Below are 288,358 nucleotides of genomic sequence, written 5' to 3'. Positions count from 1 at the left end.
TCAGAAAAAAAAAGTCGTGCACATCCTCTGTTCCACTCGGAAGGCAGATATTATTTTATTCAAAAGCGGATGAGGAACAGGATGCTTTAAGAAAACATTAATCATGAATTTTGTAGGAGAACAGGAAGATGTGTCACTTTCCATTCGGACCCAGGAGGAGAAAAAGACGAGGAGGTGGCATAGAGCGAGGGACAGAAGATAGAATTTGGAGGCAGCAACAGTTAACAGTGGAAAATACCAACAAGAAAAAGAAAAAAACCAAAAAACAACAGAGCGCTGTCTCCGAAAAGGGCTTTTTTACTGTGACAGAGCTTTTTTATATTATCAAGCTGATTTATTTTCTTTGGCAGACTTTACACAGCTGCAGTAGTGAATGACTTGATGGCAGCTTTCACCACTGTTGGCCACTGAGAGAGTGAGATAGAAAGCGAAAGAGTGCTCTGTTCTCGCAAAACCTCTGACAGGACGGATCATAAAGGAGCAACCTGGCGTAAAGTGCAACAGGAGCTGTGTCTGGAGCAATTTCCAGCCTGAGTAGCTGTCAGTATTGTCACAGAAATCACAGAGCTTTCATTCCGACAAGGCTTGTGAGCATGAAAGTGGGTTTTTGGTACAATATTTCTAAAGACAATAACAAAAAATGAAGAAACCTAGAAAAGCGAGTTCTAGGTGTTGTATTTAATCCTGATTAACCGTTACCTGTTATCAAACATATACTTTTGTAATATGTATAATGCTTTTTTCTGTGTTTATATGGTGGAATGAAAACCTGCCTGACTCACCCTTATGCTCAACGTCCACTTAAAGCTTTCTTTTCTGTCATGAATGGTCCCACATGTAGACCTAAAGTCTCATCTTTACTTGTAAAATTGTACTGAAGAGCTGCTGCTGTAATCATAAACACTGTCCTGTGCTCATCCCAGGACTCTTATTCACAATGGGCCGTATTCAAAGTTAGGTTGATACCAATACTGTGCACATCACTATGCAGACCTACAGACAAACACTATTAATACATTTATTAAACTCATTGCTATGCTGACGATACACATACTGACCCGTCACACACAGTGCCTCCTCCAGCCCCAGTGGGCTGTCTGACGGACCTAAAGACTTGGCTGAATTCTAACTGTCCCATCCCATCCCCAGAAAATGAGGCACTACTCATTGTCTATCCCAGGTTTTACTACATCTAACTCAGCTCTCATTTGAAGCCTGGGTGTCACATTGGTCTCCACATTGCTAAGACAGCTTTCCTTCACCTTTGGAACAGTGTCAGGCTTCATCCCTCTCTTTCCCCCTCTACAGCAGAGATGCTCATCCACACTTTTGTTACCTCCAGACTTGACTACTGCAATGCTCTTCTATACAGACTCGCAGTGCAGGGTCTTAACAAGCTACAGTATGTGCAGAACTCAGCTGCTAGTGTTATCACCCACACAAGACCATACGAACACCTATACACCCAAAGTTACACTGGCTCCCTATTCCCTTCCATATACACTACAAGATGCTTCTTCTAGTCTTTATGTCTCTGCATGGTCTTGGCCCCAATTACTTATCTATCCTCCTTCTCACATACACACCTTCACACACGCTTAGATTCTCCAACACTCACCTGCTTGCTGTCCCATCTTCTCGCCTCCGCAGTATAGGAGACAGAGCTTTCAGTGTTGATGCTCCTAAACTGTGGAATTCTCTCTCTCTCTCCACCTCTGTGCCTGCATTTCCCTTCAACATTTTAAAACTCAACTAAAAACTTCTCTTCAGCCTTGCATTTGCTCACACCCAGTGACTCTTGCACTCAATCTTATTGTGTCCTTTATTGTTTAGTCTGTTAGGTTTTATGCTATAACTTTATAAACAGCTTGCATTTTCCCCTTTTATTCTCATCTTTATCCCACTTTGTTTACCTTTATTACCAAACTTTATTATTATATTTTAAATATGTTTTGTTTACTGCTATGAATGCATGTTTTTCTTGTAACTATACAGTGTCCTTGGGTACCATGAAAGGCACTTATAAATAAAATGTTAGTATTATTATTTTATTATAGTCGTGTGGGAGTTTGCTGAAAACAGAGGTGTGTCTCAGTTATGCATGACTCTGACCTCCTTTTTCTTGTGCGATACTGGCATAAGCAAGGACCGGTATTAAGTCCAGCACGACTCTCTGACAGTTTGATGTTACCACAATGTCATGTTGAAATGGATGCTTTGGGCTGTAAATACTCTATGGAATGCGAAATGTGGACAATATTAAAATACATAAACATGATACTATCAATTAATTAATCATATTTTCCTTTTAAAAGGTCAAACAACATTGGAAAAGACAGCTGAATTTATTTCATTGTATAAACTGCTGAATAAATATAGCGTAAGCCATATTAAATTAAATCAAATCACATTTGCCAGTAATTGCTATGAGAGTTACAACTAGGACTATTTATGCAGCCGGTGTCCAGCTAGCTCAGTTGGTGGAGCATGGTAAAACCTGCGCAAATCAATATGCGGACAATGGAAGGGGGATCTGCTGTACTGGTCCCTAACAGGATCAGGCTAAAGAACAACAACAACTATTTATGCAGCCATATATTGGCAAGGATATGTTGTGTTTTTCATAACCTGCACCTTGCTGTTAGACGAGCGACAGTCTAGATGATCTTGTATGCTGGCAGTACACTTACATCTGAAATGTCTACTTGTGTATTAGCCCATAGATTGTCATGGATTTTGTAGAGGCAGCAGATGCAAGTGCAGATTTCATTGTAGAAGGTGCAACACAACCAACCAAAACAGTGAAAACAAGAACTTTAAACATAAACAAAGGCTACAAGGTAAAACAGGCAGACTATGATCAAGGCTGACCTTGAACTCCACCTTGAACTCCACCTTGAACTCCACCTTGAACTCCACCTTGAACTCCACCTCCAACAACTACAACTACAACTACAACTACAACTACAACCAGAGACCAGGACTTAAATAGGGGTGCTGATTAGGGTTAACACAAAACAGGTGTGGGTGATCAGTGGGCCATGTGACATGGTCATGTGACATGCTGGGGCTGATGGGTAATGTAGTTCAGTGCCAATTTTGTCATAACAATGACATAAAGAAGAAATAATTTTTTTAAGACTTGCAGGGCATTTCACCAACTGGACTATTAAAGTGGTTAATATTAAACATGTTTTATTTAAAAAAAGAAGAAAAAACTCTATTTTCTTCTTCAGTCTGTATTTTCTGTCTATGCTTTTTTGAGGGCTTAATGGCAAGCACTTGTGTTTAAAAATGATGGCCTAGACAACCATTTGGAACCTGCATAATGTAATACATCTCTGAATATAAGTAACTTTTAGATTATGTAAATATTGACATAAATGTTGGACTTTGGAATACAAGCCTAATCTGCTCATACTGAACATCCTCTCAACACACTTGTACTGTGTGTACTGTTTTCTTTACTCTTCTACACCTGTATACTGTAATGAACCCAGAAGGTTCCCTTTTCAGTTTCGTTCCTCTCAAGGGTTCTTCCTCATATCATCTCAGGGAGTTTTTCCTTGCCACTGTCACTTCTGGCTTTCTCATTAAGGATCTAAATCAACATCTGGATTTCTGTAAAGCTGCTTTCTCGCAATGTCTATTAGTAAAAGCACTATAAAAATAAAATTCAAATGAAAATACAAATAAAATTGTCCAAAAATGATTACGAATGTTGTGTTATGAACATCTCTGGAAAGGAGAATTTAGGAAAATAAATCCAGTAAAGTAAACATCACAGCTGGAGATATTGTGAACTTTCAGTGATTTCAGAGCTCCAGAAATGTGACAGTGGCAGCACTGTCGAGTGACTGTTGATAACACAGCCACGTGTGCTGAACGAACAACAGCAAATGGCAACTCTGAATACTAATGTGCAGAAGAGTCTATATCAAACAACACTGCCCTGATCTCTCTCTCTCTCTCTCTCTCTCTCTCTCTCTTTCTCTCTTTCACAAACACACACACAGTCTTATCCTCCTCCTTTTCCTATTTCGCTCTGTCTGACGACTGAGGGGTGGTGGTGCTCAGCCATGCAAAACACTCACACACACATACACTTTCATAGATACACTACAAAGTGAACATTTGACATTCAGCTTGCATCTTTAGTGGAGTCTTGCCCCGCTCAGCCGATTTAAATCTATTGAAGCAATAAGTGCTAATGGAAACAAAGAGTAGATGCAGGAGGAAGATGTGGTGTGGGTGGAACGAAACTCAACTCCTGAAAGTGAGTAAACCCTTTTCACATCAGCAATGCCTCCTGCTGTTTTTTTTTTTTTTTTCCCCGATGCCAAGTGTGGAGCTTCTGCTGATGGGTTCAGATAGTCCAGGAAACTGATGGAGCATCTCATTGGGAATGGGAGGAGGCTGGCATGAAGCGTGACTATCTTTCTGCATTTCTGTCACTCTTCTCCATCCCTCAGGTACAAAGACATGCCATACCAGGGAGCAGGAAAGTCATTTCCCTCCGCTGTCGCTCCACACCATTGCCATGCACACCCCAATCCTGTATCTATCACTGACAAGCCTTCTGCAGATGCTTGGATGGCAGACTGCTACCCTTTCACCCCCAGCTGTATTTCCAAACCTGGCTGGAGCAGATTGGTCATGTTTAGATAAATGAATGACATCAAAGGCAAGAGCCAGAACCAAAATCGCCCCATCACTCTTTCCCAAATCTCCTTATGATTGGTGACAGGATGTTGCAGCAAACAGCCACCAAGTACAAAAATTCTAGTCATATATGTGTGAAAGTTAGTGAAACTATACAAACTTACAGGAAACACTTCATATGCTTTGAATGATTTGTACATATCAGATCTCTTGCTCTGTAGAATTCTTGCAAATCTTGTCAGAACAGATGACCAGTTCATGCTGATGATTTCTTAGTGAACATTTCTACATTGCAATTGTAATGTGCAGTGATTAATGTAATGCAAATATAGGTAGTGTATGTGTGTCAAGTGTGACATTAATTAGGACGAGTTAAATTAGGATAATCCATCATCAAAAACCAAAAACCATAATGCAAAGGCAAGATCAAGGATACTGGCTTTCTGACTCACTGCCTGCATGATGAGTTTATGTTTTATTACCAGGAAGCTAAGTCAGATGGTTTCTCCTGCACACTACATGGCTCGATGTATCAAAACCAGAAACATAACATGATGGAGATTTATACCGTTATTCATCAGTGTGTCCACATTTGCACAACAGAGGCAGCAATGCTCGACCTGGCATTGATTCCTTCTGATTTATCATTGAGAGTTCATGTTCATCGAGCTTTTCCCAATGTCGATGAAAGTAGGGCTTCAGCTGCCTAATGAAATACTGAAGTGAGACAAATCAACAGCCTCGGCTTTCCCCTGGACACTTATTAAGGTGTTAGCTGGTTCAATAACATCAACAGTACTCTGAGCTTGTTAGGAAAAAAATGCTCTCCTAAACTCTTTCTGTTCCAGATTTTTCCCCCCTTTTTTATTCCCTGCTTCTTTCCCATTAATTCTTGCTGACAAAGTTTGCTACAGCTCCTTGACCACGGCTACACAATCTGGCTAGCAGCTCCAAATTTAATTTCACCTCTTAACCACGGGTCATTTCAATTGAATCTGCAATTGCATCAGAGGTATTTACATTAGGAAGTGACACATGCACTTACCGCAAAACTGCTGACGCAGAAAGCAAAGGCATGGAGAGACGTCAGAATGTGTTCCTGTACTGTACACAGCACAACATTTACCACTTGCACATATAGAGAGTCAAGAAAGCGAGGAACGATAAGACTTTTTATCATAAAAAGGAAATCTTAAGCAGCGGTTTTGCTGCACAGCATGAAGTGCTGAGAGTTGCGGATTGCGTCTGCTTGACAATGACATCGCAGTGAACACAATGAATGACTTCCTAACAGATCTCCAAGGTGTCTTCAGAGGCACAGAAAGAGGAGACAGTCATAAAGCCTCTCCACTGAAGCAGCACTAGGGCTCTGTGTATCAGGAAAATCATCAGAAGTTGAGTAGAGGACAAAACAAGAAAATGAAGAGGAAGCAAAGTCATTAGGTAAGGAATGAAACACAATTGCGCATGCTGTTAGAGGAACATACTCGAAAATGAGGTGGTGCGATGTGGGCCGCTGTGATACGGTGTTACTCTTACCGCTCCAAAGTTGATTATTTTCCAATAACAGCATGTCCTGTAGTGTTTTTCCCTCTTATACAGCAGCAATTTGCCTACAAATACAATGCTTTTTTAGTTAAACAAGGACATCATACTTTTTATCCATTTATAGTTATGCTTAATATTGTGGATCATCCGTGAAACAAGTTAGTTCCTGTTTTCACAGCTATAAACAGTCATTCTCGCACTAGCTCTCTTTTTTCTCTCTCTCTCGAAGTTAATAAGATGAAAAATGCAGCATGTTACAGAGAAACCGCAAATCATAAACTCCTCTGGCCTGAAGACTTTAAAATGGTGGAAAATTTACCGCTTTACCTCCGTCTGTTACAAAGCACTGACACTGGAGACTCCTTCCACAAACGCTTAATAAACATCTCCTCGCAGAAAACTTCATCAAATCAGTGATTACATACATTTTTAATCCATTTTTGTTGATCATCCAGAAAACAAGTCCCTGTGTAATTATAGAATTATGTGTTGCTATAGAACAATAATGTATTAGAAAAAGTGCTTAAAAATAAACCATGTACCAATAACTACTGTCATAACTACTGTTGTAGAAAATCAATCATTTAGAGCACTGTGGTATAATTACTCTCAAAACTAGTTAAGAGTAGTGTGTGTTATAGTCTCAAGCTTCTTTTTTATAATAGTGTAAAAGATTCATTGTCTTAGACTTGTTAATATCACCAGGTCACAGAGTGAAAAAAAAAAAAAACAGCAGCCCAAGGGGGCAGAACGGCAGCTATGAGAAATGAGAGGGAAAAAGTGCATAAAGCCATTCATTGTGCATCGCCTGAAGTGGCTTTTTTAATGTCGTCCTGTTATGAAACAGCTTAATGGCCAGAGTAGGAATTAAAGAGAACGTTATTGACTAAACACACGCAGCTGGCCAGGGGGTGACGGCTCATTTTTAGCTCGTTTTGAAACTGGCAATGTACACGAATGTACACCACCCATCTTCCCCTCCTCAAACCTCCAACCTCCAACCTCCTATCCCCAAACACACACACGCTCTCTCAGTACTGTTAACACGGAAAATGCCAGAACTTTTTCGAGCTGTTAGTTGTCTAGAGAGCAAGAGAGACAGAGGGCAAGAGAGCAGCTGAGAGCTGGAGGTGAATTTCAATTTAAAGTTTTTTTTTTTCCCACTCCTGACTCCACTCGCTTCTCTCCCTCAAGGCAATCCTTTACCAAACCACACCTTCATTTGGAGCATATCAAATTCACTTTTTTGTGAACTTGACAGCAAAAACGAGTTTTGCCCACTGTAATGAAACCAACTCAGGTTCAGACTCGAAACATCCAATTCTTCAACATTTTGCAGGTTCATGATAGAGACCATTTGCTTTATAATATGTTTCAGCCATTGTATATTATATACAATAAATAAACCATTACACATAAAGAATGCTCATAAATTTGTTTTGCAAATCCACTCTCACAGCTTACGTCCATCTGTTCTAAAGGCATCCCAGTTTTTTTGTGGGAAGTTGTGAACAGATTGAGACTACTGAGGTTTTGTTTAGCTAAACACACATATACATAGAAATGCATACGTTTGTAACAAGCTGCACTTTTTTCAGACTACTTAATCAGACAACGTATAGCCTTCTGCTAGAGGCCATATGCATAAGCAGGTTTTGTAGAAAAGCAGAAAAATTGCAGAATTGTATCCTTCTCCATTAAGGTAGGACTATAAAGAAAAGAGAGATATAAAGGTGAGAAGTGAAGCTGTCCACCCACAGCCGTCAGAGTGTAGGAGCACCATGAGTTTTACAAGGTGTGTGAGGATTTAATTTCTAGAAAGTTGTCTACCACAGGACATGAGAAATACAAAGTACATGAGAAATACTTGAGTAAAAAATATAGATAACTTTTAAAAAACCTTACTCAATTAAAAGTGGATTATAATCCTATAATAATAATTAGTATTATTTTAAATATTATTAATAAATATTACTATTTATTACTATTTGTTAAATAAATTATTGTTTATTATATAGTACAATAGTATTGCTCCTTTTAATGCACCCTAAACTGCATCCAGCTGCTATTTCTACCTCCACTGTAATATAAATTACAACTGAGTCTACCATTTCCACTTAAGGTGCAATATTTGTATATTAGGATAGTGTGTGTTGAATGTGTTGAGTGTTGAACAACAAAATGTGTTGTGTTGTTCGAGATGTGTGTGTCGAATGTATCGTGCTGTCACCAAAAACACCAAGAAAAAGTCCTAATACATGTAAATGTACTGTATATGGTGAATAACATGATCCGCCTGATGCTTTTATCCAAAGCTACTTACAATTGAGGCAAAATTGATGGTTAAGGGTCTTGCTCAAGAACCCTATGATGGCAGCTTGGTAGCGTTGGGATTTAAACTCACAACCTTCTTAAGCACCACTTCCCTCAACTTTCTTATACTGATTCAATGACTTCTACTGTTGAATTAATTCACACTAATACAAATTTCAGTACTTTCCTAAATCAAAGTTTTTCCTAGCATAAAACGTTAAAGTGTTAAAACAAACAAACAAACAAACAAACAAACAAACAAAAGTAAAGGGCACAAAATCAATCTATCAGTTTTGAGACGACATAAAAAAATCTTTACCATTGTCACTACCACCTAAAACATTAGATATCCTACTATCCATTCAGTTTTATATTACTGTGCCCCAATGCACTGCTCTAATCGATCAGTTATTTGCAGTACAATCATGTAAAATAATAAAACAGTATTTTGCTGTAAAATAAATACAGTAAATGTATAGCATTATTTCCCCCAAACTAAGTACACTCTCAAACATAACTCTCCAAAACTGTACTTTTCATTTTCCAGATAAAATAATAGATACTATAGAGACAAAGAATGGCCTCTTGATGGTACCACTCCAGCAACAATATAAAGTTTGGTACCTTTATTTCTGAGAGTGTATAGAACATCTTTAAGTTTTAGTATTTAAGTTTCATAACCACCCTGCTGCAAGACATAAAATATATATATAGCAATATCATTACATTGTGCAATGGGAATTGGCCTAATATTATCCATTAAAAAAGTTTCCCATCAGTGTCTAATGGTTTCAAAGAGTCCATTCATTCTTGCTCCAGTTACAGATACAGGATATTCAGTTTGTAATTAATTGAATTGTTGTATCTTAATAGAATATTTGCCAGTTCTGTCGAGATGACCATGAGTGCTATACATCAGCGCTTTATTGTTTCCTTGTAGACAGCCTGAAGTGCAGATCATTGCGGACATGAATAGCACTGCAGTCTGTTAAACTGTTAAAGCAGTTTGATTCTCCGATTGATTTTTATGCTTGTTGAATTACTGGCCTATTTTTTCATTCATTTGCCCTGTATCGCATAGTGACTGGATTCTACCTCACTCCCTTGCTCTTAAACTTCATAGACTTCAACCATTTAGGAATTACAGCCATTTTCAGAGGCTCAAAAGTAATCGGACAAACTAACAATCATAAGTATTAGGATTATTTTTAATACTTGGATGCAAATCTTTTGCAGTCAATGACTGCCTGAAGTCTGGAAACCATGGACATCACCAAATGCTGAGTTTCCTCCTTTGAGATGCTTTGCCAGGCCTTTACTGCAGCCAGCTTCTGTTGCTGCTTGTTTGTGGGTCTTTCTGCCTTCAGTTTTGTCTTCAGTAAGTGAAAAGCATACTCAAGCTCTTGGGTTGCTTTCACTGTACGTTTTGGGTCATTATCCATCTGTACTGTGAAGCACTGTCCTATCAGTTTTGCAGCATTTGACTGAATCTGAGCAGAAAGTATAGCTCTCTACTCTATACTTCAGAATTCATCCTGCTACTTCTCTCAGCAGTCACATCATCAATAAACGCCAGTGACACAGTTCCATTAGCAGCCATACATGCCCATGCCATAACACTGCCTCCACCATGTTTGACAGATGATGTGGTATGCTTTGGATCATGAGCCCTCCTTTCCTTTCCCTTCCCTTCCCTTCCCTTCCCTTCCTTTCCATACTCTTCCCATTATTCTGGTACAAGTTAATCTTGCATCAGAACTGGTCAGGCTCTTTTCAGAGTTTTTTTTTTTTTTTTAGCAAAGTCTAATCTATTTTTGAGTGTTACCAGTGGTTTGCATCTTGAGGTAAACCATCTATATTTACATTCATGAAGGTGTCTCTTGATTGTAGACTTTGACAATGATACACCTACCTCCTCCAGAGTGGTCTTGACTTGGCTAGATGTTGTGAAGGGGTTTTTCTTCAACAAGGAAAGAATTCTGCGATCATCCACTTTAGTTGCACCAAGTAGAATGTACCAAATTGTTGATTTGGCCCTCCTAAAGTTCCATCTCTCTGATAGGTGTGTTTTGTTTTTCAGCCTAATGATGGCCTCCTTCACTTGCATCAACACCTCTTTGGACCATGTATATAAAGAGTTCCCATGAACAGCTACCAAATACAAATTCAATGCTTGAAATCAACTCCAGATCTTTTATGTCCTTAATTTGTCATGAAATAATGAGGAAACAGGCCACACTTGGCCATGAAACCACTTATCAGTCAATTGTCCATTTACTTTTAAGCCTGTGAAAATGGAGGTAGTCTGCAAAAAATGGCTGCGATTCCCAAAATGCCAATGCAATATTTTTTGTTAAACCCCTTGAATTGAAGCTAAAAGTCTACAATTCAATCAGATCTTGATTGTTCATTTCAAATCCATTGTGGTGGTCTACAGAGGCAAAATTATGAAAATTGTGTCACTGTCCAAATATGGACCTGACTGTATGTAGCTTTATTAGTCGTACAGTTTGTGTTTATTCTGTTTAGTTTAGCCTGTAAGATTGAGGTCTTTACTCTGTAGTTATTCTTTATATGACGTTTCCTTTGGGATTTGTGTGTTTCAGGGTTTTTTACGTCTTTTGGTTATTAAACAGTGTGTAGGCTGGTCTAGGTCTACAGTATATGTGTGAATGTGACACTGAGGACTGAAAATTATTCATAGTGCCCTTGAATTTCTTAGACAAATTGATATAAACCACATAAATTGTAACATGAGGTGAAGTGTCGCTTGAATGAAATGATAAAATAAGGTATTGCTTGCTTTATTTTCTACATTGACAAACTGGCAGAGCAAAACTCAACCATTCAGATTAACAAAGCAGGTCTCTGTGGTTTTGAAGTGGTCATTTCCATGGCACTTGCATGCCTATTTGGTCAGCTTAGTGCACCATATTTGTTTATGGCCATTAGACCATATAGCCATGGTAATTGCATGCACTTTGCATATGTAAATCCAGAGAGGATTGCACTTGCAATCTTCTTTCCGTCAGCTGCGGTTGTGGTGTAGTCAGTTAAACAATTCATAAATAGCATGATCTAATGTAACAAAGACAAGGTATGGTTTATGTGAGTGTATTAAACTAACCAGGATAGTCTTCTGTTTCTGCTAGGATCCATTTAAAGCCAGGGAATTCCTCTAGACTCTCTGAAACAGACTTTTTTTGTTCATTGGCATACCTAATGCACATACATAATGCATAAATAATTCAGTTTAATCAGCTCAAACCCACTTAAAATTCACAGATTCAAAATTCTAATGAGTGAGAGACACTTTATTGGATTTCATATGTATGAGGTGGTAAGAAAAGCTACAACAGCGAACCTCTTCCCTCATCCTAAGCTCGACTATTCTTAATGTTTCATAAAAGGTAGTCCATGAGAATTCATACAAATATGTAACGGTGAGACAACGCTGCTCTCGATGACCTTCAAAAGTTTGAGACTAATTCTTAGTAACATTAATTATATTCATGAAAGTCAAGATGGATGTGTTTACCCATGAGAAACACTTTTTATGGACATTTTAATCATGTTACAAACATTTGAGCAGTATTAAACTCATTATCAACAAAACATGGATCAGAAACATGCAGTCCATTTTTTTTTTTTTCTTTTTTTTTAAAACAATATTCTTTTTACTATGTTTCATGAAAAAAGCCCACAAAAGAATAAATCATTTTGGGCCAACGACAAGATGGTGGTGATGCAGTCCAACCTGAAGCAGAGTTACTGTTACCACCCTGAAGTTGATTATTTTCCTAAAATATACATCTCAAGTTGTCTTATATTACAGCGATTTTCAAATGCTAACAATGTTTTATTAATAAAAGAATGACATGTCGTACTTCTTATCCATTTATAGTTAATGTGGAACATCCATGAAACAAATTCCTCATATTTCCCATATACAACAGCTATAAACAGTCACTTTGCACTTTCTCCTGAAATTAATAAGACAGAAAAATGCATCTTGTTATCAAGAAACCAGAAAATACAAAGCCATCCATCCTGAAGACTTTCCTGTGGTGGAAAATGTAAAGTTACTGTTTAGGTTACAGAGTGTTACAGAGCACTAACACTGGAGACTCCTTCCATAAATGCTAAATAAACATCTCCTTACAGAAAAGTTCAGTATACAATTTCTATGTTAAATAACAATTCACTTACATGGGGTTTCATCACTTAAGTCCCTGTGTAAGTTACTATAGAAACAATAATCAACATTTTCTGACCAATCAGATTTGAGATTACAACAGCGCTATGTGTACAGAAATGTAGCACAGCTGCAGCATTGGACTTTAACATCTTCGTATTTGTTCAATTCTAATAGTACAATATAAGAATCCTTTTATCCTCTTAAATTATTCTCAAGTCTGTCCTTTACTGCAAATGTTATTTCTTTAATAGCAAGCCTAGTTAACTTACAATATCGTGTTTGATTAGGTGTATAATCAAAATGAAGTCTTAATTTGTCTTTATGGTTAGTAACTAAAACATTAGTATGGTGTAATTTCACACTGGTGATATCAGTGCGCTCTTATTCCACATAATTACTGCAAGTGAGGTGTTTGAATCTCTGTGATTTAAGTCTTTTGAAACAATTCAGCTAAAAGATTTGTTCAGAATCATTTACTGATTTATTTAGTTGCTCAAACTGAAGTGCTGATAATGCCTATGACTAATAATTTGATAAGCATAGAACACTAACGGTTTAAGTAATCAAAAAAATAGCTCATAATTATTGCTTTATTATTATTATTATTGCCATATTTAGGAAAGGAATTATTTTTCACATGCAGAACAACACAAGGAAGAGCATACACGCATGTTTAAATATTCCTTTTCTTTTTATGTTTTGCCTTAATATTTTCTTATTTTATTAACATATTATATTGATATTATATTGTTATTTTTTTTTTTTGAGAGAACAGAGGACTTTTGTTTGTGAGTAAAAAGACTCAATCACTGACTCACTGAACAGAAACTGTTCATGGATTGATGAGAATGTAGAACACAATATCGCTGTGTGATCTGTGTGTTCGTGATCCCATGCCTGCTAATCTGTAACGGATTTGTATGAAATTACAAAGGTTAAGGTATAAGTTTGGGGTAAGCACTGATTCGTTTTTATGACTTCATTCATATAAAAGTGGATATGAATATATGAGTTTTCATGCAATAAGATTCATGGAACCATTTTAGTCCATTTTTGTGCCTTTTTATATTGTTTTATATGTAATATTCACCATTATAGTGGCTAGTTTTAATGTGATATACACTCTAGACTGAAAGCGCACAGTATACACATGTGTGTTCACAGAGAATCACACAGAGAGAGAGAGAGAGAGAGAGAGAGAAAGAGAGAAAGAGAGAGAGAGAGAGAGAGACTGGCCAATATGCATGGCACTAATGTCCTGCCGTAGGCTACTCACTGGATTGATGGTTTATGGTTCAGATATAATAGCCACTGTGCTGCTCTGAATTGATTCGAGAGATTCTTTAAAAAGAGGAAACATTGACTCAAGAGATTCTATTTAAAATGTTTTAACACCCTCTGTGACACGTTTTCACTAATGAGATTAACTGCTGCTGTTGTGTTAGGGGTATGTTTGTATATGTTGTGTGTGTGTGTGTGTGTGTGTGTGTGTGTGTGTGTGTGTGTGGGTGAGTGTGTTAGGGGTGCAACAGTTTAGTGCTCCCAAATATTCCTATCTGTGTCTGTACTCTGATTTAAACCTGAAGTGAGTGTGGCCTAAACTGAAAGGTATTTTTTTTTTTTTTTAAGAGAGATATGTGTGGAACTCTTTTTTTTTTTTGCAATGATTTTTGTTTGTGCCTGCCCATTGGTGCTATTTCCGAATTAATTAATTATCTCCTATTAATATCTGTATCTGTCATATTATACTGTTCATTCTGAATAATTTATTCATATATGGTTACAACAACATGTGTGCGTGCGTGTGTGTGTGTGTGTGTGTAGAGAGAGAGAGAGTGAGCTGGTCCTTGCGTCTCATGTTTCTTTTACTATCACTGTTACTAAAACTAAAATAGCCACTGCTTAGAGTTTAATCCATGCAGACGTGCTGAGGATCTCTCTTTCCTTCCATGTCCCAGTACAGGATATTATAATAAACCAAACCACATCAGTGTAATTAATTAAAACTCAAGGAGAGGGTGTTTGGCCATTGGAAACTTTTCAGTCACAAAGCACAAAGCAGCCTGTCGTAACAGCCTGACAAGGCCTCATTGTTTCAAAACACTGGAGACGGTGGGCTTTGTTCCCAGCGATATTGTTTTTTTTTTTTAATTAATTAAACCACCTCACAGCTTTCCTTTGACCAAGGACACGGGTTGCTCTCTTTCTCAGGCAGCAAAGAGCTTTTATTGGCTCCATAAGTGAATATTTTCCCTGGTTTTAGAATCAGAAGTGTAGGAACAATAAGAGCGAGCCCTGATGGACTAGCCCGGGGGGAGTCCATTAACAGGTCAGGAGGTGGTGAGGCGAGCACCGGCTAAATTCATTAGCGCTTTTCAGCTCGACTCCGAGTGGGATTGAGTGGTGGAACGAAGCAGCACGACTCAGGTGTGCGTTTCCACCTCGTCTCATCATTTCTGCTCTTAATTCAACCCGACGCTTCAACTTCACCCACGCTCTCTGTTTGATACTCCGCCCTTGCTCTTTGATTCGATTTCCATCTCAGCCTTTCTGTACCATAAGTGGCTAAATTAACAAAAACATTTTAAACGATAGGGCACTGCGTGTGTAATAGAGTTTATGTTATTCAGAACTGCACTTATTAGCACTGCTTGTAGAAACTTTGTTGCATGAAACTCAATAAATACTAATATTTTTTGCTTAAAAATAAAGTCAAATATTCCCAAAAAGTAAGAAGTGACATCATGTGAGTGTATCCTGGAACATGAAAATAATTTGGCAAAAAAAAAGAATGTTTAAAAAGAATCAAAAGAAAGCAAGACAAGGTTTAGCCATGATGCTTTCAGACTCCAAAACTGATATGAAGAAAGCAATGTGTGACTTCTGGTAAAGAAGGTATAGTTTTAACAGATATATAGACTTCACACAGAATGGTGAGAAAAATGGTCAGTGGCAGTTCTGTGGATAGGAAAGTCCAGAAGGAGAATAGCCAGGTTTGAGCTGCCAGGAAGTCTATGCTAACACTCTTTACAACCATGGTGAGCAGAAAATCATCTCAGAATGCACAACATGTCAAATCTTGAGGACGATGTGCTACAGCAGCAGGAGGCCACATCAGATTCCATTTTCGTCAGCCAAAAACAGGAATCTGAGACGACAATGGTCACGCAATCACCGAAACTGGACAGTTAAAGATTGGAAATAATCCAGGCAACATCTATCTTTTGTCTCCTTTATTTTGTCGTAAAACCATGCCAAAAGTATTATACTCAACTGTGTAAGTGAATGAAAGTCCAAATTAAGGACAAGATCATATGAGTAGATAAACTGAATTAGAATAATTACAGTACTTCTGTTAGATTAACATTGTTATCAGTTGCGAAAATCTACTGAGGGAAAAGTTTATAAATCAGGATAAAGACAAAAACCTAATTCCAGTCTCCATCTTAATAATGAGATGAGGAGCGGATTAGTATGAAAATGAACGTCAGTGTTGGATGTGATATGCATCATTACAATGGCAATTAATCACATTCTTTATTGGCCTTTCAGAGAGCTAATTATCCCTGATAATATTCATTTAAATATGAGCAATAAATGAGAACTAATTTTACCTGGGATGTTTAAGGGTAAACACTGATTTGAAAATAGATTTATCACACGGAGAGAAAGAGAGGGAGAGAGAGAAAGAGAGAGATTACATCATCCATTTCAGACCACTGAAGTCTGTCACCATCACTCACGGATTAAAGCATTAAAGCTTCATGGAAACGTGTGCAATGGAAATATAAATGACATTTAAATATAAAATGTCTGCATTGTTTTATTGCAATGCTTTATAAACTTCAAACCTATTTTCTAAAAATGTAAATGAATATTGAGTTTCTATTAACTGCGATGTCAGAATATGTGGATATTACAGTATATAAGAGACAATGGCATGATGATATTATTAAAACTGTCAAGAAGGAACAGAATATAAATCATGACTGTCACTCCCATATACCTGTATATATATATATATATATATATATATATATATATATATATATATATATATATATATATATATATATATATATATATATATTCAGGTTCATCAGGCAAATACATTACATACATACTTCTACTAAATCTTTAGATTTTATCATTAGTTTCAATCCAGTTCATTTCAGTGAGAATTCAGAACTGTGGTCACATGCGGTTATACACATGGTGATTTTGATCAGATTTTATTGTACGCTTTATGTTTGAGGGATTTGTCCAAGGCATACCCATCAGGCTGCATTTGATGGTTTTAGTTTATATTTTTTGTCAAATATAAAAAAATTACATGTGACCTTGTGCAACATGTTTCTTACTCAACCGTGACTTCCCTTGTACTTACTATTAAATATGCCACTGTGCTTTTTCCTTATCTCAGTTCCACCTGCATCATCGTTCATCATCCTTTAATTCCTTACTCATCTCTAGGAAAGAGTTTGAGAGATGATAGCAGTTCTCCATCATCTCCACTTATCCACAATGCACGATAATCTTATAATGATGCTTTATACCACATGTCTTACTGGAGAATGGAGGAGGAAGCTCGCCTCTCACTCACGCTCCACCCTTGCAACATGTGTCTCCGAGGTCCTCCATATTAAAGCCCTTATTCATCTCCTGGAGGAACTACACATGAACTCCGTCCAAGAAAAGCAATATTTCTGACACAGCTGGAGTTAGGCGCTGAATAAGGATTCAAGATAAAGCTCTGTCATATATATCTGATGTGTACAGATTTTCTGACCTGTGCATGCACTCTGAATGAACTCTTTGCATTAACATTTTATTGAATACCTAACAACTTCTCCAGTGTTTCTTTTATTCGATTCTTGCATTTTTGTGACGCAGAGCTTTCGCTACTTCAGCGTAGCCTGTTCAATGCAGGAACCGAAAGGATATGAGTTGAATCAGGTATGTGAAAATGCAAATCTATGCAATGCAGAGTAGTTGGTATAATACAGAAGAGAGATGCAGCTTTATAGCTTTTAAAAGCATGTATTCAGGTTTTTGCAGTTGAAATGTTGCTGCTCTTTTAGTGGCCCTGTTTTCAATTGCTAATCAGGTTCCAAGCCCCAGGACTAACTTTACTGACAGAGTGTAGACTACAGAGAGCTCTATTTTCATGCAGTCCTTATGGAAAATTTGCATGGGATCTCAATTGGTATTCAATTGCAATCCCATGATGAATTGCTTTCCATTCAGTGTACGATTTTAATGGAACTTCATAGGGCATTATTACTATCTCACAATCCAGTTGGAATTTGGAATATGATCTGATTTCTGTAGGGTTTTTATGGGTTTTTGCTAGATGTTTTATGGTATGGAACCCAACTTGGTCCTAAAATGTGGTTGAAAAAAAGTGTCTTATCATCTGACAAACCAACGTTTAGGACAGACGCAATGCCGAGATTATATTTTTTCTGACTTTTCATTTCCTGACGAAGGTTTAAAGGCGCATTAAGTAAGATATGTGAATATCAAGCAAGAGTAGGTCTCTAACAGTGGAGATTTGAATGATTTTTATTTATTATTATTTTTTTTTTTTTTGCTTGAGCCTGTCCCTCATTCCCGTCCCTGTACACAAAGCTCCGGCTCGTAAAGTACAACTAGAGTTAGAATGCTAACTAGTGTTCACATTAGCAAGGACTGTCATGACATCACACTAGATATTACACTATAAAGACAAGAATTTCAGCTCATACTGGTTTTTATTAGCCATTTATAGTTACAGTTTATAGTTTAATGTTGTGAAATGTCATTAACCAGACCCATTAACCAGAAAGTGCAAAGTCCTTCATCCTGAAGACTTTCGCCTGTCAGAAAACATAATCAGAAAATTACAGATTTACTTCTGACTTACAAAGTGCTGACACTGGAGACTCATTCCAAAAGTATTAAATAAGCATCTCCTCATAGAAAACTTATTAACAATTACACATAATCATCACTAACATCAGACCTGCTATAAAGAAAATTAATCAACACCATCTGACCAATCAGAGTTGATAATTCTACAGCAACGTATAAGAATCAGACAGCTCAGTTGTGAAATGTGAATTATTACTTTGCCATGACACGAAACAATGTCTTTTCTAGTTTTCTTTTGTATTCTGTTTCTTTTCCCATTTTTGGCTCTCTGAAGCATGATGCTGCTAGTTTTAATTTTGACTGTTGGTCTACAAAAAAAAGTGTACAGGTGGTATCAAGTCAAACTTTCTTAAATAGTAGAAATGCACTGATTTAATTTAATATGCACAGTTTATTTAAAAAAAAAAAATCAGCATGGCACATGTGAAACAAGAAGAAAGTCTAAACTAAAACAAAGTTTGAGTTCGAGTAGTCTTCCTGAACTGGAGTTTTCAGCAAACTCAAATGATTTACCATGAGTAAATACATCCTGCTGTCTATTTTAATCTTATCTACTCCTGTTCCCAAGAGTGAAACATACATATCCATCTAATTTCCTATGTGTTTGCACTGCACTGCTCTTCCATTTATCCTTTCTATGTTTCGTTTGCTCACTGGATGCCTCGATGCATGTATCTCTAACTGCCAAAACTCAGAGGCTCACATTTTCATCTGCTTGCAGGATATTTTTTTTTTCTGCAGCTGCAAATAAGTTGTTTGTGAGTGTTTTAGATCGAGGGACTGCTGTTGATAATGCACAGAGTCCTTCGAGGTCTGCTGGCTTAACTGTATGAATTTCATTAGGTAGCTGAGGCAAGAAAAACAGTTGGTGTGTATGTGTTGCAAGGCGGCTAGCTCCAGTAATGATGGTATTGATTGATTTTTTTTCTTAAGGGCAAGGGTAATGTTTGTGTCAGTGAGTATCGGAGATCCGATCACATCTCAGGCATTTTCTCAGTCCTGCTGTCATTGACTAAGCAAAGCCCAATTAGTGGGGAAGTCTTGTCTATTCATAATTTTGCAGAAATGGGTTTTTCAGACAAGGTTCTCACGCCAAGGGCTCAAGAGAAACATATTTAAACATTCAGATTGAAGTGCTCGCAATTAACGCAGCTCCGTGCATCATAACAATGTATTGAGTGATGTCAAAATATTCCCTGAGAGGTGATTTTTTAAAATCTGTTCAGTAGAGGAGGCTAAGCTGGAAACGCTAGACCAAGGAACATGCTGCGTCCTTGAATGCATAAGCACTTGATTTGTTTTTTCATTTGTTCTTCAACAGAGCTGGTAGATTTTGTTCACTTTAAATGTCATATTCTTTTTGTTTGCCAACTGGCCTTTCTCCACTTCCTGCCATTTCGATTCGGATTGCTTTGACTTTGTAGCAGCAGTGGCTCTCATTTGCCTGCCTCAGCACAACAGCATACAAATGTTCCCCAGATTCACTAATGACTGTGAAATAAGCTCAAGGCAAAGACGGGCCCACCTGCAGATGTGAAGAAGCATTCGTGAACTTAGAGAAAAGTAAAAGAATAAAAAAAAAAAAAAAACAGTGTTTGGGTGCAACTGAAGAAAAAGGCATTGTTTTAAAAGACATCAACTATCATCGCCAGTATCACTGAAATTTCTACGCCTATGTGCCAGTACTGTGTGCATTTTAATATTTATAATTAACATATGATCTTCAGTGGCATTCAGGGTTTATTTTGCAATGAAATTCTGACGACTTTTGCAGTTTAAAATTCTTTCATTGACATATAGGGCTATTTCTGGTTAATGGCTTACCCACAATGCTATTTAACTACCTGCTGTTAGTAGTGCAGGTGGGGTTTAGCCCTCGCTTCATTTCTACCAAAAAGGGCAATGCAGCAGCGCTTTATTCCTTTACTCCTTTACTCCTTTACGCAGCTCATCGCTAACTAGCCGCTACTGCACTGTATAGATGCATTGCATGCTGTAACTTTGAGTCCAATGATTGCCGTCTCCACTCTTTATACGTTGGATTTCTCATCAGTATGACTTTGAATATCTCTGGAGGTTGAAGAATTGTGAGTAAGAAAAGAAGCAAAGCAGTTACACAACTCTTGCTGTTGAAGGACTCAAACTGTGGTAATACAGATATACTACAGAAGTAAAGTATTCTGCAAAACTCTACTCAAAACTCTTTTGCCTTTTAAAACTGCATCAATTTTATAAGGAAATTGGATGGTAGGTTTCGACCTATTTTATATCTTGGAGAACTTGCCACAATTATTTTGTAGACGTGGACTATTTCACATGCTTTTATTTCTGCGGGTAACTCCAGGGACCCTCCAAAGTGCTGTTGAACTCTTGATTTGGTCAGAAGGTGTGGATTAATTTTCTATAACAGCATGAGTCAGAGAGCGGTTCTGGCTGCAGTTCACAGAGACTTGTAGGATTCTACATGAACACGGGAAAAAAGCATTGATATGGTGAAATTTTCAGTGAGGAGTCATTTATTTAGCGATTTTGGAAGAAGGGTTCTGACATGGGAAAGTCTTCCGAACCAAGAGCTTTGTAGGTTCTTGTTTCTCAGTAACATGATGAGCTACTTTGTTATTTGTCTTATTATCTTCAAGTGAAAGAAAAAAGAGGCTGTTGTGAGGGAATGACTATATGCTATAATGTATGTGGTAGCAGGAATTCACTTCTTTCCTGGATTTTCCAGACCATTAAACATAACTGTAAATAGAAAAAAACAGAATGATGTGTCATTTTGTTTAATCAAGAGAAAATATTAGTGTTGATGTATATAAGAGCATAAGAGAAATAGTGCGGTTAGCATATGTGCCTCGAGCCTCCAGGGCTGGGGTTTTGATTCCCGCCTCCGCCCTGTGTGCGTGGAGTTTGCATGTTCACCCCGTGCTTTGGGGTTTCCTCCGGGTACTCCAGTTTCCTCCTCTAGTCCAAAGACATGCGTTGTAGGCTGATTGGCATCTCTAAATTGTCCGTAGTGGGTGTGGGAGTGTGTGTGCGATTGTGCCTTGTGATGGTATGCCACCCCATCCAGGGTGTCCCCTGCCTTGTGCCCTGAGTCACCTGGGATAGGCTCCCTACGACCCTGTGTAGGATAAGCGGTACAGAAGATAGATGGATGGATGGATGGATGGATGGATGGATTTTTACAGTACTGCAGGATTCTCCCAAATGAACAAATAAAAGCATATGATTGTTGTAAGAGAATCAGCAACTGAACACAGTAGTGGGATTATGCTCCAGAGTAAAGGAGCGCTACAATCACAAACCAGATCGACTTACAAATGCTATATTCATTATACCTAACTATACACACTGATAACTGTAACCAGGAGGTACAATATAATCATATGGCAAAAATAGAAAACGTGCCTGGAGATAATAAGTACATGCCTGGACAGACATAAACACATAGATACACTGCTGTTTCTCCATCGATGTTCAGGTGCTCCCAGAAGAGCTAGGTGAAGATATAAAAAAACAAAGGCTTTTGTTGTGTATTCATGGTGGAGAACGCTGTCAACTGGTTGGGGTATCAAGCATAGTTCATCTGCAGGACATACATGTAGCAAAGAGATAACACAGATTTTGATGAGATCCCTCATGTAGTTGAGCTGTAGTGAGATGTAAGTACTGAGCTGCTTATTTAACCACCACCTTTCTCCAAAAGACATCATAAACCTTGTGTCCATTATTTTAGATTTTAGATTTAACATGAAATAGGGAATAAAACATGGCAGGGCATGCTCTTATAGGAAATTAATCCATGACATGGTGGTGTGGTTGAAGTTGATTACTTTCCAATAATCTCATTTCTATAAGTGTTTTATTCCTTTCATATCATCACAACTTAGCATTTTGTTAATGTTAGCATTTTGTTATTATTATTATTATTACTAAACATACTTTTCAGCCATTTATACTTACGTTTAATGTTGTGGAATGTTTGTGTATCAAGTTAGTTCCTGTTATTATTAGCGCTCTAATAGCTATATACAGTCGTTCTCTCACCAGCCTCCATTTATTCTTTCTCTTGAAGTTAATAAGACAAAAAAAATGCAACTCAACTGTATTATAGCGCTACTTTATTCACACATTTAATACAGCCGTTGTACTCGGTTTGAGTCTCAAAGCTCAGTTCAGCAGCTCGAATCTACAAAAATACATAGCATGTTTGGTTCACTTCCTGCAGCTGTGTCAAATCAGAATCTTATGGCTTTCTGACTTCAATCAAGATCGATGCCATCTCACTCAGACACTCTTGAACCAGCCGTTCTGTTCTGCACACAAGTGTAATTGCCGTGTTCTCACCTGCCTAAAGAACCGCACCAAGGGTTCCTTTCAAACGGACTAAATGCCACATATGTGAAAATATTCTTTATGTTAACAAATGCAGTGAATTATATTAGTTAACCGTATTGTAAGTGTTCTAAGTGTTACCATTTTATTGGCAACCAGATGCTATACTCAGAGCCAGAATTAACCAGTCTGGATAATGCATGGTTCCCTCCATGCAAGTAATTTGGTGTGAAAGCTAGTGTTTGTAGAAGAAAGGAATGTGGCGAAGGAATGAAAATAGATAATGTGCTCCAAACGCATACAAATACAGATACAATATCTTTAGACAGCTTGCCAGAAAGGTTCACAAGGCTTCTGGCTGAGGCTAGAGCTGTGCACCGGGACTGGGATCCCGTGGGATGCAACAAAAAAGTCATGCGAGTGGGAGGTTTCTGCATTCATTAGGAAATGAGAGTGTACAGGACAAAGACCATGTTCATTTATACTGTTCATTCATTCATCCTTAGTAACTGCCTGGTCAGGGTTGCAGTGGTTTCAATTAGGCTACTTGTTTGTATTTGGGAAAAAGAACCAACTAAATTCGTTATAATATATTGCTGGTAGGTAAAAACAAAAATAATATATGTGAGAGCAGGATTTTTAGTTCTACTCATATCTCTACTTGAGACAAATTATGAATGCGAGTGATGTAGCTGAGTTTGAGGAATTGTCAGAGCCAGAATTCACACACCATGCTGACAGTGCTGACATTTCTACCTCTGGGTTTTTTGTTTTTTTTTTTCAGTTTTTCTGGGGGCATAATGTCACTGAGTTACCCTGCTAGGGCAAACCTAGAATCTGTGAAGTGGATGGCAAGCTGGTCATTATTTTTTACCTCAAAGTTCATGGATGTTGATAATATTACCCATGATGCAGCGAGCTTGCTAGTGATGTTGTGTCAAGTCTTTCTATAGTTGTAGCCTTTGACATGGATGCTTTCTTCCATTATAGATGAACCTATCTGAAAGTTAGCTTAGACTTAGGAGAAATGTCCAGAGAAAGCTAAACTTGGAGTTGCCAAGCACTGCTTTCAGTTATATTAAAAAACTAAATAATTTAGAAGAAATCAGTACATTGTTTAGCAGTTCAGATCAAAAGCAAAGCTCTAGGCAATGTTCAGAGAAATCTTCCTGAAAAAAGGGTCTACTGTTGAGAGTTGAGCAGAAATGAAGCTGGCTATACAATATGACATCAATTTGACCTAAAGGGAGGGGGGACATAAAAAGAGAGAGCGAAAATTGGCAGTAATTGCCCCTGGTGAGTAGAACAGGTATAGAGGAAGCCGCCTTTGGTGTGACCTTTTTTCATTAAACCAAGAAGGCTGGAGCTGTGGGGACTGGGAAATCAGTCAGCTCCTCTCTTCACGTGTTCACCGTCTCACCTGCTCTGCTGCTTTGGACATCAGAGAGCACTAAAGTTCAGTCTAATTCTGATGATAGATCTCAGATCTTCTATACTGTCCATCATATGGTGCCAAAATAGAATGTATGTTTTAAGGCTCAAATGGATACTTCTAGTTCCTTATTGTTGTTTAATAAGCTGCTGTCAGCCTGATGTCATCATGTCTGCAGTAAAAGTATTGCTAAGAGCATTTTTAAGCGAAATAGATGTCTGTGTTATAAAAGGATTCTTTCTCATCACTTATTCTTAATGCAGTTAAAATTGCATTTACCAAGAAAAGTGGAGCAGCCTTAAAGTCCGAAAAATGGCTTATCCTGCAGTAATTTGATAATATGACGTTAAAAAAAAGAAAGGACAATTCAGGCCATCTTTGCTGCTTGCCTGCAAGGCAACTTTCTCTGCTGGTTAGCAAGTATCCATTTTCTTTTGCACATGCACACAATCTAAGGCTAATAATAAACAGGTTTTTAAAAATGTGTTTTTATTTAACAAAGAAAAAACATATCATTATGGAAGGAGTATCCAGTGTTAGTGCTTTGTAAGAGGCAGCTAGTATTCCACCATGGGAAAGTCCTTGAGACAGAGGACTGTGCACTTTCTGATTTCTGTGTAAGATGGCAAGCTGCATTTTTACAGCTACAGTTTCTTGACCGACTGTGTCACATGTGCTCCCAGAATTTGCTGATATTTACCGAATTCTATTCTTCCATCTACTTGTGCAATGTTTCTTGTGCCACTGGCTGCCACACAACCCAAACGCATAATAGATCCACCCCATGCTTATCAGTTGGCAAAGTGTTCTCTTTTTTTAATCAAATGCTGCTCCTTTTTTTCTTCAAACATACCTTTGGTGGTTGTGGCCAAAGCATTTCAATTTACTTCATCAGGCCCACAACATGTGTTTCCAAAAAGCATGTGCTTCCTGCACCACCACTCCTGTGTCCAGAATTTTGCTTTGCCTTTCTGGTCAGCATACAAGCAGGTCTATCTGAGAGTTTCCTTGGTCTTCTAGATCTCACCTTGACTTTCAAGGTTAACTGCCATTTCTTAATGACATTTCAGACAGTGGAAATTGTGAGCAGGAAGCACTTTGATAGCTTTTTATAGCCTTCCTCTGCTTTGTAGCTTCATTTTCAGATCCTCAGTCAGCTGCATAGAGGACCCCATGGCTGTTTAGTGTTAGCACAAGGTCTGAAGAGTCAGAGACTCTATTACGCTGTGGAATTGTTATTCGTAATGACAATACTTGACCTTCCTAACGAGCCCTAATGATTCAATTAAGGCCTAATAAGTTAAGCTGACAACTTGACAACTGGAAGGGAGTCCAGATTTTGCACATGCCACAATTATATGTTATTATGTTTTATTTTTACATTCATAAAATATAAAGTAACTGGATTTTTTTTTTAGTTTACTGCAAAGCTAGGATTGACTTCTTTTCACTTCAAAAATAAACAAAATATGTAAGTTGGTTGAGGTGCCCGAACATTTGAATACAACAGTATCTATAAAAGGATAAAAGTAAATGTTAAATTAAAGTAAATTAAAAATGTAATCATTGGCAAATTACTACGTTATAAGAGGAATAAAATACTCTGTCTTGTTAATGAAAAAATAATCAACTTTGGAGTAACAGTAACTCCATTTTGTGTGTGGCCGCGTCACATCACTCTGTCATTGATTATTTTTCTTTAACACCATGCTCCAAAGTGTTTTATTCTTTACATATCTATCACTGCTAGATTGTTTTTTTGCTTAAATCTTGAAATCTTTCATCATAAACAACCCAGAGCCGGAGCGAGATCTTCCCTAAACGTCAGGAGTCTTCTGCTTGTGCTAGCTCTCTCTTTTTACTTCCTCATAAAATGTCTTGGTTAAAGTCTGGAACCTTTAGTCAGCATCTCAGAGGACCAACAAAGTAAGGGTCCCGCAGCCATGCCATGTAAAATTTCACAATTTAACCTCCTCCAATAATAGTTCAAGGTGGATTATAGCACATTATTATTAGGAGGACACTGATTTTCAATTTAAATGTAAATCAGGGCCTTTTTGCAATTATTGTAATACAGCTGAACTTCTGGCTCTGAAGGAAAATGTAATGGACCACAAACTTTGAGAGCATCCCTGATGATGGAAATCCTTAGAGAGAAAGAGAAAAAGAGAGAGCGAGAGCTTGCTGTTCAAGGGTAACAGATGGACATGACCTGTTGAATAATATCCCTGAGTACCAGTTGCTCTGCTTCTTCACCAACTGCTATACTTACTGTCCTTCAGGAATTGTGTAAAAAAAAAAAAAAGAGGTTTCATTCAGTATCCAGGCTCTTATGTTATTAACGGTTAGCAAATGTGATTTCCATTTAGTACAAAAGTTACAAAGAAAATAGAAATAAATAAGGCATACTGTACACTTAAAAAAGGAAAAGGCATAAAGGTGGCCTTATCATGTGAACTGTGAGAAGATGCAAACAACTGAATCAAGTGAATGGAGAGACAGAGAGAGAGAGAGAGAGAGAGAGAGAATGAGAGAGAATCACAAGATGCAGAATGAGAGGAAGAATGAAAGAGGAAGAGAAAGAAAGAATGAGAGACAACCAGAGAGAGAGAAAAAGAGAGTGTGAGAGACACAGAGAGACAATAAGAGAGATATACTCTACTGTATATAGAGAATGAGAGACAGACAGAATAAGAGATCAATTGCATGAGAGTGAGAATATGACAGAAAAATCAAACTGCATTTGCATTGTCTTTATTTCTTTGTTCCTAAAAGAGTACACTGAAGTGTGAATGAAATTCCTCTTCCATGCCTTAAATCCAAGATTTACAGTGAGTTCTTCAAGCCTTTTGAGGACGTCTTAATGATTTGCCTTGTACCCTCCCATTGGTACAAATCTGATTATTAGCCACGGTGAGGACGGAAAGCTAATTGAAGTGTCATTCAGTGGCCCGGTGCATCGCTCCCTTCTTCCGGCCCTGATGAAGGAGAATCATTAGTTTGAATAAGCGCCATGCGACACGCTCACCTCTCAGAATGGAGAGAAGGTCAATGATCACTAACCACAGGGAGCTCTAACTGTAGAACTATCAGCAAGCAGGCGCTGTCACAGTGCAGATGAGATTAGGGACAGTAATGGAACTTTGCTGCTGGCGAAGAATAATTCTGCACTTTTTTAGAGCAGTAATTAACACCAGGATGTCATTATAAAACCTACTGCAAAGGCACGTCTGCTAAATGAACGCTTGTTACTGTTCGGGCGAAGTTTGCTAAGAGTGTTGCGTAACACTTTCTATGAAACATATATATTTATAAATGATTATAATTGTGCTAATTTTTCTTTCTAAGTTGGTAATGATGCCTCGTAAGCAGTTTTATCAACTTGAATAATGGCTCTTAAAACTCTAATAATGCATAATTAAGGTATGCTATACTAAGTAGGCCATTTGAGCAGAAATACGCCATGATCCACACACACTGCTGTTGCTCTGCCCTTGCCTGGATAGCATTAGCTGGTTAACCTGGGAAGACAGCAGCATAGCTATGCTAAGAATTAACAGGTGACTGAACAATTTAACAATAACTTTCTAAGCACACAGCTAATGTTATTTAGACATAGAGATAGAGAGTACTTTATTGACTATTGGGGAAATTTGTGGTTGACACTGAATCTGGGAGGTAGCGTGTCATCTCTGTTTTGACATGTATTCAGGTTTGGGCTTTCAAAACCTAAGAAAAATGCAACATTGTTCTGAGAATCCTGTACCTCTGGCTGGTCCAGTCTGCCCTGCAATCATCCATCATTTACTCCAATTGACTAATTTTTATACACATTTTTGTGTCTGCATTCAGACTGGGTTAATTTTTTTCTGCATGGGAGCATCATCAGAGGTGTGTGACCTCATACACATGCAGCTTAGAGGGAATAGTGATTATAACTATTCTGCATTATAAGTAGTGCTCATAACACATTGTAGAATCAATACCAAGGAAAATATCCCAAAAGTCTCACTTTGCATAGTGGTTTATGACACCTGTGTTGTTTGATTTTCTTTAACAAATAAATTATCCCAGAGAAAAAATTAAGAAATCATCATACAACTTTACAACATATTAAAAGTCTGTACACTTTTGTAACTTTGTGCATTTAGTACTTTAAATCTAAATATAACTGCAGAGTAGTTTTGGGTTTGATAAAATTGTGAGAAATAAAACATTTTTTGTTTAAATTATGTCACTTTATTTAGTGCTTACAAATACAACCTATAAGTCATTATATTTAGGTAATAAATTGTAAGTTATAAGCTTGTTTAAAAATAATTGTATAGTTGTGAGTCTCTTTTACTAACTTTGGCAGTTTTCTTTGGTATTAGAGATTATAAGTGTTATGAACACTTCTTAGTATAATGCACTGGGATAACAATTCATTAATCCATTATAAACATGGTTATAAACTGCAATGCCTTTTCATATACAACTGTAATAATTTGTAGAATGCATTATAACATTTTATGAATGTGTTCATAGGTCTTTATACTGTACACATGGCATTCATAGCTAGATATTTGTGTTACAGCATGATTGCAAGTTATCAAATAATGTCATGTAGTATGTTATTAGACCTTTATGAGGCATTATTAGAGCTTATACAAACTTAAAAAAATTATGAGAACAGTTATAAATGATGTTTAAATATAGACTTCATAGAATGTTACCTCTGTAACATTCTATATAAGATGAAAACTCCACACATGTTTCCAAGTGTATTAGGAAGGAGTCTCTGAAATCCACCATTCTCCTGCTGTGACCTTACATTTCCTCCTGAATCATGCCTGCAGCTTGTGCATCAGTGGTGTTCTGTGTACCAGCAGCGCTAGGACTAGATGCGTGAAGACAGTAGATTGGAAGAGAAGCGAGATAAGGGCAGTTTTGTAGCTTATTCTGTCTTTGAAAGTGGTAAAAGGAGACGAGTTGTTTTCCGGAGGACAGAGCATTCCTGCAGACCATTAATCACGCCAGAGCAGGACCACGTGCTGCATCCCCAGGTCTGTCTCTCCATCACATGGCCTTGACCCAAATAAAGCTCCCATTGATCCAGCCATGTCGCCATAAACTCCCGGGATTAGTGTCGACTAAAAAGTAACTGATATATTTGCAAACAAAGAGCTGATACATGCAGGCCTTATTTCCTGAGAAAAAAAGGGAGGATCAGGACTGAGCAACTGACACAGAGAAAATAATATTCTAATTTTCAATTCCAAGTGTGTGAGATGTAACACAGGTGGTGTCTTAGATAGTCATAATTACATTCTGAGATGTAAGAAATAAAACACAACAGGGTGTGGTGTTATAGGAATATAATTAGAGTTACTGTTGATTATTTCCAATATCAGCATATCCTGAAATGCTTTATCCCTCTTATACAACAGCAAATTGCCAACGGTCATTTTTTTATTAATTAAAAAAAATGACATTTCCTACTTTTTATCCATTTATAGTTACATTTAATGCTATGGAATGTCCACAAAACAAGTTAGTCCCTGTTGTTCTTGTTGTCCACCTGCATGACATACATTTATTTTGTTAGGTACAGGCGTACACCTGTTAGGTACACATTTGTGCAATTATCCAAACAGCCAATCATGTGACCGCAGTGTGATGCATAAAATCATGCAGCTACAGGTCAAGAGGTTCAGTTATTGTTCACATCAAACAGCAGAATGGGGAAAAATGACCTAAGTGTGGTATGGCTGCTGGTGACAGACTGGCTGGTTTGAGTATTTCCTGGGATTTTCACACACAACAGTCGCTAGAGTTTACACAAAATGGTGCAAAAAACAAAAAAACATCCAGTGAGGAGCAATTCGATAGGCAGAAATGTCTTGTTGATATGAGAGATCAGATGATCTGACAGGAAGGGTACAGTAATTCAAATAACCACTCTTTACAACCACGGTGAGCAGAAAAGCATCTCAGAATGTACAGCATGTCAAAACTTGATGTGTTGAGATGGATACAACAGCAGAAGTCCACAAAGGATTCCACTCCTGTCAGTCAAGAACAGGAATCTGAGACTACAGTGAGCACAGGATCACTGAAAGTGGACAGTTGAAGACTGGAAAAAAACATCACCTACTCTTTTTTTTAAACTCATGCATACACACACAGACCCACAACTATGGGCAATTTAGCATAGCCAATTCACCTGCATGTTTTTGGACATTGAGAGGAAACCAGAGAACCTAGTATTAGTAAAGAGCTATTAGTTTCCACGTGAATTATTTTTGTTGGGGTGAAAATAAATATTTTCTCCAGTTGTTTGAGAGGAACATTTGAATCATAGTGTCTAATGTTTATGTTATACGATCACTTTTGCCTATTCTTTTAAAAGGTGCCAATAATTCTGGAGTAGACTGTGGACTGTGTGGACTGTGTCTCTAGACTATATATTAGATGCAATATTAATTGGTTACATGAGTACAGCTCAATCTGCAACATGTGAACAGAGAGCTGAGTACACAGCCTGTAAACCTCAGCCGAGATGGCAGGAATGCACCAGTACCAAAATTACTGTTCAACCCCAGTGACCTTTTAAAAGAAAATTCATTTTTCTGTTAACAGTATAACTTAGGGCCAAGGCTTTGTAGCACTTCATATCATAAAACATGCGCACATGGAAAAGTGAAGGTCATTTGTTTCTTCTTCACTGTGCAGGCATCGCTCTCACATTGAAACTTTTCATCAGAATTGCCAAGATGTGCATTCACTTCATCGTAATGGGATTGTTCACACCTGCCTGTCCTTCAAACAAGCAGAAAGGGTTCTGCTTTGAAAATGAGATTTAAATAGAGAAGGAAACAACAAAGGCTTAATCCAAACAATAAGGGCAGATGCATCTTAAGGGCGGAGGAAAAAAATATGAATTTCCAGTCAATGCACTTTATGAATTTGCTCTAATATAAAGACTCAAGAAAAAAAATCCTATGTCAAAGCCTCACACACCTTCAAGACGTGGCCAACTTTCATTTTTTTCCCATAGTGCTATTTTACATTATAATTATTTTTTACATGTATAATTAAATTACTGAGCAATGAAGGACTCTATAGAGAAACATATTGTTAGAACCTTATTGTGTTTACTGAACCAAGTCACAATGTTTCTTTCAATCAAAGGTTTAGTCCAGGCCTCAGACGGAAAGGTCACTGGTACCTTACGGCAGAACAGGACTCTGGCCTTTCTCTTCTGAACATTTCCTGATGGACTTCATGTCATCAGTATTGAGACAAGCGAAGTCTCAGACACATTTTGACGCAACGGAAATGTTTTCATATATTTTCCTATTATCCTAGAGAATTTTTGGTAACACTTTCCATCTAGCCCATGTTCAGTTACATTGCTAGAACTGTGCTCAGTTGGTATTGATTCCTTGGAAGCATTTTATAAACTCTAACTCTACTGCCTCATAAACTCCAATATTGTCCTATCAGTAATTCTTTGGTAAAATTTATGTTTTTGGAAAGCTCTTGTTTTATACAACCTTTATAACTGTAAAACTTTTATGAGCAACATCTAAAATGCCATTATTAAGTGCTTTAAGTAAGTAAAGTCCTCATTATAGCTTTGTTATGACATTATTTATTTCTAAAATTTGTTTTTAGTAACTTTTTATATTTTTTGTAATGTAATATGGAAATTAATTCCAGATTCAAGATGCTTACATACAGTATGTAGAATTTACTTAAGCTTGGACAGACAGGAAGCTAATTTTTAATTTTTCTAATTAAACTGAAAATTTATATAATATAATAAAGGTGTGTATCAGGACTGGGATATAAGCTTGCAAGACAAACAAAGGCCACGTTCATTAACACAGTGATAGATCATGCTAACATTTTGTTTCCAGTGACAGAAAGAAACAAAAACAAGCACACACACAAGTTATGTCATATTTAGAGCATTAAATACTGTAGATATAGATACAATATGAATAATGACACTTACAAATGATGATGATGGAGTTATCAAGAAATTATTTCCAGCACATTATTAGAGCTTTATGAGGCATTATTCAAGTTTATAAAAAATGCTTACAAGAAATCATTACCAACTTAGAAAGAATTACAAGAACAGTTATAACGATTTATGAATATGGGCTTCAGAGAAAGTGTTACCACATTTGTTTCTCGTTCATACTAGATAGTAATATATTAGCTTTTTTGTGCATCAGCAATCAGCACCAAATCAACACCAAAGCTGAAGTTTAATTAACTCAAGTGCAAGCTTGTCTTAGATTTCATGCATAAGAGCGACTTGCTTAATTAATCATTGTTTAGCATTCTCGTGGATCTCGTCATCCTTTTAGCTAAAACTAGTAAAAGAAAAAGGGATGTATGATTTGCCAGTTTGAAGTTACAACGAGAACCTTGTGACTGTGTCAAATTTACAGTCAGCACTGACCTAAGACTTAAACCAGCATCCATGGCTGAGAGCACACTATTTTAAAAATTACCACTGTAGTGATCCATATGGGAACTGTGAATGAGAGATTAGACAGTGATTACCCAGTAGAATTGCTTTCGCTACAGTCCTTTTTGCTGTGATTGTGCTGATTGGTTAATCTGTCTAACAGCCTGTGTAATAGGAGACAAATGCCAGACAATGGTGTCACTGGTGACATCCTGAAAAAAGAATTGAACCTTCGCAGATTACCCATCTGCTCAGGTTCCTAATTTACCCTCAAGGCTGAATGGAAATCCCTAATTGGATCAAATTGCTGAAGATTGAGTTGGCTAAACATGAATAGAGGAATGCGTTCTGAAGAGCAAACGAGCCAATTGATGAAGCTTATTTTGCAGTACATTTTCTGAGTAAAAACCCAATTTACAAGAACAGGTCTTGTTGCAGACTGAAAACAGACTTCTTGATTGATTTTAACTGTACATCAAGGAAAAATCTGTTCTAGCACCTCCATGGTGCGACGATCAGTGGACAATCTATAGTAGAGCACCTGTGGTATTGATTCTTGGTAGGATTTTTTTTTTCTTACTTCTACTTTGTGGACTAGAAAAGTGCTAGAAGATAAGCAGAACACAATCATTCATTTTCAGTGGGAGAATAAGTGAAACTGAGACAGCAATGCTACTCACTACACCACTCAGACATTCGATTGGCTTTGTTCTTTAAAAAGGTGTAGAGTCATAACTAAAGACGTAGCCTTCATTGCTACATCCTGATTCTAACATGCTAATATTGTTTTTTTACCTTGTGTCTTTATCATTTCCATTGGGAAAGAACCCCACTACTATCTTTAAGGCTGTTTAAACACTTTATTAGGTCATGTGAAGTTGGTTTGTTGACATGTCATGAGGTAGAGAAAGGTATATATATATATATATATATATATATATATATATATATATATATATATATATATATATAAATTTTTTTTTTTTTTTTTTTATAAGAATCCAAGCCATAAATACAATCAAAGTCAGAAAACAGGCAGAGATCAAGCAATTGGACAAACAGTAAAAAGACTGTAAAATATTTGAATGTCATTTTGTAAAAGGAATTTCTTGCCATGATATCTGTAATAATGTATATACTGTTGATAATTTATGAAGTGAACCTTTTTTTTCTATTTATGTATATGTATATTTCTGATAACATTTCAACTATAACATATTGAAATATTGTTTAAATAAGATTTCAACTATAACATACTGAAATACTCTCAATAAAGTTTGATTTAAAAAGCAAAACCAGATCAGCAGAGGAAAAAAAATAACGTAAGTAGTAGCAATGGAATACGTAATATTTTTAATCTAACAGTTGAATCTTAAATCCAGCAGGTGGGTTTTATGGAGGCAGTTACTTTAGCCGTATATCACAGCTGACCTCGTTACTCTACAAGCTAATTAGAAAAAAAATGATAGTTAGCAAATAAGCCAGATGTATTAAGTTGTACTAGACAGCAAGTTCTCCAGTAAATAATGTGAATGTATAGTATATAGTGTACTAGTGTATCAATCAAAAGGAATAGTCTGTCGAACCTTTTTTTAATGCCCGATTGCCAACAATTTGAATAATTCAGACCAATTCCACTGGATTTCAATAAAGTCACAATTAAAGCTATGACTGAAAACCCTGTCCCTAACCTCAGCTTTAAACATTTGAACTGAATTGATTGAATCCTTTTGAATTTACATTTCGCACCACTCATTCCCACTGAAGGGTGAACAGGGAATCCCTGCACTCTCATCAATTATTAATCAGCAGAAATTAACTCACCTGCTCCTTGTCTGGGGAGATTAAAGGAAGCCCAGTGTTGAGTTTTGACAGATCAATGTATCTCTTAGAGTATCTCCTTCTGTTGTACCGTCTTGTTGATGTGTGTTCTGGCCTTTTGTCTCCACACAGAGTTTTGTCTTTAATTAAATTCTTGCAGGAGATTCTGCTAGTGGCAGCTTTGTATGCAATTATGCAACCGTCACAATGTTGAACTCACGTTGAACTGACAAGGAAATTGACAAATTGACTACAAATACCCTCAAATAACCCTTTTTTCACTTTAATATTTACAGAGTGTCATTTGAGAAAGTAATTGTTGAGGAAATGTTACATTATTCAGAAATGTTACATTATGTATAATGTCCTGATCATTATTAATTACAGTATATAGTAAGCTAAACTGTAGAGAGAAATCAAGTCAAATCAATAGATGTTACATCATTGTTATGATAAGCTGACTGATACTGATAAGTACAGCGAGTCATGATTTTGGAGATATTGTTTTCAGTTATTTAAGATCGGATGTGCTTGAAGCTTGATTTAGGAGTTCTGGTTATCAGTGATGCCATATTTAATGATCAAAACAAGAACAAAATTACCCCTCATGATAAGTAATAGGAAATTACTGTCATAGGAAAATAATCAAAGAGTAGATGGTGTGGATGCAGCCAGACACAAAGTAAAGTTACTAGTGCTACCCTATAATTGACCATATTCCAATAATTTTCCAACACGTCATGAAGTATTATATTCCTCTTATACCACAGCAGTTTGCCAATGAATACAAGTTTTATTTTATTTTTATTTTTTTTTTCTTATCCATTTATAGTTAGATTTAATGTTATGGTACTTTTGTGTGGCAAAATAGCTCCTGTTATCACTTATATTATAGCAGCTATAAACAGTCATTCTCACACCAGCCTCTTTTCTTCTCTCTCGTAGCACTAATAAGACAAAAATAAATCAGAAAACAAAGTGCAAACTCCTTCATCCTGAAGACTCTCCTATGGCAGAAAACCTAAAGTTACAGCTGTTACTCTGGAGCACTGAAACTGAAGACTCCTTCCATAAATATTAAAGCTTCAACATATTAATGTCTATAGTGTAGTTACCATACATTATACAATATGTATAAGTTACTATAGAAATGATAAAATATTAAAATAAATGCATTAATATAAAGCGGATACTTGCCTTGGATTTGGAAATATTATCGGAAATATTGTGTTCTTGTTGAAAATTCATCCACACCTTCTGACCAATCAGATTCAAGTATTCAACAGTGTATGGTATAAACCTAAACTAATGTACAGCGGACATCCCTTAGTATGTGCTTCCAGTATGGGCCTACTAATGCAGATCCACCTGGTTGGATAATGTGGAAAAAAAGGACTATTATGTAAGAATTCTCTTCAGTGACTTTAATTCAACATTTAAAATAACCATCCAACAGAGACTGCTGGACCTGAACATATCTCTTTTTAACTGGGTCAGGGACTCCCTGATTGGAAGACCTCAGTCATTCAGGATGAGTGAGACCACCACACTGAGCCCAGGCTCCCCTCAGGGCTGCATGCTCAGTGCACTGATGTTCACGCTGCTGACTCAAGTGCGAGTGTGCTTCAAAGCATAGCTCAAATCACATTATGAACGTCACTGATCACACTCTAGTACTGAGCCTCATCAGCATACAGTGAGGACATGGTGCAATCTGCAGACTGGTGTAGAAGCAACAATCTGTCTCTGATTGCGGACAGAAAAAAAAAAAAGGTTGTTCTCTTTAGAAGGATGTGCAATGATGAGCTTCCACTTCACATCAAAGGGTAGCCTTGGGTTTCTTTTTGTGCACATGGACAATCACCTTTCTAGCCAAACCAGCCCAAGAGCATATGATAAACGCTGCATCTACAAAGCCACCACAGCATTTTAGATGACACCTTCACTCTACCCATGGACTCTTGCACTCTGGCAGAAATAGAGCTGTAATGCAATGACACTATCTGTTTAGTGCTCCAAAAATCCATATCTGGACATGTATTTGGATTTAAAACCAAAGTGGGCAGATGAAATTGGCACCAAGGAAATAGTTAACAAAGACAGTAACACAGGCAAAGTTAATGTTACCACACATGACTTTTACATCTGTAATTTAATAAATAAAAAAATTACTCATTGGCAAATCGGTTTGGTTAAGAAGAATAAAACACTTGTAATGTTATAGGAGAAAAATCAACTTTGCTGTGGTAACAGTAACTCTGCTTCTCATCAGGCTACATCACACCACGTCACATCATTCTTTACTTTCCTATGTTCCCCAAGTGTTTTATTTCTTCCTTATCAAACATGACCATACTCTAGTAACATTAATAAATGAATGTATCCAATCCCTCTAGGTTGTTTAAAGTGAACTATGGAAATGCTTTAATTGGAGGTTTGCTCTCCCACCTAACCATTTAGCATAACAGCCACTTATAACCCCATTAGCTTCGTCCCCCATCTGTACTCTCGAAACCCTGGCTCAAGCACCATGTTTAGTTGCTGTGACAACACAGTGAAGAAAAAAATCAGGCTGTCTAAGGGGAGGCACAGATTGGATGAATGTGGCACACACACTGAGGCATGGGTACAATGACAGAGTACACTCTAATTGTTGTTGTTATTATTATTATTATTATTATTATTATTATACCACTGAAATGAACATGGGAATGAAAAAGAGTAAAAAACTCAATCCACAACTTTAGAAAACTATAAACGACTTTCAAACAAAGAAGCCCAAAGTCACTGATAATAAGGAGATTTGGCAACTATGCTGTTAACCCCAGAGGAAGAAGTGGGGGTGTTTAAATGTCGCAGCTGAAAAAAGGCTTTCTTTGTGTTTAGAAATGGGGATGCGTGATACTCTGTACACAAAGGAAATGACATCACTAAGGACATTTTCAGGGTAACAAACAACAAGCTGTAATTAGTCTACAGTGTTTATAGTGTATATATGCCTGTGTCTGTGTGTGTGTGTGTGTGTGTGTGTGTGTTAGAGAGTGCTAGGCATGCCCAATGTAAACAGACTGTTCTTCAACGTATTTGAAGTAGTTGCTTTGTAAGTGCTGAGGAAAGAGAGACAATTAAAACCGTTAGAGCTTATATGCCAGCTTGTACACAAGAGACAAGGAGATGAATACATTATCTGCTCACTGGCTTATTTGATCCCTTCACAGAGCAACCTAATTCTGTCATACACTCACAGAGTATATACACTCACACTCACAGAGTATATACACTCACACTCATGGAGTATATACACTCACACTCACAGAGTATATACACTCACACTCACAGAGTATATACACTCACACTCATGGAGTATATACACTCACACTCACAGAGTATATACCCTCACACTCATGGAGTATATACACTCACACTCACAGAGTATATACCCTCACACTCACGGAGTATATACACTCACACTCACAGAGTATATACACTCACACTCACAGAGTATATACACTCACACTCATGGAGTATATACACTCACACTCACAGAGTATATACACTCACACTCACAGAGTATATACACTCACACTCATGGAGTATATACCCTCACACTCATGGAGTATATACACTCACACTCACAGAGTATATACCCTCACACTCATGGAGTATATACCCTCACACTCACAGAGTATATACCCTCACACTCATGGAGTATATACCCTCACACTCACAGAGTATATACACTCACACTCATGGAGTATATACACTCACACTCACAGAGTATATACACTCACACTCATGGAGTATATACACTCACACTCACAGAGTATATACCCTCACACTCATGGAGTATATACACTCACACTCACAGAGTATATACCCTCACACTCATGGAGTATATACCCTCACACTCACAGAGTATATACACTCACACTCATGGTGTATACACACTCACGTTCCCAGAATATATATATACACACTCAGGGAGTATATACCCTCACACTCACAGAGTATATACACTCAGACTCATGGTGTATACACACTCAAGTTCCCAGAATATATATATACACACTCAGGGAGTATATACACTCACACTCATGGAGTATACACACTCACACTTACAGAATATACACACACACACTCATGGAGTATATACACTCACAGTCAGAGTATACACATTCACACTCACAGAGTATATACAGTATACACAGTGATGACCATTAAAATTCGTTTCATTTGTTGATTGCTACACAAACCTTCTTCTTCTTTTCGTTCCAAGCACGAGACAAGCACGTAGTGATTTGAACCCTCGTTTGAACCCTCATGTTTTCATCAGGATTCCTTTTTCTTCAGCTTTTTTTTTAATTTGGTGTAGTGCATCATTGCAGTATTCTATAAGTGGATTTCTAATGATAACTGGGCTATTAAAAACAATAAATAAAACATTACTATAGCCAGTCAGCAGGCAATTCACAGGGTTACCATTGAGCTACCATCATGAAACCTGAAGCATATGTTAATCTATAGTGTTCTATGTGTTCTGTGTAATTTGGCAAGAACTGGTTACTGGAGGTTGCAGCAAATCACCACTTGTGGCTATATTTCCATTTCATTCAATTAAAGTGCAAATAAACAATTTAAATAAGTGACTATAAAAAGCAGTATTACACAGTTTTTTTAAACTAGCATTTTAAATATAAATGTGCATCATGTTTTGCCAATTGCACTTTTCATCTGAGACAAGGAAGAAATTTTAAAGCAAATATCCTTAGAGATGATTGAAGAGTAAAAATATTGCTTTGAAAAGTGTGCAATACGTTACAGTGATTTCTGTACTGAAACACAGTCTGTGCTTGGCCCTTTCTCTGCTCATCTAAAGAGTGTGTGTGTGTGTACATCTATGCTTCATTTCTATAAAATGTGCCCTTTTTCTTTTTTTTTTCTTTTTTTTTTTTTTATTCCACTCCTCTCAAATGACCACATTTTTGGGAATTGTTTCAAAACGCATCATTGCCTGCCTTCTCGCAGCTGCATTTTCCCTGGGTAACACTGAGCTGAATGCAAAGCACAAGCACAGAAAGGGAAGAGCCACAGCTCACTTTGCATTTGCAATTGGGAAAACTGGCAACGCAGTCATGAAGTGAATATTAATGTATGCTAATGGTCCACTGAGTCAGCAATTTTTGCAATTTTCTTTGAACAAGTGAGTCACAAACATCAGCATTTTCAGGGGGAAATGATCACACACACCATTTTCACCATCACATGCATTCCCTTTTGGCCCAAACCCTAACCCAGCTGATTATTATACAAGTCTGTACATAAGTCTTTGTTCAGGTATCTATCTATCTATCTATCTATCTATCTGAGGAAGTTGCATTCTGCTTGTCTGTTGTGTTAAAGGCATATGTATTTGCATTAAGATGATGGAATCATCTCTCCAATGCAAAACAGATTAGCAACTCTTCTATCAGGATATGGTTCACTGCAAGTCAAGAGCTTGTTTAATATATTGTCCTCCAAAGCAGGCAATTACAGCGATGGAAGGAGCAAAGCACTTGGCACACCAAGTCTCTTCTTCTAATTGAAGGACAACTAACATAATGAGGAGTTTTGACCTTTGAAGGCAATTTATGCAGATGCAAATTCATTTGTGCTGTTTGTTTTATGATAGGTGCTAGTGTATATTGTAAAAATATGTGGGATTGCTAACAAGTCATGATTTGCTAACAAGTCGTTTGGGTTACCTGGCACATGTGTGATAAATAAGGAATAAAACATGATGAGGCATGCTTGTAGGAAAATAACCAGTGACAGGGTGGTGCGATGTATTCTGACTCAAAGCGGAGTTAGTGTTGCCATGTGGAAGGAGATTGTTCCAGTATCAGGACATCCTCGAGTGTTTTATTCCTTTTATTCAACAGAAATTTGCAATTTAGAGCCATTATGTGTACATTTAAAGGTGCAATAGTATCAAAAGCCCTAAAAAAAAAAAAAAGTACAGTGATGGTACTCGTGAACACACTCAAAAATCAAATTGAGTCGAATTCTGAATGTTAATAGTGTAAGAATTTGGCTTTCAAGCAGCTGAATGGCTGATCTTTTAGCTAGCAATGCTAACATGCTAGTACCAGAGCTTAGACCTCATAAAAGCTTATTACAGTGACAGCAGTCATGAACATCCACATAAATCATGAGCAGAATTTGGTGAGTTTATAGAATTTATGACTTGAAAGTGATGTCATGACAGTCTTTGCTAATGCTAACTCTAGTTGAACTGCTGTAGGTTCTGGAGGTGGAGCTTAGTGGACATGGGCGGGAATGAGGTCAGGCTCAAGGAGTAAGAAAATCATTCAAATCTTATTCAAATCCACCTACTTACCTGTCAGAGACCTAATCTTGCCAAATTTCGACAAATCTTGCTTAATGCACCTGTAATGTTGTTGAACATCCGCAAAACAAATTATTTCCGGTTATCCAGCTATAAACAGTCATTCACTCACCAGCATCTGTTTTTTTTTCTTTCTTGAAGTTAATAAGACAAAAACACAGCTTGTCATATTACAGAGAAACCAGAAGTTCTGACTGTTTCAAAGTGCTGACAGTGGAGACTCCTTCCAAAACATGCTTAATAAGCATCTTCCTACTTAAATATTCATCGTAGCAACAATTACACAAATTTTTATGTGGAGCTTTCGCCATTTACGTCCTTACACGTTATAATAAGCGTATTCATATAAATCTACATTCATAGAACTCCTGTCGATCAGAACTCCATAAAATTACTCAACACCTTATGACCAATCAGAATGAAGAATTCAGTAGCACTGGGGTATAGAATGTGATAACTGTCTGTAGGCAAGAATAGCAATGAGTAATCCTAAAGGACTTGAAAGGGAAATGATAACAAACTTTACTTATGCAAAAGGCTTTGACCTTTGTTTCATGTTTTTTCTACAGCGCAGCCTGCTGAGCCAGATAGGAGTTTGCGTACAACTATCTCAAGATAAGGAAATGTAACCTACATGACCTATGTATAACATGGGACCTAGTCTTTGTCTCCACTGACTCCATGCACGAATGGAAATGTAGCACAAAATGGCAACGCACGTCTGATTGATTATGAAATGCAAAGGACTATAACTGACCTAATTTACATTCATGGGTGCACAGGATAGTAAGACAGCACTGATCTTTTTCTTTTTTTTTTTTCTTCTTTTTTTAATATACTAAACCCACACTTTTGGCAAGAGGTAAATCACCACTGAGATGTGGATTTATCTTTTTTTAATTGGCAAGAATAAAGCGATCCAGACACATTTAATTTAATTATATTTTATTTGCATAATGCTGCTTTGTCAAATAAGTAATCATGATGTAGATGTATTTAATAATAATAATAATAATAATAATAATTATAATAATTATAATAATGGTAGCATTTTATTTATAAATGCCTTTCAGGGTAACCAAGGACACTGTACAGATACATCTCACAACATAAAACCATGTATTTATAATGTAACTAAAAGAGAGAAGAATAAAACATGATTATGTAGCTATTAGACAAACAGAGGGATCCCTAATGACTAAGTCAGAGGTGACAGTGGCAAGGAAAAACTCACTGAGACGACAGGAAGAAGAAACCTTGAGAGGAACTGGACTTAAAACAGAACCCGCTTTCTTCTGGGTGATCAGATAGCGGGATTATAAGTGTGTTGAAAGCATGAGCAGACTGTGAATAAGAGTCCTGGGATTGGGATCGCAAGTGGCATAAAAGAAAGGGAGGAACATTGGCCGTGCTCTCTGGGTGGGAGGGATCTTATACTCTCTCTGCCCTGTCAATCACAGCCACACTAGCCAATCACAGGTGTCTATGAGCTCATTGTTCACTGTAAAACCTGACAAGTGAAGTTTACTCAAATAAGTTAAGGAAACTGATGGCCTTAAACCATTTAAGTTTAAAAACTGATTGCTTTAAGTACACCTAACTTATAAATATTTGAGTTTAAAGGACTAATTAATACTAATAAAGGATTAATTAAGTCAATATTGAAATGTTCTTTTCTTATAAAGCTACGGTACTGTGCACTTGCTTCTTATTTTTGCAGCAAAACCCAGCAGCCTTCATTATGTTTTTTCTGTCTGAAACGTGGTGTCTTACGTAATCTGCTGCTTTCTTTACTGACATACAAACATTTTTTTTTTCTGTAACGTTTGATTTTGTGCTGAAAAGTTATGTTTGGAAATCGAAAATGTTTTTGTACTGACTCAACAATGTAGTAATAAAATAAAAATCTATAACAAAGTTTGTACTAAAGAAGTAGTGTGCATAAGCCTTTTGCACAGTACTGTATGTTAAAAATAAAACAGCTCACTCACTCACAGTAAGCACTTTATTCTTATCAGGGTCGCAGTGGATCCGGAGTCTATCCCGGAGTCTATCTCTGGGCGTGAGGCGGGAATACACCAGTACATCGCAGGACACCATACACACACACACACACACACACACACACATTCAAACACTCATTCACACTTAGGGGCAGTTTATCTTAGCTGGTATGTTTTTCAGAAAACCTGGAGGATACACTACACAGACAGTCTTCTGATACGAGGATCGAATCCAGGATCCTGGAGCTGTGAGGCAACAACACTACCCTATGACGTGTCTCGTTTTATTTGATTAGTAGCCATAAACTAATCATTAATGGTCAAGCATTGAAAGTAACTGTCATCAATTATCCAGACCTTTATAAGGAAGGCATTTTATAAAACTTCACCTTTACAAATTTTAACTGAATACCTCTGGCCTATGTTGTTCACTGTTTGTTAACTAACTGAACTGATGCTAAGTGAAAGAACACACCAACAAGAATATTTTTTTTGTATGAGATGATGAGGAGAAATTTGAAAGAAGAAGGTTTGATCTAGATTTAAACTAATATTATGTAAGTAATTAAAACTTGACTTCAAATTTCACACACAAATGATCAGAATCAGAGTGAGTTCTTCAAACAATGTTGAGTTACCGAGTTCTTATAACTTAATTGAAATAAATACATAGGACATTTAAAAACATTTGAGTAGTGATTAATCATTTCATTGTTCATTTCCACTGTTTAACAGCATATGAGGAAGAGGGCATATAGTGCTTTCCTCTGAGTGCGTTACGCTGCCCTGTACCACAGAATGAGCAGCGGTTTGAAAACATGTGGTAGCTGGCATCATGTATCTCAGAGGAAGCATGTGCTAGCCTTCACCCTCCCTAGTTGTTAGCTGTTATATGACACTGGCGAGCTGGTTGGTGGGTGGGAAGTGGTAGATTATCAAACTGAAGAGAAAATAGAGTCAAAATCCACAAATGTCCTCAGATGAGCACAGGATAGTCTTTATGATTACAGCAGCAGTTCTTGGGTACAATTCTACAGTATCTATGTGAAATTATCCACTGAAACAAATGTAAACTTTTTTGGGGGGCGGGGGGATGTTTAGGGTATCTTTAGGGACCATCCACAACATCTAACCAAGTGACAGCTCAATTGTGTTCACTTTTTGTGGGACCTGGGTTGTTCTAAAGAGAAATAAAACAGACTTTGTCTTTGGAAGTCAATGTGTAAACAGTTCAAAGACATAAAGACCTGCTTTGAATAATAATGTGTGCTTGCTTATAGCTCACTTTTCTTAGAATCCATCAAGATCTGAAATACAGACGTACACACTCACACACTCAATTACCGTGACTTTCACTTCCAGCATGGTTGAGGCCGTAGTGGATATGTAGGCTGGAGCCAAATCAACAGATGTGTCACTTTCCATTTAAGTCAAACTGCAACCAGGCTGTCAATCATCTTTAAATACCTCACCGTGTCTCAATGCGGCGGTCTTGCCTCATCCCACACTTGTACCAAACCACAATATTACCAATATATACTATAGACTCTTCAGCTGCTGAATGCCCCTTCTCACCTTTGCATTATGTTCTCTGGCTTTCCTCTTTTCTGTCATCTTCTCTTTTTTTGTGCTCATGCTCAATTTGTTCCAGGTAATTTTTAAACGTCAGAGTTTCAAAGGTCACTTTGTGGCGCTGTGCAATTAATTAAATTAGTCCTGGGCGGAGTGTGAGATGTATGTGTTGCACGGCACCTTGAGATGAAAGCATGAGAAAGTGCTGCATAAATAAGATTTATAGCCTCGCTCGGCCAGCGAGAGAGTGCTCCGTCGGCTGCCCGAAGAATGCGCGCAGGTCTGCTGAGAATGCCCTAATGCTGAAATCAATTTCTCACTTTCGGCCCTTTCGTATTTAATAACACTCCTTTACCGTTTATGTATTTTTCTATGACACATTTATTGGGCTATTTGTTAATGAGCAGAAATCCCAAAGTGAATGAGAATGGCTTGCAATATAAACTCTCGAGGTTACTGTTCCCGCATGGCAAATAACGCAGGATTTATAGTTGATTATTGCTTACAATGAGATAATGGCATTAATTCAGCAATGGAATGATGAAACTTTCACAGAATTATGGTGTCAGTGCATCATTAAATGTAGGGTATGGCATGCAGAGAGGCGTACCTAGGGATTGGGTGTGTGTGGGGTTCCAAAAAACATGGACCAATTAAAATGAACTCACATTATTATTTTAAGAACATAAGAAGCCCATAATCACACCTATATGATTTGGAGGCCTATTGTTAATTTGATGCATAAACTAAATGTATTAAGAGATAAAATATACCTGATACTAAGCAGATTCATTAGTTACACATTAGTTTATTCAGTTTCTATAACAACGTGAGCTTGTTATGGATCAACAAGTAGTGTAGACTTCATTTGGGAAAAAAAAAAGCAGACGTGCGTGTCACTGAGAGAAAGTAATAAGACAAATTAAGTTTCCTGAAATAAACCATCTGTTCTCAAAATGGACAAGATACTGTATGTGCAACTGATTTCATTCTTCTTTATTAGCTTTTACAGGTACAGTTACAACAAACCTTATTAAAATATTAGCTAAATTATTATTAACAACCAGGTCTGAATTACAAGCTAATTAGCCATGGTGCGAACTAGCTAATGCACTTTTTTTTTCTGAATTAGCAATTTAGCTAGCTAACCACTGTAATTTTAATGGATCTGTATTAGAACTTTTTAATTCACTTACCACAGCGGTCAACTTTAATATACTGTATGTTGCTAGCTGTATATACTGTAGCTCTAATATACTGTATGTTGCTTTATTATACTGTATGTTGCTAGCTATGGTCTAGTATAGCTTTTCACTTCGCTAACTAAATTTTTTAACTTAGTTAGCCATCAGGTTGCTAACTAGGGATGATGCATGATGATGATGCATGATGGATTGCCCACTTGCTGGTAGTGAAGGTATTTTCTTTTTCTAATGTTTCTAATGTTAATGTTTTCCTTATTTATTCTACTAATTTAGAATAAATAAGGAAAGCATTAACACTATGGAATAACACATGAAAATGTGACAACAAAATATGCAGTGACAACAAGTGTTCAACAAATATTTATTTATTTATTTATTTATTTATTTATTTATTCATTTATTTATTTAACACTGTGTAGTTCTGGCTCCAATGTTCATATTGATGTACTCATTCATTCTTGTTAATATGATGATTTTTGTTGTAAAGAGATGTTTATTGAACATTTTTGGAAGGAGTCTCCAGTGTCAGTGCTTTGCACCAGTCAGACATAAAGCTGTAACTTTAGGTTTTCCAGCACAGGAAAGTCTTGAGCTTGGCACTCTGTGATTTCTCAGTTTAACTCTGCTTCAATGCTTCATACATCACACCATCCCATTGTTGATTATTTTCCTATAACAGCATGCCATGTTGTGTTTTATTCCTTTCATACTGTATAGTCTCACAAGCCAGGAACTGGAGGAACCTCCAACATAATATGGCTGATGACCAACCACCAACTGCATACTTTTCCCATAGCCTGTTGGCAAACATGCAGGAGTATCTTGTTTTACTCATCAATAAGTGTTTGTAGTTAAATAAATAAAAAAGATATATGTAATTATGGTTACTGTATCCAAGACCAGCAGAGGCACCAGTAATTCTAATTGGAGCTTTCAACACCAACTGTCTTCAGTTCAGGATGAGGCAAAAAATCTGCACTTTCAACCATTTTGAGACTTTGGGCACAAGGGTGTGAACAGAAGTGTTGTAGACTGTGTTGCTCATTATTTCCATCATTTGTTCAAACTAACATTAGTCTATGTTATAAGCACATCAAATACTCATGCCTGCTTCTTTTAAGATATGCTGTGCTTGTAATTAAAGAGCCACATTTTGGGGAAAAAAAAAAACTCACCCGTTCTAGTAGATTGGCTAAACCCTGTGCCATGGCCTGTGATCATTTGTAAGACTTCTGATCATTAGCAGTGTAAATGAATCCCTAAGCATTCAGTGTTTTGGAGTGAGGACCTAATGTACTACTCTTGGCACATTATTCTCTCATTCTGTTATATTATAATTTGCATATTCTATTTAATACAGTGTGGGTGTCACATATAAACTGAACACATACAGTATATCATATGTCAGAGGTCAACAAATGATTGCATAACCAAATTCCAATCATCAAAAGGTCAGGAGAAGGTAAAACAGAGCTGCAACAATCTGTGCAATATTCATTATACATTACACAACCAAATGTGTGGATTATGTGTGTCACAGGTGTAATTTAGAGCACTTTCACATCTATTAGTTCATTTCGCGAGTCCAAATCAGAGTGAAATTGATACTTTGGGTGTGTTTCAGAATTTGATTTGCTTTCATGCTGGAGAGAATTAAAGGAACTTTGGTTGAGTGCCATGTAGGGCTGAAAATATACTCATAAAATTGATGGAGACAGAAAAAAACGATAAAAAAACTTTTTCCCAATGCATGTAGAAATCAAATCAAAGAGAACTCGAAGCCTAATAGATTATATAATTTAAATATATATATATATATACTTTTTAATTTTGTCTCTTTTTGTCCAAATATGTAGAAAACATGACATTCCTGCAGCACTGCAACTTCGTTTTGTGGCTCAGTTTACGCCTTGTGGCTCAGTTTAGCAGCTCACATCTGTAGAAAAAAGCTGCAACCCAAAACCCACAGCATGTTTAGATCATTTCCTGCAGCTTAGTCGATTCAGAGTTGAAATAACTTTCTCTCTGCAGTTGAATTGCGTTAGCATTCACTTGGAAGTGGACAGAGAACAGCTCACTTGGCTTGTTTCGGTCTCTCCCACCTAAATAAACCCCACTGAGGGGGAAAGCACACCAGAGTTGCATTCAAACAGACTAAACTCATATGTGAAAGCAGCCTTAATGTGTTGCACTGTATAGTGCTGTTATATAATCTGTGTATAGTGCTGATGTAGTAATTTTTTTAAGCTATTAGAATTTTAACAGGTTCAGAACAGTTTGCAGAACAGCAGCACAGAATATTATTTCCAGTATTAGTTCCAGTATATAGAGATCCATAGAACCACTCTCTGCTTCATGAGATGTCTGCCTTTTTTTCCCAAGCAAAGCAGACACATAGGGTGTGTTCAGAAAAACAAGACGAGGATTCAAACAGGAAATTGTGTGCATTTGGTAAACAGCTCCCAAGTTGACCATAACACAACCACAGCATAGGCCGTGTCTAATAGATCAAGCTTTTACCAGCGATTTGTAAGCATGTTAAGTGTCTAGAAATCAGCAGCCTTAAACAAGAACCGTTTTATCGAATCAGTTGAATGAACCTGAAATAACCCAGAAAACAGAGTGAAATCCATCCCTCTATCTTTCAGTATAAAGTGATAACTTTTTAATCCAGTGATTCTCAAAGTGAGGTCTGTGAAGTGAAGCATAGGCAGGGGCTCCATGATTTTTAATTTAGCTAGAGTGATGGAAATCACGATCATTAAAGTTATTAAAGTTATTATTGTGTTCTTACACTTATTAACCAATTTGTCTTTCACTTTAATTGAATGCGTTTAATCAAAACCTTAATAACGCTAAAACTATGCAGCTATAAATAATGTCAACTTGAACCTAATGTCTTCTATCAGGGTAAAGTTCAGGAATATATAATAACGATATCTATGGCTCTAATAAATAGCCAGATTATTACTGTGCACATTTACATAATGAGTCTAATATTTGAACAGCTTGATCATGTTCATAATCTAAATCTGTACTGAGGGAATGTGTGGAATTTATGCTACATGCAATAAGGTCCCTGGCTGTAAAACATCTGAAAACCCCAGGTTTAGACATTATGAATTACTAAAATGCCACAATGTAATTGTGCGCTAAAAAAAAAAAAAAAGAAAATGTTCAGAAAATCACAGATTCTCGATCATGGATTTATTGTTTCTATTTCTGGTCTTTTTTATTTTGTGAAATGGCTGTGGAATCAAGGAATTATTTACACATATACATTTGAATGAGGAAGGATGATTAGTGGTTAGAAATAATGCTTTCATTCACATGCGTTTGTTAGAAAAATGAACCTTTTAACGTATACTCAACCTTACCTTTCACAACTTTTCATACAAAATGAATTGGGAATTTGCAAGCATAACATGTAAGACAAATAATGAATAAACAATGAAACATTTAAAGGTTAAAACTCTTAAAACATGCCATTTAATAGTCCTTGATGTCCTTGAGACACTTAATGTCAGAACACTGAACAATGAATGACTGTAAACAGAAATTAATAAAAAAAAAAAAAATAGGGAGACTTGAAATTAAATATTTTAATCTAAAGTGCAATACAGGTTAATGTTTTTAAAGCATGTGATTTATAAACAAAAAGAGCTGCAACTGCTATATAAAATGTGTAATAATGTAATAATAGGTAATGCATCATAGAAAAGATCACAAGTTCAGCAAATATCGGAATTCAAATGAAAATATCATAGTTACAATGAAGTCTTCTTGTGGAAATTTGCAGCATAATGTTCATACATGATAGCTTCATTGTTGTGGCTAAATGACTATCTGGCTAGCACTGTTTGCTAAAGGTGTATTTAATAGAGTCTCCTTTTTTTCCCAAAAACTAAAGAATGATTAGAAGGATAGTAACCAGCAAAATTCCTTTATAATCACAGTATTCATTCTTATAGCACAGAACATGGTCAGAACATGGTGATTAAATTTCTATACCAGCAGCTCTGACAGCTGTAATTCAAATCACAGGTTTATATTAATGCACTCATTCTAATATGTCAACGTTTCTACAGTAAAAACTTACACAGGTCAGATGCTCAGCATAACCTTAGACTAATAATATCTGACTATTTCTGACCCTTCATTTGCAGGGTCAGTGTCAAGTGAATATTGTAAATACAACGCAGCTAAATCAAGCAGAAAGAAAGTTCTCTCATGAAATATTGATCCTCATCAATTGCTCACAGAGTTAGACAGAGTAATCAGTCGGCTTTTTCTTGTTTTCAAATCTGCTCCAATGAAAGCATTGATTGTCAGAGTTAACAAGATCTAGAGGCTTAAGATTGTATTGGAGCTTTTGAAATAAACTTTTCCCTTTCCTTCGCTGAGCAGCACAGTTGCTGCCAGGACTCTGTGTGCTTCCACCTAGCAGAACAGCTTTAATGAAAAAGAGAGATGGAGAAAAAAAACGATGGTGGAGACAAGAAAGGGATCTCACCTGATGTCAGAGATTTCCAGAAGGCTGTAAACATGATTTCCTTACACACACATGGATTTTAGGATTTAGCATTATAAATATGTAATATATTCCAATTGTGAGAAGGCCTTGCGATAACAACCCTAAAAAAAAACTAACAAAAAAAAAACATGCTTGCTACTTCTTGCATGGTTTCCTCCATAGTAGCCTGCCCTGTAATAAAGAAATGCAGATACAGGAAAAAAGAAACACCTTCATGAAATATTTAGTGTGTGAAACGCTGCTTGTTAGCAAGCCATGCATAGCAGAGATGAACAACTTCCTTATAAGAGGTTACTAAGTGATGACTGGAATGTTTATTGAAAAGCAGAATTTTCTTAGACTGTGATTTATATATATATATATATATATATATATATATATATATATATATATATATATATATATCAAGTCTGCCCTTTTTCACACTAATAAGGTGTGGCTGTGGTGAAGCCCAGTTGGCTCACTGCTTAGTGCCACACCTTACTATCTGCTTTGTTTGTCAGTCTATTCAATGATTTTGATGGGAGTTCATTTAAACTCGCTCTTTTGAAACTCAAAATGCAAACAAATACAGCCACTCCCTCATGTTCCCTCATGTAAAGCCACATCCCCAAAATACATGTTGCCTCAGCTAGGTCAAGTGAATGCTTATGTAGGAAGGGGAACGTTCTGACTTGACAGGCAACAGGATGTAATGACCCAACAGGATGTAATGGTTTGCCCTTCTCTATATAGAAAATTGGAGGATGATCCACATTATAATCAATCGCTGGCCTCACCTGGAGCTGGGAGTTCTACAATTCATACAAAAAAAAAAAAAAACAGTGTGAGTGATAGAGCCCTATGATTCACAGCTGCACTATTATATTGATTGGATGATTTTGTCTTTACGGTAGTTTTGTTCCTTATATTCTTTATTTAACAGAGCTAACTTGGAGTAAAATAAAACCCAAAATGTTCTCTTGACATGTCTGTATCTCTTATTTGTTGCTTCCCTTGAACCTAGGCCATAACAATATACAGGTGGGTAGACATGCATCATTAAGTAAGTAAGTAAGTAAGTAAGTAAGTAAGTGCATGTATGTAAAAGTAAGTTAGTAAGGAAAGAAGGATGAAAAGAAGGAAGGATGTGTAAATATGTAAGTAAGTGTAGGTAAATAAGTAAAGGCTCAAGAAAAAATAAAATTAAGTAAGTGTAAGTAAGTAAATAAATATAAAGAAGCAATGAGTAAGTATGTCTAAGAAAGAAAGTAACTATGTAAGTAAATAAGTATGTAATTAACTAAAAATTAAGTAAGTCTAAGCAGGCAAAGAAGTAAGTAAATATAAAATTAAGTATGTATAAATAAGTAATGTTAAGAAAGTGTAAGTGTAAGCAAGTAAGTGTATAAGTAAGTAAATAAGTAAGTGTAAGTCTACGTAAGTAAGCATGTAAGTCAGTAAATAAGTAAGTAAATACGTGTAAGTATGTAAGTAAGTGTAAGTGTAAGTAAGTGTAAGTATGTAAGTAAGTATACGTAAGCAAATGAGTGTAAGTATGTGAATAAGTGTAAGCAAATAAGTAAGTGTAAATGAGTCAATGTCTAAGAAAGAAAGTAACTATGTAAGTAAATAAGTATGTAATTAACTAAAAATTAAGTAAGTCTAAGCAGGCAAAGAAGTAAGTAAATATAAAATTAAGTATGTATAAGTAAGTAATGTTAAGAAAGTGTAAGTGTAAGCAAGTAAGTGTATAAGTAAGTAAATAAGTAAGTGTAAGTCTACGTAAGTAAGCATGTAAGTGAGTAAATAAGTAAGTAAATACGTGTAAGTATGTAAGTAAGTGTAAGTAAGTGTAAGTATGTAAGTATGTAAGTATGTGTAAGTAAGTGTAAGTATGTAAGTAAGTGTAAGTCTGTAAGTAAGTGTAAGTATGTAAGTCTGTAAGTAAGTGTAAGTCTGTAAGTAAGTGTAAGTAAGTGTAAGTATGTAAGTAAGTGTCAGTATGTAAGTCTGTAAGTAAGTGTAAGTAAGTGTAAGTATGTAAGTATGTAAGTAAGTGTAAGTCTGTAAGTAAGTGTAAGTAAGTGTAAGTATGTAAGTATGTAAGTAAGTGTAAGTCTGTAAGTAAGTGTAAGTATGCAAGTAAGTGTAAGTATGTAAGTATGTAAGTAAGTGTAAGTATGTAAGTAAGTGTAAGTAAGTGTAAGTATGTAAGTAAGTGTAAGTAAGTGTAAGTATGTAAGTAAGTGTAAGTAAGTGTAAGTAAGTGTAAGTATGTAAGTAAGTATACGTAAGCAAATGAGTGTAAGTATGTGAATAAGTGTAAGCAAATAAGTAAGTGTAAATGAGTCAAAGTAAGTATGTGTGTAAGTAAATAATCATAAGTAAGTAAGTAAGTAAGTAAGTAAATAAGTATGTAAGTTACTAAGTAAGCAAGTAAATAAATGTAAATTAATTAGCGTAAATGAGTCAAAGTAAATATGTGTGCAAGTAAATAAACATAAGTTATAAATAAGCAAGTGTAAGTAAGCATGTATATATGTATGTAAGTTAGTAAGTAAGCAAGAAAATAAATGTAAATAAAGAAGTAAATATAAACAAGTAAAGAAGTAAGTAAATATAAAATTAAGTAAGAGTAAGTGAGTAACTATCTAAGAAATTACACCCTCACACACACACACATACACACACACACACACACACACACAAAGCAATATGCATTCAAAGCTTCTGAAGAGCTACTGAATATACACATGCTTTTTATTTTAAAGGGGATGGAGGATGTGTGATGTCACAGCCACTTTTCAGGTTTTATTAATGCGTGAGAAACAGTCAGGAGTAACTGGGTAGAGAATCTAAAGGGTCAAAAAAGCAATATTTGTAGCAATCATATCCACAATATAAGAAGCGGCCTGTCTATTTAGAGCTTTAAAACTAACAATAAACACTCTAAACTGAATCCTAAACTGAACTGAAAGCCAGTGAATGAAATCTATACCCAGGGTAATACGATCCTTTTTCTTTTTTTCTTTTTTTCACCTGACAGTAGTCAAGCAGCAGACAAGAGAACAATGACTGATCCAAGCACATAATGTTTTACAGTAATCCGGACTGGATGAATAGAGTTTAAGCTCATTTCAGATGACATCCATTCCAATTAACTGAGGCTTTTTAAGTGCACTTTAATTTGGTCTGTCTGTTGTTCACTGTAGGTTGTAGATTACTGCAGTCCTTTTCATCATTCATAAGCCATTAGTTAACATTGCTTTGGCATTCCTGCAGTGTATTTAATGATGCACATTTTGACAATGGTCCAGTACGAGGTTATGACCAGAGCTGGTGAAAAAAAAAAAAAAATTACAAAAAAAAAAGTGAATGCAAAAAATTAAAATGCAGACTACACTGAATGATAACATGTAATGTACATGTACATGTAATGAATTGGAATGTAGCAAGTAATGGCTGTAAAGTCTGTAAAGTCAACAAACAAACAAACAAACAAACATCCCAATTTTATTTAGATACTAAGTCATAATTTCTGTTTTTTTTTTTTTCAGGATTACCCCAAGGTTTGCACAACCTTAGCATTTTTACATTCTTGCTTTAGTCTGACTGCTACTTCTTTGTTTTCTTCTTCTCTTTCACTCTTTTTCTCCCTTCCTCTCCGCTGCCTCTCTCTCTCTCTCTCTCTCTCTCCAGCTTGGAAGCCGCAGCCCGAAAAGATTAGCTCTGCTGTCCCAGCCTTTCATCACAACACACACTGGCTCCGCCCATGGGAGGAGTTTCAGAGTAAACCCCGCCCCGTCTCCCACAGATAGCGAGAGAGAGAGAGAAAGGGAGGGAGAGCGGGACAGAGACAGGCAGAGAGAGAGAGAGGTGCTCGGTGAGCGCGAGCGCAGACAGAGACCGGCCGCACATCAACAGGAGACTCAGACAGTGCGCACACACACTTCTACACACACACACGCACACACACACATATACGCGCGCGGGCTAGAAATAAGCATCAGAGCACTCAAGAAGAAGAAGACAGAAACTCATTTCTTCCCACAGAGGATTCAGCAAGAAGCGCACCCTGGCACGAGCGGCGAGAAGTTCCCGGCTGTCTGTCACTGCGCCCCAGAGCCTCAGAGGTCACCGACACCTGCTCGTGCCCAGCGCTTCCGAGATGATGGTGCTGATCCTGCTGCTCTTCTGCCTCCCGGTTCACGGTAAGCGCACCGGCTCGGGCTGATTTCAGCGCTGTCCCGCGCGCCTCTGCCCGGGAGCGCGCGCCGAACCCAGGCACTGAACGACTTGCTCCTAACGGATGTGTGGCTGTTTGACTTGCTGTGATTTATTCGCTTACACAAACACTCCTTGTGCATGATTACAGAGTTTTCTATTAATTATCATGCATTGTCTTCAGGACTGTTCTCTCTCCCTCTCTCTCTCTCTCTCTCTCTCTCTCTACACACACACACACACACACACACACACGGATATGGGATAGAGTTTGCAAAACAGAGCATAGACTCTTTATTTATAGCCCAGATTCCAGTTCGGATTGAATGGCTGGCTTTTTTATTGGCTTGTTTTCATTCTCACGTGCATGATCCTCACTTATCCTGGCTGCCATGTACAAGGAAAAAGCTTTGATTGTTGGTGTGTGCATGTGCGCATCTATAAGAAAGTTCCCCACTAACACATGCACACATTAAGAGTGTTTCACAACTCATTCATTCATATTCATGATGCTGTTCATGACCAGTGTTGTGTTTTGGTGCTGAATGTGCCCAACTCTTCACCACAGCTTACACACTGTTCCTTCTCTGACCGGAGCTCCACAGTAGACCTCAGCTGGAAGATGTCTGTGTTTTCGTCTGCGTTCCTCCTTTCGCCATCAGGTGGTTTTATGTGACACGGATTCCCCTTAAACCTCAGGGTCATTCCCCAGGGGACGTGACTGACCAGAGCGGTCTGAAGGCTCAGGGATCCACTGGTGACTGTTTTAATTTGCGATATTATTCACAATACGACTTGCAGCTAATCCTGAAGAGTCTCAGAAGGCAAAACGACATCTTCTCTATAACATGACTGACCAGCAGATTGACACTTTAATTCTAGCCGAATAGAGTCCTGACAGCTCTAGACAGAGACATGTGACTTTCAGATCTTGCTTGCTCACTGTCTTCTTCTCTTTACGCCGTCTGTGCCTTCTGCTTGGATCTGAGAAGCTGCAATTTTTACACGGCATGCAACAAACGGAGCCAAACAGGCACCCTGGCGTGAATTTAATGATTTCCTTGTTTCATGATTTCTCAGCCAGTACACTACCTTTCATGTAGACTCACTCATACAAACTGAGATAACACAATTATTAGTTACAGACATCATTGCAAATTGTTGATTCGTTTGTTTGTATCAGACTGGAGTCAAGTGCCAAAGCATAATTATAAATTATTGACTAAGCTATTCATATTTTATATTTTTATATATAAAAAAGTTCCTTCACACATGTATAATCCCAACATGCTGCCAGATTCACCTTTATTTTTTTTTGGGTGAGGGGTTTAATTTTGGTATATTTATTCATTTTGTTTATTTATTAGGTTGTTTATCAGAGGTAATGCACAGTTTGATTCTTCTAGATTTTTATAACTGTGTCTTTTTGCACATCTATAATCTCGACAGATGCTAGGGGATAATTTTGGTGATATTTATTCACTTGTTTATTTATCTATTTATTTATCTATTTATTTATTTATCAGAAAGGGCAGATCGAGATGAGGAGAAGAGCTGGAAGTTTGATTGCATTTCTTGTTGATTTTGTTACTGTGTACTTTTGCACATCTATAATCTCGACAGGCTGCCAGGTTTATGATCGGGGTTAATTGTAGGATGTTTATTCACGCTTATTTATTTATCGCGAGAGGGCATCGAGGTGATGAGAAGAGCTCGAAGTTTTCTCATGATTCTTATTGATTTTAAAACTACGTACTTCTGCACTTTCCCTAGTCTCAGGAGTCTAACAGGTTTTTAATTTGAGTTTGTTTATTTATTTATTTATTTATTTATTTACTTATTTATCCCAAGTGGACCAAGGTTATGAGAAGAGCTCGAAGTTTGCTCATGATTGAGAATTTTAAAGTTGTGTACTTTTGCCCATGTATAATCTTGACAGACTGCCAGGCTTATGCTTGGGCTTAATTTCCAGAAAATTCAGAAAGGAGCAGATCGAGATGATGAATCGAGCTCGAAGTATGAGTGCATTTTTTGTTCATTTATTACTGTGTGCTTTTGTGCTTCTCTATCATCTCAACAGTCTGCCAGGTTTATCATTGGGGTTCATTTTTGGAGATTTATTTATGCTAGGTGATGATATGCTAGGTGATGGTAATTTATCACTATTTATTCTAGCTCAACTCTACTCTCAGCATGGTGTAAGGTTTGAATGTTAGGATATTTATTTGCTTTCTGACATAAGCAGATTGGGGTGATATAAGAGCCCGGAGATCAGAATGTGTCATTGTTGTTACTGTGTGTGGAAGTGATTACTAGCGACATTTCCTATTGATTAATTGCCTCGACAGGGCTGAATCTCTCCAGCCGAATCTCTCTAGTCAGCTGAACTAATGATTAATCGGAAAGGAGTAGAGCTCTGGCTGTTAATTGTACCAAGAAAGATGACAGCCAATATCGAACGAGGCTTTCTACATACACTTTGTCAATTTTTTAAAATTTTTTTATGAAAGTTCGCTAGATGCTTGATTCTTGGTCCCTGTCATGATCAGCTCCCGATGTAGGCTTTCCTCTCTGATTTTAAGATTGATGGAGCCTAATGGGACATGCTCGGCTTTGCCATTCAGCCCTGTGTGTTATTTTACAGTGTAGAAGGTAAACGCCAGATAATGACCCGCATCTGAATGGTCTCGATTCCCCAGGTGGATACACTCCTCACAGCTGAACAGAGTTTTACAAATTATTGCTTTCATTTAAGGAGGCAATCAGCATCAGCAGGAAGGAAAGGAGGAAAGAGTGAGAATAATGGCAGGATTATGTAAGTGTATGTGTGTGTGGGCGTGTTTTATATGTTGATGAGACCAAATGTCTCCACAATGGTAGGAATATCTATCAAGTAGAGCTTATGGGGTCATTTGCAAAATGGCAGCTTTGTAAAGAGAGGCAAAATGTTTCCTTTTGTTTACTGAGGTGATGGTTAGGGTCAGATGGAAGTGTGTGTGTGTGTGTGTGAGAGAGAGAGAGAGAGAGAGAGAGAGAGAGAGAGAGATTCCAGTAGCTAGTATAGAAGTGCAGAAAAGTCTGTGTTGAGTTTTTCATCAAGTGCTCAAAAGTGCTTATATAGGGCACTTCTCTTTCACACACACACACACACACACACACACACACACACACCTGGTGGCGAGGAGTGACTGATGGTGAGCAGCGGGCCAGAAGCTCGCCGGATTGCTGAAGCACCGCAGGCGAGCCGTCTGTCCAAGGTCTCTCTCTTTTCTAGCGTCTCTGATTCATCCTCTTTTTTATGTTTGCACAGCATTCCCTTCATTCCTGCTTTTCTCTACCTTTTTATTCCCCTCTTCTTACGTAGTCTTGTTTCTCATTCTACAGGATAGAGGTCAAGGTCTCTCTCTCTCTCTTTGTCTCTCTCTCTCTCTGTCTCTCTCTCTCACACACACAAACACACACACGCACAAACACACACATGCACACACTTTGCTTTTCTTGCTGTGCATTCTCTCAAAGCAGACAAGTGTGAGTTGTCTCTCCACCAGGGGCAGTGCTGCACACATCTACCATCTCCCTCTCTCTGTCTCCTGCTCTCTCGCATTCTCTAGCTCTCATTCTCTCTCTGTCTGTCTGTCTGTCTGTCTTTCTCTCCCATTCCCAGTCTCTCTCTACCATTCTATCTCTCTCTAATTCTCTTTCTCTTTCTCCCACATTCTCTCTCTCTCTCTCTCTCTCTCTCTCACTGTTTTGATCTGTCTCACTTTTTCATTCTTCCTATCCCCCCTCTCATTCTCTCCTGAGTCTCATTCTTCATGTTTCTCATTCTTTTTCTTTTTCTCTTTCATTCTCTCTTTCTCTTTTTTCTCTCTGCCTGTCTCATTCTGTTTCTCGCTGCCTCTCGCTAGTTCTTTCTCCCTCTTGCTCTTTCTCTCTCTCTCTCTCTCCTGTCCACTCTCTTATTCTTTCTCTCTTTCTCTTTTTTTTTTAAAATTCAAATTCAAATGTTGCTTTATTGGCATGACAAATATTAACATTTGTATCGCCAAAGCTTGGATACACATCAGAAAAATAACAGCAGAAATAAATAAAGAGATACAAATATACATACATTCAAAAACAGATGAAACACTAGTGATGAACTCCTAAAACACTGACAATAAAACAGAATGTAAAACAGTATTAGGTGTGTGTGTGTGTGTGTGTGTGTGTGTGGGTGCGTGTATGTCTCTCTCTCTCTCTCTCTCGCTCGCTCGCTCGCTCGCTCTCTTCTCTCACAGTGTAGCTTTAATTATCTTTGTGTCTGACACGGTGGCACAGGAACACACTGCTCAAGCCACCGGCCCCATTGTGTGATTAAACTAAATATTAGCATAGAGAATTCTTTTACTTACTCTTTAAATAGTGCATTTTTTTATACCACAGACACACACATAATGAAGTATTTGTGGTATCAGTGGTTCTGTGCTGTGCTGATGTCATAGGGAGACACTGTTATTGCTAGCACAGTTACAATGGCGTTTAATGAGAGAAAAAAAAAAGCAAACTCAGAAATGAAGGATAAAGGGCAGGTTTTGCTATTAGCTCTTAAAAACAAAAGCTTCTTTTCTCACTCACTAATTTTAGTATTATATTAAGGAGAAATCTAACATAGGAGTAGTCGAGACAACAAACCTTAGACTCATTGTTACAGAATGCAGTGCAGCTATATGACGCAGTTGCTCTGATTTACAGCAGAGATTCGGCTCAGCTAGTTAGTGATCTACTGTTGACAGTGGTATTAGCGTGAATTTTAAAGCGTTGGAAGCTGATCTGTCTGAGAAAAACATACAGAAGAGTAGATGAGAGAGCTGGACAGACTAAAGCACTAAAGTGCCGCTGCATCACTCTTTGTAGGTAGAGATGAAGCAAGGGCTAAATCCCTCAGCAGGTTGTTGAGTGGCTCATTGTAGATTTTTCCTTTAAGCATCTTTGTCATTGTCATTTTCAAATGAACGATGTGGACATAGTGACACTTCAGCAAAAAAACGTCAATTTGACCACTGATCCATTTGAGAAACACAGTTTCCTGGTATAAATGCTGAAAAAAAACATTCCTAATGACATATTTGAAGCTAGTGGGAGGAGATGAGATGGGATGGGATTTTTTTTTAAATGTGATGTCCAAACAGCTCTGTTAACTTCTTCATGTGGATGTGTCTCTCCACTCCCTCGAAACATTTGGTGATTTGGTGCTAATTCTCTTTCTCTTGGGCTCTCTTTCATTCTCACCCCTGCCTGCCCACTCTTTCTCAGTCTCTCATTCGTTCTTTTCCACCTTTTTCCATTTGTGAACCTTCCGACTGCTTAGCTGCAGTCTGAATAGCCCACAACAGCTGGGTAATTAAAATGTCACTCAGTCACATTGTGCACACACCGAAAGCGGAAGCTTCAAACGTCTCAATATTGTCAGTCTTTCTTGAATGGCACAATGCGATTTCTCCCCTCGTCTGCTTGTTGTCGTAACTTAGCAAATAATTATTTGCAACTTCTTAACTCTTTTCCAACAGAATTGTATGAATATGGCACATGATAATCCATAATCCAATTCCTTCTCCGTAATTTGTATCGGATTACTGTATATTCTGCATGATAATGCATCATTTCAAGCCTGTTCATGTGGAATCTGGGTGAGATGGGCAGGATTGTCGGCTTTATCCGGATTGATGCCCATTATCCCAGATTACACGTCTGCTGGGTGCAAAGTTAAGTAATTCAACCAGATGCTGTCGTGGTCATGGGGTCATCATAGCAACCCTGTTTACTTCCTTCTGCTTCTTTCAGGCCGGATGGAGATAAAGTGGTGGGGTAGCGACAGACTGATATGGCGAGAACGATGGCCATCTCAGGACACAGCCAGGATTTTGGGACAGATTAAGACAGGGATTAATGGCTTCCAAATTGCAGCCTAATGCACAAGTATTGAGAGGGAGATGTTTTTTTTTTCTTTTTTACAGGACAGCCAAATGGCTAACCATACCAACAAATAAATCCAATGTGCTCCTTGCACAACACATGCAACAAAGATTATAAAGTAAAAAAAAAAAAAATCCATATCATTTTAGTGAAATATACAGTATGTATGGTTGAAGTATCAAAGTATGTTATTAAGTCCAAAGAACCTAATTTTGGCCAAAATCCAGTTGGCTGGTTGTTAGAATTCTGCCACAGTGACATTTGACACACGTTTAAAGTCATAATCTACACAGTGTTAATGATTGTGTGACCTGTAGATTTGTTTGTGTGGTAATGATACTCATTACACCGACACAAGTAACCAGAATAAACACAACTATGCTGTGTATTTGTCATCTTATTTTATATCACGTCCCATTTTAAAGTGAGTTGCGCTGTAATTACAGCTGGCCCAGCTTCAACTGTCCAAACGATCCATGTTTTCTTGATAAAAATGAAACCTAGTGCTGCTTTATTTTCCGCTTACAGAACAGAAATGTCTCAGAAGAGGTATCGCTTGGATGGAAAGAATCTTCTAATATGCTTATGCTATGCACATGTGCCACTTGTGTATGATGTCTAGTGTGAATTCGAGGTAAAGCTCCATAGTCTCATAGTAATTTTCTCAGCAGAGCTCCCAGCATAAAAACTGCAAAATAATCAGTTTGGATATTGTAGTCTGAGCAGTCGAGACATTATTGCAGGGCGTAAATCACCCACCGCTGCATGGCGAGCTGACTATAATGTTGTGTGTCCTCTGTAAAGCGGTGGTAAATGGGCTGACAGGATTGCTGAGATATATTTCATGCGTCAGGACTGTGAGACGTTGAGGAATTGGGTTGCCAATCCGATAAGGACCAGAGAAGGTTTTACTGGAAGTTTCTGAGACACCCAGAAAATTACACCTTACTTTTGTTCTCTCTCTATTTATTTCCTTGCCTCTCACTCTCTCGCTGCATTCCTTCACCTGGTTGCTTTTCATCCTGTGAGTTTCAGAAAGGTTGGAGACTGAAGTATGGATAAATTGCTCAGTACAGGACAGTTAGCTGTTTATAAGTGTGGGTTTTGGACTGAAATTGGCTGCATAACCTTGCAACACCAATTACAGTACAGAACATAGCTAAATTTAAAAATGCTAATCATGTTTTTAAGTTAGATTTAACTTTTATGTATCTTTTCTAACTTTAAACATCTACTGTCTAATAGGTACTACTTCTAAATCTAAACTAAACTAAAGATCTAAATTTTTACTTCAGAATGCTAAACTCCAAAATGCTAAAATATATCTAATATCTACCGTCACTGTGGCCTGAACCTTAAATGATGAAGCAGCTAACATCTGACTTTAGCCCAAACCCAATATTAAAATAGCCCTAATATCTAACTTCATCCCAAATTCTGAAATCTGACTTTAGTCCAGAGTATGCAATGCTAAAATACATCGAATATCTAACTTCAGCTTGATCTCTGAATGATAAAACAGCTAACATGTAACTCTAGCCCAAACCTTTTAGCTAATCTTGCTGTAACATACAGGATAGGTTTAGTCTAAACTCTGAATGTGAAAATAGTTCTAACTTTAGTCCAAAGCCAATATTAAAATACAATTATATCTAACTTCATCCCAAGTTTAGAAATCTGAACTTAGTTCAGGCTTTGAAAAGCTAAAATAGTTCTAACTTTAGCCCAAACTCTTGCTAAAAATCTCTGTCATGCTAATCTCACGCTAACATAAACGATAGCTAATGTTAGTCTAAACTCTGTGAAAAAGCTAACTTCAGCCTAAATCTAATATTGAAATAGCTTTAATATCTAAGTTAATCGGAGCTCTGACTTCAGTCCAGACTTTGAAATGATAAAATAGTTCTAACATCTAACTTTATGCTGAATGCTGAATAATAATTTAAAAAAATACATTTAACCTAAACCCAAACTCTTTAGCTAAAATTAGATTTAAAAAAACACCTCATGTTTTGCTAAAATATATCTAACATACAAGGCAACATTAGTCTAAACTCGAAAGTTAAAATAACTTTATGTCAAAACCCCAATATTTAAATAACATTCATGTCTAAGTCCAAATGAAAACAGCTAACATTTAATTTACCCAAACTCTTTAGATAAAAAGAATATGTAAAGGTCCAATCTCTGAATGTGAAAATCGCTGTAATTTCCCAAACCCAAAATTAAACCCAGTGTATGTCAGAAATCTGACTTGAGTCCAGACTCTGAAATGTGAAAATCAGTTAAACGTCTAACTTTAGCCCAAACTCTTGCTAAACATAGCTAAAAATCTCTGCCGTGCTAATTTAGCTCTAACACCCAGGATAACTCTCAACACACTGACAGATTAAAAGAGCTCTAAACTATGAATTTAGTCTCAACTTTGGATGTACGTTTACATCTGACTTCATCCTGAGCTCTGATTTCTAGCTAACATTTCACCACAGGATCCTACAGTAGCTCTAAAACCTCACATTTCCCCTGAATGCTCTGAAGCTAACATGCTGTCATTCCCAGTCATTGTGGGTTTGTTAGCAAGCGAGCTAGTGGATGTAGTGTTAGGCTATATGTTCAATAATCAGAATCCAAGCAAAGCCCTGGTTCTCTGCTATGCTAGCTCAGCTAATTAGCTGAGGGAAGGTGGGATTACTCTGCAGACAGAGTCAGATATACAAGTGCCCTCTCTCTTGCTCTACCGCTCTCTTTTCTGGCTAAGTGCCAGGTTTCGGCAGTTTCATTTGGGTGTCTGTTGAAGGAAGCGGAGGAGCGTTTGACACCAGGCAGTGAAGCTCATGTCAGATGAAGCGCAGTATGTGGAAAAATGGTCTTGATTCCCTGACGGTCTCTGACGGCTCATTGAGGAGCACCTGGATTATCCTGGATTATCACACCCACCCACCCACACACACACACACACACACACACACACACACACACACACATTTTATAACAACAGCCTACCAGAGCAGCTGCTCTGAATTAACTTCTTTGCCTGTAGATGGAGAAACTGAGGTAGTGTTTATTAATGAAAACATCTTGCTCGGTTTCATATCCAGTTGTGGAAATTAGAGCTGCACTGCAATGCCACTACTGTATCTGTTTAGTGCTATAAATATCAGTATCTATATCTGTATCCGGATTTAAACTTGAAGTGACATTGACTAAAACACTGGAAAACATTGGGACTCAGAGGTAGAAATGGCAGCACTGTCTGCATGGTGTGTGAATTCTGCCTTCCTCAGCATCAGCTACATCATTCATTTTATTTATTTACTTTTTAACCCTGCTTACACAGTTATTCCATATGATCAGGCAGTTACTAAGGATGAATGAATGAATGCTGTAAATGCATTGCTGCATGTTCATGTAAATGAACAGGGTCTTTCTTTGTCTCACGATCTTCAAATCAGACTGCTTGCTGAAAAGTAAGCCTTCCATTCGTATCTGTATTTGTATCTGTCTAGAACACATTATCTGTCCATACCAAATATTGTATTCGTGTTCGGTTACGTTCCTATTTGAAATGGATTACAGACTTTTTCTTTTCTTTTTTGGAAATTTGCACAGTATGACCGTTTTGATGTGAAATTCTACTGATGTCAAACTTCCATGAAATATTTAAAGCTACTTTTTTGTATTCAGCTACTAAGGTTACATAAGAATTGGTATAAAATATTCACAGCACAGAAATTTTTACATTTTCATCATTCATTTTCCCCAGGTCACAGACAAATTCTTTGGAGAATTTATAAATTTATTTATTTATTATAAAATGAAGTGAACCTGTAGTACATTTCGTTTACACTATTAAACCTTTGTTTGTAGCAATTTTTGATTTATTTAGTTTAATACACAAAAAATGTACTGTTTTTTAATTTATTTATCAAATCAGATCGGGACAGGAGTGTATAGTTACCACCCCTGCTTTTTATTTTATAATTATAAACCTTAATGTTCTCTATTATAAGACAAAATTCCATAAAATATACATTTTCAATAAATTGTGCAGCACTATAGTCTACCTTAGTGAAAATTTGCCAAGCTTCCTCAACATGAGACATAAATACCGGGTCATGTGTCATTAAGAGAAGGATTAGCCATAGTCATGTGGCAAGCATGTGACACAAAAGCTATTATTTTTTTTCTTACAAAGTATATTATGCACTTTGAGGGGAAATGAATAAATAATGTCAAATATATTGCTAAAAAGTGGACATGTTTGCCTGACCGTGGAAACAAAAGCGTCTATTTTTATGAGCGTTAATAGCAGGATGCATGGTGGGAGATGAAGGGCTCCAGTTCTAGCACACCTACACGTCTCTCTTTGCGTGATTTTATGGTCCTGATCTGTTGCAGCTGCACTTACAGTGTTGGATAACATTTCTCTCTGAGCCAGTTGGAGTATTTTCTGCACCAGGAAATGCCAAACATCGTGCAGTATGCAAAAAATGGCCTCATGCAGTCCAAACACTGTCATTCAATTAAGTTTTGATTTTCTTTTGACCTGTAATATTCAGTATTCTGTCTGTTTACCTGTCTCCCTGTGTAGGCATGCTTGTATAAATATATTTTCTTTCTAGCATTTCTGGAGCTTGGCTTCAAGTGCAATTTAATACTGTGGTGGTACTTCATGCCAGTGTGGCAGCGAAAAAATGCTAATGTGCTATCGGGAGCGGTTAAATGATTTGCTATCCTTTCATGCGCTCTGGCAGGGGCTTTCGATCTGGCTACCATCCCAGGCGAATAGACACCGGTCATTGCTCAGTCCTCGGGGGACATTAGAGCAAATCAGCACATCGCGCAGGAGCCGCTGGCACGTTGCTTCTGGGCTTTGGCCTCGTCCCAATTCCCAGCAGCCCGAATGTGCTCTCCTACACAGGAGCCTCTGCTTAAGCCAAATTGAATCAGCTCCTTCGTGAAAAGGGTTAACTCTGCTTCTATAGCCCTGCATGCGCATTACTGGATATAGAATGAGAGGGCTCAGAAGGGGTCTCGTAAAACACTGATCATAAAGCCCGACTTCAAGATTGGATTAAGAGCAGAGTGCCCCTTCCTTAAAAGGAGTGTAGTTTATTAGAGCCTTATCTTAAGTGATAATGTTACCATGAAGGGCTGTGTAATGGCAGTAGAGTGGACTGTAGCCATATAAAAGATATGGGCCCATGGCAGAAAGGGAGACGATGATAGGCTCTGAGTGCAGGAAGAAAGCACTTTTATTGCCACAGAGAAGGAGATGTGGAATCAGATGGGAGCCGTGGCTTCTGCTATGGCATGTGCTGAACTGATGATGGTGCCTCTACTTTGAGAACGGAGCACTGTGGTTTGAAATTTTCACAGTATGATAACCTAGTCTAACAATATTATGGAAAAAAAATCTAAATCATTGTACGAAGGTAGGTATCTAGGCACATCCTTGTATACAATATAACAAAAAAAAAGGAAACAAAAAGATAGTGCTGATTGAGTAAAGAATGGGTAGACGATAATAGACGGAAAACTCATTTTATTTGGTATTTTTAAAAAGTCAGTGGTGAGGAAACCTTCTGGTCATACACTGTGACTAACCAAGAAACTATGACACTATAACAACTTTATTTGCAAATGACACGTCCTGGTTCACAACACATTGAAACACTGAACTTTTTATAGATTGACCTGGTTGTAAACACCATTCAGAACAGTGCATGATCTCTAAATGTGGTTTGAAGAAAACACAAGTCTGTAAGCTTTATGTTCTTTGGGAGCGTTGGGAGAACAATGATGTGAAAAAGCTGAGTCAGACAGAAAACTGAAATCCTTTGAAGAAAAGAACCAGTATCTGGGAATTTAGAGGAAAAGGATGTAAGAGAAAAAAGCTGTTTGAGGTACTTAAGCAAGCTAACAGCTAACAGTTTTCCGCAAACCCTCCGAGGGATTTTTTTTTCCCTTCCCGAAGGCTGTGTTATCTAATTGTGGTCTGGTTAGGTACATCAGCTCACATAAAAAGGTAAACAGAGCTATCTTAACACAAAGCTCGGGAAGAGACGGAATGGCGAAGGGATTGCTGAGACAAATTAAGGTTATCTGAAAACCGCCAAGGTAATCCTCACCATTGATGTCTGCATGTCTGCAAGTGTGTGTGCGCCTGCAAATGGGAATGAGATTACGCCACTCATTCTTTGTATGCTAATTTTATTACCACATATTGTTTCCATATCTGACACGTAACAGCTTTAGCCCGTGGCTTAAAATGCCTTTTTCATGGCGCCCCGGCTGTCTTTTATGTTACTTCTGCAAGCTAGGCTTTGCGGCATGGATTGGGGGAAACAGTAATTCGTGTTGATATTTTGTGCCTGCTGCAGCATGGTGAAGCGCTCAGCCTTGCGTGGCCTGCTGATGCTGATGCTGCTGACAGTGAAGGCTCGCATGGAGCCGCACTGCTTTGCGATCGTAGCTGACACTAACACAGCTGCTGTTTAAAAATGCAGGAGGCCCACTCGATTTTAATCACAGTTTCATGTGACACGAGAGCTTCCAAGGTGTCACCACCCCTCAAACCGAGTTCCTTTAACCCACAATGATGTTACAAAGTCTATGGATGTCAACGCTGTGATTTATTTAGGCATACAAAAAAGGCACTTTTCCAGAAAGATGTAAGTAACTTGGAGTGGATCAGGGCAATCATGCTTTCTGTTAAAGCCTCTCTACAGGTGGACATCCTCCATGTAACAAAGCTGATTCTTGCCATTCATTTATTCTTGTTATGCCTCTCTGTTCCATGATATTGACATGACAATTCACCTTCTCCATCTCTTTCTGTGCCATGGCCTATAAATTGTTCTTGGGAGCACAGGAGCACTAAAAGAAAACATGATTTGTTTTCCAGAGAAAACATGAGTAGCAGCTAATGAGGCTCAATGCGTTTCATGACCTGCTTCCATGGCATCGCCTTACAAAGAATCTGGCCTTGCACCTCTCCTCTTCTCTGTATTTTGCTTGTCTATGCAGTCTTAATGCTACAGCCTGGGATTAAAGTATCTGCCACAAAAGTGACTTTCAGGGCCCCTATGCCTCTTCTGTTTGAAGGCTGGAAAACAACCAAGCTTTCATCTTGAACCAGTAACAAAGCCTGAAGACGCATTCACCGAGAGAGATGAGAGGCAGGCATTGTAGCGACCCCTTTTTTATATCTGGCCTTTTAAGACATCCTCTCTGGAAATGACATCTCCTTCATAGTACTTTCCATCGCTTTAGGAGCCTTGGTCTGCGCAGGCAAAAATGGAAACCTAGACAAAAAAGATGAGGTCCAATTAAAGGGGCAAGTGTGGAGTGGCTCAAGAGATGCACCCTGAGGCTTGTCCGCCATAATGACAGGGGACGAAGAACAGGAACACGGTCAAGCTGAGTGGCAATTTTTTTCACCGTAAAGGTAATAGGCATCAGGTAATGCTGTTATAACGAGACACTTTTGATTAATCCAATGCTTGTCTGATGTCCATGGTAGGTTTTTAAGCTCTTTTCCTTATTTTTTGATATTCTTGTCGGTGCAGATGTATGTCCTCTAGTTCTCACCCAGGATAGCATGGTGTCCTTAGGTCTTAGAAATGGGCACATGCAGCAGCAGCGGCAATGTGTCTGAGGTTTCCACCCACAGGCAAGACAGAGACAGAGCACAGAGAAAAAGGCAAGATGTGAAGCTCTGAGAAAGATGGCGAGGGGAACTAAAAAAAAATAGAAAAAAAGTGAAATACGGTAGGTCTGAATTAATGATGGCACTGAAGCAGTGGTAGGCCCAGTGGAGGCTTGAACCAGATTTCAACCTGAGTGGATTTTATCCCCTGGAGGTGAGTCGAGCACAGAACGTCAGCGCCATCACATGCCGGCTCTGAGCACGGGCCACGGGGACCTCCATCATCCCTTACCACTGCTTTTCCCCTCCCAAATTATATAGGACAGCTATCCATGTAGCGTGTGTATGTACATTATTTATCTATGCCTAAAAAGCAGCATGACAGTTCCTAATAAATTAGAGCGATAGACTGCTGTGAATAAATGGCCTGGTGAAAATAAGGAGAAAATTAACGGGGACAAGAGAGTTGGAGCAGGAAAAAGTTTGAGCTGGATGAAATGATGATCTGTGGCCTATTACAAAGGCAAATTATCCATTTTGAAAAAAGGCAGGAAGTGTGTTATTATTGCTACCATTACTTATAATAAAGGAAGGAAGGTGCAAAAAAATCTGGCTGTTAATGCCACTGCTTCCTGAATGCCAAATCCCTCCTCCACACTATAAACATCCATCGCTCTGAGAAAGGCTCCGCTAATGTGTCTGCGGCTGAAGAAAGCCTATGCACATATGTCAATAAAATGCCTAGACATGTGGAAGAGGCTGGAGGAGAGCAAGACGGGGGAGAGATCTCTGCTGAGAATGGGCTGTCACCCACGATCAACATGATGACCTCCTCAAAACTTCAACCCTTGCAAGTCAGAATAGGTCAAGAGATTACACGTGAGGCTTAGAAGAGTCTCCTCTGCCTCTTGTAAACTGTGTCTACTGACAGGTGTGAAGATAGTTATGTCTAATTAAGTGGAAGTGGAGCTGTGGGCCATATGGAATGAAGATATAATGGCCAGACTTGTCAAAACAAAAAGGGGTCAAAGTGCTAAGCTGCGAATTCAGGACAGGAAGAATCAGTCACAGACGTGGAATAGCTACTGGGATGCTCATACGCATCAAGTTTCTAATAACCGTCTACTTGTTACTCTGCAGCTGCATGACCTGCAAGTGAAGGTGTTTTCATTAAGAAGCTCAGGAGAACACGTGTACTGGCTCAGTAGTTTTCAATCCTAGTTCCTGGTAGCTCATTCACTTGGAAAGGTTTTCTGTTTATCCTGCTCTGACCTATCTAACACAGCTCATTAGGTAATCATCAAGGACTTGATCAGGAGTCAGGGGTCACCAGGGCTGGAAGTGAGAACCACAGGTTTACCACTGGAAAACTTTTCATCTAATGTGCTATATGAGTATATGAAGACTAATGATTAGTATACATGGCCATATTTGTTGACTGTGAATTAATAAGTGAATAAAATGATATGAACGTCATAGATTAAAATGACTGAGAAATATGGTAGTGGCACAGAATGATTTCTTCAACATACACCAATTATAGCAAGAACCTTTGAATTTAACATCCTTTAACATTTCAGCATTTCAGAAACATGATATCCTGCATAAGTATTGCGTTACACTAAAATGAATGAAATGAAAGGCAGAGAGGAGAAATGTGTGTGTGTGTGTGTGTGTGTGTGTGTGTGTGAGCAAATGTGCATTGAGACTCTGTGAAAGGTGCCACAGTGAGTTTGTCACAGCCAGTATAACCTTATGGACTGAGGGAGTGCCACGAAGAGAGAGAGAAAGAATATTTCCTAGGGCTTTGAGACAATGTCATACTGATTAAGTCACATGGAGTGACTGTGGCAGCACGTGGAATAGGAAACCAAAAGGAAAAACAGAAAAACAGCAGTACTGATGCAGTAGAAAGGCAGACATGAACTATTCTCTAACCCTGGAAGGCTCTCAAGTCATTCACATCACCTCCCTACCTATATCTTTCCTTTTTCAAAGTTCATAACTGTTTGACATGGAGGATTGTGTGCCTGTGTCTGTCACAAAGGGAGAAGAGCTAGCTAATGGTCTTCTTGATCTCCAGGGGCTATAAGCAAATGTCTGTTCAGTTCAGCATAAGATGAGAAGAGAGACAAAATGTAGCCTAGAGCCTTTTACAGAGAATGAATTTACAGAGATCTCTTGATGGATATGGCCTATACATTACAGGTACTAAACCTATTTGTACTTCTGTTCGCATTGCTTATATCAGGGCTTGGCAGATAGTAGCTGAGGGCCAGTTCTAACCTGCTTAACAAGATTATTTGGCTTGTAAATGAAATGGGAAACTTCTTAAGCTATGCATCAACATTGCTGAGTATTCAAATATCATCTGTGGATATAACGTAAAGTAGGGCCTACTGTATATCATGTCAGTCTATTTGCATCCTGTAGCAAAGCAGCTTTGGATGAGTTGGGATAATCCTTCATAGCGTACCAGATCCAAAATAGAGGAAGCTAAGTAACCAACATATGCTTCTATCCCAAATATCCCAGTATCAAAACTTTATTTATACACAGACCTTGATTCAAAACCTCTTAACTGATTCTGCAAACTTCTTATTCCATTTGTAAAGGTGTAATTTGTGGCATTGGGTCTTCATTTCTATACTAAACATGCTAACACATTGTGAACAGCACCAATCACCAAAACGGAGGAATTGGTTTAGTTGCTATTCTTCAAATGCTGCATATTCCATAACACATGTGAATACCTGATGTTATGGTTAAAATGCAAAATTTTAATTGGCTTTTGTTATGATTTTAACAATGGTTATGTGAATGAGCAGGCTGGTCAAAATTTCCTTGATTAGAAATTCCAGATAGGGTTTGAATCCTGAAAAATCATAGGCTGTTTGAGCAGTACTACAACACTCTAAAATCATTTTGACCCTTCACTTCCTGTAAATGCCTGTAAAAATTGACAAACCTAACTGGTGAAATATACAGATGCAAAGATATCGCTGTAGATCAGTCAAGCTAGGGATTCAAGTTCTTGAAAAACTTGGACAATACAATAAACTACTGGCCTCGTCTTGAGAAAGTTGAGCTGGTGTGGACTTTATTGCCCTGGTGATTTTCCTGCATATTTGGTGTCTGCAAAATGCTTGTCTGTGCCTGAGACAAAGATTTCGCTGTTGACATGTTTTTGGAAATGCAAGGGATATAAACTAGACCACTCACAGAGATGTAAGAGCAGGGGTCACAAATTATAGTCCAGAGATCTTGGCTGACATCATATCTTAGAGCAGGGAAATGACCAAAGTGTACTGGTCTCTGGAATTGATGACCACTGCATTAGAAAATGAGGTCTGTCTTGCACTTTTTTGACCTCCAGCCACCCAACTGTCAAAAACACACAGGTCAATAAGCCAATCTCAGTGGCAGACGCTAAGTGATAATAATAGATAAAGCCTTGCCCTTTTTCCAGAGAAGTGACTGAGTTGAATTAAGTGATTTAGCTGGAAAATGGGCTTGTGACCGAGGTGCAGTGCCCTCAAGCTTAGGCAGCTAGCATTCTCTGTCATGTGTTACTGTTCGAGATGGCAGCCAGCAAAGATTTACGAATTGCCTTTGGTGGACTGTTGGATTACACAGAGCTTGTTGTTCTAAAAAATAAGAGCCTTTCTAAAGAACACTGGAGCTTTGATAGCAACCACACAGCATCGTCACAAAGAGTGGCTTTTAAATGAGCCAGACTAGTGTAACTTTGATGGCACATGTATGATTATGGCTTTGAACATTAGCATGCTATAGTATGTCTGTTCGGGAACAGATTGGTCTTTAATATCTACACAATTTTTAATGTTTTACAAGAAACTGTTATTGAGGAGTAACTAAAATTCAGGCCTCAGAAATAAAGACATAGCCATTTAGGTAAATATTTTTTCAACATTTTAATTATGATTAAATGTAGCATATGAAAATATGACACTTTACAAAACAGTTCAGTTGTGCTGAGAATTAAATGTTGTGGGTTCTGTGCTCATGTATTCAAACAATGATTGAAACTTATTCAAAGTGGTCAAAATGTTGCCAGATTAGTTGAAATCCCCTGCAGTCGGGATATCTTTTATCTTTTTGAGCCAAAAATCATCATGGAATAATGCATGGAAGTCAACTTTGATGTTAGATTTTAGGATTATGAATAGGATTTTAGGATTAAGTCATCATTTTGAAACACTCACATACTCAATGCCCATATGCACATACATCTAATAAGCAAACATTAAATATATGATTCATATTTTAATTCATTTGACCTAGAAGGTTTATTTGCCTGCTGTACTACATGACAGCTTTTATTAAATGGATGAATTAGGTTACACAAATGACATACACATTTTTCAGAATCAGGTACTTGGAAACAATGTGCAAAGTGCACTGTAAAGTGGTAATATAACTTTCTTGCTGGCACAATATGCGGTCACTTTGTGATTAAATACTGTATATCAAGAGAAAATTAAGGCACTAACCAGATGATGTGAAGAGAAAACACTACAGCTTATAGCCAAATGTTGAGTAATGTCTTGACTTGACTTTTTGTCAAAGGTACAATCATGATGTGCTAGCTCAAACACTTTCTTGACTATGGCTGGGTTGTCCCCCTACACTGGTCTGTATTAATGCACTTAATTAGCTACCTAGATCGCCATACTTTATTACATTCTGTTAGCTACCATTTTTTATTTTAGTCAGTTAGGTTTCCAGGCAACCAAAACATGGGACTGGGCAGCACAGGGGGTGCTATACAGTACCTGATGACAGATTACTGAACTAGACAGATTACTACCCAGAAAACAATGCTGAAAGAGCATCAGGGGTGGTGGAAGGGGGGACAAATCAATACGAAATGTATTTTTCATTTCAGTCTGGTAAGCGCCACTTAGGGGAATGAATACCAACCAGGACTTCACAGCCATACACACTAACACTTCCATATAGACAAATAGAATGTTTAAAAGTCAGAAATGGTTGGTGTATCTGTGAGACAGAGTGATTTCTACCCCCGCCAGAGATTCTGCTGTTCCTAGTTGTGTCCCCTTACGGGTCAGAGCCCTGTCAGATGGTGTGCGTGCCAGTGTGGAGATGCCAACGCCGGGGACCAGAGCATGTCTCCGTTCTCTAAGAGGCCTCTTCTGACAAGTCCCCTTGTGTTCCCCTGTCCCATTCATTGAAATGTTGGAGAAAGAAAAGAGCTTGGCATGATGATATAAGCTGCAGCATGTGTCAAACGCAAAGCCTCCGTTCAGGGGTCAAGGATCAAGGTCGTGGCAACCATATCTCTGGGCTTGTCTGCCAAGGCGGTCCTATAGTAGTGACACAGGAGGCTGGCAAAGTGGCACTGAATATGTCTTTGTGTGTGAAACTGTGAAAACTCTGAAAGTGTCTTTGTGTTTCTATGGCTGACTGATCTGGGTTTTTTAATACTACATTTGATGTAAAATTCAAACTAGGGACATGACAGTATGATCAGAACAATTGAGTCTTTTTTGTCAATTGCCTTCACAATATTAACAGTAAATGCTGAGCTTTAAGGTCTGGCCACATTTGTATGAAAGATGTATGTGACATAGGGTTGTTACGGTTTGAATTTTTCACAGTATGATAACCTTGTAGCCACAGAAACAGCTTTTCAAGGTAGAATAAAACTTGAACGATTTGGAGTACAGTCATCCTCTTGAAGAACACTTCCATCTCTTAATAATTATTTCACAAGGCTAAAGCTGGCTTCTTGTTCACCAGTTTTTTATTCGCAATTTTCCATTTCACCATAAAAGGTCCAGTAGTTACTTTCTCGTGCCTGTAGATGACACCTGGAGCCACTCTAATATCATTTATACAAGGCTGTAAATGCTCTTTTAAATGTGGAAAAAGACTGCTTATTTCTTACACAATTATCTCCTCATTCACAAAGCGTCTCACAAACTTGTGTCCAGTTTGACCTGAAAATGTCAAAACTGATCCGTGCCGCACTGCCCAGTGTGTTGTGCATGTAAATTGATTCCCGCTGCGTGGTTGTGCTGAGTTGTGTGCACTTTTGTCATGCTTTGGAGTTGTTCTGCTTCCCATACAAAAGAGAAGAGAACCACTGGAGTAAGGAACTTGATCGGGTGAAGACAAAATAAAAAAAAATCAATGGGCCAGTCATACACCATGAATAACCATGAAACTGTGACACTATAACAACCCAAATGTGACATGGCAGCCCAGTGGTCAGATCTTTACAATAAACCTGTTAGATTTGACCATCGGCTTCATAATCAGTTACCCTGACCAGGATAAAACGGTTACTCAAGACGAATAAATGCTTTCTGCCAGTTTGCATCTCAAACTTTATGAGATGGGGTTTAGGAGGCTGTTTTGGCTTTCTCATAGCATTACACTGCTCAGCTATGTGATGTTTTGTTCCTTGTTACAGATTACAGAGTTAGATTTTGGCGGTAGAGACAGATATTTTCTGTCTGTATGGTCGTATAATTTGGGGGAAAATATTTTGGGTGAGATAAACCCAATGAGACCATTTCATCACTTAGATACAAGTTAGATACAAAAGTTTTGTAGTTGTAGTTCTGAAGAAGTAAACATGACATTGTGTGATGTGAAGTGAAAAACGTGAAAAATGAAAAAATGTGTACATTTTTTTCCTTTGATATTAAAGTCAAACTTGAGCATTTCAACATTAAATGCAGTCTAGGGACAAATATTGAAATGGATATTATAGTTGTCGCCTTCACATTTAATTTAGGTGTATGTTTATTTCTACTTGCATTGTCTGAGGATATGCAGTAATAAAATCTTCCCTTCAAACGTTTCCATACAGAAAGCTTGGTCCTGCAATGAAGACCGATACTAAGTGTTCAGAACAGAAACTCGTTAGCTGGCTCAAGGCATCTATATTGATTGTGCTCATGTGGCACCCCATGATGCTAATGGGAATTCTTGTGTTTACTAGACTATGGCTGGGAGGAGGATAGCAGGTCATTGAATGGAACAACTCAATGAATCCATAGATTACGTGTACTCAGCGCTGTTATTAGCGCTAGGGATATACCTCATAAAGGAATGAGGTATGATCAAGATGTTGGTATTTATGTTGGTGTTAGAACGATTATCATCATGCACAGAAGATGTCTATATAATTCAATTTTATTTGTATAGCATTTTTTAACAAAAGCAGCTTTACAGAAATATGGATGCAGAGGTCATCATGTGAGAAACCAGACTCAAAAGGAACCTATCCTCTTCTGGGTGACATCGGATAGCAGGATTGTAAATCATTGTTCTTCTATAAATGTTCACTATAAAGAGAAACAGTACAAAGTGTGTTGAAATTACACTCGACGTGAGCATCACAGCTCCCGGGATAGTCTTTAGGGCCACAGAAGTAGAACCGTGTCAGGATCTGGCACCGCATGAGTGAATGTCCAGCTCAATAAAGGTATCTATATTGATCATTTTAAGATCGACATGCATAGATTTGTTCCAATCAGTCAGAGCAATGCTAGTGGGCAGCATTGTAGCTTCACTGACTCATGCTGTCTGGATACGCATCATCGTCTTCACTCTGCTGTAACACAGGTGTCAGATCATCCAGGATTTATTACCATCCTCCACCAAACCTTCATCCCTGTCAGTCTGCCGTTCTGACCTCGGTTAATCACAAACTGGCAATCACTTGTGTGTGCGCACATACACACTCTCTAACACTCCGAGATATGTTTACTTGTTATATGCAGATGCCTGTCATCGTGTCACGGTGATAGCATAGCCATCAATCAAAGTCGTGGCGCTCTGCCCATTCTGGTCTGTTTCTAGGTCATCACTAAAATGTTCATGCAGTTCCTTCACTGAGTGTTATTATTTGTCAAAAAATAGAGAGGGAAATCAATTTTCTTGTCCTCGTGTCATATTTATCAAACAGCCTGTCTGTCCCATCGTCTTCTCTAAGGGTTAGGATTTTTTTTTTTCTGATTGTCACAAACAGAACAAAAATTAATTTGACTGTGAACATCAGAGAAACTGTTATGCTTGCATCTCTCAAACAGCACAGAGCCAGCTTTGATTATTGCAGCCCACTTGTGTTCGCCAGTGATGAAGATTTGTGTAGAGCTTCACGCAGAGCGAAGGGTTTTAAGGCCCTGTTGGTTGTACACACCAACCAGCACATGGCCATTAGCCATCTGTTGTGTTGCTTGAGTTCTGCACTGTCCAGCGGATTAAAATTTGTGTGTGTGTGTGTGTGTGTGTCCTCTACCTTATAAGTTAACCTCAGATTTTAAATGTAGCACTCAGATTAGTGGAGCCCATATAAAACCAAGACTGGGATGTTTTAACGGGAGATCCCTCCATGACCTGGTTTTAGGGTGCAATATCACAAGCAAGTGGATGTAGATAAGTGAAAACCTAATGTCCTCTACTCTTGAAAGCCACAATCAGGGATTTAAGGACAATAAAGTAGAAAGCTTGGTCATTTTTAAAACAGCGATTGAGTGGTATGCGACATAATCCCCAGTGGAGCATTTTAGAAAAATAACAAGCTCAAAGAACAAGTGCATTCTCCTGAGTCCCTGTTGAATTTAAAAGAACCTGCGAACACTTGACTTCCTTTCAGAAGCACATGGATGCTTGACTTCCATTATGAATGATAGCTTAATTCCACTAGAGTCGGATAATCTATAAAGAAATGTTAAAAAACCTTAATATGTTTGGAAATAGAGTGTGGAGTGTGAGAGTGACTTGTTGGTGTACATTATTGGAATGAGGCTTGATTTAGTGTCATAGATGAGCTGGCTGTCCCCGGAAAATGAACCAGGATGACAGGAGATCAATGACAGAGCAGCAGGATAATCACGGCCAAATCACCACCATCTGCCCTTAATCTCCCGCACTTGATGCCAATCCCCTAATCCCTTCAATCTGCGGCACTCACTTTAGGGCTGCAGTAATCCACGCGTCCACACAACAACATCTTATTATTGAAGTGCCCTACCTCCAAAGCCACTCCACCAAAGTCTACATCCTGCAGACCAGCACCACTTATAGTACTCAACAAAGCATTGTGAAGTCAATCATTGTGCCTTGAGTCTGCAGCATCTTAGTGCCATTGGACCTTAAATGGAAGACAATAACTCAGCAATAGTGGAGTGATTTACGATAAAAATTGGTTGCACACAGAGTAGTTGCAGCCCCAGGGTCACCAGTTTGGTCCTGAGCTTGAACACAAGTGTGCTTTTCCACTAGGTTCACAGGTTTCCTCCCGTCTGCCAAAAACAAGCCAGTTGGTGGAATGGCTGTGCTAAATTGCCCCAAGGTGTGAATGTGTGTGTTCACAGTGCCCTGAGATGGACTGGCATCTCATCCAGTGTGTATTCTGTCCTTGCACCCAGTGTTCCTAGGACAAGCAATGGATCCACCACGACCCTAACCAGGATAATGTGCTTACTGAAGATGAATGAATGAATGAATGTAACATTTAAAAAGGGATCCAAAATGATTAATGGTTCTGGTAAAGTGCTAGACATAAGGCTTTGTTTGTTGCTAATACATTGTAAGACAGTACAAGATTGATGAAGCAGAAACTCCATAAGCCATGCATTAATTATCCATTGTCCAAACAGCAGTGCAGTAAGGATCCATTTTATCCAAGGACCCCGGGATACACAACAAGGTCTGTACTATTAATCTCTAAGGAGAACAAAACTCTTTTTTTCATAGCACTTTCTCAAATCCTAACAAAATGAAGGGCATTGGTACACTGATGGGTCAGGCAAAATGAGAAGTCCACAGCAGAAAAATGCTGTGAGACAGTAGCCTGATGAATCCAATCTGCTACATGTATCCCCACTCCTATTGTTATTACCCAGACTGTGGGTATGACCGTGTGTAAGGTCACTGACCAGTTCCAACTGCCTTGTTTCCTGCCAATACAAACACACACACACACACAGACACACACATACACATACACACACATAGAAGGGGCTTCAAGGTTACAGTGTAGGCCTCTAAAACTTGATAAAATGGAGCAAGAAGCAATTTTCCAAACTTCTCAGTGAGGTGAGGTCCAGGAAATGTGGACAAATTATGTGTAATTTCAGGTAGGACAAAAAAAAAAAAAAAAAAAAAAAAATTTTTTTCCCGATTCTTGCTACCTCCAAGTCTGATTTTTTTTTTTTCAAAAACAGGAATTTGATGTTACTCCCATTTTTGGTCTTGATTCCAAAGTAAATGTACCTGTGGTGATTCTGTTTCTCTTACAACATGAGAAATGTTCACTCCTGACTCTCTTTTTCCAGTCTTGTTTCTCAGACTTGCCTCTTGAGGCCCACAGGCAGTTTGACAGTTTGTATAGGTCAGGGCTCCAGAGCTTTCTGTAGCTAAGTGACTCACAAGTTGTTTTCCATGTGCCCTTATCTTCCTCTGGGTGGGATAAACTCATCAGTGACAGCTTGTTTATTTGTTTGCAAAAGCTAGCTATTGGGAGAACAATCCCAAAGTGTCGTCCCAAAGTGTCACCGGAGCTACAATGGGTATGTTTGGTGGAAAAAGTGAGTCTGTTTACAAGGAAAAGCACCAAACCCACTTTAAACCATGGTGGTGGATCACCGATGCTTTGGAGCTGTTTTGAAATTAGTAGTGCAGCTCTTGTGAAATTTAAGAGCATCATGAATTCTGTTATGTTTTTTCCCAAAGCCTGGTTGAATCTACAAAGAGTGTACTATGTTTCCAAATATACATCCAAATCAAATTGTTTTGCAGTGGTCAGATTTGAACCATGAGCAATATAAAGGAGCTTAAAATATTCTCCATGGAGAAGCATGCAAGATTCTTATATGAGTGTTCTCTAACCTTGGTTGACATTCCAGAAAGTGGCTGTGTTGTTAGTCTCTTCAGGGGAATAACATTGTATTTTACTCCCTCACTCTCACTCACATTCAGTAACCCTTTTTTATCTCGGTCAAGGTCACGGTGGATCCAGAGCCTATCCCGGGAAAATTGGGCGTGAGGCAGGAATACACCTTGGATGGGATGCAAGTCCATCACAGGACACCATGTGCTCAGACACACACATATTCACACCTAGGGGCAATCAAGCATAGCCAATTCACCTATCAGCATGTTTTTGGGAGGAAACCAGAGAAGCTGGAGGAAAGCCATGCAGAGAACATGCATAACTCCACACAGACAGTAACCCGAGCTCAGGATCAAACCTGGAACCCTGGAGCTGTGAGGCAGCAATGCTACCTTCTGCGCCACTATGCCGCTCATTGAATATCACCAAACAGTTGGTGTTAATTTTGAAAACAGAGCTTCACAGAAAACATGGCACTTCTTCAAATGATCAGTCATTACATCTATTACTCTTTTTTTGCTCATTTTCACAAATTGTCCCAATCGTATGCCAAGTCTCCTGAACTATATAGCTGATAAAGGTTAGTGACATTCCATCTAACAGGCTTTAATTTTGGACCAAAATTATCCAGCTCGCCAAAAGTTAATCCAAACTGACTGCTTTTATCTGATGCATTAAATACTCATATTTCTTTAATTGCTTTCATCAAGGTCAGTGGAAGGACACTTTTTGGTTTTGGCACTTATTTTTAAATAGATTATGGACTGACAGAAACTATACATTGTTTTTCTCTCTCTCTTTTATTATCATTATTTATTTATTATTATTATTTTTAGATAGCTGCCATGCCAGAATGCAACTTGAATATGAACTATGCATGGGACATGAATGCATTTCTCATGTCAACTGTCCTAGTTTACTTCTTAAAGAGATTTGAAAATAATTTCAGATTTAATGTTAGATTTATTATTTATGCCTTCAGGGTTTTTTTTTGGTAACATATAATAGGACATTCTCATCTACTAGATCAAGAAATGGGCTACATCAAGAAAACCTTGGCACCTATACCAACCCTAAGAACCACTTGAAAGATTTACCATGAGGGATGACATATCCTGCTGAATGTTTATTAGCTTTAAAAAAATCCTGGCCTTGATTCATAATACATGCGTGCCATCACCTTGTTTTCAATAGTCATTACTATTTCGCTTAGAGTACTTTTTTTTTAAATTCTGCTGTGTTAAAATATTTGGAATGACACGTCCATCTAAAGATTAGAAGATTGAAATTGTAAAATGCACAAAAGTTCATGTCCTAGCAAAAACAACTGGGCTTGCATTGCTTTCATCCCTCTACACTTATAACTGCTGACAGTAATGGAGTCGGGTGCTTCTGCAAATCAAGAAGCCCTTCAAATGCAAGTAAATGCAACCCAAGAGCATTGAACGTAAAGTGGGATTAAGCAGGGAGAAAAATACAAATTTATTTACAGCTGTCTCTTCCCTCTATCCTCCCTCTTCCTGAGAGTGAGTAAGTCTGTAAAAGAGTGCAGGCGCTGGTTTTAAGGATCTGAGCTGCGACTCGGACAGCATTTTTTTTGACACAGCACTTCGATCTCATTAGCTGGAGAGGAAATGGGCATGGGGACACTGTGGACAGGTTCATGTCCCGTCCTCATCCATAATGCCAGTCACATCCAGTCCATGAGCAAATCAGAAGCTGTGAGCACCTGGAGCAAATTTGGATTGTGTCCTATTTAATTCTGGTGCCCTCTTTGTGTTGGGTTTTATTTTGGGTTTGAGATTTGCTGCTTTTAATTAATCATGCTTTTTTGGAACATTTTCCCAGATGTCTCTTGCTCCTTCATGGTGCTATTTAGAGCAGTACTGAGCTGTATAAGCGACTCTGAAAATAACCATACCATTAATGATACTATTACTTAAAAATGGACAAAAAAACTGAAGCAGTGGATGCTTAATATTCACACAGTGTCATTTTGGAGAGTTCAGATGCTCAGTGAAAGTTCATGGCTGCTGTGACCGGAAGCATTTTGTTTTGGACAGACATGATGATGTCAACACTGAGATTATGACAATGATGAAGAAAACTGCCCCCTGAATTTGTGCACCCAAATTTCATCCCCCATGTTGGACGCCAACATAGAGTGGAAGATCAGACACACTTAACTGTTATACATACTTTTTTTTTCAGACTTGGTGGATTAATAATGGCTAGCCAAGTGCTCATGGTTGGGAGCTCTGCACCTTGGAGTAGGATCAGGGAATGAGTGGATGAGTGTACTGTAACTGATAATGCCTCTGCTAAATGTATTAGTTTTGGTGCTGATACCTAATGCAGATGCTAGTGGGGCATTAAAGAGGTGAGAGAGTGTGTGGAAAGGAGATGCAGAGTGCAAGTGAGACCCAGTGGTTAATGGTTAATGCTCTTTTTATTTATTTATTTATTTATTTATTGAAGAACTTCTATAAGGATTTTAAGTGGATCCAATATAGAGAGCAACAAATAACATTTACACTTCTAAGGTACCGGGTATAAAACAGTCCAGATGGATGCATGAGAGCACCATCCTGTTCTCAAAACAAAGGCTCCTTTTATGCAGGTCACTGGATGAGTATTTGCTGAAAGTTGGACAATAAATGCAGCAAATAAGGGAAGAGACGCAAGAAAAAAGCAGTTCTTTCTTGCTTTTCTTCCCTTATTTGCTGCATTTAAAGTCAAATTCTCATTCAGTTCAAACCTGCTGGAGCAAGCAATCAGCTCAGTGACGTAAGTAGGTCTTTACTGCACCACTGGGAAGCATGTGAATTAGGGATAAAAGAGGGAGCTTAGACTGCCGAGCACAGACGGCATCTCAATACACTCTTTGATCCGACATCACTTCCTGCACTGTGATAATTGTGGATCTGCTTATTGCTTGAAAAAAGACATATATGAGTGAATAGTCTGAAAAAAAAAATGCTTTTGATTGGTTTAAGTTAGCTTATGCTCTTATCCTTGAACTTATAGTAAGGGGTTGCTGGTATAAATGGGCTAGGAGGGCTAAAGCTTCCCTCTCTTTCAGACAAACAATACTTAGAAATAAGGCCCAACATTTGGCATCCTTTTGGCATCCCAGTCTTATTCACTGTTAACAAACGGCTTATAGAAATGGATTGTACTTTGTTTGTGGATTCATGAACAATAGCACTACCAACCCTGCTCTAGAATGGTGTGAAGTAGAGTCTGGTGCTGATTTCTTTCTAACTCAGACTGTAGATTCAGTCTGAGTGTTTAGATTCACAGAAAGGCTTCCTTCATTGCGGATGATTTATTTATTCCCACTTCACTAACACATCCTCATTATAGATTTACAGAGAGTGTTTTTGAGATCTGTATTTGCAAATCTGCAAATCTCATGTGTCAGAAACAGATTTGAGAAAGAAAACAGGTTTTCCATGTGATAACTTGTCGTGTTTAGTAATGATAAACGTCCCGACTGTTTGAACGGATGCTACAAGACTACATTTTCCTACAGAGTGTTTTGTCTCTAACACTGACCATACTCTAACCCTAAAGTCAAACCATCCAAATACATCCTTACTTCAGTGAGCTGATCCTTCATTCCTGCAAGAACTAAAAGAGAATTTTCTGTAGAAAATTTTCTGTGGAACTGGTTAAATTTCATATATGCAAATATACAGTAGAAAGTAGGAGCAGTGTTCTGATAAAAAAAAGTCCCCCTTACTCTTAAGACCAGCATGAACTTACTTTGAAGCCTTCATAACTTTGACATAAAAATGATCCCATTTTCGACTTGGGTTAAAAAATGCATGTTCTTTATGAACCTTTAGCTAAAGCCGAATTCACTCAGAGACACTTGAAACCTGCTTTTATTCCTTGCCTGATAGAGCAAGCTGGGAAAATGTCTGTGTAAGGTAGTGTTTAGTATCATGTTTCAATAAGGAATCTTCTGCTTAGCCCGATGACAGCGCTCGAATGCAAAGTAACCGAGTCTCTGTGTGTGTGAAATAATGAAGAGGTTGAGCTTGTCTTGGCTTAGAGGAAGTGTCTGGGTGATATCGACAGGAAAAAAAGTGCTATCCATTTCGGGACTTTATCGTCCTAAAGCAAAGTGCATGCAAGCACACAGGAAAATGAGATCGCAGGCAAGGTAATGGCCCTCGACAACTCCTGATCTGAGACAGTATACTTCTCTCAGGATTATGTGAAGTGTCTGTGGAATAGAGGAGTATCTTTATGTGCCACATCATGGCCGACCCTGAGCAGCACTCAAAAGTAATGACCATATAAGGTGTATGTGCTACTTTTTCCCTTATCTCCTTTCTTCTACATGTAAAAACACTGATTAAACTCACCAAATACTTATGGAGATACTACTCAGTTTCTGAGACACACTTTGTTTTTGCATCTGCTTTTCCCCTTTCTGTAGTTTCTGTAGTTTCGGGAATGGAAATGAGTTTTTTGTCCCTAGGGATGTTCCAAACCCATACTGAGTGTCCTTATCAGGGTTCAAACATGCCTGAAATGCAAAAATTGGATTTTTACACACTCTCAGGTCTGATCCATTGATGTATTTTATGCTGTGTACAGATCTTGCATGTAAACACTAGTGATTGGCACAAGTAATGACAGCTTAAAAGAGAGTGAAGGATTAGCCCTGTGTAGTCTATTTATATCAGCTGACCCTGCGCACAAGCACTCTTATACTTAGCATTGACAGCAGTCTATAAACACAATACCTATGACAATTAAAACATTTTAGTATTTTGCTTTATACAACACAGTTTTCATCGATATCAATTAAAGATTAAGCTGTGCAGACTTCATTTTTTAATCAAGTGTGAAATGTCATGAAGACATTCAGAGCTTTATTTCTGTGCTTTCTCACCAAATGGAAGTATAGATAACATGCAAATGTCTGTATTTAAATTATGTCTTGTTTTGTTCTTTAGTTCGCCTCCTCATTTCAGATAAAAACTGTTAAAGTAAGAAATAATTCTGTACATATAACTACCCTTAACAAAGACTTAATCCTCCAAAGAGGTTTTTTAAAAAAAGGAAAAAGAAAAAAATATTATGACTCCACTCATAGTTTGGGACTGGATTATATAGTAGCACTCCACTCACAGACCCAGCAGACTCACAACCTTTAACCTAACGTACATTTTTGTAACCCAGTTCCTACACCCATCAGATGTCTGGTCATTTAGCGACACGTTTCATGAGTTGAAAACCATATGGATGGGGCAGAAACAGGCACAGACCTCTGAGGGACATTTCTGATGTCTCACGACAAGGCAACAAAAGCTTGCAGAGAGTCGGCTTGGCTCCTAAACGGCAGGATCAGATCAGTATTGCCTATCAGATCGGTCGATACCCAGAGCTCTGTTATTGGATATAAAAATATCAGTATCAATATAATATTTAAAAAGAAATGAAAAACGGGACAACCCTAGTCTCTCCTGATCATACTACTCTCTCTCTCTCTCTCTCTCTCTCTCTCTCTCTTTCTCTCTTTGTATCAATACAGTTTCACTTAAACCTCTATGAAAACAGCACGCTGTTGTTCTACCATCGATAATCTTTATGATCTTTCAGTGTGACCTCGTTATTTCACTGATTCTCCGAGATATATTTATTTTAGAAATTCTCTCCTTTTTTTCTTTCTTTCCTTGTGGTTTGTGTGTGTGTGTGTGTGTGTGTGTGCGTACTGTATAACCCTGCTCCACATATTCATGTTTAATTAGCAGGTGAGTGGCTTCCCTGATTATTCATTATAATGAATCATGACTGAGTTACACAAGACCAACAGGTTCATCACCCAGTCAGCACTGTACATTTTAATAATGCTGGCAAGAAATCATCCCGTAGCTACTGGAGACCATATATATATATAGTTTTCTCGCCTTTTTTTTCTCGACTTTTGTCTTCCCTAGAGCCTGGGTTGTTGGGTTGTTCAGTATTTCACAGGGAAATGTCATTTTGCATGCCACCTCTCCAACTTTTCATTTCAGTGAATGGACTATTTGACAGGAAGTGATGTATTTGTGCTGGAGCACCTCCCTTCTCTACACAGTGACAGTGTTTTTTTAGAGCTGCCTTGATTTTAGTGAAGAAGTTATCTGTGGGCAAACCTGCACAGATAAGGTGAACGACAGGGATCAGCTGTTTAACTGCTGCTTTTAAAGAACACACAGATTGTTTTCACTGGACTGGGTGTCTTAAGGCTGTAATTGGCTGATTACTATTCGAAATTATCTTATTTTCATAATATTTACATATTCAAAGGGCAAAAGAAAAGCTAATTTGGATGTTTGAGAACCTGTGGTGTGCTTTTAGTTTCCTAACAAGCTTCTCAAATTTTTTTGAATAAATGACGTTTTACTTGTTTTACACGTTGTGGTTTGTTTTGGTGTATTTAATTATTCATTCATTTATTGATTTAATTGCAAGTGATGTATTTTTCTGTGGCTCAATCTCGAATGACGAACGGAGTTCCCTTGCTCACATGGTGCACAATAGCTTCTAAAATGCCATTATGCCCTAAATAGTGAGCACAAACAAATAGGAAGCCATTAATTAAATAAATGAGTTCATAATTTCTGTTTAAAGATGGATGAGTGATGAGTGAAAACAAACAGCGGAAAGAAAACATTGCAACAAACAAATGAACATTTTTATATTCTTGTTTTTGTTCATTACTGTCTTCAAGGGTTCTTTATACTTAAGGGTTCTTAGCTTCTTAAACGTGATCTGGTTTGGAATCCTTTACGATATTGTTCGCCATTTATTTTAAAAATCTACTTATCAATGGTCTAATTGTTACTGATTATGATTTGACAACAAAATACAAATGTACAAATCTCTGTCATACTTATACAATAACAAAATTATATCAGGTTTACAAAGTTTCATAATGGAAAATTGTTTAGTAGTCATTTAACCATCAAATATTGCTCCACCTTTAGTAAGACTTCATTAGGACCTAAAGAGAACCTGAAGGCTTAAAAAAAAGTCACACTTTTCACTTTCCATGATTTATGAGATACAAATGCATAAAGTAGAGCTACGGCTAATGAGAAAAACTGTAAAACTATGGCTTTTTAATATTCAAATGCATGTGAATGCTGAATAATTTAAGTATTTGGAATGAATTTTGAAATAATTTACCCTGGGGTGTGTGTTTCTGAGTGTGTGTTTTGGTTGGAGCATCATCACACACACTTGCACACAGAGAATCTGGGGCATTATCTTTGCTCTTTGCTCTGATATAACTTTGAGGTCCTCCAAAAATGTGTGTGTGTGTATGTGTGTGTGTGTGTGTGTGTGTGTGTGTGTTATGAGGACACATCCTGCTTGTAGTGCAATTTGGGAGGGTCATAGTTATAGGTCATAGGTCAGCAACACATGCTCTCACACACACACACACACACACACACACATATACTGCTGAAGGAGACAGCTTTGTGCGGAATTTTGTTCAGGTTCAGCGCAAATGGAATCATAACTTAACACCAAAAAACATGGTTAAAAAAGCAGAAGCACGGTCGTAGCTAAATGGACCCTTTCTCCTGGCCCTTAAAAGCTTTGCTTTCTCTCTCACTGTGTGAGTGAATGTGAATCACGGTTCCACATGTAGCCTACACGCACACAAAAAAAAACAAAAACAAAAAAACCCACGAATAGCTTCGCCACTTCTCTGATGGCTACGCAGTAGCGCGCTGACTCACTTAACGTCATCGTTAACCTCCTCAGTATGTGCAATTAGATAACAAGGATTTATACTTTGATCTGATTCTCCCATCTTGAGTCATATCAAGCTTTTAATTCTCCATCAGCTTTCCATTCCTCTGCTCTATCTGTTAGCTGATAAAGTTTAATATGCTTATTTTATCTCTCTCTCTCTCTCACTCTGTCTCTTTCTCTTTTATTCGTTGCACACATTAATCTGAGGCAGGTTGCATGAAATTAGGAATCGATTACTGTCTTTAGTGCTTGGTTAACCCTATTCAGGTGTAAGTATAGAGTGTGTGTATGTATTAATTCAGTGAAATCTGCGCCCTTGTCAGTCCCGGGTCTTGCCAGACACTGCAATCACTCTGGGATTCACTTGTTACATGTTTTCAAGGAGGTCGATTCTTTCAAGGGTGTCCATATGTGTTTTACTGACTGTGTGGTTACCCCAGACAGAGCCCAGAATTAGAACATTTATGGAAGGAGTCTCCACAGTCAGTGTCTTGTAACATTCAGAAAGTTTTCTGATATGGAAAGGTTTCGGGATGTTGCACTTTCTTGTTTCTCTGTAATATGACAAGCTTTGTGTGTGTGTGTGTGTTTGTCTTGTTAACTACAAAAGAGAGAGACAAAAGAGGATGGTGAGGGAACAGTGTAGCTGCTAAACTTGAATGCTAACAGGAACTATCTTCGTTAAGTGTAATTCTAAATGGATAAAAAGTATGAGGTGTATTCTATTAATGAAGCTATTGTAATGTGTTGCAATTGTGCTGTTGTAGGAAAACTATCAAATTCAGGGCCTTTTGGCTGCCAGTTGACAATCAGCACAGTATTATGATTGGTTACTTTCATTTCCTAACCAGCTTGAGCCATATGGAACATTTTTTTTTCTTCTTCTTTTTCTTTTTTTTTTTTTTTTTTTAAGTAAACAAAAATTGTTCAAATTTACAGCTCAGTGAACCGCCTGCCACAATTTAATCTGCATATTTTATTTTATTCAATATGTTTAATGTAATGTGGAAGCCTGCCATATCCGTCTTATTTGAAAACAAATTTGGAAATTAAATTGAGTTTGTAGATCATCATCACATAATCAATATCAAGCTATTATATATATATATATATATATATATACACAGTCAGGTCCGGACGTATTTGGACAATGACAGAGTTTTTGTGATTTTGTCTTTATACACCATCACAATGGATTTGAAATAAAACAATCAAGATGTGATTGAAGTGTAGACTTTCAGCTTTATTTTAAGCAGTTCCTCAAAAAATATGGCATGGCTGTAATTCCTAAATGGTAAATGCCATATTTTTGTGGAACCTCGAAGTCTACACTTCAATCACATCTTGATTGTTTTATTTCAAATCCATTGTGCTGTTGTATAAAGGCAAAATCACAAAAACTCTGTCATTGTCCAAACACTTCCGGACCTGACTGTGTGTGTGTGTATATATATATATATATATATATATATATATATATATATATATATATATATATACTGTATATATATATGATAGATTTTTCTTGGTTCACTTAGAATCAGGAAGAAGTCTGTGTTTGCGCTGCTGCCACAATCTCTGTACCGTAGCAAAGTTCTTCAAAGTTTATTGAGGCAGACAGAGAGTATTTATAGTTATCTATATGCAATATCTGCCGAAACAAAGGCGTCAGACAATGGCGTCAGCAGAGAACTGAAGTGCGGGTTGACGTGTTTCACGGAGTGTACGTACTCTAAACGTTTATTAGAACAAAACAGAAGAAGAACAAAAGATATCACGAGGTCAGCACAGAGCGACCCGAAGTATATTCATAATATATATATATATATATATATATATATATATATATATATATATATATATATATAAAACTCAATGTGACTGAATTCATTTTTTTCAGTCAGACCTAATCTATAACCTTTACCCATGCCTCCTCTGTTTGCAGTCAGAGACTCTTGTGCTCTGTACTTATTTTATGGCACAAATGCAAAAGGGCAGAACATGCTTTCCTCGCTATGCTCCCACTTCAAAGAACAAGGCACGAGTGGCAAAATAGGAGTATAAATGGAGCCTTTGAAATGGCCCTGAGGGAAACGAGAAACATGAGGGGAAAAGAAGAGAAAGGAGAGCGGGGCTTTTCTGGAAGATTTGGCAAGAGAAATGTGGACAAGGCTCAGGATAAAGGCATCTCACCCCTTTGAGAGGAAAGAGCCGCCGTAATGAACAGCACCATCTGCAAGTGTGTGTGTGTATGTATGTATGTACGTATGTATATATATATATATATATATATATATATATATACATATATATATATATATATATATATATATATATATATATATATATATATATATATATATATACACACACACACACACAAAATTACACTATTTGCACCTGTATGTGTTTAATGATCCTACTATCCATATCTGCAACAGCAATCCTGACCAGGCAGTTACTAAGGATGAATGACAGAGTATATCATCCCTCCCACCCACAGAGCATGGCCAGTTTTGACCTCCCAGTCACAGATGGCTGTGGCATCACGGGGATTCAAACTTGCGACCTCTAAACGATAAGCTGATGATTGCGTGACTAATTACTAGTTTTCAACTGAGGTATAAATGCCAGAAATTATCCTGTTGTTCTAGGAAAGTGCATGGAGAGAAAGAAATTTCACATAACAGTTGTGCTGTGCTTGCTTAAAAAAATATGAGCACATGTCAAATTTGAGACACTGCTTTCAGCTGTAATTATCCCAGCACCTCAACATCCAGTTGCTCAACAAGTGGGGAGATGCATCATATGACAGTTCCTCAGGCATTTTCTGAATGTACTAAATACAGTAGAGACAGCTCAAAGTATGATATTCAGCACAGTAGAAAAGCCAGCATTTAAAGCAATATTCCGCAGACAGTACAAGTTTTTTCTGCAATTATTCAAGCTCTAGAATAGACACACATTTAGACTGACTCAATTTAAAGCAATCGTTTTGCTCTAAAAATGAAACTTAGATATTTTTCTTCAAAATGTTGAGCAAGACAAGTAACCCTTAAAGGAAGAGTCTTTACCGTAAGTATGTTTAAGGCTAAAATGCAATGCAGCTATGCAACACATTTGTGTTGAGTTATGGCAGAGACTTTTTATCCATTTGTAGTTATAGGTCATATTGTGGAATGTCTATGAAGTTAGTTCCTGCACTCACAAAACTTGTGCAGCTGATTAAAATAAATAAGTAAATAAATAAATAAATGCATTTTTAAATTTAGGACAACAGGTAATGAGTTATGGATTTTTTAACTTGCTATTGTATTGTATTGTATTGTATTTATTTATTTATTATAAAGGTGTATTCAAATTCTGTTAGCAGCACAGCTCTGTGTGTGTATTCCAGGCCTCCTGATTCTGACTGATTGATTTCCACAAGGAGGCTAAATATACCTCTGTGTGTGTGTGTGTGTTTGTGTGTGTGTGTGTGTGAGAGAGAGAGAGAGAGAGAGACCATGCTTCTGCTTTAACCAAGTTTTTTGGTCTTAAGGTGTGATTCCATTTGTGCTGAAACTGAACAAAACAGCAAACACAGCACTCTCCTTTAGCAGGATGTCTGTGTGTGTGTGTGTGTGTGTTCCACTTTAGAAAAGAACAGAGAGGGTTAACTGGCTAAAGTAGCCACACGCTGTTCTTTCCAGCCTGTCTGAGCCTTTGTGAAGAGCTGCTTCTGAAGTAATCTGCAGCATGGACTCCGATAATCAACCCCAGTCTTTTATTAAGGTGAAGAAGATAAGAGCTGCAGGACCATGTCTGATTACAGACACTCATCAAGGCTGCAGGCAGAGGGAGACATCAGGAGACGAGCAGCTCACTAGGACACTAGAAGATGGGCTATCTTATATAAAAGATAGCTCAGTTTCCTTTTATCTGACTTCATATTCCTATTAGTGTCTGAAAAAAAATCTACTTTTGATAAGACTGATGTCTTTAGCAGGCAGAGTGCCTTTGTGACTTTGCAACATGTGATTCGTCTGTTCGTCACAGTGAGCAGCACGGAGATTTCACAGAGGATTAAGTGTTACGTATGATCAGCATCCAGTCACGGTTCTGAATATATACAGTGCAAAGAACAGCGACAAAAGCAGTATAGTTCTGAATACTGTTCTTGAGTACTATATGTAGGAGAAGAATGGAGACGAATAAGAACGTTTGGTCAAGAAAGGAGACAGACACCTCCAGTTCCAGGTACAGTCCTGCTTTCATGCTGGTTTTTGCCACTGTTATTGTTCTGACATCAAGGAAGACCACAGATTGAAAGATGAAACAAAACAAGGGAAAAAAAACATGTCCAGTCTGACTGGATAAAATGAGAAAATGAGCTCGTCCAGAAATAGAAGTGTGTTTTTTTTTCCCCCAGTTATGATGTTCCCCATCAGTCTACCTTTTATTCAATTCCACGCTTGAGGACATCAGTCAGTTCACCGTTGATTAAGCCACTGCTTGAGCCTAGTGTTTAGTGAAAGTCTTTTAAGCTGATTCTAAAAATGAATGAAAAAAAAATTGTGAACCTTTTTCATTGCACCAAAGTGGCAGATTACAGTCTTGCTGAGAGCAGTTCATCTGTTTTTCATTAAAATGTGTCTGCCTGGATTTACTGGATAACCCAATTATTTAATTGGAATAAGTAAGGAATAAAAGACAACATGATATGCAGTTGTTTTTTTTCCCCCCTTTTTCAGCTGCTCCTGTTTGGGATCACGACAGTGGATCACCCGTCCACATATTTTTGATTCAGATACAGGTTTTACGCCAGATGCTCTTCCTGATGCAGCCCTGCCCATTTTCCAGGCTTGGGACCAGCACTGAGAGTGCACTGGCTCATGCAACCCTCCAGTGGCTGGGGTTGGTTCCCTGACCGGGAATAGAACCCAGGCTGTGGTGGTGAGAGCCACTAGTCAATAGGACAATATGACATGCAGTTACAGCAAAATAATCAACTTTGTTGTAATAATAGTAATTCTGCCCTGAGTTGATTATTATCCCTAAATGCCTAAGTCCTAAATCCTCTTGTATCACAGCTATTTGCCAGTAATTCCTTTATTTATTGAACAACACATATACTTTTCCATGAATTTATTATGTATATATTTTACTTTTAGTTACACTTAATGTTGTATATCATAAGTGAAAGAAGTTAGTTCCTATTATCACCTACGTTATGGCAGATATAAACAGTCATTCCCTCAGCAGACTCTCTTTTTTCTCTCAGTATAGCTTGTCAGGTTATCAAGAAACTAGAAAACCCTTCACTATATCTACAACTACAAACGTTTTTGTGGAACATCTGTCATAAGAGTAGTTACTATAGAGAAAAGATAACATATTCGCCTGAGCACATTCAATTTTATTTATTTTTTAAGAACTACTTTTTTGTCACCTTCTGACCAGTCAAATTTGTGAATTCATCAGCGTTATGGTATTGTGTATGTCAAAATATTTCTCATATTATTATTTTATTTTAATATTTGACAAACCAACCATTTTTTTCATAGTACTGATAATTACTCCAATTTTTTCTTTTTTTTGCATTAGCAGTTGATTATTAATCGTGTCACAGTTTCTTTTACATATTGATTCTCTGAGACTGTTTGAATGTATGCCACTGAATCTGCTGACTTGCTCCAGTTCTTGTCTTACATATGATAGTCAGCAGCAGGTGGGTGAAGGTGATCGGTTTGTTATCCTTTGTGCATTTGAGTGGACGCTTGTTCAGTCATAATTCAGATAGAGGTCTGGGGAAGCTTCACTGGCTGCATTTCTCACTCAGGCGTGAGACAACTCTCACAAAGCTCAAGCATCAAATCTCACGCACCATGGCTCCCCACCCACATCCTTCTGCGCAAGAGATTCCACCTCCTTCACTTCTCCTTAGCACTCTGTCCTTCTGCTTAATGCCCTAACCGAGAGGGATGGAGGGGTTCAGATCGACCCATAAAGAATAAGGTGGAGCATTTTAGACTTCTTCTGGTGTTTTGTGAAGATTTGTTATGAGATATGAATTTTCCAGCACTGAGCTTTCTGTATTTGGTGGGGCGGGGGAAGGGGGGGGCGGGGGTCATTCTAGAGGCTATAAACACTTAGTAGAGGTACATGTAAAAGGTAAAATAAATAAATAAATAAATAAAATTTTACAGGTTAATTGTTTGGCTTATTATTTAAATTTTATTCCTTCCAAATGTTGTTATCTAGGGTCAGCATGAGCATAACACAATCTACAGGAAAATCAGAATAGAAAAAAAAATTGTAATTATGTAATTTGTTACTTAAACCCTTGCTTCTTTTCACTGAATTATCATGTCTTTGCTCATGCTTCATCCACAGGCCCACCATCTGCGTGTCTTCTACTTCCTTTCTGTCTTGGTCCACAAGCCACCATCTGTGTTTTTGTCTCGATCTTTCTGAGTTGACTCCACCTTGAGGTTTTTTTTAAATAAACTCTACATCCCACTCTTTCTCCAGCACACTGATCCCCCTTCTCTTCTTCCTCCATCCTGGATAGAATGTGTAATATGCGGGTCTGATATTTGTCAGCTCGAAGGCTGCGGCGGACAGCGTCTGTCAGTTAGTGTGACGGCAGCGCATGCTTATTTGCGGTGCTATTTCTGGCTTTGATTGACAGCTGGACAGGCTTGACATTCTCGCTGGCATGGCGGAGCCTGTTATTATGGGAACATTAACATTCTGATAAACACATGGTCGACCATTGAAGAAATAATTACATGCCATCATTCCTCAGTCGCAAAGTGGTCGGTGTGTGTGTGTGTGTGTGTGTGTGCGTGTGTGCTTGTGCACACGTGTTTTGAGGCTGTATGTAATCTCCAGGCTTCGTTGACATTTTCTAGTTTTCTAGTGTGAAGCTCTTCAGACATAGCTCTACCCGGTTTAGCATTTTTCTCTGATTTTATCCGCTTCAACATCACTAGGACTCAGGAGTCAATTCATGTTCATTATTACCAAGGAAGATGGTATTCAAGGAGAGTGTATTCTCTCATGGATGAATTGCTCCACCTGTAAACATAATTTTACTGTACTGTGTATTCACTGCTTACTTATATCCTCCATTTCGACTTCAGATTGCACGCATAATAGAAGAAAGTTTAGCTCAGACGTAGTGTTAACCAGCAGGCTTCGTCTCAGAATAGCCAGTAAAGCTACAGAACTCGGCCAGTCGCTTTCAGAATGCACTTGAAGCCCGAGAGAACAGAGAAAGGCATTCAAGCTAGGTAATACCGCTGAGAGCGTCTGAAAGAAGTCTGCATGCTGGGGCTTTGGCTAAAAGGAACCACTACAGAGCTCATAAAAAGTAATCTCAATATGCTCTGAACAGTCTTACAGGACTCATCATGCCTCCTGTGAACTCCTATTCAAGCCTTATTTCTGTCCCTAATATCTTTCTTACTGCTGACAAAGAGCGAATACCTCGGTGTGATTATGAAACTAACTTCAATGTGATTGCAGCTTAGATATGACTGTTCGCTATTCATTTAATTGTCCTGTGGGTAAAGCAGTCATAATATCTTCATAATCAGCTTAATTGAGTCACATTCAGCTATTTTTGTCACTGTGGAAACCATTGATGGCTGGTCATGATAATGAATGGGACGGATTAAAAAAAAACAAAAAAAAAACCTACCCATTAGAAACTCGGCATGAAACCATTATGGTTGAGCGTTATAATACAAGGTCTCACCATAAGCATAAATCTATTAACCATCCACACTGGAGAACACTCTTTGAAATACAGATAGACTACACCATTCTTCAAGTGTTTCCAGTCCATAATCATGATGTGTAATTTCTGAATAGAAAGCCCAGTAAACAAAAGCCGTATTTGCCGATAACCAGCTGGTTCATTCAAACCGCACAAAACATACAGTTCTGCTGTTTGTTCTGTCATTTACAGTACTTTATATGTTGATTATTTACTTAGCCTATTTACTTTACTAGTTTCTCCAAAAATACTAAAAAAAAATCTGTGATTATTCATGTGGCTCAGGTTTTATACAATCCTGCTATCGTATTTTACGTATGTATCCTCAGTCACTGCTCTAGACATGTTATGGGTGTGTCTGCAAATTAGAATTAAATAAATTAGCCCCAATGAAAACCAAATCTTGGGGGTGGTTCACAAAGTGTAATCACCTGACATGACTGTCACTGATAGGCTTCATAAATCTACAGTCTGTGCTAGAAAGAAAATCAGCCCCAACCTCATACCATTCTGTGTGTTTTTACTTATGAACAATGGTGTTACTGTTCTTCTTGGTTCCACAAAAGTAAAAAAGAATCCATTTTAAACCATTTCTTAATATGAACATCCCATTTAAACCAGCCAGCCCTGGAGAATGTCCCAGTGACTGGATTTTTTTATTTATACTGCCACAATTCCTGCTTGGCCAAGTGTACATTATTATGTACATTCAGTCCTGTACTCTGGTACATGTTTCTGATTCTAATTGAAGGTATATTAGAGGAGTATGGAGGTCTAAGTGCTTCAGTTGTAGTCTTGAATCGAGATTATGGAACTTCTTACCTTGGCAATTCTAAAAGGATAATTTAATCAAGTGGTAATGTGGATAACTGAATGGAATTTGATACACTTTAGTAACCCCAAATGGGAATGTATTCCAATAACTAGGCGTCAGAGCACAGGTTTAACCATTGTACCTCACTCCTAAAGCAGAAGAGGTTCGACAATGGCACCTGGTAGTGCTAGGATTTGAATTTTTCTCTCATTTTTCTAATAAGTAGTTCAACACCTTAAATACAGATTTGCCAGTTCATAGTTAGTAGATTGTTATAGCTCTAAATAATAATAATAATAATATTATTATTATTATTATTATTATTATTGTTGTTGTTGTTGTTGTTGCTACAGTATACCAAAAGCTCTGATGCTGCACCAGAGATAGGGAGAGAGAGAGAGAGAGATCTGAATATAGCCCCTTTAGAGAGTAAAGAACCTTTAAGGAACCCAGAAATGGAAACATACCAATGAAGATCAGTATATATGTATATTTACACTCTTAGAGAGGTAAAAAAAGATCTCATATAGCACCATCCATTTTTGGTTCTGTCTTTGGTTTGTCCCTCTGGGGGAGCTCTTCTATCTATAACCCTACAATCGAGGATTTTCCATTCCTGAAAATTAAAGTTAATGGTAGCTATTCATAAAGTTACAATCCATAAACATCCAGAGAATTCCTAAGGAGCCCATTTTCCAAGGAAATATCTACATAGGTATATGCACCTAGATATGTTTATTCATCTTCAGTATGTACTTTATCCTGGTTAAGGTTGCAGTGGATGCAAAGTCAATCCTGGGAACACTGGGTGCAAGGCAAGAGAATTTACCCCATGATGGGACACCAGTTCACTGCAGGGACCCATACATTCAGACATTCATACAATCATTCACACCTAGAGGCAATTCAGCATAGCTAGTGCACCTATGTGTCTGTATTTGGACAGTAGGAGGAAGCCAGAGAAAACATATGAAGAAAGCAGGAGAACATGTAAAACTCCACACAGACAATAACCTGAGCTCAGGATCGCACCCAGGACCCTGGAGTTGTGAGATGGCAGTGCTCTCCATTGTACCACCATGCCATTAATAGGCATATTAATCTGGTAAATAACATGTAACTGTAACATGAAAGTTAGTTTTCATACACATTTAGCATCTCTATAAAATTACTGTAGGTTAAACATTTCTAGGTGTTTTATCTACAAGATTTATCTCCTGTTGTAGAACACCAATTCAGTGTCCTATCCAAGAGCAACTGCCATATCTGTAGCATTGCAGCATAGCTAGCCAAACTTAGACAAGGAAAAAAAGTTTCTCTGTGTCTCTCATTTTCAACATGAAGGATAAAGGAAGATTTTCATGAGTCAGCATGACTGGTCATGGGCCTGATGAGAGCCCCTTCTCAAACCCCATGCCTAAATGCAAAGAGAAAAAGACAGGGGAAAAAAGTGCTTAGAGTTGCAAGCCAAGCACAAGGTGTCAGTGCGCACTTAAGCAGAGCTCTGAGTAATAAACGGTAAGATGGAACAATACCAAACCTTAGAGAGGATTTGACAGGCCTTCAGTGTGTGTGTGTGTGTGTGTGTATGTGTGTATGTGTGTGTTGTAGATGTCGAAGAGTCAGCACTTTTCCTCTCACTCCTTTTTCTCCTTTCTTTCCAGTACAATCTTTTGTTTTATCCCTACATCCACTTATCCCTGTTCATCCCCTCAGGCTCTTTCTTACCCCCTCCTGCTTTGTGTTATCATGGCAGATTAAAGGGTGTCATTTTCGTGTACCCCACACCCCTGAGGGAGTGCTCGGGGGGATTGGCTTCCAACCAAGAAGGTGTGATACACACTGGTTATCTCTTTAGTCCAGAGGTGCCAATTCCAGTTGTGGAGTGCCGGAGTCCGGCACAGGTTCCTGATTTCCCTGCATTGTATCATCTCTCATTTGAATACCTGTGTATCAATTTGAATCATAAAGCGTGTTGGTATGTCCATGACTGGAGCTGGGAAACAGTCCAGTGCTATGCATTAGTGTTCTCTAGGCTCGTGTGTGTAAATCAAAGGAAAACCAACAGTGCATGAACTGGCATCTCATGACCTTAGTATTATAAGATTGTATTGTACCTGGGTTAAGAATGAATGGCAGGTAGAACCTTATGATACAAAATTCACAAAATGAAAGCTGTTTTTAGGGAGGGAAAGAATAACAGGACCCAACAAGACTCAAATATGAGACAAGACACATGGTTCCTTTCAGAAAGCTGGTATTAGTGCCTAATATGCAACTGTTCTGCATAGTTCCACTGCAAAAAAGCTCGTTCTTCACTCTCCAGTCATTTCCAACACCAACATGTTGCTGAAATGAAACAAAGAACTAGCTACGTGCATATAACAACGTTTATGACTTGCAAATAAAATTCCACATTTGATTACATAATACATTGACTCTCAAATTAGTGGAAACGCAGGCCAGTTCTTAAATGGCACTTCATGGCACAGGCCGTGTTGATGAAAAATGACTAACAGATGGCAGAAAGCAGTTTAGTTATTATGTACTGTATGTGTCAATCAAGTCCAGTTTTTTTTTTATTCATTATGTACAGAGAGTTATACAGTGTATAATTGCACTGTATACAAGTATACAAGTATACTTTGCAGTATACAAGTGCATCTGATATGTGTTATACACATTGTGTACAAGAATTGGTGTGTGATGCGAGTGCTGATGGAATGAGTGATGTGTTAGAACAGTCCAGGAACTCTTGCAGCTGGGTGAGAGAGTGTGTGTCCATGAATGGAAATTTTTTAAAAAATGCCCGATCAATGGCTGTCAGGATGCTTTCGATGGTGCTCCTACAGAAGGAGGTGAGGGGGTGAGAGGGCAATCTGAGCTTCCTCAGGCTACGGAGATAACAGTAAAGGCATAGATAGTAAATGTGCCTACTTCACAACCATCTCAGTATCGGATCAAGTTAAGTCCTTGGTGAGCTGGACTCCCAGATATTTGAAATCTGGGACACTCTCCACAGGGGTTATGTTGAATGAGAGTGTGCTGTAACTCTTCCTGCACTTCTTCCCAAAGTCTACAACATGTTGGGAACCATGTATGAAAACATTAATTTAAAATGAGAAAAGATGATAATTACTACTAGCTAGCTAGTCCTTCTAGTAAAAACTGTCCACTCGACGGTCACATTGGCAACATTCCCAGGCAGTTATTTTCAGTCATACAATTCCAAGCTCCTATCTACTTGAACAGGGAGAGACTCATATACCAAACAGGTAAACAAGATGATGTATTAAAAATTGATTTGAAATACTGGACAAAAATTGCATACATAATTTGTTGTCTTTGTCACAAATTACCAACACAAGCAAGCAAGCAAAGCACTCTATGGGTGCACATACAGGTATTAGAGTAAGAATCTGTTAGTCCAGGCCTTTATTGCTTACATACAGTATTTACCAAAATGGTGATTGGCACTTTTTATTGATGGGCGGGACTAATGTAATACAGCTGCCATGCTGCATGAGTGTTACTTACTAAGCAGTGTGCTGTCTCTATTCAGTGTGCAGTCTTTGCAACCACCTTATATGCATCTACAGGTCAAATTAAGACAAATAATAAAAATAATACTGAATACTACTAAACCTTTTTTTTTCCTAACATGTTTCACTGTGTTCTCCAAAGCCCTTATCATTTTGTAATTTGTTTTTTCCTCAAAGATGACTTGTTTGTTTAAAGTGAGATTTCACCCTCAGGAAGACACTAACAGATTCAGTAACTAGTCATAAATATAAATAATGTTGATTTCCTAAAGCAGACTCATTATCACTGTGTTTGCACTTCTGGGAGATGATGCGGGAAAATGTGTCAATAGCGCCAGGAAGTGTGGACACAGCGACACAGATTTTATTAAAACAGAAGTTTCAAGGAAATCACCACCATGTATATTTTTGTTTCGAGCACTTGTTACTGAGTCTGCCATTGTGTTAGGGTGAAATATCAATTTCAGCATGCAGAGGGGGCCAGTATCCTCCATGGCCTTCAGAGCCAAGTTCAAACTCTGCAAGCTTCAACTGAAAAACACACTGATGGGCCCCAGAGAGAGAGAGAGAGAGAGAGAGAAAGAGAGAGAGAGAGAGAGATGAACAGGGTTGAAGAGTGGAAACAGCATCCTTTAATTCGTGTGACGTGTGCAGGGCGAGATTAAGGTGATGTTTGGAAAGTACTGTGATTGGCCAAACAGTGCACAGGGTGCTTTAATTACTCTCAGCATTTTTGGTTGCTGTACTTCGCAGGTAGCAAGGGAGGGAGAGAGGGAAAGACAGAGACAAATGGAGTACTTGCTGGCATCAGCTAGAATACAGGCAGCAATAATATTTATGGAGGAAACACCAGTAAATGGACCTATTTCTCTCAGAAATGCATTCACAGAGCTTAATAATTAGATTTGCATTCTATGAACTGAATTTGATTTTGTTTCTCCGGAAAATTGTGTGTGTGTTTTCCGCTGTTTTCCAGTTATTTGATGTGCTTATAAACTTCTCTACAGTTAACTGGGGTTTTGTAAATGATGTAGCCAAGAGAAACATTCTGTAGAGGTGGGCGTTGGGACTGGGGGGAAAAAAAGCACAACAAAGCATTTGCTTTGAGTTTGTTAGGAGAAAGTAGTCAAAAGGCCATAGGGCAATGAGAGATAACAGAAAAGAGAAAAAAAAGATAGCTAGTGTGGATACTACTTAAAATTCTTCATTATATACCTCTTTTTATTTTATTTTATTTTATTTTATTTTATTTTGATTTGTTTTGTTTTGTTTATTTATTCATTTATTCATTTGTTTGTTTGTTTACTCTGTTACTCATTCGTTCACTATTTTTCATATTGACTATTCTGTATACAACACTGTACTGGGCATTAAAGGAGGTCCAAATTCAGACCACACTTAGTAATCAATCTTCCTGAAACACATCGTAATCTGCCATCAGATAAATCATTTGAGCATTACAAATTACTTCGGAACCTGAAACCACAAAATATCGAAATCCACCACTAAATCCAAAGTACTTGTTGGCATTACAGTATATATGAAGTTGGCTGCTCTGGTATTCATCCTGACAAGTACATTTAAGCTAACGGAAATCCCCATGCATTGTGGTACTTAGTGTGGAAGTAGTGAACATTAGTGGTATTATTACCCATAATGCACAATATTTACAGTGCATTATGGGTAATAATATAGTGCACTGTCCAGGCAATATAATTTGTACACTGGGAACACTGTAAAATGGCTGCACCCCAAACAGTGCCCTGTATAAAGAATAGGGAATGAATTCATAAGACTAAGACATAAGAATGTCTGTTGTTGTTTATGGGATGAAAAGTGTTCCACTTCCAGCTGACATATAAGAGAAGTTCTCCTCCTTCTGGCCAAACCTGCATGATTCACTCCACTCGGTGCTCTTCAGCTCACTGCACACACATGATGTTCATATTAATCACAACATACGTATAAAATAACCCCAAATGACACTGCTTACTGTAGAAGGAATTGACACTGATTGGTGAACTCATTGGAATCACAAATGCTCATGTGACACATTCCAGAAAATTTATTCAATTTTTTTTTGTTAATTCTATTCTTATTCTTTCTACAGGCTCACACTTTCAGGTTTTTCAAATTTGTGGCGTTAACTAGATACTGGATAACTCAAAGTGAAATTAATTCTACCAGAAGCAAAACTTTTTTTTTTTTTTTTCATGTCTCCATGTCTTTTCCTATTCAAATGAATTGGCTTTTTCATCAGGCAAATTTTATTTGTGTTCAGCCTGACTGCTCCTGGCTCACAGCCTAAGTGTGTTGCCTCAAAGTTGCAGCTGAAATCAATTGCACTATTCCTTGTGTTCATTAAAAAGAAACTCCCTTAACTCTGTTTTAATTACTTATCCGCTTAGATTTTGGAGAGCTGGACTAAATGAATTCATCTGTAAATGTTGCACGCTGGTACAAACAGCAATAAATACAGTTGTGGGTGCAGGCTATACGGGAACATTATTAAAAAAAAGTCCTCTTCGAGCATAAAATTCAGACTTGTCTGCCTGTCTTGGTTTTTTTCCTGTGGGTTCTGAACTTGATATCTAATTTCTGCAACAATAGCAACAATAAGATGTCCAATATGGCCTATATATAACCTTTATTTCTATCTGTCTATCTGCTCCAAATATTAGCTCCTCTCATTCCTAGCATACCGTCTTCAGAGGATTCTTGTCTCACAGGTAGGTCAGTGACCTTTCAGAAGTCTCTGCTCTGTGTCCTTTCCCTGGTGTCATATCCTGACCTTTCAGGCCCTTTTAGCTTCAGTGGGTAATCAATTAACGCCCAGCAAGATCATCAGAGCCAAAAGGTGAGAGGGAGCGAGACAGGTCTCCAACAGAGGTCCGGCAGATGGCCACGTTTTAATTATTAGTTTGCTCCCGGATATCCACGCTAAATCTGTGAAGACAAAGCGCGAGGTAGAGGAAAGAGGGTTTGCCCTTGAAAACTTGTGTGGACAATGTGGATATGAGTTTGAGTGTGTAGGGATAAAATAAGGAAGGAAACACTTGGGGGGTGTTGTAATAGGAAAATATTAAACAATGGCATGGCGTGATGTGAAGTGGAGTTACTGTTACAACCACAAAGTTGATTTTTTTTCCCTATAACAACACATCGCAAAGTGTTTAATTCCTCTTATACAACAGTAATTTGCCAATAATTTATTTATTTATTTATTTTTATTAAAGAATGTCACATTTAGGTGCTGATACATTACGCCATGTTTGTTAGTTTCATCCAAGTTGTCAATTTTTTCCATTTTTTTAATAAATATTGAACTAATCAATCTTATTACAAGCACTGTTGTATTTTCAAATCTGATTGGTCAGAAGGTGTTGATTCATTTCCATAACAGCAGCTTTGACAGTAATTCCAGTTCTAATACATTATTGTTTAAATAGTAATAGGGCACTCCAGAATGTCCACCATGGAACATTTTCAGGGCTTTGAGCTTTGCAGTTTCTCAGTAACATTGGCATGCCATCATGTTAAGCGTAACTGGAAATGGATAAAAATTATGATGTGTTCTTTAATAAACAGAAATGTGTTAGCATTGCCAAACTGCTGTGGTATAAGAGCAATAAAACACTTCAAGATGTTCTGTTCTTGGAAAATATTCAGTTTCAGTGGGTAATCAATTCAGATGGTAACAGTAACTCCATTTTGTGTCGGGCTGCATCACACAGTAATCGTCACTGATTATTTATCTACAGTACTCACTTTCCATTGCGTGTGTCTGTCCTGTCTTTCCTATACTTAATTTATCTTAACTCAATGCACAATCAAGAACTGATTACTCAGCCTTATGACTAAAAGAGAGAGAGACAGAGAGAGAGATAGAGACAGATCACTCTTCCTCGACAGAGCCTCCCTCTTGACTTGCCCTTCTTGAAGCACTGAAGTGGCAGACGTTTGGGGACAGGGAGAAAGAGCAGAAGGAGGGGATGGCGTTCCTCACTACTTGTTTTTCGTCCTCAGTGAGATTACGATGTGACCTCGGTTAGACGAAAGCTGCTCCCTTGAGAGTCCAAAGCTTTTTAAGTGAGGCGCTGATTCGGAGTCTTCATCCCATCAAAGACGCTGAGTGATGGGTTTCACTCTAATTGCTGCAAATCGCACTGCCATGAAGGAGATCGAGAGGATGGTTTTGTGTGTGTGTGTGTGTGTGTGTGTGTGTGTGTATATGTGTGTGTGTGTGTGTGTGTGTGCTTTCGCCAGATGACTCATGTTTAATGAAATCATGTTTCATGCATGATTAATGAAAAATCTGTTGTGTGTTTTTACTTCTGTTCTGTACGAATCACACACCTGAGTAGCCAGGCTTGCATGGTTGCTGTAGTGTGTACTGGGTGGCTCAGACAGAGTTTTGCACCACAAGTAGAAGGAAAATGAGACATTTCATACCAATTTTTCCACTTGGCTGCATTTCCCTGATCTGCTGCTTGTGGCAGATGGAGGAGCTAGCTATCGCCTGTTATCACTACAGTGATTTATGATGTATCTAAGGTCAGCTTTTTCACATATACTGCATCACTTAATGTATTTACCTCCAAAACTCTAAAGAAAACTGCATGGCCCCATGCACTCCCCATTCTTAAAAGAATTGCATGTTCATTTTAAGTGTTTAAACTATATTACATGTTTAATGTTGACAGCATTATAACATATGTTAATGCAAACTTTTGAACTGAGATTTATTTATTCTTTTTAGTAGACTAAACAGTAAATAAATAGTAGAATACTTAGTAAATTGCTAAGAAAATACTGTACATGGCTAAAATTTCACTGTATTTACAATTAGCATCACCTGCTAACTAGACGTGGTGCCATGTTGCATTTTTGCACTCATGAAAAAAAAAAAAAAAGTTGATTCCCAAAGCAATATATATCAGAAGACTGGTTCATATGGAATCTTTATAGTGTCAAATACGGTGCTGAATATTCTGGGGAAAAAAGGAAATACGGGCAATAATGAAAGCTAGCTAATGACTAAGCTAAAATATTTAACTAAATATGACATAACTGTTTTCTTTAGCTCTTTTATACAGACAGAGTGAGAGTGGAAATAAGACATAAAAGTCAAGAATGTTAACATTTTCCTCAGATGTGTTTGCAAATTGCTAAAATATAAATGATCTGCTTGGCTAAATTTTCATTGTATGTACACCTAGCATCAACCGCTAAACAAACTTTTGTGGACTCTGTCATGTCATATTGCACCACAAACATCACATCATGAAACATCACATATTAGTAAATTGTAGAGGTTTTAGAGCAGGAGGTTAGTTTGGTATGGTTTCAATGTCGAATATTTTTGAGGCGAATGGACTAGTGATGACTATTTTTCTTATTAGCGTACAGTAACCATGAGGGGAGTATTTCTCTGAGACAGATTTTACTGATGGATTCTCATCGATTGTTGAGTGATGAGGCTCACAGTGTGTCAATAATTTTAGGAGTAGCATTCCTCCACACCAATGAAGAGTTGGGTTTACTGCAAAGCCCCAAAACAAATTCACCTTCATTTAACACTGCTATTGATTGGTTTGTACTCTAAACACACATATTTAAGTAACATGGCCGCAAATACACATAACACAAAGAAATCAATAAAAAAAAATGCTTGAATTGTTGTTTTTGCCTCTTTTGGGTGGCAGACAAACTCTTGGCAGTGCAACAAAGATCAGTAGAACTCTCTCTCTCCATCACACACACACACACACACACACACACACACGCACAAACTTTCTGCATTCGTTTGCATCTCTTGGACTCCTCTGGACCTCACTCTGACACCCTGACACTCTTTCACTCTCACTCGCTATCTATCTCTGATGAATCTGGCAGGATGTGAGACAGAAGTGTGTGATTTTACCCGATGTGCTCTGACAGTTTGATTAGAGCAGGTTCGAGCATACTGTCATTCAAAGATCTGATGTCAAAATGACAAAGTGCTCAGGATAAGAGGTATTGAAGGAAAAGCAGAAAGAAAAGGAAAGGTATTTTCCTCAACAGTAACACTTTAGCTAAGTGCTTGGAGTCAGCTAATTTTAAGTTTCTGTCATATTTGGTGAAACACATTCACATTCTCATGGCTGTGAATAAAATACATGTTTATAAAATATGGTTTCTATGGCTGTCTCACACTGTAAATGGGTGAAGAAAATAATAAACCACCACCATCCAACCAATCAGAGCAAGGTAGTGTCTCTACAAGCCTCCTAGCTGACTCAGCTTGACTTTGGGGCAGAACACTGAAGGAAATGATTGGGATTGTTCAGGTTTAGAGCTAGGAGATAACTGCTTGGCTATCTGTAATGAATTATGTTGCTTGTGCCATGATAACCGCTGCATAAATGTTTCAGCAGTCACTTGTGTTTGCATGGTATTACACACTTAGACAGTGTTCAATATGTTCAGGCTGTGATATCGAGTTTATCACAGGAAGTGTGTATCCAGCTTACAACCTGAGACCTCATCACCTCATGAAAGCAGCTTTTGAATTTAAAAGTGTTGAGTGGATTTCAGAATGATTCTCAGAAAGAGTTTGTATACTCTTCAGATTTTCACTTCTAAAATTATTTTATTGAATTAGATTACTGAATCTTGTGATTAGTTTAAGTTTGAATTCTTTAAAAAAAATGGCAGGGTGCATTTTTTTTGTTAAAGTGCTGCTTGGGTGTGTATGTTATTTTTGTTAATATTCTTATCTTCATTATGTTTGTCTGTATATGTGACTTTGTGTACCTCAGCTATGTGATTCTGTGTGTTTGAGCACATATGCCGCCTCACTGAGACAGTAAGGATGAGTGAAATCCCTCGTTCTGCATTCAACGTCTTTCTCCCTCTGCTTGTCTGGGCCATGTCTCAAATGTCTCATACTTCCACTGTTTTTTTTTTTTTTTTTAATGCATAAAGGATGTCTGATAATAAAGTTCTGCAATATGACATACGAGTTCAATACTACATCCAACTAGTAATTTGGACTAAACTTATCTATAAAGACTTGTTTATTGCTCGTGTAGTTCATATACAGTATATGGACATAGTGAAAGCATGAGGGGAACCTGTGATATGAGAGGCAACGTGAGAGAATCCTGACACAGTGAAATCACATTATGGAGCCTTGTAATGTAATATATGCTTTATGTACTATATACACAGAGACAGAATTATAGACACATAAAAACATCAATGCAAGATGAGAATCTTAACATAAATATATCACATTAAAGAGAAATGTAATGTAATATATTAAACCTACAAGACTTATGGGAAGCCATAATGTATTATATAGTAAACCTACAAGGCTTATGGAAAGCTAGACTAATGTATATATGTGTTACATATATAAATTTAGCTGAAGCTCTCCAGCTTGCTTCCATATGAAACCTTGTGTACACCTTGTGCCAGATGTAGCATCACTGGCTAAGGGTGGAGCAGACCATAGCAGCCCTGGCATAAATGAGCATCCATCATGCCTTCTTCTGTGACCAGAGGGCATGGAGCTAATTGGCACTGTGTCAAGCTAGAGGCCAAAAGGACATGGCATAGTCACACACAAACAGGAATCTGGGGATGCTGCGAGCTACCGAATAACCAGACATGTTGCCTCCAAACCCCTTTTGGCTAGTGCTATTCTGTCAGTAGCTGTCCATGCAGTTTCCTCAGTTTCGGTGCTTGGCCTTGCTGGGTGTAGTGCGCTGTATTTGCATATGCATGCTGGGAAGTGCACAAAGGATCACAGCATTTTGCCTCTTTCAGGGTTCCAGAAACATCTGTCAGCATTTCTAAAGTCATGTGTTAATTTGTTTTCAGGACTGTATTGAATAATAATTTGAATAATAAATCGCTCACAGTCATTTGATCACAAGAAAAAGAAAAGTTACAGAAGTGCCTACACATTTAGCCTTCACAAGAAATCTAGATTCTATGAATATGCAAATTGAGACATCACCCCCCCACCCCCTTCCCCCAATCTTACACATGCCCACTCAGTTCCTCTGGTTTTGCATGGCCTCCATTTACATAATACAGCCTCAGAGGTTTTTGTATTTTGTAAATTTGATTGGTCTAAAGGTGATACATTTTCTATAACAGCCCAGCATAGAGAGAAGTATATCAAATTTATATTAATGTGCTTGTTCTAATATTTTATTGTTTCTATAGCAACAACTTACATAAGGAGTTGCATGGGGGACAATCTTGATTAACAGATATAAAACAAACAAAAAAAAGTGTAATTGTTGATTTGGTGAAGTTTTCTCTAAAGACATATTCATTTAGGATTTATGGAAGGAGTCTCCAGTGTCAACACTCTAGTCTAACACTCAGAGGTAAAGCTGTCACTAAGCAGGTCTTGGTAATGAAATATTAATTTCAAGAGAGATAAAAAAAAGAGATGCTGGGGAGGTAATGACTGTAAACACATTAAACGTAACTGTAAATAGATAAAAAAGTATGGTATGTTGTTCTTGAATAAATAAAACATCATTAGCATTGGCAATATGAGGAACAAAAAAATTCAGGGTGTACTGTTATTGAAAAATACCCAACTATGGGGTTGGTAAGAGTAACTCAGTCGTTGATTATTTTCCTAGAACAGCACACCCTATTGTGTTTTATTCCTTATATAGTACTGACGTGACGCAGAATATGAACTCAGATTTAGCACAGATTTTCAAACCCATGTTTCTATAAAGAATGTGGAAAAACTGTTGGCCATTTTGGCACTTTCCTCAGTCTCAAAGGGGATTTAGTCCTGAAAAATAAGTTTTATAAACTTTTTAGAAAGTTGAAAAAGTTTCAAGAGTTTCAAGTTTTTCCCTCAAATTGAACTAGTACTACCTAGTACTTGTAACTCTCTTTATTGTTTGTTTATGCATATTGTTTAGTAAGTACAGCAAAGTTCAGAAATCCAGCATGACTATCATTTATCTAAAACAATTCAAAGTTGTACTCAGTGAATATGAATTATTCAAGAATATAATTAAAGAATATTTAAATTTTTGGCAGTACAGAAACAGCCACATACACTCATAATGGTAACAAAAAAATTGTAAAACAAATATACTCAAATTAAAAGTGAGAACTGGTTATTTCCAAATTAGACACAGATCCCCGAGCCACACTGCCTTCCTACATGATTCTAAAAGTAGCCTGTTGCAATTTACACATCCAAGTGCCTTAAAATAGTAGCGCCAAGCACCGCATCAGCCAATTAAGTACAAACATCTGTCTGAGGCTGTTAAATATTAAATGGCACATCGAATGAGGAATCCTTAATAATACAGCTCACACTTCAGAAGTCTCTGGTAAGCAGAACGCCAGAATAGAATAGCGATTCTTCCGATTGTGATTTTTTCCCGTTTCACGGCATGTTGCCTGAAACCCGAACACAAGCAGTGTTTGATATCCGAGCGCAGACATGTGTTGCTTTGGAACGTCTTTTGTCCTACTTTGAAAAGTAAAGGTTTTGGGTGCCATCTTATTTTTGTTTCCGAAAGTTTCTTTGTAGAAGGAGAAAGAAATGGGGGAAAGTCTGTGAAGAGGAAAGAGAGCTTGGGATTGTGGGATTAAGGGTCCTACATTCTCATCTTAGCCCACAATTTCTTTGCCTGTGCAGCTCCGACAGCAGGGACTGGAAAAGATTTCCATGCATTAGTCTGGGAGAAGTTTCTCTCCCTCTCTTGTCCTCTCTCTCTTGCACTGACAGTCAGGGTGGGGGAGCTTTGGGGTTTTTTTCCCTAGCTTGAGCCTCAGGTTGGCTTATCACTATGAACAGATGCTGTGTGCTCACGGGACCTCATCAAACCAGAGCTCGAAGAGAAGCCTACCTGTTCCCATTGGGTCATTACCACCACATTCCCACAATCCTCCTCTCCTCAGACGCGGGGACTGCCACCCAATAACCTGAGCGTAAATAAATAAATAAATAAATAAATAAATAAGATATACCCATGTACAGGAGATTTAAGAATGATGTTGTGATGTGCAGATTGGGAAAGGTGCAATATATTTATTTATTTGCGTGTTTATTCCTTTTTATCTGGTGCGGTGGCGGTCGGGAAAGTGTCTGGGTGCCACAGTGGGTAGCGGCGAATGGCGGTGCGAGATAAGCTTGGTGTTCACTCTACCTCACGCATGCACTTCTTCAAATAGCATTAGCAGATGAGATAGAAGATGGTTTAGTAGAAGATGTGCCTTCCTTAGGGGATAATTTATGATTAGAAGAAGGCCTCGTGGGGCTTTGGGAGCCCTGAGGTTGAATAACAGGATTTTGTGCCTTTGTGGGTGTGTGTCTGTGTGTGTGTGTGTGTTCAGGATCCATCATTTTTTAGAAATAGGGTGCAGGAAATCAAATCAATTTCACCAGGTCTCTGCTTTCTTAGATGCTCAGAAATGAGATTGCGCAGAAATCAGCCATCTCACGACCTTTTCCTGAAGTTCAAAGACTTCTGGGCGCATTTTGTTCCTTTTCCTGGACATCCATTTTTAATAAGGACATCAAACGAGTCAGCCTGATTAGAACCCCGATCACATGGGGAGCTGATTTTGTCTGTTGCTAGTGAGGATGCGCTGTCCTTTTTCAACCACACACACATTTTATATCTTCTCTTGAATAAGGAAGCTTAGGAGAACTTTTCAGATTTGTAATCCTGTCATCGTTGGAAGCACCTGGTGGTTTCTTCCTCCCCAGGGAAACCCCGGTTTTGCTCCTGCTGTCAGATCACACTTTCTCTCCAAGGCTGGATAGACGATACCAGCAGATGTGAGCAAAAAACTGCGAAACCCTTTGCTACCCCGTAGAAACTCGAAGGCGTAATTAGAGTGACTTTGTGTTGCAGCCGAGATCATGTTGTTCTTTTTTTTTTTTTGCAGATCGGTTGCCGTAGCTGATTTGAATGCAATCAAATATTGAACATCATGTTTTCCATGTCTTTAGACAGTAAATGGGCTGTGACAGGGGTGCCATTTGGAGTCCTCCTCCACCTCATTGAGTGAGAATGAGTCATACAGATCTCACACACATCTGCACAGATTCATATTCATTCCAAAGATGTGTAGACCAAATACTCTCCATGGAGCATCTCTCCTAAGGTCTGACATTCAGGGTTTTTCTTTTGTTTTGTTTTTTTGTTCAAAATACAGTGATTCTCAGTGGTATGGTTAGCAATGACACAGCCTGCAGCCAATCAGGAGATAAGCCCTGTCTGCATCATTTGAATGTCACAGGTGATTTGACCTTTGAGCTTCTGATTAGCATAGATTCAACTGAGCTTTCCTTTCCAAGTGTCTGTACAGAGAATCTCTTTGATTGTGCTTATTTACACCCACCACGTTTTTCTCCGTGATTACCTGTAGACGAAAGATAGAAAAAAATAGAAAAGAGGAAACGGATGTCAAAAAAACGACTCCTTAATTGGTCAAATCATTATAGCACACTTTTGCGGTGGAATGTGTTTTGTTGTGCTAAGTGAAAAGGCACTTATTTTCTCCACAATTATGTTTGCACAGTGTTGTTTTTTTTTTTTAATGCCATTCCACCAAGTGTAAATTGTTCACATGCTAAAAGATTTTTTTTCCTTCCTTAATGAAAAATTCTTCACCGTCAGATGCACAGACCATCTTTTAATTAAAAAGAAAGTATCGGAGAAATCTACTCCCATTAAGTCGTGGGTAGCGAGTAATTGGGCTGCAGATTGCAAAATGCTGATTAATGGTGTTAGCGTTGCGTGTAAACTCCTTTATCAAAGCGCCTCACTGCCTTCGGAAAAGTGGCAGATGATGTTCAACAACAACAGTTCACTGAGTGGAGAAGAAGAGACAAGGTGGGGAGAGTGGGGAGGGTGGGGCAGACCAGGGGCATTTGATATTTGAGAGGGAAAGAGAGAGAGAGAGAGACAGTCAAATCAAGTCAAGCCAAGAACCACCACTGACAGGACATGAAGAATAATATGAAAAAGGAAGTCTGGATGTTGTACACTTTAAGAGGACTGAAACATCTGAGAGAATAAATAGGTTTTTAGGGTGATTCCATTACTGAGGTGCCATTTAGCCCTTGTAACTTTTTCTAAAGTCATTTTTTCATCATTGAATCTAAGAAAATATGCATTTAACCATTTAGGAAAAATGTGCTAATGGGCTTCTTTGCTGATAATGGCTTCAATTTGCTCTTAAATGAGTAATGGGGTTAAAAGTAACAGGGTTGAGTTTTAAAGTGTAAATTTAAAAAAATACACAAAATAGCTTGAGGGCATTAAGGGCATTCTAATTATTTACTCTTTTCTTTTTTAATAATTTGCTTTCAATCTATAATTTGGGTAACAGGTTTTATACGTTCAAAGTGACATCTTCAGTCAATCACTATATCATTAAAATAAAAAAAAGAAAAAAAGAATGAGAGAACTTGATTTTTTTCTTCCCATGAGTGTCAGGAAATTCAGATAATGTAACTTCTTGTTTAAAATACCAGATTTTTCATGGGGTGAATATGTTCAGATTTCATAACCTATAATGGATGGTTTATGGAAAAATATGTTACAAGCATGAAATATTAAATGGAGTCGCACCTTAATGTAAAGCTTTTAATGCTTGGTTTTCATTGTTTTACTGTCTAAATTTTGTGGTAAAGGTAGTTATAGTGGGCTGGGGTAGTTATAGTGGGCTAAATGCTAGAGATGTTTTAATAATGTTTTTTTTTTTACTTACATATTTTTTAATGTATCAGTGGGACAGAAAATCATGGAAGCACCCTTTAAACTAGACTTTAAAATGTCCGCTTTTGGGCTACTACAGGGCTGATGCTACCAGTCGGGATGCTTGCAGGCAGGGCAATTTGACGACAGATTCCTGAATAAAAGGTTGTTGTTGCAATAGGACAAGTTGCAGAGATAAATGTATTTGACTTAAGAGAGAGGAAGGAAAATGTGTTAGGGAACAAACGAGAAAGAGAGGAAGGTGTAGAAAGATGTAGGTACAGAGGGCTTGGAGGTGAGGTCACCAGGCTTCTTGAATAGTTTCACCTAACATTCAGAAAGCCTTAATAGTATAAAAGTATTTGTGGCACCTGTGGAAATTGGAGAAGAAAAATGTGAACCAGCAACATTCGAGTTGCATTAGCATTCAGGCATACTAGCCTAGGCAACAGCATGCATGTTGTGCAGGTGTGTCTTTCGCCAGAACACTGGAGGGGAACTGCATTTGTTTGGATTTTGGGTTTCAAAACAGGTCACTTCAGGTAACTTCTACAAAAAAATTGCTGAATATACTATCAAAGGAAAGCGAAAGCAGATAGAACTAGAGGACAAAGATGTGAACAGAGGGATGTAGAGAGAGTAAAATAGAGTGACAGAGCAGTCTGTAAGATGGGTGCTAAGGGAAACTTGTCAGATTTGATTTATGATGTGGTCCTTCTGTCACTAACTTGGCAGAAGCACCATAAGGGAAGAAACTAACAGCTGACTGCACCGTGATTGCCTTTCTTTCCATGAGAACGGCAGTCCCGACTTCCTTTCTCTCTATCTCTGTTCACATTGTTAATTAAATCAACACTTTTGCTCACTCTGTGATTCTCCCGTTCCATCTTGGACAAGATGAAGAGCTTGACAAAGGTTCCAAGACTCCCCTCTTTCTTCATCGCTCTCAATCCCAAACCTGTCGATTCGACTTGCTACGTCGTGTGACAGCTAAAGATAGCTGTCCCAGGATGCTCACTGAAGCCAATAAGAAGCATCTGTCTCTTCCATTCCCGTGAGACACAACCCCTCTTCCTCTGCCAGCGAGGCTCAAACAGCACAGTGGTGGTGCTTTCCTTAGTCTTCTATGTCTGAGGTTTTTTTTTTTTTTTTTTTTTTTTGAAAGGCTTAATGTTTTGACTCATTCAGTCACATGACAACACAGGGCTTGGCCAGTGTCCTTCAAGTTCACTTATCAACACATATACCTCTGAATGACTCATTTATCCAAGCACAATTCCAGCAACATGGTCAGCTGGAGTGGTACATTATCAACCACTAATACAGTGATTTTCTTATTGCTTGCTATTTTAGAAACTGGACTACAACATTTGCTATACTATCTTGCCAAAAGCTTTTGGCAAATGTAGCCTCCATGAGCCATCCAACAGTTACAGCACCAGTATGTGTGAGATAGGTGAAAGATCTGGACATGTTTGAAACATGTTTATCTATATGTGTGGCAGCCTGGGAAATCCATTTTCTACTATATATACTTCTTCGCTTTGAACTTTGAAATCTGTTTCTCTTTTGCATGTATCTCAGAAGTAAAGTTCTAGTATTTTAAAATCTGGTTACATCTTAAACGTGAAAAGGGGATAATTGCATTTCTAATTCTTCTAAAAAAGATCGTGCAACCTACAGCTGTTTTTTTCACAGTTGTTTTACTGGATCCTTATCAAACTAAAGCTTAGATAGATACATATAGTACATCATTATATGTTGTTTTTGGAAAATTTATGTTTTCTTAAACCTGAGGTGTCAAAGTATGTTATAGGCAAACAGCAACTTCAGACAGGTTTTCCCAGACCACCATAAGTAAGTCTTGAGCAATGTGTGTTGAGAATATATGTGTTGGGGATATGAGTCTGATGGTGCTTGCTACAGCAGCCGTTCACCTTCAAATCTCAGTGCATCACCCCAGGCATCTCCCATCTAAAATAATAGACTAGGAAAATGCTACCTCAGAACACTAATTTGTAGTTTGGTACCAATCCAAAAGATTGATACCACTGTCTGAAGTCATTGCATTGAAGATCTTCTCACTGTCTTTAGAGCATTGTTGCTTCTCAATTCGTAGAGTATAAGTTGTCTGGCTAACTGGTAAGCTCAATTACATCAACGTTGTGCTTTCTAACTGGTGCAAAATTTGCCCTGATGCATTGCTTGCACAACAATCATGGTCATTTTAATTGGTGTATTGTCATAGCGTCAATTCTTCAGTCTTTTGGCGCTGGTGGGTTGCACCATAACCGATCAGAGATTCTGATGCAGTTTGATAATCTCAGGCATACTTTAGCTCTGTTGAATACAAATGTCACCTAACCGACAGGAAAAGCTTGGGCTGTTTGGGTCTGTGGTAATGTAATGTCTCCACAATATGGGTCAAGGTCATACTGTAGGGCTCAAGGGGTTAAACTTACCAGGATTCATTCTGATCTATTGATTTTTTCATACCTATGCAGCCCCTATCCACTCCAAAAGGCAAATATGATATACTGAAACATGCAGCATTCAGCAAAACTTTGTTCTAAGTTCTAGCTGAGTTGGATCACAGCTTCCCGAAACCACCTTTGTGTTATTGTGTTGGGCGCTGTTCACCTGGTAGTACGGCACAGAATTCAGCTGCTTAATTGACACTTCAGAAATTAAGTCATGTATGCTCAATCAAGATTTAAAACAAGCTCAAACTTCTGACATTGTATGTCAAGAAATCAAAAAATACTTCTGCTTGCATTTGACTGCCCTAGTTTTTGACTTATCTAATTTTGACCTAATCAGATACTATCGATCTCTTACAGGCTTGGGGAAAACATGCCACTCTGATACGGATCTATTGTTTTTATTCCAATGTTAGTCCTTTTGCGGATACTTAGTGCTGAATTGGTGCACCCCAAATTTTAGGGGTCCAAGCATTGTAGGTGTACAACTTGTCCCCAGCTGACCCCAGATAACCCTATCATCTAGTTGCATAGCATTGAGGCCACTGGTTTCTCTGCTAGAAAGTTTGGTGCTTCCTTTATTCTGAGAGAATGTGACTGCTAAAAATGTTCTGTGGTGTTGTTGGCTGGGCCGCGTCCCAAATCGAGCAACACCGCCTGCTATTTATGGCTGCTGTGACTCTGTCTGAGTCCTAGCAGCACCCATCTGTTCAGATGCAATGGATGTCACTTGTTATCAGAACTGGACAGCTTCCAGAGACACCAGGAGGGAAGAGAAAGCAGAACGCAAAGAGAGGGGCCATCTTTTTTAAAACGCAAGTGATTTATTGATTTGAATAAGCCTACCCCCCAGCTAATGGGGTGCGTCATTTAGTGTCCTCCAGCTGCAACTATAATCCATCTCCAGCGCATTATTGTTTGGGTGATTAATAGGGTGCTGCACAAGGACCCGGTTTGTCACTCATAAGGATCTTTGGATTATACTGACGTGAAGGAGAGGGCGGGAAGTATGTGACAAGTGAACAGGAGAGATGAAGATAGAAAGAGAATAGTTAAAGGGCAAAAGAAATCAATGTGATGCAAGCGATCTGTGAAGAAGGGAATGTGAAATGGCCAACGGTAATGTTTCTAAATGGGGTCATGTTTCCATTTGCTTCTAATATTTTTAAAGGTCCTACATTTAAGGGGAACTTTTAAGTATTGTTAAAAAAGAGGAGCAAATGTCAACACTCTCTGTTCAGACTTCTTCTCTTTTCCTTTTTTTGAAGTCTTCACATCTCTGTCTTTGTAGTGTAGGAGTCTTGGGTTCAGAGTAACAGAATAATAGAGTAAAAAAACAAGATCAACATGGACATGCCCAAAACCAGAATCCCCAAACCAGTCCACAGTATCTTCCTGGATGTGGACCAGTTTAATGTCAGAATATGCAAATCTACAATCTCTGCTTTTACTTTTTATTCCTCTTCTCTTCCCTTTATTAATCTCCACACATACGCACTAAAGTTGGCAGAACAACAGAGTGTAAGCGTGGGTGTGTGGAGAAGGTGCTACCGGATGTAACACCGTAGCACATTCCAACCCATCCATCTCGGATTTTTTATTGCTAAAGTTCAGTTATGCTCAGCCCTTCATGATCTATTGGCAGGCGTTTCAGGGTTTGCTGGAATCTGTTCAACGATGTCATAACCCACTTGTTGGGCTGCAACTGTCAGCTTTAATGGCTCGCCTGCTTCAGGAAGTAGAACACAAGCTACACCGGCTCCTTGTCACGCTGTACAGTGTTAATGCAGAGTGAGAGGCAGCATAAGCACAACCTGGCTTTGGTTTCTGGTTCAATATGTTGTTAAAGGCTTCTCCTGTATGAAAATAAAAAAATAAAAATAATACTAGCGTGTGATGGTGGCATAGCAAGTAGCATTGCTGCCTCACAGCTGCAGGGTCCTAGGTTCCATCCAGAATTCGGGTTACTGTCTGAGTGGAGTTTTGCAAGGGTTCACTGTCGGTTTCCTCTGGGTTTTTCTGGTTTCCTTCCACCTGCTAAAAACCTGCTGGTAGGTGGATTGGTTTTCTAACTTGCCCCTAGTTGTGAATATGTGTGTGTGTGGTGATTTGTGATGGATTGGCATCCCAATTAGGATGTGATTCCCAGTGTTCCAGATCTACCACCACCACCCTGCCCAGGATAAAGCAGTTACTGAAGATGGATAAAGAAGACACAAGCTTTTCAAGTAGAAAATGTTATAGAAGCATAGACAAGCTTTTCCCTGACCCAAGGAGGCTTTACAAAAATAAAATAAGGATAAGCAACTTTTCAAAGAATAAATAGAATAATAGAGTTGGAGAATAATAAAAGTGGGACGGAAAATACTGGGAGAGAATGAAATGTTTACAAGGGTTATTGTGAATTCAGTATATGTAAGAGTAAGGGATGTTTAAAATAGGTGTGTTAATACATTCATTTATTCATCTTATGTAACCTCTTTATTCTGCCAAGTGTTGTAGTGGATCCAGAGTCTATCCTGGGAACACTGGGTGTTAGGCTGGAATACATCTTGGAGGAACCAGTCCACATTCACACACTCTTTCACACCTAGAGACAATTAAGTTCCACCCACATGGACATGGGGAGAACATGCAAAACTCTCATACATGTTGGGGAAGATGTTCCAATGATCTAATTGAACATGCTTTGTGCAGGGATGAGGGAGAGATGTATGAAGAAGCAATTCAGTATTTGGTATTTTGTACTTGATGAAGATTTGACTAATGCGGCATAATGCCCAAAGCTATGGGCAGTGATCATGCAAATTAATTAAACTGAGTTTATTGTCTGATTAGTTTCACACCCCATGCACGAGGAATAGTGCAGTAAATCTGACTCCATTTAATTCTGCAATTATTTAATAAATATTTTGCTAAGCAAATGAAGCTGAGAAGTGCTTAAACTTTCCCACATCACTAGATTCTGTTTTACCATAGGCACGAGGAATCTGAGGTTAGATAACAGAGTAAATTGCAATATTTAACACACATCCTGGACTTTAGGTAATCCCAGGTGTAAGTGTTTTGCTACTCTCCTTGTTTCAGAATAAGACACGGATCAGCAATACCATAGTGCTCTGAGTAACTTGCCCGAGGCTGTTCCTGAACCTGCCTATAGGAGGAAATGTATGAGGAAAAACTATGAAAACACATTTACATATTAAGCTAAAAATATTCCTGGAGGAAAGTGTGTGTGTGTGTGTATGTGTGTATGTGCGTGTAGAGCAGCGGAACTGTATTTCTATAGCATCTAATCCTCTCTCGCTGCACTGCTCTCCTCATCCTGCTCGCTGAGTGTGTTAGCACAACTTAAGCTGCTCACAAGACTCGACAATCTCTGCTCAAATACAATATCTCCCTCACTACCACTCCGTCAGCATCCAGCATCAGCTGTCGAGATCTGTCAAACCGGCAATCAAGTTCATCTCCTTCTAAGGACAGTTTGCCTGGGTTTGTGGTTACTTTGTGTAAATCTGAAGCTGATTAGCTTGTTTAGATTGAGTCGTTCTATGGCAAGGGCTTCAAACTCCAAAAAAACCACAGCACTGCATGGTTTAACAGTTTCTCTGTGAGTTTAGCAGATTCAGTGAGTCAAATTATATGTGATGACACAATAATTGGACATAAAACTGTGCTTTGATGTAGAACTCAAGGCCTAGAAACCCTTAGATCTTTGGCACAGTACATTATAAATGTGTTTGTTTCAAACTCAGATCCTTCACACCCAAATCCCAATCACCAGAAGTGTTAAAAGAGTTTTACAGTTCAAAAATAAGATAGATAGATAGATAGATAGATATATAGATAGATAGATAGATAGATAGATAGATAGATAGAAACTGATGATGATGACAACAGTAGTAATAAATAATAATAATAAACATAAATAAAATACTAACAGAGAATTATACTACTACTACTACTACTACTAATTATTATTATTATTTTATAAAAAAAAAAAATAACAGATGGATAGATAGAATGATTGGGCAAATAAAAATATATATAAAAAAACATAAAATAAATAAATAAATAAATAAATATTAATATGACAATGTCTTTATTGTATTATTATTATTATTATTATTATTATTATTATTTATTGCACTACCACTATTGCACTAATACAGACCACTATTGCTTTGTACTTTTGCACTCTGTACTTTATTCCTCCATCAATAATTTCTCTACAACCCTTTATCATGGCCAGCCATGAAGTAAAATGACACAGCGTCCACTCATACTAAGCATATAAACCTGTTAAAGCTCACGAAATCATATAAAACACATCTGCATGGAAACTTTGATGCGAGGGACTGAGAGTTGCAGTTCCTGAAGTGTCCACTAGAAGGCCATCTGAGAAACTGTCTCACAGAGCCACACTGAGGGACTTTAAATAACGGTGGCATAATGAAAGGCATATGAACTCTTGGCTTTTCATTTATTTCATGAAGAAGCCAAATTAAATCTTTGCATTAGTAATACTTCATGCTTTATATCCTGCATGCAAGTTCACTGGAACAAATTTACAGACTTCTAAAAACTCTAGAAACTAATTGCTCTATTTTTCATCAGGGGTTGAAGTTCCACTTGAGATGAAAAACACGTTTATGGAATGCACTGCCGTTTGGAAAATAAAAGAAGAATTTTGTTTGATGTCCCCTCCTCCTCCTCCCCACCCTCATTTCCCCTTCGCTGCATTGCTATTTACTCATAGGCAGCTACTTTATTAATGTGACACAGCCGAGTGCTTCCCCCGCATTTGGAGCGTTCCCCCGAGGCTGTGCTCCAAACCCTGGAGGAGCCATTAGTCCGGGAACAGGCGGCCTGTGTCCGCTAGTTGTATGCGCCGTTAAACCGTTATGAGAGGAATCTTACAACTTCTTACACACGGAACATACAGGGCTGAGCTTTTCTCGCCAGAGGCTAATGCAACTCTAGTGGAGTTTTTTTGTGTATGCTGCATAAAACACAGCTAAAATGATATTAATAATTCTGCTGTATTATCAGCAGAAAGGATCCTCTTTTTTCTAATTCTGCCATATGCAGGATGTGTGTGTTTGTGTTTTATTGTGTGTAACCTGTGTGAAGTAGTAGAACTCTCATTTTCACTATCTGCCTTTCTCTCTCTCTCTCTCTCGGCTGTTAGCATGCAATATAAGTGATTTTTGCATCAACTCAATTAACATCTCCAGGACCTTTCATACATATCCGCCCACATACCCTTCCCCAACACACAATACACACCTCCAGGTTCTGTTACGCACCACTGCCTATAAATTTGTAGCTTTAAACTCCTGCTTTCATCCAGAGACTTAGTATCAGCTGCGCTGCTTTTCTGTTGAGGTCAAACATAGCTTAACCTGTCGATGCAAGCACATAACTGAAGTTCACACACTTCCTACATTATGCTATATATCCAATGTTATACAAAGGTTACTGCGTCCTGGCAGCTCCAGATCCTCCTTCTTTTACTTGAGTTCCTTTCAGCTATGTTCTTTAACCTTTGACCTCTGTTCTACGCCTACATTCTCCCTTTTTGCCCCCTTTTTTTAAACTTCATTTCTTTGTTTCATCTTCCATTTCTTCTTTTTTTCTCTCAATCTTATTGGCTCTTGCTTATTTACCTCCACGATCCAGTAATTTGTGCTGTACGGTTTGCAGAGCCGGGAGAAGCGGCAGAGAGCGTGCCAAAAGAGCTAGCGATAGCAGCTAATTAGCGGCAGCTGCTGATGGGAGCAGGGTGTGGACGCTGCCAGAGGAGGCTCGACAAAAATTGTTATCAAATGCAATTAGAGGCAGACAGACAGGACTTTAGAGAGGCTAAAACCCCAGGCTAGCTGAGAGTGCCTGAGTGTGAGCGTGCGTGTGTGTGTTAATCCATGTGAAAACTGTGTGTGTTCCCCTGTGGAGAAGCATAATGAGTGTGTTTTGTGCGAGTTGTGAAAGGAAGATTTAAGATTTATGCGTTTAGATGCTTCAGTTATGTGCTAAAGGCCAAGTACTGATACGGCTAAAGACGTCACACAGGCATGAGGAATCATTGCATCAGCAGATGGCTGTGTAGGAAGAGAGGTGTGGTGCTTAGCCAGACGTGCACACTCTTTCTGTCTCTCTGAAAAAAAATGGTTAGAAAAAAGTCAGACGTTGATGCAATATTCTCACAGGATCAACTAAAAATGTCACTGTTGAAAGTTAAAACCACACCAAAATTCCTAATTGCATATAAACAATGGGGTAGTAGCGTCACTGGTGAAGCTTGGTAGCTTGGTTTAGCTAACTACATTTCCAGTAGCAAGGTGCTAGCATTGCTGATTCAAATGTGGGTTATAATTAAAGTGTTGTATTGTTCAGTTAATGGAGTGATAAAGACTATTTTTCATTCTAACATAAGCAGTATCTTGTTCTTCTAAGATGTCATGTAGTTGTCTGGACACAAGGCAAATAATTGGTTAGAAAGTGTTTGTTGGGCTTTTATTAAATTTAGTACTTTAATTTACATCACAGTGCTGTTGAATTCTCAATTCTGATTGGTCAGAAGGTGTTGGTTAATTTTCTATGACAGCATGGCTCCGACAGTAGTATCAGCTGTTCTAATACATTTTCTATTTCTGTAGTGACAGATAATTTACAGGGTCTAGTAATGGAGGACTCACCACATGTATGGATAAAAATGTGTTGTTATTTAAATGTATAATCATTGAATTTATTTATTTAACATTTATGGATGGAGTTTCAAATATCAGTAGGTTTTGACAGAGGATTTTCTGCTTTCTAGTTTCTGTTTTTTTTTTAAATTAATGATTAAGATGGTGAAGGAATGACTGTTTAGAGCTGCTGTAATGTAAGTGTTACAGTGCTGATATTGGAAAAATAAGTGTTAAGTGTTGGTATTGGAAAAATGTGTGAAATTAGTTGAGAGTGACTGTATGCACACTGTGCGGGTGCAAACTTCTGTGTGAACTTAAGTTTAATGCGTCACATTTTGACACTACCAGTTATTTTCATCACTACAGCCACAGTTGTGGGTGAGTAGTTTAAGGCTTTATAACTTTACAAACTTTTCAAACTCACTCCCAGTTTTAAGGTTTCGAGTATATACTTGGAGTCTGAGCTCGCCTCAGGTGGGACGTAAGTAGTGCGGTGTCTACTTTCTTTTTATGCAAAGTTTCGATTTGCCCATGAGGAAACATGGATGGAAATGCCAGGAATTTTTGAAACACCCACATGTTGTGGAAAAGTTTTACACTTGGCTGATGGGAAGTTGCAGTGCCAATGTGCTAAAGACTCCCTCGAAAAAATGATGACATAGTCAGTGCGTATTCAAGTCCCTCCATTATTGTGTGGTCGACCAGTGCTTTTTTTATTTTATTACATCATCCTGTGGAGTCCTCTTCAACATCACCAGTTCTGCAATGGAAACACACAATGTCTCACACAATGCTTTTTTTTAAATTAATATAACATTAATGGAATATTTTGATGTAAGGAGAACAGTGAACAGTAACGATTGAGATTACAGTGTATATTTCATATATACTGGCCACTGGCTGCACCGTGCGCATTGGGAGTAGTGTGTGTAGTGTGATCTGGCCCAGGATGGAGACTGACAGCAGATGTGAATTGTCAAGCACTATGTTTGGCTCATTAGCTGCTTATCCACTTGTAGCAAACCCAGCTGTCGCTTGGCCTGGGACCACAAGGTTGTGAGTGTGTATGTGAGTTTGTTTTTTTTTGTTTTTTTAGTGTGTGTTTGATGTGCTTCCTCATTTGTGTCATCTCTGGATAACGATTGGTCTCCTTCATTAAACAAGCTATCCCAGACGTCTTAAACTCCTCTGGGACATTAAACATTGGTTAATCTGTAGCTGTTTTTTCCCAGGCAGCACCAAAACTTCTCTTGTATTCCCAATCTAGCAACTCTTCATGGGATAAGCTCTGGCTCCATTACAACCTTGACCAGAGTAAGTGACCATTTATTTACAAAGGAAGTCATTAAATCTAAAATCATAGGAAATCTAACCCTAATTTGAACCCGAATTCTGTCTAGCACTTTGTAGATCATTGGGAGACCACTGACCAAATCCATTATATGCTCGTAGCTGTTTGAATGTGACAAATGTTGCATCATGTTGCATTTCAGTATGAAAATGTTAAGGCTAAATTGAAAAAAAAGTGAAATAAGAGAGAAGAGGAGAAGAATCTGAGACCTAGTGGGAGATCTTGTGCAGCTGGTGCAAGTGGAGAAGTGGAGGAACCTGCTCTCCTGCGGCTTTAATGAAATCCCTCCTGCCTAATTACATGAAAAAACACAATATGTTTGGTAATAGCTTGACAAAAAGCTCCTGACAGGCAGTAAAGGACCATTGACAACTAAAGAGCGACAGGCAGGGAGGGGGCAATAAAGCGACACAGAAGCAGAGAGACATTTTGCACTTAGCTTGTTCACATGACATCTTAATGAGATGAGTGCTATAGAACACAGTGCATCTGTTTTCCAAGTGTTTGGCCATGCAGAAAAACACACTATACTGCACATACACACACACACACACACACACACACACACACACAGACACACACACACCATTTTTTTTTAATTTAATCTAACTATATTTCCTTCATCATTCTTCTGTGCATCACCAAATATTGTGTCTACAACGCTAACTGCACTTAGACATATTTTTCCCTCCATTTAACTCTAGTAACCCCACTGACACCAAACTGATTTCTCATCAAGAAACCAAAGTGCTTTTCTGTCTTCTCTAATGTCTGGGTCTGTTTGCTCAACCCAGTTATTCACTATAACTGCATAAGCTCGGATGATCTAATCAGATGGTGGAGGCAGCATTAGTGTAGCAATGCAGTGGATATAAAGTGCTTTATACACAGAAAAAAGAAAGAGATACAGTCAAAGTTGACAGAAAATCACATGTCCTGCTGACAGAGCTCTTGGTAATTAAAAATATCTCCCTCACACAAAAAGCTCTAATGGCCTTCGCATGAGGAAATCATTTGGAGTTCATTAAAAAGTCATTTGCCCAGGGTCTAATGAGAGCCGGGTGTCCAGAGAGGCACGACGAGGGCACCACAACAGTAGAGTTTCCTGCTAGAAATCACCACTAGATTGTAATAAGGGAACAACGGTGAGAGCGTAGAGGAGCTTTGCGGCAGTCAGGGTTCTTGTACCATCAATGACTGTCCCAGACCTCCATGTTGCATTTCTTTCTGATTGTGTTTATTTAGTTATTATATGATGCCTATAGAGCTAGTTGGAAACACATTATTACCATAATCCCAAAAAAAAAAAAATCCATTGTAGGAGGCTGGGATAAAAATGTCCTTTTACCACAGTCCTATTGAATTCTTGATTGCGATTGGTCAGGAGGTGTTGGTAAATTATCTACAACAGCAGCTCTGACAGTAGTTCGGGCTGCGAGGCAAATCACAGGTTTACTTATATAAATATGCTTATTTGAATACACTTTTTTTTTTCCTATATCTAATACACAGGGACTCGAAGGACTCGCATGAACAGATTGAATGTGGATTGATGCGATGAAGTTTTCTGTGATGGGATGTTTGTTTAGCGTTTTTGGAAGGAGTCTCTAGTTTCAGCACTTTGTAACAGTCAAAGATAAACCTGTAACCTTAGGATTTTCACCATGGGAAAGTCTTCAGGACTAGGTGCTTTGGTGACATGACATCTTTTTGGTTTCATGATCTTTAAGAGAGAGAGAAAAGTGAAGCCGCTGAGGAAACAATTGTTTATAGCTGTTATCCACCTACTTCAACATGCAAAGAACACCACAGGGTAAGCTGTAGCTCATCCATTCGTAGGAAAAAAAAAAAGTTCCATATAGCACCCTTAAGGGTTCTTCAGTCTGTCTTGGGGAACCATATAACTGAAGAATTCCATTTCAGAAACGGTTCCAAATAGAATACCTTTAGCCCCATCCATTTTCTGTACTGCATATCCTACATAGGGAGCCTGGAGACTATCCCAGGGGACTCAGTGCACAAGGCAGGGGACACTCTGGACAGGGTGCCAATCCATCACAGGGCACAATCGCACACACACTCACACACTCCAGACAATTTAGAGATGCCAATCAGCCTACAACACGTCTTTGGAAAGGGGAGGAAACCTGAGTACCCGGAGAAAACCCCCGAAGCACAGGGAGTACATGCAAACCCCACACAGGAAGGAATCGAACCCCCAACCCTGAAGGTGCAAGGCAAACGTGCTAACCACTAAGCCTAAATATCTCTGCAGGATATTTGAACCCTCATACCTTATGACTCATACCGTCGATGATCTCATATCCATTTATCATTCTCTTGATATCAAAAAAGTTTCCTTTTTCCTCCCTGACAACACTTCTAAGATCATGACTCAGGATCTGTACTCTGTTTGAGCTGAATCCCTCTGCTAATCTTGCTTGTACTGTTTCTCTTGCAGTTCCACTATCTAATGTGTAGGGTTCTTTGGTGTCTCTGTTCCTATCATGCTTTTTTATTTCATGTTCTTATGGAGTTTCTTTGCCACTATTGCCTTCAGCTTGTTCGGGGTCTAGCTCTGTATTGCTATGAAGCTGCTTTGTGAATTGAGTGAACTGAAACAAAAAATCTAAATTGCATGGATCACATTTTGTTGTATGTTGAACCCTGTACATTTGGTGGATAATTGGTGAAGTTTTCCCCAACAATGCTGGTACTGTTTTATTTATTTATTTATTTATTTATTTATATGTATTCTTGTTGCTAGTTCAGTTGGTAAGTTTACTGCTATGGATTTGAGTCCCACATTGGGCATCATAAGCAGTGATTATCTAAGCTTGAGAGTTCAAGTTTCAGCACTGCCATCTGCCAGTGGCAGGCCCATATCCAAGGTCCTCAGCTCTTACCTGGTAAGTATGATGGATGATCTGTGATGTTATGGGACTGTTTTTCCTTCAAAGGCCCTAGAATTATTGTTGGAATACCTGAGATCATGGACTTCATGAAGTACCAGGAGATTGTAAATGGAATCTGGTTACTTATACAATGGGGTAGTGGTTGCATCTTCCAGCATGACAATCATTCAAAACATGTCCAATCCACACAAAAGATACTTAAACGACTGCAGAATTGAGCTTTTCACAAGGCCATCCCAGTCCCCTGACCTACATCCCATTGAACTGTTGGAGTCCACAAAAAGGAATGGAGGATTTGGACAGATTCTGTATTGAGGTGTGGTCTCAGATTCCTTGCTCTGTATGCTCCAGTCTCATACAATGGCCAATCCTATGCTTTGCACATCCAAAATTGAGCTATGCAAAAAAAATAAATAAATAAAATAAAAACATAATTACAACATATGGCTATGACAAAGTATGCGACTGCCTGAAGACTTTTTCAAATTGCACACCTTGTGGTTTATTCCTGGGGCTGGCTGGCTAAAAGGGGTCTCCCTTGATGGTGCGGTATGCTAGCGGCTCTGTTAATTACTCCTGCTAATTTCAGTAATCGTAGCGGTTGGTGAACCCAGCTGCTGGGGTAAATGCAGGCTTCACCAGAGTTCATGCTGGCACCAGTGTAGCTTCAGCCACCTGTGTGTGAGTGTGTGTGGAGTGAGTGAGCTGCGATAGGCCCACCAAGGGAGTGGAAAAGAGGAGAGATTGGGGAGGGAGGGGGTAGTTGGTGTATTCATGTGACCTTAGCTTCAGGCATTTAGCAGCTGCTCCATCTCAGTGGCCCAGCTGTATATGAGCATCCTGACTCTGTTAGCACTGTTAGTACTCAGCTGTCAGCCGTGTGCTGTGGAAATTTAGCAGTCCACCACTAGGGGCTCAGTCATGCTAACACACTTCAGTATGAGTTGAATATATTATCATCATACCTAGTGGCAACTAATTAATCTGTATTATATACTGAAGCAGACTTTCATTATTTACAGTATTTCGCATTTAGCACGCACTGCCCAATATTTGGTTTCTCCTTAGATTAAGAAAAATGCTATATATAGGCCTATTAAGCTCAAACAGCTGCATCAGTGAGGATAAGTAGTATAACAATATAATAACAATATAATATAACAATAATATGTAGTATACTATGGTCTTAAATGTTTTACAGTCACAAACCCTGTTAACTAAAAAGGGAACCTGAAAAAAATCATAAACATTACAGATTTATTTTATGAATAAACTATTCAAAAATTTAGGCACATAACTTAAATATGTACAATAATATTTTTGGCTATTTATTGGCGCCAGAAAGATGTTTTTTTTCTCTAAACTTTCCCATTTAAAGCCTATAAAACTAATTTTTTCTTTATAATCTACATTACAAATTATAAAGACATGATATCTTTGATAATGAGGGGTTGCGCTTCCCATCATAGTAACAAAATTAGAAAATTGTGGACTCTCTGTCTGTCTTCAGGTACCTCTGGAGGTCCTTGGACACCTCTTTGAGAACAATGGTTTTCCTACCAGCAGTGGCATTTCCTGCAGAAATAGACATCTTATTTTGGCTAAATGAGCGACATTCTGAGGTTAGCTAATTTGTATGGCCATATTGTATATTGCATTGGAAGCTAAACCTCCAGCAATAAAACTTTTACATCAACTGTACAATGTCAAAAGTTTGTCGACTCTTATGAGCAACCTTAATTAATTTTCAAAGACCTGTGAATTCAAGTGATATTTACTAAGCATCAGTGAAGAAGAGTTCTTCTCGATTATCAGCTTCTCCTTACCATTCAACTTGACCTCTTCATGGAAAGTTGAAGGAAAAGGGCAAAAACCATCAGAGCTCATTTGTCGCACAAGTTTTATGGTGTGATTAGGAGACCACATAAGTGGATGGAGGATTAGTGAAGTGTTTGATGATGTAGTGGCCTCACTGTGGGTGGAGTGTTTTTCTGAAAACCTGCTCATATCTTGAGGGATGATCTAAAAAAGTACTAAACCATTCACAATATGCAATCATCCTATAAATTACATAAAACCTTGAGTGATACAGTTGTTGATGTCTCCTTCTATATGACTGTGTTGCTATAAACATAATTTCTTAAGTATTTGAGCTTCTGAAAAGATCTTTCCAAAGGGATTTTATTGGATTTTTTTTCTTCTGATTTCTTTCTTTGGAGGCACCAATCTCAGTTTTTTATTTAGTATGATGATGCTGGATATGAGAGATATCAAAGATGCTGCCGTCGAAAATAACTTGTTTACCAGGATATTCTTTTAACTAATGATGTTATTAAGACAGGAAGTAATGATGCAAACTAAGCACATTATGTATTTGGACTATGGTGTTTTTTTTTTATTTGTTGTTTCCAGATGTCTAAGTAGCTTCAGTTATTTTTTTATTATACTCTTTCTATGATATATATTATTTTCTGTATACTGTAAGTGTACCTGCAATACAGACATTACTAACGACAGAAGAGTTTTCTCTGCATTCTTCTGTTCAGTTTTTTTCAACAGAAAGTGAGGGAATGAAGTGTTTACAGCTGCTATAACATAAGTAATAACAGGAACTATTATTTGTGTCACAGATGGTCCATGACATTAAACGTAACTGGAAATAGATAATAATTACTACTTGTCATTGGGTAATACATTTTTGGAAAAAATGTAATCATTGGCAAATTGCTCTAAAATAAGAGGAATGAAACACTAATAGACATGCTATTACTGGAAAATAAAAACTCATGTTAAGGGTGGTTAGGGCACTTTCACCCCTTCTGAGTCAGAATCAGAGTGCAATTTGATACATTTGGTTCATTTGCTGTTTGATTTGTTTTGTTTTCTGGACCAAAAAAAAGAAGAAAAAAAATGTGTAGGTCTGAAAATACATGTGTAAAACTCCTTCATTCATTGTTCAGAAATACATCGATGAAGAAATCTCAAAAATCACCTGAACACAGAGCTGGCGCTGAATAAATTACTACTTATAAAAAAAAGGTGTTTAAAACATCTTCTGTTTGGATCCACTATTCTCTTTTCTCTTTTTGTTCATCAATCCAAATCTCTAGCATTTCTGCAGAGCTATAGCTCTGTCCTTTGGCTTTGTTTGCACCTCATGGCTCAGTCTAGCAGCTTACTTCTGCAGAAAAGTGCCACCGTCCAGTTGGATCGACTCAGGGTTGAATCAGTGTCTCGCTAGAATCAAACCTTGCTTGAATTTGATTGGAAACCAAGACCAGCTCGCTTAGATTGTCTTCACCATGGTTAGTTTGGTCCCGAGTGCCATTGCTGTGTTCTTGCCTGCCACAATGAACCGCATCAAAGAGGAAAATGAATAAAATTTACTAAACTCTGTATAACTTAACAGTAACTCTGCCAGAGACGAGTAAGTCACAAGTCACAACACAACATTATATTCAAGAACCAAAGAACAGCTCTCCTCTGAAATGAGGGTGGAAATGTACGACATACAGAAACTGCACATCAACAATCGTTTCACAATCAGAAACACACTATATGAGATGGAAACATAACATCTTTTAAATGTTCTGCAAGGAATGTTGTGAGACTGACACAGCTTCTAGCCAACCTGTTAACTGAAATTGATCTTAACGCACTTAACTAGATAAGTAGGTTAAAATATATTAATCAATAATTAATTGCATTTCCAGGCAAGCAAATAAAATGGGACAGGGCAAGCACATTTTTAATGTGTCTAGTGAGATTGCTAGTAAATTTATGTTTTTTTTTTTTTTTTTTCCCACCCCCTGAGTCAATACCATGAGCATCCACAGCATGCATAAACTTGTGTCAGTGGATTGCATCATTAAAAATGCATGCCAAATCCAATGAGATACCAATCCAGCATTTCAGGACCGTATGCAGTGTAATGTTCATATTCAGTAATAAAATGAAACTGGTGCGTGTTTAGCTTGTAGAGCATTCATTTACATCTTCCCCTATTTAAATATTGTTATATATCCTGGCCGAGGACAGATCAGTCATAATGAATTGATCTACAGAAAGAAAACTATTCTAATATAGTCACTGTGGGAGATGGTCTGTGTGTGTGTGTGTGTGTGTGTAATATTGCCCTACTGCAGACAGGGAAAGATATTCAATGCCCTCTGATTTCTATAATTTGATAACAGAAGCCACTAGCCAAGAGCTGATTTACTGTTCTGAAATGAAATGACTTGCTGTAAGGGAGTGGTGGTTATTAGAAATGCTGTACTGAACTGTAATAAACCCGGCTAATAAGCCGCATGTGGAACAATGTGGAAAATAATGAGGCGGTCGTGTTCCTTGCGCAAAACGTTAAACGTGATTTAAAACTGAGTGACAGTAATAAGCAAGGCCGCTGCCATTGTGTCTTAGCTAACAAGCTTCGCTAGTCTGCTTTTTTTGCAGCATGATACACAGAGTAAGCAGCTTGAAGACTCATTGAAGTCATAAGCATATGGTGTAGATGAAGGGCTTTATTTATTTCTTTGTCTCCCAGTGACATTGCAATGAAATCAAAGCATTTTTGTGTCCTGTGATGCTCTCTAATATTTATTTATTTATTTATTTATTTATTTATTTATTTCAAAAGGCGCCCGTGTTTATGGAATGTAAGTGAGGAGGGACGGGCAATAAATTTATTGTATTGCCATTTGTCAGGCTAGTCCTTCAGATAACATGCTAACTTCACTAGAAAATAAATAAATAAATAAATAATTTTTTTTTTTTTTTTTTCAGTGACATTACAGTGAATACTAAGCTTTCTTATGCCCTGTGATTCTTTGTTAATATTCAGTTTTATTTATTTACTTATTTGTTTGTTTGTTTGTTTTGTTGTTAGTTTTTTTTAATAATGGCATGGCAGCAAATTCAAAACTCTTGTGTCATGTGATTCTTTTTAATGTTCAGTTGTGGGTTGTTTGTACTTTTTTCTCTCAAAGAAAAAAAGAGCTTTTTTGTGTTAAAAAAAAAAAATATATATATATATATATATATATATATATATATATATATATATATATATATATATATATATATACATTAAAAAGAATCACATGACACAAGAGTTTTGAATTTGCTGCCATGCCATTATTAAAAAAAACTAACAACAATATATATATTGTGACTCATTCTTTTTGTTTGTTTGTTTGTTTGTTTGTGCTTTAAAAAAAAACAGTGGCATTGCAGTGAATTCAAAGCTTTCTTGTTTGCTGTGATTCTCTCTAATGCTCAGCGGTCGTTGATTATTTGATTGTTTGTTTGTTTGTCCGTCTGTCTGTTTATATATTATTTTTTTTATTTATCTATTCTTTACTGAAACTGCAGTGAAATGAAAGCTTTTGTGCCCTCTGATTCACTCTAATCTTTCTTTCTTTCTTTCTTTTCCAGTGAAGCTAGCATGTTACCTGAAGGACTAGCCTGATAAATGGCAATACACTGTATTATGTATAAATTTATTGCCCGTCCCTCCTCATGCACATTGCGTAAACACGGGCGCCTTTAGAAGCAGTCACAGGGGAATTAGCCATCGACATTATAAATAACATTCCCAGCGCGAGTCAATAAGTAATTACTTGTTACTCTTCTATCGAACGGTGTAATCAGCGGGGAAAAGGAAGAGAACGGGGCAGCATTGTAGTGAGCTAGAGTTTACCTCAGGCTGCTGTGTACTTGCTGTTGGAAGCCACTGTGCAGGGGGAAGCTCTAATCATGTTCATCTGTGCTGCTGATCAAAGCTGTGACAGGCGAGTGTGTGGGGCGGCTGATGAATACGTCAGATGTAGCTGATTAGCTAGCCGTTAGCGAGCCTCTCCAGAGAGAGACCGAAAGATGGAGGTGACAGGAGAGAGAAGCTGTTGAGTAGGTTGCAACTAAATGTGAGTAATGCCATACAGAATGTTTAATCATTTTTCATTTGAGTGCTTTCCATCTCGCATTTTCACACAGATGTGCAAATTAGTCACTTGCATCACTTCTGTGGGAATGTGTGTGTGTGTGTGTGTGTGTGTGTGTTCCTCAGTGTAAGTTCTCTCACACATGCATTCTCGTCCCAGTGTACAGATGAAACTGTCATGTGAAAAAAAAGATGTGGACCATTATCTTAAAGATCAGTGTGGGAATATTGCTTGTCTAAATTCTCGTTTTTGCCCCTCATACAGCGAGTACTTGAAGCTATAGATTAGTTTGGGAATCTCTTCCTTTCCCTCAGCTACCCAGCTCTGGATGCAGCCACCAAAACACTAAAAAAAAAAAAAAAAAACGCTGCTATTCTGAGAAAAAAAAAAAAATAACAAGCCGACTTGTTGTTCTTTACACCTTTTCCAGCTAGTTGTTGCACTTTAGAGAGTTCACCACACCTCATGTACACAGCTTTCTTTCTTGCAATTGATGGTGTTGTGTTCATTCATTTAACCTGTTTATTTATCTGTTTACACATATAGCTGCATTGCTATCAAACAGACAGAACACTACAGAGTTCATTTTTAGATATTATTCTTTGCTTAAATTGTGAGCATTATACATACGGCCAGATAACTGCTAGATTCCTCGCTCTGTCTGGGTTCAGGACTAAATGATGAAGAAGTATAGTGTAGAGCACAGACAAGGCTGCTATTCCAACAGAAGAGTGGTCTCTGTACGTTCCTGTAGCTGTACCGTCTGAGGATTAATGGTGCGTTTGACTAAAACTCGTAACTCAGTATTTCTGACCTCCAACTAGGAAAAAACAAAGAAAACATCCCACAACTTGGAAACTCACCCCAGAGCTCAGCAAGTGACATCAAATCAACATGGCTGCTCACAGCACCAGCACTAAACAGAGCAGCACATCTTTCCTATGAAATGGATTATACTAAAGTATTTGCTTTAGATCAATCAATGTACAGACATATTCACTTGTTAAATATATAACACTGGCTATAGTTCACTGTTTTGAGGAGGAAAATATACATCAGCCATCACAGTTAGCTTGCTGACAAAAGATGAACAAGGAGGCATTCATGTTTATTTTTACACTGTGTAACTTGGATACTTCTTACTTCTGACTTCCCACTTCCGAGTTAATTTGAACACATCATAAAACACTTGGGAGTGGCCTGTTTAAGGAAAATAATCAACAGTCGGGTGGTGTACTGTGGAGTTACTGGTAAAACCCAAAAGTTAATTATTTTCCAATAACATCCTTTAGTGTTTTATTACTCTGGCAAATAAAATGTATTAATAAACTACACATCATGCTTTTTATCCAGTTATAGTTGCATTTAATGTAACAGCTGCAAAATCAGTTATTTCCTAACTACACACTTTTTTTTTTTAAATCCATTTATGTGGTCACTCTAGAAATGATAACGTGTCAGTAGTGCATTAATATAAACCTCTGATTTGAATTAGCTAGCACTACTCTCAGAGCTGCTGTTATAGAAAATTAATTAACACCTTCTGATTAATTGGAATCTCAGAATTGAGAATTCAATAACAGTGTGATATAAGGGCATGTAGCGAATGGTGCTGCTGAGAAACTAGAAGAACTCTGCCAAAATAGTACACATCCTGCTGTTTAATGTATGCATATGTGTTAGATTTGTTTTACAAGTTTTTTTTTTTTCCTCAAACTAATGGTGGCTGAACTAAACTGGCACATAAACACAGTAGGAGTTGAAGTTGTGTGATTAGAGAATTGTGGGGACATTGGACACGCTCTGCTGAGGGATTTATTAGAGCCAGTCGTTTGTGAATTTACCGCATAATGACTAATTTGCATAAAATTAAGCAAATCTCAGTTCAGATGTAAAAATGTTGCCTTGTTGATGTGTCAATCATGTGGAATCATGTGCATAAGAAATGAAACGTCACCTGCTGCTTTGTTGGGCTGCTGGTGTGAACACAGGAAAAAGGTGTAAAACTGTAACTCTGTCAAGGCCTGGAGAAGAAAAAGATATAGAGGTGAAGTGAGAGAGAGAGAGAGAGAGAGAGAGAGAAAGAGCAGAGTTCTACTGGATACTGCCAACAAGAACTTTAACTGTCAGCCTCAGCAAGCAGAGATAGCAGCAGCTGTCTCTCTCTTTCTACCTCTCACTTTCCTTCTTACTCTATGTATTTCATTCTTTCTCAGTATTTGATGGAGTGGACAGAGAGGGATAACAAGGTATGCTAGGAGCATACAAACACACCCAGCAGTACAGTCATTAACCGCTCTCTCCTAACCTCTCCACATGCACACACCTCGCTGTAAATACAGCGATACACTCTGAAAACTCTCCATACAGAGAGGCGTGATCCTGTAAGCGGTGCAGCTTTCTCAAGAGCAGAGTCGAGGAAGATGTTATCAGACACAGACAGAGATGGAGAGCAGAGGGTGATGGAAGGGAAAAAAGAGGAGAGTGAGAGGGAGCACACACAAAATGAATAAAAAATAAAGAAGAAGAAATCAGGAAGGAAAAGGCTCTGGGACAACAGGAAAGCTCTGTTTTGGTTGCTGTGCATGGCCTGTGCTTTAACCCTCTTTGTTGCTCTGCTTATTACTGAATAACGATTGACCCAAATCAACTCTATTGATTTCATGTTTCATAGCAAAACAATTGTCAAATGCAGTTTATACCACAGTGCTAATGAATTGTCAATTCTGATTGGTCAGATGGTGCTGTTTTAATTTTCGATAACAGCAGCTTTGACATATTAATGTGTCCATTCTGATACCTTTTCGTTTCTATAGTAACAATGGAAAAACTGAGACTTGTATGAAGGAAGGCATGCATAAACAGGTTTTATAAATAGTTGATGTGAAGAGACGTCTATTTAACATTTGTGGAAGGAGTCTCCAAAACAGTCAGACGTAAAGTTTTAAGTTTTCCAACGTAGAAAAGCCTTGCAGCTTTGCGGATTCTCTGTAACGTGACAAGCTGCACTTTTTTGTCTTATTAACTTCAGGAGGGAGTAAAAAAGAGAGGCTGGTGATGGAACGAGTGTTTATGGGGCAATAACGCAAGTATTAACAGGAACTAACTTGTTTCATGGATGTTCCACAACATTAAATGTAAGTGTAAATGGAATGTAATTGTTGGCAAAATTGCTATGGTGTAAGAGGAAGCCCTGTGGAACATGCTATTATAGGTAAATAATCAACTTTGGGGTGGCGGACAGTATCTCAACTTTGCATTAGGGAGCATTACACCACCCAGTTGTTGATTATTTTCCAATTGGTATTGCAGCCATTACTGTTCTGATAGGCTTGATTAGTATTAGAGTGGATTTCTGTCATTTGATCCATTTACATACTGTATCTTAGCTATGTCAACTGACCCCATAGGACATAGGACAGGTATTTTCCACAGGCCATAGTTGTAGAGTCGCTGTGAGCATGGTAGTCTTTGGAAGGTGTCATCCAATGTGCTCTTTTGTATAGAATTTAAAGTTACATCAAACAATTAAGAGGGAAGCATAAGAGTAACCAGGTCATTCAAGTTCTTCTCTCTTATTACAGTGGGACAAAATATACTTAGGCAGCCATGAGAGATTTAGGACGGAGAATCTGAAGTATAGCATATGTGTGAGAAACACACATTTCTTCAGGCCCACTATCACACTCGTGAGATTTCACATAATATAGCAACAGAAGCTAGTAGATAGTGGGTTACTGTGAGAAGGTCACAGAGTTCTGATAACTACATCGTTCCAAAAATAGGAAAATGGGATTGGTGCATTGCTATAATATTCCCAGCGTACCTATTTCAATTTTCATTTACTGTAATAGATATATGAAAGCCTCTACACATGCGATAGAAATGCAATTTACAAACAGGCGGAAGAAGAAATTGACCAAACACAATATTTTTTATTGAAAAATGTAAAACAATAATTGTACATTACTTTCTCAATTATAGTTACATCTTACCATGAGTCCTTTTTATCTGAATAGAATGTGAGAGGTAAGGGAAACACTGAGCGGGGTGAAAGGGGATGGAGGGGTTTCAGAGGCACCACAGGAAGCCTTTAGTGTCTGTTTCTCTGAGCAGCACCTCCTGTAGGTTTTTGATGCCCTAGCAGTGGAATGCTGTGCTTGCCTCTTCCACCCCTGGGGTGCCTCGTTAGTCAAGAGGGCCTCGCTCACAAATGAAACCTGGCAGCCTTTCATTTTGATTGATGTGCAGACAAGAAGGCCAAGTGTGTGCAGATATGATTGCTAGGCATCAGAGAGCACATTTGGCTTCCTGCAGCAAGTGGATGTTTATTCATTGATTTAGATTTGCAGTTCTCAATGTCCTGGTCAGACTGGCTATCTCACTTTTTTTGTTTCTTTTGGGAAAGTGTTTTGTGTGGTTGGAGGCTGTGACTGTTGCATTTCAGACCGTGCTCATTTATCTCTGTAGAGACCGAATTGGATTCCACATTCAGCAGCTGCTGGTCATTAAATGAGGCCTATGTTGAAGATAACTGGCCACTAATCACCGCTCGCTACATGAATGTGCTGACCTTATGCATGTCCCTCTATCACACACACACACACACACACACACACACACACACACACACACACACAGGAGAATGATCTACAGTTCAATATGTTATTAAATCATTATATATGTTTCCTGACTTTTGCAATAACACAGTATAGGATCATTACTAAAGGATCTTTTCTATATGAGTATGAATTATCTGTATCTGTATCCTATAATGTATTTGGCTGACTCTTACAGAGTACAGTTTATTGAAGTTTGAACTAATTGGCTCTATAATCTACTATTCATAACATTTTCCGAATGCCATTGATTTTGATTTCTGTTCAAGATTCATCTTTGAGCACAAAATTGCCTTTTTGTAACATACACAGAATGGGAGATTCCACAGTCTGAGGCAATATAGGTTTAATATAAGTAGAATAGAGGTTAGGTGAAAAATAAATAAGTTGGGTGAAAATAAAATAGCATCACTGTTGAACACTGAATGAATCAAATAGGCTCAACAGAAAGATAACAGAGATAGACAACTGTGGGTTTCATGCTTTACTTCATGTGGGAATTCCAGTGTCGGGAAGCAAAGCAGGTTGCCAAGGTCCTTTCAGAGCATTAGACTTTTTTTTCTGCTTAGAAACCGCCAAGAACTTTAAACTAAAAAGAGAAGGATAAGTATGAGTGCCCATTGCTTGTTCTAGGAATCTGACATATGATTAATTTTCTGCAACAGCAGATCTGACAGTAGTTCCAGCTACAAGGCAAGTCATACGTTTATACTAATGCACATGTTCTAATATGTTATTGTTTCTATGGCAACGGCTAATTCACAGGGCTTTGTAAGGCGGACGCTCCACATAACCTAAGACAGAAAACATATTAGAAATATATTGTTATATTTGGAAGGAGTTTCCAGAGTCAGGGCTTTGTAACGGTTAGAGGTAAACTGTGACTTTACGTTTTCCGACACAGGAAGAATCTTCAGGGCAGACGGCTTTGTGCGACATTATACATCATTGTCAATGCTGTTATGCTGGTACTTTAACATAACTAAATATCATGATACATGATGTGTATTTTAAAAAGTTGACATGATAACAGTGATGGTTCTGGCTTACTTGGTGCCGTAGGTGAAATCAGACATGAACGAAATTGCAACTGTACCTCAGTGGATGTACATAAGGAGTAGGGAAGTATTTTATTTTGTGATTTCATTTGGTTATTTTTTTGTACGGCGCTATTAAAATATTATCCCTTCCCTATTTGAGGCTTCTAGCAGGTGACTTTTCATGAGCAGACAGACAGCAGCAGAGGTGTGAGTGGCAGCAGAAAGGGGAGGTGTACCAATAGTAGCCGCTAAAGAATTAATTTTCAATGACTGTGGCGCGTCTTGTGTGCCACACAAAACAGAGAGTGGGTGCAATCCTGTGTGAAACTGCCTCAAATGAATTATAAAGAAGTGAAGAGTGTGTCTGGAAGCTGTGTGTGCGAGCGGTGCCCCATGCTGCCCTTGAGCGCATTGCCGCCCTTGAGCGCATTGCCTCCATAGGAGGCTGCCTATATGGCCTATGTCAGGAACCGCCACTGCATGATAATGTGATGTTTGCGCCACATTGCCTACCTGTTGTGTGCATCTTTCGTGTCTTAAATTCAGACTTGTTACTGAGTGTTTTGTAGCAATTCTCAGATTGCTGACTCATTTCCATGTCCATTCTGTTCCTGATTAAGACTTCCACTAACACCATTCCAAAGCCCTTACTCGCTTCCCGTCGTCCCTGAATCACTCGTGTATTCACAGACCCCGGGGTTAATTGTAGAACTACGTGGATTGTTGCTCTTCAGGAGAATGTGTAAGTGTAAACAACACAACTCCAGAGCAGGTAATAGGCAGCATCCGTCAGAGCTTGTTCTCCTGCAAGTCCCTCTGTCTGATTACAACAATCACAGCACAATTTGTGATCCATGTGAGGACACAAAGAGAGCTTTTAAAGGCCAATCCAGCGGTCTGCAATTGCCGTGTCAAAATCACACCTTCTCTCTTAACACTCGCTTATTACACAGCTACAGTAATGACAAATCAGAGCCGAGAGAACACTTGATGGAGCCACACTCACCCCTCTAACAGGATTCATTTCGGTGTTGTGTATGTATGTATTCCTGATGAGGGTCATTAGCTGTAGCTGGTTTGGGCAGCACAGAACCAAAATATGGTTATTGGCACACATAGCTACTGAGTGAATATTGCTTTGGTCAGGCACAAGTGGGTTTAATGAAGAAACCCCCTAAAGAGCTATATATGGTATACTTAGTTCTAAGGTTGATCGTAAATCAAGGTGGAAAGTCAGTCCTAAACGAATAAAAGGAGTTGGTAAAACAGACAGAATAAGAAATAACATTAATGGTAAAATGTTTTAAATATTTTCTTATGTACCTAAGAATCTCAGTTTGAATGCATGAAGAAATCTCACCTCACAAAATAAGAAAATAAAACCAATGTGTAGTGGTTAAACATGCACTTTGAATTACCATATAATTTTGTTTATGGCAGATGTTGCACCTATTATGGGCCGATGCAAGTTTTAAGTTGTAACTTAAGATCCACATAAAAAAAAATGTTACTTGATGCAACAGTTAATTTTTTTAGTAGTCTGTAAATACAACTGTAACTTGAAAGTTAGGTAATTTCATACTGTATAACTTACATTCTACTGCAAGAAGATGAACTTTACAGACAGTGAGGTAGACTGTTACATGAAAAGCACTTTTAAGGGTGGATTTGTCTCAGAAAAAGAAAGTTATAGCATGGGAGCACTTGGCAAATGCTGTCACCTGCAGTGATAGGGCAGGAATGGAAAAGAAACGTGATTGCTGTTAAAAGAAATGCAGCCCACAAAAGGGAGAAGAATGAGAGAAGAATGGCGTACCATCTCTGTGCTATCGCAAGATAAAACACTTGTAGCTATTATTGGTGAAATTTAAAGGAATATTCACTTATGACACTGCAATTCAATCAACCTCAAAAAGGGCTGGACTACCAGAAGGTAGTTAGTTCCAATAATTAATAGTTAACACACATTCCTGTGTACAGAAATGAATCTGAATGGTTTATACATACACTAAGAATTGGTTCCTGAATGACACTCCATGCTTCCTGCCACTTTTTTTCAGGCTTTTGACAAAGAAAGTGTGAAAATATAGCCCCAGGTGAGTGAATCATAAAGCCTTCCAAGGTTGATCTCTCTTGTCTTGATCTCAGGGGCATTAGTTCACTCGGCTTAGCCATTGGGAACACGAACTTTTACACAGAGCTAATCAGACATGCCCCAAATCAGAGGGAAGTGGGCCACTCTTATACGGACTGCCTGTAGCATTTTTTCTACTATTCTGTTATTTCAAAGTGTGTGTGTGTGTGTGTGTGTGTGTGTGTGTGTGTGAGAGAGAGAGAGAGAGAGAGAGAGAGAGGGAGATAGCGAGGGAGAGTTTTCTGAGTTTGTAAAATAAAATAATATAAAAGAATTTCTTCTTTTTGTACCAACAGAGGTGTTTATGCTTTTATGAATGTTGAATGCCCAGGGTTACTTCAGCAGATGAAAAATATATGAACAGTGTCTATTGAATGGAGTCAGCATGCAGCGCCCATATAAATTAAGCAATGCATCTCTGTGGCTCCTTTGAGAAGTGGAGACTGGCTGTGTTTTATTCATATTTTTAAAAGAGTGCAGGTAGGTGTGCTTTCCCATGTACCTCTGAGAGTGCATGTCTGGCTTTGTAAGTAATGCGCATTGGTGCAGGTGAATCGGTTTAGATGTAGCCATTCGCACTGTTGCTGACAGTAGAGTAATGGGAAAACAAAAAGGTAGTATGGGGTACAGCTGCTGGCTGTGGGGTAATTAACCAGAGCGGTGGAGTTTGGGGATTATTCCAGGACATACGTCAAATTAATGGCACACTAATGAGTTGAGGCTTCTTAATTTGTTCTTCCCCACAGTTCGGAGTTGGATAAGCGAAGCTTTATTTCTCTTTTCATTCCCAGCAGGCGGCTTAGCAGTCTGATGTTCAGTCTGCAAATGTAGTCCAGAGATTACAGAGCTTATATGAGCACCAGCTCTATGGGAAGTGTTGAGTTTAATCTATAAAACAGTCCACCTTCTTTTTAACTAGCGTGAGAGCTGGTGAAAAAGCTGATGGACAGGGAAGAAGTTGATCTCTGAATCATGCCCAGGGTTTCTGATTCTCCTCAGCTTGTCTAGTTGTCGAACTCCTGCAGAAACAGCACTCTTGATATTAATTGGAACTGGCATGTGGTTATTGAGCAGCTACACCAGGGAGGAGATGTGTGTTAATCTGTTTGTCAGGAAGAGAATGGGTTCCAGTGGTGTGCTGTTGGAGGTATATTTTCTCAAGAGCCATTTGGACATGGCCATAGAGAAATCAAACCAAACTCAGAGATAATTCATATCTTTTTTTTTTTTAATAGATCATAAACATACAATAATAGATCATAAACATACAATAGATAAACATACAATAATAGATCATAAACATACTCCCACTCCCTTTGCAATTTTTGCTCATTTCTGTATTTGCTACCTGCATTTTTGCTGCTACTGTATTTACAAAAAAATATTATATATAATTTCTTGTCACTACTATACTCTCTACTTGGCTGCTACCGCAATAACTGCTATGTCCATATATGGTATAAGCTTATCTGCTGAATACTATGTCATAGTACATTCACAGCAATTTTATTATATTGTTATTCTTTTGTACTACCTGTTATATCTAACACTTTCACACAAGAACTGTGTACTGGTCGGCTCTTCGCTGTCTCTTACTGTGCCTGTTGTCCTGTTTTAGTAGTTATTGTACTGTGTGCTGTTTGCACACGTTTGCATGTGCACTTTATGTAGTAATGTGTAGTCTCATGTGGTTCTGTGTTGTTTTATGGAGCACCATGGTCCTGGAGGAACGTTGTTTCATTTCACTGTGTACTAGCTGTATATGGTTGAAATAACAATAAAGCCTCGTTACTTGACTTGACTAACAAGACAAAATGACGTCACCTCAAGTGCCCTGACATCCCACTTATTGTCAGACCTGCAGTATTTTCCTCATGGAAAATGCAACAATTTTGCAATTTCTTTTGTGGCAGGAAATGATTCCGTATTAATTTGAACCAGCAATGGTACTGCATTGGTGGATACAAGCATTCTCACATTATGTGTCTTCCTCTAACACCTTTGTCATCTCCTTCAGTTTGGGGATTTCTCTAGGTTCCCAATTAGTTTCTGAAAGCCTGAAGCAGGACCTGCAGCATCACCTGATGCCCAGCACCCCAAATAAACAGGGCTGCTTTCAATTCTACAGCTTGGAGCTAGTTTGTCATCCAGCAGAGTGGAACAGTTGTTACACCTCCATCTAGTTTGCTGGTTCAAACAGAGCCAAGGACTTTGCAGAAAACACCAAAGCCATGAGAAACAGCTTCATTGTGTTGGCTTAAAAGAGCAAAAAGCACATCAGACTAACCAGCATGAAAAGTATGATGGATTTAAAACTGTATGTGTACATTAAATTATTGTGTGCATGATGTTCTGTGATGAACTGGTGTCCCATTCTTGGTGTGTTACCAGCTCACACCCATGGATCCTGGGATAGGCTCCGGATCCACCATGGCCCTGACCAGGACAAAGAGGTTACTCAAGATGAAGGTGTACATGGAAAATGGAAAATGAAATAATGTAGTGTTTTATGGACCAGACAAAAGAGTAGCTTGAAATAATAATGAAAGTCAAATGTAGAACTTTTAAGTGTCTCTCTCGGGAACCATTAAAGCCTTAATTTAGAACCCTACAACAGACTGGTTCTCCACTAGATACGTCCTAGAACTGTATTAGGAAGCTAAGATCCCTTATACTGGATATACAAAAAAAACCCTGAAGAGCCCTTTTTTAAGAGTGTACAATGCTTCCATTCTGTGTCTGAATTGCGGTAATTATGATGAGAAAACTCAGAAATGAGGAACTTCTAGGGAAACCCACAGAAAACAAAGTCTTTACTTTCTGCTTTTTTCCTCAGGTTTCCATAATCTATTGCCAAAAGATTATGGATACCTGACCATCACACCCATGTGCTTTTTGAAGATCCCATTCCAGATTTAGTCTTGCCTATTATAATTATCTCCACCTTTCTGGGAAGGCTTTCCACTAGATTTTAGAGCATGGCCACAAGAGCATTAGTGAGGCCTGGGGTGCAGTCAGTGTTCCAGTTCATCCTAAAGGTGTTCACTGGTGTTGAGGTAAGGTTTCTGTGCAGGCCACCCAAGTTCTTCCACTCCGGCCTTGAAAACTATGTCTTCATGAACCTTGCTTTGTTCACCGTGGCATTGTCGTGCTGTATGGGCTAGGTTTGACCTAGACCTCTTAGTTCCAGTGAAGAGAAATTGTAATGCTACAGTGTACAATGATATCCTATACAATGGTGTGCTTCCAAGATTGTGGCAACAGTTCCGGGAAAAAACACACATGACTGTGATGGTCAAGTATCCACAAACCTTTGGCCATATAGTATAGAATGTTATTTTATTACTAGAAAATGTTAGAGAATATTTGCTAGACACGTATAAAGTAAAATCCGAATTGCCCTTAACTGTGGAATCCGTTGACCTTGTTACAGCACACACAGTTAATGAATGCAGCATTTCTATGGGAAGGTACAAAACACCATAGATTTTCTTCCTCTCTTCCCCCTCCCCCCATCTTAAGTATTTATTGTCTACTTATTACTGGAAAGTGTTAGAGAATGTCTGATAGACACATGAAGTTAAATCCTGACATTTAACTCATAATTGCCTTTATCTGGCATTGTTTCATTTGTTTTTATAACGTGACTTCATACATCATTAATTCAGAGCGTTCAGAAACATTAAGACTGTTTGCATATCGAAAGCTTGTTATTAGCATAATTCAGACACGACCTGAACACACTATTAAAGTTACTTCTGCGTGTCGGACAGCCTCTCCTCAAAGCTACTGCTAATTCCCACTTCCTCATATGTCATTACTGACCAATCACCGCTGATGTCTGTGGCATGTTCACACATTTCTGTTTTGCAGAATGACTTTTCCAAACTGTCTAGCCAACTGTTTTTCCTTTCATTATCATCTGACATCAATATATTAGGGCTACACTTTATATATTTTTTCTGCCTAGTCAAAATACAAAGCACACAGCTATCACATAACAAAGTCAAAATTATGCCACATGCACATGCACAATAGACCTTTGTTATGCTTAGCTTTTGCTTTTGCTATATATATTTAAGTTTATAGGCCACTGCAGTACAGCGAGATGTGACTTTGCATGGATGGCCCAGTGTCTTAATAGGCATGCTCCATGAATAGCAGTAGCTTGCTAAGACACTCAGTAGGGTTAATTGGTGGTGGGTGTCATGTTATAATAAAACCAACTATGAGTGTCTAAGCTTCCAGAGCTGAAGAGGCACAGAGCTTTATTTGACAAGCAAACACACTCCTCGTTTTCCTCAAACACTCTGGAAAACGAATGGGGTGACATGGCAGGAGAGAGAGAGAGAGAAAGAGAGAGAGAGGGTGGATTAGAGAATGCATGCCTATCATCAGGTAGAGATAAGGTGGCGGTAGAAGGAAGAAGCAAAGGATAGAGGGAAGGAGAGCTTTGCTTATGAAGATCATTATAATTCTTATGCACAGTTCATATAGAAGACTTCCATCAGCTTATAAAGCAGAAGCCACAGGCACATTATGTGTGTGTTTGTGTCCTACACATGTCCTTCCTTGGCTGTTGCCTTTGCCTTCAGGTGCAGTGATGCAACCTCCATCCTCTCCAGTGTTTTTAAGACATTTCTACAATATATGATATGTATCATAGTACAGTATATACTGCAGTTTTGCTCATTTTTGAAAAAGAAAAAGTGATCTTAAAGATTTCAAAATGATTGGATTAGCACCCCCAAAAAATAATAAAATACATTAATATAAGTAATCTCAGTCTTTGGATTTTTTCAACCAGATCATAAATTTCTGGTTTCAACTGAAGTGGACAGTCCATATGTGTAAAAATAAGAATAAGATTATAAAGGAGCTTATTAGACAGAAAGAGACTTCACCAAGGATTAATTGTGTTTGGACCCAATAATTATTAAACCACTATTTTACAGGGAAAAAAAGTGTTTTAGCTGTTGCCGTCCCTAGTGTCCATGTTCAAGATTGTGGCAGTTGGCATAACAGGTATTTACCTAATAAAACACCTTTCTGTAACATAAATCTGTCATATTGAAATTCTGACCCTCACTATTGGCTTGAGACATTCATACTCATGATCTTATTTTTCAAAATGATCAAGATCAGTCTTGGATGAGGTGAATATTGCCTAAGTTTTAGTATCTGCCTTTGGTTTTCATGTTCTATTTCCCTAGAAATTCCTCCCTGCTTATAATGCATCTCATAGAGTCAGCACATCTACTACATTAGCCTTGCTAACTTGCTTGATATTAACAGCCTAAAGCTGCTAAAGCATGGGTCAGGTCTTAGTCTTGAGGCTAGTGGTCAGAACAGCTCAAGTACAAAGTCTTCCTTTTGTTGAGCCTGAGGAGTGAATTCTCTGAGTTATTAAATATGATTTATTAAGTGTAGCCGAGAGAGTGGCTTTGTGGTTCTTTAGGCAAGGAGAAAAAGACATACAGAAAAAAACACAGTGAAGAGAGAGATAGAGGTAGAGAGAGGGAGATGACAGATGGGAGAAAAGAGAGCGAGGAGGCCCGGGGTCTTATCTCTCTCCTCTGTCTTCTCACAGACATGAGAAGAAACGTGATCAGACATTGGGGTCGGAGCGCTCACTCCGGTGCTGAGACAAACTCTAGTTGAGTTCTCCGCTGATCTTACATGTCTCTGGGCAGCCGAAGATCAGCTGTCAGAAGAGATACAAGCGAACGTAAACAACAAAAAACATACAGTAAACAGGTTGTCTGCTTTGTCAACCTTATCAACCTGATAGACAGACAGACAGACAGGGAGACGGACAGATGGATGGACAGATCGTTGGATGGATAGGTATATAGATTGCCTATCACGATGTCTCATCTGGTTCTGTCCCTCTGTACTTCCCTCTCCAGCACTGCATCCACACAATTAAACTCCCTCCCAACTTCTCCAGCTCCACTTTGGATAATTGGTGGAAACAACTCCATAAACAGCCCCCCACCAGCAACATCCAGTGTGACGGCTCACCATTTTAGTGAGCCATTAAAATATATAATTGGGGGAAAAAAGTCCAGTACAGCAGGATTAAGCTGTATATGATAATGGAGGCAAACATAATCACCTTCCTCTCAGCATAGAAGTATGGGTTCCCCTTAGCTCCGATAAAAATCTCTATGCATATTTATTATGCAATAAAGGTGGCAATTAATTTTATGATAATGTGGAACCTAGTTTTCCAAGGTTAAATCCATACACTGTCCATTCCTTTACTTTCTCTCTTTCTCTATACACATACCCGTCTCTTTTTCTCATTTCCAAGTCAGCACAGGACCGCTGAGCAGTGTGCAGTGTGTCTCAGGAGAAACTTGGAGCAGTGTGTCCACAGGTAGACAAATGATCAAATGAGAGACAGAGACAGAGAGGCTATGTCTATATACAGTACTGAAAAAGTCTAAGGAACATCTTTTTTTCTGCATCAGTCAGTGTCGGTGGAAAAGAACAACTTTTACATGAAAAAAAGAATTTCCATTAAACAACAACAACAACAACAAAAATAATAATAATAATAATAATAATAATAATAATAATAATAATGCACAGTAAAATATTTTTATAGTCCATAAAATAATAGACTATTTTCTAAGAAAGAAAGAAAGAAAGAAAGAAAGGAAAGACTTCAACTTCTGCACCATATCTATCTATCTATCTATCTATCTATCTATCTATCTATTACTTTATACCCATCCACCCACACTGGTAAACAGGGTTTTAATTGTAAACCACTATTAAAGGTAAAAATCAGTGGACAAATAACAAGGGCAAAAGAATACCACCTGTGTTATTGTTTAAGACATATATTTAATTTTAATTAACCTGTTCTGTAGGCCACATTAAATCAGTGAGTGGACAGTGTCTGATGTTACCTGATATCATTTGTGTGATATTGTCTGCTGACTGATTTGGCCCGTATGGATTGTGGAAACTAGCATTAGTACAATACTGAGCCATGTTAGCCATGACATATGGGTAGAAAAAAGTGACTGTAATTGTGCAGACATGATAGTTAGGTATAGTAATCTTTTTGTGTACATGTATAGGTAAGAGAGGATGTACTGACAATGTGCTTAGTGCCTTGGAAATGGCAAGGGTGTTATAGACACTGCCTTTCCTTCATGTCACATATTAAATTACAAAATGTTGGTGTATAAATCAGCATTAGTTGACCTACATAGTATGAATTCTTTTCAGCTTCTGCATATATTTACACATTACAGAGAAAGAGAGGAGGAGGGAGACGTTATGAGGAGGGTATATATCTGATTGGTCTCTGTTTTTGGGTGCTCATGTGTGTCTAGGGAGTATGTGTTTTGTGTGTGAGAAAGCCGGGGAGGACGATGATGGTAATGCAGTTTGGCAGAGCCGGCACTATGGTGTCCAAACACATCCATCTCACCGCGTCATTCTGACACTATCCCTGAACATGTTTTCTCCTTTAGTACTATTACACACACACACACACACACACACAACCCAACACAGGCATATAAACAGACTAAATACCTGCATTTGCACTTCAAATATAGTTGATGTCAGTAACACCACTAGACATTCATACGGATAGACGCTTTGCTGTAATTTTTTGTTTTTTTCAGACAAAGACGCTGAAGGTAAGATCCACCACTGCCAGAGCCGCACAGCATTGCATGATATGAATGTTTGTTTACCTTGATCATCATATTCTCAATAGTCTCCTCTCTGGGACTACGCAAAACTCTGTAAAAACACTTGGCCGAGGCTACAAAGTGCTATGTGACTGGAAGGTGTTTTGCCCTAAAGTGCTTGGTGCCTAACCAAGACTGAAGTGGGCTTTTATCTTATTCATACACAGACTCACACACAGCCTGTTTCATAATTCCCATCTGCTCAGCTCCTGAGAAATCATTTGAGAACGACCTGGGGCACAAACAGGAAAAACAAACAAAATAACCATTGAGGATTCTTGCAGTCTCTGAGCCAAGTATTTAAGACTGATCATGAGGGCATGAGCCCTTAATGTGTATCAATGACTGGACATCGGTAGTTCATTCATTTCTAGATTTCAATTATTATGCCCATATCGGCTTGAAATCATGTCCCTATATAAATTTCAAAGCCATGAACTGTTTTTAGTCCCTAAATCCAGACCTTGTGGTCACAAGCTGTAGGTAGTGACTGAAAGAATATGGTAGTGAGTACAGATGCTGGAAATAAGGGTTCCTCCACATGGTTGCTGGGTTTACTCTCTGTGATTGGGTGAGGAGCTGGACAATCCAAATGAGTCTCAAATTATAGCCGCTGCTCCTCCAAATTGAAATGAGCCAGTTGAGGTGTTTTATGCCTTCTAGTTGGAACTGGCTGCCACTAGAACTGTATCAGGTGTGTTTCACCTTAGACTCAGAACCTGGGACAGACCCACAGGAAAGATTATATCTCACAGTTGCCTAGGGAACATCTGGGCATCCCCAAGAGGTGCTAGAATATGTGGCTTGGGATGAAGGGCTGACATTCTCAGCCCTCAATAGGAAAAGTGGAAGGAAAATGAATGAACAGGATAGAATCAGTTCCCAGTTTGCCAATCCTGGACAGGAGCGTCTCAGTAGTGGGCACTTTTACCTAACGTTATACCTGGTGAAATAAAAAAATACTGTTAAGTTTGGAGTGTTGGGGCATGGACAAAATTGTGCAGTTCTCAAGAACTCTAATTAGTAAAAGAAAAAAATAGGGCCCCAAACCCATAAAACCAGTTTAAAAATCAATTTTCACATGGAAAAATCTATGGTGAAGTATAAGCGACTACCTTCTGTTTTTTGGTCATTGTTTCAAGCATTTCTTATGTAGTAATTTGACTAAAGGTATTTCCTTATATTTGCCTGCAGCAACTTGGAAAACAGGAAGTTTGAAATTCTGTGTTATGAGGTTTCCTATGGTGAGGCATGTATGAAGGGGAGAACATTTTTATTATAATTATTTCAAGGTTTAATTGGCTTCAACTGCAAAATTATAGCTACCCTTGGAGAAAAACATCGCTACTTCAACTCGACTGGTAGTCATTGTTTACGGAAGAAATCAGAGCCACTTTTCGTCACATTTATGTTCCCACTAGGGGGTAAACACACACAGCTGGCTGAGGGACCAGCACTTTCTCTCTCTCCCTCTTTCTAAAACTATATACGCAGTCAGCCGGGTAAGCAATACATCACAATGCAAATATTGGAGAGAAGCAAGTGAGTTGTGGTGAAAATAAAAACACATAGCATACACACAAACCCCCTGAGCAATAAATGCTACGTTTTGTTCAAGAATCCCTTCAACCACCAAAAACTAAAACCAGTGTTTTTATTAATAAAAATAAAACACCACTGTACTTAAATATTGTTCCCTTGTTGAGCTTCAGGGAAGAAATCTTCATTTTTAAGAAAGATGCTGAAAGAGAGGATACTGAAAAACTTTCAGATTGTCTCAATGGGGCATCCCAGGGGTTAAGCAGTTGGGCTTAACAAACACGAATCCATCTATAATACACAGGAGCAGCACAAATACAGTAGCTTTATCAGAACCAGCCAGTACACTCCGTCTTGGCCAAGCCCCAGGCGTAGGCATATTTAGCTTCTGAAATAAACATGAGGTCTTGAGAGTGTGTATGTGTGTTGGCAGAGCTTGCGGGAAGCCCTAACCCAGCGTTGCATTCCAAACGCAAACTCTCAAAGAAAAGTACACAAGAGTGGATCTCCACCTCAGGTTTGGTTACCCCTGCTAGAGCTTATTGATTGAAGAAACAGAGAGGTTCAATAGATGGATGAATCACATCCGGTGCCTTTCTGGCTCCAGAAGACGCACTGTCTTATCTCTGTCTCATATCTCAGCCACCCGCATTCTTGCTCCGACACTTATTCAAGTTATAAATAGAGGACGAGACCAGGGCATCCCAGATTGTCTCATCTCCTGCCATTCAGGGTGTAGCTCGAGCCCTCAGCTCGAGGCCAAGGGAAAATCTTCCTCTGGAGATGATGAGGGATGAAGGGGTGGTTGGCAGGATGAAGAGTGCAATTACCTGTCGGGGATGAATTAGGGAGGAGGTGGAGAAGGCTCAAATGGTGTTATTGTTCACCGTTCTGAACATCCATCCGTCCGTTGTCTTTCCAAATCCGTTGAAATGAACCCCCCCATCAGTCCTTGCCTTTTGTCAAAAGCACAATCACGCTGACAGCTATTCCCTTTGTCTGCCTTCCTTTGCAGAATTTGCTGGAATGAACCTATTTGCCCAGTGATTACAGAACAATGCCATGAAAATTTCCCTTGAAAGAAGGGGTGAATGAGTGTCTCTTGCCACTTTTCACTTTCCATAAAAGCCATTACTAACCCAATGCTCCATTATCAGGGTGACATTTCCTGGGTGTGACTGGATTAATCTTGGGACTTCCAGACAAACCAAAGATCTTTGACCACCCTGTTGTTTCCTTTCAGAGCAACTCCGAACAGATGGATGCCAGATATGGTCTGTGTCCAGGTTCACAAGATGGCCCTGGCATATGGCCAATTATACTTCATAATGCCTATTTGTAAATGATGAGGCACATGTCAAACTAGCCATACCTGCAAATAAGTCTGTCCAAATTACCCATTAGTAAAAGGGATGATCTTATAATGATATGCCGAGAAAAGTCATTTGCAGTTATATCATGATACTTTGGTTGCCAATTTAGATTAAACTGAGAGGCTGCTCTTCTAGCTGCTCAGACATGAGATGACTCACCCAAGGGCAGCGTCTGTATGTGTCTTGATGTGAAGATACCCAAAATCTTTTAGTCCTCAACTCACACTCTCTCTCCACTGCCAACATTCTGGGACGTTCTCTATGACCGTTTAATGTCTCTTCCTTAGACACATTCCAGTTAGTCCTTGGACAGTCTGTACATGAATGACCTTTGCTAGCTTTGTCTCAAAATGTGATTACTGTCCTTGTGCTCACTTAATTACAGCAAACATTTCCTCTTCAGGAATTTGGACTCACTAACCACTGTCCTGATCCTACCCTATTATATTACAGACATGTCCACTCTCTTTTCCATGACATAATGCTGAGGAATAACCTTTTCTCCTCCTCTACCACTTCCCCATGATGAATATTAAAGGTCCATCAGACACCTCCAGCATGAGCCATTACACGTATTCGCTGTTATTTCAGCAGAACAGTAAAGTAACCTCTGAACCCCATTAACAGCTGCTGTTAATAAAGTGCCGATCAGATGCATTATAGCTCCTGCGCCACTTGCAAAAACCAATTAGGGTGTTTTTAACCTGCTGGTTTAACAGCCTGTCACAGATGTAGCACTTCGCAACAACAGTGACCATGGAATAATAGTGTGAAAAAGAGAGGAAAATGAGAGAAGAAAATGTGGGACACAAATTGCAGCCAGTAGGCTGAATCACTTTAGAAATGTTGATTTCCAACATGGCAGGGCAAGGGGCAGGGATGTAAAGGCTCCTCTTTAAATTGCTTGACCCATTCCCTTCAAATATACTGAGCCTGGTATAAAAAAAGTGATATTTATCCCTGTCTGCCAGTGTGAACTAAACGCTATCTGAATCCTGAAATGGTATGTGTGTAGTTGAAAATGCTGTGCTCATGGGGCATAGTAGGAGGGACAGAGATAGGAGAGGATAGTTGGAGGGAGTGAGGCAATAATTTGCAGAGGAGGCAGAGGTGGCTGGGGTTGATGTCTGCCTCAGGCAAACATGCAGAAGGAAGAACAGTGACACACTGCACAAGACCCCATGACACAACATGGGCATAGAGATGGTGTAAATTAAAGGGTTAATTATAGCTACATTATAGTCCAGGTGTGTGTGTATGTGTGTGTGTGTGTGAGTCACTGGGGAGTGACATTTTTATAGATTTGTTTATTTTTTTACACTGTTTTCTCCAAATTTACTTGTAGCCATTCCCCTTACTAGCTTAATCTCCCTTATTACATGATAGCTACCAATCCAGTAGGGTAAGAGCTAATACTTGTTTGTCACAGCATCTTTTTGTTCTTCTGCTAGGAGGTGGGGTGGCACAGTTGAAAATGCTGCCTCACATCTCTAGGGTCCCTGGTTCGACCATAAGCTCAGGTTACTGTTTGTGCAGTATCACATGTTCTTCCCATGTTTGCATGGGTTTACTCTGGGTTCTCTGGTTTCATCCCACCTCACAAAAACATGCACATAGGTGGGCTGCCCCTAGGTGTTCCCTGGATAGGTTTTGTATTCACCATGACACTGACAAGGATAAAGCAGTTACTGAAAATGAATGAATGATTCAAGGAGGACTAACACAGGGCTGTGATTGGTTAGTGCTTCTCAGATTGACAGGGACCATACTATCAGAAAGCAGGACTAATTTTACTCAGTTGGACTCAATTGGACATTATCCAGATTCAAACTCACTGGCTCCTTTTTATAGGATCAAATTAGACACTTGTGCCACTTTATATACTCTATGTCTATACTCAGTGCCACTGTACAGACACTCGTTATTTCTAGTTTTAGTGTCAGGAAATCCCTGGCCACTGCTGAGGTATAAAACACAGGTGTACATAAGCACAGTCAGACTGATCAGTGACCACTGAGACCCATATGTCCCTGAAGCCGTAGGTAACTAAATCTTGGCATGTCAGCTGCAATCTCCAAATGAAATATGATGCCTAAGTAAATAATAGTACACGCTTGTGCATGGCTGCTCAGTGTGTCCATTTTCCATCTCCTGAGCATTCAGGGCCTCAGGCCACTCTGCAGTGCCCAGCATATGGAGCTAAAGTGGTGCCAGCGGGACAGCACATGGTAGGCCCACCTAGTAGGCCCAGTCAAAGTCTATCTCTGCCATGGCACAGTGCCTTGGGCATCTACTTCCCCAGACACCAATCAGGTTATTGCAGCAGAGACTGAGTTGGGTGGGTTTTTATGGTGGGGGGTGGTTGAGGGGCATATAGAGAGGTGGGGGTGGTGAGACACATTGAGAAAGGGGTAGAAGGAGAAAGACGAAGAGAGTTCAGAGAATGATAGAGAAAGAGAGATAGATGGAGAAATAATGGATAGTCAGGTACTTGACTATATCATGCTTTAGGCACTTCAATAACCCAATTCCTCAAAACACTCATTTTCAGAGAAACCATAAAAACTGGGAAAGAAAAGAGCAGACACATACACATGTAACCTCAAGATAATGATCATAACCAGCACGTTTATCTGCTGTTATTGTTGATATATGCTTAAACCTCCTCATAAGGGCTAAATTAGATTTTTTTTTTTTGTTCCTAAAGAATAGGTGGCTCTGGGCTTCAGTTCACTTTTGCAGAAGAATGACTTTTTGCAGGATTTTGCCTCCTGCTGTGGTACCAGAGGGCAGACATTAGCATCACTGCTCTCCTGAAGAGCTTTATCATAAAGCAGACATCAATAAGCAGAGATGTGCTGTTCCTGCACCCCCCACCCCATCAGCTATAGCCTCCACTGCAAACACAGCACACAATATTAAGCCATTTTTATTATCCTCTAATGCCGCAGAGAGCTTGATTTAACACTCCCGCTTTCAGCTCGCCTGGGCTGTTTCATTAGCATGCCGAAGGCCTTTCTGCAAAGTGAGTGTCTCAGAGAGGGCGGGGTGTGTGTTTAGGTGAATGTAACGGGCTGACATCAAGTGTATGTCCACTAATAGCCATAGGTGTTGCTGATTAGGCATTGCAGTGATTGGTGGGTCCTAGTGCTTTATGTTACAGTGGTGGTTTATGCTTACATAGAAGAGAGAAGACAGTCAAAAACACAATCAAAAATAAATTAAATATGGATGGCATATGATTATAATAAAATAGGATTGAATAGGGTGGGAGGATAGGATCGGAAGAGATGGAATAATATAGCATAGTGTAGGATAGGATAGCATGGGACGGGACAAGATGGGGCAAAATGGGACAGGATGAGACGGGGTGGGATGGGATGGGATAGGACAGGATAGGATAGGATAGGAAAGCATATGATTGGATGGGATAGGAGAGGAAAAAAAAGATAGGATAAGTTAAGATAAAAAAAAGGATAGGATAGGATAGGATCGAAAAGTATTGGATGTTCTATTGGATATTAGAATAGAGGAAAGGAAAGGAAACAAGTGGAGAGGACGTGTAACAGGACAGGATAGAATAGGATGGGACCCCATGACTGGTAGAATTGGACTAGGCACGTTTAATATTAAGTCTAGGACCTCTGTTGAATCTCCTCTATGCCCTCTCTATCCCTCCATCTCTCTTCTCCTTTAATGTTTCTCCTCTTCTTTCTATCCACAAAGTGTAAAATGTTGGCCATCTGATTTGTCATAGATTAAACCCAAAACCCTATAAAATAAAGCTGCTCTTTATTTGCTAAACATTAAACATACGCATGGGTCATTCTTCCTATACACACTTTACGATGACAAACTTTCATTGGGGGAAAAATCTAATGTTGATGAGGAGTCAGGCTTTGTTACTTCTGTATGACTCTGAAGCATCCTTCATGCCAGTCACCAATCCAGCCTAATAAAGTGTCATTCATTTTCTCAGTAATGCACACACACTTTCTCTCTATCTAACTCTTTTCCTCACTCTCTGTCTTCCACACCTGTGTCCTTTTGCCCGAGGCTGAGAGCACCGGCCTCTAATCGCATGTACTCTAAATTGGCCAGGGCAGTGCCAGGTTAGCGGGCAGCTTGTGTACCCGTGGAGCAGGTGGCACATTACGTAGTGCTTTTTGCTGAATAATGAGGCAGAAAGCCATTCTCTGGAATCAGGCAGTGTGTTATGGTGCCTCCCACCGGCTTAACAGCTTACATTAAACAGTGTATTATGGCTTGGTGGGATTCTCGTCCTCTGAGCTTTCTTTAGTACCTGCCACCTGTCCCAAATAAACATGTTGGAGTCAAAACATAGCAGTATTTACTCACTTTTCGTCTGTGTTGCTTTCTCTTTTTCCCTCTTTCCCTCTCTTTATCTGTTTATTTTCCTTCCTTCCCACTGTTTTTTATTTAATAGTTCTTAATATTACCTAGATAGTTGACTCAGAGGTAGAAAGACAAATTAAAACAACAGAAAAATGTTTTGTTTCACTTTATATGCCAGTATCAAATCTAAACGCCTCTTCTTTACAAGGATCTTCCTGTTTCCACCTTTTTATACAGATACCATGATGCAACAGAGCAAAATACTGATGCAAAAAAACAGAAAATTAACTTGTATTTTGCTTTCCCCACTGGTTGCATGCAACACCATACAGGTTGTGCAACATCATTTAACATAAAATTACTCACTCCGTCTCCATTTCAGTAACTTTTCGCTTATTTACGCCCACTTCCAAAGCCTTCCTGGAGTCCATATTTGGAAAAGTGGTCATATTATTAAAACCATATATTCAAATGACAGCAGCTCTGAGTATACATGCTTTTAAGACCAAATGGGCATGTTTTTAACTCCGTGTAAGGCTTTAAGTAGGAAAAAGGACATTATTCATATACAAACAGTATATGTGCATGTATTTTCGTAGATAGGCAGATAGCTAACATGAACTGACAGGATTCCTGACAGGATTTTAAAGTCATATTGTATCTTTACTCCTAATGCTATCAAGCTACCTACCATGAGCTAACCTGACAGATTTTCTGAGAGGATTTTTATTCGTATTCATAAATGTTTATCTGTGATGGACTGGCATCCCATCCAGGGTGTAAAGAAAGAAGGATGAATTACTGCTAACGCAAGCCAGCAAGCTAACAGAAGATAACCTGATAAGATTTCTCAGAGAATTTTTTTTTTTTGAAGTTATATTTATAAATGGTAATAATCATCACTGCTAACTCTAGCCAACTAGCTAACATAAGACAACCTTACAGGATTTCTGAGGGGATTTTTTAGGTTCCTTTGATAAATGTTTATAAGCTCCACTGCTAATATTATCCATCTATCTAAGAAAGGATTGCTGAGAGGAAGTCTGTTTGATATATGTTCATAATCTCCACTGCTAATATTTTCCATCTAGTTAACATAAGCTAACCTGACAGGATTCCTGGGAGGATTTTGAGTCATATTCATACATACATAACATTCACTGCTAATGATTTTGCTTGTATTTCCTCATTTGTAAGTCGCTTTGGATGAAAGCGTCTGCTAAATGAATAAATGTAAATGTAATGCTTGGTAGATGGCTAACATACGCAGACTTAAAAACATTTCAGAAAATATCTTTGAGTGCAATTATAAAACTACTAGTGCATGTCTTTTGAGTCCATATATGTATAAAGATGCCAGGCAGGCTGTACAATGTGATGGGAGAACACCATATAGCAAAGCCATACCACTGGCCAGTGCTTGCATACTTTTTTGTTGAGGGCGTAAACACAATGCAATGTATAACCAATGTATAACCTTGTTCATCTTCCTTAGTCTTAACTAGCTGACTAGCTTACCATACATTTTTTTCATTGTGCTAGCTACCACTTTATAGTCTGATCAGTTAGCACACTGGAGCTTTTACTTACCTGGAGGACTAGCTAATGAATTTATGATTTGTCCACCCTGTTATTGTTACTATTTCTGTGGCCACAGACACGCTGATCCTTCTCTCCTCCTGCATTCACAGATTGAAATAGCTTTCTCACCCTTTCCCCTATATGCAGTGTTATTAAGAAGTTAAGAAGCCTTTGACACTCCAACACTGGTCAACCAAGTCCATGTCCCTGGAACCCTAATTAACGTAATGATCATCAGACATGACTGTCTGACATATGCCTGACATACAAAATGATGATATGTATGTGTGTGTGTGTGCTGTGGGTAATGGCAGACATTTCTTCATTTGTGCATCTAATTGCTGATTTGCACACTGGGCTTAATGGCCTCTGATCCAGACAGAGTAATGTAAGCCTTACGCTGTTATAAATTGTATTACTACTTTTTTTTACCTGTTAGTTAGCACTTAGTTTTACCTGTGCTTTCTCTCTTTCTTATTTTCTCCCCTTTATCTCTTTCACCCACGTGCTTTATTTATGTAGCTTCTCGCTGCTCATTTGCTTTGCTGCCATGATCCCAACACAAATTGTCACTACAGACGTGTTACAGACATGTGGGTGTGTGTGTGTCAAGCTCCTGTCCCTATGCCATGACACTCACACACATGGCTGGCTCTTGCCAATGCTTTTAATAAGGACTGTTTGCTTGGAAATAATGTGATCTGGGCTGGCAGGCAAAAGTCTAACCGCCACATCCCAGAGACAGGGAGCTAAAAGTGATGCAGAAAAGGAAAGGGAAAAGAAAAGGGAAAAAAATTAATGAGCTGAAACGATCGATTGAGAAGGAGAACGATGAGCAGCTGAAGTGCAAGTGTCACTTTTTATTGACTGTTCATGCTTATAGATAGAAATGACACACATTCCGAAGCGTTGAGGATCATTTATGGACACAGATTCAATTCAACATTAGCCTGAGTAATTAGGAAATCATATTTATAGCATGCTTGCTTGTGTGTGTGTGTGTGTGTGTGTGTGTGTGTGATTAAGTCATTCATGTGCACATACACAAGTGGATTGAACCATGCGGCCCAAATCTCTTCTAATAGCAATCGGAGAGTCATGTATGATTTACAACACTGTCCAGTGTTCTCGTTTTCATATGCTACTTGTGTTAATGAACACACACCACACATGCACACACACACACATGCACGCATTACAAAGCACGTCATGAAGGATCTCTTAATTATGACAAGATACCGAGTCTCTGCCAGAAGTGCTAAAGTACAGCTGAGGACGTGTGTGTGTGTGTGTGTGTGTATGTGGTTGGGTGGGTGGATGCTGAAGTGTTGAAGTTGCTCTCTCAGGGCACTGGGCAAATGTTAACTAGATCTGACATTAATGGGTGCCATAATGAAACACTCAGGCACTAAGTAAGCTACATCTCTGTGTCCAAGAATGGCCATAGAGCTTCAGAGTTCCCCATAGTTCCCCCATCTCTCTCTCTCTCTCTCTCACACACACACACACACACACACACACACAGTGCTACACACTAACCTAATGGCTAAAGTTGTTAACTTAGCATTTTTCCCCCTGTGCAAGCATATTTTCTCAGAACAAAGCTTTGATCGGCTACAGTTCACCATCAGCTTTACTACACAAACAACTCACTCCATTTTAATGTTCTACCTCTATCATTCCGTTCCCTTGTTCTAAGCAGAACTATATGATTCCATTTTCCAACTATAAAGAAAGACATGTATTCTGTGATATGCCATTTTATCGAAAATGGTATCTGAGAGCAGCTTTATCACTAGTGACATACACATGCTTGTATTGTGCTTATTGTGAATGTCTGTTACACATTCTGAGGCTCAGTAAAAATGGTTATCAACTTTCCCCATTCACTGGCTCGTTCCGAGAGCTCCTTTTTGGCCCATATCGAGTTCAATCCAGAACCAAATATATACAAAATGGCTGCTTTTATGACTAATCCCCTCTTTCACTGTCTGTTGTTAGATGGCCTCCTCAAGGCAGAGTCATGGTTGTGCCATATCGATTTGATTATTTTTATTCAAATTTATAATCAAACCCTGATTGATACTTCTCCAGAACGTTATCCCGGACTTGTTTTGATATCACCACAACTTTCTTTTTAGTATTATTATTATTATTATTATTATATTATTATTTTAAATTTTCCCAGCACTGTATTAAGTCCATTTCAGTTCCAAGTTGTACCACTACAAAATGTGTAAAAGCTCAAAGGGGGTGAATACTTATGCAAGCCAATGTATTTCTAGGTGATGATATTCAACCCTGGTCGAGTACCTTCACTAGAAAAAAAACTCTTAGTGTTTTTTGAGCTATATGTTCAGAGAATAAAGTATCTGTCATGCTAGATTGTGCTCAGAGGAATTTTGGACTAAAAGTAAATCTTCAATGTGAGTGTTGGAACTACAGCTCCAGCATCCATCATTGAAGGACAAAAACATTTGTTTCCCATGCGGAAATTGAAACTGGCGTTTCGGCAACCTTCACCTCCCTCCAAGGCACTAGGTGGGAGAATTCCATTTGAATTGGCTGTTCTGTAGATGTTGTTCTTTTCCCCCTTGTTTCTTTCCTTTCATTCCATTTCAATCTGTGGGTTGATGTAATCATTTTCTACTAAAGGGCAAAGAGAAAATGTTACGCATAGTGAGAACGGGGGCTTTAAACAGTGGAACGAGTTTTCTCTCTAGAGGTGTCACTGTTGAGGCATTATAAACAGCTCTTGTCTGATGTGATACCTTATCAATTCAGTTCAATACAGTTTTACTTGTATAGCGCTTGTAATAAAAGACACAAATCCAGATGTAGATCTAAAGTCCTAATGAGCAAGCCAGATGTGACAGTGTCAAATTAAACCTTGCTGAAATAACATGAATTTCCCTTTACTCAGAGTTCTCGAAAACTAACTCATGGTATGATAAATGCATGTGTACTTTGGCATTTAATAAAATTTTGATGTATTGGCTGTGGAAATTTGATGGAAAGGCAGGACAACTGAAGTGTGTTAAATTATTAGAGGTGACTGCGAGGTGTGCAGGGAGAATGTAAGAGCAAATAAGGCATATCATCCTGTGTGTGACCCTAGCCCATAATGAAAGCTCCCATCATGCACAGCACTATATTTGACACTTCAGGCTTATCGATCTGTCAACGACAAGATTTATATCCTAGTCTTAGTGTATACAAGTGTTTTTTTCCCCTCCTGGACAGGCATGCAAAGTTTTGATGCCCCAAGTACTATTTGTGTCAAATAACCATCAGCTCGAAGTGTGTGTCACTCCATTAACCTTCCTCCAACTTCACCCAGCGTACACACTCCATCCCAGCATGATTTGCGAGGCTACATTTCTGCATGCTGACACAAAATGGCACAAACTGACACTCACTCCCACAGGCAGTTGTAGTACCAGAAGTTAACACCGCACACTTGATGCATTTTTGTTTCTCTGTTTGTGATTAAATTTTCATTTCTGCATCCTACTGCCATGCTTAATGACCGTGGGGGTGTTTCTCGGAGCCATCTTGCTGCGATCTTTTTAATGCGATTCCACGGAGATGCTCGCTGTCTGCAGCTGTCCACTTCCTCTCAGGAAGTCTCCCTCCAACTGTTTTCTTTCTCTCCATCTCTTTTCTAGCTATCTCTCCTCTGTGAGAAGACTGAGAACTGTATTTCTAAATAAACAAACAAGGGTTAATGTATGGCGAGTGCCTCTTATGCTCTTCTCCATCCTGGGGAAAACACTCAGAAAACCAGTTTAATGTGCTTTCACAGTCAATAGGCCGAGTGGGGGAGATTTAGAAGTGCGCTGGAAAACACAGTGCACAGTGCCAGTGTGGCAATATGGAGAGAAATGGATCGTGCTTTAACATTACTTTTCTCAGTGGGCAATTGATTTTTATTTTTTTTACTCAGTTAAGGCCTCCATAACTTTAACCCTAGGGGAATGTTATGCTTACTCATATACTTACATGTACATGATGTTTGCATATGTACTGTACATGCTGTGCAAGCATAATAGTCTCTTAAAAGCAGTGTTAAGTTGATGGGATTCATGCTTTGAATGTACTGGAACTAATATCAGCCCTCTCTCTTTTTTTCTTTCATGCCCATGGATGGACTGTTTCTTCAACTCTGAAGGTAAGTTATTATTTATGATTGTATATAGGAAAAATGTGCATCCATAATTTTTGTCAGAAAACTATATATTTATCTATAATGCTTAATCTTTAATCTTTTGAAAGAGATTTTATCAGAAATGTTTTTTTTTTTTTTTTTTAGGAGCAAGGACTATGTGGTTCATATTTAATCCTTAAGCACAGGATTTTGTTTTTATCATAAACATGTATTAATGTATGGACTTATTTGAAGGTTATGCAAGAGTCCTACTTGGTATAATATAGAATATTCCTTTAGCACACAAGTGCCAGACACTGAATGCTTTATTTTACAAGTTTATTTTACAAGTCTTTAAACACAGAATGTTGAAAAGAAATTTTCCGAAATCAGCTCGAAATTGTGAACCCAGAAATAAAAAATCTGTGAATTCAGCAGCATTATCATAATTCCCTGCTAAATGAAAAAATAAGGATAATAAATGGTTTGTGTTATATTCTAACATTTTAACAGCTAGAAGGATGCAAATTTGAAGATATTATAAAAAAATATATAAATATAAATATATTTAACCCTTTCATGCTTAAATTATTTTCAGAGCATATCCAGATTCTTTAGATTTTTTTTTTATTAGTTAAAATTGCATGGCATATGAAGTTTGCTACTTTCTAAACATCACTTTTATTAAAATGTTACTGGACATGAAATATACCTTACCCCTAACTGAAGTTATATATCCTACAGTCAAAGAAGCACCTGACTGATAATTGAAAGCATATTTGAAGATACTTGCTTATTTTAACCCAAACAATAAATATTGCAGACAAAGCAAGCAATTTCTAACTAAACACGATTTACACCACATGGTGATTGTTGAGTCTGTTAGAAAAAAGTCAACAAAAAAGTGTCTGGCCCAAAACTCCCTCACTCTTCACTCAATTAAACACTTCCATACTTTATTACAGCCATTTCAGAAAGAACATATCGTGGAATCTGTTGATCTCCGCTTTCATCCCAAACTGCTGTGCTCTTACACTCCCAACATGACCTTCTCAATTCTGAGGAAGAGAAAGCAGGCAGGAGACCGTAATTAAGTGGCAGAAAAATACAGCTGCTGACGTACTGAGGTGCCGGATATGTGCACTACGAATGTAGTGTGCCATCTGTCTAACTCTTCTGATGGTGTTTTTAAAGAGATGTGTGTGCTAATGAGTCTCCAGGCTAGTGTGACTTGAGAGATTTGAAGGCTAAAATGTGATGGATGGAGGGAAGGAGGGAAGCAATAGCAGTAGGGTGGAATGTGTTCTTGAAAATGGAGTTATTATAACCAGCAATATTGGTGCTGAATGAACTCCTGATGTTGAAGTAACTCTCACTTGAATCATTTTTGCATGTAATCAGTAAGTCATAGGAAATCAATGATGGGTTCGTCCAATGGGTGGTCCCTTACCATCCCCTGAAGTTTGTTATTTTCCTACAGCAGCGCTTCTCAAAGTGTTTCATTCCTCTTATACTACAGCATTTACACAACAGTTAACACATTTTCAGTCAGTTTATGATTAGTCTTAGATCATGTGCAGCGCCCACCATACAAGTCCCTGTGAATGAGTTTTTAACTGTAGAAATGATAACGTATTAGCGTAGCACATTGATATTAACCTATTAACCTATTAATATTTACATCCAAAATGAGCACTTTTTATATGTAACCTCCCACTCCCCAAGCCCCTATTTCAGGGACCAAAAGTAACTGGACAAACTAACAATCATAAGTTAAAGTGTCATTTTTAACACTTGGTTGCAAATCCACTTTAGTTAAGGACTCGTTCAAGAATTCCCATGCTTAGTGGTTTCCAGCTCTTTTGAAATCACCTCTCCTCACTGTCAACCTTTCACTTTTTGTCTGTAGCCAGGACTAAATATCATTCTGTAAATTAATTTGCAGGTGCAGTCAGAAAAAAAGACATTTTAGCTACCTGTGTTAACACAGTCTTCTGCCACCCTTAGGTAAAAGGAAAAAATTGCAACGCATTGGCCAGCAGACCACCTACCATATTCTAACAGAGAAGCCGTGGACCAGTTAATAGCTGTCCACGGGCCACATTTGGCCATGGGGCCCGACTTTGGACACCCCTGGCCTAGTCCGTCTAGGAGTGTTATACATTCTTGTCCTTTTAAATGTATTACCTCTTCAGTCTCAACAGGGAGTCTGAATGAAAAGCCCAGTCAGTAGAACAACCCTCAACCACTTACTGTAGTGTGATAAAGACTCTCGCTCACTTCCTCTCTCTGCTGTCTAGCTCTATTTCCTACACAGCACACATGCACTTCGCAAATGCTTTTCCACAGGGCCAAGGTGTCTTATCACATGAGTTACAGCTTGGCGACAGCTTAATTTTGCACTTTTTCGTGCCGTGCCAGTCTGTGCCTGGTCCAGCCTAAGCTGTGTTAATTGGAGGCTGAGCGGCGGGTTATGACACCTGCTGTCAGCCGCATCGGGACTGCCTGGGTCACTAACTCAGGTGTGGACAGGTTTGTGCAAGTTGTGACATTTTAATTACTGGGAAAAAAAGAAAAGGGGAAAAAGTGATAGCCAGGTATATGTATGAGAGAGAGAGAGAGAGTCTTCAAGGTCTTTTGTAGCCTATAGATTCTTGCTGTGTGTTATAGTTTCATGTATGGTTAATGTATTCAGTCTCTTCATACTCTTCTCCCTCCTGTCCTCTCCCTTCTTCTTTCACTTTATTTAATACAGATCTTACAACAGTTAAATATTATCACTGAATGGACTGCAGACTGTTTAATGATAAGAGTGTATTACGGAGAGATATTTTGATTGTTGGAACGAATCCTACTATTATACTATAAAACTCAAACGCTTAAAGGGAGAGTTTGTTTAAATGAAATAATGTTCTCCAGTCATTTGCTATAATTTGATATTTGTTTTTTGTTATTCATGATTTGTTAAGATTTCATAATACTATTTAATCATAATTATGTAATGTAAGTCTAATGCTTCCTCATCTAACAAAGCACTCTAAACTATTGTTGGATTGTTGGGGAGCGGAGAAGTTCAAGTTTGGGATGGCACTCTGTCTCAAATCCTTGGGTTTTACACCATCAGGTACTTCACAATCACTTCGTCATCGAAGTGGAGGAAGACCACAGGGCTCAGGGTGCCAACTGAGGATGGGCAGATATTTTTTAACACACTGTTGGTGCACATTGTAGATGTACATTTAGAGACTTGTCTTTTTCCAGGCACAGTGTTTTAGACATCCTTTGGTGGTTTTATTGCTGTATAACACTATTGTGTCATGTATAATCATTTCAGAGCCATGCACCACCATGCCACTCCAATGTCATTGTCACTACTGTGCTAAGTACAGGTCACCACCCAAATAATATCTGCTAAGTGGTTGTCCTCACCAAAGATGGACATAGAAGATGGTGGCTAACAACTTGTGAATAGTAATAGATAGGCCACAATCAGCAATTTTATATCTACAAAGTGCATCTAAGTGGTAGGTGGTCCTGATAAAATGGCCAATGAGTATAGCTACAAGATTCGCATACTTGGCAGCTCTGTGCGTTGGTATGGTGCTTATCAAAGGAAAGTACAGTTTCTCCTTTAATCAACTCAAATATAGAAAGTTTGATCTGTTAAATAAGCCCTGTAAGGACGATTCATAGTTGTGTGACCTCAGCTGAATATAGTGGAAATATTTTTTTGTGTACAGTATTTGTGACTCTGGGTGGATATGGATATAAACTGTCAGGAGTGCTTCAGTCACCGTGTTGCTCTGCCAGTGGCTAGAGGGACCTGTGAAGAACGATCGAGTCCGACAGCCTGGGTAAAGGTCACTCTGCTGGAGCAGGATGCATGTTCTCATAAGGCTTTGTCAGACCTTTAGACATGAGTGTTAGATCTGTTATCTAGCCTACAGCTAAACATAGAGAAGGGCAAATCTCTTCACAAATGCCCTTGCTCTGTAGAAGGTGATACTTAGTAGTGTCTTAGTGTCTCAGGTATCCTAAGAGTGAGATAATCCGGCAGGATAAAGATTGCACAGGAAACGTTCTTGTCTTGGTTCTTCGAAGTTCTGGAAAGCAGAGCCCACAAAATGTCAGTACAGATGGCCCAAACTACATTTCTCTAGAGTAAACATGGCTCATGTTGCATATTAAGGGCTGGATCTGAAATGCTTGGACCTGCCAAGGAGAGGCACAGCCAAAACAAGAGGAAGTGCATTCTGGGAGCTTCTATCAGGGGGCCAAGGGTGGACCGCATGCTCTGGTAATGAGGAATGGCAGGCGTCTAGAGAGATGGGTTGATGGCATGGTTTTCTTTCCTCTCCTCAGCAGAACAATGGCCCAAATGCGGCTGCTTGGCGCGCCGTAGCCAGGCAGCATTCCCAGAGCGCACTCATTAAAGCCGAGTGCCATTCTACAAACATGGCGCTCGTTCTAGTGGTTGCTTCTCTCTCACTCTCACTCTCTCTCATCTAATCAACTCAGATATAGTGTGCCTCAGACTCGAATGTACTGGTGATGTGTTAATGAGATTGGAACAACAGGGCCTCCCTTGGTCATATGGGTTCTGCTTCTCTGTGTATTATTATTATTATTATTAGTAGTAGTAGTAGTAGTAGTAGTAGTATTAGTATTATTATTTTGTTCAGAGGAGGGGGCTTTAATTAGCATCATCTCTGGCTGGGATAGACAGCTGGTGAACCTCAGTGGCCTGCTGAGTTAAGCAGCATGGCCCATCTGAAACGCTGCTGGGGTATCATGAGGCCATCACTGCCAAATTTATACTCCTAACAAGTGTTTTGGTGTAGTTTAGGGGAATAAACACAGTGTTGAGGTATGTGCGCATAATGAGGAATAAGTACTGAAACTGTGCACATCAGTATTCAGAATTCATTATTCACTATTCAATAATAATCATGACCTTGACTTAGGATTTTGTGGTTACCTTAAGTGCATACAATTAGGATTTGCCGGATCAACTGCTATTTTATAAGATGCTCAATAATGAAGTTGGCAACCATATTGTTTAATTCTACCATATTTGCAGTGATTATCTATTCATGCAAGAATATATAAGTAATATACAGTATACTAGTCTCCTAGATCTGCTTCTTTGGTCTGCATTTTCTATTCCTCTTTTTTTCGGGCTGTGTTTAAAGTCTAGACGCTTAAAAAAAAACATTTCAGATGCTTCTACGCAAGAAAAATCTGACAGCCATAGAGGCGTGAATTACACAGAGGTGATTTTAATAATTTGAGTGGGGAGCCCAAATCAGCATTAGCGCATGTATTATCAAATCAGCTTTAGCACATGCATAACCCTTCTCTGAATCTGTGTAACTTTCCCCCGCATAAATATTGACGTAACTTTTGAACTTAAGTTGTCAACTCTGAATACAGCTCTAAATGCCTCCAGTCATGTTTATATGTCTAGATGGACTCTGAATAAAAGTAAAGCGAATGGCTAATCTGGCAAAAAGAGATGTGCATTGGCACAAGTAACTCAGACATCCTTTTAGAACGAGGCCAAAGCAAAAGACCCTTGTTCGAACTATTGCTTCTACCAAAGGCGGAATGTTCGCTCTAGGCATTGGCGATGTCTCAAAAAAAGGTCAAGACACCAAAAGAAAATGAGAGGAGTTAAAATTGGTGCAACAATTGTATCAAAGAGATGTAGGAGAAAGACACATTTATATGATTTGTATATAGGCATACTTAATAATGCACATCATATGATAAATAATTAATAGTTGTTTTCTATCACAGTGGAAAGATCACATTTAGTCAGTTTTAATTATGAAATGTTAACAACCTCAGGCAATTGTGAAGAAATTAAGAAATTATGTGTGACTTCCCACATCTGAGCTATTATTTACTTCATAAACGTGACTATCAGCATCTTCATCCGTGACCTTGTAGGTCCTCTGCTTTGTTGTGTTCTACAGTAAATCTAATTTTCTCACATTGTCTTTCTTTCTTTAGAAAATATATGTATATATTTTTTATTTTGCATTTCTTTTTGATTAAGAGCTTTAGTCAGCAACCTTTAGTCACAGAAAATAGTGCAATGAGACCGATACCCAAAATCCAAAAGATTTAAAATAAAACAAACTAACATGTCCAGATCTCAGTGCCATGCTTGTGATGTTAGCAGGACTCCTATCAGCATCAGTGAGACACTGCAGGATTTGGAGTCCTGCAGTGCACTTCACTAGTATGTGGCACAAGGCTTTCACATCATCACTCTCTCATTTGCAATCGATGCTTCGGGCTGTTAAGCGCTGTGACTACGGTGTCCCACGCAGCTGTGTTCTTTTGTGGGGCTTGCTAATGCACTGTAAAGGATGTGAAATGTACACACCAACATTTGTTTCCAGTTCTTTCTCTCTTTTTCAATTATTTTTGTGATATGTTTGAACCCCATTTCAATGATTTGAAAGCAGATGCTATTTTACAGCCTCTGCAAAGCTCCAAAAATGTAACACTTTGAAATGCAAATTTGGATTTGATCAAGTGGCATTTGCTAGATGCCCATAATGGTAGGTTGTGGGGAAACTCCACAATTGTGCACACTTTGTATATCATGAGGGCACTTAGTGCAAGTTTAAAATGGGCTGGTAATAATTTGGAAAAGTGAGCTCTGAATATTTGGAACCCGGGATATTTTTACTGCGTTAATTTCAGCAATGGCATCAGAATTTTATTGTCATATCTGGGTGGCTAAACAGCTTTTTAGTCATTTCCTTTTATCAAGCTTTATATATACTCTATGGTAACTAGTAATTAAGATTCTTTTTTTCTTCTTTGTGTCATATAATTTAATATATATTTTTAAGTTTACTTTGTTTTATTTTATTTACCGTCATCAGAAATAAAAACAAGTCCTGAATTCACATCAGTGTCTATTCCAAATCTGGTGTCCTCAATTAGAAAGTGAGTTTTTAATCTCCAAACGTTACTGACATTTCTAAATTCGAGTGTACACTCTTAAAAAAAGTCAGTTGTACTGCACTAAAGGGGTTCTATTTGTAAACTTCTGGATTCAGAAGTTAATCTATCATAAGGTTCATGCGTAGACACACACTATATCTATCTATCTATCTATCTATCTATCTAGCTCTCTGTCATATATATATACACTGATCAGCCGTAACATTATGACCACTGACAGGTGAAGTGAATAATATTGTTTATCTTGTTACAATAGCACCTGTCAAGTGTTGAGATATATTAGGCAGCAAGTGACCAGTTGGTTCTCGAAGTTGATGTGTTGGAAACAGGAAAAATGGGCAAGCGTAAGGATTAGAGAGACTTTGACAACGGCCAAATTGTGATGGCTAGATGACTGGGTCAGAGCATCTTTATATCTATCTATCTATCTATCTATCTATCTATATACGCTATATTACCAAAAGTATTCGGTCACCCATCCAAATGATCAGAATCAGGTGTCCTAATCACTTGGCCTGGCCACAGGTGTATAAAATCAAGCACTTAGGCATGCAGACTGTTTTTACAAACATTTGTGAAAGAATAGGCCGCTCTCAGGAGCTCAGTGAATTCCAGCGTGGAACTGTCATAGGATGCCACCTGTGCAACAAATCCAGTCATGAAATTTCCTCGCTCCTAAATATTCCACAGTCAACTGTCAGCTTTATCATAACAAAATGGAAGAGTTTGGGAACAACAGCAACTCAGCCACGAAGTGGTAGGCCACATAAACTGACGGAGAGGGGTCAGTGGATGCTGAAGCGCATAGTGCAAAGAGGTCGTCGACTTTCTTCACAGTCAATTGCTACAGAGCTCCAAACTTCATGTGACCTTCAGATTAGCCCAAGTACAGTACGCAGAGAGCTTCATGGAATGGGTTTCCATGGCCGAGCAGCTGCATCTAAGCCACACATCACCAAGTGCAATGCAAAGCGTCGGATGCAGTGGTGTAAAGCACGCCGCCACTGAACTCTAGAGCAGTGGAGACGCGTTCTCTGGAGTGATGAATCACGCTTTTCCATCTGGCAATCTGATGGACGAGTCTGGGTTTGGAGGTTGCCAGGAGAACGGTACATTTCGGACTGCATTGTGCCGAGTGTGAAATTTGGTGGAGGAGGAATTATGGTGTGGGGTTGTTTTTCAGGAGTTGGGCTTGGCCCCTTAGTTCCAGTGAAAGGAACTTTGAATGCTTCAGGATACCAAAACATTTTGGACAATTCCATGCTCCCAACCTTGTGGGAACAGTTTGGAGCGGGCCCCTTCCTCTTCCAACATGACTGTGCACCAGTGCGCAAAGAGTCTGGTGTGGATGAACTTGACTGGCCTGCACAGAGTCCTGACCTGAACCCGATAGAACACCTATGGGATGAATTAGAGCGGAGACTGAGAGCCAGGCCTTCTCGACCAACATCAGTGTGTGACCTCACCAATGCGCTTTTGGAAGAATGGTCAAAAATCCCTATAAACACACTCCTCAACCTTGTGGACAGCCTTCCCAGAAGAGTTGAAGCTGTAATAGCTGCAAAAGGTGGACCGACATCATATTGAACCCTATGGGTTAGGAATGGGATGGCACTTAAGTTCATATGTGAGTCAAGGCAGGTGACCGAATACTTTTGGTAAAATATATATATATATATATATATATATATATATATATATATATATATATATATATATATATATATGATAGATAGAACATTGAGTTTTGCCTGGAGTACAAGTAAACTGATAGTGTTGGTCAGTTTTGGTGGTGGACTGGGCTTCATATGATGCAGTTAGGTATTTGTTCCATCATGTAAGGGCATGTCTAAACTGTTCAGTAGGCCCACTCCGCTCCCACCCCGCTCCCGCTCCCACCCCCACCCCCTGTCTTATGCTTTTAAAGAAAAGAACCATCACCTGGAGGATAATAACTTGCTCTCTCATGTAAGATGGATTTATCCCATATCCGTCCCAACAGACACCTCATCCTGGAAGTGTGCCATAATGTGTCTCCTGCCTCCAGGACGGCGATTTCATGTTCTCCAGCACTCACACCTTTCAGACGGAGACTCTCCTGTCTCTGTCTGGTCCATAATAACACATTTGCTGACAGATTACTGCCAACACCACTGGTTACATGTCATGTAATGGAGGTGGAGGAGGCCTAGGTCAATACTCTCTCTTCTATTGCATGCTATAAAATGCACTTGTGCGTGTATATGCATGTGACAGTTTTTTTTTTTTAAAAAAGAACTAGCCATAGTGCTGTCTGGATTGTGATTTAACCTGGCGCTGGCTGGTGGACAGCAGCTTCTCAGAAATCAAGGCTAAGTGTCAGATTCATCAGAAACTCGGCAGGACAGCACTGATTGGAACAAATCCTTATCTGCCTTCAGTGTCAGCTGTCATCCACCAACTCACGAGCCACTCAAAGAAGGACAAATGTTTTGATTAGCAGTCCCTCCTGATGTTGCCATGGACATGCGGGTACAACCAAGCTATGGGTGGGAAGACGAGGGGATAGATATCTCATCAGAGAAGATGGAGGGGATAAGGGAAGGGGATGTGGTCAGGGAGTAGTCTTTTGCCTCAAGTTAAATTTGCATGGATATATTTTTTAGAGTAGATTCATGCATGCATATAGGTATAACTCATAGATGCCTGTTAGTACTGAGCCAGAGTGTCTGGTATAATTGCCATAAATGGTGGACAGACAAACAGTGTTTTATTAAAAAAAACCAAAAAAAAAACTAAAGTAAACAAACCAAAGGAGTTAGGCAATTCTCAAAACAATACACAGACAGAAAGTCAGGCAGTTGGATAAACAAACAGAAGTCAAGCAAAGTAGACAAAACAGGCAACACAAGTGGCTCAGAAACACAAACAAAATGCTGGAACTAGACCTCGCAAGGAATGAGTAATTCGTCTTATTTATTTAATCCAGACAACTCTCAAATGTTTTGTATTTTAATTCATTCGCTGAAGTTTGTTAGACAATAAGCAGCAGGCCCACAGCTTTTGAGCTTGTGATCAGTCAAACAGTTTGTTATTCAGTTCCTACACCAGTAATAAATCCAGTCATTCAGCAACCGTTTTATTTGCAATATCTACCTATGTGTACTGAAAACAGAAGATATGAAATACCACATATCTATTAGAAATGGGGCATTTTAATTGGCTGCTAAACCTGGGTATCAAAAACGGATAAACATAGGTGTGAGGGTTAACCTCTGAGGGTTAAGGTGTATAATAATAACTACAATAACTAATTATTTAATAACTATGCACATTTATATTTTATTTTATTTATTTTTTTATTTATGTGTTCTTACGATTTTTTAAAGGGAATTTTTTTCTTCTTTTTTTTCCTCCACTTGCTTGTCAACCATAATTTGTTTTAGTACTCGCTTTGCAGTCGATATAAAATATCAAATATACTGATAGACTAAACTTCTACTTCTCCTTATCTTCCTTCTGTTGAAGAACAAATTCTCACAAGCCTCAGTGTGATATGAAGATGTTGAATGGATTGTGAGATCCTTGTGGTTTCATGGTATGGAGAATAAAACACAAATCCAATATGATGGAATTGACCAGTATAACAACAGCACTGAATAACTGACCAGATGACAGTAGATATTTATTCTGTTCTTTTTTCCCTATTGTTTCCGTTTCGTGATGGAGTCCCATTTTTATTTTACTTCTGAGAAATGGGTTGTTATATAAAGAATGTGAAAAAAGCACTTTTCTACTTAGCACAGTCGTGAGGCAGCAAAAGGCAGGCACTTAAAGCAAGGCTAAAGAAGTTACACACATTGTACAAGTTTGAAGGCCTCAGCCCCACCACTTCTGTCAAGTTTTTCCCAGAGCATTTTAAACTTAATTATTTCCAAGCTTTCCTGAATTAAGAATGAATGGCAGACCCAGGAATTTGTTTAGGAGGAACTCTCCATAGGCTGAAAAATGCACTGCTTTAATTGCTGATACAATTTATCTTAACTATTTGCCACATCCCTGCTCGCCATCTCCTGTCTCCCGTAACAATTAAATGAAGCTAACAAATCATTGCACTTCTCATTTTTAAGTGGATAGGGATTAGAGAAGCCCAAATAGGGCTGGCTAATTTGTTATATCTTAATTTCACTTCACAGCATTAGCCAGGATAGATGGAGTAAAGACGCATGCTCTTATAGCATAATACATCATCCATAGATGACAAAGGACACGTGAAGAAACTGATGCAATAAGCGAGTTTGCAGGAATGATAATCTGATGAAATTCTCTCAGTCACTTTAATGAGAGGAGCACCTTAAAAACTGTCTTGTTCTGTAGATCATAATATTCAGTCATTTTTCTTGACAATCATTTCTTATCAGTTTGGGTAAAGACCTCTGGCTACAGAAGCCTTGTTCCTCAGTAGATATTTTCGAATATGGCATCTCGTTAGGTTTGGAATTTTACACATATTAAAAACTTTGCTCACGTCTTCTGGTATGAAAATCATCCTCAGGGGCCGTTTTATCTCATAACTCTTTGATCTGCCTTTATATATAATATTCATCAAAGCAACAGAAATCTGTGGATCAGAGTTCATGTGATATGAAAGTGTACTTTTAGGTTTTTCAGTTTACTGGGAAATATATCAGTAATGCAATAAAATGGATTTTAAGAAATAAACTTGCTTTTGATAATAAATTGCTTGGTGTGGCGGTTCCATACATATGCACATGCATACATACATATATGTATGTATGTATGTATATATGTATGTATGTATGTATGTAAGCACATGCATACATACATACATATATACATACATACATACACACACTATATGGCCAAAGGTTTGTGGACACCTGGCCATCACACCCATATGTGGTTCTTACCCAAACTGTTGGCACAAAGTTGGAAGCACACAATTGTGTAGAATGTCTTTGTTTGCTATAGCATTAAGATTTCCCTCCACTGGAACTAAAAGGCTTGAACCTGTTACAGCACGACAATGCCCCTGTGCAAAAAGCCACGGTTTGCCAAGGTTGGTGTGGAAGATCTCAAGTAACCTGCACAGGGCCCTCACCTCAACCCTACTGAACATCTTTGGGACACCGACTGCACCCCAGGCCTCCTCGCTTGACATCAGTGCCTGACCTCACTAATGCTCTTGTGGCTGAATGATCACAAATCCCCACAGCCACGCTCCAAAATCTATTGGAAAGCCTTCCCAGAAGAGTGGAGGTTATTATAACAGCAAAGGGAGACTAAATCGGGAATGGGATGTTTAATAAGCACATATAGGTGTGATGGTCAGGTGTCCACAAAATTTTGTCTATATAGCGTATATATACATGCAAAAATAATTAAAGAACAGAACAAGGCACATAAACATGCATATACTTTTACCCTTAGGAAATCCAGGTTTTATGAGTGCACAAATCAGAAATGCCCCCAGCCGTGGTTAACTTTGTCTCACATGGCCCACATCTGCATATCGTAACTTGATAGACTCTTACATTTTGTGACACAATAACACTGTCCAATCACAATTTCAGTACAAATGAATTAAATTTCAAATACAATTTTCAGCTCCACCATGTTCCTATGTCTAAACCAATTCAAGCAACAGTTTTCAAACTTTGCCCAATCTGCACATTGAATTTAATTCCCACAAATAATGTAATCATATAAATAAATAAATAAATCAAACATGTTATGAGTTTTAGGGTGACTTTAATGGGTTTTTTTTCTGCCTTTGCTGCAGTTGGCTGACTAGAACATGGCTATATTTCTAATTGAGAATTTTTAGCATATTTTAGGAAATATGCAGCAATCTTGAGTGGAGATGACATCTGGGCATATTCTATTACACTTGTGGGAGACAAAACTGCTAAATAAATGTCTCCTCACAGAAAACCTCACCATATCAACAATCCGCTTACATGAGGTGTCCACCACACAAGTCTGTGTGTAAGTTGATTTGTGATTTGATTTACATTGTCAGAGCTGTTGTTGTAGAAAATTAAATAGCACCTTCTGATCAATCAATATCAAACATTCATTAAAGCTGTGGTATTTTAATCAGAAGAAAAATGCTGTTAAAAGCTGCTTTTTTTGGTAGTGAATCCAGTGAGAAATGAAGATGAGATATTGTTTTGTACCTTGACTAGAATAATATGCAATTCTATTTGAAAACGAGTTGCCTTGGAAACCAATCTTTTTTTTATTTTTATTTTTTTTTTGATTCGCAAAATAAATGACAAGTGTGTGTGTGTGTGTGTGTGTGTGTTGGGGGTGGGGGGTTGGGTTTCAGATTACTGCACAAATGTATTTCACTGTTCCACTGAGTCTACAATGAACAACTCGTCAGGTTCCCCGAACCATTGCCAAAAAAAAAAAAGAAAAGATTAATAAAACGCTATGACACAAAGCCATTTTATGGTTATGAGGCCTGGGAGCAGTTTTTGGTCTGATTTGATAAGATTTGGAGGAACGATACAGGCCAAAACAGATTCAATAACAGTTTATGGTATTTTATGTTTCTATGAATACTGAGCTTTCTTCCTCTCTCGGAGGATTATGTGAAATATGCCGTCCCCCTTTCCCACTCATCAACCCCAAGGCCTCTTGCAGCTACCGTTTGTCATTTTTAGGACTCATCATCACGGGTGATCCGTCTTGATTTTGCCAGGGAAGCGATACCGTTGTGCGTAATGCGCTGTGCTACTGGAGGCATAAATGTGGCATCTTGCTCACTCGCTAATCTTTATTTCACTTGTTTGCCTTGTGTTTGCAGTGGTGTAGACAAATCTTCATTAAAGCCTGAGCCATCATACCACAATTGGGCCGGACGAGACTAGATAGTATCGGCTTATTTGTTTTTTAGTAGTGTATGCGGAACGGGAAATGAGCTTGTACATTCAGATCAGGAAAAATGAAGACCACCCCCTCCCAATCACACACACATGCACACATAAATCTTGTCTTATATTACCCATGCTGCTGCCACTGTGTTTATTTGACTATTAGACCATTGTTGCCAGCTGTGCCTTAGGGAGCCAATGTGTCTCTAGTGATAATATATGCCAGGATATAATGGGAAATACTTATGAGTCCTGAAGTTTGGATTTTTTTTAACAATCCAGGTAATTATGTAGAAGCAGGATAAAGCAGGCTGAACCTTTTCAGTCTCATTATAGGCTATATTGCCTCCACCCACACTGCATATGCGTGGCGGTCTGGGAAAACCCATCAGTGTCACTGTAGCTGAATTCTGAAAAAGTGAGGAAAAATCATGTTTTGACCAACATTTTCTTTTTCTGACAAAATTGGCTTTTTCTCTGCTTTAAGAAACCATACATCTATTTTAACAAAACAAGGTTTTTATTTTTTTGGGGCTACTTTATAATCTTGCCTTGTTGTCTAATGTCTAAAACCTTGCTGGCTAACTGTGTTCCCCTCACACAGTGAAAGTCACACTTTGATTATTGTTGGTTTTGCTACATGCTGTTGTGAAGTGGCCTAATTAGTTCAGTTTCTAATCAGATACCTGCTGTCAAAATATCTGCGATGCTTCTGCGCCATCACATCATCATCAAAACAGAGAAGAGAGCTTACACACACTGTATAGATAACAGTGGACAAAGTTTGAAAGGGAAAAAAAAAAATTTTCACTATGCGTGAAGGGGGGCCACCACACAAATACTTTCAGGACTCCTTTCTTAATTTTAAAGTCAATAATTCATCAAGACTATTTGTCCCCTGCAGTTGGACCTTCCCAGCTTGTGTTTCTAAATGAACTTGATCATTATATTACAAGTTTCTTATAATAATATACATATATTCAAATCTGTCTCTAAGGGCATCCTAAAGTATGTACAGTATATATAATTCTCTCTAAAATAAGCTTCAGCTGATGGACAGAGGAAAAGAAAAGCAATTACAGCAAAGTTGCTACCCCATTTATGTTTCATGAAAGTTCACATGTGCCTTTAGGACTTTAAAAAGTATTGCATATCAGAAGCAGATATGATTGGTGGTATATTTTCTCCAAATATAATACTTCCAATAGATTTTCAGAATAAATGGTGCAGAGGTGCATGCCGTCTTTTATGCGCGACACATTGCCTTGGGTTAAGCACCTGAAATGTCACCACCTCATCCACTTACATATTAATGCCTTTCATCTGATCCAGCAGTGATAGATAAACGAGATCTGAAATGAACTTGTGGCAGTGACCCCAACTTTCAGATAGGAATTATCACTCAAAGGTCAAGCTGCTCTTAGCTGACCCTGAATTATGCATTTCTTAATCTGAAATCTGGTCAATTCTCAGGAAATGAATATGACAACTAGTTAAGTGAACGAATGTACGCTCTCTGCTCACTTTATTAGGAACACCTGTACACCTACATATTCATGCAATTACCCAATCAGCCAATCATATCTCACAATGCAGTATAAAATTACACAGTTGTGTCAACAGCTTCACGTAATAATCACATCAATTATCAAACTGGGGAAAAAGTACGATCTCAGTGACCTTAACCCTGGCATAGTTATTGGTGCCAGATGGGCTGGTTTAACATTTACATTTACATTTGTGGCATCCAGAGCACTTTGCAGTATCTATCAATAAATATGTTCTGATACTGGTTCGCTAGGTCACAAACTAAGAATACTATCAATCCAGTGCTAGTTTGAGTACTTTAGGAAGAGGATAAGTCTTTAGACGTCGTTTGAAGACTGCCAGTGACTCAGCTGTTCAGACATCTAGGGGAAGTTCATTCCACCACCTAGGTGCCAGAACAGAGAAGAGTCACGATGCATGCCTTTCTTGTACCCTGAGAGATGGTGGGACCAGTCGAGTATTTTTGGTTTGAGTATTTCAGAAACTGCTGGGATTTTTTACACACAGCAATCTGTAGAGTTTACACAGAATGAAAATATCCAGTGAGCAGCAGTTCTGCAGGTGGAAATGATGAGAGGTCAGAAGATAATGGCCAGACTGGTTGAAGCTCCCAGAAAGGCCACAGTAACTCAAATAACCACTCTTTACAACTGTGGTGAGCAGAAAAGCATCTCAGAAGGCCCAATATGTCGAACCATGAGGAGGCTGGGCTACAACAGCAGAAGACCACATTGGGTTTCACTTCTGTCAGGAAAGAACAAGAATCTGAAGCTACAGAGTGCACAGGCTCACCAAAACTAGATAGTTGAAGATTGGAAAAATGTTGCTTAGTCTTTTTCCAGTCTTCCAAATTGTACAATTTCAATCCAGCTGCTACAGGATTGGCTGATTGGATGAGTTCATGAACGTGCAGGTATACAAGTGTTCCTAATAAAGTGGAAGGTGAGTGCATGTATTTACTTCTTTCAGGAAACATTTTTTTCTAGTTGATGAATGCCTAGAGCATGTTCAATACCGAAGGCAAAGAACTCATAATTCATCTCATCAAAAGCTTTTGGAGTGCATGCTAATACCTCTCAACCCCTACTGCCAGAGAAAAAGAGTGATGAAACAAACAAATTTAAATGTAATGTGACCTGGCACGATAAGAGCATTGCCTCGCTCTGAAGCTGTGCTGATTAATAGATGTTCTTTCTGCGGGATTGTCAAATTAGTGATTGCGCTGCAGATAATTAAGCGCGTCAATCACGACGTGGCACCTTGAAGCGCTCGCCGGCAGTGGATTAGGCGGAGTGGGAGTGATCAAGGCCATGAGAATGGCTCCGTCTCCCGCGGGGAAGGGCGCCGGCATAAATTTACCCTGTCAATCAGTGCTCGGCCCTGGGTGCTTAGTGCAAGGTCGAGCCAGCAGGCTCAGTAGCAGGAAGCATGAGATTGTGAGGATGTGAGCACCAGTTGGGCTGTATAGATAATTCTTAATAATTCTTAGTAATCAAGTAAATGATTGTTGTTGAATTCTTAATAATTAAGAATTCTTGTGCATGATTACACAGAGGCTTCTGAAGTTTAATTTGATTTACATTTATATGACAGATGTGCCACGAAACACTACACAAGGTGAATGTGATTTTTTTTCCAATCACAGCACGTCCTGAGCTGTTTTTTATTCCTCTTCTACCACAGCAATTTGATGATGATTACAATTTTGTATTAGTTCAAGAACAGCACATCATAATTTTTTATACATTTATGGTTATATTTAATGATGTGGAACATACACAAAACTATTTAGTTTCTATTATAAACAGCCATTCCCTCATCAGTCTCTCTTTTTCTCTCTCTCATAAAGTTAAAACAAACAAACAAACAAACAAACAAACAAAAACAGCTTGGTATATTATGAGAAACAAAAAGCAGAAAAGTCTTTGTCTTGAAGACTTTACTGTGGTGGAAAACTAGAATTGACACTGGAGACTCCTTCCATAAATGTTAAATAAATGTCTCCTTTCAGACAGCTTCAACATATTAAATACTATATATATATATATATATACATATATATATATATATATTTTATGTTTCTTTCCTTTTTTGTTACTGTAAATGATACTAGTTACTATTAATGATGATGTGTTAGAATGAGCACATGGCAGCTGCTACTGTAGAAAATCTTCTCACCAACCAGAATAAAGAATTCAACAGCACTGAGGTATTTGCTAATAAAATAATTATAGCATTAAATATTCATGCACTATTCCACTTTTGCCCTTAAAGCACACAGACACACTCACTATTTCTTCTCATTATTAGACTATGCATATTTTTTCTGTTCTCTTTGATTTCTACTAGAGCAAGCGGCTAAATTAAAGACAAATTGTTTGCATATTTTATGAAATTAAATTCATATACATCAACAATCTTTCCATTGCTTTTAAATAAATCAATATGCACAATACCAGTTGTTCCCAACATATGGCTAAAGCCAAATTACTAACTAAGGCTAGTTAGATGGCTGATCAGATGGTTACTGACTTCATGCACATGCCTTGCTTTTTAAGCTTTAAGTGAAAGGCATTTGAGAATCTGGGAAAGAGTACAGCATTGAAAGCTGCAGTCAGCAGTGATGGATTCAGCATTTAGCACAAATGCAATTGGGAGAATTCATTTAGACTGGGGCAGCCTCTGATTTCCACCTGCGGTTGTGTCTTCTTTGTTCACTGAGTGTGGATATCCTTCCAGAAGCCACTGTGGCTCCGCTAGCTCGGGTAAAGCATGAAGAAGTTGTGCATCTATAAAATGGGACAAAGTTTACTACTTGAATGGATCAGTGACAGCTAGTTGTGATATGAGATGGTAGGCTAATCTCTAAAAATAGTATGATAATGAAACTATTCAATCTGAGCTGAGCAATGCATTAGATCACAAGGTCTCACACACACATACAAACACTTAAAGACAGATAGGAAAACTGCATTCATGATTCTATCTATCTATCTATCTATCTATTTATTTATTTATTAAGTGTTTCAGAAGTGTTTCAGGTCTGTAATACCCTACTAGCTTCATGCCATGTTTCCTCTGTATACCAAACATGGTAAGCACAAATGTTTTTTTTTTTGTTTTTTTTTTTGTCTTTTCCTTGTTTTCTGTTGGCTCACAAAGCTGAAGCTTGCCAATTCACAGGTCAGAGTTCACCTAGAAAAAAGTTGTCATGAAGCCAAATTATCCACTACCAGAAATGAATGTGCTTTTCAGGTCCTGCCTGAGTTCCCTGATTTCAGTAAATTTCAGTGGCTTTTCCACCGGCTTTTCCTTTAGCTGATCTCCTGTACCATTGTAACAAATCAATGTCAAAAATCATAAATGCTACGGCTAAACTGTAAAACCTCTGTGGTCCACCCATATCAGCATAGCGTGTTAATTTATGACCACAAAAATACCAAAAACTGTACAAATTGACTAGCACCTGAACAAACTAGCAACAAGCAAGCAGTAACCAATAAGCTCTGCTTATCCTGGAATGGAAATGGAATTTTCTAGAATTAACCTGCCCTCCTTTGCACTTTTAAGGTAGAAACTTGTAGAGCAAATTGTAGATTCATTAAAAGCATAAAAAACATCTAAGAGATGCAGCTAAAAAAAACACAGAGAAAGTGATTTCAGGTTGTTCCATCATTCTTTTGAGTTTCACTTCACTGCAACAGCTGTTTCTAATCCCTGCACGGATACAATGGTGAAGTGTGATTCTGTCAAATAACTAACAGAAAAGAAAAAAGAAGAGCAGATATTTACACATTGTACTCTTGCTTCTCATGTCTCTCACTGACAAGTATCACTGTTAAAAAGAAAGCCCTAGATTGTCGCGCATCACTTTGATAAGCCTACGAGCTTTTATTAATACTCTTATTGTTAGAACACTGCTTTAAAAATAAGGTTTCTAAAGCACTGAAATAAGCACTGGCTTCCTGAGACGTGATTTCTCTTGGATGCATTTTGAACCATGTTAATGCCCTTTGCTGCTTAAATGCCGCTGTCGTTTAAGGCACTTTGTGCCCTGCAGAACTCTTCGTTTGGTTTGAGCAGGAGAAGAGCCTGAGGGACTGGTGAAGTGTCAGTCTGCATCTTCCTCATGCCAAAACACACTCGAAAGCTGATTCAGTCGAAAATGTGCAGGCTTCCACTTGGACACACACTCTGTCTACTGACAGAGAACACATCAGTTCTGGCGTCGTCTCTCTTTGCATGTTCCCTTGCTGAAAATATTCAGAGCTGCTGGTTGGAACAACTTAGTTAATGTTTATTTAGGGAAAGACAGTGAGATCAAGAGAGTTATAGACACCACTGACAGGTCTGCAAGAAGATAGCACTCTATTAATACCAACATGCACACACACACATGGACGCTCAAGAATCCTGCTGTGCTCATGCTGATTATAACTTCTAACCTTGGAAGCATCTACAGCCTTTTTTAGCATCTATGTTCACAGCCATGAACTTTATTTGTTTTATTAACCTTGCCTCACCAAAGTTAATAATATGTTAAAAACATAAGATGTATAAGCATCACTGTCAACACCTGAATTATACCACACACACACACACACACACACACAGACGACTTGCTGATTTTGGCTTCTTATTTGCAATCTCATACACGTTAATGTGCAGATCTGGGCCTAGAAGCATTCACGTGTTGGTTTCGCTCCTGCTGCTCATCCCTGCAGTGCTCATCTTATGGTTTTACCAATCGGCTGTTAGAAGTGAGCATGCTCCTCACTGTGCTGAGTGCTACGCTCAACTGGCATCGCAGCTGGCACTCTTACAATATGACAGAGGAGGAGGAGGAAGGCTCAAGATATGGCCATCTGGGCAGTGAAGCAGAAGGCTCACAGATGCGACCGAGCTCAAAAAAATGAAAGAGGTTTTCCTCTGGAGCTCATGGCACGCTCTTCCTCTATGTTTATACCCATCCAGGTGGTGTATACTGTATATGCCTACTTTTAAAAAAAATACACCCTGAACAACCTCCATAATAATCCTTATAATTAACATGTGACCTTCAATGATTTATTTTGTAATGAACTTCTGAGTTGACCTTTTTACCTTGAACTTCTTTCATCGGTCAGTTTTCACTGTCCTGCATTACCCACGGTGCTGTTTGAATACCTGCTGATAGTGGTATTTGACTCATCTCTGGATAAACAGTATGATGCAACAGAGCTTTAGTCTGTCTGGCTTTCTCACCTCCTTATCTATCCACTCTGCTCAAACAGGTCAGCTTCCAGTGATTTTAAAGAACATTCATGCTAATACTGCTGTCAATGCCATCACTCTTGTCATGTCATGTTGTAGATCACTAACTAGCCAAGCAAAGTCTGTGCTGTAAGTCCTTTTCATACTCCTTCTTAATGTCCTGCCTCCAACCAGTATCCATCTTACAAGCCTGTCTGGCCTGACTAGCTGGCTAAGCTATCTAGTCTTAGTGGTTTAAAATAAATAATTATAATGCATGTTGGTAGGTTTGGCTACTGACCACTGAGAACATAACAATGCAAATTTGAGACTCCACTATTGAAATCTCTCTCATGTCTACATGTGATAACTGAGGGCTAGTTTAGCAATGGACTAGCTGCCTAGCTATCAAGAATGGCAGAAAGCAATGGGAGTGTTTCCTAATTGCATCAAGTATATGTATATATTTATAATGATTAACTGTAGACTACCTCTGAAATGCAATGCAGCACCCCAACTCATCTGTTCTGAATTAAAATTCACCTCAGAGTCTCACAGGAAATGTTGTAATTAGCTGTTACCAGCTATCAAAATAATTCCGCAATGGCGGACAGTCATAATTAGCGATGAGCAGGATTCCTGGTGTTCATAGAGGTGAGGTGGTGGCTACCCGCAGGAAAGCGTCCTGATTAGATACATCATAACAGCGATGTAGGGGATGTGAGTAGGTAGTGGAACAGATTTCAAGCAGCGCTTTTGAGGAGATAAAAATGAAGAGTTGCATTACTACCGACCATGCACAGGCAGTTTAGACATTTATTTAATTAATATACAACTTGCATGGACGAAAAGAGAGAAGGAAGAGGAAAGCCGTTTTTTACTTCCACGCTCCAGGTATTGCCTGGTTTTCACACGCGGTGAACGAATCCTTTGCAAATAGTCCAAAGCAAATACGTACGCACACATACAGGAGAGGCATTAAAATTAAATAAATACTGCCACTTAGGGGCAAAGCCTGCTAGGCTTAAATGATGAAGTGTGCAATATATGTGATCATATTCCCGGTCCATTTTTTGTGTCTTGATTTAATAATAGGAAAGCAGATTGCAGGATCCGCCGGGGAGAATTTGTATAAATCAATCCGCAGACGTGTGTTTACCTCTTAACAAGCCTATCTATCACACCTCACTCGGAGCAGGATAGAAGACAGAGTGACTTTTTTGGCTAATACAATACTTTCACACCACCATTCCTGTGATCAATTACATTGCTATGTTATTTTACCTCAACTAGAAGAGGTGGTTTCATTTTTTTTTTTCTGTTGTTATCTACAGAAGTCTCGTTTTCCACATATCTTCTTTTCTCTGCTTGGAATCTGAAAAGGGTATAAGTAGCAATTGTGCTGTCCTCAGATGTCTCAGAGAAAGCTTAAATAACCCCAGCTTTGTCTTCAGATTGGGAAAAAAAAGGCTGATATTAGAGACGGCTGAACGGTTCAGCACCGCTGCCATCAATCCGCTCCATTACATTTCTCTGCAAGCACGCATTTCTCCATCCTGCTCTGTATAGGAGTGACAAAACATAGGGCTCACTGTTTCTTTATGTGTCAGCGTGTGAGACATAGTAATAAAGGCATGGTACAGCGTGAAATGAAAGACATTCATCCTACTGCATTGGAGAGGCTCCGTATCTGAGAAGATACATGTATTTACAGAGTCATATTACCTTAACATATCATGCTACCATAAGATGGGAAGAAAACAGCTCACATGATGCCTTGATGGTCATTTCTGCAGCTTTACAGAAAACAATCTCGCCACACACACACACACACACACACACACACACACACACACACAGAGAGAAAGGTTTGCTGGAACGCAGTGGCTTTTAGGAACTTTTATCTGTCATGATCACACATTAGTAAAGAAAAAAATGAAAGGGAGGACTGGCCATTGGGAGGTTCAGGAATGTTCCTAGTGGGATGCTTCATGACAGAACCACTTAGAGACCCTAGTTGTGATTAGTTCGGTCTGATAATTCCATTCCTTCATTCATTTTCAATGACCATTTTACTCTGGTCGTGATCACAATGGATCCGGAGCCTATCCCAGGACCACAGGGCGTGAGGTGGAAATACGCCCTGGTTGTATACACATTCACACTTTCATTCACACTTAGGGTTTATTTCGCATATCCGTTCCATGTACTGGCATGATTTTGGGAGGTGGAAGGAAACCAGAGAACCCAGAGAAAACCCATGCATTCAAAGGGAGAACATGCATAGTATTTACGTGCAGTAGTGTTGTTTTATACATAGAAGAAAAAATGACTTATGTTTTCATAAAAAACTTTGTTGGTTATGGCTACAATTTACTTGATATTATATTATTATGAGTGATATTATATGTTGGCCCTAATGTAACCCCATGTCATAATACTAAATGAACGACTTTGCTATTTTAGACAAATCCAGGGGGCCACTTTAAAGCAAATTGCCTCTGAGGTCTTGGATTATTTCTCTCTCACGCTGTAACTGACACCTCTCTTAAGAGGCACAAATAGCAAAAGACACCACCCACAATCTCATCTAATGTAATCCACTAAGAAGCAGTGCTCATTTCATATGAGTGTGTCTCAGAGTGGCTCTCTGTTACATGGTGTTGACAGACAGACGAGAGCCCTGCTGCGCCATTAACATGAGATATTAATTTTAATGACTTGAAGGACCTTTGCCGAGGGGAATATTTGATGGAGCTCTTGTAACTCTAAAATGGACACAAGGTGTTTCAACTGTTGCCTGAGTGTTTGACAGAAACATTCTCCTCCTTTTTTTTTCCCAGGAGCCCTTGCCATGTTTTCCCAGCAGCCCCAGGACTTGGTGGTAGTGGCTGGCCAACCGGTCACTCTGCCGTGCTCCATTCCTGGCTACCACGGTGTTGTACTGTGGATCAAAGATGGCCTGGCTTTGGGTGTTGGACGAGACCTATCAGGTAGGAAAAACACCAGATCCTTTACCAAATAAATGAAGTCAGGTAATTATTGTTAAAAAGGAGCAGCGTTGTACATTTGGTTAAATCTAGAATGGGGAAACTGGAGAAAGCCGATTCCTGACCACTCCTGCAGACACCCTTGACCAATCTCACCTACTTAACACACAGTCTGATCAGTCCTGCCTGCTCCCACAGAAAGTTTGATGAATCCCACCCAGTTCCACAGAAAGTTTGATGAATCCCACATGCTCCCACAGAAAGTTTGATCAATCCCACATGCTCCCACAAGAAATTGTTCAATCCTTTCCACTCCCACAGAAAGTTTGATCAATCCCATGCACTTCCATGGGAAGTTTGTTCAATCCCTCCCATTTCCACAGAAAGTTTGATCAATCCCACCCACTTCCAGAGAAAGTTGAATCAATCCCACCTGCTCCCACCCACTCTCATGGAAGCTTTGACCAATCCTACCCATTCCTGCAGAAAGTTTGATCAATCCCAACCACTCTTGCATAAATTTTTACCAATCCTGTCCTCTCCCATAATTATAATTGTTTGCACCAGCCCGTGATATTTTCTGACAAACTAAGTTGGTTCTATTTCTTAGAATATAAACAAATCAATAATTAAACCACCATGACCCTGACCAGCATAAAGCACTTCTTGATGATAAATGAATGAAAACACTAAATGCATTATGCAGTACTGCACAAGCACCCAGTGTGTGCGCATGTTAATGAATGTGGCCTTTTTTTGTCCCTTGTGCTTCACATCTGACCGCCCACTCCCACCCACAAAAAAAGATAAAACTGCCCACTCCTATGAAGTTTTTGTTGAATACCATGGGATCTCAGAGACAAGGAACATCTCTAGCATCAACATCAGACATGAAACATCCAGTGTCTTTTGTATACTTTTTTGGCCGCAAGCTTCAGGACATTGAGGCTTTGCATTTAATTATAAACTTACTTCTTTGTGGTAGTTTCTAATGGGAAAAACTTGTGACAAAACTACCAAGACATTATCATTGGTTTAAAAAAATCACAGTTTAAGTAAATCCTAGAAAGTTTGGTTTAAAACAGCTTGTGGTGAGTAAACTAGATAGATCTTGTGCATGTGCATGAATGGTTTATGGGAAATGGTCTATGATTGGTCACCTGCAACGTCAGTCAAATGCCCCATTTCTGTAGGTGGTTCTTGGCCATACTGACAACCAGATTTAAGCAAAACCAAGAAGCTTGGCTTATGAGACTAATGTGGTATCAAAATCTGTAATCTTCTGATAGCAAATGAAAAGATATTTTATTCCAGTGAACAAAAATTTCAATGAGGGTTCATACAGAGCTGCTTTTAGATGATTAGCTTATAGTAATAGTTCTATAGGTTTAGCTTATAGTAAACCACTTCTATAGGTTTCTATTCATCATCATCATTATTATTATTATTATTATTATTATTATTATTATTATTATTATTATCTTCTTTACATCTCCCTAAAAGTTGTAATATAAAACAAGACCAAATTATAATCTGTGAGCCTGTGAAGTGCTTTTAGTTAGCTGATAGCTTTTGACGTGCGTCTCTCCTCATTTGCAAATTGCTACTTGTTTTAAATCAGTCTAATTGTTTAATTTTGCATAACACTTATTGAATTGTGATCCTTGCAACCTTTCCATCCCCCAGGACCTTTCAGTGCTCTGCTTCTCATGCATATTCATAAATGCAGCAAGTCAGAATTTTTTTGACATGTCTGCAGGCTCTGATTTATTAAAGGTTTGTGTGTGTAAAAGCATGTTTCAAGCTTGATAATACTCACAAAAATGTCTTACTAACAAGGTCTACAGAGGATTATGTCTTTCACATAAGCAAAATTTTAAAAAAAATCTTGTCCATTTTGCAGGTTTGGTCTAATAAATATGCAACTTGTCTCCACGTGTCCGCATGGTTTTCCTCGGGGGTTGTTTGGTTTCCTCCCACCTCTCAAAAACTTGACAGTAGGTGGATTGGGGACTGTACATTGCCCCAAGGTGTGAATGAGTGTGTGAATATGTTTGTTCACTGTGACCTGTGATGGACTGTCGACTCATCCATCCTGACTTAAACCAAGTGTTCCCAGGACAGACTCCACTGTAGATCCACCACGACCCTGATCAGGACCAAGTGGTTACTGAAGATTTGGGGTGTTTCTGTGTGTACACATAGGACAGAGTCAATGTTTATATAGATTTATATAGCATCAGCGGGTTATAGTGTACAATAAAAAAAGCCCATAAATTAGTATTGCTGTCATAAACTTACTTTCACATTAGATATTTGCTACACGTCTGGTCCTCTGATGTTTGATGTCAATAATGAGATGCTGTGAAAAGGTTTTAATTTGCATATATGTTATGAACAGGATACATACTCATTTACTTCACATCCATATAGAACAGTTTTTGGTATGCCTCATCACTTTTAAATGACATTGTACTAGATGTAACACTCTGTTATACTGGAGAACTTTTGGCTGCCCTAGAGGTTCAAACTCTCTCGAAAAATCATTGACGTCTTCAGCTTTGTGAAAGTGACGCCATATACAAAATGATTCTTTGTAAATCACCCAAAAGATTATATCAGAACCTTAATGTTTTCTCCAAATAGGAAAGCTTTATAAGATTCAGAGTAAGATTCAAACACCTAATTCTTGAAAAACTGGCACATGCAGAACCCTGGAGCTCTGACTTTGCTCAGAGTCCGCTGAGCCTCCACTAAGCTGTGGCCCAGAATTTTCCATTAAATATGTATTCAGCTGAAGATCTTGGGTCTTGTCTCCTCTGACCTTCAGTGGTCATGCCTGTGTGCCATCTCGCTGCTGATATTGCACGCTAATTAAACCTTTGTGGGTGGCTGTGTCCCAACAAGTTCCCTGTGCTCTTGAGGAACCAGCCATGGGCTGTAAACAATAGGGACAAGAGTGGTGAAGGAAAGGGGACAAAGTGGGACTCACGCTAATGAGAGAAGAGTGAGAACAAAGCCTAATGGAACATCTGTGTCAGTTTAACAGTAATAGGAGTGAAATGAGAAAGATGGGCAAACTGTCGTGTTTTTTATGCGGATCGATGGCGGACTTGCACACAAAGCCGTGATGAATTTAATGAAGGCTCATGAAGGCTGTCTGTATGATTTTTTGTTTTTGTTTATTTTTTTTTCCACAAAATGCTAAGAGCTATGGTTTAAAAGCCAAGCATCGAGCATTGAAGAGCAAGGCACTTAAAGAAATATCGCACCACAGCTGGTCTTTTTAACGCTGCTGCCTACGCCAACAAGCGCCAATCTCGTCAATAAAAAAAAATGACACATCTACGACTGCTGGAATGAGGCGAGCAGCTGTCTGTATTAACATAAGTGTGACACCTTGTACAGCACAATAGTTATCCAAATCCACTCTTCGCAGTGCAGGTGCACTCGCAGCCTGTCTCTCTGGGGCCTAGTAATCCAGAGCAGAAGAGCAGTGATTAAAATGAGAGAAATTACTTCTGATCACACTTGAAGACACAAGAAAAAAAACGAGAGAGAACTGATTTTTATCAGTCCCTTACCTTTCTTCATCACCTCCTTTTGTATTTCACTGACACTGACTCTCAGTCACGGCTGGTCATGATATCAGATCTGAGAGCTAAAATCCAATATCTATCAACAGCTCAACAAAGAAACTATTAGGGTTGAGCAATGCCCAACTGTGTTTATGTAGTTTTTCCTCCGAATATTGTCGTTTCATGGTATTATTTATTTGTATGTAATAGATGAAAAATATCTAGAAATATGAAAACTGACAATTGGAGGTATTTTCCTGTGGTGCCTGGTCTTAATTGAACAGATTGAATTCACACCATGGTTTCATACATTGCAGTTGTTCTCCTCATTTGGAACAACTTGTGATGTCTTCTCGGCTTTCACATAGCAGTCAGTCAGGAGCTATAATCCTACTATGATCTGCAATCATGCAACTTATCAACACATCCTGTCTTTCTTTCTCTCTCGCTCTCTCATGTTTGCTCTTGGAAAGGCTTTAGGAAGATACACTGGCTCACCCAAGCAGCCATTAATCACTGATGCCCGTCTCCACTTCCTTCATCATTGATCGGCTATAAAGTCTCATGCATTCCTGGCCTGATGGATCCATTAGCTCTAATGGGGCTATTTTGCATTGTTTGTGTTCAGTGACATATGCTGTCTTCAGGACTCATTGTGATCAATGGATGTGTTGTTTTATTCCTCTCGCTGATCCATGATCCTCTTAGGTTGCTCAGGAATGTATGCACAATTCATCCAGAGTGAGATGAATTCATGGGATTGATAGAGAGACCGTGTGCTCCTTGAGCTCTCTTGCAACAACTATACTGGAATGTTTCGAATCATTGCTACAAAAAATAACTAATGCTTAGCTAAAAATGAAAGTTCTTCCTATGCTGGCTCATATAAAAACAGCCTATGTGTAGTCTTATAATCCCTCCTGTTTATATGTTGCATGTCCAGTGATCATATACCATGACTATCTACATTAAGGCTAGGCTGAAACTGTCAGCTGGTGCAACTGTTACTTTTTAATATTCGTTAGACTCAAATTTAGCAGTCACGTACATTCAGTATAGACTACGATAGAGCTTACGTTCAGCTGGTGCAACAGGCAAAGGTGAGTAAATAGATGAAAAATCTCCAAGTCCAGTCATTTCACCACAACTAGACAGATCTCTACAAACCAGGTGCCTTTTAAAAACATTTCTGCCTCTCTGTTCATTTACAGAAGTAAAGAAATTGTAGATGATTTGGGCTACATGTTAAGACGTGATATAGGTCATGTCAAGGTTAGTATTTATGATTTAGTATTTAGTAGTCATGATTGCTGCCAAAAGCTGGCTGGGTCAAACCATGTGCTTTGTAGAGGTCATGCCGTACGCTTGCATGGATGAGTAGGAGTTCTTAACGTCCATGTATGCTGATGGTATTGCAAATGACCTTTAGTCCATAATGCATTGGACATTATTGCGGAACTAAATTACACACTCTTTCCCTGACTGATAAAGGAAGTCCTTAAGATTTGCAGCTGGGCGTTAAGTGTTAATAGATGCTTCAGGAAATCCATCAATCCCTTGGCAGGAGAATAAACCAGAGTATCGAGCTGAGTCAGTGGCCATTAATGTTATTTAGGGTGTTCCAGTTTCTTTGACTAGCTATGAATACATAGGGAAACTTGACTGCTTTGAAGTATCAGCTACATCACCTGGTGTTTCAGGTTCTTTTTAAATACAAAAATGTAGTTTAAGAAACAGATATCGTAACATAAGTATGCCTGTTCTAACAATTTCTTTTGGATGATCCTTGACTAATATGAGATGTTGTTAGTTACAGTAAGCACAAAGTGTGGATAAATCAAGTCATTTCAAATAAGTTGACAGATTTTTTTTTTCTCTGATTCTGAATCCCCACTGATTATGGTGTGGTGATGCGAGCAATAGCTGTTTTGATGGGTCATTAAATGTTTCAGTCGTTCTGTTCCTCTGGCATCATCCCACTCACTGAGACAGATTAAAAGCTATATGTGGGCAGATAAAACACACGGCAACATAATTGGCTACTCTTCTTCCCCTCAATGGGGAAAACAATGGGCACTTAATGGTCTATTAATACTGAATGGGATCCAATGAGTCAAAGGGCAACAATTGGTGTTTGTGGCACAACAGCCTCAACTTTCAGGCTCAAGGACTTAAAACTCATTATATCCAAAGCGCGGTCTAGTTTTGCCCCTTTTCTTCTTCCATGTATCGTTCCTTCATAAGTTGATGATGGATCAAGAAACGGGTAGGTTATAGGAAGTAGATTAGTGCAGTAGTGAGAATGGGTGGCACAGAGGTGCAGTGGGCAGCACAGCTCCAGGGTTCCCGGTTCGATTCTGAGCTTGGTTTACTGCCTGTGCAGAGTTTCCTAGGTTTTCCGGTTTCCTCTCACTTCCCAAAAACATGCTGGTTGATGGATTGGCTGCTCTGAATTTCCCCTAGGTGTGAATATGAGTGTGCATGTTGCTCTGCGATGGACTGGTGTCCCATCTAAGGTGTATTCCTACCTCTACATTGCATAGGCTGTGGATCATCTGTAACCCTGACCAGGATAAAAAGCTTACTGACAATAAATGAATGAATAACCACACAGGAAAGAGCAGATGTGCTCAAAACTGGCCTTGGATGTTTCAAGAAATAAAGTCAGACACATATATAAAATACAGTACAAGTTTGTAGCACTGGCTCCACTGAATTGCATTTCTGGTCAATGAATAACCTACCAACAATAAGCATCTGATCTTGGACAGAATGATAAAAGATATATGGACAGTGAGGTTTGACCGGCTTATGGGAGCCTGTGGAGCAGGAGGTGTCCCTCATTGTAAGACAATTATGTCATTGTGCATTCTTTCGAGTTAGCATGACTCATATTGATGGACAGTGCAAGCAAAATCGATATTCTGCCTCCAGGCATTCACTGGTAGAAATCCAAGTAGGGAGTCAGTGGATATTAACTGAATATTAACTGAAAAAGCAAAGAATAGAACAGCAGCTGTAAATTTTGCGGAACCTAACCCCACCTCTGGATTCTCTATAAAATAAAATAAAACCTATAGAAAACCAGAGTGAGTTCATTTTTAAAGCTGGCTTCCATTCAATAATTAGTCATCACTGGGTCTTGGAAAAAGAGGGTTGGTGCTAAGCAGCGAAGGCTTATAGAAACATTCCTGAAAAGCCAATCTCATCTAAATTCAGACGTCTGCAATAATTATGGAGAAATTATCCTCATGAGAGCCGTGGAAGTCACTTATATCGAGAGGGCTGTGAAACGTGCCGTGAACGTTCCACAGTGAAAAGTGTCCTCATCTGACTTTTTTTTTTTTTTTCAATAGATGAGCAAATGTCTTTTCTCGCTCCTCATGCAAATTTCAAAGTAATAGTGAACTGAAGTCTTTTAACTGATTTGTATATAAGATTGTTTGCTGTTGTAATGCAGACTCCTCTCTTAATGCATTATTAAACTGTGAATCTTCTTCCTCTGCAGAAAGAGTGATGAGCAGATCACTCTACTTAAGATTGCCGTTTCAAGACAGTATAAACACAAAGAATTAAGATTTTATAAGTTTGAATATCCCAGGCTTTGTCATGTGAAGGTTACAAGAGAGATGGCAAAATCTATATTAAAGACTTTGCTGTGGCATAAAATATACTGAAAGTGCTGATACTGGAGACTCCTTCTATAAATGTTAAATAACTGTCTCCTTACAGAAACCTTTGTTGACTATAACAACACATTTTAAATCAATTTATTATTAGATTTAGATTTTGTGGAGTGACCAACATATAATTCCCTTGTTACTATAGAAACAATAATGTATTAGAACCTTAGAACCTGTGATTTGCCTTATAGATGAAACTATTGTGAGAGCTGCTGTTACAGAAAATTAATCTACACTTACTGCCCAATGACCTTTGAGATTATAACAGCAGTGGGGTATAATGAGGTCTACTGTCTACGATCCTGACATGATCTCGAAATTAACATGGTTGGAGTTTGACATAAATGAAGTCGTATTAAGGGAGTATGAACGTTATCCATAGCCCCAACTTTAACCTTTCTAAGTTGTCATATGACTTCAGTCAGGAAAAGTGTTATAAATTTGCAAGTGTGAGAGCAATCTGATGTCTAACGACTTGCATGTAATTATTTCTGGGTATAGTCTCTGCAAAAGGAGAGAGGTTCTGGAAAAGGAGCTGTCATATTGCAGGCTTCCTGATATGATAACTTGTGAAACTGCAAATTTCTCAAAGCTATCACTCATTAAATGAGTGTTAAATCAGTGAATGAGAGAAATAGATTGATCAAGGGTCTTACCTGTTAGGATGGAAAAGAGATTGTTGTGAAAAAAACAAGTGTATAAAGCATTGTAATGTCATCTACTGGCTAAATACAATGGGTATAATTCTGTTAATGGCACTAATTCTCATTAAAGGTAATTCATGCATTAGAGAAGACACAGATACTGACATCTTCTTGATTTGTTATTTTATGCCCCAGGTTATCCTCGCTACACTGTAATTGGAGATCACAGTTCTGGGGAACACCACCTGAGGATCCAGAGGGTTGAGCTAGCGGATGATGCTGTGTTTGAGTGCCAGGCCATCCAGGCTGCCATGAGGTCTCGACCTGCTCGACTCACAGTTTTGGGTGAGTTGTAACTTTGCATCTCTTACAAAAACTTATGCAAACATTGGAAATACCTAACATTTAAAACAGTGGGTCATATTCAGACCTTGCGTCAACATTATATGGGGAACGCTTTGTGTATTCAGAGCTGGGTTTCGCGTATGCATAACTCGATTTTCTAGGCAGCTCATAAAGATTATTAAATTTACCTGCATGTAATTCATGCCTCTGAGATTGCCAGATTTATTCTTGAATAAAAAGGTCAGACATGGCATTTCTCAATATTGTCTAGAGTCATGGTTCTCAGCATGGGGTCCATGACATACAGTATATCCAGGGCGTCCCTGACTTTGTTGCTTTTTTCCACATGATAGTAGTGAAGATTACTATCAATCAACTTCTATCAAGATTGTTATGTTTATTGTTTAAGCCTAATTGGTTAATCTAAACCCCACTAGCCAAAAACAAGTATAAATACTACTTTAAAACTTTAACTGTAATTTTAGTAAAATGTGATTAATATGCTACATACGTTCAAGGAGAAAAAGCTGTAATAAATTGATAAATTGATGGTACATATTTACTCTATTGTTCTTAAAGATAAATCTGTGCTATGATCATCAGGGGGTTAGGAATTATTTTGGGAATTATTTTACCCTGGAAGAGGTCACTGGCTACAGAAAATTTGAGAGCCCCAAGTCTAAAACACTGCCTTTAAACATAAAAAAAATTTGCCTTTAAGCCCCAGAACAACTGGGGGATAGAAAATGAGGACTGACAATGCTCCTTTGCTCACTATCCTCACATAACTCAACTCTGAATACAGCCCAATGTTTGGTTTGAAGCTTTATATAACTATATATAAGAAGGAAGATTTGGAGGGCATTTTGTTTAGTAGGATTAAAATACTATGTGTAGGAAATGTTCTCTAAATTAAAATGGAAGGAATAACTCACACATCAGTCATCGCAGCCATATCAGGGATATCAGTCATATCTCCTGGAAAGGTTTGTTATGGAAATCACCTGAAAATGTCAGCTGGGGCTTAGCGACCATACACTTAATATACAGTATATTAGATATATACTGTACATTAAATTACTACAAAACTGGTAAATTAGAAACAAACAAATGATGATATTTTTACTAAATTTTATACAGCATATTATGTTTACCAGAGGATAAATTAATGAGGATAGAAAATTACCTTGCAGATAAGGTCCAAAATTCACCGCAGTAGTGACACCAGTGGAAAGATAATAGCATCCTACATAAAAATAAAAAATAAAAAAATAGATTTTTCACTGACCGATGTTACCCTGCCAGTGCCATCAGTTCTCATTTTTAATTTTCTGCTGCAAATCGTACCATCTTCATTATTAAACCAGAGAGGTCAACGAATCTTAATTAAACTTTATTGGGTTATTATACAACGTTGCTATTTCTGCGTTATTGGGCAGGTGCTGCGGTTATCTATGTTCATGCACCAATCAGCTACTTGGAGGGTTTATCTTCGGCACTGAGAAACTAACCTCATGCGCACACGCACACACACACGCACACACACACACACACACACACTTATCTCTCCCACCAGGCCAGGCCTGGGGAGGCGTGTAGATGGGAGAGCAAGAAATGCAAAGAGAAAAAAAAGGTGAAAGAGAAAGAAAGAGATGAATGAGACAGATAGGGAGAGAGAGAAGGGCTTTAGGCTCGGCCACCACAATGCGATTCGCCTTATTGATCTCTTTTAATAAAAAGTGAAACTAATGATCTATGAGGCGGAGGAGGTGGCCATGGGGGGAGAGGGAAGGAGAGAAGACAAATTGCATTCCATGGTGACTCGCTTCTGCTCTCTTCTGTAAATGAGTATGAATAAGTAATTATAGATGCCTTATTATGGTCTAAAGAAGACCAATCTCCCTCGCCATAGGCTTTAGACCAACCGTGCTCCCTTGGCACTGCATGCTGCAAGTAATGAGTTGGGGAGGCAATGATATACACACTATGTTTTTTGGGTCATGATTATGGTATTGTATTGGGGTTCTTTCAGCAAAACTGGTTTGTCAGATGAACCACCATGAGGTATGTGTTCTGTGCTTTGTATATTGGATTGGACCATTTTCACATGATCCCTGACCTTTAGGTTCAAAGATGTGTTTGGACTTCTCACCAGGACAAGAAGGCTATAAGCTCAAACCTGCTCGTGGTTTGGCTCATTTAACATAATCAAGATTAGATTACATTTGGAGTAGAGAATAGATAATAAATCGAGGTCATGAAATAAATACCACATTGTGTATGCCACTTTACATTGTTGTGCTTTTCAATTTGCTATTGCAAGCTCTTAAATGAATTTAAATATTTTAATCAAAAAGAAAACTTCCTCTATAGAAAATATGCCCAGGGTTTAATGAATAAACTCAATGTGTAGGTTACAGCTACTGTAAGTTTAAGTGTGTGGAGCTCGACAGCATGATTTTTGAGTCCCAGAGACATAGTGAGATATTGCCATTATATTTCATGGTATTATTGTAAAAGAACACTCTGTATTTTGGCTGTCTTTCTTTCATTATGCCCCATCAGTAATGGAGACTGAACTACACCTACTTAAACCAAGCTGGGTCATTAAATCATGAGCCCAAATACACCAGAAAGTGCGAAATTTTTTTTATTAATTCAATGGAAAATAATAAACTGAGAGTAGGAATTAGGCTAATTGTGGGACATTACCATATTAAACTAAATCATGTCTACATTTAGTGCTACATTTTGCATGGAGAGGGGAAAAAGCTGTGGCTTCAACATGGAAGTGTGTATTTACTGTATCTCAGACACTCAATCTGGCAATTTTGAATTAGGTGTAGAAATTATCAAATTGTCAAATCGACAGATTGTAATTATCATGGTTTATCTTGTATGTGTTAAGGGTCATGTGAAGAAAAAAGGCCATTATTATTATTATTAGCAGTAGTAGTAGTAATCAAAGTATTGTGTTGTTAGGGGTCCAAGCACTGGAGCAGATTGTCTTTACTAGAATTTGTATATATTTAAGATTTTCTTTCACGTTCAGCCATTTTCCCTCATGCCACTCTCCGATATGACCACTGAAAACAGAAAACAACTCAAGGCTGTGTGTGACTATCACTCGTAATCTGGGCAGTAATATATGCAAGCGTGGGATCACAGCCATCACCGGGCTGTCTGTTACGGCCCAGTCTGTAGCGTAGTGATGACAGGAGCAGGAACTCGGCTGCTCCTCTCCGCTGCATCTTACCTGACAGCTGGAGAAACGCCTCAGCCTTCCCAATTCCCCTCCATAACAGTGCTGTCGCTCACACAGTTGGCTGTGGACCTGCCAGAGAGTGCGATCTGCCAATTCAGACAACGCAGGACACATTTCCAGCCACTGCTTTTATATTTGATCACACGTTTCTAAGTTTGGAAAATGAAATGCTATCCATGTGGAATATACAGTAAAACCTGTAAAACTGTCGTACAGAAACTGGGACATGAGAGTAGAAGATACTTGCTGACTTTTCACCATATACAATTTGAACTTTGTAAGGATTAATGCTCTTCTCGGATGATTCAGCTCTTTGTGTTTGACAAATCAAATTTTTTAGCCTGTGCTTTAGTCGTTTTTCTTAATTTTGTCTCACAAACCACATAGAAATATGATGAATAGAGAATTTCTATATTACTTTTTTGACCTGTGATGGAAAGTTGACAGAAATTCGTCTTGAGCTATACACAGCATTAAAACCTGCAGTCCTTTTTCTATGCAGCACTTTATCAAAGTCTCAGTCCATGACGGCAAGGAGAAGTTAAAAAACCCTTTGTATGGTGATCTGTGAACTTGGCTCTGTATTTTAACACGATTCTGGGACTTTGTGTGACCTCTAGTGGCCCCTCTTGTCTGCATTAGGGACGAAGGACGGGAGTAAGTGGTTCATCTGGACTGTCTGTCGTGCCCTTGAGGCTAATTATACATCTTCCTACAGGACAGCTTTCTCAGGCTGCTCTCGAGGGTCTTGCTGGCCTCACCTGAGTGTGACAGATGGTGAACTGAGGACAGATGAAGCTTCATGGAATTTGAGAAAAAAAAAAACAGTACTATTCATGCAGTGTTACATTCTACCACTTTTAGCTAGAATCGGTAGCATTTCTGTCTCATGAGGACCATGATCAAGGCATTATTGATTTCATCTAATTGACATTTGTAAAGCTCTTAAAAATTTGTCCTTGGATTCCTCTTCAAATGAATCTTCTCAACTCATTTATTATTTTTTTTTTTACTTGCTCCTTACATGAACTAAGTCATTATTTCACCACCATCCACTTCCTCTGATTATTGATTTTGATGCAGTCTCAGGTGAAAGGCAACATAAAAGTCATGCAAACAATTTCCACAAGTCATAATGCATTCCCAAGTATTCTCTGTTAATTTAACTTATAAAATTGCTCATTAGAAAATGTTTGCCTTTCCAGAAATTAACTCCTAACAGAACACAAGGGCTAAGTCTACCTCAGCAGATTTTCATTTGCTGCTGTGCAAATTGTTCATTAGGATGTACGACTATGAAACAGGGTCCTTGCGGGTGGAATAAACAGTTTGAAATGTAGGCTCCTTGAGTTAAAGAGCACTCCAAGTCCTCAGTGCTTTTTCCTCCATCATTTGATAAACAGTCTCAAGGCATGAAGATTATTAACTTTTAATTGCAAACACAGAGACACAGGACACATCTCCAGATCACGCCATGATCAGATGCCTAGTTGGAAGTTTATTAGTGTGAACAAAGGAAAGTAATCAAGCTAGCTTGTGCCCTAAAACACGACAATACTTCATTTAAAGTTTTATTGGCCACAAGTCAAGAAAGCCTAGGAAATTTTGCCTGAAATTTATTTTGTTTGATGTTCTAATTGGCATTCAACAAAGAATGATGTGGGTTAGTAATGCATTGGCAACAGTTTATGATGAACACTCATACCTATCTGGCCTTAAGAAATCCAAATGAAATGCTTCATAAATGGATGTTGTCCTGGAAAAATTCTTCATGTGATAAAATGTATGTATATATAGCTCTAAAAACTGCATACTTTCCTGAACTGTAATATGCTTTTCTCTTGCATGTATCTCAATCACAAGAAAAGTTCTAGCATTTTAAATTCTGATTAACCCCAAAAATGAAAAGGGAGAAAATCACATTTAAAGATTTCATTCCAGAGGTCTCCTGAGTGGTGCAACAAAAAACATTCAACCTATATTTGGGACTCTTCCCTTTGTCATACTCATCTCATAAAGTTTCATATTTGCCTACTTTCTTAACTGTCAAACATTGAAAACAATACGTGAATGAACAAGGTGATGTGAACTGCTCTACATATCCTCACAGATCTCTTAGTCAGCTCCTACCAGATGTTGTCTAAATGTTTTTTGGGCAATACCCTTGTGATGTGACCTGAGCCACCTTCACTTAAACATATCTCGGTTCTGAGTGAGAAAAGCTTCTGTTGTGCAGGTGTTCTGCCATTTAAAGTGCATATCAGCCTGGTAGAATAACATCATCAGCACATTAAAAGCCATGCTCATTAAGATATTTTTTTATTTCTATATCAGAGACAGACATATCCAACAGATGTCCACCAGCTAAACTGAGGTCTCATTCTCTGGAGAATTGCTTTTTCCTTTTTTGCATCTCCTAACTTTCTTTGACTTTGCCATACCCAATCCTCAACTATCATCTCAGCCTTCTGTAACAATGGAGCCTCAGAGAGAGAGTTAGGCTCTTTTGTGTGTGAGGTTGTTTCTACAGAGTCAATGCAATCAGGCAGGTCAACAAAAGATTCACAGACAACCTGAGCAGAAATGGCTATCCAAAATCTTTAACGTTAAGCAAGGTAAGGGTAAGAATAATCAACAAGGCAGACAGGAAAACATCAAGACTCAGAACTTACATGAACAAGGTAGCTGACAAGACTTCACAATAATACTGAGAGTTTCATGTGTTTATACAGTATGTGGTGTGAACAGGAAGTGTAACTGGGACTGTGACTGCAGTTAGTGTTCAGAAGATGGCATTAGTGTTCAGAAGATGGCGACCTCCGGTGGTGGGGAGGGGTATTGCTGAGAGTTGCTGGCCAAACAATGGTTGCTTTTTCTTTCTAACTCAGTAAAGGATAGTCCCTGCAAGTGCTCAAAGTCTTTTTTTTCTTCCACACATCTAGTAATCCTCTGTCCTTCCTGTACCACTTGTATTTATAAGATAAATAACCTGCTTATCCTCCTAGTTCTGTTCATTTTATAACACCAGCCTTTCACATATCTTGCTGTTATTCAAACTGGTGCAATCCAGTAAATAGAGTAGGCAATCTAGTTCTGTAAACCTGTTAAGATCTCCGATATCCAGCTCTCAGAGAGCCACAGAGATCGAGAGAGAGATGGAGAATGCATGTGAGTGCTTATTATTGAATCCAGTCTGCAGTAAACAGGTGTGTTTGTGACAGCGCTTGAAGGGAGCTTTTTGATTTGGTGCCACTGAGCCACATATGTCTTCGCTCTTCTTTTTTAACCCCATATTCCCCATGTAATGGATATTATTCAGTATCTACTAAGGATTATGCCATAACCGAGGATAGTGTTGGTGTTTCACAGCTCCAGGGTCCCTGGTTCAAACTTTAGATTGGGTCTGTTGAGAGATTTGCATGTTCTACCCCTGTCTTCATAAGTATCCTCCATGTTCTCCAGCTTCCTCTCATCCCAAAAAACATGCCAGTAAGTGGTTTGGCTGCTCTAAATGCGCATTAGGTGTGCATGGTGCCCTGCAATAGGCATTGTCCTATATAGAGTGTATTCCAACCCTCACACCCAGCATTCTTGGGATAAGCTCCAGATCCACCGCAACCCTGACCAGGATAAAGTGCTTACTGAGATGAATGGAGGAATAAGTCATGTAAGTCTGTACCCTGCAACAAGTCCTGTAAGTCTAAAGGGTTAAGTTCTGTCTTTCCTGTGGCCCCACCACTCAATACCCAGTCTAGCTATCACAGCCCAAAAACATTCCAGTATCTGGATTGCCCGGCTCTGTATGGCTTCTAGATGTGAATGTTGTCCTGTGATGGATTGGCATCCCATCTAAGGTGTATTCCTGCCTTGTGCTCAGTGTTCCCAGGATAGGCTATAGATCCACTGCTACCCTGACCAGAATAAAGCACTTACTGAGATGAATAAATACAGTATAATTAATAGAATATGTATGTAGTTACGAGTGTGAGGATTGGATCCTTTGACAGGTCCTTTAAGTTTGAGGGGTTAATTTCACCCCTGTTCCTGTGGCACCACCACTCATTCCCCAACCTATCACAGGCCATAGTGGCTCAACATGCAGGTGATGGGAGCTGTTGGTGAAACTGATGGCTGCATTGCTGTTCAAGACATGGCAGCATCGCTAGGCTTCCTTCAATTAAATCCTCCATTTCTCAATTCCATCTCTACTAATGTTATCTTCCATTGTCCTCCAAATTAGCCTCTGCATTACTCTCAAGCTCCATACTATGGGATGAAAGACCATGTCACTGCCCTGTTACTCAAACTCATTGCTGATATTTCAGGCCAGAGAGTAGGTGTTGGAAAAGAGAGAGTGAATTTTCTTTTTAAGCATAATTGCAGCGAAATTACTGTGGGATCACACAGGGCATCTCTCTCTCGCTCTATCTCGCCCTTTCTCCCTCCCTCTGTGTGTATGTCTGTGTATTAAGATCTTAGTCCCACAGGTAATTGAGGATGCTCAAAGCTTGAAGGCTTTCAGGAAGCCTGTTTGATTGGGCCAATTTTTACTTACTTTGTTTAATTACAAATCCATTTGCCTTCTCTTTAATTTATAGTTTTATTTAATTATCTACTAAAAGTGAATGCTTCGCACATCTAGTCTTGTTTCTAAACCTTTCCATTCTACTTCTTCCTTCCTTTCTTTATCTCTTTCCACTCTCAGAAAAAAGTGTACCATTCCTTGTCGCTGAAGTGGTACTCTCAAAGATAAAGATTTAAAGACAAATTTTTGTACCTTTAGTATCTTTACATAGAAAGATGCATATAGTGTACCTTTAAAGCTTTACTATAGAAGGTAATTGTAGCTCAAATATGTACCTTGAATCTTTTTTAAAGGTACGCTATATCCACATTTCCAGTAAAAAATACATATTAAAGGTAAAGAAGATGAGGTTACCACCCCAGCAACAAGGAAAGGTACAGTTTAGTACCCATTTTTTGAGAGTGCACCATTGGACTTCACTTCCCTGAATTGGGGGATCATACAACCTTGATTTGTCATACTTTTTTCCTGCAGTTTTATTACATTCTTGCACTTTTTTAATGAACTCCAGTTCCATCTCTTATCTACCAAGTGGGAATAAGTTAATGAAACCCTCATGAATACCTTCATGCATTTCTCCAGTAATGGTCGCTTGAAGTACGTAAAACTAGCTTGCACAGCATTTATCATACTATGGACTTCAAATCAGGTTATCTAATAGGCACTTAAATATTCAACTCCACTAAATAATGTATTTGAATTGGCAGGACATTCAAGAACAGACAAGTTACAGGCATCACTTGAACTTTCAATTAGTTTCCCATCTACAGTATGAATCTATTAGTTATTCTTTCAAACGCAAACCCTCCCTTTTCCAAAGAAAAAAAAATCTCTGCAGCCAAACCTCCAGAAGAAAGAGTTTTCCAATTACAAAAAAGACAGAGAAAGAGGAAGAGAGAGGTGAGGGAGGATTGATAGGCTTTCAGAAAGCTTAGTGGAGGAAGAGGAAGGATTGCAGGCAGCTGGTTGGTAATTAAAGAGGGCCGATCAATTGGTTCTGCTGACCGGCTCATGAGAAATCTATCAAGAGGCCACAGTAAAGTGCTAATTTGGAGCCATTAGTGGCTGCCGAGTTTGCAAACAGGCCCATAATGATGATGGCTTGTGTGGTTAAGGTCCTGGCCTTTGTGTGCTTGTCAGAGTGATGGTGCCTGGAAGGGGAAGGCAAAGGAAGGGAGAAGGCTGACAAGGCTTTCCTGCAAAAGGCCTGAAATAACACCTCGCTCTTTTAATGATCGCCACCATTCACCAAGAATGGACAGCATAGTCTGTGCTGGCATAGAGAAAAAAGTTTGAAGGTCACTGTCCCTGCCAATGTGGAAGACTCAAACTCCAAATTTTTCCACTTCTGGAAATGTGAGCTAGGCCAGTTCTAATAAATGCATATGGCTTCTTTGAAATAAATGTCTCAGTTGTCAGAGTTTGTGTAAAATTTGGACAATAAAGCTTCAGCATTAAGGCTGAAAACGTCAGCTCACTGACTTGAACATTTCAGATGATTGCTTCATCTTTATTTTCAGTAATCATTTTATGCTGATCATGGTCACAAATCTGGAGCCTATTCTGGGAACACTGGCACTAGGTGGACTATACCCTGGACTACACCCTGGATGGTCCATCGCAGGGTACCAGGCAAAACTCCATACTGACACTAGCCTGAGCTTAGGATCAAACTGTGCCATTGCACTACCATGCCAACCTTATAACTGAAAGTCAATGAGATCATTCAGAGACCCCTCTATTAAAAGTTTCTGTTTGATACTTTGAATGGCTTTGATAACATTCTTGTATCCAACATTTTGGTAACACCGATTGATATATGTAGCACCTAAATATTGAGAATAAAATGCTACATTTTTATTCAGTCTTAAGAGAATATAGTTTTAGGTATCAGCTTCTGGTTGAAGAAGGTCTACAAGTGTCAAAAATGGTTTGCCAAAAAGAACTTAAATACAGTGCTAACCCTGAACATAAGGTATGATAAGATATAATCTCTCCCCTGTTGGTCACTTGTTTTTATGGAATAATATATCATGATATACTGCTAATAATAATGCAAAGGCCTTTCCAGAAATTGAACTTGTTTTCAATAGCTCATAGTCGGATCATTCCAGACAATGAATCCCACGTGATTTAATAGCAGACAAAGCCTTATTTGATAAGCCTTATTTGGATGGGACTCATTTCTCAGGATGATGTGTGCAAAAAATTATTTGCATGTCTCTTTTTGATAAAAATGGACAGCTATAAATTAAATTAAGGTGTGATTTTTGGATATTGGATCATAATAGATTAATATATTAATATTATTAAAACACTTAATTGATAATATTAAGCGTAATTTGTCAATCTTTTAGTAAAGATCTGTGGAAATGTTTCATAAATCGAACTAAACAAAAAATTTCTGCTGAATTTACAAAAGTTTCAGATTTTCTGATATTATTTCTACTTGAGTGTGTATGTTAATGAATGTCGATCACCCGGAAATTACCAAATGTGTGCATGGCACAGCTGATTTGCCTGTAGTGATGCCCACAAACTCCATAACTTACGGCTATGCACAGACACAACGGCCCATCCTCTGTTTATATGGTGCCATTCTTTTGTCTTAATTTGTGTTGGCTTGCTTTCTTTGTTTTTTATGTTCTTTAGTTAATGCCAGTAGTAAACTAGCATGAGGATGTAAACTAGCATGAGGATGTGTTTTTGATAGAGACTCCAGTGCACTTCTATAAGTCGCTCAGGATAAGTTTGCTGAATGCTATAAACATAAGAAAAAATAAGCAATTTAAGCGTGATAGTATATTCCAGATATAATAGTGCTTTAATCCATTCAAATTATATGATTTGAAGTCGATCAAGTCGAGATCTACATTAGTCTTCTTTTACGTAAATTTGCACACACTCAGGAGCATGAGTAGAATACCAGCGTTTGTGTGTGTGTATATATATATATATATATATATATATATTGACCATCAACTTGTCAATGTGAACTGTGGCAAATGATTACAGATATCCAGATATCAAGGTCAATGAGTGCTTTGTGCAGCCCTGGGCCATGCTATCAGTCACATTTTGTTTCACAGTTCCCAAAGCGAAAATGACATCAGCCGTGCCATTTCATGCGTCACATGAGTTATCACTCTTCTACTCTGAGTATTTTTCCTGTTAGAAAATGGTTAGCTGATTTTAATCTTCTTTATGTGGCAGTTTTTATTTTTAGTTCAAAATCTCAAAACACTTTACATGCAGAAGATTAGAAGGTAAAACCAAAGTCCTTATGATGAAACACATTAATAACCAATGTATATAACAGATGAACGAACTGTAAATCTATGAGAATTACTATGAATCATGGAAACCTAAAGTAAACCTAAGAACAAAACCTAAAGAACTACAAATTGGCCAAGTTAAAATGTTTTAATCGGTATTTAAGAATAGTTACTGAGGTAGCAGAACACTGTTTAGGGAGGGTTTTGGGGCAATGTAAGAAAAACATTTTCCACCAGCTGAATTGCGACAGATCCTCTGGACAAACAGGAGTATGGCCTCACGTGAGCAAAGTGCTCAGTTTGGGTTTTACTGCTTCAGAAGATCAGCAAGATCTTTAAAGATCTTTTAAGAGCTTTAAACCTCATGAGCAGGACTTTCTAATAAATGCAGGCTGTTGCATTCTGAATTAGCTGAAGCTTCTTTAAAGAGGCAACGTGGTGGATTCCGATCATATCTGAACAGATTGTGTTGACTGGGCACACTCTTCCAATCAGTGAATCTACAGAGTATATTAGGTCCCATTAAGAACCCTCTCTCTTTCTCTGTCTCTCTTTTAGCTGTCTGTTTCCACCTGCATTTTGCATCTGATTTTCCTTCTGCTCCATATAGGCTCCTAAATGTGTACAGCATCAGAGTGTATGTGTATATGTGTACATGTGCATACCACGTGGGAGTGTCTCAATGAAACAGATAGTATGTAATTAGTACCATTCATGAACTTGAAGTCTGTAAGTCTTAACAGCACTCACGCGCCTCCTCCCTCCTGCTGGTTTCCTTTTCCGGCCCGTCAAACTCCTTTCACTTTATTCCACCCTTCGCTACTATTACACATGCTCACGCACTGCTGCATTCCTTTCCATTTCCCATCCATCTAATCGTATATACAAATAACACCTGCTCTCATTAAGTTCAAATGCACTCAGGCCTCAGCATGGCAGCTTTCTGCTGCATTTTGTACTAGTGTCAGATCACAGATGTTTTCTTAGCAACGGCCTTTCCGTTCACCTCTTTACTCAATCACTTCTATGAATGAGTGTATTATGTAATATACACATGGCACAAGTTTATGCCTTTATTACTGAGAAGGAATATATGTATGTGAACTGCTCCATCATTTTAAGTCACCTTGACCCAGGAGCACATTTGAAATTTTTCTCAGCTTTATGCTAATACTCTAAATAATACATGAGCTATGCCTATTTATGCACACTGGCATTGGGAAGTAACAAAATGCCACTATCTGTGTCTGTTTAGCACTCCAAATGATCATATCAGTATCCAGATTTAAATGTTAAGTAGGTGTGGCCTAAACCACAGTATGAACTCTATGGAAACAACTGAAAGTTAGAAATGCCTACACTGTCAGCATGATGAATTCTGGCTCTGACAAATCTCAGATACATCATTCGAGTTCACAACTGGTCTCAACTAGAGATGGGAGAGGGACTGTTTTTTAGTCTTGCTCACACTGTTATTGTTTTGGTTTGTACATGTCTGTGACATTTTCTGAAAATTTAGTTGGTTAAAATTTCCCAAAAAATAAATGAATTAGTAGCTTAATTTAATCCACCTCAATCCTGACCAGGCACTTACTAAGGATGACTGAGTGAAAGCTGTAAATGCGTCATTCATGTTCATGTTAATGAATGTTGTCTTTCTTTGTTCCGCAAGCTTCGTATATGACTGCATGAAAGTAAAAACCTCCAGCTCATGTGATTTTTTTTAGGTTTTTCCACAGAATCTTAGTCTCTAGTCTTAATCAGATACCCTGTCAACTTTTTTGCCAATCCTTCTTTAAAATAAACAAATAGCACAGCTCCTATACATATCTGTATTTGTATCAGTTTACAACAGAATCTGTTCATTCTGAATAATATATATTGCAAATCTTACATTAATGATTGCTTTCTGCAAGGGAAAACCCTATTATTGATTTGTCAATATTGAGAGAAATGATACTTTTCAGCCATATTCTTTGGCACACACACATGTTCGCTTAAGAGACGGGGAGACAAGGGGAAAGAGAAATGGAGAAAAGGAGAAAGAGCGAGAGATAATGCACAGCTCATCAGTTTCCACAGATAAACTCATCATCCTATCTTTGAGAGCTTCCAATCTATATTTATTGTTTCAATCCCACAATATTATCGACACAATATGAAAGCTGAGAATTTATTTGCTCAGAATGCAATAACATCCCAAAACAGCCCAGAATCGAGTTTTTGACCAAAAAATCTGGTTTCTACACAAGTGGGCCATTGAGATTTCTGACTCAAAATGATAGAATACATAACATATCATTCTGAATCCACTATTAAAACTTAATACAGTGAATGTATTCCACAATAGGATTATATCTCTATTCACTAATAAGGCAAATTAGATTAGCCTTCCAGCCCTCACTTCCAGCAACACACTCATAGATAGAAAAAGGTTAAATCTAGAACCCTAAGTCACAAAGACTCAGTGGAAACAATTGAAGAATCTCTGTAAAACCCTACAACAGGATGTTTCCCTATCACAAAGGATTCTATCGATAAACCCCTTATAGAAGCTAAGAACCATTAACTTTCTAAAGAACCCTTGAGATTTTTTTTTCTCAGAGTGCAGTGTTTGCAGTGTTGGTAAAACATATCCCAATAACCCGCGGATATTGCCTTAATATCATGGAATAGTCATTAAGAGATGATACGGATTCATTCTGTGTGTTACATACATCTTACCATTGTATCAAAACCGTATATACTGCAGCACTCTGAATGTTGATTAATTTTCTATACCTGCACCTCAGACAGTAGGACAGCTGCAAATTACAGGTTTATATTAATATGCTTGTTTTAATATGTTATAATTTCTATAGTAACAACTAATTCCCAGGGATGCTCCACATAGACTAAACATAGTAATAATAATAATAAGAAGAAGAAGAAGAATACATGGAATAAAATGTTGTGTTGTTATTTAACAAAGAAAATTGATATGGTGAAGCTTTCTGTAAGAAGAGGTTTATTTAGTATTTAGGGAAGGAGTCTCCAGTGTGAGCACTTTGCAACAATCCCTAAGTTTTCTACCATGGGAAGAACATCTTCAGGAGAGAGCACTTTGATCTTGCCAGTTTCTTGGTACCATGATAAGCTTTTTTTTGTCATATTAACACAGGTAACATGTTGTAGAAATCCATATAGAATACGGTTGACTTGAGCTCAGTTGAGCATATGGATATCCCCCAGAGGTCTGCCACTCACTGACATGTGTGATGTTCTTTCTTTTTTCCATGATGCAGTTCCGCCAGATAACCCAGTTATTGACGGAGGCCCTGTGGTGAGCCTGAGAGCTGGAGACCCACTAAACCTGACGTGTCATGCTGACAATGCCAAGCCTGCCGCCTCCATCATCTGGATTCGAAATGGTGAGGTGCTAAATGGAGCCATGTACTCTAAGGTGAGTACAGATTTAGCTCTGCCCAGGAGACTCTGTTAGAGAGAACACACTTTAAATTCACACTATAAACAACACCATTCAAGAAATCGAATAACGTGTCATATGACTGATAATATGTTTTTTTCTTTTTATTTCTATTAAACACTGCTCGCTGTTTGTGTTTATTTCCTTTACAAAATGTATTGAGGTTTTACTAAAGCTGTGTGTCAAATGGCCTCTTGCGCCACGCCTGTGATCACTTGCACCATCTGTTAACCTTCAATTTAGCCCTCAGCTCTGTGTGATTGGAGAGAAATCCCAGGAAATTCAGCTCGCAGCTGCTAAATGTGTCAACAAAACAAGCAGATGGCCAGATAAGGCTGAGCACTGGTATTCTACCAGAACTCAGATCCATTCAGCTGTACCTCCACTTAAAATAGTGCTACCACCTGGAGTTGTCCAAGCTCTATCTTACAAAAGAGTGTTTGTGTATGTGTAGCAGTCTGGGGAAATGCATCAAATGTCACTGTTGCTAAATTCTGGAGAATAGCCAAAAATGATTAAAAATCAGGTTTTGTCCAAAACTGAGTATTTCTGTTTTAAGAACATCTGTACTTTAAGGAAACATAAATATAATTTTTACCAAAACAACTTGGAAATTATTTTATTTTGGCTACTTTCTAACCTTGCCTTTGTATCTGCCTGCAAATATCATGTGTAAGTTACCAATTTAACAACTGCAGTGGTAAAAAATCCCATTCTGCCTAAAGATGTCTAAAACCTTGCTAAGTGTGAATGTCAGGTTTTGATCAAGTTGTTGGATAGTTACATGCCATAGCCTAATCAATTCAGTTACCGGCTCTTAAAATATCCATGATGCTCCTGCGCTGTCACATCATCATCAAAACAGAGTAGAGAGTTTTACACACAATGTACAGACGAGAGCTGACAATTTTTTTTTAAATGTTTCAATGACTTTATAAAAAAGCATAAATGAAAAGACATTTATCCAACAGAAGAGATCTGACTGAATTAATCAGTGATTATTTCCCCATCAATGTCAGTTCAGGAAAGTCTGTAGTCTGCAGAAAAATATTTCACAGACAATTTGAAAGGCTTTCACAGGCTGCCACACAGTGTATACGTGTGTATTCTCTGTATCCAGTCCAGCCTAAAAAGTCACAGCTCCCTAAGATGTACACATTGCCTACAGCAAATTATCCCAATAGCATGATATTTCCTGCCATTCAGCATCCCAATTCTGACCCAGAAAAAATTCAGGTAGAGATCTGCACCCTCCAGCCTCTAATCACCTTGCCATTTCCATATAAATGAGCAAGCCAGCCCTTTAGGGCCTCCCTCTCATCCTATTATTGGCTTTTTTTTCTGGATGGGAGATAAATGGCATCGATCTGGCCGGGACGAAGAAGTGGCAGTTTACCCATCATGCAGCTGCATGCGGTCGTTAGCGGTGGTGTCGCTAATCAGATGGCTTCCTGTGCCTGGCAGCAGTGCTGGTATAGAGAGACCTTCTGCGTGGTGACGGATGGAAACCATCCAAACTCCTAATATCTCTCTTCATAACATTAAAAAGCAATGCACTCAATTAAGATGTGAATGCTTAGTCTGAGTAATGGAGGCTAATATGGAGGATAATAGAGCTGTGTCTGTCTGGATACTGCAGACTGGTGGGCATGTCTTTGAATCCATAGCTCTGTCTGAAAATACCTATTATGACTACTGAATATGAAGACTATATTCACTGGCTGATTTATTTATTAATTCATAACCGCTTTATCTTATTCAAGATCCAGTACCTATCCCAGGAACATCCAGGATGGTCATGTCTAAATATTCTGCATAGGGAACCATATAAGCCAGCAAAAAGTTAGACATCAAATGAGAGAGAAAAAAAAAAAAACAGTCGGCAATTACTTGAGAATCTGGTGGAAACGTTTCATCATATACACCAGTGGTTCTCAAAGTGGAGTCTGTGATTTATTTTTTTTATCCATGTTCATGTTTTTTTTGTCTTCTTTTCATTTATAAGTTTTTGATTAACTTGTTTAATTTTTCAAAATGATTGCTTTATGATGTTCTCATTAACATTTGACAGCTTAAATGTGCTTAAAAGCCTAAGGGGGTGATACAGCAACCAGTTTTCTCAGTCCGGTTTCTCAGTGTAACATATCTAGGATGTTTTAGTGGGATACCAAATTCAGCCTCAACAAATGAAACAATACAATTAAATATATTGTCTAATCAAATCCCAGTCAAGCCTTGTCAAAGTTTCAGGTCCATTTCACATGCTGTGGCTGCATAAGATGGAAGTTGAAAGTACTTTTCATTCGTGTGACTTAGACAAAATGATGTCATTTCCTGGAGAGGTGGCCTGATCGAGGAGATTTATGGCCAGGCACTATTGACTCTCTAATGTCAACATAATCATTATAAAGGATGTGAATGAGGTCTTCAGGGAACATGTGTATGTTGTTAGGGATTGTATTTGACACTTGCGCTTGCAAAAGCCTTTACATGAATGTTCAGTGATCCCTCATGCTTCCCTCTCACTTCCCTCACGCTATAAATAGCTGAAATGATACGGTATGAGTGCTAATTGAAGTACAGGAGATCAGCAAATAAGCTGCAATAAGGCTGGTGCTTGTAGTTCCTCTGGGGACACAGGAGAATAGTTTTACATTAGCATAGAGGCAAAGAGATATTTTTGAGATTAGAGGCTTTAGCGTGAGCAGCACGCCAGATGAGCTTTGGAGTACAGAGCTCAGTGTCTATCACACATAGCAAACATATACTGCAGTGACTAATGCTAATCTCAGAACTATAACTAGCTTTATAACTATTATAGGAGGCATTATCAGTCATATGATACCTATAGGAGCTGTAAACTGTCCTGTAGCATATTATAGGAGATATAATCACTCTTGAATTGTCAGGTATGTTGCAGGCTATATTAGGTAAGATCAGTTTATTAGTTTTGTAGTAAAATTATATGACCTATGTTCTGTCTCAGTAGTGGGTTATATGAAATGATAACTCTTCCCTGATTATAGGCCAACTTTCCTTTTTTGAGAGCACATTTTTTTTTTGTTTCTGTACTCCAGAGTAAATTCATTTTGTGTCCTTTTCTGTTCTCATATCCACCCACATGCCTTGAAAGCCCTTTCTTTTTACCTGCCTCTCAAATTTCATTAATTCTCCCACCCTTTATTTCCACATAACCACTAATATAATTAGAGGCAAGGCTTTCATCATAACCTTCACCAGGAGACCATCTTCGGAAAGGGAAAACTGTTGCCACTCTAATGAACTTTATTAGCACTCCGAATGAATTTTTCATGACACAGGGTCAAGCAGAGAATTTTGGAAGGTTTGGTTGTAAGAAGACAGTATAAGTGTAGTTATATTTAGCACACCTGACCTCTTCTATTAAAGCTAGAAACATCAGTCCATTCCTCTCTATTGTCAAGCTTATTACCCTCACTGGCATTCTGCCACTGAATTAAAATTGGGAGATGGGAAAAGTAAAGAGGCATTTAATTAACTGTGCCGTAAAATGGCAAAAATTAATCAGAACCTGAGGTGCAGGGATTAAATTAGTTAATCAAAGAATGGCTTCTGACCCCAGGATTGAGAAGAAACCACTACTTTCTTTTAAAGAATAAAGAAAACAAAATCATTGCAACAACTTATTGATTTAATAGGTGGTAATATGCTGCAGAATGTGAGGCTGGGGTAGTCTGCAATTACTGCCACACATTTGATATAACCTTAATCCACCATGTGTGTGTTTTGATATATCAAAGTTTTGTTAGCTTAGCAGCAGAATGTAAACCAAAGCCAAATTATTAACTCCACAGACAGCCCTTTGACATCTAATCACCATTCCATTTTTTTCATCTTTTAGATATCAGTTTTAATTTTATCCACATTTATATATGGCAGGTTCGCCTCATTCAGTCTGTTAATTAACATTGAAACTCAGAAAAAAAGTCATCTGTATGTTCACAGATTTAAAAATACAGCACTAAAAGAAGAAAAAATGTCAGCCAAGTCTTGACCTTTATCATCTTTAGAATAAGCGTAGAATAAAATTGGAAGTGAGTGCTCTATATATGCTTAATTATATTGTGACAAACCAGCTTCTCATGATAGGTGTAAATTGTATTAGAACTTCTCCTTTTTCTTGCTTATCTTGGTCATCTTTCCACTTACCCCTTCTGCTTTCACAAAAAAGTAGGTCTGTTATTCTCCTGACAAGCTTCTGGGCTGTTATATGAGAAATGATTAGTTTGTAATTGGGAGCTATTCTGGGCCAAGCAAAGGCTAAGCACTGAGACCCATTCCGTTTCTGTGTCCACACGATGTTAATAGCTTCAGACAGGCCATGGGCCATGAGAGAAGCAGCACCAACTGTGTCATGGAGCATATTTTATCAGCACGTCTATTCACTGACAGCATGCGGCTCACTGCAGGGGCTCAGAGTGCCGTGAGGCTCAGCAAAGGCTTTAGCGTCTCCATCTGACTCACATCGCTCAGCTACTGGAAGTGGCAAACATGATTTAGGCTAAGAAGGAGGGGCTCTAGGCCAGACTAAGTATAGTCCAAGAATAAATTATGTAGTCAGTGGAGATTCTCCTTTCTTTCTTCTGCTTTAGTTCAGTATTAAATTTAACTGGGAGACTGGTGTTATGTGGGTGTTTTTATATTCTGTCTACACAAGGTCATTTTTGAAATGGAATCTAAGAATATATTAATGTGGACAAATTTTGGACAAATTTGACCAAGCAGAGGTAAGGTGGTTGGATTTTGTTTGATTTATTTATTTTTTTTAAAGAAAAGGTGTGGTAACACCAACCTACCTCTAACCCTAACCTTAACATTTGTAACTCATTCATTCATTCATCTTCAGTAACTGTTTTATATTGGCCAGGGTCACAGTGGATCCGGAGCCTTTCTTGGGAACATGTCGCAAGCGTGTGGGAACACACGCTGGATGGGACACCAGTCACCACGTGTTCACACTCATTCACACCTTGGGCCAATTTGGAGTCACCAATCCATTCCATGTTTTTGAATAGTGAGAGGAAGCCAGAGACCCTGAAGGACACCCACACAGACACCAGGAGAACATTTGCTCAGGATTGAACTGGAGAACCTGGTGCTGTGAGGCAGTAATGCCATGCATTGTGCCAAACTAACGGACTTCACCTTTGCAACTATTCAGACTAATTGAGTTGTGTGAATTGTCATGAAGCACAGTGGGTAGTGTCACAGCTCCAGGGTTCCAGGCTCAGGAGCTGAGTTTACTGTGTGGAGTTTTGTTCTCCTCATGTCTGATTGGGCTTTCTCACCTTCCGAAAACATGCCAGTAGATGGACTGTTGACTCTAAATTGCCCCTAGGTGTGAATGAGTGTGTAAATGTGTGTGTGGATGGTGTTCTGCGATGACAGGTCAAGGTCATTCCCATCTTGTGCAGTGTTCTCTGGATAGATTCTGGCTTGACCATTACCCTGAATAGGATCATGGTAAGTGTTTACTGAAGATGAATAAATGAATGAACTGCCACGAATTTGTGAAAGCAAGACCACGTTATATAATGGTGCACGAACTCAAGATAACATTAGGATTTTTGTCTTTGCTGAACAATATTTGGTTGAACTATTTTGCACTTTGTGAAAAGGAGGGAGGCAGAAGTCCTTTATTTTATCCTTTGACACTTCCATCCACGCCCCAGTTCCCTCTGAGTGGGATGGCAAACACCAGCTTTCATTCTGATCTTTATTATTTCTTTCTTTCTTTTAATCAAAAAAAGGAGCTATGAAATAGCGAGGCAGTAATTGCTACTATTAGCAAGCTCACTGTCAATAGTCTGAACATGCTAATTATTAGCATGTAACTACTGCTCTGGTTCAGACCATTATTCCAGAACTTTTCTTCTACTGTGTGAGAAGAAGGAGGAGGGTTTTCGCTTTTAGAAAGTGTGAGCTACAGATTGGTTCTTAAAGCAACTCCCACACAAATTCGACGCTTTTGGCAGGAATTGACGACAAGAGCTAAGATGTATAGCAAAGGCCAGTGAGTTTTTAATAGGAAGAATTTTTAGGAATAGAAAAGTAAAGCAATCTTTCCAGTGCAGTGGGTATTGCGATGCATGCAGGGCTGTCTGGAGGATGTCGTCTCTCAGCAGTATGCCCAGAGCTCTATGGCACTGCTAATTTGTTCCGCTAGGTGAATCTTCTTTGCCCACTCCGCACCCACTGTCTTTTTGTATCTGTTTATCTCGCAAACCTTCCCTTCTTTCTAAGCCATCTCTTTCCAGTGGAACAAGTAGATTCTGCAGAGTCCTTCCAGATGGTACTAAACAATGCAGTAAGTGCGGCCGAGCTTGGTGTACCAGCACAGTAAAACAAGATTGATTTCCTTTGTGGCGCATGACAAGCCATGGTCTGTGCACCAACCTCCAAGAAAAAGGCCTCCAAACAGACTGTCTTGTCTTATTTTTGTTACAATCAATCTGCCCTTGTTATGGAGAGACCACAGACAGGGAGTGCAACAGGGGTCTCTATTGTTTGCAGGGCATCTAGTTGGTGAAATGTTCTACTCCAAACCCAGGAATCGAGACGGCCTTTGACTGATGGTGTTTGTGTGTTCCTTGACCCTTTGCATGCTCAGTTGACAGCCTTGCTTAGTTATGCCCTTTCTTTCATTGGCCTCCCCCTCTGCTCATGTTTCTTTTGCTTTGCTCTTTGTAGACCCTTCTTCGAGATGGCAGGAAGGAGAGTACAGTCAGCACTCTGTACATTTCACCATCCAACATTGAGACAGGACAGACGATCATCTGCCGTGCGTCGAACAAAGCTGTCCCCAATGGCAAGGAGAGCAGCGTCACTATTGACATCCAGCGTGAGTACACACTCACCCTTTCTCTCTCTGTCTCTCTCTCTCTCTCTCTCTCTCTCTCTCTCTCTCTCTCTCTCCCGATGTCTGTCCCAGTTCTTTCTGCTGCAGCTTGAGAGCACAGCCAATAGAGATTATGTTACTCTAATTGGACACATGGCGCATGGAGGCAGGGTGCATCCAAATACACAAGAGACACCTGCTACATCCTGATGCAGAAAACCTCTTCCTCTTTTGCTCTTTCTTTATTTCTGACTTTCTCTTCTCATCTATTTCTGTACCAAGAAACTTCATATTCTTCTAATTTATACCTCTATCAACTCCTAACACTTACACTGGCAAGGTAACAGGAAAGTGCTGTGTGTGCTGCATTGCTAATGAACTACACATGGATTTAATAGGGTTGTAAGCATTCACTTTGCATCCCTGCATCATTAAGATTTATTGTCTGAAACTCAGTTGATTTGCATTTTCACTTAGACTAATACATTCCAGAAAAGAAAGTAGATATTGTGTGTTTGTGTGATGATGTGACATTTGCATCATCAGTAGGCAAACCTTTTTTTTATATAATGAATGGAACTTTGCTTCTTTTTGACTTTGTTCAAATTTCACTCCCATCTTTTATTCTCATTTTATCTCTGTCAACCTCCTCCTTCCAGATTTCCACTTGTGCCAGGCAGAAGGCACCCAGCATGCAAAAAACTAGTGCAATTGTCAAAGATTTTTTTTTTTTTTATCAAGCACTATTCTCCAGAATTATCAGAGCGAACAAAAGCATTGCCATATTTCATCAATCCCACCCTCCTTCAGCACTATTAGCTATGACTAATAAAGCAGAAAATGCTATTTAGAGATCCATTACTGTTGACGGCTCCATTCTTTTTTCACACATTCCATAAGAAAGACTGCAAGAAAACGTGTTGGTGTTTTGCAGTCCTCAATTTTTTGCGCTAAACTTTTTGTTATGCAGTTTGATGAGCAGCTTATGATAAGTTGGGAAATGGCTGTCTGTCGGAGGAAACAAAATGGGGGGGGGGGGTTGTGGTGAGGATTTTTTTTATTAAATCAGAGTAGATGTTAATAATAGCCTTTCTTCACATTCAAACAACAAACAATGACAGAACAATACAGCAGCTGGAATCTGTTTTTGTCCCAGTTATAAACATTTGCTGTTTCCGCTCTCTTGCCATCATCATGCCTTATGGATATATTGAGATTCCAAAGCACTTTGCCGCTGTCCACCTCCCACTCCCACTTCACCATCCCTCTTTTAATTAAGCCACGCGAGAAATCAAACGTAGTGTAATTGAACTTTGATTCAGCCACAGCAGGCCTCCAGTTTGCTAAGACTTGCCGCTTTCTAATTTCATTCAATTCTTGTCTGCTCTCCATGGAAGAATGAGAGAGAGAGAAAGAGAGAGAGAGCGAAAGTGGAGGGATAAAATGTATTCAAATGCTCAGCACAGACCGAAGCTTGTTGAAAGATTTTCAAAGCAGTTAAAACGAATGTCCCTAGGAGAGAGGAAGGTGAGCACGAAAGGGCAGACATGCAAAGAGGATAATGAGGCTTTCAGTATTACATGCAGTCACTTAGCCACTCAGCTTTATACATGACCGAATAACTGGCGGTCTAAGTGGGTTTGCGTACAATGCAAAGCATCAAGCACCAGAGGAACGCGAAGGAATGTGATTCATTGCTGACTTTCTGCTATTATGCACAAACAGGTGTTTGATGAATATGAATGGGGAATGGTTGTAGGAAGGCGAGCACCACTAAAGTCCCATCCTTCAAGCCACAAGGGGGTGCTGGGTGTTTGGTGGTTCATATTGAGAAGGGGTTGCCTTGCAAAAATAGGTATGGGGACAGAGAGAAAGTTCTGGAGGGCAGGACACACACGTGTGTACACCCACACATGCACACAGTGGCAGGTTATTTCCAAATAAATTTAACTGCTCATTTAGGGACAGGAAATTATGCCATTGCACGTATCAGCAAAAGATTTGCAAGCACGATGTTGCCAAGATGATTTCTGCTAGACTGTGGATTTATGAGTTCCTAACCAACTCATCTCTGATGTTTAATATACTGAATTCAAAGACGGAACACTATTCAAGACCTAAAGAAGATGTTTCTGCAGCACCACAGCAACTCCACTGGGAAATTCCAAAGGTTTATAATGTAGGCATGTTCTATTGCATGCTCAATTTATCTTATTTCCTGTTTAGGGCAAGGAGCAGATTTGTAATGATGTAGATCACTGGGCACAGCTGCTGTTTTAGTGCCTGATATTACCTCAGATATTAGATATGGGCAAGATCGATGGATAATTTCAAGTGAATGACAGTTATTCTTTTCAAGAGAAAGAGCAAAGGATAAACAAAGGCCTCAGAAAGGTACACAGAGAGAGCAGGAGACAGGAGGGTAGCCAGGGACCTTGCCCTAGTTTGCAGTGCTTTGTAGCCTGTGTAGGAAGCTCCCCGGAGCATTCAGCATTAGACACTACCTTGGTGCATTATTTCACCCGAATGGCATCCTCTTACACTGCAACCAGAAAGTAGCGAGGTGTTGATAGTGATCTCCTGTCACTCATGTCCTATCTACATTTAGTATTGGAAAAAAACATAAAATGTCAAACAGTTTATTCTCTATAAAAACATATAGAGAGAAACAATGAGAGAGGGTGACATTTGGACCAAGAAAACAGGTCCCAAGCTTCTTGAGCATCTTCTCACATCTTTTCCAATGACCAGTTCTTGATTTTCACTAATTGACCTCTTTGGTCAATGTGATGTAATTGGCAACAAAAGTAATTAAAGGCATTTTTTTGGTTTTACTCTAGCTGGGATAATTTATGTTCAGTTCTCTCTGAGAGAAATCTCTCCCCGTCTGATAGAGCACAGTCCAAACATTACTCACAGACTTTACAGCTTGGCTTGTCAAATTCAATGCATTTTATGGCCTTATTTGCTCTCATTACCATTGAATCCTTGATAATTAGATGCATCCCTGCATTTCTACTTACCATAAGCCCTCATAACAGATTCTGACCCAGGGTTAATCAAATAAGCATCCAAATATGAAATTTACTAGGGAGAGCAAATGATGCATTGAATTGTAAAAGGTTACGTCCCTCCCTCCTGTAGATTGATATCTGAATGCTATGTATGAGTAAATGAGTAACTCCTAGATAAATAATTGCATCATTAATAATTGCTGGAATTTGAAAATACAGATGCACCAGAAAGATGGAGAAACATTTGCAGTTTGTCACAAGAGTGATTTTGTGACATGATGGAACTCAGCAACTTTTAGGAACGTGATCATGTTAGTCAAGACCAGTCATATATCAATATGTCATACAGCACCCAAACTGTAATAAAATTACATTAAAAAGTTGCATCTACCAATAGCAGCACACCTGAACAAATGTAACTAAGCATAAAATTGGATCATCAGTTATTAGCCTTTTTTGAGCTTGTTGTTTGTGCAACATTGACCCTCCTACATTCCAGCATGATAAATCTCTGTGTCTGTGGGACTTGTTTGAGGAACATGATGGAATACTGGGACACTTTGACTGGCTTGCAAAATCATCAGACCACAACTTGTGGGAATATCCAGAATAGCAGGTGAAGCACCATAATAGGCACCACAAAGACTTGCTGAATTGTGCGCTAAGTTAATGGTGTAGTAGGCTAAACTGAGAGGAGCAGGTAGCATTGCCACCTCACAGCTCCAGGGTCCCTTGTCTGATCTTGAGCTTGGGTTACTGTCTCTGTGAAGTTTCATATGTTCTCCACTTGGTTAGGAGGGATTACTATGAGTTTCCAGGTTGGTAGGTGGATTACCTCCTATAAATTGTCCCTAGATGTGAATGGGTGTGTCAGTGTGTGTATCCATGGCACCATGTAATTGACTGGTGGCCCATCTAAAGTGTATTCCCACCAAGTGCCCAGTGTTCCCTGATAGATTCTGGATCCTCCTCGACCCTAACCAGGATAAAGCGTTTACTGAGGATGAATGAATGAATATCTCAAAACACTGAAGACATCCTTATCTGATAGGTTTGGGGCTCTTATTAAAATGAGTGAAGCCATTACCCAATGTTAGGAAGAAAATGGCATGTACAGTTATTTTTTTGTCTAGGGAATCTTATTGGTGTAACATAGTGGTGCTCGTACAGGAATAAAGAAACTCCATACTGTACCTTTTTCTTGTATTCTTTAGACATGAAGGGGTCTAGCCTCATATTTTGCAGTCTCCGTCAGCATCTTGCATTGAAACCCAGGTTTACCCCTGTGCAGCCCTCCTGGGGAACAGCTAGCCACTGTGACCCAGTGAGAAGGGAGATTGAGCTTTAAGAGAAAGGACGAAGCTGTTCATGCTGCCTCATCCTCCCTGCAAGAAGTTGGCCGATTGTTCCAATATGCCATCTGCTCTCTGCTTTGAACTTCCGATCAAAAAGCTGTCAGCACACCACTGTCGTCGTCTTCTCATTTTTTATTTATTTATTTTTTCCCTCTCTTGCTGCTCTTCTGCTCCCCTGTTGTTGTCGAATCTGTCATGATGGTGGCTGTGTTTCAGACCCCTGTGTGCACTCTCCAGATGAAGGCAAGGAATTAGCACCGCTGCATATTGATGGCCTGTCGCTCACATGAGGCTCAAACCAGAGAGCAAACTCATGCATTTATACATCAAAGTGACAAACCGATTTTATTAAGCCACTGTCCGTCAACGAAGACTGGGTCGAGGGAGCTGTCTCAAGCCACAGCCAAACTGCCTGTAGAGGCTCTCACATGGTGTCTACATGACCCTTGTAACCCAGTTACTCTTCTCTCTTTCTCTTGGTTCCATATGTCTGAGGAAAGCAAGAGCTTGCTTGTCATGATGTTTAAGAACACGAGCCAGCATTTTGTCACAAGTGATGTCTTCTTGCAGGAACCACATGCATTAACATTGAAATGTTCACCCTGTCTCATGAGAAGACAGTAAAAAGGACAGACTCTGATGGCGCTCCTAATTTTTGACCTAATCTCGGAGTTGCAAAGTTAAAAATAAAAAAAAACTTTCAACAAATGGTGGTTTGTCAGAATCCCTATAAATTTGCAATGGTGACAATTTCCATTTTGGTTTGGACACCAAAAGCTGTTGAAGGTTAGACTGTCCTGGTGCAGGTGAAGCCTTACCGCCCACTTGGCTTCTTCTCTGGTTGACTTGCAGCTATATCTGTTCAATTTGGCCAATTAGGAAATACTAACGTTACACAGGTAGCCGTATGGTGACCATGAGGCCCGCTGTGTGATCAGCTTGGCTGCCTGGTGGAGCAGGATGTCTCATGGGTTTAGAAATTTGCATTCCATCTTGCGCTGGCAGGGAAGGACCTGGCACAGGTGTCTGTGTATCTGTGTGTGTGTGTGTGTGTGTGTGTGTGTGTGTGTGTGGTGAGCCATAGTTCCTGCACAGACAGAGGCAGAAGAGGTTCAGGATGCCACCTGGAACACATTCCAACTGGGACTGCAGCAGCTGAGCTCACACTGTCCAGCTGTGTGCCTTCAGGGTACATAAACTACAAGAACACACGCACACACAAACGCTCAGCTGGGACTCAGCAGTTTGGGCCTAGTGTGATTCCATTCTTCATGCCAGTCTCTGTGCCCCACCATTGCTCTAGAACATGCCCAATAGAGATTATATTGCTGTAACTTGACTCACAGCATATAGAGACAGGAATACATCCAAATACACACAATACAGTGGCACCAACCTGATCCAGGTTACTCTATCTTTTTTCTCTGCCTCTGTGTATTCCTCCAAACTTTATCCCCTCATCCATCATTGTCACGTGACGCTGAAATTCTGAAGTGATACCACTCAACACATGCACTCTGTTCACAAGTGTCTATAACTGCATAACGATCCTTTCCTTTTTTGATTTGGATTCTTCCTTTTTTTGGATTCTTTCTGTTTTCTGGTCCAGTGGTCACAGAGAAACATGACTCTCGCTCTCACAGAATGTGGCATTTGGCACTTGTCTCTTGAACAGATATGAAGAACAAGGGAAAAGAAATGAGGTTGAAATTGCTTTTTGAACTGAAAATCTCTAGGCTGAATAAGAGTGAACCAAGCTCAGGCTCCAGTGCCAATTGTTCCAATATTTTCACCATTGGTAGCAGGGTAAAAATCATTAAAAGGATGAGTTACATGGATATATGGACTAGAAAAACCTAAAAGTACAGCATATTTATGACTTTTTACACTTTTAGGACAAAAAAGGTTCCATCTAATCATAAAGTTTCCATCTGTAAAGGCTCTTATTCACAATATACCCACAGTAAACATCCTTTTAACAATCTTTGTACTGTTTGTCTTTATATTATATAGTTGTAGAAAAATAATGACTTATAATCCCTGTATCTGGTGTCATCCAGAAGAGGATGGGTTCCCTTTTGAGTTTGTTTCCTTTGTTTTTCCATACCACAGTTACAACTGGCTTGCTCATTAGGGATCTAAATATACAGTACATCCGGATTTCTGTAAAGCTGCTTTGTGGCAATGTCTATTATTAAAAGTGCTATTCAAAACAAATTTTATTGAATCTAGTTCTCTGGATTACTCCAATGGCACAAGTTTTAAAGGTTCTATATCAATTCGAACCACATATGGTTTTCAGTAAGAATTTCAAAATAAAAACCCTCTGAGGAATCTAAGAACCCTTATGTTGTCAAAACTTTACTTCATATACAAATGTTTGTAATATTTAGACATTAACTTCAGACAATTTCCAAGTAACTACCTACATAACTGGAACTTTCTGAGGATAATTACAAATAATAAGTTTTTCAAAGAAATGTAGAGTACTTGTTTTGCGTCTTTTAAATGTTGTTTTTGGATTTGGGCTTTGATCCATCTTAACAACCAGAACAGCTCTGTAGAGAGTGTATGAAGAAATGAAAGAAAATGAGAAATGGTGCATGAGAACCAAAGTCAACATTTACTTAATGAGCGTAACTGATGGGCTTGTTATTTTTAAGCCTAGTTTTATATCATGATGATTGTAGTGTTTGCTTCTTACTTTAATACTCTACACATTAAGAGGAAATCAGACTATAATTAATCCTAATATGTGTAGCTACACATTAAATATTCATCATGTGCTTACTGTCCCTTTACTATTTTTTTAAAGCCTGAATTTAATTTCACCAGCTAGTCCAGAGAATAAACAACTATGCAAGATACATTTGTATTCCAGAGTAATTTTACTAATAGTTACAGTGACATTTCATAAAAACGACCAGGTTTACTAAGTGAAGGCTATATTGTAGCTATTTTAACCACCATTTATGCTGGTGAAGGCGGCCAGCACAGTATAATCTCCCGTCCTCAAATGTATTCAGGACAGCAGGCAGGTCTTTCATATTTTGCCATGACATTTTAGCATTTCTGAGTTGCACACAACATGATTGTTAACGACTCTACGTGCTTTCTGTTTGGCTTGTGGGATTATGAGAGTTGCTGTTATCTGTCACCCCAAGTACATTTGTGAACAATGTGAAACACAGAAGATTGCATGTTTATTCATTACAATTTCATTACATTCATCTCAATCATTTAGGAACTGTACAGTATTAAGGATGATTGTCATGAACAGGATCCTAGTCATCGTAATCATGTTAACGAGATTCTAGACAAAAATAGCAAATTTAACACTGTGGGTTCTGCACACATTTACCGCCAGCTTATAAATTAGCACTTGATACAGCATATCCTATTTTGGATATGGCACAAAGAATTAGAAGTATCTTAATATTTTATACCTCCAGCAGCAGAAAGCATGATTTTTTGGCAGGAATGAAAAAGCAGAAGTGACTGAATTTGTCACAAAAAAAATCATTCTTTAATCTTTTAATTTTGTGTGGTAATGTAGGAAAATGAATGTACAAATTAATTTGACAATTTAGCAGAACCGTAGACATGTTTTAAAAGTTAAGGAATTGTGCCCAGTTTTTTGTTTTTTTTTTAATTTGCACTACTCTCTATAGAAAAAATTTCAAAGCTGCCCAAGCTGTCATAGCAGTTTAAATAGCTGTAGGTGGAGTTCTTAATTTTATTGTAATAACCAAAACGCCATTTAAAATTCAGTCAATGAGATGTTTTTTCTCTGATTAAGAGCTGGTTCCTATGATCTCCTTCATATGCAACCAATACAAAAAAAAGGGTTTCTCCAGGGACAATTCATACAACTAATGAATTAATTCATAATGTCATATATATATACATTTGATATTGCCCTCAAAAACCATTCCACAAATTTTTGAGTTTGTCAGCATGATATATTTTGCGTATAACAATCTGTCAGAGACTGGTGCTGGATTTAATCCTGCTTTTTTCCTTGAGCCAATATCTCTCAAGAAAAATGTGCTTAACCCCAAAGTCAGACAACTAAGGCACCCCTCTGTGTTCAGTAAATCACCACCTCATTTGCGTAATTGTCCCAATAATGTCTGAATAGTTACATCTGCAGTTACAATACAAAATACACTATTTCGTTATTAACTCATCGCTACACACATGCAATTCAACTCTGAATATGGCCCAAAGTCAGTCATTACTATCAGTTTTAATAAATGGAAATACACTATTAATTATGATCTATTTACAATCAATTTACAATTAATTACATCTCCACCTAGAATTTTTGCTACCTGCGAATAAAATTTTTCCTCTTCCAACTTATTAAAGGTGCTGAACGTGTCTAGTTGATAATTGTAAAAGGTTTTAAGACTAAAATATTGCTTGCAATGGCACAAAAAGTAAGTAAGGGTACTATGGCCCTAAGTGGTGTAGAATCTCAATCTTACAAAAGAAGAAGATTGTTAGTGTTTTGTGCCTGAATATGTTGTTGTTCTCCTTGCAGACTTACCACTGGTAAACCTCTCTGTTGAACCCCAGCCAGTGTTGGAAGGAAACCTGGTGAAGTTCCACTGCTCTGCTAAAGCCAATCCACCAGTCACGCAGTACAGGTAAAACACTTGTGCATAACACAATGTACAGTATATATCCAAATTACATTTAATCATATTTTCTAATATTAATCTTATAATCGAATTGGAAAGAAGTCTCAGTTTTCTTATAGTGTTCTGAGACTCTTATGGAGTTCTGTAAAGGTTCGTTAAATAGGAAATATCATATAGGTGTCTATGAAGCAAGTTTATACATTTATGAAAGCACATCTTTTGCAAACATGTGACTTGAAATTTGTCTTGGCAAGATCAGGAGCAGATGGACATACTGACATTTCTCTCTAACCAGATGGAACTAAGAGCAAGCTATTTTTTTCTTTTTTTTCCTTTTTTTTATACTCACCACGCATGGGGTTGTATTTCAGCGTATGCTTTCAGGCAGAGGTTTTAAAACTAAGGTAAGTAAGGTATGAATAGCGTAAAATCCCAAGTGCCAGGAACCACTTAGCATCAAGTCTTTAGAATTGTTAGGAAAATGGAAAGGATCTTTTGAGTGCACACAGGTGGCCGAACTGAGAAGCAAATGGAGTTTGACTTTTTTTTTTAATAATACACCATGAAGCCCTGGACTACTTGGTTCGCTTATTGATTCAGACCAGAAGAGAGATGTGCATCTGTAGATTCAGAGGGCATTTTTCATTTTGTCTCACTGCTAAATGTAGCGGAGACCATGACTTCATTTTTTAAGTGAAAGAAGTAAAAAAGAGAATTTAACAACCTAAGGAAAACAGTTTGTTGGTTGTCATACACTTCATTGAGTCAATAAGAGAATGGAATGTAACAAAATCAATGGCATTTAAGGTAGAAATATTCAAGCATTAAAAGAAAAAGTAATATAGCCATTCCAATGTTATTCTGTTTTTATCAGGATAATCCATTATAGAGAGTCCCTTGATACCAGTTCAGACTTGTGAGAAGTTTTTAGTTTTGACTCTTGTCACATTGAGTGCTCTAGTTTATTAACTCTTGGTGTTCTTGGGATTTTTGGTGTTCCTCCAAATGTATATATCACCAGGCTTCATCTATAAGAGATTAAAAAAAAGTTGTATTGACTCAAAGTAAGAGAACAAGAGTGCTTGGGAGACGGGGTTACTCATTGAGAGAGATACTTAGTCAAAGAGGGGCTAAAGGGAAACTTCAAAGCACAGAGAAGTATGAACTACATCAGGCAGAGAAGAAACAGACCAAGTGATGTCTTCTGCAAATTCAGCTTTTTGTGCATGTCAGGTAAGAGAATTCTTAAAGAAACAGCCTCTTTATAACCCCCCAAAAGTCCCTGGACACTTTACTGATTCCTCCTCAGTCTCTATTTCTGTCAGACTCTCTACTTTCTTGCTCTCAATTAAGGCAGCTTCATAGGCATGACTTTATACATCTGTGCTACACTACCTGCAATATTAATACTTGATTTACTCAACATTTTCAGGAAGTATGTCCTCTCATTTTGGAATTTTTAATACCTGACCCTTGTCAAGTTTGGCCTTTGATTTATCTAGTCTGATTTCACTTTAGTGATTTTAACAACACTGTTGATTGGCACTTGCCTTGATGAATTTCAGAGTAGGAAAGCAGTGAGGTATGAAACCAGAACTTGAATTAATAATAGAGGTTCATTGGGGACCGGTGAACCAAGTTGTTTGAACTTCACGGAGATCAATGTGTTGGAAGGGTTCTGGGATGCATTGTTATGTGCGAGATGGTAAACAGAGAAACTGCTAGCTTGGCATAGGAGAAGGAAACATGCACTGTGCATTGTTGTGCATGTGTTCCAACCTGAAGAATATGGACAAGATGTCTATCTTATAGACAAGATCCATCTTTCAAGACCCCGTGATGCTGTTCAATCCTTCCACCAAACGAAGAAACAAAATTCCCTGAAATACTTATGCTGTGGTTGTTGTTTGTGTGTTTGCACTGCTTTGTCATGTTTTTTGTTCTGTTATGCATCTCCATACTAATGTCTCAGAGGTGCTCAAGATGATGCTTTCATTCCCAGTTCAATATGCCTGCCGAGGGTTTTATGTGCACACACAGAAGATGCTGCTTGTTTTTCGGTGACTGCAGATCCCCGGTGACTCTGCCTATGCTACTGAAATAGGCATACACACTGAGCAAATTGCTTAGAACAGGATCTAAGAGCCAGGGGTGTGTGTGTGTGTTAAAGAGTTCTGGCAATGTGTCTGTGCTCTGATGTTGTAATAAAATGACCCCCCATTAAACGTGTGGGTTTTCCGAGCCAGAAATAACACATCCTGAATATGTTGGAACACGGACACAGAGATATAAAGTCATGGAGAGACAGAGGTTGGGGTAGAAGAGAGAAATTTAGGAACAACATCACCATCATGTGCATGTTCTACTCAGCAGAATATTGAAATGTCAGCCACACAGCTGTAAAAATGTGAAAACATATCAGCTCAATCAACAAACCCACCTTTGTCGTTACGGCTCCCTGATAGATATTGTGTGACTGCCAATCAAAAAGATGCCTTTCTATAGACAAATCTCTCATCTCCAGACTCAATGATATTGAAATGTCTCTGCACCTGAGCAAATCCCCAAGTGAAGCGAATAGCCTGTCAAGTCTGATCTCCAACAGCAAGCTCAAACACACCCAAACACTCTTCTTTTAAAAATGCCTGATAATCAGGATGATTTGGGTTTGTTCCAGTTGGAGAGCAGAAGAGCTCAAAGGTTTTACATCACTAAAATAATACTAGGATTTTGTTAAAGTGTTAATAAATATTCATCCCTGGGATTACACTAAGGGTGGCATGGAACAGGGGATAGAATTCCTGGCTCACAGCTCCGGGAGCCTTTGTTCGATCCTGAACTTTGGTGTTCGTGCTGGCACTCCGGTTTCTTCTCATCTAACAAAAAACATGCCAGTATGTGAACTGACTATGGGAAATTACCCCTGGGTCTAAATGTCTGTGTGCATGGTGCCCTGCAATAGACTAGCATCCCATCCAGGATGTATTCCCACCTTGCTCCTAGTGTTTCTGGGAAAGGCTTGGTATCCACTGCAGCCTTGACCAGGATAAAGCAGTTACTAAAAGTGAGTGAAAATGTCTCCCAAAAATGTATGGTCCAACTTTTGATTCTTGTCCTTTATGTCCATAATTTATGGCTTGATCAGAACCCATATTCCATGCCAGTCTCTTTCATGCATTCTTTCTCAACCCAGGTTCTATGTCTGGGAACTTTTTTATACATATTTCCAGTTGAAATATTGTGAAAATGATGACACAGATGCAATCATGAGGCATGACTTTGAGGCATTATTAACAGGTATACAGGTACCTAAAACCTGTAGACAAATGAACACCCATTTAGAAAAATCAGTCTCACAAAATAGTCAGGAGATGAGCCAGGAGTGCAGACTCGGGAGCTAGAAACATTAAGAACGTAGCTAATTAATGTCGAATAACCATAATTTATGGAGAATGAAGGACACCAATCCAATGATCACACCTACTCTCTAAGAAAACAGAGATCTGTAAAGGTTCTTTTAATAGTTAATGGTTCTTGTGTACCTAAATGGATTGTATGAAAGGAAACCTCTGTTTTCTGCTGCTGTACAACCTTTACTGGGGCTCCCAAAAGGAAAAACTGAACAAAATCAATGGCATTTAAGCTCCTCATTTCTAATACTTGGGTACACCAGTCTCACTGATTGGGAGTGATTCAGCTAGAGATTCAGCTTGGAGAAGTATATTTTGATGTTTTACCTGCTGTTCCAAAATAAAATCCTACAGTTGTCATCCTGGAACATGGGAATGTCAATGTTTGGACATGAATCAAATAGCAGTGTCAGTGTTTGGACATGAATTAAGTTTCATTCATCCAGGTGCACAACTCATTGACACTGTACAATAACTCGCTGCGATTGGTGGATGTTATTGTTCTTTTCTCTGAGCTTTTATCAGTTGAACTTTTGACTGATTTCATATTTTAACTTTCATGATCAGCCTAATAAAAATAAACAGTGTGCTTAATGAACACAGATGAGCTTAATACCTTATAGATTGCTGTAAAAAAAAAAAAAAAAAAAAAAAAACTGTAACACTGCATTTGATACACTTTCTGCAGATACTGCTTGTCATCATCACATGATCCTTTTGTGAGCCGTTCTCTTGTGGAAATGGGTTTTGAAGATTGAGCTAAAGATTGGACGGCATGCCGTACACATTGGCAAACACGCTGCACATCTGGCAGTGCAGCTGTAAACCCCTGCACCATGACCATGGTTTCACTTTTAAGCTAATAACACAAGACAGGGAAGCAACTTGAAAGAGTTCATCTCTGATGCTTGATAAGCATCCTCAGAACCTACTGGCTAAACAAGGCTATTTAGAGCCACATGAAATTATAGCACTGCTTATCTATTGATCTGATTACAAAGAAGGTTGTGGAATGTTGGTTCGGGAAGGGTGGGTGTCTCTCTCTGGTAGGCACATAGCAGGTGACTGCTGGTCTAATTACTCATAAAGAGAAAGTTTCAGGCTGCAGCACAGCCTCTTTTCCAGGAGCAATTATGTCTGGGGCTGAGGCGACGCAAGCTCCCATCTGCCCTGGTTTGAATATTTTTGGAAACACAGGTGTTCCTAGGCGCATTGAGCTGACAGAGTTCTCAGCCACCCTCACACAAGCTATAGTGCTAGTGCAAGCAATTGTGATTTAAATTATTCTTATTACGCTCAGAGTTGTGGAGTTAGTTAATGTAAGCAATGCTAATTTGTGATTTTTGCAACTTCAATTTGAGTAACATATCTATTTTTATATTTATTTATTTCCAAAGAGTAATTTTGTGCCATCTTTTCTCTGCTATGAGGTAACCAGGACAGAATGTACCAATTTTCTGAGATTTATTTAAGTTCCATGCAGAGATGCTCAATCTTTTATTACCTATGCCTTGTACAAATGAATCTCACCTCAGCTGCCAACAGCCCTGGTGACATTCTAGGAATCGTTACAGAAGCAGGATGGGAGACGAGGCATGATGCCACAGGAGGCTGCCTTCCAACACAAATGAAGCGCTTCTCATTTAGAGATACATCGATTCATTAATGCCTGCCCCCTTTGTGCCGTGGAAGGTTGGTGCCATTTACTAACATTAGTAGGGGTCTGCGTATTTGTCACTTTGAGATTTGTTTTCCCCAGCGGTGTAATGGGGGTGTATGCTGTCAGTGTGCTACCAAGGCACTGAAAACATGCTGAGGCCAACAGGGATCAGTCACTTCAATGATTCCCATATCACACATTGTCTCAGACACTCTAAAACCACTAGCGTATAAGGGGAGGCACTTGTCATTGTGTTTCAGCAACCAGGCTATATTAGACAGCCAGACATTCTGCTTTGTTTTTTTCTCTGCAAGGGTGGCATTTGGATCAGGATGGTGCTTCTCCTGCCACTGCCGTAGCAACATGCAAAATGGTGTTGTGATTTTCATGGCAGGGTGGATAGCTCACAATGAGTGCTCATTCAATTTCATTCAACTGAGAGGTCGAGTGAAGCTGTTGGACCTGTTTTGTTTTTAATTTTTTCAGCTCAGAAGCTGTGATTTTGTCTTCAGCTTCACATTAGCTCTATTTGTTGTTATAATATAATATAACATAATGCTCAGATTATGAACAAACCCATTGTATCTATACTGATCACTTCCTACAGGTGGGCTAAAGGAGGTCATGTGATCAAAGAAGTATCTGGAGACACCTATGAAGTCGTAGTGGACCACTCCTTCTTCACAGACGCCGTTTCTTGTGAGGTCACCAACCCTCTGGGGAGTACAAATATCAGCCGCAACGTGGACGTCTACTGTGAGTTTCCTGCCTGTCTTTGCATTTTCAATTACCGCCTTTCCATTTCTGCATTGCAATTAAACTGAAGCATATCTTATCTGTTTTTTTTTTTTTTATCATTAAACATAGTTATAGCACCGGCTTACTGGAAATAATTAACTCGGCTCTCATTTGCCGCAGCCAAAGAAAATGAAATTGCATATTCTGGACTTGTGTCATATCAATCTCGCTGAGTGAATATTTGTTTTCTGCAGTTGGTCCTCGTATGGCTGCAGAGCCACAGTCATTGCAGGTGGACCTGGGATCAGATGCTGTGTTTAATTGTGCATGGACTGGAAACCCATCGCTCACGATCGTGTGGATGAAGAGGGGGTCTGGAGTGGTAAGTTCTTCATGCTGGTGGTGAAATCAGAAGCCAGTTTTGATCTGAAATTAATCTTGTTTTAAACTTCTCACTCCATAAAGAAACCTTGGCACACTTTCACTTTCTATAAACACAATCATACCATGTTATAATGTAGGCGTTATTATGTAAGGCATTATACACATTTTGATTATTTATGAAAAATGCATTACGTGTTGTAGCTATCATCATTATTAAGCCTTATGAATTGTTAAGATTATATTCAATAAGTAGCATTCATAAGGCTTTTTATCATGCATTATATCACCAATACGAAAGAACCTCAGCCCACTTTTGTATAGTGCATTATGAGATCTGCCTAGAGTTTTTTTTTTCTAGATTATCAGGAAATCTACAAAACTGCTACAAAACTTTATAATTTCTAAAAGAGCTTGTCTCTAGGACTGAACATAATGTACTTAGCAAATGCACTATGGCTGAATTCCTTTGGTATTGGTAGTATAATGTGTTATAAACATTGATTATAATGCATTTTGTTAACAACTGCAGTATAAATTGTAATATATATATTTTTTTTCTCAAATATTTGTAATATGTGTATAATGCCTTATGAATGTATTCATTCATATGGAATTCATAGAAAGTGTTACCAAAAACTTTAGTAGTTGTTGCTCTAACAATTGAGGTTCAGAAAAGTTTCTTTTACATTGGAAGCATTTGTGATATATATTTATTTTTTAAACAGCCTGTCTAATGTTCCACCATTCTCTCACACTTTGTGCAAATGTCTTCAGGAAATGAGGAACACCTCTGAGGAATGAAGTCATGAGGACTGGGAATGGGGAACTTTATTTAGAAATTTGTGTAGGCAAATCTGGGCACAGATCAGCATGACAGTCTAGCATTTCCCCCAAAACCTTTTTATCATGTTTGAGTAATAATTCCTAAGAGCTTGATGATTATTGCACGGTGAGCCTATAAAGGGTGTTCCTTTATATGCACAGCGACACCTTCTGGAAAACGATGCTTTCAGGCGATTTTTTCCTCCTCCAATTACATCCACAGCCCTGCAACACACTGATGAAAGTGAAATGCAATGCAGTGGTCTATTACATTGACGTGTGACTCATTGGCAGTGTTTAATTGTCAAAAAAGTGATCTCCTGCTGATTGTTTTTCACTTATGCAATGAAGGTTTTACTTTTCAGTGTTTCATGTTGCCCTTTAGCAAGCAATACCATCTGTATATTGATCTGGCATGGAATTTTCTCTATACATTTTTCATAGATTTAAAAATGTATTCAAGCATATAAATATTCAACCAACTCAGAGAAGTACTTGTAATGACAAAATGTTTATGCAGTCTCTTTTATCTATTTCATAGTTTCATTTTTATTTCAGTATAGCTGCTTATAAATTTATAACATTGGCATTATAATTACTCCTCACTCTCCTGAGAAACATTTTACTAACTCTATATTTCAGTGTCAGGTACATGACCTTTAATTTCTTAACCTTAGACATGACATGAAAACAGGCACATGACATATATTCTGAACAAGGTTCAAGCTTAGAATACGCAGGTGTGCGTTTCCTTTCCGGCATTTGTTCTGAGATCAGCGTACCGTCAGAGCTGTTTCAGCATGGTCACCTCAGTTCTATTATTCCAGAATGCAGAATTCTCAGTGTCCCTGTTCTGTCATCTCTAGGCGATCTTGTTGAAGTTTTGGTGCCTGTCACCCCACCATCAAACACACTCTGACAGTTCACTGCTTCCGCCCCAAATTAGATTTTAATAATTCAGAAGGAGAGCATTTTTAAGCTAAACTACCCCAAAAGTCCTATTTGATTTACTATGACCATGACCCTTTTCTTTTGCTAAAGTGATTACCTTTGACTTTGATAACCTTTGGCTTTTTAACCTCAGGTGCTGAGCAACGAGAACATCCTGACTTTAAAATCAGTGAGGCAGGAGGATGCTGGGAAATATGTGTGCCGTGCTGTAGTGCCTCGAGTCGGGGCTGGAGAGAAAGAGGTTACGCTTACAGTGAACGGTAATTTTTTTTTCTTTATCCATGACATACATGAGGACAAGGATTAAAGCAATTTAATATTTTCGTAGTAAGCAGTACTTTCACGCTCGAGTTCCCAATTACAGAAAACCACCTCCACTGACCTTGAGTATTGCCCCATTCTCAAGCTGTAAATCAGCTAATGATCAGGTGTTAATGCTGGATTTGTCACACTGGCAAGAGAGAGAAAACAATTCTCTGGGAACTAAAGCATACCTGTGTAGTCTGGTACTTTGCTTAGATGAATTGGGACTCAGTGTTATAAAGAAATATTGGACCAATAAAACACTATAAGTTTATTGAACCTGAATATGATCCATTGACTGATGTTACTAGATGTACTAATATAAAGTCCAAGAACTGTTTTAATTTAAGAAAAAAAATCTATACAACACATATCATAAAATAGAATAGAAAATAGAAAAATAATTTACAGATGTTTGAGGAATCCATGTGTCAAGCTGGTTTGCATAGAATTTGCTAAGAATTTTATAATTATTATTATTATTATTATTATTATTTTGCAATGCATGTTTCATAGAAATGATGTTTTTCATAGAATAACATGTACTGTATTGCTCCTAACACACATAATGATCATTTCTCTTAATACTTTGAGTTGGACTAGTAGTAGACTTACTATTCTACAGTTTGCCATGGAGGAAACACTTTTGTGTGTTATGTTTTTTGTCACTGGTAAACATAAGAAAGCTGAAAAAAAAATCCAAATAATAATAATAATAATAATAATAATAATAATAATAATAATAGTTCATGTCACATTTCATTATTTTTTTTATTAAATTTTAAAAATGAACTCAACAGTAACATAAATAAATAAATAAATAAATAAATAAATAAATCCCCCGAAAAGTTGAAACAATAAAAAGGTGCATTAAAGCAGATTAAATTCTGCGGGGTTGGCGGGAGGCGATGGTGGCAGACTAATGAAGGTTGCAGGATAGTGGGAGACCCAGCTTCTCGCCGATAAATGACTTCATTACGCCTGCTTGATATTCAAGCGGCAAACATTAACCACGGAGCCACTTTCACTAGAAGAGAGCTTTGTAGTCCCCAAACACTCTGTAGCCTCCTGCCATCGCCCAGCACTGTGTCTCGAGCTGATTATAACACAGAGTTTCAGCCAGTCTGTTTGTTTGCACTATAAAGGGAGAGAATCCACTGCTAATGTAGTTTGGTTGAAGTAAATTATTGATGTTGTCGCCAGTAACAGTATTAGGATGGGTAAATAAACGCAGGGTACAGAATTACTTAGAAGTGAGCAGATAGAGAGTAAAATGGTACCTTTTCACATTCCAGCAGCGTGAGGCCATGAGGAAAGACAGCTTATTGCTATCAAGTTAGTTGGTTTGAGTTTATTTTTCTTTCCGTATAGTATATTACTTTCAGTATACTACATCCATTATATAAATATTATCATATATGTTATTGTTTTTTGATGTGACGAATAGAGAGGAAAATAAGATCTCTGCAAGGCTCAGACAGATTAGAATTAAACACTTTATTTTTCTGTTTAACCGTTTTTATTGTATGACTGTTTCGTTTTAGCCACTCAGACTGAATCCGTCTTTGACGTGGTGCAAAAACAGCATCCGTTTGTATCTCGTCAATAATTCAAACCCACTCTTTCTCAGCAGGCCATTCAGGGAAATGTGTTGGGCATCGCTCATTTTGAATGCAGCACATATCTGCAGCTTAGGAGGCAGAATTCTTTCAGATTTTGACGTGAGGGATGTGTGAAGCACACAAGTGTGTTGTTACCTACCACACATTCTGCCACATTTGAGAGATGAATATTTACTCTAAAATTTCTCAATCAAATATTTTCTCACAGCAGCACATCTGAGCTCTATTATTCCTCTTCTACCACATCAATTTGCCAATGATTGCAGTTGAAAAGTGGAGCGTAGTATGGACTTACAGTGGAGTATAATATGGACTGCAGTATAAGCACTATACAAAGCATGTTCTACAGTTTGGGTAAAACACATGGTAATGCTTTATTTAAAGACAAACTAAATTCAAAACAGACTAAAGCTCATGTCCTTGGTTATATTGTGCTCTATTGATCTGTACTCATTACTTTAAAGACAAAAATTATTTCACTAAAGTGCAGCAATTTCTCCTGCCTTTGATTTTACACGTTCCCGAATAATAACCTATAATTTGCCATTTGCAACACGTCGAGATTCTCACAAGCTAAGCACAGACTTTGACCTTGGCATTCTTCCTTTTACGGCTGCACGTAGAGGCTTAAAAAATGATGGTCTTACCCCTTAGACTAAATCTCTCTCTATCTTTTCCTTTCCAAAGTGGTGACACTGGAGACTCATTCCAGCAATGCAGAATAACTGTCTCCTCACAGAAAGAGAAAAAGAATTCAACAGTAACTATACGTAACTATAAATGGATAAAAAGTATGCAATGTTGCTCTTTAATTAGGAAACAGACTGTTAGCGTTTTGTTAGTGGCAGATTGCTGTGGTGTAAGAGGAATAAAACACTTTAAGACATGCGTTTATTTGAAAACAAGCAACTTCAGGGTGGTATCAGGAAGTCCTCTTGATCACACTACCCTGTCACTGATTATTTTCTGATAACAGCACATCTTCAAGTGTTTTATTTCTTACATGAACGCCACCACACTCTCTCTGTATCCCTAAAAGAACTGTTGGCTTTTTGTGACTGACGATCCCAGATTTTCAGCTGTTGATCTGGAATTTTCTCTTCCTTTCTGCATGATTACATTCCAATGCAGGTGCAAAGATAAAAGCTTTCCCAAGACTAACTCCTTATCCCTGGTGTTTTATATCAATGCAGCCGTGCTCAGAGCGATAAAGTGGGAAGACGTGGTGATCAGAGCTTGAGGAATAAAGACAGAAATCCCAAGAGTTCTTTCTGTTCTTTCAAGCGTTTCCAGTGCTACATCTAAACGAGTTGTTTTATGCTAACAATTAAACCGCACTTTTTCATTATTTGTCAATATCGCTGCGTTCTCTGTCACACGTCACAAGTATGAAAAGCTCCCACGGCAGCCTGGAAAACAGCTGAGAGATTCTGAGTGTTCCCCTGAGCCTGCTGTAATTTAATTATAGACCAGCGCTAGCAGGGGAGGCAGTTAGCAGAAACCGTGCTAATGGATACATATTACTGTTGTCCCCTAGTCCCTGCTCATGGAGAGCGCTTGTTTGTGGATGTTTATTCTCAGCTTTTATGTGAGGATTTGAATTGTCTTGTGTTATGTGTGGATGCAGTGCGGTTTGTGGTTTATTTGTTGTTGTTTTTTTTTTTTGTCTTAAGGATTCATTATTATGCTTCAGATCAGATGTTCAGCATGCGGGTATTACATTTTGGGTTATACCTGTACGAATGGGAAAATACATTACTTCATTTTGCCAGAAACAAAACGTAGTTGTGTGCAGCATCACAGATGTTTTATTATGTCTATGTGTGTGTGTGTGTGTGTGTGTGTGTGTGTTTGTGTTTGTGTTACAGGCATTAAGTTTGCACTTAAATGGAAAACTGAACCATATGTCTGTCAAACTCTGTTTGACGGACATATGGTTCAGTTTTCTATTTAGTGCATCTAACATATGTCATCATTGTGCATGTCTGAGTGCAGATGTGTGTGTAAGCTACTGCCATTGTTTTCAGGCGAGGATGAGTGCAAGCTTATGAGACATACAGATTTATGATAAAGGCTTTAGTGTTTCTCTGAGGCATCTCTGTCATATAGCACTTTTTTTTTATTTTCATAGTCGCTCCTCCAGACTAGAGCTGTGTGCCTGTTTTTTAATCCCACATCCTCCCGCTCTCGCAGATGCTCTGACCACAGGAATTTGACCCACTCCGGCAGTTATTTCTGTCCCTATGTTCCCGCAATATTTTCTAATAAACACAGACTTCACCTTCCACCAAATATAAACAGCTAAATAATTAAAACTCTTAAGAGGACGCTTGTTTTTTATGCTTTTATTGCTCTCAGCCAAAAAACTCGCGCAGTGGAAGAAATACTTCCTTGCCTGGGTTTATTAATGCAATAATAATATCTTTTACTTTATTTTTTTTCCCTTTTTTTTTTTACCTGACTCAGTATTTCTTTCAGGTTTAGATACCTGCTGCGGATAAAAGTGCCTTTTCAACATATACGAGTTTAAATTGAACTATACTGAAATACATATTTTCAGGTATATCTTGTTTCTCATACATAAACAATATGTAAACATTGTAAAATCATTGTTAAAACATTGCATAAAAATAAGAAACATATATACATGAACAACAACATACAATCTATCAGCCAGCCAGGTAGGTCGGTAGGTAGGTAGGTAGGTAGATCGATAGATAGATAGATAGATAGATAGATAGATAGATAGATAGATAGATAGATAGATAGAGACAATAATCATAGCATATCCCTCCACATGTTTATCCTTAGTTAAAAGGTGTTCTAGCGTATGGCTTAGCAGACCCCAAGAAACAGACCAGTTTATTTCAGTTACAACAGTTGTGCTATTAGTTTAGGCTCTAACAAGTCAGGGATGGTCAGATGAACATGAATTTAATATGCATCATGAAAAACACAATTTATTTTAAAGACAAAATGTTTTATGTGGGAATACAAAGATGGGTTTCATACTTGGTAGTAGTTAATTCACCTCATGCTGAATTCATGAGTAATTATAATCTCGATATAAACCGCAGAGATAGGAGTGTAATGTGTAATACAATACACTGAAAAAAAATGATTCAGTGGTTCAGTAAATATGACAAAAACAAATCTGTGATTTTTAAACAAAAAAGAAATTCATTAGAATTACTTAATTGCTTTAAGTTTGTACTAAATTAATGCATGTAAATATGCAGCTAAAACCCAAAGTATATATTTTAATCACTTTATTTTGCAAGTAATCATCAAACTAGAAAAAAGTTTAAGGTTTATTTGAACCGATTGCATACTAAAGTGGGGGCGTGGTTTTTAAACTCGATGTGCATATGCATTTGCAGAACTTTAAACTGATTTAATTTTGAGCATTATGGATGGGTTGTTTTCAATATTAATGCTGAAAGATCAATTATTTCAGTAAAGTTTTCTTGGTTCATCCTGTTTGTGTTTCTCAGTCAGGTGTTTTTCTGTGTGTGTGTGTGTGTGTATGTGTGTGTGTGTGTGTGTGTATGTGTGTGTATATAAGTTAGTTAAGTAGTTGTTTGGGTTCTGCCAGGTCAGTCTTTATGAAGGCTGATATAAGATTATTTTCCCTTTGGAGTGCCAGTTCTGGCTATAACTGTTTAAGGTGGCCATTAGGTAGTAATGATAACTTTTAGAAGATTTAAAACAGATGCAAATGAAAGCACGAAAAAAATAACGATTATAAAAACATGTTCATTTAAATATCGATACAGGCAAAAACCTCCCAACAAACATTTTTAAAACAGGAACTATGTCACAGGAAGCCATCAGAGTCAGCCTCGGTCTCAGCCTGCGCAGCACGGCCATAGGTACAACTCATATTTCTAATGCAAAAGGAATGATTTTACTTTCATAAGCTCTTGCTGTAGGGCTTGTGACTGTGCAAGATGAATTTGATTGTGAGTTGCTTATGTCAAATGACCATAACATGTGTGTAGGCTTTACGTGTGCTAGAACCCTAATAACCTTCACGCAGTAATATGAAATAATCTTTACCGACATGTCAATTTGGACGGGATATGGGGTTATTTCTACCAGTCATGTTATAGTAGGAAAAGGAAAAAGACTACATCCATAAAAGTGACAGATCTGACTAAAATTCCAGGTATAAACCGGTAATAATATTTTCCCCCACTTTCCCATGTAAAATGAATCCGGTCTGAACAGAACTTAGGAAAACTTTATCCCTACAAATCTGCAAACCATGGAAGTTTAAGTCAATATGAAACAAAAGGAACTGGTATCGAGTACATAGCAGCCGAATCGATATGTGCTATCTCTCTTTGTCATGTGATCTGCATTTTTAACCTCCAGCTCCTGAGGGCAAAACATCGAGTGATTGTGTTGCTGCATCTTTTGCAGATCTCACAGGATCTCAGTCCTGCTGCACTTTTCTACTCTGTCTACTCTAGACTTTCACACACAAGCAGCATAAACATTTGTGAGCACACATGTACTAATTTATGATTTGGTAGATAGAGAAAGTGGATGAGAAAGGCAACACACACACACACACACACACACATGTTTATCTTGCTATCCTTGTGAGCATCTTCCACAGTTTTTATTATTAATCTAGCACAAACCTTTACCTCAGTAACCTGAAGGAACTAACCCTTTTGCATCTTTTTTATACAGTAAACCAATTTTCAAGGTCAAAACTGTCAGAGAGGGGCACGGTGGCTTAGTAGTAAGCACTACTGCCTTGCCCCTCCAGGGTTGGGGTTTGAATCCCACCTCCGCCCTGTGTGTGTGGAGGTTGCATGTTCTCCCCGTGCTTTGGGGGTCTCCTCCTGGTACTCCGATTTCCTCACCCAGTCCAAAGACATGCATTGTAGGCTGTGTACACATTTATTTAATTTATTGAATCCCACCTCCGTCCTGTGTACACATTTATTTAAGACTGTTACAGACAGTCCAATCAGCCTTTACTTAATTTTAATATGTTTCTTTTTCCTACTGGTGAATTTTTATCATTTTACTTGTCAAAAGTAATTTGTCTGGTGCTTGTGTATAAAATTCCTCAGAGTTTATGTGCTCACTCATGTGTTGTTCATGTAATTACACATATTATAAGGTAAAAATTCATTGTTCAACAATTCTTCATTCTATCTGAAAAAAAAAAATTTTTAGAGCTCATGAACTTGATCTCATTGTGACTATGCAGACTGAGGTCATGTGCATGGCTCTCTATCACCCCCTACTGCTCTCTCTCTCTCTCTCTCTCTCTCTCTCTCTCTCTCTCTCTCTCTCTCCGCCTCAGACCTCTATGTTCTGCGGCTGCACGATAAAGCCACCTAATTATAGTACTCATTTGCAGCCTGATCATCAGGACTGATTCTCATGAGCATTCTCATGAACACCGGCCTACTCCACCAGCAGACAATAATCTAGATGTGTTTAATGCCCTCATGCCATGTGCTCACACATACACACCAGCACAAACACTCAGAAAGGCACATTTATGTGGTGCACATACTGTCCGCTGGGTTCACAGCTTATGGTAGCACTCATAGTGCAGTATGCAGATAGTCTGCATACATTGGCAGCTAGGACGATCGCAATGGTGAGCAGCATCCGGCTCCTAGCAGTTTTCTTTTACATTCCCTCCACACTCCATCTGCCAGGCTGGCATCTAAATGCTAATTTATTCTAATAAAAGGCACTTAATAAACTGCAGTTATAAATCAGCAGCGGTATGTTATAGAATGTGACTGGCAGGATGCAGGCTGTAGGGAATGTGTGCTGCATTATTTTTGATTAACTTCAAGAGAAGTGAGGGACTGTTTATAGCTGCTATAATGTAATTAATAACAGGAACTAATTTGTTTTGTGGATGTTCAACAATGTTAAATATAATTATAAATGAAACAAAAAGTATGAGATAAAATTTCAAATTGTTGTGATATAAGAGGAATACAATTCTGGACATATTGTTGCTGAAAAGTAATGGACTTCATTGATTATCTTCCTATAACAGCACACCCCAAGTGCCATATTCCTTACAAATACACTTGTTAAAACAGACATGTTCCACAGAAGACAAAAGCATAAAATCCTCCACCCTGAAGACTTACCTCAGGCTGACACTGGAGACACTGGAGACCATAAATGCTAAATAAACGTCTCCTCACAGAAAACTTTGCCATATGAACAACTACACAGGTTTTTAATTGTCTTTTTGGGGTGCATCCACTATACAAGTCCCCCTCTAGTTTGTTACTATAAAAACAATAATGTATTCAAATAAGCATTATATATGTTAATAGAAACCTGTGATTTGCCTTGCAGACACAACTACTATCAGAGCTGCTGTTATAGAAAAAATAAAATCCACACCTTCGCATTCTGACATCCGGGTTGAGAATTTTATTATTACAGTGTTGTGATAGTCAGTGTCAAAGCAGTGTCTAAGTAACAGCGTTATACAGCAGCTTTTCATGTCAATATTTCCACTAAGTGCCGAGATACAGAAGAACATCTTTTGAAAGTACTCTACTTCTGTTCAATTGTCATGTGACTCCGGTGTAGGCTATAATGCAGGCTATAATTTAAGACAGTCTGAAAAATTCAAAATTGCCTGTTGGAAGAAGCCTTGAGTTTGTGTAGGTTCATGTCAGTAGTAGGTGTGAAGTGAAGTGAAGTGACTTGTGGTAATAATACCCATACTCGGAATTTGTGCTCTGCATTTAACCCATCCAATGCGCACACACACAGTGGTGAACACACACCCGAAGCAGTAGGCAGACTTTTTTGCTGCGGCGCCCGGGGAGCAGTTGGGGGTTCGGTGCCTTGCTCATGGGTCTCACCTCAGTCGTGGTATTGAGGGTGGGAGAGAGCTCTGGTCATTCACTCCCCCCACCTACAATCCCTGCCGGACCTGAGACTAGAACCCACAACCTTCAGGTTCACCTTCGGGTTACAAGTCCGACTCTCTATCCATTAGGCCACGACTGCCTGTGTGTAATGCAATCCCACTACCTCTATCTGTGTATGCATCTATATTTAGATTTGAATCCCAAAACAATGGAAAAAGACCCAGGCACCACAGTCAGCAATGTGTGTGAATTCTGGTTCTGACAGTTCCTCAACCTCAGCTACATCACTCCAGTTCAAAACTCTCAGCTAGAGATGTGCATGGGACTGTTTTTTTTTTTTTTTTCACATTCACACAGGTATTATTTTTTGTTTGTAATTGCCCACAAATTTAGCTTATTCTATTTCCCAAAATATAAACAAAGTAGTAGTCTAATTTAAACCACTGCAACCCTGACCAGGCAGTTACTAAAGATGAATGAATGAATGCTATAAAGGCATTGCACAGCTCCATATACTCATGTTCCGCAAACTTCATATCTGACCATTCACTCGTGCCCACATGAAAGTAAAAACTTACTGTTCAAACTTCTTTTCTTCTTTTTTTGTTGTGTCCCATGGGAATTCAGTTACAATTCACACCTTTAGCTTAAACCAGATACCATGTGAACCATCTTTCTGGCAAGCTTTCTAAAAAATAAATAAATAAATAAAAGATAAATAAAAAAATCTGCTTTGAATAGTATATATGTTAAGAATAGATGAATAGATATATGTTAAGAGCATATTATCTGTTCATTTTGAATAATGTATTTGTATTCGGTTACATCCCTAGTCAATAGAGGTGAAGGTCTATATAGGTGTCAAGTAGCCATACAAATGCTGGCCTTATGTAAAGTAGTACTTTGGTTCCTCTAAAGGCATTTGTAATGCCCTCATGCCTTGTTATTAATGTCAATCAGTGCTCACAATAAAAAGAAACCCGCTGAAGAAACAATTACTGTAAGAACAGGTCCATGCCAAGAGTCTGATATTGTGTACAAAAACGTACACATAATGATATAACAGTACACAAGGTCATCGTGTTAGCATGGTTGAGCTGTACAATGTAAGCACACATAATGAGGAAAATGATCAATATTAAGGCCAGTCAATTCAGCTGTTAGTCAATAGTTAAGTCGTCGTGCAGTAATGCAGACAAATATGTCCTACTGCCTATGTTTTGATTAGGTTGCATGCAAGAAGTCTGTCCTATAAACTACCCTGTCTATGTGTGTGTGTTTAGAAAAGTGTCTATGTGCACCCAGGCTCCCTTTCCAATCTTGAAAAAGTCTGATTTATGGCAGATTTGATATCTCTCAGGGAGATAAGGGTCACTGTGCTGACCAGCAAGCGTGCTTCTTTGAGTGGCAATCAGATGAAGGCCTCAGGTGAAAAAAATGTGATTGTGGAGAAATAACAGCTTTCCGTGTGTATCTGCATGTTTAGTTTCAACAGCAGGGCTTTAAACTTTGACCTGGCTGATGCGAGAGCTTACACACAGAGCAGGAGCTTCTTTAAATAAGCCAGGTTAGGTAAATAAAGACAAAATAATGTTATAACATATACAGAAATAAGGGATGTTCTATATTTTATGTATGAAAAGAGGACGCTTATTCACAAAATATCATTCTGAGCAGGCTTTCAACAAACCTAGTATTGTTTTCCATTACTCTTCTGTTTTATTTCCTGTGTATATACACCTCCTTTCTGTTGTTTTTTGTCATACATAGCTATAATTCAGGGTAGAAATAAAATAAAATATTGATGTATGTAGATTGATGTAGGTATTCTACTGCTCCTGTAATCATAAAGACTGTCCTGGGCTCATACTGAACATCCTTTTAAAACTACTTTTACTACTGTTTAACTTTCTTCTGTATACTTTACTGATCTATAATCCTACTATTTGTTATCAAAGGTTTCTCTCTCATGTCATCTCAGAGAGTTTTTCCTCATCACCGTCACCTCTGGCTTGCTCATTAGGGATCCAAATCTACATCTGGATTTCTGTAAAGGGGTGTCTAACATCCAGCACGATAAAGAGACCAGTCTAATGCGGCCCTACAAATGAATTTAGAATTTAGAAAGTTGATATTGTTCAAAAAGTCATGGACTGTAGTTGAAAAGAATGATTCAGAGTTGAACTGTAAAAAAGTGTCTGTTATTCCACTAGGTGGCAAAATAGGGCAATAAACACAGAGACAAAAACAAGCTACTAACAAAATATGCTAATGATACATAATTCTTCATTAGGAAACTTAAAAAATGATTCTGTAATCATGTCTCTTTTCTATTTTAGGGCAATTGGGTGTGAATATTTATGCAGTTACAACTTATATATTTATCATTTGTAAATAATTTTGCAAACTATGTAGATTTTTCTCCCATGTCAATATTATTGACTATTTTGTGTAGATTTATGTTGTATAATCACAGTTAAGATTATTTCAGTTACAAAATAGCAAAACCATGAATGTCGCATTTGGTTATATCACAAATGAACACATTTAAGAGGTGAAGATGACATTTTAGAGGAGTTGTTGATATTATTGGCACAACTCATATTGTGAGGTCTGTTTCCTAAAAGATGGACATTTCTGCTTTCTCAACTTACTGTGTTTCAGACTCACTAAGCTCACATGGTATTTTTGTGTTCCAGGCCACAGCACAAATCTATAGCACTCCAGGCTGTTGCTCGATTTGTGTGTAGTGCTCTATATATTGACGTGTTTACTGTTTTTACCTGCAGGGCCTCCGACCATCTCCAGCACCCAAACACACCAGGCTCCTCATGGAGAGAAGGGCCAGATCAAGTGCTTCATCCGCAGCACCCCTCCTCCCGACCGCATCGTGAGTTCCTCTTTCCGCTATCAAAACTCTTCTCACTCTCTCTTCGTTCTCAGATGAGCGTGGACTCTCTCGCCTCATGACTGTGGCGACTTCATTAGCTTCGACAGGCTTAGTCCAATAATGTACAGCACACTGATGACTTACGATACACGTAATAAATGAAATTGCATCCTAAATCATTTGTTTCCACTGTGTGTGTTATAGTGGGAATTAAGTGAGGCAGGCTGATGCGCTTAAATTCTTATCTAATGCTTGTTTATGCTCTGTTAGTGCACATTTGATTAAGATTTATGAAGCCTAGATAAACAGCCTCCTCTCAAGGCCAATTTTTGATTCATTACTCATCCTAAGTGTAACTGTGTATGTGTGTGTGTTTGTGGAGATACACATATTCACTATCCATTTACTTCCTCTCTGTTCTTGTATTATTATATTCAGGTTTAAAAAAGCATATTAAATAGTAATAGAGTGTTTATATATGTGTAATAACTATGTTATAAGCGTCAGATCAACCAATAGGGCTGTGTTGTCAGTTATTTCTCAAATGCCTCTGCAGACTATTATATTTGTTTTACGTACAATTTATTATTTTTCTTTTATTATTTATTGACTTATTTATTTTTATGATTTCATCGTCCTATTTCAGGCCTGGTCATGGAAGGAGACAGTCCTCGAGTCGGGCACATCCGGCCGCTACACAGTTGAGACGGTGAGCACCGAGGACGGCGTTCTGTCCACCCTGACGATGAGCAACATCGTCCCTGCTGACTTCCAGACCATCTACAACTGCACAGCCTGGAACAGCTTCGGCTCTGACACCGAAATCATCCGCCTCAAGGAACAAGGTGGGAGCCAAGGTTCGCCACGTTCCACCTTCTCTTCTTCATGTGACGGCTCTTCAGCTCACTATTTCATCATTAACATTTATTTAGCCTTGTTTTCCTGTGTGCTGTGTTAGACCTGTGTGGGGGTTAATTAGTCTTTTGTTTGTGACTGGCAGCCTTCCAGGATAAAATTCCAAATAAATAGAAATTCATTAAAAAAAATAAATAAGTACACAAACTTTATCATGGTAATAGTTTTGAAAATGATAAGTGTTCCTTACTTTTTTAAAATGCATTAATCTCCACTAGGACTATTAATTCATGCTGATGTTATGTAATGAATTTGTTTCAGGGACATGTCAGCAGTGTAGAAATTTCATTTATCATTGAAATGTATTTATTATACAGTGCTCTGTGTCATTTTCTGCCAAAGCTACTTAACGACCACAGCAACCTGGCATCGTTTTTTTTTTGCTCCATTCATGGCAGTTTCTAAAGGAAAGCAATCTATTTGCCTCCAGAAAAGCAAACTGTGGTTTCAGCTCACTAACTCTTAAATGAAAATGTATGGTTGTTTGTACTTGAGAGACATTAAATAGACATTAATTGCAGAGGACGAGGCGATGGTGGGTTTTGCTAGTTTGTTTATAGTGGGAGGGTATAATTAATGGTGCATAGGTGTTGGTCATTCTTCATTATGGACTTTTCTTCTTCTTCTTCTTCTTCTTCTTATTATTATTATTATTATTATTATTATTATTAATTGTTTTCATGTGGGACATGAATGCAAATGTATCTGGCACTACAGTTTAACAGCATTAAGAAAACAAGCAATGAAAGCAAAATGTTGTTGTTCTTAATGATCTACTACAGCCAGAGTGTTTGTTGGTGCTTCTGTCAATTACTACAGTGTTGTTGCAATCACACCTGCCATTTAACGCTGCATACAAATCAGTTCGATGAAAATGAAGGAGATTTTGACTCAGGAGTTGTAAAAGCTGTAAATTTTTGTTTTTTTTTAAAGCTGAATATATATATATATATATATATATATATATTTTCAATTGAAGCTGTTAAAGGAGAAACACCTCCACAGAATAACTCACGTAACTTGATAAAGTGGTGACAACTAACATTTCTCACACATTATCAGCCTTGCTCTGTTTGGTTGCTCTTTTTGGTTCACTCCAATCTTGGATTGATGTATTCGTTTTAAATGACACAGCAGCGTTCTGCCTCTTGATGCTCTCTTGTTTAGAAGTAAAAGCCAGGCTCTGTGCCACTGTGATTATTTGTTGAATTGACTCGGCTTGTCCATGCTGTGTTATTGTAGGCGGCTATCATTTGTTGTCCGCAGAGTCTCTGCCTGTGGCCGTGATTATCGGCGTGGCGGTGGGAGCTTTCGTCGCCTTCATCGTCCTCATCGGCACCATCGGGGCCTTCTGCTGCACACGTTCTCAGAGAAGTATGTGTCATAGCACAGAGCTCTGTTCACCTTCCTCAGCAAGACAGAACAGTGTGTGAGGGTTCAAGTCATTTCACACACTCCATGCTTTTTTTTTTTGACATCGATCTCTCTTTCTTTCACACTCGCCTTCTCTCCATCCCGTTATAAGGCTCGACCATCCTACCATTCTCCAAACCTGAATAGCTCATCCAAGTTATTAAAGGAAAACTCCACCCTGAGACACATGAAATATGTTTATACACAAATATTTGTGATGTGTTTAGTGATTCTGGTGCTAATTTTGTTGATCAGAACTGCATTTTCATTACTCCTGTGAGAAGTTAGCAATTGTGTGCTGCGCTGATGTCACAGGGGGATGTTGCTAGCGCAGTTACAATGTCATGTAATAGGAGAAAAAAATTATTCCCAAACATACAGAATAAAATCTCAGGTTTCACTGTGAGCTCTGAAAAACAAAAGAGAAAGAGCTGCTTTTCTTACTCACGATTTCCAAGAATATTGAACGTCATATTAATGAGAAACCCAGCACAGTAATAGTGGAGACATTGGAGCAAATGCACTGCAGCTATACAATGCAGTTGTGATGAGTTACAGCAGAGTCTCAGTTCAGCTAGTTAGCGATCTACGAGATTACGAGCATCATGGCATTGACGCTGGTCTTAGCATGAAAGTTTAAGATCTGTTTGAACAGAGTGTACAGAGGTATGAGGTGAGAGAGCTTTAGCATTCATTAAAAGACTATAAAAGATTAAAAGACTAAAGTGCTGCTGCATCACTCTCTTTAGGCAGAGATGAAGAGAGGGCTGAATCCCACTGGCACCACTTTCAACAGGTAGTCAAACTGCATTGTGGGTAATGTAACAAAAATGAAAATAGACCAACATGTAAATGAAGTAATTATTAACAAGTAAATAAGTAATTACTTGTTACTAAAAATACAAAATAATTCTATAACCTTGGACGCCACTGAAGATCAGATGTTCATTCTAAAGACTAATATTCAAGTCATTCAGGGTGGATTTTTCCTTTAAAAGGCCTTTTAAAGGAAGTTCAGGAAGTAAAGGTATAGCTTGCAGGAAGTGTCATGGGAGAAATTGCTAGCGTTGAGCATGTTGTTGTTGTATACTGCAGAAGACGCTCACCTGGTTATGCCCTCCCTCCCTGCCTCGATCTGTGCTCAGCAGAGAGAACTTTCAAGCAAAATTAAAACAGAAAGTAAGCCCTCGTTACCTGACTATCACCAATTAACACTACAAACAGTGCTACTGACGTGCGTCTGGACTGTGTTCTTGAGTTGTGGTGCACATTTGCTACACGCTTTACTAACTATATCATGTTAGCATACAGATACAGAGACACAACCCAAGCATTGTGAAGTTGCATGAAAGAATTGCATATATTTGTTTTTTTAGAGCAGTTGATATAGCATAGTAACACAAACATCTGTCTGTCAGACCTCAAAGGCGTCGTCTCGACCAAGAACGATATCCGCGTGGAGATCGTGCACAAAGACCACAACGCTGCGCGGGAAAATGAGGACCATGCCGCCATGAAGCAGCTGATGGTAAGTCTTTTCTTAGCTTCACCAAATTTTACCCCTCCCTGATTTGCACCAAACAAACGCACCAGCTCATTACGCCTTCTCCTGTCACATCCTCACATAATGAATGCTAATCATCTGCACCCCAACACTAATAACCCGCATCCAGAGCTAATGCTAATACCAAGCCCATGAATAATGCAGTTCGAGATTGTGTGTGTGAGTGTGTGTGAGAGAAAGCCCTGATCGCCTGAAGCCCTATATTTAGCCTCCAGCCTGCCTATCCCGCGAAGCCGGCGAAGCAGCTACAGAGATGCCAATGATCAAGTGGCCTGGGGCCTTTTTTTCCATAGCGCCTCTCGGAGAAATGCTGTCAAAATACACGATAGCACCCTCTTTTGAAATCCCACTATGTGTTCTGTGCTTCCCTAAGGCCTTGCAAACAACACTAAGATTCTGCTTAGAGCTCAGGATGTGATTATGCCTAAGGCTAAATCTGGGACATGTTGATGAGATTCTTGGTGATGAGATGAAAAATATTGATGGGAAATTGACAGCTTAATTTAAGGTTACTTGGCAATATCATTAAGTAAATTGACACTGGATATAATAGGCAGGGGATGTAGGTTATGGTTTAATACAACAGGGTTGTGTGTTTTTGTTAATGCCCTCAGATTGAACGGGGAGAATTCCAGCAGGAGTCTGTTCTCAAGCAGCTGGAGGTCCTGCAGGAGGAGGAGAAAGAATACCAGCACATCAAGGTGAGCATTTGTAGGGGGTTGGAGCACAGTTTGTCCAATTCCAGATCCCAGAACAAACTGTTTATCCATCAATTCTGTGAAGTCATTTTTGAAATAGTAATAACATTTACAGTCCAGAGCAAAAGGCTGCACAACCTTCATACAAAATGAGAATTAGAATCAGATTCAAAATATAGAAACAGAAGCGGAATCAAAATCGAAATATAGAATGAGAATTTGAATCAGAACCAAAATCCATCATCAGAATCAGAATCACAATCAGAATTAAAATTAGAATTGGACTTAGCATTCAGAGTTGAAATTAAAACCAGAATAAGAATCAAACTACAGAATCACTATACAGAATCAGAATTAGAATGGAAATGAGAATCCAAATAAGCATACAGAATTAGAGTTAAAACCAGGATTAGAATCACTCTACAGAATCACAGTTAAAATCAGAATTAAAATTAGAATCATAATACAGAATCAGAATGCGAATGTGAATGAGAACTCAATTAAGAATACAGAATTAGAGTTAAAACCAGAATTAGAATGAATCTACAGAATCACAATTAAAATCAGAATTAAAATTAGAACCAGAATGCAGAATCAGAATCACTATACAGAATCAGAATGCGAATGTGAATGAGAACTCAAATAAGAATACAGAATAAGAATTAGAATCAGAATACAGAATCACAATCTTTTCTGGACAAGGAATTCCTCTTCATGTACAATATGCAATTTTATCTGTTTATAGTTACATTTAATGATGTGGAACATTTGTGAAACAGTTAGTTCCTGTTATCACTTATAGCAGCTATAACAAGTCATCCCTTCATCAGCGCTCTCTTTTGATTAATTAATCTCTTGATTAATCAACACCTTCTGACCAATTAGAATTGAGAAGTAAGCATCTTGTCATAAGTTTTAGATTATTGTCTTGTTACAGGATACACCTTTGAATAGTTTGTCAGATAGAGCTACACTTGCCTTTTCTTTCCCTCCCCACACACGTAAACCATGGGTGATTCAAACATTTGCTCTTGTCTGTATTTACTACAAAAACAAAACATAAATGACTTTACAACGTGTTCTACTTCTAAGCTCTTAAAGAGTGCATTTCCAGGATATAAAGTGAAAAGGTTTGCCAGTGTGCATGTGCCCAGTTAACAATGCCTAAGCAGGATAAATGTAGTCACTGCACGGCCACCCGAGGAAAATTGTTTCTTCTGAAATGGAACTTTTCATATTACTAGCCAAAGTTTTATTTCAGTGAGGTTTATGGGGTGCAATAAAAGCCTCATCAGGATAGATGGTCTATGACTGGAGCCGAGTGCCTTCTTTATATGAACAGAGTCTATGAAGAGCTGCTCTTGTCTCTGCCTTAAATCTACCTTTATAAATCTCATCAATCTGACCATAAACACACCAAAAAACATGCTGTAAATCAAACAGCATCCATCAGTCATACTGAACAGCTATAATATGCATATAAAATATCGAGTCTTTTACTGTGATGTATTCTAGACGGCTTCTCCTCTGAAGTGTCCTGTATTTATTCTCTTTATATATTGTACAAATAGTCAGCAGCTCTGGTGGCTGCTATATCATCTTTTCATTCATTTCCCCTGGGCTTTAGCCTCTATGGGTATATAAGTGAAGGAGCAGAGAGATACAGAGCTGAAACACACACACACACACACACACACACACCTCTTTGTCTGATAAATCCTTCCTTGGGTTGTCATAGCAGAGTCATCTGGGAGTGATTATTTTCCCTCCCATGGGTTCTTGCCCCTCCCCACACACATACGCACACACACACACACAGACACACACACGCACACGCACACACACAGCCGCTTGGCAACTTAGCAACTGGCCGCAGTAGTTTCACAGTTCTCCGATTACACCTTTTCAGTGTATTTGGAAAGACACAATTTTCAGACCAATTAAAGTCGATCGTGTATAGTTTAACAGTAACTGTTGCACTTATTTGTGCTGCCAGGAAGTGAAACATTGAGAGCTGATTAATTAGCAAGGAAGGAATTTCTTTCTTTCTTTATTTATTGTTTTGAAATTACTGTGGAAGACAGTAATGTTAAAACTGACACTGAACAAGACAACTATCTACTGCTCCCCCTGTGCTGGCTGATTGCTTATTTCTCTTGACAGGTCATTATTATTGCAAGCTCAACCTCAGGGAGATTTTAGACATCCAAAACCACAGTTTTTTTTTTCTTTATTTCATCATTTAGAAAAAAAAAAGCAATAAATTTAACTAAAACTACTTTAGGAATCTTTTGAGAACCCTTAACCTTCCAAAGAACCCTTTAGAAGAATTGCCCTAAAGAATGTTATCATAGTCACTACATTTTTTTAGAGGGTTATTTGGAAGGTTAATGATTTATGGTTAATGATGACTTTTTTTGTAAGATTCCCAGAAATTTATATCAGGATTTGTAAAACAACTAAAAATGATTTAGTATTAATATATTCAGTGGGTAGCATTGCTGCCTCACAGCTCCAGGTTCCCTGGTTTGATCCTGAGCTCAGGTTATTTTCTGTGTGGAGTTTCTCATGCTCTCCATATCCTTGTGGGTTTCCTCCGGGTTCCTCCGGGTTCCTCCAGGTTCATTGGTTTCCTCCCACCTCTTAAAAACGTGCCGGTAGGTGTATTGGCGACTCTATATTGCCCCTAGGTGTGAATGAATGTGTGATTTTGTGTGCATGATGCTCTGTGTTGGACTGGCATCCCATCCAGCATGTATTCCCAGTGTTCCTGGGATAGGCTCCAGATCCACCACAGCCATGACCAGGATAAAATGCTTACTGAAAATGAATGAAGGAATATATGTAAAGCTTAGTGTTAGCTTTTTTTCACTCACTCATTTACTTTCAGTAACCACTTATACTGGTCAGGGTCATGGTGGATCCAGAGCGTATCCTGGGAACACTGGAGTTGGGAATACATCCTGGTTGGGACACAGAAAACAACTTCATGTCTTTAGGATTTGCTACTCCAAATTAAACCTCACCAAGGTCAAGATTGTGGCAATAATAAACTAGCATGAATGGATGGTTAATGGTTTTAGCTTTCTAAAATGTCCCTACTTGGAACCTTGTCTGAAAGGGAAATGTTTTGTTGTGGAGTTCTACATCGAAACTCTAGAGGGACAAGGCCAAATGATGTACACACTTATTTCAGTGCCGTATTTGTAAAAAATCACTGCTAAATGTGTAACTTTTTTTAACATTTTTACAGCATTTAGCAGACGCCCTTATCCAGAGCGACTTACAATTATCTCATTTATAGAACTGAGCCATGTCCACAATTAATGTTTTGTTTTCTTCTCCATGTTTCATTCTCATCCAGGATCCCACCAATGGCTACTACAGCGTGAACACCTTTAAGGAGCACCACGGGACCCCCACCATCACGCTGGCTAGCACCCACAACAGCACCGAACTGCGCCGTGAAACCTCCACGGGCAAGCAGCGAGTACCCACAGGCATGTCCTTCACCAACATCTACTCAACCATTGGTGGTGCGCCCAACCCTCGTTTGTACGAGTATGGTGGGCGCTTCGTCCTGGGCACAGGCAGCAGCTCCATCGAGCTGTGTGAACGCGAGCTGCAGCAGCGTGCATCCCTCAGCGACTCAGGTTCCTTCATGGACACGCAATGCGACAGCAGCGCCAGCAGCTACGCGCACTTCGACAAGGACAGCAAGGCCTCGGCCTCGTCCTCGTCACACCACTCGCATTCGTCCTCGCAGAACTCGGACCTGACGCGACCCCTGCAGAAGCGCATGCAGACTCACGTGTGACGACGTCTGCAAATGATGTCAGGAAGCAGATCAAGCACACAAGCTCTCTTTTTCTTATTCTTTTTGTCTCAGTAATGTCATCATAAGAGCCTCGTACAACGCAGCTTTGGAAAAATCTTTGTGGTCGCGGTTCCAAATGCAGACAAGTCAAATACCCTGAACTGAGAAGAAGCACCTTGAGTGTAGTACTAGTGAGAAACGTCTCAGCTACTGTACAGAACGCCGAAACAGGATGAAACCATGCTGACAAAAATGACAAAACACATGCAATGTGTGGAAAGCAGATCATAAAAGAATGGAGGCCTCCAGAACATGAACAGACTCTACAGCGCTGTTGACACCTCCAGTCCATGATGCCTTTGGCAGCACAGAAAGACAACATCCTGATTCTCTTGTCTTCTCTTGCTCTCTTGTACAGTAGACCTGTCTAAGTGAGTGTGTATTATTTGACAGTAACTCTTTTTTCCCTTTCCCCCACAGCTATGACTTTTACTTCTGTGTGGATGGAAACTTATAAAAAAGAAAAGAAAAGAAAAAAAAAATGAGTTTGCCTACAGACTTAATCACTGTCAGTCAATATAGTTGGATTCCAGTCCTTCTGGATCCAAGAGATATATAGCTCTCGGCCATTCTGATAATATCTGTACATTATTCATTTTTTTTAATTTCCTTGCTGTCTTTTGTCAGTCTGATCGTATGTTTTCTTCTCTCTTTCGTGATTGTTGACTTTGCTGAACTTAACAAGGACTTACAAATGGATGATTTGATCTTTTTTTATCTAAGATGATGTAAAATGCACAGGATGTTTTGGCCATAAAGTGGGAACAATGCAAATATTTTTGCTACTTCGTTAATGAAAGAAGGCTCAGACAGTGTGTGGCATGACATGGTCTTGTGAAGCCTCATACAAACCAGTGACACGATTTACACCATATACACTATTTACCTTTCTGTGGCTTTTAAGTCTTAGTATATAGTCATGTTGTTTACACTGACTGAAAGATTAATGGCTGAAAACCCCTGGACGGAGGGAAAACATTCCATCTGCTCTCACAGCCTTCAGACTGTACTGCAGTACACCTGCTCACTGTTTTAAGTGAACTGTCTGCACACTGAGATGTACCATTGAGACTCTGATTTCATTCTAGATTTGTTTGTACGATGTTTGCTCTTTTTTTTCAGTTGAGAGCACTTAAATTTACTATGGATTACACACACAAGCACCTGTACTGATGCACTGTACAAACAAGAGCCAAAAGCAGAGCAGGAAGTAGTAAGAAGATGCACAATGCATGATGCATGCCAGGTGCAGACTGAGGCAAGCAGGTGCTGTTTGGTACGATTACAGCCTCATCTACATGATATGTATATGTATTACACACACTGTTTTGCCTGTGAGGCTTTGAGTAGAAGAAATTCCAAGTTTCTGATAAGGCAAGGACACCAGATAAGAATACACAGGATACCAGGTTTCTCTTTTCGTCAGCCGGCTCAACTCGCGTGCAGTGTGAGAACTGAGATTAAACATGAAGTGATAGCTGCTAGGGGTTGGACAGCTAGTCGACCAGTAATTTAACATTAAAATTACTTTTTTCAAAATTAACCTTTTCCATAGTTAAAACAAAAACTGATTCAGGACGTCACTATTTTAGGCTGTTTTTTTAGTGCAGTTAAATGTTGATAAATAACAGCAAGGAATGCATCAAACTGCACCGCAACTAACAGATCTAACCACAATTACTAGCTGTACAGGGGCTACACTTGCTTCTTTAGGCTACATGGTTAACAATGAAAATAACAAATCAGTGTAATAAATGTCCAAAATGATACACTGCTTTTATCATATTACACTATTTAAAGCCACACTAATTCTTAAAATGCACTCGCATACTCAGTTGAAATAGTTGATTCTGAAACTGAGAGCACACAACATGGAAGCTTATGTCCATCAAAAGACCCCTTCCTTAAAACTCAGTGACCGGCCCTCTTTCTGTGTAGAACGCAGTGTCTTAGGCAGCCACTGGGAGGTTTTTCCAAGCTGATGACCTGGCAGTTGAACCACTCTGTTCAACTTTGTCCCCAGTAGCATCCGAAAAGGACTATGGATCAGCCTCTAAACTATCGGAGTTGCATTGCATAGTGATGTGCAAATGTAGCTCTGAAAACACTCCCTCACAACACTGGTCTTCATGAAGGAATTCATTATGCCAAAGTGAAGGAAAAAAGGATAAAGAAAAAAAAATTGATCCAAATTGGTAAAGTGATAATGATCCATTAAAGCAAAAGAAAATAAAAGAAGACTTTTCCCAGCATAGTCTTAAACAATGTGGTGTTGACTGTATTCTGAACTGGTTTCAACTATTATGAAATATTTTCAGACTAACAAATTACATTTAATCTGCTTTACTGAGCATCTGTGTTACTGTTTTTCCACCACCCCAGCTAGTCAACAGCTCCCAACAACAGGAACTAGTGAATTTACTGGTCAACTAGTCAATTAGTATATGCAACCCCTAGTAGCTAGACAGTTCGGTGTGGAAAAGTTACCTGAAAATTACACTGGACATTTGTTGATGACTGCATCATGTAACACCCTCCTGCCAGTCTATACCGCTCACATTCCATCGGTACAGCGTAGATAACTTGATCAAGAAATCTAATGCCAATGCATACTGTTTCAATAGAACATTAGGCGTGGGAACAGTCAAAGCCGATCCAGCCTCAATTACAAAACCGGTTATTTTAAAAGGTGACACGAGACAATAAGAAAATGATTAAACATATTTGTGTTTATTCCCGTCATCACTGTAAAACACCTTGCTCAATAACAGCACAATCATGACATTGTTGTAGATAATGATGCTAAATCAAGTTCACAATGTATAGAAAGTGGGAGTTTGAAATTTCAGTGCATCTCTATGGAAACTGTGAAAGAATATGGAGCTGGCAGGATGTGTGGGCTTGCAATTATATGTATGTTGCACATAACAGTTAGCTAGTGTGGATTAAAATGCTGGTTAAAATGGAAGCAAAGTCTGCTTCAGAGATTCACCCTGTGTGAACTGAACTTCAGACAGCACCGTCTTATAAAACATTCATGTACATCGTCTGTGCAGTTTATGAAACATGTTGATGCAAAGTTTCCCTGTTGCAGAAAAACTTTTAGCTCGGTAATGACTAGTTCTCATGATTTTGTTGCTATTTAACTTTGTAGAGGTATAGAATGTTCAGAGCTCAATTTTAGTACTAGAGTCCAGAGCACTTTGGCAATCTCCTTCCTTTAATACAGTAAATAAACCTGGTAATTAACTGATTAGTTGAATCAGTTATCTTGCAGGGAAATCACCAAACTGTGCTGGATTCTGGGTTTCCAGGGCTGGAATTGGCTGGAATTGGCCAGCTTATGGCCTAGGGGTCATCAACTGTTGGGCCACAGCCCATATTTCAGTGGATTAAACCAAGCACTCAAAAAAAAAATACTGCAGCAGAAGCGAGAAAGAGAAATTGGACAGAGAAGTTGCATTTGTAATCAAGTGAATACCCATGCTCTATACTCTTAGGTTTCCTCAAGGGTTCTCTGGATAGTTATGGATATTTGCTTCCTAAGGTAATACGTATTTACAGTGGGCTAAAACAAAGCCAATTAGGATTCTAGATTTATATTTGCTACCAAGGGTGTCTAGAGCTTGGAGGTGATGGTTTACTTTCAGTAGAAGAAGAAGATAGAGAAAGCAAAACTGTTTTAAAAAATTTCCATTGTTCAATTAAATATATAAAACATTGATATGACTTTTATTGGTCTATCTCCCAGCGTGCCATCGTGAAGTGCATTGTTATAAAGGCTCTTGCGTGCAATGCACCATCTGTGAATGGGTCATGAAAGATTTATGAAGGATATGTTAGAAACTTATTGCAAATCGTTACAGTTTGGAGTTCTTTCACTACCCCTCCCCCTTTTTTTTCAAATAATCCATCTGCTATAACAAATTATTCATCAGATAGTGAATCAAGCAATTGATCAGATCATCCATTTACTTTCTTTTTAATCTTCCAATGCTTTTGTTCTTTCTTTAAAAAATCAAATTACTGACTGCTAGATTTTCAACCCACATCTCAGCCAGTCCAGGGTTTTGTTATGCTCCAGTTCCCAACATGTCAATTAGTTAATTAAAGGCTGTAAAAGCTTGAGTAAAGTGTTTCACCATCAATTATGCAGATGATACGTTTTATAATCAGCTTAAAACTCTGACCGAACCTTTGCAGGTAGGTCAGGTGTTTATTTCGGTCATTACTCCACTAACAAACCCGTCATTAGGAGGAAGGGGAAGACTGTATCCTGCTTATTAGACCATGTAAAACATGTTCACTGTTCTAACACCTCTGCTCAGCTCATGAAGATCCTAAGAATAACAGTGAAAAAAATACAGAAATGTACAGTGCATGATTTCCATCATCATCTTTCATAAGACTACTGTAGAAGTGTCATTTAAGTCAAATCAGCATTCAGGGCGCAGGCGCGTGAGATGAGTCATAAGATGCCGCAAACACTTTCCATAGCATTATATTTGCATTTCTGTAAGCTTTCATACATGAGTGCTGTTGACTGGGTCTAATTTTACAAATGGATTGGTGCCCACTGCAAGGCTTAAACACAACAAGCCTGTTTCACTGCTGATAATACAGCTCACAGCTTTCCATGTGCTTTATATGAATCCCTAATGCTCTTTGTATATAATTTGCTGTTATTTACCTTTCTTCTTTAGTTAGTTTGGATATTAGAAGGCGAAATGTCATTGACACTGTACAGACATTCACTTTTTTTTTTTTGTAGTTTCATAAGAGAAAGTGGAAAACGTGGAGCTGGACATTTCTAAAAAAGAGACATTTGCAGATAATTTCTTCATGAATTTCTTTTTCCACTTTTTTTTTTTTTTTTTACACAAACCATTACTGTAACTCAGATGTTGGAAAATTGTGCTTCTATTAAACCATTAATTATGAGTTAACCTTGAATAGGAGCACATGAATTCTATCATTTTTTTTCTGCATGCACAGTGTACAGTGTTCTTGGATACTGAAAACGGTGGATTCATTAGTTCTGTACACCATTTTATCTTCCCAAATCACTGAAGCTTGAAGCAGTACATGTAGTTTCATAAGACAACATTAGCGTTTAAGGAGTCCTTGTTTGAACCAAGCTGGAGCTGAATTTGCCCTGAAAATGGCCGTTTACAGATAATTTTCTCTTTTGTTTCAGTTCATGTTTTTTTTTTCATTATCCTTACATTTTTTAACTATATATTTTTAAAACTCATTACTGTACCTACTAAACCATAATTTTTGAATGATATCAATTATTATTATATTGGTACAAGATTTTGACTTGCGTCACTAATTTGCTAATTTTCTTGCTACATGTTTTCACAACCACTAACTCTCCACAGGGCAATGGGCAGGCTTAGCAGTTGTAGCTTTTCTAAATAAGTAATTCATATTAAACGTTATATATGTAATAGCTCTCCACATTTTGCATGAGATCAGGCTGGGGTTATCTGCTCTTTAATTCCAACAATGTGTCCAATAAACCCCACAGCAAATCCAGAGCTATTTTTGAATTGTTCCTCCTTTCCACCTCCATCTTTAAAGCTACTGACAGCATTGTTCATGCAGTCCATCGCAATGCCCTTTAATATAGCATAACAGCACGTGACAATATTTTGCACCATATGGAACAGTTTATAGCACTTATACAGCATGGCAGAAAATATCTATGGCATTAACTCTAACAGAACAGAGCACCCGGATTACAAAGTTGATCTACAGATTGTTTGAATAGTGTGTGTGTGTATATGTACCTTTCTTATCACACAATGCCGGTGGATTTAATCCTGTCCAAATGGGCACTGAGTGATTATATACACTCGTCCAAGCCACAGAGTCAGATAAGGTTGGTGAAGGTTAAAGCGCTGACATGGGGAAAACTTTGGGCTGGATGTGGATGTGGTTGCATGTCCTCTCCATTCCTTTTTGGAAATATTTTCCCAGCCATTGGGTGTACAGTGTGATAAATTGCTTCAAATCTGTCCTGTTCTGCCATACTGCCTGTTTTCCATGTTTTGCTATCATGATGAGTCACTGAAGATGATGAGCGAGATGCAGACACAGGTCATACACTTGACTGGCTAGCTCTATTTCAGGTAATTTCTCTTCCCAGCAGCTATATTGCATCAGTAAGTTGTGTTCTGGCAAACCGTTGATAGTATGAATTCAGAAAACAGAGTGTGTAAATCAGATAGCATTGATGAGTAAAGCCGGGTTTACACTGCATGATTTTGTACAAGAATTCTTTGGTCACAAGTTGAGATCGGTGTTCCTACAATGCTCGCTCACCAGTGGCTTATTTAGTGCCATTGCAGCCAAAAAGAGCCGATAACAAAGTTCTGGCAACCTTAGATTATTATCAGAGTGTGAGTGCTGCTATGTCTCATTCATTTACTAGGTCTTATTTTGATAAGCTTTCTCAATATTAAGACTTAAATAGTAGAATTGTCTCTACAAGTGGCAAAAACAGGCTTCGGCAATTCTAATACCTGTCCTTTGGTCATACAAATCTTAGCCCCGCCAAAGTGACTTGCAAGCTTAAGCCGGCTTTACACTGTGCAATTTTTGGCCCAATTTTACTGTTGTAGACAAAAGACTAGATAATATGACTAAGTAATATGTAGTTTTCATTGGTGGCCAATGTAATGCCATTTCAACCAAAGACAGCCAAGAAGAAAGTTCTGGAAATGTCAGATTTTTTTTTTAAATCTCAAAGTGTCATTAACACTCATGAAAATCCACCAGTAGGAGGATGGCAAAGGATTATGCGAAAATGAAGAAACATAAAAAAATACTAATGGCCATGAAAAATATCCTTATTACCTCAATATCACTTTGAGGAATGTGTCTATACTCCATTTCTCTGTATAAGTCCAGATTTCACTGATCAATGACATAAGCAGAAAGTAGTCATTTTCTTTAATCACAGCTCTATCATTAGAGGATTTTCATCATAAAAATCTGACATGGAGAACACATTATTACACAGAGTGCTTTACATTCCAGCCAAGATTTTAATGGGATCATCTCGTACATTGTAACAAGTAATAATCATAAAAGAGCATTGAAATCACATAGTGTAAAACTTGCTTAACTTTGTATGAAAGCCATGGTATCAAAGCTATCTTGTCTTGGCCTGGTGTTCCTTTCTACACAATACACACAAAACCATGAATCTCAGAATATCTCTGGTCATAGTGTAATTGCCATGGGCATTTTTTTTATGCCTGATTTTTTTTTTTTTTTTTGACTTTTACAAATCAATATCTCGTTAGTCTTTCAATAACATGCTACAGTAATGAAAATGATGTGTACATTGAAGTTGCAAAAATCAATACTTAGGGCTGCAAAAAAAAGTTATATACCGTCATGTCATGGGGGTTTGAAAACAAAGGTTTAACCACTATTTTCCTACAGTGGTTCTGTATATCCATTAAACCTATAAAACAATGTGTTTTACTTGTAATGGTCTGTGATCCTATGATGCTATTGCTCTGTATATTTGAGAAAGAAAAATGAAAAAGATTGAAAAAAAAAACAACAGCTTCGGACTGAAATTATTGTGGTTCTTCTCTGTGTCTGTTAAAGTTAAGCACTTTCAAAGGCTGTGCTTTAGATTCACCATTTGGTAATTAGAAAAAATAAGCATAAAGAAAGAAATAGGTGATCAAACCATTGCTCTGCCCCTCTCTCTATCCATATATTTATTTATATGTATCTCTGTCTCTTTCTACATCCCCTATTCTTTTTATTTTTTGCAGTCTGGAAGTCATTTGATATACAACCCTTTCCTCTGCATTTTTGTTTTTCAATGTAAGAAAAAATAAAAGGGCAAGGTTTTTCAGTAAATATTAAAGAAAACCTTTTTTGTTTATACACACTCAGTCAACTAATATTATACTGTCTTTATGCCGTTCGCAAAGTTCAGCTCATTATAACTAATCTTTGAATTGACAGCTACGATGCTTCTAAAATGCATAGAAGAAAACTAAGCTGGAGACGTGCAGTATATACAGTCATTTTTATTATGTTTGCATATGACAGAAATATTTTACATTATTTATTATCATCTGGTGAAGGTATTGTAAAAAAAAAAAAAAAAAAAGAACAGTATATACGCAGATTATGTATCATATATCATGTGGCAGCAGTGCGATGCATAAAATCATACCGATACAGCTCAGGAGTTTTAGTTAACCATCAAATATGGGGAAAATGGGATCTCAGTGACTGACTGTTTTTTGCTTGTTGGTGCTAGTTTGAGTATTTTATAAACTGCTGATCTCCTGAGATTTTCATGCACAAGATTCTCTAGAGTTTACACATCAACAACAAGGACATAAACACCTTGTTGTTGAGAGAGGTCAGAGGAAAATGAACAGACTGGGTCAAGCAGACAGCAAGGCTACAGCAACTCAAATATTCACTCTTTACAACTGTGGTAGGGACAAAAGCATCTTAGAATGCACAACAAAACAAACCCTGAGGTGAATGGAATTCAACAGCAAAAGATCACATCAGGTTCCAGTCCTGTCAGCCAGGAACAGGAACCTAACACTACAGTGTGCACAGAATCACTGAAAATGGACAGCTGAAGATTAAAGAAACTTCATCAAATCATGAAAACCAAGGAATTATCAAAACAAGTTCTGGAAAAATATCAACCAGAGTTTGGTCATTAAAAACAAATGAATAAATACATGAATACATGAATAAATGAATTAATAATAATACTAATACTACTACTACTACTACTACTAATAATAATAATAATTTCTCAAACTTTGAACATCTTTCAGAGCACCATTAAATCCATTTTAAAAATGGACAGAATATGGAACAACCATGACTCTACCTAGATGAAGCAAATGTCAGAGACATGGTCAAGAGGGGATTAGTCAGAGATGGCAGGATGAATACTTTTATGTAGTAGATGTAGTAAAGTTAAGCATAGCACACACATTTTGCAGAGAAACAGGGCATTTTGGACAAATGTCCTTCATTAGCTGTGCAAGCAAAGTTCTTCTGAGTCTGTAGAAAGTAGAACAGATACCGACATTTATATCTTAGCTGTAACTAAGACACACACTTTAGCTAACAATGCAATTAGCTTCACACTACCTTTGGAACATTTGGTAACATTCATCAATTAATCCAGACAGTAAATAATTGACCAATATTTTGCATAAACTATTAAATATAGATATTTTGGAATATAAGTCAACCTTTAACTTATAGATTAGATTACACTAGCTAATGTTACCATGATAAAATGACATGATATTTGCCTAGCATTACTTAATGCTAATATATACCTTGGTACTGGTTAAACCACAACATAAGAGTAAGGTGACAGTACAACTTTGAAGAATGGCACACTGAATCTATGCAGCCCATCAGAAATGAGAGGACATCTAGTTTTTCGAAATGTCTTATTAAATCAGAAAAAAGAAGACGAAAAAGAAAAAGCGATATCTTTTAAATCATTTATTCCAACTCTTTCCATAGCACCTCGACTGGGTTAAGGTCAGGTGACAGGACAGTCGTTTTATTCCACACAGCACCAACTGCTTTTCTCTCCAAATATCTCTTGCATGGATTTCGAAGCGTGTTTGGGGTCACTGAAAATTAAACTTTCCGAAAATTTCAAATAAAGGTGAGGTGTCCTCAAACTTTTGACAGGCAGTGTACCAGTGTACTTGTTTTGCCTTCTTTTTTTTTCTTTCCTTTTTTCCCCTCCGTGGCTGAAGGGTGATGGTGTGATGCCATATTGGCCAATTTAGAGAATTCAGTTTACTCTTCCACTGGAGCCCCAATGACAATCCGAACATGAGGATAATATTAATAAGGTATCTGCTTTTGCTATTATGCTATTCTTAATAGTACCACATGATGGTCCTTCACCTTGGCAGTCAGCCATTTTGCATAAAGGATGAATCAACCCTGAATTTTGTATAAGCCAATTCAATTGGAAAATTCAGAATAGCTAGTGAGACTGGTGTGGTTATCAGTTGACATATTTATTACTACTTTATCCAACAAAAGCTTCTTTTTCCCTAATGTTGAATAAGTAAGGAATAAAACAAGATAGGGTGTGCTGTTATAGAAAGGTTAATCAATTAACCATGAACTATAATTTTATATCAAATATTTTATATTCCTCTTGTACAAAACTTTTCTAACACAGAAATTTTTTTGTAGTTCTAGTTTATAGTTACATTTAATGTTATGCAATCCCAATCTCACCTGCTCCTGAAGGAATTCTGGCCAATCCCTCACACTCCTGCATTTTTTTTTTCCTCTGTTGGGGTTTATTTCCCAAAATAGAAACAAATGTGTAATTTAAACCACAGCAGCTCTAACCAGGATAAACTTACTGAAGATGAATTAATAATCGTTATAAACCTATTGTGCAGCACGGTGCGAGCACTCAGTACGCTGCCAGATTAATAACTTCTATGTCCCAAGCTTCACATTTGATCGCCTGCATTAAAATAAAACACACGCCTGCTCCTGTGACTTTTTTTTTTTTTTCTGGCTGTAACAGGATCCCATGATGCACACGTCTAATATCAGGTTCACAATTTAGCACTCGAAAGCCTACAAAGAAACCTGTGATGGACTGGTGTCCAATTCAGGGCATTTTCTTGCCTCACAAAAACTTCAAGTATTTACAGAAGTAGATGCTTATTATTCCTGAAGTTTTGATGTCACCATAATCCTCTGTTAAATATGCCACTCATATCTCTGGCTGCAGGATTCCTTCTGAATGAAGCCCAAATGAATGTGCATTCACATAAATAAGTGGTTAAACTATTTTTTTCCCCTGTTTTGAATTACCTGGTCTGATAATTGGATTTGAAATCCAATTTGGCAAAAAAAAAAAAAAGCTCAAAATTGTAGCAGATAGCAGAAGTGGCATTTGAAGCGCTGAAGCACTCAATTAGAGAATTATCTACAGTGGGCTATTACATGGTGCGAGAGAGAGCGTGAGAGAGAGATTAGACGACAGAGGGAGGGTTTTAGCGTTAATCCTGAACCTGGAAGCTTTTGGACAGTTTCCGCGTCAAACAATTTGGATTTATTTTCCAGCTCACTGTGACTCTTCAGAGTCTTTACCAAAGAGGATGTTAGTATGAGTGCTTACTGTAGATCTCATTTCATCAGTAACGTAGTGCAGGTCAGTTCTGATAAGAGCAATGCACGGGATAAGATTGGATTGGTGGAATATGGAGAGATGTCTGATGTCCAGCATTCAGCATGCACATCTGTAGTGAGAGAATGAAGAATGCATCTGAACCACAACCTCTTTTGGCTTCAAAACCCTCTTGGGGATTGAGGCAAGAGGCTGCGACATGAATGTCAATCTTTCATGAAGACTGGTGAGGCTGTAGTCTCCAGGCAGTCATCCATAAAATGCCCATTTTCCCAGTAACTTATTTATTTAAATGCTCCCTTGTAACTTATTTATTTAGATGCTCCCTTGTAACTTATTTATTTAGATGCTCCCTTGTAAGTTATTTAGATGCAGTTCTTTTTAGCAAAACACTTTTTTCATTAAACATCTCATAAATTATTATTTATGAGATTTATTACTATATATTACTAAAAAGGGCATTATTACAGCTTTAAGCTTCATATATTTTTTGTATTGCAGCAACTTTTTAGAGCGTCTACCAAATGCCAGAAATGTAAATGTAAGAGCAAGATTGCAGTTGAGCCCAAGAAGTGGATTCAAGTGGAGCATTTCAATTCGATTCAGTTCAATTTTATTTCTATAGGACTTTTAACAACAGACATGGCCAGAAAGCAGCTTTACAGAAAACTGGATGTAGATTAAATTTCTAAACTCTGAGCAAACCAGAGGTGACTGTGGCAAGAAAACAACTCCGTGAGGCAACACGAAGAAGAAACCTTGAGAGCAACCAGCCTCAGAATGGAGCCCATCCCATTCTGGGTGACACCAGATAGTGGGTTAATAAATCATTACTCTTCTACAACTCTATACTGTGAAGCAGGGGTGCAAAACTATGGCCCATGGGCTGTATATAGTCCGTGTGACGACGCCCGTATGATGAAGTGTCAAATACAGGAAGGGAAAAAGAACTCATAAAAGTTACTGATCTATCTACTAGTTGTCATCTTCTTGCTTTTATTGACGCCTGCCTGCAGTTACTAATTTATACATTATAGGTCATTTGTTGGCATCATTTAGCACCATTTCCCAGTCGCAAGAACACATACAGGTTAATCTACTCATTCATGCTAGAATTAGTGCATTGCACAATGTAATGTGGATTCTGAATGTCGAGTGTTCCAGGAGAAATGGACAAAGGCATAACCCAATTATTTAAGTGACTTTGCCCAAAGAATATAATATTTGAAGGCATTATGAAACCAATCAAGGTAAAAATCACAGCTAAGTAGCTAACTACAGCTCTCCGAAAGCAACAGTCTGTTTTCAGTCATAATCGTGAGGTAAATAATGCTGCGGTGAAAGCTAGCAAATGTCAATAATAAAACTTGTAGCATTTTTTTAAAAAATTTATTTATTGTTATAAAATTACAGAACAATATGTTAATAATCTGCATTGTCTAATTTAGGCATATGAATATGGCAGTCACTGATATCCATTTAAATAAACATATAAAATAAATAAAAAACATATTATTAATAAAAACTGATTGGATGTATTGGTGTGACCCCTTTATTGTGAGATTTGGCCCCCAAATTCAAGTAACTTTGCCAAACATTACGAAGCGTATCATTACAGCAGCAGTTAATAGGTACAAATCTACAGTATCCAAGTGAGACTGAAGAAAGGGTGGGAGATCAATTTTTTAGGGGGAAAAAACATTATTAGAGTATCCGTGTAGGACCAACCACAGCAGCAGAAGGTAAGTCACAAGAGTAGAAGCATTTTCATTTTTATCCCAATGAACTATAAACATCTGTGCACAATGTGCAGCTTGATTTAAGCCCTAAACACTGATTTATTGGCCACTCCATCTCCTCCAGAAATGAGTATTGAATGGTAGCGAATAGATAAATAAATCCACTATCTTGATTGCAAGCGGTCTGCTGTCGGAATCCGGTGGAGCATCTTAAATGGATTATTGATCCCATGACCTTTCTTTGGTTTAAGGTTTTCTCATGTTTGTTCCTGTGATGTTGACTTAACTCATGACATAGACAGTGGGATTGATCAAACATTACCTCTCTGTATTAGACTGTTAATTACCCACTCCTGTTTAGCCATGAACCGGGACAGTTAAGAATAAACAGTCCCACTGCTTCACCGGTTCCTGCTGAGAGAGCCAGCGCTCTGACAGTATTAGACATTACCATTGTAATTGTTTCACAAAGTTTGGAGAAGGTTATATTGAACCGGGCCCATTTTGCCTGCTGATTCATTGCCAAATTGATTCAAGGGACAATTTCAACAACATAATAACGCATTGTCCTCGACACTTGAAATTACAAAGCGAAATGAAATCAATATAGCTTTTCTCAAGTTAAAAAAGGCAATACTCATTTTCAAACAGGAGAAATTATGGCACATATTCCACTTAATTAAATTTTCAGTCGTGCTTTATGCATTTGACAAGGCAGGGAGGAAAGCTCAATAAAAATTAAACTTTACAGTCTCAGGAGGAGGGAGGTTTACTCTTGTTAATCAACTGTCTATACTGTGTGACAAAAGCAGCAAATAAACTGTAATGCACTGTAAATGCCTGTTTGGGATGTTGCTCAGTTGAAGCATGTAGAGCTGCTTCAGAACAGCAGTTAGGAAACAAAAGGAAAGTGACCTTCAGCGCTAACACTTTGTAATTGCAGTCGTGATTTCTGCACAAAAAATGTTGCCTCCTTCAAATTGTTTTTCAGTAGCATTTCAGCATGCTATGTTGATTCTCTTGCAGTTTTCCAGAATATTCTGTCACTGAGGAATATATTTCCTTGATGCATTTAACAGTCTTTCAAAATTTTATTTGTCACTAAAGTAAAAATCCACCTTGAATGACTTGCAAAATTCAGCTTCATAATAAGCATGTGATATTCAGTGGCATCGACGATTTACTTGACTTCTTCCACTGGTTCATAATTTCCTGCATTACCCACAATGCACCTGGACTACCTGCTGATAGTGATGCCAGTGAGTATTATGCTGCATTCAACTAAATGTCGCAAATTGTATTTCCCAACCTCTAGCCAGGACAAGCCAAAGAAAACAACTTTTCCTAAAAAAAAAATTCCTACTTGTCAATTTGGGGTAGAAGTTCCTTCCCAGTTTACAGTGTGACATCAAATCAACATGGCTGCTCACAGAAGTAAACAATTCCATAGGTTATGCTGTATATACAATTATTTGCTTTAGATCAATCAACATACAGCTATAATCACTTGTTAAATCTATAACATTGACTTTACAGAGTCGCTGTGTTTGGAGGAAAATGTACAATCACTCATCACATTTAGCTGGCTAGCTTGTTGCTAACAAAAGACAAACATGGATGTGGCCTTTTTTTTTTTTTTTTTGTATGTCAAATGTGCCAAGGTCAAAAAAATTGTCATTCCAGTCGACAAATTATCACTTACGAGGCAAGTCAAATGCAGCATTAGCCCTTGCATAATCTCTACCTAAAGAGAGTGATGCAGCAGGGCTTTAGTCCTTTTAGTCTATCCACTCGATCATTATCACTTAGATTACTGTAATATTTGAAATTGTTGACCGTCCCCCCTATTAAACCCCATTGTAACTGTGCTAGCCATGAAGTTATCAAAACATTTTTTGACCTCCACATGTAAAACTGCAAAGGTCACAATTAAAACACTCAGGCTGGAGTTGGCCATGATGAAGGATGATTTATCACACAGTGACTGAGACGATGGCAATCCAAGAGACTCTTTTACTGTAGAGTAGAATGGAAGTGTGTTCAAGGACGTACAATGGCTAAACAGTGCAGGACAATTTATCAGGTTGAATGAGATATGCCCCTCCAATTGTTTGCCCTCTAAAAGCTGAAACATAACTGGTGTGAAGTGACTGAGCTCCACTTTAAACATGGTAGTGAGCTATGAGAATGTCATACACAGCCATGTCACACATGGTTACAGTGCTACTAGTACTATTACAAGTGTTGTGAATGGATTCACCTGAAGTTTTGCCATAATGTGTACTGCTAACATGTTGTATTTTCCTTGGTGTATATATGCTGGATAGTGACAGTCGGGGAACAAGAAGTTAGTACCCTTAAGGAAAGTAGTACTTTTCTTACACTGTAGTAATAAAAATGTCCAAACTCAGCAGAAACTTTAAAACAGGCTTAGCTCTGCCCCACTTTGCACAATAATGCTATGAAAAGCTTGTTTCTTGCTAGATATGCCAATTTATGTCATTTAGACATGGGTGTTAATTCCTTTATAAATCTTATAAACCACATGCACCAGTGTGCAAATGCATAAAATCACCTTATATTAAAAAAAAAAAAAAACATCTCTCAAGATTCATAACCAGAAATCCCCAGATTGCCTCCATTCATGCAATGTTAAGTACTGGATTTATGTTAGACTTGATACTGAATAATGGCTTTTTGATATTTTTTTCCACAGTGCATGACATTTTTCTTGATTAAAGCAAGCAAAAATATACATTCACCAACCACTTTATTAGAAACACTTGTACACCTGCTAATTTGTGAAATTGTCCAATCAGCCAGCAGTGCAATGTATAAAATCACACAGACACAAGTCAAGAATGTCAGTTAAAGTTCACATCAAACATCAGAATAGGGTAAACATTTGATCTCAGTGACTCTGTGGTATGGTTGTTGGTGCCAGGTAGGCTGGTTCGAGTATTTCAGAAACTGCTGATCTCCTGGGATTTCCTTGCACTGACAGGAAGGCTGCAGTAACTCAAATATCCACTCTTTACAAACATGATGAGCAGAAAGGCATTTCTGAATGCACAACAAGGTTTTTAAAACACTTCACCTGGTCTTTTTCCAATGTTCAAGTGTCCAGTTTTGGTGAGTCTGTACCCACTTTAACCGCAGATTCCTGTTCTTGGTTTACAGGAGTGGTATCCGACGTGGTCTTCTGCTGTTGTAGACCATCCATCTCAAAGTTCGACACCTTGGGACCAGGAGATGGTAGTTTTGCTTTTATCCTGGTAAATCTAAGTAAATGCAATAGCATTTAACATTGTTGAGTCCAACAAGAAAATGATACAAAAGAATCCATTCATTCTCTCTGCAGTCACTTGTAGATTTATGACCAGATCTAAAGAGGCCAATTGCATGAATGAACTTTATTAATGTGGGTCACAGTAGGCATGCACACACACGCACTTGCTTTCAGATTAATGGATGGCAGACAGAGCGGGAGCATGTGTGACGCGTCATTGTGCCACGTTGGGCCTCATTTCCCCCCCGGTGGAGGCAGATGAGTCCTGCCTGCCCACACTGTTTCCCCTGCGCAGCTGTCACAGCCACAGTCACTCACGCTGGCATCTCCGTGCCCAGAGGGCACAGCCTGGCTGGCGGAGAGAGAGAAAGCAGAGGGGGTTTATACTGGGTCACAGATGTGAAGAACTTAGTCAGAGTCTCACAAACGGAGGAAAGGGGACGATTCATTCAGGGTCACAGGGAAGAGGTTGTACTGGGGCATCTGGCATGGCATGGGTCAAGCCCAAGGCTCAGATGAGGCTATCGGAGAGTGTAATAATGTCTTAATTGCATCTCGGCCAGACTCTATTGGGTTATTGGCACACAGGCCAAAGAGGCGTGACTAAGCTAGCGGTCAAGGCGGTGTTCAGGCAGACTCTGGAATCTATGACTCACTCCTGATAAAAAGAATAGCCTTCAGAGGGGACACTCGAGATCTGCAGCTGCTCTCACAAAGATTTCTCTTACGCCATAATCACATACCGAGTCAGTTAACATGCAGAGCAAAATAGCTTGCATCTTTAATGGCATATTAACAGTTGGTAGTATATATTTTTTATACTGTAACTATCTTTAATGTTTTTTGTTTGTTTGTTTTACATTTATTGTTTGTCATATACTGCTTTTTATGCTTTGGTGTCCTTGTTTCTCTTTAATTTTTTATACTATAATGATTTGGGCCTAGAAAAACATATTGCAAATAAAATGTATTATAATAATAATAATAATAATAATAATAATGTGTTTGCCCTATTGTTGGGAGGTCACAATGCCACAGCTATCTGTAGCCAGGAGTACAAGCAACCAAACTGGTCATGTTGTCTGGATGGAAGGGGCATACTTCCACTCCCCTGTCAATCATAATGACACTAGCCAAATGTGGACGTCTGTGAACTCATGTATGTGGAAGAGGAAAGATAGCACTTTCCTCCAAGTGTTAGACTGCCCTGTGATGCAGCATGAGCAGCAGTGTCTCAAAGAAGGCATGTGCTAGCCCTCACCCTCACCAAGTCGTATGACAGGGGAGAGCTGGCTGGTGGGTGGGATTTGGCCAAGACCAAATTAGGGTGAAAACTGGAAAAAATAGGATAAAGCATTTCCACCCAGATCATTATAGTAGTATTTAATAAACATTCAGTTTATTGGTGCTTGTAGATGCTGGAGGACAATTGTAGGTTTAAATCAGACTCTGTTCGGACAACAATGGCTAAAGTGGCATTAGTGTCATCTCTATCTCTGTAGAGGATTCGGCTGTCATTGCATTTGAGGCTCTGTGATTCACCAAGGCATTTTAAGAGTTCAGTGGAGTAACAGTGTCAAACCGATGATCTCAAACTCACAGCCACTTCTTGGATGTACCACAGATGTGCATGTAACTATATGGGGCACATACAGACAAACAATGTGCTGTTTGTCTACGTGCATGTTTCTATTCCTGTTCAGACATGAATCATTACTGCCCTCTTGTGGTCACATACTCTTAAAATAAATAAATAAATAAATAACACATACATCATGTCAAGTTAAAGGAATGTGTCCAGTTGTGCTTCAGATTAAGATTTATTCTCGCTAAAGATCAGGATTCTGTCATATGGCGCTTTAAAAATGCTACACCTAGAGAATATGGAGTCTAAAATGTAGTGAACAACATGTATGGATAAATACAACGGAACAACATGTATGGATAAACATAATGGATAAATGGCACTATTACTTGTTACTAGTACTAGCATAATATATGTCAAATGACTAAATTATGAAAGTGCCTGCTGTGAATCTTAAGGCTGATGGTTATGTTTGGGAGAATTATTAAAAAAAATATATTTAAAATGATATTCAAATAACTGCAATAACCATTTTAGTAGATGTGAGTATAACAACAACAACAACAATTCCCCTCATGTACAGTTACATCCGATAAGAACAGAGCTGTAAAATCAGAGAAAAGGAAAGAAAAGAAAAGAAAAGAAAAGAAAGAGATACATTTTGATCAGTATGAACTCTTGCTTCTGGCAGTGAAAGTGTGGCAGTGGGTTAATAATGGCTAGCCTGCACCAAGTGGTGGAAAAATTCAATTTCGCACTTCCTTTCATGTAGCAAGAATATACGCATTGCTTTTCTTCAAATAGACTGTGCGAAGATGAAGGCGTAATGACAGAAATTGTATCAGCCCATAATAATATGATCTTGAATAGGAATTTATCTAGAATGAAATGTCTGGATTCCAGATGAATGGAGATGAGTAAATGGAATTTTGTTGTGAGAGACGCAGTTCTCCGGCAGCAAATTAACCAAACTGCAATACAGGCATACCAGCAGTAGTTCTGACTAATGTGATAAATACACACACAATTATGCTTTGTATATCCATGCAAAGTGTGGTCTTGCAGTGTGCAGCAGCATCAGAGTTAAAAACTCCACCAGTCTTCTCTTTCCTGGAGCAGCTGAACCGTTTGCTCTGTGCTAAACTGGACTTGATGAAAAGCCTGAAAGCACATCATTAGTCCTGGAACCACGGGGGCAGACAGGTTACTCGAATCATGTTTCAATTGCCACTTTAAAGTTGGGGCAGACTTGCACCTGCTCTATTTCTGAGTTTCTGTTATGTTGAGGGGCAGCAGGGCAAGTCACACCAAAATCAGCTCCATTTCTCCACTGCTGCTGGTCTGATTGAAACGAACTCTTGCTGAAATGTTTGTAGCCGTTATGTCTTGTTGGGCAGTGAAGAATCTGTATTAAAGCGGTAAAGAACTAAAAATGACAACTATACATTTGTGTGGGACTTAATTGTGCTGCTCAACTTTTTTTTTTTTTTTATCAAAAAAAAAAAAAAAAACAGAGAATTGGAGCCCCAAGGTGAAAAAAGAGAGTTAAAACAACTGGGGTTTGTGAATATGAAAAAAATCTAGGTAAAAGTAATATGTAATGTAAAGTATGTAAAGTAAAGTAATATTTAAATATGTAAAGTAATATTTGCATCCCAAAAGAGTTCTACTTGGGCCACTTTCTGATAGGGAAACACTATGCCTAAACTTTAAAAGTTTGTTTATTGGATAAATACTGTTCTTAACCTCCCGAAAGGGTTCTACTTGAACCCCTGGGAAACACTGTTGTATGGTTCTACATAGAACTGGTTCATTGGATAATTACTATTCTGAACCTAAACTAAAACGGTTCTACTTGGACCACTTTCTGATAGGGAAACACTATGCTTAAAATTTAAGGGTTTGTTTACTGGATAAATACTGTTTTAACCTCCCAAAAAGGTTCTACTTGAACTGCTGGGAAACACTGATTTATGGTTCTACATAGAAATGATAATAGTTGGTTCACTGGATAATTCTGAACCTAAACTTATAGTGTTCTACTTGGACCCCTTTCTGATAGGGAAACACTCTGAATTGTTCTAAATGGACCCTTTAAGGACTAACTAGTTTCACGGACGCTCCATAACAATAAATGTAGCTGTAAATGGATAAAAGTACATAATAAATTCCAAATTGAAATCTTAGAGAAACACTCTGGTGTAGGGTTCTACAAAGAACTTTTGAGGGTTTGTTCATCAGATAATTACTGTTCTTTCCAGTCTAAAAGGATTCTACTTGGACCACTTTCTGATAGGAAAACACTCTGCTATAGGGATCTACATAGAAAGCTTTCCCTATCAGAAAGGGGTCCAAGTTGAACCCTTTTAGGAACGGTCTGATGAAGGTTTGATGCGTTGCTCTACATCACATACTTGTGACAGAACATTGATATTCATCATATACAAGGTGCTGCAAATAAGTTGTATATGAACATGTTTATTTATGAGCCTGGCTTGGTTGTGCACCACTTTTTATTCCATGCAAACTATTGCAGGCTTCTAAACATGTGAAGCTCATCTGTAAACCACTTCACCACTGAATACAAATAGCACTGAAAATGAGGCTACACACATACAGTAGCTCCGCCACGTATTTTAAAAATGCATGTGTTCATCCGCACAGTATTCATGAATGTTTATATATGAGAACAAGTGCAATCTCTTTCTTATTCTTCCTCCAGACTCTCACTCACTTCCTGTGATTCCTTCTGTCATTCCCTTTATCTCTCACTCACTCACTCCCTCACACAAATACAATATATGATCAAAGTTGTATTGTAGTTTTTGGGCAACACAGAAATGCAGTTTGTGTGAGGAAGAATCCAATATCTCACAAGTGACACGATCAATGTCCTGACTAGTGGCTAATTTAATCCTCACTATAGAGGACGGTCAGTGAAAAGAGTAGGAGTGAGGTGGAACATCCAGGAACTCAATACATCCAGAGGACTCTCTGGCCTCTCTTTCTGAGAAAAAGGAATGGAAGAGAAAGCTAGATAGTGGGAAGGAAAATGAGTGGGAGAATGGGAGAAGTAAGACTGAGGGAGAAACTCAAGGGGCTTTGAAGGACAAAGTAGAGAAAAATGTGAGAGGTTCAATCTAATGCAGTGTGTGTGTGTGTGTGTGTGTGTGTGTGTGTGTGCGTGCACATGCATCTGTCCAAAGCTTAATATTAATATCAAACCCTAGTTAAATTTGACACTGGCCTGATATCATCAGAAATTTGTCAAAATTTCCAGAGATTTTGGATCTAGTTTTGTTGACTTTGTATTCAAGTGCAACTTTAACAGACACCTCATCATCAGGCAACACGTGAATCCTCATGTCATTTTTCATTTTGAACTTTTGACTATAGGGCCTTTCGCGATAGATGGACGCGATCCTCCATCCTCCGGTTGTTTACGTTGTTGTTCTTTGTTTCTGTTGTTGAACGCCGCGCACAAATGACATCGCTGTTGACCGGCTTACGTCACTTCCTAGTGCCCACTGTCGGTGCGAATGCAACCCTTTAAACGGTACTGGGAAATAGTTCGCGCAAAATCGCCCAGTACTTTAGTAGTGTAAATTTAGTTCTGGAACTAAAGCGGTGCGAAAGGCCCTTATGTTGGTGTTTTTCCTCATTAGGCTGGAGTGCTCCAGCATATAGTCCACTTTCTTTTGCTGTAAATCACATGGACACACTAAAGATGGGCTTCCCAAAAACAGTTTCTGTCCAACTCACACCTTGCTTTTGTGAATAATCTTGTTAGGATACTGTAGATTTGTAACTAAAGACTGTCCTGTGCTCATTGCAGGACAATATGCTCATACTGAACATCCTGTTAACATACTTAGTACTGTCTTTACTCTTCTACATGTCTTTATGAGGATTTCTGAAAATCTGCTTTTTGTTGAAAGTGCTATACAAATTAAATGTAATAAACAGCGGTGTCCAAATGTTTGAGACCACGCTGAAGCTCTGGGATTTTTTTTTTTTATTCATTTAAACTTGGACGTAAGCAGAAGGTTTTAGAATTTTTAAATAATTAAATCAAAGACAGTAGATGTTCAACATATTAAATATTTAATATTCAAGATTCTGCACTATTTCTAGGTCGTTATTTAAACAAATGCTTGATATTGACCATATTAACTACTTTGTACAATAAGTCAGATTTTCCTCTTGCCTAATCTCTTCTATTGAAGCATGTGTTTAGACGAGAGTCCGATGGATTTGATCTAAAATGGATTATAAAATTTTGCACAAACTTGTGGAGTCCATGCTAGCTTGAGTGCACATGGTCATTAAAGCAAAAAGGGTATGTACCAAATACTAAGAAACCCTGTAAATATTTCAAAGATTCTACTTTTCACTCAAGTTGTCAATAATATAATGAAATTGTAATGAAAACTGTATTCATTTTGGACCCCACTGTTTATTGAATTAACTAGTTCAGTGTTCAGTTTTTTATTTTCATGAGTGTGTCACATATAAAGCTATCTAACTGCATGTGGCTCTTTCGAGGAGTAGATAAATATTTCCACCCCACTGTTTAGAAATGTGCAAGCCTAATCCCAGGTGTGATGCACACTTTGCCATTTCCCAAGGCTGTAATTTCCTCTGAGGTTCTGGCTTATTATGAGAACATGATGATGCTTTCAGTTCTCTCTCCCTCTCTTGCTTTCTGTGTGTATCTCTCTCCACCACCACTTGCATGATGAATTAAAATCACACTGCCTCCTCAGTGTGAATCGGCTTCTCATGTACTGAGTGTTTCATGTACGATGCTGGAGGAAAAGTGATGAGAGGCGCCTTGGCTTTTCACAAGGACGCAGTGACCACTGCTGTGTTATAACACTCGGCTAGGTGACACACTCTGCCTCTTTTAGTTTACAGCCAGAAATGTGTTCTCGTATTAGTTCATGAGTTTGTGTTAAAGGCACATTTAATCATAGAGAAGTGTAGAGACCTTACTGAAATGCATAATCAGATCATCCTCGAGCACATTTTTACCTAGCTGTTGGAGCTGTAATTTAAATGTTATACATGACATCCTATTGAGCTCTTTACAGTGAATAAGCAAGAGTCCTGAATGGAGCAAAGGACACGTGGGAGTGATTAGGTGAAAAGAGCAGAACAGTGTCTGGGGCTGCTTAAAATTACACACAGATAGCGTGACATAGACTGGGATAATAATTCTGTGGAGATCTACCTCTGTGTTAGTCTGTCTGCTGTTATAGAGGTTCAAGAGTAGAGCATTAAGGTTAATTAATAGAACCACAGTCTCCATGTCCACCAGCGCAATCCAGCAGAAAGACTAATTAAAGTGACACACTTGTGATCACAGTTATGTCCCCTGTCTTCCCCCTGCAGCTGGAAAATGAAGGGGTGATTTTACAGGATCTGGTAAATGGATACATGTTGTGATGTGCTCAGATCTGGAGTAAAAGTTACAAATCAAGCTTTTATGTATTTTTTTTTTTTTTACTTTAAAATGCCTTTTAAATTGTACAGCCACATTATGAAAAAAATGGCACTCAAAAAATGTCAATTTAATTTAATATTATTGTGTAAGAGCATCTTATGAAGTCTGGTTGCAAATGTAGGTTTCCCTTGCAACACAAATTTCATGTGATCATATATGATGATGCATGAGAAATGTGTAACAGTGCATTTCACCACATTGGTGTGAATGGCACATATGAATACTTTTAAAGACATGGGACACCAAATATGTGCACATGTGTGAAAAACAAAGCCACATGTCCAACATAAAATAAATGAACAAAAAAAAAAAAAAAAAAACACATTTTTCAACAAATAGAGCACAGTGGCCTATAGAATGCAAAGTCAAAAATCAAACCATCAACAAGAAATAAAGACTCAGCATCATCACAGCAGAAAATAGAAGCAAAACTATGCAATGAACGGCTGGGTTATTTAAAGGGATTTGCATGATTGGGAACTGGTGTGAATGATTAATAATCTCAGGACTGTGAGCAGAGATATGGGTCATGTGACAAATCAGGTGACTTGGTCAGCATTTCATTAGCTAGCTGAAGAAATTCCTGGGAATCCTGGCTATCACAGTGACATGACGTACTGATTCATCTGAGCCATGCTGATTCAGTAATTGAGTCATCAATATTATCTTATGATTTGCACAATTCAACTTTTCTTTAATAGTTACAAATGTTTAGTTTATATTAAGAGTTAGATTTAATAATCATAACTACTTTTCTACCAACTTACTTGTTTCAACCACTTACTTGTTAAAATTCTAGCGTTTGTGCTTGACCTTGTGTTGCCTGTAAGCATTTCCAGCCATGGTTATGCTTGGCCATGAGAGTGTACTTGCAAAATTCACTTGAATTTTGTCTGATATTCAAGTGAACCATCCTAAGAAGGGCAATCTATTATACATTATTTGATTTTTGGCAGCAGGATGAATGCTTCAGCTAGAAGCATTCATCCTTATACCTTATTCTATCCCGGGTCAAATGTGAATAGTCAGTACAGATGTTGATTTCTAGCTAGACGCATTCATCCTTATACCTTATTCTATCCCAGGTCAAATGTAAATAGTCAGTACAGATGTTGATTTCTAGTCTGTTTCCTAAGCAGAACTTAACAGGTGCTATCATGGAAACAGTTAGCTAATAGGAAAACATTTTCATGAGATCCAATTCTTTATTGTCGTTAAGTAACTTTAGTTCATGCAGAGCCAGTGAGACTAACAGACAGTCAGTAAACAAAGAATACAAATTGATATGGAATTAATAAATTATATATGTATTTATATGCTTCCAGAGAAACAGGAGGTTTTGGACAAAAGTCCTTCATCAGCTATGCAAGCAAAGTGTTTATATGACCATAGTGACCTTAGAGTTTTGTAATAAGTATCTGGAAGGCCTAATTAAAAATGTAAGGACTGAAAAGTAGATTTTGTTGTTCATGAAAAAGTAAGTGGTAGAAAGCTGCTGTATAAATTGAACACATTATTACATATAAAGTGAACACAGTATAATAATATAAATTGAACAAAATAAAGTTCAAATTGCTCAGGATGACAAAGTATAGTATTAATAACAAGGTACAATTATTTACATACTTACTTATGCAAGTTTTACTTTAAATCAGATATGATGCAATGAAACTATAGGCTATATACCGTATACTCAGATTTATACAGATGGTCATATACAGTACAATGGATTATAGTTTTAGGAATTTTGGTCCAATAAATGAAGCACATGTTAATATATGTAAAGTCATTTGACAGCACACTACACCAGAGACGGAAAAAAGAGAAGATTTGCCAGTGATGTGTTGACAATATCCGACTGTATGTGACTAGTTGATTGATGCCCAGACCTTCACTTTGACCTGATCCCTCTAAAGAACTCCAGATCCTCTGAGGTCTCTGTCATCTGTTCCACTTCTTGCACTTTTAGTGAGAATCTCAGAGAGATTCTAACCCCATTAAAACCATCCAACCTTTTCAACTTCTTCTCAAAGAAATGTCATTTGTCATAGATAAACTATACTGGGACGCACTGCTCTCCAAATGCTGAAGCGCAATCCATATTACTGTATATGAATGACATCTCAGTTTATTCAATATTAAATCTATGACAAGATTAATTATTTACTGCATATACACTGTTGTTTATGTATTTTGATATTTGACAATGACTTTTTGTGCATGCTAGCCCAGTAGTGGTTAAGGTTCTGTACTTATGGGTCCTTGACAGAGATGGGATACTTACCTACATCCTTTACTCAAGTAAAAACACAATTAATCATCTGAAATAAAAGGTAAAAGTTGAAATATGGCTTCAAATTCTTCACTCAGTTTAAAATGAAAAGTATAAAATCTTACATTCTTTTACTCTTACTTAAAGTATGAAAGCAAAAGTGCACAAAATAAAAAGCCTTAAATCATACACTGATTTTAGTTACTGATGGTAAATTAGTGCCTCTTTCACCAAGGAACCAAGCAATGTGGGAAAACATTAGTTAAAACTAACTACCAACAGCTTTATTTCTAATCTGTCAAATGCTAGCTAGCACGAGACTAACACTGACAATGTAAACTAGCCGAATGCTAATAGCTAGCTGCTACAAATATACGTGTATGTGGCAGCATATATATTAGAGTGATGGATATTAGATTTCTTTCTCGCTGTCACATCTGTTAAAGTTTAGATTCATTAGGAATTTAGATCGACTCCTTGAAACTGTCTGATGCTAAAAAAGAAAGTTTATGACTTTACAGATTTGATTAAAGAGAAATGTAGTGATGTTTGAAAATGCAACGAGTAGAAAGTAAGGATATTTCTTTTTAAATGTAATGACTAAAATTCAACAGTTGCTGTTCTTCTTTTTTCGACTGTTCCCGTTAGGGGTCGCCAAAGCGGATCATCAGTCCGCATATTTGATTTGGCAAAGTTTTTACGCCGGGTACCCTTCCTGATGCAACCCTCCCCAATTATATCCAGGATTGAGACCAGCACTGGAAGTGCACTGTCTTATACACCAGTGGCTAGAGTCGGTTCTCTGGCCTAGAATCAAACCCAGGCCGCGGTGGTGAGAGCACCGAGACCTAACCACTAATCCTCCAGGGCTCCACTAAAAGTCAACAGTATGAGTTTAAAAAAAAAAAAAAAAAAAAAACTCGTCAAGTGCACATGGTGTACTTAAATACCAGACGTAATTGTATTTCGTTCTGCCTCTGAGCTTTGAGCATAGTCCTTAACCCTCAGCTGCTTAACTATGTGCTCAGATTCCAATCACCTTTGATTATTTGTCAATATTCCCTTAAATGCTGAGGTGTTAATGAATCAAGCATGCAAAGCATTCAAGGTCCCCCAGTACATTTTTCTGTGTACAGTATTTCATAGTGAATCTGTTAACAAAGCTACTTGGTGTTTGGGATTCGATTGGTCCTTTCTTATATTTATTTAGCAGATAGGAGAGAAATAATGTTTACTGAAAATAAGAAACCCTTCACAGACTCCTGCTTTACTGACTATTAGAGAATATTATATACTTATACCAGTTTACACATGTGCAATCAGTAGTAAAGGAAGCAGAAAACTGGGACATTATGCTATTCTTCCTGGTAACTAAGTCAAAAGTTCTTATATAAGGGCCATTATTCAGGATTCTCCCTAGACCCCCTAAAGACCCTTCAGTTAGTCTACATCACCCTAAGAGCCTATCACAGGATAGAGGGCTACAGTGGCTACAGATCCCCTGGTACCCAGTGACCCATATCAGGCTTGTATAAGTCCATGTAAAACTCACTAAGGCGTGTCACTCTACATGAAGTGCACTCTGAGAGGTCTCAGTGGTCCCATACTAGCTCCACATCCAGGCAAATTCAGACTGACTCCGGGATGCCTCATGAGCTGAACTTGAATACTAGATTAGCCCTAAGAAATACACTACTAGGCAGCATGGAGAAAACTCACATTCTATTCGGACTTGACTATGTTCTTGACAAGACGTGCCTTACCATCAGATTATGCTAACACTTTATTTGGTTCGCCCATCTTAAACAGGCAGCATGCACCACAAGATACCTTCTCTTTGGCATCCTCTAGGATGCATGAGTAAATGTTTTCACGCAATACTGTTACATTTATCGAAGTTTGGTCTGTTTTGAGGTCACATGACATGATTCAAGTTACCTGAGATCATTCAGTCAGCCTGTCAAGAAACCAACATGGCTTTATAATTCTATTCATTTTCAGCAATAATAATAATAATAATAATAATAATAATAAATCGATTATGAACACTGTCTTTATATGCTGATGAAGAAAAGAAGTTTAGATGTTGTTCATTATGCTATTTGAAGTGTATTCGAAATGCAAATTTTAAAGTGTATGTATCATAAAGTGTGAGTTCCACCTTTAGACTGCCAACAGCTTGTTAGTTTGCTTCATGCTAGACATCTATCAACTGATTTTTAGCATGTCAGCAGTTTTGGTTGGTGATGCTCGGTCAATAATCTATAGACCTTCATAGATTTAGCCCCTTTCTGGTCCACGGTATTTGTATAATCCAGTTTATACCTATTGAATTTTTAAATAGGTGTATGACTAGGATTGGGGTGCATTTACAAAAATGCATGTAAAGTAAAGGTAAAAGACAGCTAAAGTGTCCTTCAACACAACCTATGTGCATTTATCAGATCTTTAAACATTAATAAAAAGCTACAAAATCTACAGCACATAGAAAAAAAATATGACAATCCCAGTCTGCTGCAACTGCATTTTACCTGTAAATCCTTCAAAAACTTTATTTTTCATTAATGTGTGAATCCATTTATCATCTCATACTTGAAACATCTTTTTTTCCAACAATTCCTCCATCATAAGTCAAGAAAAATGTACATATTTGTCCCACAACATTCACTCAATCCTGAACACCTGCACACATCTGTCCTTATGAAATGTCTGGAATATTCCAAATGACACAAGTTTGATAGGAAACTGCATCAACCCGATCTCCTGAAGATCATGAGAAACATAAGTTCTCTCATTCTTTTTTTTTGTGATATTGTTTTGTGATATTGTTTGACAATGTCAGTTTGAAAGTAGAACCCTCTTACACAAATTATAGAATGAATGTAAATTATATATATATATATATATATATATATATATATATATATATATATATATATATATATTTTTTTTTTTTTTTTTTTTTTTTTCATTAGAATGGCATTAGCAGGGATGTTACACATTTTGTGTATTTATTAATTGTGTGATAAAAAAAAGAAAAAAACACTAATTCATTTAAAGGCAAAACGCAGCCATTAAATGCAAAAAAAAAAAAAAAAAAAAAGCTAAATTAATTCTAATTTAATTTATGGAATTGCATGCTTGCATGGAGCTTAATTAATTGAAATAAAATATTACATATTACAAAAATATGACCAATATTTTTAACATATTTAATGAAAGTTTAATCAACACTGAAATAAGTGCACCGTGGGAGATTTGAGACACAGAAAAACATTAAAAAAAAAAAAAAAGTAGTGCCAGAAAAGATTTTTTTGAGCAGATAGAAGAACGATTTTTGGTTCCCTAATGAAACTTTTTGTTGTTCCTCCAGTGAACAGCATAATTATTTTCCACCGCAAAGATGGAACATAATCGTAACATTTTATGGTGGAAGATTTTATTTTATAAACAAAATAAACAAAAATGTTTAAAGATCCATCAAACAAATGGTCCTTTCAGGGATTAAAAAAAAAAAAAAGTTCTTCTATAGCATCACTCTGAAAAGCCTTTTTCTGGCTCATTTATTTTTAACAGTGTAGGACTGGATGTTTTCCAACACTGTGTCTTATTTTATCAATTATTTGCTATTACAGTCTTCTTATTCACAGTGCCTGGTCATGTCACTGCATATTTCAGTCATCTTCGTATCCATTTTTCGTTTTGTTTTTGCACTTATGTTACATCACAAGACCTGCTACAGCATGAAGAACAACTAAAATAGACTCAGATGAAATATGTCAACATGTTCATGCTAACATACTAAAAAAAAATCCCTTATATTACCATAATGAATTGAAAACGTTCATATTCTTACAGTGAATATTGCTTTAAGCTTGTTTTCATGGTCCTCAGAGGCTATGCCTCTAAGGTGACTCCACTCAGGAAGCGTATTGATCATGTTCACCCAAGCTGAGGCTTCACTGACAGTCAGATAATGAATGCAGCTTCCCACTGGAAAACAAACACTTTTAATAAGATATGCGCTGCCCTTCTGACATTTTTGTAGCAGCTTGTGTGTGTTCTCTTGCTGGATGTGAGCAATAAGGAATGGTAACTGCCTGAGCTCTGTGTGATCATAAACAGGAAAGGGTCTGTGTAAAGAAGAGAGAAAAAATCTGCTTGAATTTGATACACATTGTATCATAAGGATATCGAAGAATCAGCAACTTAATCAAATGTTAATGTATGGAGGCTCTGAACTCCAAGTTCTGAAAAAGTCCTTTGTTGTTATTTTGACTTAATATCTCAGAATGCTGCTATTTTAAACCTTGACCATACATCAACTGAATTCCACTATAGCAATGTCTCACTTAAGTATTATATGCAAAACAGCATATGGAATATGTATCATGAGCTAATACTCCATGAATTAGTCTTATTGATAGATTGTAGGGTGTTAAACGCAAAACAATAAGATAATATGTCAAAATAACATCATCACACTTTTTGCAACAATTTTTGTGTTCAGGATTTTTGTGTTTTGAGAGAAATTGTTGTTCATTATTGAATTCATTAATATTAATTCATTAATATCTGTAATGATAGTGGCATATTATGTAATATTTTACTTTTTTCAGACAATTTTTTCTGTAACATTGAATTCTTTGTTGAAAAAGTAATCTAAATCTAAAATGTTTTTGTACTGACAAAACTTACATCATAAAATAAAATTTGTATTTAAAAAATTATAGTGCCTATGACTTTTGCACAGTGATGTGTGTGTGTATGTGTGTGTGTGTGTGTGTGTGTGTGTGTGTGTGTGTGTGGCGGTCTGGGAAAACCAGTGCATGAAATCTGGAAAATGGCCAAAAAATCTCATCTGTATTTGACCAGATTTATGAAGAAATGATTTTATTTACTTTACTAGCTAACTTTTTCTTGATGTCTGTCTGCAGAGATCATGTTGTGCAAGTTTAACAAACGCAATGGGAAATGCAGTCGGTCTGTATAAAGATGTCCAAAACCTTGCAAGCTAAGTGTGATTTTGTCTTACGGAGAATGTCAGGGTTTGATGACGTTGTTGGATAGCTATGTGCTGTAATAAAATGAACATAAGCCTAATTCACCAGTTCAATATTTAAATTTATCCAACAGGACAGCAGTGAGTGAATGAATCAGTGATTATTTTCCCATGATGTTAGCGTGATCAGAGATCAGTAGAGTGAAGAGATGAAGATGAGGCTCGTGTTTAAAGCCATGAGTGACTTTGAGCTCAGGTGATGAGATAGAGACTGATGTGGATGATGTTGATAATCATTTAAAACATTGCCAAATTTGGCAGTAGTGTTGTTTTTCCATTAGCAAATGAAAAATTAATTAACAAATCACATTTGCTTTTAGACAATCAATATGGTGGTGTCTTTCATTAGATTTAGAATGAAATATTTAATTGTAACTTTCTCCCTTTTCACTTTTGGGATTAACAAGGCTAAACTGCTAGAACTTTACTTCTGGTTGAGATGCATGTCAAAGACAAACGTATTTCATTTCAAAGAAAGTCTGTAGGTTTCAGAAACATATGTAGTGTAGACATGTACGAATGTGTCCATGTGATGAATTTCACACAAATTTCTAAAAACTAGATCCACCTTAACTCTTTATTAGACAAAACCTGTGCATGCTGCAGCAGGATCCGGTGTGCTGGGATGGTTATTGTGCAGGATCATTAGGTGTGCCCATCATCACAGGAAGCGAGAGAAAACTCAAAAACTCATTAATGGTTTCTATAGGAATTTCGCATTCACTTTGGTGAACTGTCTAACAGCAGCACTATTGTATTTGTGTTCATGCTCATGGTTTTTATTTATTTATTTATTTATTTTTTGCTCTTTGCTAAAAACAAGCTGTCAGACAATGAAACAAGCTGTCTGGCTTTTAGTGCCTCGTAAATGTTGCGCTGGCTCTTCAGCTAATTGGTGCCGTGTTCACTGGCTGTACGGATAAAAGATGACTTAAGAACTGACAATTACAATCCATCAGAGTTAAAAGGAAATAATTAATCTCATAGGATGTATTGCTGCCTTGATGTACGAGCATTTAGATAGGCTTTTAAGATGCTTAAATCCACTGACCTGGATTTCCTAACTAATATTTGCTGTCTCTCACAAGTCTACATGTATCTTATATAAAGATCTGGCTAATATTTTATTTGAATAGTCCAATGTAGACACATATGAACCATCGAAAGAATGTCAAAATCAACTTCAAATAATATTTATATATTATATTTTATATATTATATATATATATATATATATAATATATATATATATATATAATATATATATATATATATATATATATATATATATATATATATATAATTTTTATATATATAATATATTTTATATTCTTTATGTACAATATGTTTATATATTTTCCAGCATGTTGTGAATTTTCCTGTGGGATTAATCTATCTATCTATCTATCTATCTAAAAATGTATCAATTCAAAATAGAAGACTCTTTCGACTATGACTGGTCAGAATGTGTTGATTAATTTTCAATAACACATAAAATGTAAAATATGTCATTTTAAAAAATAAATAAATAAACACTGTTACTGTTGGAAAATTGCCATGTAAGCCGTATAAGCAGGGGAATGTGCTGTTCCAATAAAATAATCACCTTCGGAGCTGTAATAGTAACTCTGCTTCTCATCAGGATACATCACACTACCCCATCATTGATTATTTTCCTATAGCAACATGTCCCAAATGTTTTATTCCATAATTATACTAGATAAAGTATAGAGTCCAGAGTCTAGAATGATGAGCTGGTTTTCTGCTCAGCACAGTACCTGGTTTTCTTGCACATTAACCACCTGTTCTATTAAAGTAAAATGAAGACATACAAGGAAGGGTGGAAGGAGAGAGGAAAAGACCATCACCGTGTCTGCAGACCGTTTCCTGACTACTGTCTCTACAGGCTTCACTGAGTCCATCACAGCATAAACTGATAGACGCATTACTGTAGGCTGAGCTTCATCCTAGTATAAGGGGAAACACAAATTAGAAGCCAAAAAAAAAAAAAAAAAATGGAATGATTTGTTGTATTTGTACCTTGGGAAATCCAACATGAACAGTATTTCACTGAGACCATATTCAAAGTGATGTAAATATGGCTACTGAAATCCAACGATCTTCATGGTGATGATTCATGTGTGGCTGCATGAATCATGATTTGAAAATGAATTAGCCCAATTTGTCATTTCTTTGAAAATTACAATCTATTGTCAGTGGAGCAAAAAAAAGTATAATTAGTCAGGTACTGATTTGCATGAATGCTTTAGCACAATTATCTAAAATGTGAGCAAGGATAAAATTGATTGTATATTTATAGGGCTGTATGAGGGCTGTATGATAGATGAGTTGAGAGATAAGTGTGGTCAATTGGCTTATAGCCAAAGTTATGTTTCAGGAGAGGAATCCAACATTAATCAACACAATATGCTTCATCATTTGAGTCGCCAGTGTTGGGAATGCACATGATTTTGTGCAAATGTCACATAATCGGACTGTTTAACTCCCAGCACCATGGTGTTGTAATTGCGTTATTAGTTTCCCTCAAAGCTAGTTATGTAAGCTACCCACTCGAACAGATCAGCTTTGTGTTTTCTGACTCTATCATGCCATCTGAGAAAATGGATACTCATAGTAAGATAGAGCTTCTGTGGTTTCTGTATGGATAGCTCTCAAATAAAGAGTTGTTTTGTTAGTATGACCTTTATTTTAAAAGTAGACCAGAATTATTCAGAAAAAAAAAGAAATTTTAATTTTTGTAATTATTCAGATATGTTAATGTATTTAACCAATTAATAGCTCATCATTAACACATACATTTAAAATCCTGCTTTAAAGATGTTAATATTTCAGAGCTCTTGTCAACTGGGATGTAGGTTGAAATGGATTATTCCTTCTCAGAAGTCAAACTTCCCAGTTAGCAGTTCATGAATGCAAATTTACTTACTTAAAGCTGGTAAACGCTCCCAAACTTTGCATACAACCCCAGAATCTTCACATTTCATGTAAATCCATGCAATCAACCATGACTTATTGCGATTTGATTCAATTAAGCTCCTCCCCACAAGGATTGATTGGCATGTGGTAGCCATATTGTTTACAAACCTCAACATGCTTATGATTATTTCTGAAATTTAGAAACTACAGAGAAATTTTTTGTGAAAAAAATCTTAGGACTAGTTTGCAAAAGTATGTTTAGCATATTATGCAATTTATTTAAATTTGAGTGGGTGGGCTTAAATAAGCATGTTTTTATGGCTTGAGTCAAGTCAAGTCAAGTCAAGTGGCTTTATTGTCATTTCAACCATATACAGCTAGTTAGTACACAGTGAACCGAAACAACGTTCCTCCAGGACCAAGGTGCTACATAAAACAAACACAGAACTACAGGAGACTACATATATTTATATAAAGTGTACAGTGCAAACATGTGACAGCACAAGACAGTACAAAACTACCAAAACAAGACAATGGCACAGTAAGTTACAGTGCAGCTCCGACTAGTACACAGAAAACATGAGGAAACATATCATGTGAAAAAAAAATCACTGTACTCCATTTTTCAGAAATATGCTTGTTTTTTATTTCAAAAACATATGTCCATAGCATTCCAAGTGGCCAATCTGAGGTTACATAAGGCACTAATGGATCCATAAATAGACATAACACTTAGATTTTATGACAATAACTCAATGTTGACACGGAAATGGCTGATGAAATCTAACTGGCCAATGATGACCATTTTTCTAATCAATCAGATACAGTCCAAATGTTGTCCTAATGCTAATATCTTAGCCGGTGACTAACTCTTCAGTGATAACTTTGCTTGCTTCCAGACACATCAATCCTTACAGAGCTGTCACACTCTGATTATGTGATCATGCACTGTGAGAACTGAATCATGGGAACTGTCGTCAGAGTGACGCAGGTCGCCTAAGAGCTACTGACTGCTCATAGACTTTCGGGGAAAAAAAAAAAAACAAGGAAAGTTCAAGTGCTGATATTGTTGTTATTATTATTGGAATCTTTGGTGAAACATTTCCTGTGAGTAATTTCTAAAACGCTGTTTTGTTAAATGTTCCTCTGCAGCACCTTCCCACAGTGCCGTTTCACATGACCTTTATTATGGACTGACTCATAGATCAAAATAGACTTGGCAGAATACTAGCCAAGATTGTGGAAATTTAAATTTACTTTTATACAGTGCCTTGCATAAGTATTCACCCCTTTGAACCTTTCCACACTCTGTAGTGTTACATCTGGGAAAACAGAAATGGACTAAATTAGACACAAAATAAGCCGTAATATTGAATTGGGGGGAAATCAACATAGTTTGCGAAGCTGTTTACACATTAAAAACATAAAAGTTGTGATTGCATTAGTGTTCACCCCTGTTGGTGTCCACCTGTATGCAAAAAAAAAAAAAAAAGTCACGTGATCTCAATATAAATCCACCTCTTCCTGGAAGACCCCACTGTTAAACAAACAGCCTCTTGATGGCCAATGAGCTATCAAAATAAATCCAGGACAAAGTCATAGAAAAGTGTCAATCAGGATTTGGTTATAAAAGAAATAAGCCAAACTCTAAATACTCTGCAGACCACCATTAAATATATTATTTAAACAATGGAAATAATATAGCACAACTGCGATATTGCCTAGAGCAGGCTGTCCACCAATAGTTAGTGACCAGGTAAGGAGGGCGTTAGTCAGAAATGCAACCGAGGGTAATTCTCATTATGATGCTACCACCATCGTGCTTCACTGAGGTGACAGTATTCTCAGGGTGATAAGCAGTGCTGCTAGACAATGTGTGAATAAGGAATATTTGCTGTGTTTCTACGTGAATGCCACCTGTTTTTAGTGAAGTTGCTAAGTAACCACCTGAGAGTTTTCAAAGGAATTTTTGAGCGTTTTCTTTTTTTTTTTCTTTTTATATTTGCTTTGGCTTCCTGTTTAGGTAAGGCAGCAGAAAACCATATGGATGCACCTTAAGAATTCCTCCACAAAGAATGGGGAATCAGAAACACATATCCGTCCTCTTGGATCAGCTGTGTAAAACCCATGTGTGAAGGACATTTTTATCCCGAGTGGCCCTACTATTCCTAGTGTTCCAAGTTCAAGTCTGTGAAACCTAACTAATGGGAGAATTTCACTGATATTTAGCTCTAAAATCAGGCCTTTGAAGTAGCATTAGCCTTGTACATCTCCCATGTATTGATAGGCGTAAAACAAGTCTGTTTTTCTTTTATATTTTTGTTTCTAAAACCCACGGGTAAATGATTCATTTTTCCAGATAATGCCTAGATTACAAGAAGTTTCATCATAGTCTTATCAGCTGGTGTTTTCTTTCCTATAATGTTTGTAATATGTAATGGACTATAAGCAATGAATTAATTTATTATTTATTTTGTGTATAAGAACAGTAGTTCATATTAACACTGCATATCTCTCTCTCTCTCTCTCTCTCTCTCTCTACTTAGCAGATGTCTCCAGATGTGTCATCAGTGCCCTCTCTCGGAATGACTGAATAAAGAGGAACCAGTAAGAGAATTGTGAGCCAGAGAGATGGTTAAGAGAAGCAGTTCATTGCCCATGCATCCTTACGCTATAGTAATTCAAAAAGAAATGGGGGAAAACAATGATATAGGTATATAAAGAACATTTATTACTTTGAATTTATTGCTATTTATTAGCATTTATTGACAATTAAATTTAATATTAATTGTATGCCACTTTCAGCAACAGACATTGATGGTTTTCGATCTAGATCCCTAATGAGTAAGCCAGAAGCAACACTGGCAAAAAAAAAAAAACCCTTGAAAGGAGCCAGACTCAAAAGGGAACCCATCCTCTTCTGGGTGACACCGGATAGAGGGATTTAGATAATTACAGTTTACACTCGTACAGTGAAAAGGCAAAAAGTATGAAATGCATTGAAATTATCCAGGATGTTGGATGTAAGCATATTAGGAACAGGATGTACATTATCACATCACACAGCTGATGAAAGGACAATTATTAGCCTTATTCTTTTTTCTTTACCATCACATGCTGAGTGTGAGGAAAGGAAAGTCATAAGTTAGTTTCTGTCCTGTATTTCGAATTTAAAATTTCTTCCCATAAGAGAACAGGCTCATCGGACATGCTGTAAGAGTGAATTTGAATATCATGAGCCTTTCTACATAAAAGCTTAAGTAGCTCTATGAAAATTTCAGGAGATGATTGGCCATCTGTCACATGTTCATCACTTAGGACTTAAACTGCAGCTCAGTGGCATCACACTCCATCTTTCTAATAGTGCTGTTTGGAATGGTTTATTTCCATCCATTACTCTTTTCTCCTTACATTTCACTGCTTGAACACACTGTTAAACCTCTGGCACAAGCCTCTGGTGGAGCACTAAATGGGTTTTTGCTCAGAGACCCTCTCTCTCTCTCTCTCTCTCTCTCTCTTCTTTCCTAATATAACCTTCTTTTGCTCTTCCTCTTTTTACCTATTTCTCACCCTCTTCCTCGCACCTTTCTGCAGCTCCAGGTGTGCTCTGTTCCTGAAAAATTTCTGAGCAGAGTGGCTCGGAGCAGATGGCAGTTCATCATAACAGTGTCTCTTAGCCTGATGCTGTACTGAGAGAAAACGGTCTAAAAACATCAGCCAATCATCCATGCCACATAGAACACTCAACTCCTCTGCTCTGTCATTAAAGATCTGTGCTTGAAATTGGAATCTATCATTATTTGAATTAAAAGGACTTTTTAATCCACCTTCAACCATATGAGAGCCATGAATCACCTCAGCAGAGAACTTTAAGCAGTGATAAGTGTATGCTAAAAAAAATTCTACAATCTATCAGTAACTCACATTATGATTGTGGCTTAGGGTACAGGGGCTCATCAAGACAAAAAAGCTACACCATTCATTACTGTTTAAGTTTCCAGTCCATAAATAAGCTGTGTCTACATAGCTGAGCTTGCTCTTAGCCAGGTCTTTCATTCAAATTACTCATTTGCTCCTTTGGGTGTTTTGTTTTTTTATTACACAGTGTTTGCTTAGGCTATTTACTTCTAGTTCCTTCTCCAAAGGAATTTTGAAAAAGCGATTATTGGGAAAGTAATCCAACTTTCATGTTTATTACACCTACCCATGTATTTCACGTCTTCACGTGTGTTATGGGTGTGTCGGCACAGCAGGCTTAAATAAATTAGCTCCAATGCTCACAAAATCTAGGGGGCATTTCACAAAGCTAGATGGATCAATATAAATTTTCAGACTGAATACCAGCACTGCAAAAAAAAAAAGGTGTCTTAGCAAGTGAAAATATATTGAATACAGTCACATTTACCTAGCATTTCCTATTCTATGATTGTGATAAACCAATAAAAATAAATGTTATGCTCGACATATTGTTTTGGCAAATAATTGTGCTAATTTGAAGCATTTAGTTCTAGAAAGGAGCGAAATGATCTGCCAGTAGAATAAGAAATCGGAATTGATGCATAATAATCCCTACACCAATGTAGTCACCTGACACGACTGTTAATGATAGGCTGTGTGAATGTACACTCTGGGCTAGAGAGAAATCAGCCCCAGGCTCTAC

The 288,358-nt window shown here is 38.3% G+C and overlaps 1 protein-coding gene and 1 long non-coding RNA gene across 10 annotated transcripts in view; one reads left to right on the top strand and one right to left on the bottom strand.

The window, feature by feature from the left end:
• The window catches only part of LOC128318542 (uncharacterized), a 19,614-nt gene extending 16,643 nt beyond the window's left edge, over positions 1–2,971 (bottom strand). For all 3 annotated transcript variants that reach the window (XR_008301938.1, XR_008301936.1, XR_008301937.1), the window contains exon 1: positions 2,872–2,971. This is a non-coding gene — a long non-coding RNA (uncharacterized LOC128318542). The remainder of the gene's footprint in view (positions 1–2,871) is intronic.
• Positions 2,972–54,226: 51,255 nt separating this feature from the next.
• On the top strand, positions 54,227–255,057 carry kirrel3b (kirre like nephrin family adhesion molecule 3b). 7 transcript variants are annotated; one of them, XM_053235207.1, is made up of 16 exons: positions 54,227–54,584; positions 183,104–183,253; positions 191,351–191,500; positions 205,910–206,067; positions 212,821–212,971; positions 221,884–221,989; positions 227,661–227,809; positions 228,046–228,173; positions 230,082–230,208; positions 241,544–241,644; positions 242,291–242,489; positions 243,826–243,933; positions 245,068–245,151; positions 245,391–245,500; positions 246,151–246,237; positions 249,599–255,057. In XM_053235207.1, the coding sequence occupies exons 1-16, from the start codon at positions 54,542–54,544 to the stop codon at positions 250,049–250,051; spliced, it is 2,304 nt and encodes a 767-aa protein (XP_053091182.1). In that variant the 5' UTR covers positions 54,227–54,541; the 3' UTR covers positions 250,052–255,057. The 7 variants fall into 7 exon arrangements, with proteins under 7 accessions (XP_053091182.1, XP_026783211.3, XP_053091181.1 ...); XM_026927410.3 differs by having other exon boundaries at positions 243,802–243,933; XM_053235206.1 differs by having other exon boundaries at positions 242,291–242,501.
• Positions 255,058–288,358: the final 33,301 nt, after the last annotated feature.

Source organism: Pangasianodon hypophthalmus, chromosome 6 (genome assembly GCF_027358585.1).
Source record: "Pangasianodon hypophthalmus isolate fPanHyp1 chromosome 6, fPanHyp1.pri, whole genome shotgun sequence".
Lineage (NCBI taxonomy): Eukaryota > Metazoa > Chordata > Actinopteri > Siluriformes > Pangasiidae > Pangasianodon > Pangasianodon hypophthalmus.
The sequence above is the reverse complement of the archived record's forward strand: the minus strand, read 5'-3'. Positions and strand labels throughout refer to the sequence as shown.

Coding starts and splice junctions, on each gene's coding strand:
- kirrel3b (XM_053235204.1), top strand. CDS start 54,542: ATGATGGTGCTGATCCTGCTGCTCTTCTGCCTCCCGGTTCACG. Junction 54,585..183,103: donor CTTCTGCCTCCCGGTTCACG/GTAAGCGCACCG, acceptor TTTTTTTCCCAG/GAGCCCTTGCCATGTTTTCC. Junction 228,174..230,081: donor TGAAGAGGGGGTCTGGAGTG/GTAAGTTCTTCA, acceptor TTTTAACCTCAG/GTGCTGAGCAACGAGAACAT.